Genomic DNA, 215,116 nt, shown 5'->3' with positions numbered 1-215,116 from the left:
ATTTGTTATTTTAAAAGGTCAAGACAAGGTTAATTACATTTTCATATTTTATTCTTGGTCGTAATTGTTTTTGAAATCTATTAACACCTCAATTATGTAGAGATGACATGATAAAATAAATATTATATATTAAGACATAAATAAGAATAAAATAACCTAAATGACTCTTAATTAATATTTTCTTAAGGAACACGTGAAAGAGAAATACGATAAATAAATTGAGACGGGGAGCATGCAATTTTAATTTATAATCATAATATTTTAAAATTTTATATATTTTTTAAAATTTCATATCAAATTAAACCTAGATCAATAAATTAAAACGGAGGAAGTATCCTTTAGTGATAATTATTATTATTTTAAATGATATTGGGAAGATTTTGTTTACGTATAGTCACGTTGGTTCCTGCACAAATAAAATGCTTTTGTTGGTTGTCAATTGTCGAGTTGTCCCTCTTCTCTACTGCACAAAAACTATATCTAAATTAAACATAAAATGTTTTACAGGTCATATAACTACTCTTGTCTCTTCCAAAGTGAGCCCTACTACTTATATTTAATATCCCTAGTTATATTTTGACGATTAGGAATTTATTCTATTATTCTTGCTGGACTAATTGGTAACAAAGTTATATTAATATTGGTATTAAATAATAACGAGATTATTAAATAAATATGTTTTTACTATTTTATTTTAGTTGTACTATAGATGAGAATATAAAACATGTGTTAGTCTTAATCTTAACTTTCTTAAAGATTTTGGGAGAAGAACTTGAAAAAGGGAAAATGTGTTATTTTGTATTTCATTTCGAAATTGTCGTCTCACATAACATATGGTTTAAAAAATAAAACTACAATTATAAGATGAACCATTTTGAAGTTACTTATAGTAAAATTAAGAATTTTTATCCAAATATGAAATAAAGAAATTTTACATTTGATCGAGTGGTTATTATTCATTATTTTTGTAAGTTATAACCTAACGACTAATAGAAGAGTGAAAATTGTGGTGAGAATAACTCGAAAATTACAATTTTATATTCTTTTTCTTTTTTCGACTTTCAACATTTTATAAGGTCATTAACTAAATATTGTTACAAGTAAGAGTAAGGTTGACAAATGAATGAGTCAAATTAAATAAAAATAAATTCATTATATTTAATACTGATGAAAAATATGTTAAGCAACCAATAATATGTCTTCTACTCTTTGATATCTGCATTCCCCCCTTTAGTTTCTTCAGATCAATTATGATTCTCAACTTTCTTTCTATCTATTTATGCTACTTTTTCTCGAGATTCTTATTGAGAATAATTATTTCTAGTACCTACAAAAAACATGTTTTCAAATAAATCAAACTCTCATATATTAATACTTCTTTTAATCAGAGTTAACTAGGAAAATGAAATCAATAAATTTATTTAAAATATAGAGAAATGTAGTGGAGTTAATGAATACCAAATAAGTTATCCATATTCTATAATGAATAATGAGTTAATTCATATTCGATCCACTTCTGAAATATATCCAATTCATTTAAATAGATTGGGTCAAACGAACAATCGTAAATTTTAATCATTTTATCATCCTACCAACAAGCAATCATGAATCTCAGGAATTATAAAATATGTGCGCTCTTTCTATGTAAATAAATATATTGAAAATGAATATACAATTTTACCATAGGTGGGGTATAGAGAAATTTTGAACATACACGTTTTATGGACTATACTTTTCATACAGACATACCGTTGTCTTCTTCTTATTTTAAAGGAATATTTTTTATACTATGATGGAAAAATTGATGGAGAAAACATTAAAGAAGAGTTAAAAATACTTTTTGTATCATGTATATCAAAAATGGTATGAATAATATAGGTTAATAATTACTTTTCATATGTACATATTAAATTTTAAAATTCTTAATAAAATTTCTGACTTTGTCATTGAAATTGAACATTTAAAGTAAAAATTAAAAATAGATAGTTACATGTTATGTTAGTCGAAGTGATACTCCTATCTAATAAGAGTTAATATACTTTTTGTAGAAACAAATAAGTATTGTTCATAAATGACATTAATAATTTCCCCATTTGGTATAATATATAATTTCAATAAGAAAAATATTCTCTTTTTTGGGGGCATATACTAATTAAAATGGATTTTTCAAAGATAGTACAAATTATGTACATCCACAATGTACATAACTTAAACTCCTTTAATATCGAGGTATATATAATATAGTCGAAAGTAAAAAGCCAACTACAAGTTCAATTAGCAAACCCAATTATTAGCTGTACTTGAAGTCATTGTTATGAAATTCAGAACTCATAAAATTAAAATCTTTGATTCGATGTACAATGTACATACATATATGCTTTATCATATATGTAGTAAGACTAGTAGAGAGGCAAAACAGAAAAGAGAGAGAAAGAGAAAATGCAAGGAGCCAAATCAAATGACATTTACAGAGAGTGCTTAAGGAACCATGCAGCCAGCCTTGGCAGTTATGCCACTGATGGCTGTGGAGAATTCACACTTGATGACAGCAACACTTCACCCGGAGGCAGCATCAGTTTAAACTGTGCTGCCTGCGGTTGTCACCGTAACTTCCACCGCAAGTTCACTTGCGGTGGAAGTTACAGCAACAACAGTAGCCGCGACGATAGAGAAATCATCGCGGCTCATGATTACCGTCTGGCGACTACTGAAGAGTCGCCGACGGTATCGGAGAGGAGCGGGAAGAAGAGGTTTAGGACGAAGTTTACGGGAGATCAGAAGGAGAAAATGCTGGCATTTGCGGAGAAATTGGGGTGGACGCTACAAAGGAAAGATGAGGAAAACGAGACTGAGAGATTTTGCAGAGAGATAGGGGTAAGTAGAAAGGTGTTTAAAGTATGGATGCATAATCATAAGAATAATTCTTCCTCTGTATCCAGTACTATTACTGGCAATAATGCATCTTCTCTTACTCAATAAAAGGTCTAATTTAATTTTTACTTCTCAAGGAGTACTATAGTTTAGTTTGAGTTATTAATAATCCTTTCTTATATTTTGGCTAATTAAATCCACTAATATTATTCCATCTTGTATTAATTGCAGCACTTGAGACCTTCTTTTACTACTTTTTTTTTTCCAGTAAGAATCAATGAATGTTAGGCAGGTAAGAAGTCTAATTGTATCTTATTTGACCAACCTTTTTGGAAGCATTTTTTTTTTTAATCTGAGTGCTTATTTTTATTTTTAGATAGTTGAAGCGTTTGGTTAAGCTTTAAAAATAAGTATTGATCTTTTAAATTTTAGTAGTATTAGCATAAGCTAAAAAAAAGGATTTTCTTCAAAAATACTTATGAATTTTTGCCAAGCAGAAAAGTTGTTCCAATAGTAGTTAACTTACATTTCAAATTAATTAGTTAAACATAAAACTTTACTAATATTTTTTTAAAAAAAATACTTAAAAATAAAAAAAGTAAATTTCAAAAATTGAATCTCACAAGCTATTAGAATGAAAAAAAATCAAACATGTATGTGTGCTGTTTTAGATCTACATTATTACATCAGTGGGTGGGAGAATGTGTGATGCTTCTTATCCTCTGGCATTAATTCGTAAATCTATGTATGGAGAAACTGCCACTTGGGTCCATTTGTATACTAAAACTTGCATTGAATTATAGTATCGTGTTTTTTAAATAAAATTAATTTTTTTTAATAATAATTGTTTTTGAAAACTATAAATATCTCACAACAATAGAGTATATTCAGCGAAGAGAAGTACATATTAAGCCATAAATTAACCTAAATAGTCAAATATAGAGCCCTCCTTTGAGACGGAAAGATTGTAATTTATTGGAGAAGAAATATCAATTTTTGTTTTTATTTTGCGTGTTGGATAGACTCACAAGTCACACATTTATATATCTGTCACCACAAAACACTTGTTGGGATAAGTCACAATCGTAAATTCATAATGGACCAAATTTGGATAGTAAATTTCTTTGGGTATTTCTTTTTTGATAATTGTTTTATATAAATAGTCAATTTATTTAGGGATAAGGGTCTGAAAAATATCCTAACTTTGGTCAAATTTGTTGTTGTGATACTAAACTTTCATGAGAACCTATTGCCTCCCTAGACTATTTAATACCGTATTTTAAACATATATATTTGCCCACGTGGACATAAAAATAATGCAAAATTGTAAATAATAAAGTGTCCACGTGGGCACATAAATATCTTTAAAATACATTATTAAATAGTTCAGGGGGTAAAAAATACGGTATTAAATAGTCTAGGGAGGTAATAGGTCCTCATGAAAGTTTAGTATCGCAACAGCAAATTCGACCAAAGTTGAGATATTTTTCAGACCCTTATCCCTTTTTTTCTATCTAGAGAGAAGTATAAAAAAACACCTCTAAATTTGACGCAAATTATTAGTTTCATCCTTAATCTATTGACAACCTTAAAAATACCCCTCTACTTGACTAACTAAACTCAAATACACCCCCGATACACTCTCGATATGCCACATGACATAACAAGTAGTCTCAAACTCTTGTAGGAGCATGAAGTTTTTAATAAAAATCGATAGAAGTGTTGAAAACACTCCTAAATTTGACGTGGATTTAGAAATGTACCGTGTATTTAACTTCAATTAGTCAAGTAAATAATTGTTTTTAAGGTTGTCAATAGTTTGGGATTGAAATGAATAATTTGTGTGAAGTTTGAGTTGTTTTTTTTATATTTTCTCTCTTTTATTTATAAACTTTTTAGATGATAATTTATTTATTTTTAGTACTTAAGGACCTTTTGGACAATTATTCTTAAATTCTTTTTAAACAATTTTTTTTTAAAAAAAAGTTATAATTTAAAATTTTGTAAGTTATTTTGAATTTTATTTAGGCAAAAGTATTCATTATCCCCTGAACTTGAAGCTTTTTATTCGGTGTACACCTAAATTATATTCCGTTTTAATTGCCCCCCGAACTTGTTTATTCCTCCATCACGTACACCTTTTTCGTCCACCTACTCCTATTGTGACTACACGGGCGCGACAGATGGCAAAAGTGGTGATGTGGATTTCAACCTGGATAAATAATAGCCACCTAGATAAATTAATATTGCAAAAAATAAATTTCTTAAATTTAAAATTCATTGTTTAAAAGTTATTTTTGAATAAGGGCTGATTTCGCGAAACTCCTTTTGGATTTGGGTTTTTCTAGACGTGAAGTAGATCGATTAAATTTCAAACTGTCAGAAATTCTTACCAAGTAAGTGTTAATCTTTGTTTCCTTTACTTTTCATTTACATTTTCCCCTATTTTTCGTTAAAAATATGCCAAATATTAAAGAAAAATCGAGATTTTACGTTTTTTTACTGTTGTAGCTTTATGATGTGGCAAAAAATCACTTCCTCACGTGCCTAGTAGAGTGTGTTATAAATTTCTACGCTAGGTGGACAATAAAGATGTACGCAACGGAGGAATAAACAAGTTCGGAGGGGTAATTAAAACAAAAATTAGTTTAGGTGTACACCGAATAAAAAGCTTCAAGTTCAGGAGGGTAATGAGTACTTTAGCCTTTTATTTATAAAGTTGAACAATGTCTTTTAACGTTGTTCAGAAAAATAGTCTTCTAAGAGCCCGTTTGGATCAGCTTAAAAAAAGTAGCTTTTAAGTATAAAAAAAAAAGTCAAACTGAAACGACTTTTAAGTCAAAAAATAAGCAGTATGGGGAGACCTACTTTTGGTTTCTGACTTATTTTAAGTCAGTTTTGACTTATTTTAAGTCATTTTTTACCTTGTCAAACATTTTGTAACTTATTTTAAGTTATGTTTTATATTTGTCAAACACTTTCAGAAATTAATCAAAACTATGTAAAATAATAACTTTATAATATATATTTGTCAGTACAAAGTACGGATTTGGCCACTAGTATAATATATATATATATATTTGGTTGATACATATATTTCAACTTTTTGTTGCATGATATCCACTCAAAACATATTCACAGTCGGTTAGCATACAATTGCATTGTTGTTGTATCATACGACTTGTATATATTTTGTATATCGGTGTTGATTGTATATTTTTTAATTGGTATATATTATTGTATACACGTATTTATCTTCCTATTTGAATTTAAATTTGAAACTTACAATCAAAATCAACTTTAATCTTCATCAAACTTTTTCAAAATTGAGATGCAACTTTCCAAAGATTATTTTTTTTTGTCAACACTTCCAAAGATATTATCAATCTTTTAGAACAATATTCGATTCAAACAACAACAATGGCGCGAAACAGATGAGAAACAATGGAAGAATTATAATAATTTAATTAGATAATGATCATTCCACACACAAATGTGTGTATTTTCATTTAAAAAATGAAAAAGACTCGCCGAACCATATACAGTAAAACCTCACTAAATTAATGCTCGGTTAATTAATAATCTCTCTAAGATAATAATTTCATCCGATCCTGATTTGGGCCAATGGAAAAATCACTCATTTCAATAAGATAATATATTTTCAGAAGACCCCTATATAAATATACGGTCCCATTAAATATTATAAATTAGTAATTCTTTAAAAGTACAAATATATCTAAGAAAATTTAGTAAACATGATTCCATTATGTTCTGTTTTTGTTAAAATTTAAATATAGTTGAAGTTCATCTCTAACTTTTCTTGTTGCATCCAAAAGTTTTGATTTTGTCTTTTCGAATTGCAACATAAAATTGTGAAGAGTTTTAGATGCAAGTGTTTCCTTACGTGTAACTGATTCCAAAGGTATTATATCATCTTCAACTTTATCATTAACATTGTTTTTCCAATGATATCTACAATTTGTTTTAAGCTCAGAACCTCTGAACAAGTATCATTTTTAGTTTTTCACCCATCCAAAGGCAATAGGTTGTTAACGTCCATTTAAATACAGTAACCGAGACCATTAATCATGACCTCAAGTTCCTGAATGACATTTTCACAAGTGAGTTCTTTCAAATTTTTTGAGATTTTATCCCTGAACAATTTTTTGGTTTCGAAACACTCTTTAAATTAATAAATATTAATTTATCAATTGAATAATATCTCTACAAAATAAAGTAATATTTCATGGTTCCGCTTATATTAATTTAGAGGAGGTTTTACTGTACAACCAACTAAGAAATGACCTATTCAACTTATTACGATTCTAGCCACAATAGAAGACCCAAATGATCAAATTACACTTGGGACTCTGGTTGAAGGAATGAGCATATACACTAAAGATGCATATATATAGCGGAGAACTATCTCATTAGGGTTATGCTATGAATTATATTATTTTATATTTAATTAGCTATTTTGTAATAGCAGTCTGGAATCTCCCTTTTCTATTTTTCTTTTGATCTTTAATCAACTTGTAAGTTCTTTTAGGATCAATACAAACCTTACTCTGTTATGCAACTCTTTAAATTCAAAGAGATCATTGATAAATTGATTCAATTGGCACATAAATATAGCAAACGTTTAGTGTTCGTTAATGATCGACACGTGTTGAAGCTTGATATAAGATTGATATGTTTCACATATACAAACAAATAAAAGAGAACAATACCAAATTCATAGAAAATGAGGAGGGGAGAGGCGTGAGAAAGAGTAGGAGAGAAAATTGGAAAGATTGAAACTTAATTCCTTTTTTCGTATATAATTGATAAATATAGTTATATAAGGTAATTAAATGAGAACCTACTTAATAACAACAAACAACAACAACAACATACCCAGTGAAATCCCACTAGGTGGGGTCTGGGGAGGGTAGAGTGTACGCAGACCTTACCACTACCTCGTGGAGGTAGAGAGGCTGTTTCCGGGAGACCCTCAGCTCAAGAACAACAAATCTAAGTGACAGGAGAGCTATATATAAAACATAACAACCAATCCAAAAGATAGTGTATAATCAACAAATGATACAATAACATCAAGAAAGTAATGTGAGGAGTGAAACGCAGTAAACAGCAATACGGCTAGGACTACTCCAAACGCTAACAACCCATACCCTCGCGAGGGACGGCAACACGCTAACCCTACTAACCTTCCATCTTAATACACGACCTCCACTCCTTCCTATCTAGAGTCATGTCCTCGGTAATGTGAAGCCTAGCCAAGTCTTGTCTAATCACCTCTTCCCAATACTTCTTGGGCCTACCTCTACCCCTCCGCGTACCCTCTACCACCATTTCCTCGCACCTCCTCACTGGGGCGTCTGCGCTCCGTCTCTTCACATGTCCAAACCATCTCAGTCTCGCTTCCCTCAGCTTGTCCACCACAGAGGCCACTCCCACCTTCTCCCGGATAACCTCATTCCTAATCTTGTCGCTCCTAGTGTGCCCACACATCCATCTCAACATCCTCATCTCCGCAACATGCATTTTTTGGACATGTGTGTTCTTGACTGGCCAACACTCCGCTCCATACAACAAGGCCGGTCTAACTACCACTCTATAGAACTTACCTTTAAGTTTCGGTGGAATTTTCTTATCACACAATACTCCAGAGGCAAGCCTCCATTTCATCCAAGCAACCCCAATGCGATGTGTGACATCATCGTCGATGTCACCACTCCCTTGGATTACAGCCCCAAGATACTTAAAACTTTCCTTCTTAGGAATGATCTGTGCGTCAAGTCTCACTTCCACATCTGTCTCATCCAACACATCACTGAATTTGCACCCCAAATATTCTGTTTTGGTCCTACTCAACCTGAAACCTGTGTACTCCAACGTTTGTCTCCACACCTCCAACCGCGCATTAACTCTATCCCGCGTCTCATCAATCAGTACTATGTCATCCGCAAATAACATACACCATGAGAACCTACTTAATAGTGGTAATTAAATTTATAAGTTTTGCATATAATATAGGTAAAAAAGAAAAGTTCAATACTCTATCTTGTATCCACTTATCAGGATATAAAATGAACTCGTAATGGCAAGCTAATATTCTTTGAACCAGATTTTGCTCAACTTGAAAGGGTCACCAAAACTTTAGTCTTGTGGTACTAATGAGAATCCCACACAAATTGGCGGAATGTAATTTTCTGTCCCTCCTCTTCTTCTTCTTCCTCAAATGTAATGAGAAAACTTTTATGCCCTATATTCTCTCCTCCCTTTCCTGTCCTTCCATAGGTCAATTTTAACATAAAATTCAGTATGCCTTCCAAAATAATGATCTCAGTTCTACTCTGAAATAAGATACCCACACCCATATAAACATGCATTCAAAGTGACGAAAAAAATCACAGGAAATAACTACATAAAAACGAGGGCATCAGACATCTAACATTCGAAGCTTTAGGAAATAATCACCTTGCATTTGACCTTCCCATTAATCAGTGATAAAAGCGAAAACCAGAAACGGGAAATATAACAGTTAGAGACAGTGAAACACATACAGACTGTAGCCTGGAAAGAAACCAAGGCAACTAACAAGATATTACGAATGAACTATCTAATTTCTCCTTTTCTTTTACCCTCTGGATGGGCAAGGGACTAAAGCAGCATACACCTGTAGTCCATAAGTTAACATAAAACTGAAAGGAGTCTAGATGCTAGTAAAACCATACGACACATTTGTTTGTCTTAACAGAACAGAATATAAACTGCCAGCTAGAAGTTGTAGTAACTAAGCGGCCATCATAAATTACACAGTAGCTAAGAGAATCTTAAGCCATCACTTGGCAAGCATCATACGGACAAACTCCTCATAATTAACTTGCCCATCACCATCAATATCTGCCTCTCGGATCATCTCATCCACCTCTTCATCAGTCAGCTTCTCTCCAAGGTTTGTCATTACATGACGAAGCTGAAATGTAAAATGTTAAAATGTAGACTCATAAAACACAGGAATTGGCAGTCCATAATACTGGCTGACAAAAAAACTATTAGCATGTTAAATAACACTTCCCACATAATTACTTGCAGAAAATAAGAAAAGTACCTCAGCTGCAGAAATAAAGCCATTCTGATCTTTATCGAAAACCTTGAAGGCCTCTTTGAGTTCCTCCTCAGAATCAGTGTCCTTCACAAGAATAGTCCAAATTATATACTTTCTTTTCTCAAGTATGAAAAATGATTATTTGAGCACAACACTACTAGATTTGACAATCAATAATATTTGATAAGCGATGAAGAAAGCATATTTCCGTCCTCCTTATCATGATTATATAAGATCCAAAGGGAAAACAATAACGAAATGCTGAAAGAACAAAAGGAAGAATCTTCCAATCATTGATCCCTCGAAAATTGTATTATCTCATTATTGTAACTTGGATGTTTATATAGGCATCAGCATGTCAACAACTTTTCCTAAAAGAAAGATTATCTCAGTGCATGCAGAACTTAAAGCAAGGTTTCTCGTGAAATGTTTGAAGAATCTAGGAACTATCCAGACCATTGCATACTCAATATTTGACCCAAAGATCACCTGACACAAAAAGTCACCCACAATATTTCAAAGTTAAAATACGACAAGTTATCGGGTTGATAGACAAGTACAAACATATGAAGTTGGGCCACACCATGACAATCCCTAATCACAGAACAGTGGACTAAAATATAAACACAAAATTGTTATATGCATGAGGCTATCAAAACTTAAAGAGATAGAAAAAGAATTTGGATCAAAACAGCAAAGTTGCCATCCGCCCTGGTCAAATAAGTCAAAATTGTCCTTGAGATCAATTCTCAATGAGGAGGCATCTAAATAATGGTTGAGGAAACCTGAAGTTTAACAGCCTTTCAAATATCTCAATAAGGCCAAATAAGAAATACTAACATAATATTAAAATAGCTAGTACTCCTATACCTTCATCTTACGTGCCATCAGATTCAAGAACTCTGGAAAATCAATGGTTCCATTCTGATCAGCATCAACTTCACTGATCATATCCTGTAGTTCAGCTTCAGTGGGATTCTGACCAAGTGATCTCATCACTGTTCCCAACTCCTTGGTAGTAATACAGCCTATAGAAGCAAATGTCAGATCACAACTAGAAGTTTTGATTCTGCTCATGGAATAGTAACAATATAGAGTACTCCTTGGGAGAATATAAAATGAAGTATCTCCACAGGGACTTTAAGGAGCAACCAGATGCAATTACATTGAGAAACTAAAAGTGAAAACACAATTGAAAGGTGGCATATCAAAAAGCCCCCTCCCAGAGGCAACTCCTGTTTGTATATAAAAAATAAGAAGAAAAAAAAAACAGGGAAGTAATGAAGAACACTCTATCCAATCAAAACAATCACATTAGCTTTCACAAATGGAGTTTGGAGAGGGTAGGATCTATGCAGAACTTACCCCTACCTTTGTGGGTGTAGAGAGGCCGATTCCAATAGAACCTTGGCTCATTTTGAAACAACTCCAAATACCAAAAATTAGGATATAAGCAGACCCTAGTCAACTATCAACAACAACCCAATGTAATCCTACGAGAGGAGTCAGGGAAGGGTGAGGTGCAGACCTTGCTTTCGTGGGGGTAGAGAAGTTGTTTCCAATAGACCCTCGGCTCAATAAAAGAGCACCATGGCTGCAAAATCACCAGTTGAATGCAAAAGAGAGAAATTGCAGGCCATCCTGGGATTTGCCAGGCCAATATACAGGTTGGATAGTCTTTAATGCCCCATTTTGTTGACCCAAAGAGTGACACTATTATCATCACTGAAATATATGGATTCATTTTCTACTTCTGAGTATTTCATTAACAAATGGTGTTGGTTTAGTAGCTACAGAAAATCATTGGCACAACAGAGAGGGCCAATCACTCTTAAAAGAAAATCCCTTCTCTCTGTTAACCTCATTTCTCTTCCTGGGTTGACTTCCTTTAGGAGTTCTTGGCTCTCACCTGAAAATTTCAGAACTTCTCTCTCCTCATATGGATACAATGGTAACCAACATGGATTATATTTTTAAAATGGCTTAATAACTAGGCACTTCAATAAATTGTACTAAGTAAAAGAGGACATCAATAAATATAAGATGCAATCAACAATCAATCGAATGCCATCACGCAAACTTCAAATTAAACAGAACTGAGGTGTGATAGATAATGTCAAATGTAAGACAAATTTCTCACATTAGGCACTTCCGTCATCACGTACCACTCCATAGGGAAAAAATAAAAGTTAATTCTATTAATGACAAGTTGACAACTCTACCAATGAATTAAAAAAAATGGCTCGGCCTCCCAATTTCAAGATTTCCTATGAGCAGATGAACGAAATTACAAGATGGAGATGATTACCTCCCGTCCTACGACTTCGTCAACCAATGATCCTACTATAGATAGACTTAAGTCCTACCAGCATTTTCTGTTCTTCTACTTTTTTTCGTTCCTCAATTTTACCAGAACAGCAAAATCAAAGAACTATAAACGGTGTAATTTAAGTTTACAGTAGTGATCTCTTGAACATTTGAGTACTACATCGCGTAAAAAGTAAGTCAACCAAATAAAAAGCGTAGCCAAAGCTTAGATCTACTCCAAAACCACAAAATCAGATTCAATGGCATAAACAACATTTCCTTCTCAAAAAAATTGCCCCCCCAAAAAAAACACCATTACAGCACTGTAAGATCACAAAAAACGAACGGAAATGAAAGAGACGAGAAAAACGATAATTTTTACCATCGCCATCCTTGTCGAAAAGGCTAAAAGCTTCCTTGAACTCGGCGATCTGCTCCTCCGTCAGCTGCTCTGCCATTTTTTTTCCTCTCTTTTTTTTTTAAACAATTTCTTCGATTCGAACTGTAAGAACCCTATGCGCGAGCTTTAGCTTTTGATTTCGTTTAGACACATAAGACGGTATTTAAAGAAGGGGAAAACGAGTAGAAATATCTTGACTCGCCGATAAAAGTGGGCTTCTCGAAATAATGTGGAAATATCGTACGGTAAATATTCCACATAAATGGGCCCTTAATTCGAGGACGCGTTACTTTTTTCTTTTTGTCTTTTAAAATTTGAAAAAATTACTAAAATAAAATTATCAAAGAAAATAGAGAGAAATAGTGAAAACACTTTTAAATTTGACGCAAATTATTAGGTTTGTGTCTAAATTATTGACAATTTTAAAAATACTATTATGTTAGACTAACTAAACTTAGATATACACTCAGTTTGTCACATGACATAACAAGTTGTCTCAAATTTTAGTAGGAGCATGAAACTCTTAATAAAAACCCCAGAGAAGTGTTGAAAGCACCCTCAATTGGCGACAATAATTTAGGGGTGTATTTCAATTATATTTTAAGATCGAAGGTGTATATAAGTTCAGCTAGTCAAGTAAATGAGTGTCTTTCAAGGCTATCAATAATTCAGAGATGAAATTAATAGTGTGCGCCGAGTTTGGGGGTGCTTTCAATGTTTCCCTCTTCTTCTTCTTTTCAATATCCGATACTCATATTGGATCTCGACTAAACTTGAATTTGCTTCAGGACGTCCCACATTGAGGAGCTAAGTCTCACATTGAAGGATGAAGGAGTAGTTAGTACTCCACCAAAACTTTTTGTGGCGCCTTGATGTTTTTTTATTACAACATGAAACAAGTTTAAGCACCATATTTGCGTATCCAAAATGACAAATATAGATAAGTTTTTCATGGTAAGACTACCTTCAATAGTTAGTAATATGGAGTACCATTTTTTTAAAAATGTAATTATGTGATATTTGAAATTTACTGACTCAATTAATATAAATTCGTACTTTATGAGGCCTATTAGTAAAAAGTTTTCTTTAAAAAAAAAAATCATTCGCAATCCAACATACTTCAATAAAGAATAAAGGAATTTCATTAATCACGCCAAAATTTATGAGTAGTTGTTAGTTCCTATATTACATTTCATTTTCATTAGATATAAAGTTTGGTTTTTATACAAACCTTGTCTTTTTGTTGCAACGGGAAACAAGTTTGAATATCATAATGCTATTTGCTTATTGAACTTTAAAAATCTAAATAACGTTTTAATTAAAAAAATCACGTAGATTCCTTTCAATAATTTTTGGCTGTTATAGTGAGTAAATAGTTGATTTCGATTTTTTTAAAATTGTTTTAACAGTTGGTTGTTATATTCTTATAACATGATTTGATATTTATATCATATCTGATTCTTATAAGTATTCTAATGTTAAATTCTAATGTTTTTTAATGATGGTAATAATACAGTATTCATACAATATTCTTTTGACATAAATAGTGTGATAAAACATCAAATATTTGATTTAAATATCTAGACATATTATTAGGAATCTTAGCAATACTTTGTATTGATTTGTCTTAGTGATACTATATTTATAAAAATGGTTAGTTATCATATTAAATTACTAATTACAGAAAAAAGTTGTTATAGCCTAGAATTATTGTTATTATAGAAAAGTGAAATATAACCTAAAAATCGGTTCAATCAATTTTGAAAAAAAAAAAAACTTAATTATTATAATAAAATATTTTTATATAAGAATATTGTGTATGTATTTCATGATACAATCATTAGTCCTAATTCAAACGTTGTCATTCTTTTCCACAATCTCAAATTATTTATTTAGAACTTCGAAATTACTATAGAAATGGCACGCACGTTCTAAACTTTATAAACCAATTTAAACAGAGGCGTATCCAAGGAGGGGTCACCGGGTTCACGTGAACTCATGCTCCCCTCCCGAGATCATATATAGTAGTGTTATATTTTTGAAAAATATTGAAATATAGATATGTGAACCCATATTCGGAGTATCATATAATGCGATGATGACTGGGTGCACCTCTCTACGTGAGGTTAGAAATTTGAATTTTATATTCATCTTGTTTTATTTTTCTTTGTAAAATTAGATAACACCTCTCTAAATGGTTATTGGTAACACTTTTGACATTTTAATTAGTTTTGGACCTATAATATTAGTTTTAACGGTTTTCAGTAATAAGAACTTAAATGTCCAACCGATCAAATTTATATTTTAGATCAACCTTTTTGTAATAATGCATCCATCATCCCGAAATCCTGGATACGCCTTTGAATTTAAAATACACTTTAAGTCATTAAATATAGTACAACCTTTGTTTTAAAAAGAATGGTCTAATTTGACTTGAAACGGAGTTAAAAAAAAAGACTTTTTAATATTGTGGTTCTAAATTAAAGTTATGTCAAATGTAATAAAATGTTCTTTTATCTTGTGGTCTTAAACATGTCACGTGAAAAGTTAAAGTTAAATTATTGCCAAAAAACGAAAAGAATCATTCTTTTTTAAATATACAAAAAAGGAAACTGGGACATTCTTTTTAAAACTGAGAGAGTACTTAATATTTAATTTGAAGGAATCTTAGTGGGACCATTTCATCATCATTAATATAACATAAACCATAGAGTCTTTGTCCCTTTCAAATTTCCATCCAATTAACAAGCAGCAAATGAATCCTCAAACTTTAGAGAAATTTCCATTCAACTACTTTATTTTTATTTTATTTTCTTTCCCTCTTTTTCTTATTCTATATTATTATTTTTTTGCACTTCTGTTTTGTACTCATTTGTCTCTCTGTTCACCGTTTGTATTCCTCTCTTCTTCATTAATGTTCGAGTTAAAATATTAAATTTTATAAATTTGAATTTCTAATCTCTCAAATAATGATATTGTGTTAGTAATTAAGTTTTGAAATTAATTTTGATTATATATTTAATAATTTTTTTAATATAAATATTTGAACTAAAGTTACTAAATAGCTTTGGCGTTATTTTTATCAATAAATAGTCGCTTAATTTTTCAAATCAAATTAAAAAAATCCTTATTAATTTTAAAAGACTTAACTAAAGAGTCTTTCAAATTTCAAATTTATAGGTAAGCATTTAAATGACACTTTTAAAAAAAGTTTTATGGACTCAAAGTGTCCATAAACATATAATTAACTGGTAAATAACTTTTCTTGGCTAATTTAATTAATTTGAAATACTTATCGAATTTATTCAATATAAATGATAACCAAAAGGAAAAGCTATTTTTGAATTTAGTTGAAAGAAAAGCTCTTTTTTTAATTATTTTTTGTTGTTGAAGGATTCATTTAAGCAACAGTAACATAAATCAAGATTTATTCATTTGCCCAATTAATAACGAAGTAAATGATGACGGATTAACAAAGAATTAAAAAAGAGACTTTAAACAAAAACGTAACGGCTTTTAAGGGAAATTCATTTAGATTACATATCAAATAGAATTCAACAAAAAAGGAAAAATACTATATGAATAAAATTAGCTTTAGTTTTGGCTCATCGGGATAGGGATAGGAAAAATAGAGATTTTCGTCGTTTGTGGATTACTAGGATAAACGCAGTAATTCGCGAAAGGGGAGTATCCTATAGTTATAATAGATTTATACACGATCTGTACAAGAGACAGTTGTTTTTTAACCGTAAAATACTTGTACAAATAGCTATATCAAATAGGAATTGTCTTTATATGATTTCGAATGAAATGGACAAAATATATGACTCCACATAGAAGAATGGGAAAATTACATAAACGGACCATAAAATCTTAAATAATTACAAGTTCATACCCAAAGTAATTCCTGAAATACTCATTCTCTCATAAATAATTATAGCTCATACCCCTATTCATTAAGGCTGATAATTTTCGCTTAACTGATACTAATCAGTATCATATACTATATTAGTATTATTAAGGCTGATAATTTTGGCTTAACTGATACTAATCAGTATCATATACTATATTAGTATCATTAAGGCTGATAATTTTGCTTAACTGATACTAAATCAGTATATATATATATAATGTATTGGTATCATTAAGGTTTCTTATTCAGAAATTACTCATTAGTCAATGATGCTATAAGAGTATATGTATATTGTTGTGGTATCATTAAGGTTTTTTGTTCAAAAATTACTCATTAGTCAATGAAACTATAAGAGTATATGTATATTGTTGTGGTATCATTAAGGTTTTTTGTTCAAAAGTTACTCATTAGTCAATGATATTGTAAGAGTATATATATATTATGGCATCATTAAAGTTTCTTGTTCAAAAATTAGTCGTTTGGTAGAGTGTATAAGAATAATGCAAGATAGGGTGCATTAGTAATGCCTGTATTAGTTATGCAAGCATTATTTCTTATACATTGTTTGGTTTGATGTATTAGAAATAACAAATCTTGCATAATTTTTATTAAAAAAATATATGTTTACAAAAATACCCTTCACACTTTATTTATTTGTACACTTCCTTTGCAATAAAGTTCTTTGCTAAAACATCAAAAAAGATTTATTTGCTAAAACACCATTAACTTTTCTTCTTCTTCTTCTTCTTTTCAAAAATACTATTGAATAGTTGTACTATTGCGTAAAAATATTTTTGTGAAAAGTTTGCAAAATTTTTTTTTATCAAATTTATCATCACAATAGTAAAAATTGTGATTAAATTATATTGAAATTAAATTTTTATTTTTTAAAAAAATAAATACTTAAGAGGCCATAAAGCCTATTAAAACACCAACAAATTAAAAAAAAACTAAAAAGCAAAAATAAAAACTTATGACAACAAAGAAAATGAAAAGACTTTAAGGGTAGTTTTGTAATTATTTAATCTAATGCAAGTGTTAAAATGCTATGTATTACTAATACCTAGAATTCCTTGGTATTAGTAATACACAACTTAATACACAATAGAGTGTATAACTAATGCATTAGTTATACATGACATGAAAAAGTGTACCAAACAAGGTACTACTAATACACACACCTAATGCATGCATTATGTTTCCTAATACACTCTACCAAACGAGTATATAGTACCATTGACTAATGAGCAATTTCTGAACAAAAAACTTTAATGATATATATATATTTAAGCGAAATTATCAGCCTTAATGATACCAATACAATATATTTACTGATACTAATTTAGTATCAGTTAAGCGAATTAGTTGGGGATATATAGTGTAATTATTTAGTGGGGTATGAATGTAAAGGGGTATATATTTGTAATTGTTTTACTTTTATAGGGTATTTGCTTAGTTTCCCAAAGAAGAATTCGAAGATGGACTATTTTTGGGTTTTGACCCATTTATGCTGCTGTGCTTCGGACCTTTTGACCTTATATTAGCTTTTCTCTCTCGATTAAAACAAAGTTGGGCTTTGGCCCAATACGAAATGCTTAGGAAGACTTGAGTCCAGTATAACCCGTTTGCGACATTAGTTTAGGAAAAATTATCTAAATATATATTTTATTTTATCATAATCTCTAAAATTCTCTATCATTTAAAAATTTCAAAAATTTCCTCTCGGATACCTCGCTCCCCTCTCGTTAATACATCCTATCCCCCTCTCTGATGTATCTCCTCCCTTTTTGGATACATTTCTCCCCCATTTATCCTGATGTCATATCCCTTCTTTGATACATCCCTATCCCCTCTCTGACACATCTCTTCCCTCTCGGATACATCCCTCCCCTATGTATTCAGATGACTGTTGATGTATTCGGAAGTCCAGTGATGTATCTGAAATCCTATTTATTTGGAAGTTCAGTGATGTATCCAAAATCTATAAATTTTAAGGGATTTCTGTAATTTTAAAAAGTATAGGAAAATAATGTAATTATCTCTTAACACTATGAGATTTATGTAAATTGCTCAATAATTTATCGTCTCCAAATTGTTGCTTTGTGAAGTGTGATACTCCACACCAATTTGAGGAGATGTTAGCCTATGATATTAGTAAAGGCCCATGTTTTAGTATTTGTATTGTAGGTTTAGATAATGGGAAAATTTAGCGAATAAACATAACATATATTTGTTAATTAGCTAATATAGCTATAATTTAAATTAATTACTGCTCGCAACTTTATTTTAGCTGTAATTACGTGCGCCTCTCTCCTTTCTCCTCGCTTATACATATATGAAATACAAATTATATATATATATATACACACAATTATATGACAAATATACAAATGCAGTCGCCTCTCTCCGCTCTTTTCCCTCTCGCCCGTCTATCTCCTCCCTCTCCCAATCTCTCTCGCCTCTCTCCTCCCCCTAACATGTAGCTATGAATCATAATTAGCAAACTATAGCTATGGAGCCTAATTAAAATTATTTTAGTGGCTATTTGCGAAAATTCCCCTTAAATAATAGATATTACGTGCATTGTAGGCATAATTAGCTATGGTTGAGTAATTATAAGTTGCAGTATAAATGTTTATCTTTTAATTATGCTTATCTTTTTACTTTTACTAACAAAACGTTCAAATTATAAATATGGAAAATAGGAAAAAACCTAAATTATAAATACGGTCCGTTATAAATATCATTGTACGTCTTAAACATTGACACACAGTTTAGTGTTAAAGACAACTTCAAAATTGGAATAGAAAAAAAACTAAATTATAAATATTCATATTTAAAACCTTGCCTTTTAAAGTTCACATTCTAATTAAAATTAAAATAGGAATAAAATTGAATTATAAACATTCATATTTAAGACCTTACCTCTTAAACATTCGTATTCTAGTTCAAAATTGGAATAATAATAAATTTAAATGATAAACATTCATATTTAAGACCTTACCTCTTAAACATTCATATTCTAATTCAAAATTGAAATAGGAAAAACCTTATAAATTGTTTAGGATTTTGTTAGTATTAGCTTGATTATTTAATTAGTTAATGTCTAAACAAGTTTTGCAGTCACATTCGTAGGTTTTCTTATTTCTATTCATATTATGTATTTACCCAATTATAAATAGTACGTACTACTGGCTATTTTCTTATAAACTCGAAAAAGAAAAATACAAAATCAAGTAAAAATGCATCATCAGAAAGTGGCTAATGATTTAGTTGTGGAGATCATCTCCCACTTGCCTTTGAAATTTGCAGTTCAATGTAAAGTTGTAAGCAAGAAGATCTCAACATTAGTATTTCCGATCCTAAATTTTGTAAAACTTTATCCCAAAATCAAAAGATCTCTACACTAATCAATTCATCACAAAGCTAATTATCCGAAAATCTCCATAAACAGTAGTAGTATAGCAGCCAGTCCTTTCGAGACGACTTTACCTGTTAACCTTAATGTTTTAGCCATATCCAAGGGTCTAATTCTCCTCGATCAACTTTTATGAACTTATGAATTACTGTGCTTTCAATCCTTTAACTGGAGCACACCATATCCTGATCCTGAACAATGTCATTGGGGAGCAATTGCTCCAGCTTTCGCTGTTGACTACCCTACTTCAGATCAATATATGTTGGTAATAATCAAGCTGATCGAAGAATTTTATAGATTTAAAGTATTAATTTCATCAATTGGATGTGGTGTGTGGCGCGAAGTCCAGTGGGGGAAGAAAATCTATTTCTCTATGTGAAGCAAGTTAATCCTATCTACGTCTATGATTCAATCCATTGGCTCATGAGAACTTATGTTGGTGGTGTTATTCATACAATGTTGGAATTATTGATGATAAACAAGGAAAAGAGATATCAAAGGGAGAAAAGAAAAACAAGCAAACAAGAGTTTCATGTTTGGCGTTGATTTCATCGGACAACTCTAATCCCTTCATTTGGTCTGAAAAGGACAAAAGGGTTGTACACTCTGGGCTGAAGAATTGTTTTAACAATGGGCTAACTAAAAGCCCACCTCAGATAAAAGAAGTCATCAGATCATTTCGTATAAATGGCCCAATAGACAAGAGATATGCATATGGCTGAAATAAGCAACGTACATACATAGAAAAGGAATAAAGTTTGTTATAGGTTGAGCCAATTAATCTTGTACACCTGGCATAGCAGTTAGAATAGAAGGTTCTTTTTATTTCCTCTCTTGTATATAAATATAGGATTAACAATTGTAAATGGAATCATCAATATACACACAGAAATTTTCAATCCTGTTTGCTTTCTTTCATACAAAGAAAATAAAGGTTACATTAATTGACCTTCCTGAGATGAATATCGATTATAATGCATTCAAGTGCATAAAATGGTTAGGGGTGGTGCACGGTTTACTTACCCTTGTTTGCACCTTACAGAATTCCATAGTCATTTCTTCTTATGATTATACTAGCAATGACTGGAGTGACCGCCAACTTTATTAGCGGTCTGGACTACTATAGCTATTCATTTCCAGTATGGATTGACAGAGAACATGTGTTTTTCCTAGTAGAATGTCCTCCGCGACAAGATCATGATTCTGAGAGAAAGAGGTATCAAATAACTCCTGCTTTGGAGAATGATGATTGGTTTGGTTATTATCCATTAGAGTTCTATACCTTCAATTCGCACCAACTTTAGCCAGTGTTCATGCGATGCTCTGTCTACGGGAAACATCTGTCATCTATCATTGCAACGTTAGATGAGCTCAAACGATTTATCACAAACAACAGTTGGTATAGTTAGTTTCCTTCAATTTTCAATTTTGTATTTTGTCCTGAACTATACTGAGAATTACTGATTTTGGTTTAGCTGCAACCTGTCCTGTTTCTGTTTTGGTATGTTTCATTTTTAGAAAAAATTAATGTTTTCTTCTAATAAAACTCAACAAGTTAAAAAAGATGAATTGATATATATGCTAAAGCAACACATGATAAATTGATATATAGATACCTTAATTGTACTTGCTTTAATGTTTTGAATATTGTTTAAGAAACACTATAATAAGAGAATTGATCAAATGAAGATCGATGTATCTATCAAAACGGGAAAGGGTCAAATATAACCCGATCATTTTAGAAATAGTTTTAATATACCCTCGTTATACTTTGGATCAAAATATATCCTAATACTTTGACACAAATATACCTTTAATTTTAATGGAAATACACATGTCAAAGCATAGAATTAAATAACGCATCCCCAATTTTAAATACCCAATTTGCTTAGAAGCTCAGCCATCTAACCTCCGGATCCAATTGAGAGGGTATATTTGGACCCAAAGTTTAACGAAGGAAATAATAAACTATTTTTAATAATCCTCAGATATAAATATTTGAGTATTTGACCATTTGCAGTATACAAAATAAGGAAGAATCAATTATAATGGATATCAAAGGGAAAACCTAACAGGACCAGAAAAGGGAAAATACTTTTTCAATATTCAAATTATAAATAAGGAAAATAAACACTTAGTAGAAGGCAACTTGGCCTCTGACTTAGGTTAAATATTTGATGTCCATCTTTATGTTCGATTCCTCAAAAATTCAAAAAATTTAATTCCATCTCTTTCCCTTTTTTGGCTTTTAAATTGGTGACTGTTGGGATGCTGAATAAATGCAGAGGATATGGATTTAGAGTATTTTCATCGGAAGAAGCTGGAGTTGTATGGCATGAATTCCAATTTTTGAAAGAGGTATATTATCGTACTTCCATAGTCGGTCCACAACCTGTTTTCGTGCACGATTGCTTGCATTGGCTCACGAGTGACGGTAATGTTCTTGCTTTTGATACAAAGAGTAGTACTGGACAGGCTACAATTATCAACCTACCTCGTGAAGTCCTTCATGTTTATTTAAATGATCCTATGTACGGTGCTATTAATTTCATGTTCGATGCAGTTTTGGAGTTGGTACGTGGTGTACTTACCCTCGTTTGTTCATTCAAGAAATTCATAGTCATTTTTTGTTATGATTATGTAAGCCGCAAATGGAAAGTTTCATACACATTGCCTAACTTCAAGCCGGATCTGGTGGGACGTGTTGGTGGTCCTGCTTCTCCAATATGTTTTGATGGGGAAAAGTTGTTTATCTTCGGAAGATATAGGGCTGCACCGCGGACTGGATATCTGTACGAGTATGTTTTAGAGATGAAGACGTATAAAAAAGTAGGTGAAGTTTTTAATATGCATAGTGCTATCTTCTTCTCGTGGGAACCAACATTAGCCCGTATCCCTAAGACAGAGCTTCCCCCTTACAAAGTCCACTCTAAACATTTCCCAGAGATTACTGCAACATTAGATGAGCTCAGATGTCTGATTGCTAATAAACCTCGAGTTGATCATGTCACGAAAACACCATAAATAATTATAGGTTGTTAGCTGTTATTGGTTCTCAATACTAATTTGTCATATATAAATAATTATATGTTCAGACTTATCATTTGTTGCAATTTTAATACATGCTTCGCATCAATAGTTTTTGGTTCAGATTAACCCGCCATATCAACTGTACATCCGTCCATGCTTTCAGCACCAGATATTTGAGGCGCTATAGTTTGTATTTGAAAATATTCACAAGTTGTTATGAAAACATTTTGACAAAATTTTCTGTTGATTGACACTGAACCTTGACCTCTGCTGTGAAAATTGCTCGTACTGGTCTGTGGTCCGACAGCTTACTCTCACCTCGACTATACTGTCTTTGTTTCAGTCCCTTCCCAAACCATATAATCCTATCACACCTGCATAATTAATACACTAGTTGCTATAATTCCTTCTACAAAAATATTAATTCGCTAGTACTTTTCCATTTGTGTTATGAGATCGATCACTTACCAAGCAGGGGTTCGATTCTTTTCCTTTTTCCCTTTCTGATTATTGCAGCCATAATAATCATCAGAATCTAGATTGTATTTATATGTCGGCGCAAACTCAATTTCCTCCTCATTCCAACCCTCAAAGGTGCAGCCTTCTCTTAACTCTGCCTTCAACTTCAATGTAAATTTAAGATAAGTAATTAATTAATGGTTGAATTTAGCTGATGGATTTCAGTTCTAACATAGTCGATTTTTTAGATCATCGATTCAATTTAACTCGTTATAGCAGGTTATTTACTTCTGCTTACAGAACTTAAACTTTCAAACTTGGTTGAATTAATTTTTCTTTTGCTGATGATTAATTAGAATACCTGATCGTTTTGTAATAATGTGCTCCATTGCCTGTCATTGACTAAAGATCTAGTTGTGGGTTCTGGTAAGCAAATCCTGTAGTTCAAGTCGCCAAGCCAAATCACTCTGCTGCATGAGATTACGCAACTTGTGACAGTTAGAAAATAATTATAAATTAATCACTGCCTGCAAATTGTGGATATTAATTACTTATTACAAGATATTTCAAGATATTCACCACTTGATATATAAAATGAGTACAAAGCAATCAAATCTTCTTTGTTTTGTTCTAAATAAATGAAATTGTTGACTTCTTTGCTAAAATAAGTGAGACTCATACAAGGGGTTAGGTAAGAATTTTGACAAACTCCTAGTTTTTTCAAATAATTATAGGGAGTATCTGCCTGCTTGAGTAGTTTAGGCAACGACTCAAGCAGGCAATATCACCAGAAGAAGCAAAACCATATTCATAACCTGGCGATATTATGGATAGGTCGAACACTCGAGCTAATAGAAAAAAAGTACACTATAAGGAAGACAGAGTGACAAGTGTTTGATTTGAAACCCTTTCGTCAGAAAATTATACTGTGCAAATAAAGTAAAAAAGAAACATTTGAGAGAGGTATACATACTCGTGTTGTAAAATCTTTCTGGGCAAACATTGAAATGGATCAGAGGAAAATTGTGTGCGTGATAGTATTTGGGAGACATTTGCATTTCGCTCTCTCTTGTCTCCTTCTTTTCCACCAGAAGCTAAATGACTACACACAAAGCAGAAACTTGTCTCGTGCAAGCAAAATCTAACCGAAACTGAACCCTGTATATATATGTTCAATTCCTCAAAATTAGTGTACTAGTAATTAACCAAATACAACTAGAAAAAGGGAGTTTGGACATAAAAAAAAATGTGAAATTAGGATATTTGTTTTCGAGTTGAAATTAGGATGTAAATGATTTGTACCTTGTTGCCGAGGCAGCCAAAAATACCACAGCCTACAGAGGAGATACTGATATGCCTGATATAAGGAAGCAGGGGAGACCTTGCCCATATGGTGATAAAAACTCCTACCATTTGTTTGCTAATTATGCATTCAAAATGTGGTGAATTACTAGTTTTCGAAGTAGTAAAGGATCCCTCTCTCTTTAGTGGATAAACCTTTTGATGACTTTCTCCAAGCTCCGCCTTCTGATGAAGACTGATATCATCAGTCTTGTTAAGAGCTGCTCTAATAAGAGAATTCCATTGCATAGATATGCTTGTATTCTCTTGCACTAAGATGTTTCCGGCATTCAAAGGTACAATTTCTTGAAACCTGATATAAATTTGGGGTTATTTTTATACACTGTAACGTTTTTGTCATATTGAAGTAACTGAACTTTACTTACTATAACAGTAAAGTCAATAAACATTACCCGAGAACGTAGATGTCAGCCAAATTGTTTTCAGTGTGGAGCAAGTCTTCCATGTTTAACTCGGAAGGTGGTGCAATGCCTCCAACATTCCATGAGCTAACAAATAATCTGTTTTTTTTTTCAAAAGGACATGAAATATAAGATGAAACTAGCATTGAAGAGTTTTAAAAAGGTAAAATTTATATACATAGTTAAAATTAAGACTGAGAAATGTATATATACGTCAAATTTTGAATTTGAGCAGACGTAGTTTGATAATCAACTTCATGATTCTGCCTGTCCTCTAGGATCTTGTTAGCTGCTAAAGCAAGCCACATGACCTCGGAGGAGACGAAACAAAATGCAGAACTTATATCATAATACTTATGTGGGGGAGAGTCAGAGAGATGGTGGGCAATAAGTTAAAGTACAAGTTGGTGTGTATATAAAGGGGGACAAAAAGAGCAAGTTGATTTCAAGGTGGTCTATTCTGAAATGTTCAAAGGGTGAAACAACTTGGGACAGGAACGGAGCCACAATTTTGTGTTATTAGTTCAGCTGAATGACTTAATATGTGCAAACTAATAGTAATCTATTCAGAGTGTCTGTAAAATAAAAGTTCCGACTCCGTCCTAGGTGAAAGTTAGGGCTACAAAATGCTATTGGTTAGTTTGTTCTATTATGGAATGCTTATAAAGGGAAACAAGTTGTTAAACACAGCAGTAAAAGCAAAAAAAAATTAATTAATGAATTGCTAACATATTCAATTGGAAGGACATGACCAATAAGGGGAATGTGATGTGAGCGATGATGCAAGTTGGATTAAATTTAAATAGACCGAAAGCGGGAGGTAAGGTTAATATATACTTATTGGAAAAAACGTCTATGATGATTGGAAAGGTTGTCACTTTTCCCTAATAAATATATTGTTTTGGGACTAACTATACTTTTGTAAATAGATATAGAAAGAATTAAATAGTACTTGTGATATTTACATTTTCAACTCAAATTTTACCGCGACTAATAATCAGGTATCACGTGAAAACGAACAAAATGAAACTTGAAACGATAAGAATCAACTAATCAGGTGTAATTGGAAAATGAACAAAGTGAAAACTGAACGATAAAACAAAGAAATACCAAAAAAGACATATATTTAACATGGTTCGTGATCAATTAATCTATATCCACAAGTAGAAATGAGCAATCTATGGTATAAAAGTTACTACAAAATATCGAGAAATTTTGGACCACTATGATAAAATATGTTATTTTGGACCACTTCCAAGAGTGATCAATTTGGAGAAGCGCAAGCAAATGCTTTTACGTTAAATATGTTTAGGTGCCTGCCGTCATAGTGACTCTTGTCTTTTCTCCTATTTGTGTGGGTAGGTCAGACGTATATAATAATCAAGTTACGATAATTGTTTACTACTCTTACTTAGTTAGCTCCTTCCTTGATTGGGTTATTTGTGTTGAAGACAACCATCACACATCAGATCGGACGAGAACCCTAGGCTCGACTTGGGTCTTGGGCACTCCTTACTTTGAGTTAGTTTTTGGGGTATGAGTTAACCTCAAGATCTAATTTGACATGATATTAACACCAGGCCCATTGGGTCAGTTGTGGGGCTCCCAAACCGTACGAGGGTTGGAATATACTTTCAATCCTTGAATGTCGTGCTGCGAACTGGATAATGGATAGAACCTCGGATAAAGAGCATATTTGGATTGACTTAAAAGTTGGCCAAAATTATTCTAAGTCATTTTTAGCTTTTGAAAGTGTTTGACAAAGTTAAAAATAAGTTTAAAATGTCTTTAAAAATGTTAAAAACCAAAAGTAGAACTCTTTCCACTTTTTATTTTTTGATTTAAAAGTAATTTAAATTTAACTTTTTTTATTTTTATTAAAAGCTATTTTTTTTAGATCAATCCAAACGGGCTCTAAGAATGTCTGGTTTTAGGTGTGAGGTGAGTGTTGCTGAGAATGATCCCATATCGATATGGACCGGGACAAGAACCCTGAATAATTATAAGACGTGGTCAATATTCTTCCTTTGAAGGTAGTAGCTTTTAAGATATAAATTAGTCTCAAAACCTAATTGAAATTTGTGTATAGTACAATAATTGATATAAACCAGTTCACCCTGGATTCCACCCTTTCCAAAAAGAGAACTGGTAATATAATTGCATATACTTCAATCACTTAATAATTATATGATCAATTAATACATATATTTACTACATTAAATTACTTGATCATAATAAATTGAGTTGATTTGATGTAAACAATCGAGGCTGGGTAATTATTACACAAAAAACACAACATGCAAGTCGATGTCAAGAGTAAAATCTATTAGGAATATTCGTACAATATTATATAGAATTCCAGTGTTTGTACTTCAAGTTGAGTCATAATGATAATTAATAGGCAGTATCAACCACTAATATCCATGCTTTTTTATAATTGGATGGACGGAGAAAAATAATTGAATGCCAACTGCCAAATCCAAAAAAGTGTATTCTACTTCAGTCAACTAATTTGCTCTTTAATTATTTTTTATTTGGGGTTAGGCTTTGGAACACCAATCAACTTCTCCAAATGATCAACCACAGTGCAGTGACATATCTCAATAAAATAAAATAAGTATTTTTATTAGTCAAAAAAAAAAGTTTAATGCTTATTGCTCAAAAATATTGGTTGTAAAATTGGCCTCATCAATTACTAGCTAATCATGATTAGGAACTACCTTTTTCGGAGGATAATATTATTAATTCATCTTTTCTACTTATTACTTTCTCTTTAAAAAAAAATTCAAACATATTCTCAACTAATCCAAATTTATATTGTATAAGGTTTATTAAGATAGAAAATACATTAAAAAATATATATTATGTGTTTATTTATTAAAACGATGGTCTAACGATTCTTAACAAGATCGAGCCATTAGCATATTTATATATAGCGCATGAATTTGATGCGCTATAACTAGAAGTGTTCACATTTTTTTTATTTAGAAAAAAAGGCATAATTTTGGTTCCAATGGGTCATACCTTTTCGACTAATCAGCAAAATACATTTGGAAAACGTTTATTTGTCTATAGAAGCTACGTGTTAGCTTATAATTAGATTATTAGTGTCATGTTTTATTTATTCATCACGTTGTTTTCAACTCAACTTTTGGAATTAATTAGCTCAATAAAACCAAATCATCTGGCATTTATTTTTTTGCTATCTCTCCGACTTTCTTGTATAACTAGCCAAATCTTCTAATTATTAAAGAACTAAAAGTCTCACATTTAATTACTTCCTAAATTAAAAAAAAAAAGTACAATACTTCATCAACTATCGGGAATCAAATGCCGCACAATTTGTATTGTTGTTTGAAAACAATGACAAGAAACATACCAAATTGATTGTTGTACAGACTTTCTACTACTAAAATTTAAGTATCAATCGAAATAAATATTATTTTCAAGACAATAATGTGATAAAATACGTGAATTGGTAATAACCATCCAAACAAGTGCCTAAATTTTAATTGAAAGTTAGCTTATGAAATGAGAATAGTGTCCAAAATCATATAAGATACATCATTAACCGTTGGGACTTTAATTAATACCTCACCATGCATAGAATTGGACATCTAAACAAGGGGTGAATATAGAGTTCAACTTATAATCCAAAATAGTGTTAGTTCAAATCATGTATGTGTGTTAAATAGTAGACTAACAAGTACAAATATTTGATGATTTCAAACCTAATAAATCAAATTTGTGGTGGAAATGGAATTTAGAATTCGAGTACTTGATATTCTATGAAGTTCAAATTTTAGACCTGTCTCTTTGGAGAAAGGCTAACTAGCATAGAGACTCAATCTCAAGTGGTAAAGATTATTCAAGACCCACATGACCATACAAATGGAAACACAACTCATATCCTCAACAAATATGAAACTTTAACGGGAGTGATCAACTATTTGGAGTAATTGCTCCTATTAATGCACAATACTTTGAAATGTGAAGAAGAAAAAATCTAATAGTCGTTAGGTTTTCATCAGGTGTTTGGTACCTCATATAAGGGACCAATTAAATTTGAATTGCACCGGAAAGTCTCACATTTGAGACAACACTCTCTAATAAAAGCAACTACATACACAAAGTTGAAATCTGAGACCTATGATTAAGAACCCTCATTGGCTAACACCTTTCGATTCTGCCTATCATGAATATAATATTTTTAGTTGCCTTTAGGGCTTAGGCCTCAACCCCTCCACTTCTTTTGCTTTATACTAGAAGGTACATTGGTATTTCTAAACGGAAGACTTGTAATTCAAGTCCTTTAAGTCAAAAATTTCTGTAATGAAAGGTGGGGAGGGAAAAAGAAGGAATTAAAGAACTCATGTATTTATTTATTTATTTATTTTTAAAAAAAATTGATTTTCATCCCGATTTGAAAATTACATTGTGTAGCTAAATAAACTTTTTTATTTATATAAATAATATATAATGACACTCCTTGACCTCTTCGTAAATTTTATTCTGTATTTATTAACATTGATGAAAATTTTGAATTTGTCATTGCTCGTGATAGATTGATCTGGATGGTTGTCGTGGGAGGCACTATTCATGACATCAATGCCACCACCCACATGAATTAATTTCATCTTAATGTTGACATGAAATAATCCCCCTAATGCAAGTGGTCCTATTCTTGTCTTTTCTATAGTTGACCTTCCTTTCATTTTTCCTAAAATTTTAAACCATTTAGTGGAGCTTCCTCTATGACCAAAAATATAAAATAAAGGGCTTTCTCACTTCAAACATCAGAACATAAAAAGTACAACTATTAATCACTGGATTTATTTGCCTAAGCTATGAATTCATAATCAATTTTGTGTTCATCTATGGAGTTACTTTGTACTCACAAAAGTTCTAGCATCTCCATCCCACCATGACAGACAGAAAATTAACAAACGAGAAATCTAGTAAGCAGCATCAACGCAGTGGCGGAGCCACCTTATCATTAGGGGTTCATCCGAACCCCCCCTTCCGCAGAAAATTATATTATATTTACATGGTTAAAATAACTTTTTAGGTATATATAGTAGATGTCAAACTCCCTTCGACTACTTCGTGTATCTATTTCTTCAGATTTTGAATTCCCTTATCAAAAATTCTGACTCCGCCACTGGCATAAGCAGAAAATGATAATGAATAAATCGATGAAAATAAATTAATAGACCGCCTTTTACATTTCACAAAAACAGTTGTCTGACAAAAGCGGAGGAAAATGATTTTGCCTTCCGAGTAGTCCTTTCGAAGAAAATTGAGTAACCGATTATGGATTAATTAGTTTACAAAATACAAAATATCTAAGAATGCAGAGGCTTCAACCAAGTCTTTTAACATACAAAACTAATTGAACAAGCGCAACTTTCTTCCGTTCACCACTGCTACTCTCTTCGGATTCAGCAATTTCCCCTGCCCGATTTCTTCTGATTGAACCATTGTATAATAGTAGTTCTTAACAATTCGACAATCTTTGGTTCAACCAGTCGATTATTTCCTGCATGATTTCTTCTCTTTCAAGTTCAAAAAGAAGGTCATGCAACAACCCTTTATACAGCTTGATACTTTTATCAGTTGAAGAAGCCTCTTCGTAGAGCTTCTTAGAGCCTTCAGGATCGGTGACTGCATCATCGGAGCCATGAAGAACTAGGAATGGTACTGTCAACTTGCACAGATTCTGTTGCAAGTAGGCAGTTATCCGAAGGATCTCGTAACCTGTTCGTACCCTAATGGATCCAGTGAATACTAGTGGATCTGAATACTTGGCCAGTAATGCTGCTGGATCCCTACACACTGCGGCACCCCTTTTGTTTGCTGCACTGAACTGGTATCTTGGGAGTAAAAATGAGAAAATTGGAGCAAGTACCTAATAATTAAGAAAAAGGAATGTTGAGGCCCAACAGAAGATATTTATTCATAGAGAAGAACAAAAGCAGGAAGTTGATTTGAAACAAATGCTTACTGTGAAAATCGGATGAGCTGGTTTAACTCCAACGGCAGGTGAAGTCAATACAACACCATCAATCCTAGATTCTACCTTTGGATCAAGTGCTGCCTACAAGTATCAATGAAGGATAGTGTCAACAACAGTCAAAATTAACAATTTAATAGCCAATACGACAGAAAACTCATTTACCTTAAGGATTATGGCTGCACCAGTCGAATGTCCAAAGCAAAAGCACGGAAGCCCAGGATTTTCAGCTAAAATCTTTGACAGAAATTGTTTCTGCACAAAGTGGACGAAAAGTTGTAATTTGTAAATAACATTAACTTAAATGTTTCATTCTGCCTGTTTTACTCGATGCATGATTCATGAAAACTAGAATAATCATACCATGTCATTGACAGCATCATCAAGAGAAGGGACATATGCATGCAGTCCATCACTTCCACCATGTCCTGCATGAAGACGAAACTTGAATTTCAGAAAAAGACATTCCCAAAGGATTCAGACACACTATTAATTGGTAAAGAACTATTTACGCGTTACAAAATGCATTTAGGTGAAAATGTTTATACACAGTTAATAAATAAGCAATAAATAGCAGAACTAGCCAAAGGTTACAATGAGAGAGAGGAAGTGGTGCCTCAGACAAAATTTCAGACGGATAGATAAGAGTCAAATAGACCCAAGGTGTTCTTCACAGTCATGCATTTAACAAATTCAGTTTCCTTTAATCTTTGATAATCGAGGCAAGTCAATCCCCTAAAACAAAATTGTTGTGCAACCAAGGAAGTGAAGTGCAATCTGGTAGCAGCAACAACACATAAACTCGCATCAAATATTACTTTTTAGGACTTGGCCCTTATGAAAGAGTGATAAAATATTAGAATTATTTTTCCAATAAAATGCATTAAAATGGAGTTGTAAGCACCTTTTCCTCCCTCTATTATCCCTTCATGCACAGAGGCAGAATCAGAGATTCAATTTAATAGCTTACTTATGCAAAGGAGCTTCACATGTAAACATTTTTGCACCAAAGGCTGCTGATTGGAGGAATTTCAACTCCTGCAACATGCGACATAGATGCATAGTTGAAGACTGACTTTTCAACCATAATAACAGCAACTAACAATCAATTTGTCACCCTTCTCTAAAAATTCATCAATAGATGAATATCAGAATTGCAAAGCTTAAGAAAAGGAAGAAATGACATTCAGGTTTAGAACTGATAGATGACCACCTAAAAATTATAATAGGTTTATTTCACCAAGAAGAGATTGGAAAAACTGTGCTTCACGGAGTGCAACATTTTATGATTTACTCTCACACATACCCAGATATCCATATTTTTTCTCATCTATGTTAGGTGAAGAACCAACAAGTTGGTGGTAAATGCATAAGTATCAGTGTGCAGTCCAACGAGTTCATAGCCTGCCAACTGATGGATGACTGCTAAAGATAATTCTTGGATAACCTGCTGGCACTGATGCTTTTTTATTGTTATTATTTTGTATGACGTTGGTATCAGGGCAAACTTGTGTACACCTCAACTAATTCCACCGAGTATCTACTACCTCCCATCAACATAGTTACTGGGTAATTCAGCCAACTAAGACTTGGACAGATTGGAAGAAGTGATGGTGTTTTTATTAGATGTAAAGCCTCATTGGATTCCTTTCACCTCTCCACCACCCTAGCCCCGGGGGAATGGAACATTTTCATTCCGGCTATATTTTCCCCTTTAAAACCACGATCAAAGAAGCTACAGCTAGAAGCTTAATGGAGAAAGTAAAGACATATTTTAAGCCACTTGCACTTTGTTTATCACTATATAGCAAGGTCATAGCCTAGTGAAAGATATGAAAGTATAAGCATGTCTTGATATTTTTCCATTAAAAAGAGCTAATCATTGTAGAGCCAGCAAGTGGAGAAGATTAATGTAATTTTCACAGAATTCAATTATTACAGGAAAAGTATGACTAAAATAATCAATATACACTGCAAAACTAACAGAAATCCAGAAATTATTCAGCATAAATTCTAGCAATTGAAGGTTGGCACTTCGCAGAGTGGCACGTAATTAAAGAGGACAAAATCTAAAGGGGTTGAACAGCCATAAAGACTAGGATTCAGATAAATTAAGATGAAAACTAAACAAGATAAACAAAAAGCATAGCCATATCTCTGGCAGGGATAGAAACTAGAATAAGCACAACAAAACCACTGTTCCCAATATAGAAGAAAGAGTGAGGAAGTTAAAGATAAGCCTCGAGTTTCTTGATGAACAATACATACTGCCAGTTCAATCGACATACATAATGAGAAGAAACAGATAGAAGAAAAGAGCCCTGATTTGAGATAGAGGATGTTAATCAACTATGAGAATCGATTTTCTCATATTCAATTAACAAGTAAAATAAATAAACAGAACTTAGATGCCAGAATCTACAAATAACAGTGGATATATAAAGCAAGTGGTTTATAATAATTCGTTTTGTAAATCCAAAACTTACCAATCCAATCCATTCCATAAACTTTAAAGCCATTTGCATTTAGCTTCTTGGCAAAATCATTATATCGGCCACTGTTGCAATGTGAAGAATGCAGAGTCTTTAAGATAATGAACATTTGAACCGAACTAAAATAAATCATAAGAATCTTGCAAGACAAATGTAAACCTGTGTTCATTGAGGCCGTGCAACAAGAAAACCAAGCCCCTGCACCAAGACAATTAACATCATCAAAAAAAATTTAAACAGAAAACTTGTATGGAGCAAAACATGCAATGTAGATAATTACAATGCTTTTGCATGGTCTTCTATTTACTTGGAAAACGAAAACAAAACTTTGAAGAACTTATTACTAGAGAAGGCAATTGGAGTGGGTCATTGAAGGTAACTTTGCAACATTTTCTTAGAGGACCATTGGGTTCTTTAATCCAAATATATAAGGATAAGGAGTATTCATATACCACCTCACTCATATTCAGACTGAAGCATGAGGATTTTCAGTATGTTAAATATGTACATCTTTACAGTTTACACAGGTACTCCCTCCATTCACGTTTATTTGTCCACTTTGGACTTTGAACTCCTCTTAAGAAAAATATATGAGTATTTAGGTCTTGAAAAATAAGTAATTAATGTTGAGGATAAAATATGAGGGAAAATGTGTTTTTTCTCTCGATATGCTTATAGTGACAAGTAAAAGTGAACATTTGTTTTCAATAAGTGGACAAGTAAAAATGAACATAGGGAATAATACTACATAAAAAGACCAATGACTACACATGCACTCCATTTCTCAATAACACCCTTAATTACTCCTTCAGTCTTAATTTGAGATACTTTTTCCATTTTTAGTTCGCCTAAAAAAGAATAGACACATTTCTATATTTTATAATAATTTAGCTTTAAACATTTTATTTTACCCTCACACAAATAACTACGACTTGTTTTAAATCACAAATTTCAAAAGTCAATGTGACTATGTTTCATTTTTAAACTTCATGTTCAACCAAACATCGTGATATAAATTAAGTCACTGATACTAAGGGAGTTCCCTTTAATCAGACTAGGATTTTATATCCATGTTTCTGTCCTATAGTGAAAAAATAAACATAAATTCTAGTCACAGGATGTCTCTTTCGATCATTTCTTAATGTAAAATGTGAGCCAAATTAAACTTTGTGAGATAATTTGAAAAGAGCTGCCACGTTTTGGCATCTCATGCAACAAAAAAAAAAAAAAAACAGTGGTGGCTCCCATTAAGCCCATGGCTACCACACAGAGAATAATCAGAAAATACCATCACTAGTGACTTGGGTGGTGGGATTCTCGGGAATCGGTCCACTCTAAGGACCACCATCTATCAAAATCTGCTAGTGGCTGCAATATTCCCCTTTCAACAACTTATAACACTCATTAATATCTCTATCATCCTAAATTTGAAAGAATGTGTGTCTATTAAGATAAGATTTGTTTGAAAAAACACACATAAATGAAATTCAAATGGAAAATAGTCACATTCAATTTACTACTTCCAAAAATTTTAAGGATCTGATAAAAACAAGAACTTTTTCAGCATAAAGACAAAAATGTTTTGAGTAAATATTCTAAAGTAATTAAAAGTAGACTGTTAAATTTTGAAGCATCAGAATATTGTAGACATCGCCACAAACAGAATTATGAGTAGTAACATCAACAAAATGTCCCATTCCCATTATTAATTAGTACATGTAACTGAGCTGTCACACTCACAGCACGGTTAAAACAAGGAGAATAAAGCTGTGTGGATGGCTCTAAGTTCTGCTGGATGGTGGAAATTTAAAGATATCAAAATTCCTTTCTAATTAAATCTTAAATCACACATTTTTTACAAAATATCTGCATTTCCTAAGCAGTTGGAGAAATCGCCATGCAACTTAGTTGTCAAGAGCTATTCAGTCCACTAATTTGTAATCTTAACCAACAGTACTAATATGAACTGTGATAGAGTGGTTAAATTCGTAATGGTGTGTTTGCTTGGAGGAAAATGTTTTTTATTCGAAAAACAAGTGAATTTCTTACTTATTTTTTTTAGTGTTTGATAAGTAAATAAAAAATAATATCCCAAAGTATTTATATCTAATCTAGCAAAAGTTTTTTGGGGTGGGGAGTGGGGCTTCGAGATTTGAGAGGGTGGAATAGTCGAGAAACGGGTTTGGGAACGTTAGGTTGGAACATTAGGAGGATAGGGAGGAAATAATGATTTTGGAAGATGCTTATGGAACTTGTTTTCCGCTATTCCTATAAGAGAAATCATTTTCCTCATTTTTAACGATCTTATTTTCCTATATAAAATATTTGAACAAATAAACACGAGAAAATTAAAAAATATTTTCTGGAAAAAAAAAATTCCCTACCACACACCCCTAAATCAGAAATTTTAGTCGTTTTTATTAAGAAGGTTCACTGGGTGCAAAAATAGAAAAGAGTCTTATCCAACAGCAACGTGGAAAGCAAGACGCTCACAACAAAGAAAATAACGAGGGCAGAAATGGAAACACAAAAACAAGAGAAATGTATTCAAACTTCCTAGCACCTTCCAGAAACGTCAACCGACAATTAGGTTATCAAACAAAATAAAAAACTTGGAGAATAATAAAAGATCATAACGTGTAATCAATCCCAAAAAGTATACTACAGGTTTTGCTTATGCCTATTTAATTTTGCGTAGTCTTTCAGCAAAAATTTAATAATAAAATACATTCCAATTTTAGCAATATTTTAAAAGTTATAGCCAAAATAATTTACTCCTTTCTGGCCGACCCATAATTCAAGTTTGACCAACATAAAAGTAAGTGATAATTTAAAATATTTAAAAACACATGCAAAATTTACATCATACCTAAATTTATTTGAATTTCAAAATTTTAAAATGTATTACATAAATTAGGATAGGATAAATAAGATAAAAGGCAATTTCATTTAGGGATTTGGAGCTGATGAATTTACCTGACTTTGAAGGAAACAGGTGTCCATGATTGCGTGAACATAGTTTCTCCTCTGGACGTAACAAAGAGCGAAAATTCCCTCAGCGTTTCTTTATCGTCTTCCTGAAGTACCCTTCTTATCGCCAGCGATCGTCTCGCCGCCACCTCCTGCTCCACCGCGCTCTTCCGCGGCACCATTTTCGACGGCACTCGAACCACCGGACCTTTCCTCTCCACCGCCTTTTCTTCCTTCCCAATGCCGCCTTTCTCCTGCGACCCCGACGACGCCGGAGACGCCATCCTCCTCCGTCCACGAAATGGAAACAACAATAGCAATACAAAAGCATTGATCAAAAGGAATAAGCTCCTCAATACCTGTAATGAAAACAAGGCACTGATTCTTCCGCTTGCACCTGACGTCAATATAATCGTCGCTTCGTTCGATTTCACTAATTCGACCGCCATTGCTGCTGTAATTCCTCTTCTTCTTCTTCTAGTCCCAAACGCTAACAATTTCAATTTCAACTCGGATAAATATTCAGGAAAATCCTCCGAATTTCTAAACCTCAAATTTAATTTTGGTTTTGCGTTGAAATATGGTACGAAATGTGATTCAAATCGTTTGGGTTTGCACAATTTTTGACTTGTCAAGCAAACCATATAAATGTAAAGTAAAATTCAGATGAACAAACAAAATTCAAAAATTAATTTAGATAAGGTTTTTGTTTGTGGAAAAAGCAAAGTTGAATACGGAAAATTTTGATAATGAAATGAGCAGAAGTGTTTGAGAGAAGAGAGAGAAGTTGGGCAGGCTGAAGGGGATGAAGATGATTTTTTTTTTTCTTTCCTTTTTTCTCCTTGGGTATGGGCAAAAGGTTTCAGCCACCACTTCCCCTTAAGGTTCCGAGAAGTGATGAATAAATAATGGCTGAGAAAACTACGCTACAAAATAGCGGTACAAGATACTACCACGTGTCAACGCAACACATGTTCTCATATGCGGCGATATCATCTTGTTTTTGGTTTCGCTTTTGTTTCCTTTCGTAAAACAGTACTCCCTCGCTAGAAAAGAATGATCTAGTTTCTTTTTTTGTCTTCTTTAAATAAAATAACTTTTTTTTTTACATATTTTAACTTTAACTTTTCATATGACATATTTAAGGCCACATGATTAAAGAATATTTTGATACATTTGACATAACTTTAATTTAGAACCACAATATTAAAAAAAAAAAATCTTAAACTCCATTTCAAGTCAAACTGATTATTCTTTTTGAAATAGATGGAGTAATACAATTAATAAAACTCACCAACCTTTACTGTTTAGATAAAAATCAATTCAAATTAAAAAATTATATATATTTATATAGGATAATTTACCAAAAATTTATTAGTTTAGAAGCTAATTATTTAGATGCATCTTAGTTTGTAATATTAAGAATCTTATTAGATTTTAGTGTATCAAAATACGTCGAGATACATAAAATGAAAATTATGTGTAATTTGTTTTAGATACACTATATTTAAAAATAATAATTGCATGTATCTGAAATACATATACAAATCTCGCTCATATCCATCACTTCTCTCTCATCTCGCTCGTGTTTTTGGAATACCATCACATATACATGTATTTAATGTGATTCACAAGTATTTTAAATATAAATCATTTTTGCTCGCTTCTCTCCCTATTTCAGTGTATTTGATAGCAAAAATATGTATCTAGATGTAATCTGACTTAAAATATGTTATGAAATTATTAATTAGTGAGATAAAATATAATTATCACAAACTATGAAGAGAATTAGTGAAAAAGGTAGAAATATTTATGGAATATAGTTTCTTCATTTATATATTTAGTACGTTCTTCATTATTAATTTAATTGGTTCGTTTGATTTGATACAAAACTTAAGTAAGAAGAATTTTATATCTTGCAGTTTAAAATTAAAAATATATTAAATATATCAAAATACTCTTTAATCTTATAATCTTAAATATGAAATGTGATTTTTTTTTTGAAATTTTACAAAATTGCTAACAAGGATATAATCATTTTTTGAATTGAATTAAAAAAGAAAAGTAGTTATAATAAATTAAAATAAGAGAAATCATAATTTAATTTTAAAATAATATTTATTTTATTTTTATTAAAATAAATCCGATAGGTTGGAGTAAACTTCTAAACAAGTCATAGCTAAGGGTGTCAAAAGAATACGAAAAATTGACTAAACTGACCAAATCTAATTGAATCGAATCGATTTATGTCATTTTGTCAATAAACTTGTGGACTTTTATCTAAGTTATAACCGTCCTGAACAATTGGGATGATCTTTTTAATTTATGAAAAAAAATCAAAAAATTATAATATATATTAGATTTAACGTATTGTTAATATATAAAATATATTTACATATTCTGTTCGGTTCGGGAATTTTTTGATTTTTTTCATAAATTAAAAAGATCATCTCAATTGTTTGGAACGTTTATACACTTAGATAAAATTTCACGATTCTATTTTAGAAAATAACATAAATCAACTCGATTTGATTAGATTCGATTTTTAATATTTCTTTGACATTAACAGTAAATTTGCTCGCAACACATGGCGTTTATTGACTGACGAGTGGTTTATATTGGTACGTAACTTAAAAGATAAAGGTGACTTGGAGAACCGGTCATTTGGTTCAACTCTTCCAGTACATTGAAACGTGACCAATTAACTCGATTTAGGAAACTTTCGTGGTCATCGACATTTTTTACTAAACAGTACTTCATTGTGTTTTTTCTAAAAATCAATAATATATTCTTTGATTAATATTATAAAGTATATTTTTAGTATATCAATATACAAAAATTATAATTTATATTAAAAAATTATAATTTTTTAATATTTTAGTTTTAATTTTAGATATTAAATTAATAAAATTTAATTTAACAAATTAAAATATATTGTAAAAACTACTTTGGGACAGAAAGAATAATATTTATTTTTTTGAGATTTATTAACTCAGTAGTTCTATTTGACACCTAATTGTCATTTTGATACCTGGCATACTTGCTTTTAATCTTGAATTTATTGGCTGGACATTTATATGCCTAACATATTTTGATCTAAGCAAAAAAATTCATCACGTCTTTATCACACAATAAACATCGAGTGAAAATACATTACAATTATGAGCATGAGATTATATAAATTTTAATATAAGCTAATAAAAATTATTAGATCAGGAATGAATATTATTTCTACCAATAACATAAAAGAATTTCAATATTTGGTAATATATAAGGACAAATTTTAGTTCATGCTATATTGTCATTAAAAAGTTCCTAAAATAATATATTTGAGCTATTAGATGTATGCCTGCCCAAAAAAAAAACGAGGGCTTTTCTATGCCAAATTTTAGGCCACAGTGATGACAAAATTCCTAATTTTCTCTTACGTGATTTTGTTCTGCTTTTTATCTTTTTATGATGCATTTTGGTCAAAATATATTTCCTTCTTATCATATATTTCAGTACTCACTTGTTTACTTTTAGTATTATGTTTTCGGATTCCTTTTAAAATAGTTTCTTTTATCATATATTTTGGAACTCCTTAATTTTAAATAGGGATTATAAAAAATAAAATAAAATAATTTTATGTATTATAAAATATTCTATTATTGGAGAAAGGATACACACAATATTTCTAAAAATCTTCATATTTTTAAAGTAATATAAATGTACATTCTATTGCTAATTTTTTACTATAATTGTTTTATAAAATCAAATTATAATGTTTCGAAAAAAAATGCATTTGATTATATTATGTTCAATTAGTTGTTTTCTTTTCTTATAAGGGGGGTGTGTCTATTCTTGCAAACAAAGTCATCAAATTACATTTTAAGGTAATCATGTAATAATTTTATGTTATTTCAGCATAAGTAATTCTTTTCTTGCAAAGTTAATTTGTTGAAATTTTACTTTTAATAGTATTTTCCCTATCGTATCAATATTCAAATTTTACTTTGATTTGACTACAAAAACTCCACACAAAAAGTGACAAGTGGGTTTAAGGGACACCAAGGAAAAAAAGAAGGGGCCCAACCGTCATATTATGGAACTCTCGAGTCCGAAGCCCAAAGGAGTGGTCAGAAATCAGAACATGGGTAGTTTTGGAAATTAAAATGCAACAAATGATAGTTCTAACATTTCGACGAGAATTTTAGTAACTTAGTTGATCGGTGAGTGATGAGAATTTTTGTAACTTAGTTAATTGGTGAGTGTTTGATTCAGTATGGACAAATTTCTCAATTCATTTATATTTTAATACTAATATGAGGTTTGAAGTAGATATCTCTTCGTCAACGTGTTTGCTTCATGTCGAGAGTATTTTTGAAATTTCAACTCTTTTTGCCAATGTGCCTACTCATATCGAGTGTATTTGAAAAATTTCAATGTCTATGCTCGTAAAAAAAAAACACATCAGTCAAATAAATAGGATTTAACATGAATAAAATATTGATCACATCATTTTACATTTGTCAAATAAGAAAATAATGCCATTTTTTAAGTGGACTAAATAAGAAAACATGTCATATAAATTGAAACATAAAAAATACATAAAGCCATTTAATATGATTTATTAGATCCGTACTAACACAAAACTTAAAAAATCTTCAATAATTTATACAAACTGAGATTCTCAAACGTTGTAGTAAATACGACATACTATTTTCACCTTTCAGGATCACTAAAGTCGTCGAGAGAATGGATGAATTCCTCAATTCATCCATATATGACTATAGTAGCTACACTACACTAAAAATTAAGCCGAGTACTCTAACACTAATCTACGAACGCTCTGCGTGTTTCTCAAAAATATTAAATAACGATGTGATGCAGTTGCTTAGATCTACTCCATTTATGTAAGACTTTGCCAAAAACATCATAGTATTCTATCTCTACATGAGTTGGTGTCATTTGGACAGACATGAAACCTTGTCCATCATAGAAGAATTTCATATCTTCTCTGTTCAAACCTTTTACGTCTCCTCTCCATGCCTTTGATCCTGCTCCACTAGTCAAAAATTGGATCGGGCTGCAATTAAACCAAAATTGGATTAAAATTTCCAAAATTATGACATGCAACGAGCTTGACCCAAAAGGCAAACCCCTTCTTATTGCAGACAAGGAATTTCGAACTTGAGATCTCTGAGGATAATTATTATCTGAACTCTTTAACTTTTACCTTTCAGTATCACTAATGTGCTCAAGGCAATGATCGTGGCCGTTCATGTATAGATCTACATCGTATGCCTGGAATTTCATAATCCAACCAAAAAAAAAAAAAGTTACATGTTGGTGAAAATTTAATATTTTGTAATGTAAAAAATTGTCAAATTTGAACAAGTTTATTACCCTAAGGATAGGAAGAAGACGTTCCACAAGTTCATTAGTGTCACCATGGTGTCCCACACTTCTAATGGCATGATGACCCACTACTATTTTCCATTTTGCTCTTGATTCACTTAACGCATTCTCTAGATCCTGCAATAAATATGCACGTAACTTTAGTCTAAATCTATTGAATATGTATAAATTATTCATTTGAAATTCTGACTCTACCTTTGCTCAAAACTACGAATAAAGGTGAAGAAAAAGGCATAAGCAGAAAATTATTTGAGTTTTTTGAGATGATGTGAACTTACTTTTAATACGTTTTCTGTATATGTCTTTTGAGGCATCACATTGCGCCAATCATACGTATGTTCTGTTTCCACAAAGTACTCATTCACAAATGGGGTTGTATCCACCATGAATATTTCAGCAAATTCTGCTAAACATAAAACGATATTTTGAAATATTAATATCATGAGAATGGGGAAATCCATCCCTTAAAGGGTCCTATGCACAGTGAATTTGGATTAGTCGGGCCTAGGACGGATGCAAAGTAACAATAATAATCGTACTAGTGCGTCCCAAATACCATATGATTATAAGTTGGGAAAAAAAAACAAAAACTAGATTTCAGATTTAGTTTTTTTTTAAAAAACTCTTACCTGCATTGATTATAAAAGAACGCAAACAAATCCATCTGCTGTCAATTTTCCTAAGGTAAGGACTAAGTTGAGCCACTACATCTCCCCTGTAATCATGGTTACCCAATACTGCAAATCAACATTAACAGAATTACAAACAATACAAAATATAATTTCATTTGTAAATCTGGTTCCCGGAGTGGAGCCTGATTAATCTGGATTCGCGTTGGATAGAGCATATTCGGGGTAAAACTCACCTGTATACCATTGGTTTTGCAAGCTCTTTGCTTTATAAACATTGGTGAAAGACTCCAAAAAATTTGGATCATCCTCCCCTGTTAGCCCATTAGTATAAAAATTGTCACCTGTTGAAACTACAAAATCTATGTCTAATTCCTCTCCAATTTTTCCCATCTGCATCCAAATTATACACATAATTAATTATCAAATACAAGAAAAAATAAGAGATACTAATTAACATTTAATTAAAAATTATGGGTACCTGAAGAGCAACAGCAGATTGATTATAATCACCTTTACGTCCCCAATCACCAACAACCAAAAATCTTAAATTGCCATTAACTTTAATGGGATGATCAAATTTCTCAAGCCCAGTTGCTCTAGAACAAACTATTAGAAAACTAGCCAAAATCACAAGTAATAGAACCATGACTATGTTTTGAAATTGACAAAAAAAGGAAATAAAATATCTTCTCTGAATAACAATACAGAAGATTAAGAATATTGAAACATTGAGGAATACTAATATATATTAATGCATATAAGAGGAAAAGAGTATTTAATGCATGTAATAAGAGGCAAATAATTCATGTTGTGTTTCTAAAAAGATTATGCGAATATGCGAGTGGATATTTTATTGGATAAACAGAGAATATTCGATGGAACTGAGTCAAAAGCAGTTATCCTATTATTGTTATTGGGATAATGGAATTGTTGTTTTTGTACGATTGTAAAATGATAACTGAACACCGCATTTTGTGTGTCAAATTTTATATAAAGCAACAGAAAAGCTATTAAGCATGATATTTCCTATGTCCACTTTTACTTGTTTGTGTTTGATTTGGCACACTTCATGGTGGATAGTATTCATTTTGAGTGAAACCTGCACGATTTTCTCCTAAGTTCTACAGTAAGAGTATCCAACATCTTATAATTGATTACCCACCCAACAATGATTAACTTGCGAAGAATAACGTAGAAGAAACAACAACCGTTATTGGCTATATTAGAGTCTAGAAAAAAAGAGTTTTTAAGTTATAAATTTGTTTACATGAGTTACACTCTACAAGACTGAGAATTGTGTTCTCGAATATACCACCCTCAAGTAAATGAAGTGCCAAGGTTTACTTAAAAGTGAAGACAGTGTCAATATGTATATGCATATATATACATTTAAAGGAAAGACTTCACAGCTATAAGCAGAAAATTGATGGTGCAATACTGCAAGAATAGGACATGCAAGAGTAGACGAGGCAAGGGATACCAAATATTGAGAAATCAAACTTCTTGTTCCTCACTAATAGCACCAAGACCAACTACACTTTATTGGGGCTGCTAAGGAATGAGAGGAAGGGGGGAGTTGGGACTGGGGATTCACCTCCCAATTAATAAACACTAGCATGTAATCGTGTTAACATCTTATATGAAGGAAACACACTGTTGTTAAATATTGTCTAATATGAAATATCACATGTACAAGTCACAAGCATGGTCTACTGTATTCCCTTTAAAACATGCTACTGCACTAAGTTTGTAAGCCTCCGGCATAAATCTGACTCCACAGTGGAGTCTCCAGAATATTTAATTGGCAACGAAATGGTATCTTGAATCAACATAGCTCTCAACATCCCAGAGGAAAGACCCAAAAGTTACAGCCTCCAAAACGAGCCGCCTCAGCCCACCAAAACTGATCTTAATAAGTTCATCTTTAGAAGAGTCAATAGTGCCTTGAGGGGTGATAACAATCTCAGGTCTACCGAATAGTGCTTCAGTGTGTTTCTCAATCATGCCTATGGCCTCGCGAGATCTGATGGTTGCATATCTCTGGAGGGTCTCCCCATCAAATGACATCACATAGTTTCTCAATCTAGAGGGTTTTATCCCCTGGCCAAAACCTCCAGGACTCACATCACCTGCTGACAATGATGTCAATTCTGGATGGGTTTGTGTTGTCGACCTGAAAGAGGTATCACGCCTATCACCACTGATATCCTCCCCTGCCACTTGCTGGATGCTACTATCTTCATCGTATACACCCTGAGGAAGGACTTTCATGCTCTTTTCCAGTTGAAACCTCTGATCCACTCTCCTGAGAAAATATCCATACATAATTGATGCTGCATAAACTTGGCCTACTCTTAATTTACTTATTTGTGCCACTGCTGAATTATCACCCAGTCGACTTCCTAGAATGAGAGACAGGTGGTTTTGAATCATCTCATTAGCTTCTGGTGAATGAAGATGCTCAAGCTTATCATCTTGGCTGGGCCATGTATCAATTCGACCAGAAGGTTCAGATGATGATGGACTTATTGCAGGAACTAAAGATACATTGGCATCCATAAATTTCTGCACCACCAAGGCATATAATATCTCTTCCAAGGTCTTTTTCCTTTCATTTGCCTTAACCTCAGCAATTCTCCTGATAGTTTCGAAAGCAACCATGCAACAAGTTAGACCTCACAGCAGTGATAAATACCACAACAAAAGAAAACTAAATTGTTTGGGGAAACCCTTGGGAGAGGTGGATGAATTTTAAAGAAGCCTAAACCAACCTGTACAAGACAATGTCAGTACCAGCTGGAGATGGTTCTTCCTTCTGTTGCTCTGCATCACGGTCAGTTTTAAGCAGTTCAAGTTGCTGATCTACAGCAGCTGGGACAAGATGTGGGTGACTTGTCAAAATCTGAGAGAGAAATAGGCCAATTGGAGATTCCAGCTGAAGTGGAGCAATAGGGGCAGCTGAACCTCCAGACTCAGAAGGTGATACAGATGCCCTGATCGCAGTATATTTTCTGCTACCAAAAGACACTTTCCTGTTACTCAACTTCACATGAGAAATTGAGGGATAAAGCTGCCAAGAAAATGTCCAATACATCAGTAGGCGTCAAAGAGAAATTTCAGATCATAAAATTTCTAATTTATGTCAACTAGATAAACTAATTTAAATAGATAGCTTTGCTCAAGGGAAAATCTTTATTAACTGAATAAGACTCTTCAATGTCATATCCAAGTGGATACATGGATTACAAAGAACTAACATGGGATTACACAGGTCAATGCATGTTGAGGCAGTAGGCACCACCCAAACTGGAAAAATCAGCAACAGGAGGATGCAGACAGATATATTTACACAGTTAACAACTGCACACTCAAGGCATAAAATTTGTAAGGCTACCATATACTGCCAAAACATATGTTCAAACAGAAAAAGAAATTTCAGCAAGAACCAGCACATACTCAACAAATTCAGCAAAGAAATCCAAGATCAACAATTTGACACAGGTCCAGAAGACAGTATCAGATATACATTTAGAATAAAGGAGAAACAAAGATACGAGTTCGCATACACCAATTTTTGTTTTTCAGTAAGTCCGCAGACACCATTTTCCTATATGATAGATGAGGAAATATTGACAGAACTAGAGGTAAAGAAGAAACTGCAACAAGACATCAGTTATACTAACACTAATCCAGAGAGGAGTGGCAGCTGGAAGCATGGCTACATCACTATGTCTTACAAACCTTAGGGTAATATTCAAAAAGAGGATGTCTATATAAAACATGGGTACATCTAATTGTCGACAATCTATAGTTTTAACGTGCTCTGGAGCCATTGCATACTACCACCATCCCACCAATATAACGAACGCATGGGTGTCTTAAAGGAAAAAGGAGAATTCACCAACAATAAGATACAGAACTATACACTTTCATAAAATTAACGAGAACTTCATCAAGAAATGACTAAGAGCTTGGTAATATCTCCATTTTTTTAGGATTATGGCAGTTAGTCTATATATTCACAGGCATAATATGTAGTTTTATTTTATGACAAGGGAAACCCGCAACCGCTACCTTTTGTGCGCACAGGGTAAAACTCTCGCTCCCATGCAATAGCTCGCAAACCTCACAGAAGAGGTAATCCACACTAGGCAAGCCCAATGCGACGAGCTCGACCCAGATGGCAATCCCCTTGCTTTCACTGGCAAGGGGTTTCGAACTTGAGACCTCCGACATGGAAGTCCCAAGCCCAAATCATTGGGCCACCCCGAAGGTTCATAATATGTAGTTCCCCTTCAAAAGTGTTGCAAACTTACATCTTGAACCCCTATCAACACTATTTCTTACAAGTAATCAAAAACATCATATATTTGGACTAATATATCGTGTTTACACCCAAAGTAGCACAAAGCTAGACAATTCGTAGAAGCTTCAGCCTTCATTTCCAGGTTCATCTAACCTTTAAGTGGAGATACTGTTGGAAAACAAATTGCAAACAACAAAATAACACCAGAACTTAAAGAAACTAAAGCAGATGAGTACGAAAAACAGAACTTCAAAATACCTTGATTCCAGAAGGAGACATCCGAAGCTGTGACCCGACTCGAACAAAATCGGACCCACCAAGAGACGCCTTGGTAGGTTTGTAACAGATGCTGAAACCAGATCGGAAAGCAGTGGCCGTCTCCATTCTGATACAAACGATAAAGTCACAGCAACAATCAGCAAAACCAAAAACCCTAAATCGTTTGTAACATCAGAGAAAATGAAAAATATTGACATAAAATTAAAGAAAAAACACTTACGGGTGAGGATTAAAGAGCTGAAAATTGAATATAGGAAGAAGTAGCAGATAAAAATATGGAGCTTCGTTCGGAATGGCGACCGACGATTAATCGTTTTGGGGGAAAGTTCAGAGTGTTCAACGCAAAAAAGGTTGATGTATATAATGGGACTTGCCTATTTGTCCCCACTCACCAACGTGACTTATTTTTCTTCTGCACAGAAATGAACCTTAACACATTTCGTCAAATTACACAAATGCACTGTGTGTCTGTTTGCCACCCACCTACCCTCCTTTTCTTTTAATTTTATTTTTAATTATTGAATATCGTATAAGATTTGCTTAATATAATTTATATTTTTTGTATAATTTACAGATTGTTATATAGTGGGAGGTAATCTAGCTCGCACAAATTGTGTGCTCACCCGAAGAACAAAGAGTGGGTTATTTTAGAGTTTCTAAAAATAATAAAAGTGAGAAAATATAGGAGTATGAATTAAGAAAACTTATTAGACGGGATATAATACAATCTTAATTTAAAAATATGATTTTATATGAAAGAGTTGAAAATTAAAATAGAAAATTAGTAAACAGTGTGTAATCGTATTTACATGAAAAATGCCAGCAGCTAAGCCTTCTATTTTTATTATTAGTAGTAGTAGTATTGCTTTTTATTGTATTAAAATAAAATACATGTTTCATTATCTTAAGTTCATCTCTTTGTCATTTTTCTCACTAACTAATGGTTAATAAACTGCGACTTGGCCTAATTTAAATGAGAGGTTTTTTTCTTCCTTTTTTTTTAATAATTTGAATGTGCGTGGCACCTGCAATGGTTGTTAAATTATTTAAAACTAATTTATATTTTCAATTATTTTTTCTGGTTTTCAACTTTAGGACAGAAAGAAGCAAAAGGAGAATTTGGTAATTGACTAATTAAGGGGGTTGGTAGATCTTTTGTATTAGTGGATAGGCATTGGGCTTTGTCTTCTTGAGATCTCTGAGCCGGCCTCGTCTGAAAGTGATGTTGATGGATCACAATTGTGGTAGCCATGAAATATGAAAATATGGCTGATGACGTGTTTCATTTCTAGTGGAACACCTCTTTTGTGGCTTCATTCATTTTCACCAAACATCAAAAAAATCTATTGGAATAGAGTTTTTGGTTTTATTTGGAATATTAATAACTAAATAGTGAATCTAATTAATGAAGAGAAGTTAATTTAAGTGGTGGTGATTTGAGATGTTTGGAACATTGCTTTTGAGGCTTTTCTTTTCACACCCGGTGTCCGGAGCCCATATTTGAGTTTCGACTGAATTCGGATCATGCTTTGGAGGGCCATTCGGGGGTGGCGCTCTCAACACGATGTTCTTCATACCTGTGGCTCGAGAACCCGAGACCTCTGATTAAGGGTAAAGCACTCCATCAGTGCATCACAACCCATGTTGGTTACTTTTTGAGTCTTTACAAGTATACTAACATCCATGGCCGATTCAACAAGATTGAGAGTCTAAAGTAAAACTTGAGAGAGGGGCCCTAATATTTTATTTTTTCATCATATATATTTTTATTTAAAATTCACTTTTCTAGCTTTTTAGATGCGAAGTCATTAGTTATTATTTCATAATCGATTTATTTTAGTAATTTATTTCCAATTGATAATATTGCTAATCCATCCAATCTCTCTTGAGATATTGTTGATCTTGAATAAAAGTTAATCAACTTTAGTTTTAAAAAACTTCTCTCTTAATACTTTTAATTCAAAAAATAAATATAAACCATTAATATTAGAATATTATGTGTTAAAGAAAGTTCAAGGTTAAGACAATGTTTTTTTAAAAAAATTCTCATTATCTAGTGATCTCAATTTACCACTAAATAAGAAACCAAAAATATTTTCATATTCTTCAATTGGTTCAAATCTATTTTGAAATATATATCAATTCTAATTTCAAGGGACTTTGTGATTTCGTTATCAATATTTTCATGAAATTGTTTCTTATGAAATTCAGGTTCTATATTCATCTCATATGCAATTTCCTTAGTAGAAATCATAGCATTCATAGTACATATAATTTTTTTTAAAAAATAACATTTATAAGTAATTTCTTTTTTTAAAAAAGAATGAGGACCCCCGAAATATGAGGCCCCAAGCGATGACTTTAGTGACCTAGGGGTTAAGACGGCTCTGCTAACATCATATATAGGATTAGGGCATTCTAGTAAATTAAGTTTAACAGATACCTTTTAAAAAAAATATTGTGTGGGTAATGGACAAATTAAGAATTTTATAGGAAGTGTACAAATAGGTAAATACATCACCAATCAAGCTATATTTAGTATTTACGAGAATTAGTCTAGACAGGGTAAGTATTTAATTGATCAAGAATTGACTTTCACTTCAGTCCACGACTAGAAAGGTGGATTTAATAACAAGACAATAAACAACAAAATTCGTCGCTAATCCAATTTAGCGATAAATTAACAATATATTTATATTAACTGCGAGCAAAATAACAACAAATTAGCAATAAAAGTTATTGCTAATTTCAATTTTTTTTAGTAATAGTATGAACTGTCTCCTAATATGCCATTGGAGGCCTATTTCCTTTAATCTCTTTGCCACATATATACACTATTGTGATAATCACCTTTGAGTCCTTTTCATTCCAAATATGATAGATATTCGGTACATACATCCAGATTCCAGCACAATTTTTTTAGGGAAAATTGTATATAATAGCAAATTATTAATTCAAATTAAATGCTATAAATATAGTTTGATTTAATTGTACTTCATAGCAAACTGTTGCTATTTCACCTCTCTCCTGATGAATCTTGCTCGCCACTCTCGTTCTCTCCCTCGCCTCTCTTGTTGTTTTATACAAACGCAAGTGTATAAAGTGCGTTTGTGTTTGTATAAAGCGAGAGAAAATTGTATATATACATATATTTTCGTTCCCCTCTCTCCCCTCTCCCAGATCTCGCTCGTCACTTTCCCAGATCTCGCTCGTCACTCTCCCAGATCTCGCTCTCTCACTTTATACAAAAAACGCAAATTGTATAAAATGTGTTTGTGTTTGTATAAAGCGAGAGAAAATTGTATATATACATATATTTTCGTTCCTCTCTCTCCCCTCTCCCAGATCTCACTCGCCACTCTCCCAGATTTCGCTCTCTCACTCACCTCTCTCACTTTATACAAAAATGCAAATGTATAAAATGCGTGAAAATTGTATATGTACATATATTTTTGTTCCCCTCTCTCATCTCTCCCAGATCTCGCTTGCCACTCTCCCAGATTTCGCTCGCTCACTCGCCTCTCTCACTTTATATTTTTGTATATGTATACCAAAGCAGATTATACAACTGCTTTCTTTTGTATATGTATAGCGAAATATACATATTTATGTTTGCTATGAAGCGCAATTATGCAAATTTTGTTGTAGCATACAAATATAAATTTTGTATTTGCTATATGTGAAAGTTGCTCTCTTTTTTATGAGCGATCCATTTCTATAGGTTCTATTTGAAATCCATTGCAATTTATCCTCGTAGCTTCTAATATGTCTAGATCCTCTCTTTCATGTCAAGAATGAACTTTATATCCCGATAAAATAGTTATACTCTAATTTTTTTTTTGAATAATTTCATTGAATCTGTATACACAATATATAATTAATTATTATATTTGATGTTTATAAAACTATATTACTTATGTAGTGCAATTATAAAATTATATTTTGTTAAATTATGAACTAGCAATATAAATTTAACCTATCCCATACAATTAAGTGGTTGAAGGATTAAATAATTATGTTAAATTTGTGATATTCACAAGAATAATGATTAAAAGTAAGTATATAATTTAACTAATTAGCTGGCGAAGAAATGTGCTTATTGTTTCACTCACCAAAAACACCTCCACTCCTTCTACTAAAATCTCTGCTCAAGCACAGCTCTCCTCGTCTACAGGACGCCGGCGCAAATTCCAGAACGTGTAGCTATCGGCGAATTCGTTTCATCTGGAATACAAGAGTAGCACTGCCGGAATCAGTTATGAAGCTCCGGTATGCAATGGTGTGCTCGTCTAACCAGAATCGGAGCATGGAGTCACATTTTCTACTGAAAAGGGAGGGCTTTGATGTGGCCTCATATGGCACTGGGCAACATGTGAAGCTTCCTGGTCCTTCTATTAGAGAACCCAATGTTTACGACTTCGGTACTCCGTATAAGCAGATGTTCGATGACCTCCGCCGCAAAGACGTCGAGCTGTGAGCCAAAATTGCATTTATGCCTTTTCTAATTATCGTCTCCTTTTGCTAATTCCTTGAACTCTCTGTGATTAAAATTTCGTGTATCCCCCAATTCAGTTACCATTAAATAACCCTAGTATGTGTAGTGTCTGTTATTTGCGCTGCACGAAGCGAAGTTAAGGTTTTTCCATCTGCTAGGATTTGGATGATCTTCTTGAAGGTTTTGGGGTCCTAATTTCCTGTTCTAGTTTCCTTACCTTAATGGACAATTAGCATAATAAAATCGGAGGAGTTAATATAAGGGTATTCATATTAGTATAAATTTTACTAGAACTTCTCGTTTCGTTAGACGCCAATGGAGGTTTCTTTTTAGGGAAAACGTGTCTATCATTATTTCAAATGAGACAGGGGGTCTGTAACAGGATTTCTATGTGTATTTGGAGTTGTTTTATTCTTGTGGATATATTTTAGCACTTATTTAGTTTTTGACTTTTGAATACGGGTAAAGTTGCATATTTTGGAATATGAAATCCTCAAATGTTCCATGCTATAATAATGTGGCGTGTTCCTTTTCAGGACAAGAGTCACAACTTCCACCGTGTTTCTATTCTTTGAAATGGCTGTTATACCTAGAATTGTTGGCAAATATTGCTTTATTTTCAGAATCCTCTTGTTTTAATTTAAATTAGGGTTGAGCCTCAGTTTCAATTTCCAGGTACAAACGAAATGGAATACTGCCTATGCTGAAAAGGAACTTGGGTGTAAAGCTTGCACCTCAACGTTGGCAGGATAATGCAGCTGATGGTCCCTTTGATGTCGTAATTACATTTGAAGAAAAAGTTTTTGATTTGGTGCTTGAAGGTTGGTAATACTCATTTTGCATTTATGTTTTGTTTGAAAATGATGGATCGAGAATTCTACTAAATGTGTCCGCTTAAGTGAGCTCTTTCTATCAGCTTGCTCAATGAAGCTGAGATTTTTTTTTCGCATTAGCAAGGTCAAGAAGAAGATTAATATTATGCCTTGGGTCAGACTTATTTTATTACATCTCTGACCTTCGTCATAGAAGAATGTGAACTTTTTTCTTTTTGATAATTAATGTAATATTTTATTAATGCTTGCATTGGGCCAATGCTACAAGTGATAAATACAAAATCTGCAATTCCCCCAATTCAAAGAGCGTGAACTTTACTTGACTTCTTACCTTTATATAGCATCGCATTTTGAAACTAGCTGGTAGATAGCAATGGAGCATCTGAGGAATAATTCTTAATGCTCAGAACAACCTTTGAATAGACACTTACAGTATGAGGCAAAGCTGTCAAATGATATCCCTGCAATTGCAAGGACTTGGATAGTTGTAAATTTGGGGTGAGGAAAATTTCAAATGGTTATCTTTTGCAGAGGTATTCCTGGCTTGCTTTTGGCAGGAAAAAAAAGAGTAGCAGCCTAAGACACTAGTTTACTATCTATTTCTGAGTAAAACCTCGATATAGAATAATGATGGTGGTAGGAGAGTAAGGAAAGTAGTTGGAGATGCAAGAGAGTTCAGGGGCCAGGGTCTCCCTGGGAAATTCTGTGTAATTTAATCTCAAGGAGTTGCTATATGAAGTGATTTTGCCAATGGTAGATGCAGTACTCTTACTATGTTTGCTTATCTTGGAAAAGTTTGTGCTTCGTCCCAAATAATTTATAGTGCTTGACCAGGAAAGATGTAAGATAGGATGTGTTACAAATTCTTACTTCACTATGCATAGTTGGAATACTTCATTTCTAGAGTTTCTTAATGTTGGATAGTCTGTGATTAGATGAGAAATTACAGTGTTATTATCTTGGCATCCTTCTTCCTTTTTTTTTCTCTTTTGTGTGTTTCTTTTTTCTTCTTCTCCTGGTCATTATGTGGCGTAGCTAGTAAAACTTATCCTAGGAGATGCTATATTTTCTCTTAAAAATATTGATGGATGTTTATAACAAGAGAAAAAAGGGTTCCATGTGATATTCATGGACCTAGAGAAAGCATATGATGAAGTGTCAAGAAAGATCTTTTGATAGGTGCATGAGAAGAAATCATTACTTCTATAAATGCCTTAAAATAATATATGCAAGAGAATAGTTACAAGTGTGAGAAGAATAGAGAGAGATACAGAGGAGTTTCTAATAATGGTGGGTTACACTAGAGACCTACCTTGAATTCAGTACTTGCTGACCATAACTATAGATGTGCTAACCAATAGGCAATAAAATATCAAATGAGGTTCTATCATCCATGGTTCATGGTGTTTGCAGATGATATTGTGTTAACTGACAAAACTAGTGAGCGTGTCAATAGTAAGTTTGAAGAGTGGAGAAGTCTTCTAGAGAAAGGTTTAGGATAATTAGAAATAAGATTGAATATACTAACAACAAGTTTAGCTCTCATCAGGTCTATATCCAAAAAAAAAAGTTAAGATTTTATAAAGAGAGTGAAGGTAAAATGAGATTAGATGGGATTGTGGTGTCTAAATGCCGGTGTTTCAAATAGCTAGGTTAAGTCTTCCAAGAGAATGAGTAACAGATGAAAATTAACACACAGAATGGCTGGAACATAGAAGTTCTGTGGTAGAGCAATGCAATAAGTAGTTCACCAGCAAAGAGAAAGAGCGGTTGCGAGACCAATATTATTAAAAGAACAGGCGTGAGGCTATGCTCTCATTTGTCTCACAATAGTATTCCAATGAAATATGTCAAATAAAAAGCAATAGAGTGATATAAAAGACTCATATTGCCAACTCCCGGCTAGTTTTGGATTGAGAATAGTTGATTGACTGATGATGAAATGAGCCTATGTTCTGTTGTACTGTTCCAGGATCTATGGTACTGTTTCTGCTTAAATTTTATTAAATGAATCAAATGTTCCACACTACCTAAGTGCTTGAGCTGATTTTCATTCTATACTTCTAAACGGCATTTTTATTCTCTATGTCCTAAAATTGAATATAGGCCTAACCCATCGGTGGCCCCCTAAAGTTGGCACGATGTTTCACTTAGGCACCGTAACTAAGAGATGTTCATTATAGACACCTCATGTAGAATCTCACTGTATCATTTTAACACTTTTTGCTTACATGGCATAATGAGTGTGATACACTCATTGATAGGCACGTGAAAGTGTAATTTAGTTAATTTTTAATTATTTTTTTCATCTTCTTTTCCATTTTCAGCCATCATTTTGACAAGTTAAATTTCATCAATTTGTGAATGAAGTTTTTTCAACAAAAATGATGGAAAATATTTTTAAAATTTAAGAATAAACCCATTCATAAGATTCTTTCATGGAAGAATTTAATATTCCCGGCAAAGTGAATTTAAGAAGATTGATAAAAGCTTATTTCGATAATTTGCGGGGTGCGAATTCAATGAAGCGCATCATGCATATGCGGGGGTGGGGGGGTGGGGATTTCTGCAAAAAAGGATAGAGATTTGGAGAAAGCAAAGCGGGGGGAGCCAGGGGGTATTTTGCAGGCCCCAAAAAAGAAATTCAAATCAGCAGGGGGGTTTTTTGTTTGGGGGTTTTGGGGAAAGACAATCGGGGGTTGGGAGGAAGTTTATTTTGAGAAGGTGATCGGGGGGCTTTAGAGAAGACGGTCAGGGGTGGGGCTTCTTTTAGTTTGCTTAAATTTTATTTTATTTGGGGAAAAATATTATGTGTCATTAATTCATTGGTCAGTTTCTATTTTTACTTAATATTAATTATTTAAAAATTATTTTTGACACAAATGACAAATGTCATTGTTTAATTTGTCACTTTACACTTCATTCGCGAGTGTAATCCACACATTATATTTTTTTTGCTGATATTAAAAAAGGTGTCAAAATGACACAACGGGATCTTACCTGAGGTGTCTAAAATAAACATCGTCCAGTTAAGGTGTCTAAGTGAAACATTATGCCAACTTTAAGAGGCTACCGATGGGTTAGGCCTTGAATATAAGATCTCATTTCTCCTCGTTTGTGATATTTCTCTTTGTCATTCGGAGCTAGTTGGCAAATTTGGTTGTTCTCGTGACACATCTTGCTGAATCATGGTATAGCAAAATGTCTGTCTGTCTTAAAAAAAACAAGATCTTCATAGAGATTCTTGTACCAAATCCATCCAATATATTCCTTGAGAGTTTCCTAGAATTGTTCTCATTCTGTTTTGTGGTACACCCATCTTGTAATTCTATGATAGTGAAAAGCTGTCTACATTGGCAAGAGCTCCTATAATCATGGATTCCATGAGTTATCTCACTTGAAGTTAAAAGTTTGAACATCATGCATTCTACTGCCGAATAATTTGAAAATTGGTCTGCTTACATTTTTGATGAGTGTTTCTTTTTCATGCATTTGTGGATATCAAGCATAATTGTTTTAACCATATATGGTTTGATAATGCAGATCTTCATAACCGAAACCAACATCTCTTGAAGCCGGTTCTTGTTATCAATTTAGAAGTAAAAGATAACCACGAGGAGGCAGCAATTGGAGGTCGTCTTGCTTTGATTTTGTGTCAAGAAGTATGTGGTTTGTGGATCTTCAAATTATCACAAAATTAATTTTGCTTTGTCCCTCACTAATAGTATAAGTTTTCACTGCAGCTTGATGCGACTGAAAATTGGGAGGATACAATTGACGATATCATCAATAATTTTGAGAAACAGCACAGACGGAAGCTCCTGTACAGTATCTCCTTCTACTGAAAGGATATCTTAGAGTATTAATGGAACCATCAGTTTGTTCGGTATTCAATTTGTCTGCTGGTATGCTGGGAACGCTTCAATTTTTTTTTAGTATAACCTTCCCAGTTAATAGTTATGGCAAGTAACGAGAAGATTGCTTCAAAAGCCTTTGCTGGCTCGGATTATTTTTGCAGTGCTCCTGCTTCTTCGTTCTCATAAAGCATAGCAAAGTTAATGTAACTTAATATCGTTTTACTCGTAATTCTGTTTTAACTTTAAGACAGTAACATCTTGGATTGTAGAGGAAATTAACAAGACCACCACTTAAACTCATGCGTTGTCCCAACTGGTGTTAATTTCAATCACTTGTTATAATTTGTGCCCAAACTGACTTTGTTACGAGCTATAGGTCCGTTTGATTTGTGTAGTAGGGCCGATATGATCCGAGTCGCAACATTTTGCAAGGTTCCAGTGTCGAATACATAAGGTTTAAGGAGTGGTGTCGTCTTCTGCCATTTTTTCTTATTATTACCAGAACTGATATCCTGTTGCATGATTAAACAATTGTTAGATCCACCTATAATATTCAAGAACTTGTCCTCATTTATAATGCAGACAGGGGCGGAGATATGGTGTCTCCAAGCTGTCCAACTGAACACCTACTCTCTCTCTCTCTCTCTATATATATATATATAGGTAAAGTTTTATTTTATATTTGTATTGGATGTAGTTCAACTCTTGACGAACATTTTAATATGAATGTCCAATATCTTGCTGGTAAATGGTTTCAAATTGGTGTTGGACGTTCCACATTCAATTCATTTCTTTTATGTTAGTTTTTAATTATAGCCCAGGAAATTATTATGGCCTGCTAGAAGTTAATAATTTTCCCAATAAGAAATGCGTAACTTCAACGTAAATGTCGAGTAGCTTGGTGGTAAATGATTTCAAATTAGGGTTGGATGTCCCAACTTTTGTTCATTCCTTTTATGTTAGTTTTGAATTATAAACTTGTTAATTTTATTTAAAATATTCTTATATTTAATTAAATATTGCTTAGTTTGATTGTTATTTTTTGGTACTTAATATTATCAATTTTTTAAAAATATTTGCTATCTTTGACACCCTTTTTGAAATTTTTGCAAACAAGGGTCTTGAAAGTAAATGAAGACAAACTTTGGTAGTTTTTAGTGGAAATCCCCTCTATTCTCAAATTGGGTTTGTAAATGAGAGAGGAAAGGAAAGTTTGTGGACGAATAAGCAACCGATCGAGTCTACGACATATCATTTTCATAATCAAAGACAGTATATACTGTTAATAATTCATACACAAGGACACCAACTATACATAATTTGATAGATAATATTTTTATTTAAAGTGTAACTTTTCAAAACTAATTTAGATTAGTCGGTGTTCAGTTGGCAAACTATAAAAAGACGGTGTTAATTAGAAGAGTCTTTACTGTTTTTACTAGTGACGCGCAGAGAGGTTTTAGTAACTTTAATATTGCTTTTAATTTTCAAAACAAACGCCCACCTGGCCACCGTCCTTTGTTTCTTCCTTTCCCAGTTCATCCCTTTTCTCCCTCTTAATTGTTCATTTTCAGTTACGTGCACCCTAAATCAAACCTAACCAATTTTGCCAAACCAAATATGTCGCCATGTCCATTTCATACTCTTCAAATTCCTTCTTCTACCTACTGAATTCCCCACATGACCGAGCCATTCGCTGACTCCGATTCCGACGCCTGGCAAGATCTTCTCCGGAGAATGTTGCCGGCAGGAGCTCCGTTGCCGGACGATGAACAACTCGACTACTCCATCGCCGTTGAGTATAAAGGTCCTCCGTTGGATTTTCCTGTTCCTGTAGTTGATCCACTCTCTTCCCAAACTACCCTCCAAAAACCTCCCAAATACCGTAAGGTACCGTCTGTTCATTCTAAGTTTGCTCTGCACATGACGAAAAACAGTAGCGGAAGTGGAAGTTCGAGTTCGGCTTCAAGGCTACGCAACAATTCCAGCTCGGAATTCGAAAGTAAAATCCCGACGGATCAGTCTCTTTCGGACTTGAACAATAGTGGTAATGTTCTGACTTCTGATATTGATGAAAATGTTGAGAATGAATATGAACATGATGATGATCAATATAATAGCGTTGCTAGAAATGAGTATAATTCACCGCGGTCTGATTATGTTGATGGTAAATCATTGCCGGTAGGGGAGAAAGATGGGAAAAATGATAGTCTAGGGGATAAGGTTAGGGTTCGGGTCTGTAGTAGGTGTGGGAAGAAGAGTAGGTTAAGGGAGAGAGAGTTTTGCATTGTGTGTGGGGCTAGGTACTGTAGAAACTGTTTGCTTAAGGCTATGGGCTCAATGCCAGAGGGTAGGAAATGTGTGGGATGCATAGGAGAGACTATAGATGAGGCTAACAGAGAGAAATTGGGTAAGTGTTCGCGTTTGCTGGCGAAAGTCTGCAGTCCATTGGAAGTCAAGCAGATAATGAAGGCTGAGAGTGAGTGCTTGGCGAACCAAATTCAACCTGAGCAGGTGTGGGTCAATGGAAGGCCATTGCGGGAGGAAGAATTGGTAGAGTTGCTTGGATGTGCAATGTCACCACAGAATTTGAGACCTGGAAAGTATTGGTATGACAAGGATTCAGGGCTTTGGGGAAAGGTGAGTACTGAGCAGTTTTTATTGTCCTTTTGTGAATTTGCGGAATCTGTTGGTATTTCATTTTACATGTTTTCTTATTGTAGGAGGGAGAGAAGCCAGATAGGATAATAAGTTCAAAACTGAATGTGGGTGGTAAGCTTCAGATTGATGCTAGTAAAGGAAACACAAAAGTATTCATCAATGGCCGGGAGATTACAAAGGTTGAGTTCAGGGTTCTGAAGGTAAAGTAAATTGGATTATTGGATTATTCAGAATTTTCTGATGCATGTGTGCATGTGATTATATTCAGTCCTATTTAAGTGTATGTTAAGAAATACTCTCAGAATCCATTGCCCATTGGATCATTCTATCATGGCTTTCATGTTTTTAGCTTTAGTCGATTTTCCTTGTTGATTAGAGATTCTGAAATTAATCTGGATGACAGCATTTTCGTATATAAAAAAAAGAGATTCTGAAATTGAGTGTTCAACGGATATTATTGTTGTTCCTATAGTTTGTAGAAGTTTCTAAATTTATTTAAGTTATCACTTTATTTTTTTAGGAGTGAAGCTTGACATATGATTATTAGAATCATATTTTGCTGGTCACCGCTTGATCATTCTGACGCATGTAAGATTCTATTGGTGTATTGCGCAGAAGAATTATGTGCTTTCTTGAAGAGTGTTGTTGTTGAAGGAAGGTTTAAGACTGTGTCATGTAATGGACTGACATGAAACATGAAAGCTGCAAGCCTGTAACTTTAAGTGATGCAGTTGAAGTAGCATCTTTTTAGTTGTCGCAGAAAGGGAGAGAGGCTGGAAGAGCTTGAACCCATTTTAGCCTTGCCCTCCCACTTAAGTAATGATATACTAATTAATTTTTCTCAAACAAATATTTTCCTATATAGCGCCCCTGAATTAGAGGTTTCGAGATGTTCAATACTGGATTCCTGGGTTCACATTGCATTCTGGAAATCAATTGAGATAAAATTATAGAGATGATGATGTCTTATAAGAATGGAAAACCTTTCTATCTGTGCTGAAATCTTTCCTCTTTTATCAGTTAGCCAAGGTTCAGTGTCAACGAGGTACTCACTTTTGGGTATACGAGGATGGATCCTACGAGGAAGAAGGTCAAAATAACATTAGAGGAAACATATGGGGAAAGGTTCTCTCGTTATCCTTCTAAGTAAAATTCTTCAATTGAGTGCAGTTATGATCTTTTAAAATACTTTATGTTTACATTTTAATTAGTTACAGCTATACTTTTTGTTAGGCAGGCATCTACTCGTTTCATTTGTTCACTGTTTTCATTGCCTGTTCCACCTGCAAATATTCATGGGCCAAAAGAAGATGCAACTGCCTTTTCAGGTGGGTCTATACCTGAGTATTTGGAGCATGGTAGAGTACAGAAACTTTTGTTGTTTGGGTTGGAAGGATCCGGGACAAGCACCATTTTTAAGCAGGTCTGCATACGTAATTATATATCTTCAATTATTAACATAAGTTTGTAGGAAATTCCTTCATAATAAGAAGCTTGCAGTTTTCTATGATGCTCTTTAACAGAAGATTCATTATTCTTGTTCCTTCTTTTTGAAGGAAAATTAGTACTACTACTTCTTGATCATATTACAAGTTACAATTTGGTAATTGCATTATCTTCATTCATGTCATTAAGTTTTTGAGACTAAAAATTTGTTGAATATACACACTAACCGACTCTTTTCCTTTCAATCCGAAATTCAAACTAAAAGCGCCTTACTTCTTACTTGGTAAATTGCACTCTAATTGACTTTTTTTGAGTTATCTTTTCAACGGTTCATATCTTGGTGGATCATCTGGAGTACTAACTAGGGAACATTTTCACTCTAGTGGAACACAGACCAATTTTAATGGTTTATATTAAGTTGCTTCTATCATTTTCCTGCATAACTGACATGTTCGAACCTGGAAACTGCCTATTTGTTACTGTTACAAAACCTTATATTTTTTTCCATGGTGATTTCTTAATCTATTATATCCTCCACTTCTTTCAATACAACAGGTGAAGTTTATGTCTAAAAGCAAATTCACAGTTGATGAGGTACAAAATATCAAGCTTACCATTCAAAGAAACATCTATAGATACCTTAGTGTCTTGCTCGAGGGGCGAGAGCACTTTGAGGAGGAGGCATTGATGGATAAGGGAACTTCTGATTCGGAGAGAGAAAATCTTTCACCAGGTATTCTAAACACTCCTTGATTGTTGAACCTCACCCAACTTGAGTTGAACCCATGCTGGATTCTTGTAATCCTAGTTTATTTTTTAAATTGACAAAAATAAAGGTCTGCAAAGCGTAGCTACTTTTGATAAATAAGGAAGCAAATTGGTAAATGCATTGTGTTAGAAATGACAAGTAGAAGAAGGGCACATGCAGATATATTTTTTTCCTACTACTACAGGTGCATGCTTTTTACAAGAAAAATTAGGTTTGCTTTTTTTCTGATTTGACTGTGTAGTATACACGTGGGGAAGACTGGGTTTGAGGTCTGGTTCTGTATATTTTCATCCTTGTTATGTTCTTAAAGGATGGAATATGACCCTTATTTAATGTCAAAGTTGGCTTGTCATGGGTTAACCAATGGATCCTAGGTGGTTGTGTTTCACAATCTTCAAAGGGCTAGTTAAGTAGCATATTCCTTAAGCAAAGCATTAAATGAATTGTCCTACTCTATTTCCAACTTAGGTTGTCTAATGTTTTGGGGAAACATTACTTTAAAGTATACACAGTTTCACTGACCCCTTATATACATATATATAGAATACTCACATGTGTGTATACATATCTGTCTGTGTTGAGTGAGCTGTTTGTAAGCTCAACGACATCCTCTCCTTGATGGCTATATATATCACGTGGGCAATATCTTAATATTTTACTGTTGGGTGGATACTGTAAAGTTAATTCTGGTGAAACAGGAACTGATGGGAGCAGGCGCTGCATATACTCAATCAATCAAAGAGTAAAACATTTTTCTGATTGGTTACTGGAAATCATAGCTATGGGAGATTTGGATGCTTTCTTTCCTGCTGCTACACGTGAATATGCACCAGTTGTAGATGAGATCTGGAGAGACCCTGCCATCCAGGAAACATACAAGAGAAGGGGTGAACTGCATTTTCTTCCTGATACTGCTAACTATTTCCTGGATCAGGTATACCTTGTTTATACTATGATTTAACTTTGTGTTTCTGTAAATGGAATCTGCAACTACTGAATAACATTTGGTTTGGGGGTGGCAATTTAGGACACGATACTTGACGTGGACATGGAGTAAGGTCTTAAGTATATGTTTAATGCATTTGGATGAAAATGAGTAAACATTTTAAAAATATTTGTAAGTATGTAAAGAAATACACATTCGAATATATGATGTAAATGAATCATTTGGTAGTTTGTGCTAAATCAAGTTACAAAGATAAATCAAGAAATCAATATATGATACACAATGCCTGGGTTGATGTTTTTATTACTTGATTTTATTTTGACAAATGGAAGCTGATATTGCATGGTTTTCGACTATTAATAGCATCAGGAATTTACCTAATTTTTAAAAATTTATTATTTACTTACCAAACAAAATTGACATTTTTTATAGCTTTCACTATTATTTATAATGTCAAGTTCGAAACCCCTTGCCAGCAAAAGCAAGGGGTTTGTCTTCTGGATCGAGCTCGTCGCACTGGGCTTGCCTAGTGCGGGTTACCTCTCCTATGTGGTTTGCGAGCTATTGCATAGGAGCGGGGTTTTACCCTGTGCGCACCCAAAGGGTAGTGGCTACGGGTTTCCCTTGTCATCAAACAAAAAAAAGTTAGGGTGACCCTTCACAAGAAGATCCAGATGTCACCATTTAATAATAAGGTTAATATTTCCTGAATTGATAGATCAATGCGTTTCCAGCAAAAACACTTCAGTAAACAGGTCATGTCAAGTTTATGGTTTTTACTGCCCATTGTGTAAGTCAAAAGATGTTGCTAACTTTGTTTAAGCATAAACACTGAATTACAGTGATAATGGGCTAAACAACTTCGAGTCATCATCAAAGAAAGTATTACATATCTATAAAGGCTACTTAGGTTTGAAATAATTGTTAAAGTTCATTTCTTTAGAGATTATCTTCCAATCTAATGTGCTTACAATATTCTCATTGTCAGTGCTATTGATATCTCAAGGGTTATGTAGATTTCTTCTTGGTTCTGTAATTGCTTGCTAGATGTTGCTAAACTTTTATATTCATCTTTGATAATGCTTTTCTTGAATTTTAGCTTTGTCTCTGCTAGTCCAATATGTCATCTTACTTCTGCCAGGCCCTCGAGATATCTAGTAATGAGTATGAACCTTCAGAAAGAGACATTTTATATGCTGAAGGGGTGACTCCTAGCAATGGGCTTGCTTCTCTTGAATTCTCATTTGATGATCACAGCCCCATGTCTGAGATCTACGGCGAGGACTTAGAAAGCCAACCTTCTTGGACCAAGTAACTCTTTTTGCATGGCTGATATTGGTGTGATAAAATTCGACTTGTACTCATCGCTCCTCAGTAACCATTTGCTTCTTCTGTTCGTCTTCCTTTAGGTATCAATTGATCCGTATCAGCTCCAAGGGAGTCCATGATAGTGGCAAATGGCTTGAAATGTTTGAAGATGTCAAAGTTGTAGTCTTTTGTGTGGCCTTGAGCGACTATGACCTGGAGTGGACCCGAGGTGATGGTACCTCAGAAAATAAAATGTTGGCAAGCAGAGATGTATTTGAGAGTTTAGTTAGACATAGTAGTTTCGAGGATGCTTCCTTCGTGCTGCTCCTAAATAAATATGATAGCTTTGAGGATAAAATCAACCAAGTTCCTTTGACAGTCTGTGATTGGTTTCATGACTTTAGACCTTTCAGACATCGACAAAATAATCAAGCCCTGGCAAATCAAGCATATTATTATGTTGCTGTTATGTTCAAACAGGTCTATGCTTCAATCACAGGCAAAAAACTTTTTGTCTGGCCAACCAGGGCACTTGAACGTACATCTGTCGATGAAACATTTAGGTATATACGGGAAGTTCTAATGTGGGAGGAAGAGAAGAAAAGGATGTATTGCATGGCCGATGATGATTCTTACTCCAGTACAGAAACCGACTAAAAGTGCAGCAAAAATGATCTTGGTCGCCATGTTGCAGGGGAAGAATGAGATATCAGTTTGCCACTTGGTTTTGTCATAATAATCTGCAGCCTTGTGCTTTTCTAGTGGCTCCACAACATCATTCAGAACTTCGACTTACTGGAAGGAAGGAGTATAGCATTTCTTTTAACGATTGAGACAATCAGTGATTTCATTTGAATAGATGTAGCAGATTTGATGAATTGAAATGGATTATGTGTTGATCCTTAGTTCCTCATAGCTTGTAAAAATGTAGAACAGGTTTTGGACTCTCTTTTCTTGTAAATGTCTCAGCTTTTTGAGTTATAAAATGAAGAGTGATTTTCCCTTTGTGTTGGTTTGTATAGAACAACGTTTGCCCGTTTTACAGTGTATCAATTACTTAGACTTATTTACAAGAATAGCAGTGATTTGTGAATATTACAATTATTTACTTGCACTTAAAAGAATGGCAGTGATTTGTGAATATTACAATTATAAAAGATTTTATAATGATATAGTAGTGCCCAGTGTGGGATCACAATAGATAATTATAATCCCGAGATTAATGCTGTAGCCAAAACGTCAATATATGTTGCAATCTATACCAAACTCCAGTGTTGATAAAAAGAAAGGAGAGCCTACTTTTTCTCTCTTCCATAACCAAAAAATTCTGAATACATCAAAAAGAACTATCGCTCTATGTTGATTTTTGCCATTTTTTCCCCAGATGTACACTATTGAAAAAGGAAACAAAAAATTTATACTAGTTATTTAAAAAATATAAATATTTATTTCACTGTAAATATGCTAGTATAAAGTCTTTTTTTTTTTTTTTTGAAGACAAGGGAAACCCGCATCCCTACCCTTTGGGTGTGCACAGGGTATAAAGTATCTTATACCTAGTAGTTCTTTCTAGATATAAGTAAGTGTTAAGTCGATGAGTTTTCTTGGTAACCTTGTAAAGTTGTTCTAGTCCCAACGTGGCATTACTGAATGTAATTATACAAGAAACCTGAGAAGATGAAAGTAGATAGTATAGAATGTATATAGGTGACTGGTAACGACCACTAACATGTTTTTCAAATAAAAAAGAACCACCTCGTGTAAGAGGAGCACACAAAAACCTAACAAAAGCATGTCATTAGATGGCAGTAGCAAAGCGAAACACAAGATTCATATCACATTACAAAGTACTAAGGGAACCGTTTGAGCTATGCTACAACTAGATCTCAAATACTAGTGGAAGTGCTGCAGCCTAAAAAACCTACTCGTCTTTGAGTCTCTTTTCCACCTCCTCAACGCTCTGAATCTCCTTGTAATACTTGCAGACACGATAGATACACCTATACACACATAAAAACACTTTGTAATGAACTGAAAAATAGATTGCTTTGCATCAAAATATAAGGTCCCAAGGGATTAAGCATATGTACCAGTAGAGAAGGCATGCTGCTACACACAGAATAGCATTTCTTTGAGCCTTGTAGATCTGCATATAATTAGGGAGACTGATGAGGTAATACAGCCAGAACGTAATGGTAGATGCATTTAGTTATCACTGAGCTGCTGTATCGTTTTGCATAAATAGGAAAGAGGCGAGGGGGGACCAGTGCAACTCATGCTTCATATGTGATGTCAGCACGTTCAAGTTATTGGTGAAGGGAATACTTGGAATAATGTCTCTCAGAACCAATGTATGAGAGCAATAAGGAAAACCTAAAATGTCATTCCATAGGTTGTGGTTTCTCATATTTCTACAACATAGCTAGTGTAATCCCACAAGTGGGTCTGGGGAGGATGGTGTGCACGTAGACCTTACCCCTACTTGTGAAGGTAGAGAGGTTGTTTCCGAAAGAATAAAGACCCTCGGCTCAAGTAAAGCATATCAAAGCAGGTTTGGAAAGGAAATACAGTAGTGAATGGTTTCTCATATATCTGAACTTGATATTTTTAAGGACCAGGAATCAGGGATCAGGTAGATTATATTGCTAAGACTGAACTCAATCTTTGGATTCAGATCCACTGAAGTAGATCGAAAGCATTTGATCCATGACTGCAGATAGATGAAATAAGAAGTGATGTTACAGTAATAAGTTTGCAAGCCTTTCATGCTAATAGCAGTCATCAAATGACCTGTTTCCCACCATGATGCCCAACCCAACTCCGTATATTAACACAAAACTTCTTTTTGCTCAATCAGTATATATTTTTTTCCAACTCAATGTGTATATAAACATTTAAATAAAAAAAGAGAGAGAAGCCACCCCTGAAACAACCATATAAATTCATCCTTGGACTGACCATTTAGTTAATGTTTGTGTATGCTTCTTCTCAACAATAAGAAAATAGATGAGTGGCAAAAAAGGTGAAAGGTAGCCCCCAAGGCCTAGCTCAAGTGGCAAAAGGTGGAGGATTTGTGGCTTAGGTCGCAAGTTCAAGCCCCACACCATGCAAAGTGAAGCTTGGTATTTAAGTGGAGAAGGGTAGAGGGGCGGCCCCATTATCCACCAAGTTTAGAAGGCTGTGATTGGTCCAAAGGGCGGGTCACAGACGGATTTCTCGGTTATCAAAAAAAAAAAAAAAGTGAAAGGTAAGTAGCACATTTATAAAAAGGCACAAAGTATTTCCTTATGGTGCAAACTCCCCCATTAAGAAGTAGAAAGGGCAAAAAGAAAAGGATAAAAGAAAAATGAAAAAAAATCCGTCCAAACAAAGTGTATTGACCTTTGAGTTAAGGTTTCATTCTGCCTAGATGCTTTAAAGGTTTCATTCTGCCTAGATGCATTTACACAGATATCAAATCGATGAAACAATTTCACCACTTCCCTTAATTGGAAAAGAACAACAACAAATTATGGTTTCTCCCCACGTTTCCCTCAATTTGCCAGCAGATTACTGAAATTTCTACTTTTCAAAGCAATGAAAATTGCTTTCCCCAATTGGCTCATATTTTCATCATCACTTGATCTTGCACGTGTTGCTCCTGTTTTTGTGTCACCGACTCACCGTAGTTTGACACTAGTACAACCCCTAATAAGTTCATGTGAAAACCATGAAGAAGACACCCCTTAGTTACTTTCCCTTTAATGCCACATATTACATAGATTAATGGTAGCTACCAAAAATCCAATTTTACTTATTATCTTAGTTTATCATATTGCCGCTCTTTTTACCAATTCAGACTATTCAGTGAGAAGTGTCAACGTGACGTATATTGGTATAGTAGAGTGGGATATGCGTTGTATTCGGTTGAAGTAGTTAGGATGTTTCAACTTCTACCAACCATGCAACGCTAAGTAGTAGTAGTCGATTCCAATTTGAAGAAGAGCATTTTTGATGAGTCAATATAGATAATAAATCCCTCCCTTGTTGTTTTCCTCTTTAAGTTTAAATCAGCAAGTATCCTCCAACCTAAAAAGGTATTTTCCCTTTACATGATGACCAGATAGTCAAATATCATGTATAATGTTCATTTTATTACTCATATCTTTATATCAATCTCCAACAATCTGCCCATTCCTCTTTATAATAAATCTAAGGTCCTTTGCAAATTAGACACCTAAAAAAAAACCAATGTCTGACTAACATATCCAAGTCCAGGAAACATAGTTATCAAGAAAATGTCAGCATGATTTTATATCTCTATCCGATTCTAGAAAGAGTGAAACTGGGCCGGGGTGGACGTAGCCTATAAGGTATCAATTCATGTAAACACATGTATTTGTATTAAGAAATCTATAAAAATTTACAAATATCAATTGTTATTATATATTAACTTGAGATTGTTATAAGAACCTATCAACTTCAAATCTTGGATCAAACTTGGCCTCGTGGACCACTCTATCGAAGAAAACTTAAGCACAAGGCTTGTAGAAAATGGTAAGGAGTGTAAAGCAACAAAACATTAATAAAAAAAAAGATGGAAGAGCTAGATAATTCCATGGTGTAATCCTTGAGGTTTCTTCAGTAACAATAAGAGTGCAAGGATCACATATTGAGAATACCTCAATTTCGAGGTCTCAAAATTAGAAAAACACAAATACAATCAACTCGTTAATCAGTACTAAAATACTAAGTATCTTCTAGACCTAATAATCACCAAGTTCAGTTTAATCAATATACAACCCTGTAAAATATAAACGATAGAGAAAATTTACCGATCTCTCGTAGCGGTCTCTCTCAGCAGCAGTGCAGATCTCACCGGTGCACATCAACCGATGCTCATTCTTCCAATATATATCTAATAAAAAACAAAACACAAAATTACACACAAATTGCAATAGATAGATAAAAGAAAAAGCGTATTAATTAGTACCAAGGAGCTGGAAACCGGCGAAGGGTATGATGAATAAAGAAGGCTGAAGAGTGAGTGAAATTAGGGAAACGAAACGAGATTTGATTGCTTTTGGAGATGGCAATGTCAGGAGAATTGCTATGGCCGCCTCTGCCGCTACAACATACGTCAGTATCATCCACTGTAACGCCATTTTCTCTGAATCTGTGTTGCTTCTGAAGACGATCTTCTTCTTATTATTATACAATTTTGGTGGTTTTGATTTCACACAAAACGATATTTCTTAATTGACAAGATTGAAGAAGCTTCTCCTTAAATCTAATCAAGGCTTACTGTCTGAAATTACTAAACTATCCTCTAGATGAAATAAGTATTTATAGGGCAATTTGTAATTTAAGTGAAGGTAGGCTAGAAATTAATAAGCACGCCAAAAACAGGAGACAGAGTAGTTGAATTTAATATCGGACCAGAATTTTTATTAAGGGAACCAATAAAATATGAACATGTTAAAACAAATCAATATTTAGGAGAAACAATAATTTGGTAAAAACTTTATCGATTAGGTATTTATACCAAAAGTAAGTAAAATGAGTACTTCCTCCGTTTCCTTGTTTAGGGGAAATAACAATTTATTAATCTATTTTTGTAAATCAATAAAGCTTTATTAATACTTCTTTTTCATACTACTTTTATTATTAAATAGTTACATAAAATAATAATAATAATAATTAAATTTAAAAATATTATTAATAAAACTAATTTAATAAAATATATTTAATTAAATTTTCTTTAGAATTACATATGTCGACAAATAATAAAGGGACTATAAATCCTATCCGATTAAAAATAGAAAAGACAGCCTTAATCTTCGAGCCATTTTTAATGAAGTCGCTCCTTGGTTTCTGCTTTCAGACTCAAAATAATTACTACAAAATGCAATGTATTTAATTTTATCTGACTCTACTAATTGTGATCAAAAGAAAATGTCGATCCAAATAATTGAAGCAAGATTCCAGAATTTTTTCAAAAGAAGATTGGCTTAATGAGGTCTAATAGCCTGTTAGTCATTTTTTTTTTTTATAACAAGAGATATCCCAAGAGCCCCAAATGCAGCTAGAGGAGCAAGGGGGGTTCATTGTCAGAAAATCACACACATGGTGTAAAAGATGAAATTTTTTTGTCTCCGTCACTATAAAGGACAACGGTGCACAATTAGCCAGGAGATAAGGCGAAGGGGTTAGCGGTATATGGTTCACCAGGAGATAACTACAAGTCTAAAATTATAAAGTGGATGAATTTCTTTGAAACTTTTACCAACTATATTTGTATATGTAGGGTGTCTCTAACTGAAGGCTTATTTTTGGTGATGTAAATGTCGCATTAAAGTAAGGGGTCTTACATAATACTCCCTCCGTCTCTAATTACTTGTCCACTTTTGAATTGACACGCCTATTAAAAAATTAATTAATGATATAAGAGTTTACCATTTTGCCCCTATTAATTATAAAGTAAATGAAAAGTTCTGCATTTTTCAAAGTAATTAGTCATTTAATTGAAGATATGATAGGTAAAATTTTTTTATCCTTTCTTGATTTGTCAAAATGAACAAGTAATTAGGAACAACTATAAAAGGAAAAATGGACAAGTAATTAGGGACAAAGGGAGTAAGTTGTCACTGCTCACTAGTAAAAAATTCAACGATCATCTTTCTTCTTGACCGAGAAACTAAAGACTATCCAACCATCCTTGCCACACTAAAATTAAGTAAAACCAGGTTAAAGAATTAGTCAAAGAAGTTCATTCAATGCAGTTTGCATCACTACACATCCAATTCAGTGAAAGAACCATGTAGGAATTTGACTTCCAAAAGTCAAACAAATTGTTTTCTGTCTTTTGCTTCTCACTCATCTCCTCAACACCTCTATCTAATTGCATTAATAACAAGTTGCATCACAAACAAGAATACTAACTAGTACTAATAAAGAGTAGAGAGGAGAAGAGAAGAGTACAACAGAGGAACGTTGATGGGGAGGTTGAAGCTGAATAGTGATCCAACTCCAAGACTCAAGCACTTCAGTCATCCACATGAATTAGAGCTATGCATCCAACTCCAGAATAATCCCACACCTTGTTCAGGATGCAAACTCCCATCATCACCCCAAATGTACACATGCAAGCCTTGCAATTTTACCCTCCATTTGAGTTGTACTCAGTTCCCAAAGCTGATAAATCACCCTGCTCATCCAGACCACCCTCTGGCTCTCCTTCCGAGGTCTAAATACCCCCATGGCCTTTTCAATTGTGATGCCTGCAACCACCGCGGTGATGGATTCAGCTACCACTGCAGAGACTGCGAATATGATCTCCATGTGATCTGTGCATCAAAACCCCTCAAAATCACACATCAATTGCATCAATGCCAGCTGGAACTCACCTTCAAGAATCCTTATGCTGATGCCAAAGGTTTCTCTTGTGATGTATGCCAGAAGATTGGAGTTAAGCAGTGGCTTTATAGATGTGGCACTTGTGATTTTGATGTTCATTTGGATTGTTCAAATTCTTCCCCAAAATCAGCAGTTCAAGGGTCAACTATCCTCCAGCACCGCCATTCATTCCCTGGGGCAACAAGTTCACATAACCAGTTCCAGCAGCCTCCTATGGTGGAAAAAAAGAGGCCTAACCAGTTGGTGCAAAGTGCAAGTTCAGGTGCAATGGGAAACCAGCTCCCACAGACTCCCATATTATCAGGACAAGCAATGCCAAATCAGTACACACAGGCCAGTCTGGGTACAGCCCAAGCAAGGCCAAACCTATTACTCTATAGTACAAGTACAGGTTCAATCCCCCAGCACCAATCCCTGCAACCTCCTCTAATTCAAGGACTGGTTAGGCCTGATCAATACATACAGTCTCCTGGGACAAACAATGATATGATGAATGCTGCATTTCAAGGACTTGTGGAAGTTGCAGCTCAGCAGGTTGGTCAAACTATCATGCAGGGATTCGTAGGTGATGGTAACAACAGTGATGGGACTGAAGGCTCTTCAATTCTGAGAAGCATTTTTGGTGACTCATCGCAGAACTAAACATTTCATACCTTTCCATTTCAATATTATTATCAGTTAATGTAAAATAGGCACAACTTTTGGTTAAAATAGTATCTTGGTAAACTACCACCCTATTTTTCTTTTAGATGCTTGGAAATGCCATTATTATGCTATATCCCTTGTCATAATCATGAGCCATGAACTCACAATGCAAAAAAAATTACATCTTGATAAATGCTTATGATTTAATACTTGATTATCGAGGTTTTTAGTTCAATATTGACAATCCAGTTGTGATTATCAAAAACTTGGGCAAATCCAACAGATTCACTGCCTTTCTCTTGGTGAGATGACCAAACCTACCATCTCTCAACGCCCAACTAAGGCGTTTGGAGTTACAGTGGTTGAAGATTTGAATTTATTAAGAACAAACATCATTAAATTCATGCATCTGGATGAAGCGGTTGTCAGTATGCCAACAAACATCACCGCGTTCTGTATTGTATTAAATGGTTTCACACTATTCAGCGATTAGTATATGGATATTGGCATTAACGAGAAGCATTGACACAGTATTAAATTCAGCCAACTCGTTTGCTAAATATTGGAGAACCAAATGAAGAGGAGAGGGAGCAAAGGATGTTCATTAGTTACTGATATGTTTGCATCCCACCTGGAGTGTCGTTCCAGGAAGTAGCTATACTATATCTAACTAAAATGAGATTTGAGACTATATTAAAACCCATAAGCATCTTATTCAATAATCTAAAAATAATGAAAAACATTATATGCATACTAACCGACAACGGACAACAATGAAACTTACACCAGAACTACAAATCAAAATCAATGCTCTGGGAGCAATAACGCTTGGCGAAACAGGATGTATCCCTGTATAACAACAACAACAACATACCCAGTGTAATCCCACAAGCGGGGCCTTGGGAGGGTAATGTGTAAAAAGACCTTACCGTACCTTGGGAGGTAGAGAGGCTATTTCCGATAATTGAAAGAAGCTTTTCCATCACCATCAAAAGTAGCCTCAAGTATGGCTCTATTTTGATATGCATTTAAATTATACAGCTGCCTTCTAGTTTAGATATAGGACTCAGTCTTTCAGAAAAAATTGAATTCAATACCCTCTTTGGAATATACTATATGGCTGTATCCTCAATTCTTAAAGAAAGCAACCTCTATCACTTAAAATATTAGTCTATTTCACCAATAATAACAACAGTTCTCTTTGATTCAGCCTTGTGGTTTGACTATATTGCTCATCTATTGAGGGGTAAAAGATATTCACTCAATTGAGGGTTGACTACACTGTTCATCTAAAATTTGACTATGTTGTCTGGTAGCATGTAACTGGAAATTCAGGAAAAGAATCACAACATTAGCTACTCTATCAAATTCACACAATTTTAACTGGAAGAGAAATGGCACCACATAGAGGATTAAAATTACATGCCAAGAATAATCATCTGCAAAACAAACAGCCTTACACAAAAAAAGAATCACCTTGTACTATTTGACCTGAAAGGAGCACCAAATGAGAAAAGAAGAGAGATGAAAATATAACATTTACCAATGAAAATGTGTTAAAATCAGGCAGATTCCTTAGCCTCTTCAGCTGCCTCTTCCTCTCGCAATTTCTTCAAAGAAGGAGGTGGTCTAGGAACAATGCTTTTCTTCCATTTCCGATCAAGCTTCCTGGATATCCTTTTGTTAATTCCTTCTTCCATCTCACGCTCCCGTTTAACAGTAAGCATTCGAGCAATCTAACATATTACGAAAGCCAGACCATCAGAAACAAAAGTAAATTAGATTAAGAAGTTAAACATGAGAAAAGGTAAGTGTAACTACCCAATCCAAGGAAATGGAAAATGAACATTGCTGAAAATTCAGGGAAGGCAACACAAGCATGGAATTGCACATGGTTACATGCGACAGGTGAAAGATTAAGCTTACAGTACTACCATATGTATTCAAGAACTTGAAGACCATCACTCCCCCCTCCCTCCCCAAAAAAAAAAAAAAGAGAGACAAAGTTGGAGACTAGAAAGAATGTAGGCACACCAGAAAAACATTAAATGAAATCAAGGAAAAATGATGGAAAGACCAACCATAACTGCTAGAGTTCAACCCAAAAAACATGCCCCCTTTACAAGTAACAAAAAAAACAGTTATTCTCAATCAGTACTGATGCTAATCTTTTGTGACCAAGGAGATGATATCCCTCTATTCATCATGACGAGAACTGACTGCTATTCATCTTAGGACCTCAGGAGTGTTATGCTGAGAACAATAGCCTTGCAAACACAAGGATTGGATAGTTGACACACAATAAACTTCAAATTAGGAAAAAAAATACAAGACAATTAACATGAAGATCAGAAAAACATTTTCAAACAGACCTATTAAGCTGCTACAACTTGTTGATACTGAAATTTGGTTGAATCTACTACATTCAAAGATTCTGATGACCTCTCACATAGAAATTGAGTTCATTCTTTCAGTTCATTGACTGAAGCTCACCTTCATTATAGTTTAGAATAGGAAACTTCACACATGCTCATTTCTGCTATGAGCAGAAGCACTAGTATTACTTATTTATTTATTTTGAGTCTTAAAGCACTAGTATTACTTATTACACTCGCAGAAGGAAAAAAAACTAGGAATCAGCAACTCAAAACCTTTTTCTCCTTAGTCCCTGGTCGAGTTTGGGACTAAGGAATGATTGGGACAACATACACCACCATGTTCACACCTTGGATATCCACATAACAAATCAAAGGCTATTGAAACATCTTAAGAAGGACCAACAATGTTTCTCAAATTAGTGCAAACGTAGGAGAAAAATTGCTGCAAATTCTTCATCCTCATCATAGGTGCGCAAATTCCCTCAACATCCTCAATAATTGCTGCAAGGGACAAGCTATTAACTGTGTTCTCTCTGGAACTACAATGCCATATACTTAAAAATAGTAAAGCATGAATCTACCAGGTAGATGCAACTCCTCCAGACATATAAGGATTCTCTCTTCAGTGCAAAGTGATCCCATAATTTTGGCACTGTTTTATGCCATTGTCCAAAATTTGCTCCGACTCACTTAAACATGAAGATAAACACTAACTAGTGCTAATAATGTGACATCAAAATGCGTAAGGAGATGACAGACTACAGACTCCACAACTACGATCATTTAACAGTGACATTTGCCAACTCAAAACCACACCAATTTTGTACGAAATGAATAAAAACCAAAATCACAGAGAAATTCACACAATCATTTTGTAGCTGGAGCTAACAAGTAAAACAAACGGTAAAACCAGAAAAGAGGGAGAGTAAACAGTACCCTTTTACGCATCCGAAGAAACTCGCTTGACTTAAACTCATTACGAGCTGATCTTTGAAGACGAAGCATGAAGAGCTCTCCTTTAAGGTCAACAATCTCTTCCTGAAGCTCCTCAGTAGTTTTGGTTCGAATTTCCTTCAATTCCTCATCTCTCTTCGCCATTTTCACCACCATTGATGAAGAAGAGCGAGTTGTCGTTATGGAATGCGCGGTTCGAGCATGAACCGGACAGACTTGAGCAATCCGAACGCCATGGAAGGAGGATTTAGAGAGGTTTAACTTGGAAGCAAAGTTAACACTTGAAGAAGGAGTGGTAATGGAGAGGCTCATCATCCTTTCTGATGTTCTAGCTACTATTGGATAAGGGAGTCTTTTTTCTTCATATTGATGGCTATGTTCTATTTTCGTTTTAACTCGAGCAGCAAAGGCCCAAAGAAAATGGTTTGATTTTTACTGGGCCTGGATTGTCCAAGTTTGACCCGAGATGCCACTTTTTCGGTAAAATTCATAAATAGCCGCTTTTTATAGTCATTATTACGAAGCTTCTAATTTCATAGTTAAAACTTCGTGACAATGCTATTTTTTTCCAAAGATGAGGCAAAACGGGCCAGTTGGTTCTATTTCTACCTTTTCTTTGTGAGCCTAGTATATGTTAAGGACTAAAACTAATTTTATAGAGTATAAGTGTTAAAATTATTAGTTGAGGTGATCACACAATCAAATATAACATTATAGAGATCCTAAGTTCAAGCTTAACTACAATTCATCAACAAATATATACATGAGATGATAACCATGTGCTCTCCTCAACACCAACTGCTTTTCATGCTGATTTTAATCACAGTGATAAGAGTTCATAGTCTTGGTGTAGCCAGAAAGCTCCAACATTAGGTTTTTATACTGTATAAATTATTCAGCTGTTACACATTACAACTATATTAGTTTTGTTTCCTTCCTCTAAAGAGCTCGCCTGGAAATTGCAATATGTTGAATAGTGCTATTTTTTTTAAAACCTCATGTGCTTTCGCTTACTAAAAACAGCTTTTGGCAATCAGAGATCGTGTTTGTGTCCAGGATTTTGGCTCCATCTTCTGACACTACACAATTTGCTGATGAAACTCTTAATTGCTCCTTTGCTGTGTTAATGAGCTCATCAAGGCTTTGAGGTACCCATAGAACGACTCCTCTTCTTCTCTCGTCTTTGAGATCGTTAGGTTCTGAAGCAAACACTGTGCATTTAACTCGCTGTCCTTCATCTGTCATGCCAATAATATTGATTAGGGAGGTTGTTATTGAGAGGAGAACAAATAACTAAAGACTTGGAACACATAGATAATACAAACTAAAGTTCCATATAAACATAGAGATATTCAAATAGTAGATTCATGTTTTCCCTCCAATGCTGTTTGTTTTTGCACCTAACTAGCAATAAAGAGGCTATTGCTTATTCAAAGATGGGCAACCCATGATTTGGAGGCTTGACGCAAGTTGCTAATCAGAACTGATTGATAATTTTTCGTACTTTGTGGAAATCTTACTATTACAAACTGCAATTCAAAATCTAAAACTCATGTTACAGGATGTAACAACAAGAGTAACTGAAAAATGGATTGTGGATTATGGAGAACTCCAAAAATAGCAATTTGGGGTTTACATGAATCTTTGCACTCACTACAATAAAGCAATAAGAAATCCTTAAACTCTTGTTTGAAAAGAAACTACCTTATTTTTTTTTTTAATGAAAGTCAAAAGTAGGAACAATGTGAAATAACACGAGTGATCTGATATGGAAACCCATTAACTTTGTTCATCCAACTTCTCAAAATGGAAACCTAACCCCTGGAATTGTTTGAAAGTCACATGTGTGACATTAATCCAGAATTTCCCAAAGGTATAAGATATATGAGATAACAAACAGCACAAGAGCTTAGTTGAGACCTTTTGAATAGTTTAATGGTCTCTGGTACTATTTGCACTTTAAAAATATTGTGTTGCATAGCTTTACTTAGTTATACTTTCTCCAAGATACCACACAATGGTTTTATTTTGGTTGGGACTTGTCTTTTTGTCTAAATTATTTTTGAAACCAACAGATGAAGAACCAGCAAGCCCAATTCCGATAACTCATATTAACAACTTTTCCTCTCCTTTCCGGACTATGAACATAATTACCAAAGTGTCATCAGCCTATGTTGCAACAATAGATAACAACTAACAGAAAAGATTAAAGTAACAGATAATTCTGCTTCCAGATATGAGCTCAAAGATTAAAGGGAATACTTGAAGGTTCAAATTGATGCACCTATTAGTGCTATACACGCCTTTAATAAATGGGATAACATGGTTAAGTTAAAAGCATGAAGATATTGAAGAATCTGAAGCCACAAAACTCAAGATATAAGTGGTAAACTCAAGTCAACTAGATCTTTGGAGCAAACATAAAACATCTGATGAAGAGCAACAAGGGTGTGAAAATAGAAGTACTCAAAAGTACAATAAAAGTTAACAACTTAGATGCATATGATGGATCAAGCTCCTGAAGTCAAATGCTATGAAGGTGACATATGATCATGGGCATAAAGATTTATACTGGAAGTTATGAAACCCACTGAAGATTGATATTACGAAGGACTTGTTTTGAACTATTGTGAAAATTTGAGAATATGCGAAAATTTTAAGGGAGCAACTGGATGTGAAATCAGTACATTCAAGTGAACTTTAGAGCATATACAAATTTGGGAGCTCAAAAGAAAAAAAAAATCACATTAAATATTTCAGAAAATAAGTATAAAGATTTAGGTAACGCAATATTCGCTCCTAATCAACTTTCAATCTGGCAGCATATTTTTCACTAATGCAACCAAAATCATTTTATATCTTTTTTCAGATGGTCACTGTAGAAAATCAGTTTCAGAACAAATATCCATTGACACCAGTAATTTGTTACCTTAAATACTTTTGCTTGTAAACCCAAGGGCTTCTTAATTCTTGAAATCAAAATAATCATCCTTTTTTCTAAAATTAAAATGAGTGACCAAGAACTTATGTTCTCAAGCCTTTGCTGAGAACATTAGAAGAACACAGTTAATCTTTTCATCAAAACTTGAGTTATCATCATTTTTTGAGCTTTAAACTATGAAAACTTCCCATTAACTTATGTTTGAAGATTCATAAACTTTCTTCTGTTCGCTTGAATTGTTTGTGACAACAAATTACTTCTATTAGAGTTGGAAACTCAAGGTTTGCGAGGGGAATATGTCTATAAGTTGAAAAAGAAGGCTAACCTCTGAAGAGTTAAAAACAGCTGTTGTAAAGCAATTTTGATCTCATCCATTGTTTTTATTTTTTTGAGAATGGTAAAGTTGTATTCATCAGCAATGAGGGTATGCTGGCAACCAAACAAAAATAAAAAAATAAAATTCCAAGGCCAAGTAGTCATGATTACAAAGAGCCTAGGAAATCTACTACCTGATCTACTTCATATATACCCTCTTCTTTACACCAAAAAAATAGAGTATTAATGCAGTTTTCTTTAACTTTCTGCATTGGGTTAGTAATATTCTTAAAGCACCTATTGTTTCTTTCCTTCCAAATTGACCACCATATGCAAGATGGAACTAGATTCCAGCATTTTTTCTGTGTTTTACTCCCCCCTCTTCTCATCCAACAGTTTAGTAGGTCAGCAGTATGCTCAGGCACCACCCAAGGATCTTGAATAATGCTTTGAAACATATACCATATCTGGAAGTCACTCTACAGTGAAGGAACAAATGATTGTTTGTTTCCTCCTTCTCATGGCAAAAGAAGCACCTAGAAACAATCTGAAATCCTCTTTTTTTCAGTCTCTCCTGAGTCAGACATGCTCTTCTACACACTGACCATGCCATTGTTGATAAGTTAAATAATTAAGGAAAACTTCAAAATCATAGAGTGGGAGATTCTAGGTGGTAAACATGTGCTCACAAGGAATGTGAATTTCCCTAAATCACTTCCAATACTTGCATTCTCTTTACAGTTCCCTTAATTTGTTTCTGCAGAATCGAGTCACTTAATTCTTGTCTCTGATATTCGAATTCTTTGATGTGTTAAGAACTACTCGGTTTGATCTAGTATGTTTTGTTTCTGATCGGAGCCCCATTACTCATTGTGTGGAAGTTCTTGAAAAGACATTATTTAATAGGGACCTTTAGTTTTTCCAAAAGGCCTATGTCGACCTAATTCACCCCCACACCCGCACCCGCACCCCCTTCTAGTTGGTTATCCGTCTATTAATACAGAGAGAAGATTTCAGTTGTGATGTTACCTTGACTTCTACCAAAGCTTGGAGAAAATTCTGATAATTGACTACCCTTTGCGTCTTCCAGTAACTTGATAAGATTCTTGTTTCCACCTACTCGAGCTTCATCAAGTGGACTTTTTCCCCACCTACAAATACGAATGCAAATAACAATTTTGAGTCTTCAAGAAGATGATAATACTATGCTAACTTTGTAGCAAATCAAGGATTTAGACATCATATGATAAGAAAATGTCTTTAAAAGTTGTGACACAATATTTAAGTGGAGAAGGGTAGAGGGGCGGGCCCATTATCCACCAAGTTTAGAAGGCTGTGATTGGTCCAAAGGGCGGGTCACAGACGGATTTCTCGGTTATCAAAAAAAAAAAAGTTATGACACAATAAAGAAAAGAATTTATTTTTCTTAAGTGGAAATTTTAAGAATAGAGCAGAGCATTTGTCAAAAACTTCTTGTTAAGACCATCGACCTGTAAAGATCCTCAATTGAAGAGGTAAATTTGTTTATGCTGTAAAAGAGAGACAAACAACCATTTCACGCATAAAACAAAAATTTGATCACTACATAAATGACTCTTCAAGTAAAGCAGATGTAAGTGCATATTCAAGAACGATCTGCTTATAATGCAGCATTTAGTAATCAAAAGTGTGTAACATGGCCCCAGAGTAAAAAGGCTACAATTACATGAATATTTATGCATGTAAGAGGACAGATGAACTTACAATAGAGATAATGTGCAGTTCTCATACTCATTAAACTTGATTATATTTGATTGCAAGCAATACTAAGAGAGGAGAATACATCTGCTTCTATTCTCATATTACAACAAGTGAATTAAATTCATAAAAGTACCTGTCCACCGCAAAGACACTAGCCCCAGCTTCTAACAGTAATACTGAAATTGGATACAACCCTTCTGATGCAGCAAGGTGAAGTGGTGTTCGAAAATCATAATTTTTGGAGTTAGGATTGATGCCATTGGCCAAAAGTCTTCTCAAATACTCTAAATCTCTTTTTGCAACTGCCTCACAAAGGCAAGTCCCATCATTATCTATACCCAGTAGTGCCCCTGCTTCCACCAGCAAAGAAGCCACATGATCATGGCCATTCTTGACCGCTTCAAGCAATGGAGTGTAGCCAAACTTATCTGTTCAGAGAAGGTTCTTTAGAATTCCTTTTGGGGAGAGAATTCAACATCAATGAAAACCAAATTGGAGAATTCAAGAGATGACCCTGGTAAACATGAACCAGGAAAAAGAAGTTACCTCTAGCATTAATCTCCACTCCTCTTTGGATAAGGAAAACTGTAATACCTCCATGTCCCTTGGATGCAGTTAGATGCTGTATTAACACCATACCAAGTAAGACTTCATCAGCACCTTTTTGACTAATGAAATAGAACTATATCCAACACCTTAGATAAGAAAATGGTCTCAACAAAGATACCAAATTCTGTTTGGATTTACTATAACTCTATAAGCAACTGTTGAGATACATCTAAACTCAACCTTACATTGAGACTATTCTACAGTTGAATATGTTTTTTGCATCTTTAGGGTCACATGGGTGCCTAGAACAGTCAAGGAATTACTTCTCTGATGGAAAAGTGGAGGTATAGACTATAGACAAATGCAAAAAGAAGATTTGGAAAACCATCCCTGGTTGCATTTGGTGGTCTGTTAGGAGATAAAGGAATAAAAGGTGCTTTGTAGGCAAACCAGAGCCAGATACGAGAATTATCTATAAATAAACTGTCTTTAGCATCTTGGTGTAGGATGAAAGATCTCTTTGAATTAGAAAAGATGTTAAGAGTTTATTAATTACCTACAGAGCTAGTTAATTTTTCTATGCAATAGCTATGATGTAAGTTGTGAAGACACAACCTTTGTGCAGTTAACAGTGAAATAAAAATTACTGTAATTATCAAGGAAAAACGAAGGAAGGACAATCTTTCTGATTGTCACTTCCAGTCACAGAAAGGTCATCAAAAACTATATGACTCAAGATTCTAGTGTTTAAGTATCACATTGTTTTCCTGTTGTGATTCCATCAAGTTGAACCACTGAGTTAAATAAGCACTTCCTAATGTACTCTCAAGCTTGTTGTCTTTATTTCTATGTGTAACATAGTCAGGTGAGAATGGAACTATTCATGTTAGAAAAAATAACTGAAGTCCTTGTTCTGCTTCTCCACTAGCGGTGATGGTTTATCCCAAATCTGTCATAGTTGCTCATTATGCTTTCTCTTTAACATTAAAGGCAAACAATCTAGGATAACCACGACTACCTGAATAGTTTCATGGTTGTGAACACATAAAGGTGTATTATTTCTCCCTGTAACACTTTTTTTTCTCTTCCTCCCTATAATACCTTAGAACTAGTAAAGAATGGTGCATTTATCTGCCGTCCTCACTCTAATCTACATATGCTGCATGCCAAAGATATAAGATGAATAAGTGCATATTGCTTATTAAGGCTTATTTATAAATAACTTTGACATAGATATTCAGTAGCTACGGCAACAAGATATAAATAAATTAATGTGAGAGGAAACTCCAAGAGAGATAAAAGACTTCTCAACACATATATAAGCTAAAAATAGATACCAGAGGTGATCTTCCATCATAATCAGTTCGGTTAGGCTCTGCTCCTGCACCAATTAAACGACTCAGTCGATACAAGTCTCCATCATGAGCAGCACAGTTCAACCTCATGGCCAGCTCAGATTCATGTTTTGCAATATTTAGTGTTATGTCTGACTCCAATATCTTACTCCGAAGGCTTGACTCTCTTCCCTGAGAAATTCCAAATATCACATAAGATGAAAATGGCCCTTTCTGTAATTTTCCAAATGTCACCTAAGACATTTTTTTAAAAAACTGCTACCTTTCCAAACACCTATGTCCAGTTGAGTTGCTTAATGCTTAACATAGCATTTGAGGAAAAACAGAAATTTGGAAGACAATAAGAGAGTAAAAACGACCTCAAGGAGGTTATTGATGATCACACGCCCATCGGAGAAGTATATTCCCAGAATCTCCACTAGAGATTGTTTATCAATTCGTAGTAGTCTAGATAGTTCAGAAACTTGAACTGTGTAAGGTACTGGAATGTTGCAAAGAACTGAAATTTCACCAACAGAGTTGTAAGTTTGAAGATCCAGGAGAGATTCTTCAGTTTCATTCTCTTCTGATTTTGTTAGTTCTTCCTGTAGACAATAAAAATATGAATAAACAGTTTATATATATACAGTCAAATCTCTATGTAACAACCTTGTTTGTTTTGAGATTTTTTTGGCTTTTCTAGTGACTTGCTGTTATACACCTATAACAATATTTGACATTTAAATCTTATTTAGTTGTTATAAAGGGGTAATTTTACAAAGAGTGTATTGAGTGTATTGGTATAAGATGGTTGTTGATATTATAGGTAAAAGACTGTTATAGAGAGGTAAAATACAGCATTAAAATCGGTTCCGAGAAAAACTAGGCTTTTACAGTGAAGTATTATTATATAAGAATGTTAGAGGTCTGACTGTAATTGAAATTGAGACCCTGTTAAGTTCTTTGACAACTCATTAAAACCTTTAAGTAAAATATTTCCCTACAAGTTCATATTGACTTTTTGTATTACTGATATAACTTATCTTATATCTGCAAAAATGAAACTATTTTTAGTAGTTTTATGAGCCACTATCTCAGATGACATAATAGCCATAAACTTGTATCTGTAGTTCTGTACTATCATTTCCACACATTTACATGGATAATCCATTCCTCACGACCAAATGAAGGGAGAGTTGGACAATGACAGAGAAGTGGAGTTTATAGCTTATGCTGTTTTCCCTAGCTAAACATCAGCAACAGGCATCAACTAATTTCACAAAGATATCTATTTGATTTCAGATTTGTTTGCATGAGAGCTAGATTTAGACTAAACTTTGTATTTTCTGGGGAAAACCCCTCAATTAAGAGTTACTAATTACATTGTTTGGAGAAGTACTCCACATGTAATATGCGTGTGAGCAAAATAGCAAAGACGAGATTTTCTTTAAATTTTAGGAGACTAAGCCAACTTTCCTTGTCTATCTTTGCCTCTACTTTATTTCTGATTTCTTTGCATCAAAAAGTTTCCAACTTATGCATATTCTATATTTTGGAAGGCCAAAATGAAGAATCACAACCAGCCATGAGTATCAAGACAAAAAACCAAAAACAAAATTCCCAACCTAAACTGGAAGTCCTTACCTTTAACCTGGAGAACAACTTTCCCAAGATAATGCAGATGACAAAATATTTAGAGTGTAGGGAAGGAGGAAAAAGAAACTTTACATGCTGAATCTTTTTTTCTGTTTGCTGTTCATTTTCATTTCCTTGTTCTCTTTTTCCCTTCTTCGTTCATTCTCCTTTCAATTTTGTTTGTATTGGACTTAACTTCTGTAGCTAATTGCTATAGCTACTACTACTTCCATTTTACCTCTCTGCCTAGATTTAAGAACTATTCCTTTTAGCATCTTGTTCAAAATGAATATGGAATTTAAAAGATGGAAACCGTACCACTTTACCGTGACAAACAAAATACAGTTGATCTGCCATGCAACCCTGTTCCAAAATCACTTCCCCTGGAAGGAAAAATTCTTCATGTACTTTGATTGCCTACAAAAGAAGAAGATTTGGTGAGGATGACTCTTCACTACTATAAACTTCAAATTATCACAACTACTTCTTATCAGCTTCAATTTCGGGAATATTAGCAAATAATACACCCTAATTGACATAAACATGAATCATAAGAATTAGACGAATCATTAACCAAACAAGCACAAAACTGTTGGCTGTTGTAATATTTTGAAGAAGGAAACAGCAGATAAGTATCAAATTTTGGAGCAAGAACTTGAGAGCTTTAAATAGAAATCATATAAAGCTCTAAAGGACAGATACATCTTCCTCAAAGATATATGATGAATGTGAAAAGGAGCTGCATTTAATTCAACTCATCTAGCCATTTACATGTCTGCTTCAAGCTGAAAGGAGATAACTATTCTATAATCACTATGATATGGACTTGATATAGGATGAATTTATTTTGTTTACTCTTTTGCTGATACAATAGGAAACTGCCTGATATAAGAAAATGCATTCGTAGTCTGATGGAACAATTGAGGTGCGTGTAAGCAGGCACGAACACCAAAGTTCTGAAAAAATTGATCACTGCTTCAGTAGATTGAATAACTATTGGGATATAGAAGCATATCCATTTGGACCAGGCAAGATTGACTCACATTACAGAAAGCTGCTTGATGAGAAATAAGAAGAAATTAATATAAGGATTTGACTCGACATTTATTCCTCAAAGATGCAAGAATAAGTGGACCAGAAACTTTTGTAAAGAAATGCAGAATGAAAATATTTTGAACTCCTTTTCTCTGTTGTTAAGTGAACTTACAATCTGTATGATAAATTCATGCGAACAACCTCTGAAAAGTGGGACTCCCCTGATGTAGGGCTCATATAACTTTCGCGCAATCTGCAAGAAGAACCATATAATGTGGCAACAGCACACTAAACAATCATACTTCTACTTTTAACATTTCCTTTCCCTGATCTTTCCTTTTCCTTTGGTTAAAGTGGCCAATGAGCAAGATATTGTAAAGACTAAAAAGATAAAAAAATTCTTCCAATACCTTAGCTCGAATTGAAACTGGAATATCCTGTAGAACAGAAGACTCATTATAACGGCTCTCATACTGTAATCTGACATGATCTTTGATCTCTTTGCTTAAGCTCTTCCCCAGCTTGTTTCTGTTCATATATTTTATAAGATCTGCCATTTTATCCCTAAACCTTTCAGTTTTGGATCCTTTTACAATTAATGCTGCCATGTTACCGAGCAGGTAGGCACCGAGAATCATGTCAACAGAGACATAGATCATCACAAATATCATTTCCCTTACATTGACTGCATGAATTTCTCCATAACCTATAGCATAAGAGAACAATAAAATGCATTATACTCGGATCCTGATTTTAAGAAAAGTAATCTTTCCAAGTTCATACTGCTCTAAGAATTAACTAGAAGCTGTTACCTATGAGCCAATAGTACCAGAACCAGATATTTTTCCTAAAATGTATGCCTTAGCTTTTGATGTAAAATGTCTAATGAAGGGAGACATTTTTTCAGTTCATTCACAATACCTTCCTACTTATAATTATTTGAGACTATTTTATAATATTATCTTGTGTTGTCAGCACAGACCAGAGGAGGGATTGCATCATATCTTTCCAGTACATCTCATAGGAATTATTTTTATTGCAGAAGAGTAAATTGGCTAGCCTTTCTAGAGATCTTTCTAGCATTTAGGATATGGTAAGAAAGAACAATGTCATGTTAGGAAATCCTAGGATCCAATCCCTGCTACTTCAGAGTCTCTTTACTAATAGCACTTTTACCAGTCTTAGAACTGTATAAAACAGAAGAGCCAAGAGTTCAGCTATATATGTTAAGGCATGATACCAGGTGATAAGTTGAGTGGCAGAATATTCCAAAAGCTAAATTCTTTGTACTTTCACTAATGTGTTGCATTTTAGTATATGTAATTGTGTAGGTTACGGAAGAGATAATAACTCCGAGTTCTTAGCAATAGCAGTACAATCATTTCCTGTTGCATCTGAATTTTTCAATATCTTCAACTGAATGAAACATTTATTCTGCATAGAATTATTGAAGCATGGCTTTGTGAGATATATGACCTCTGCATGCAGTAACTAATACTCTCCGACCATGAAAATTACTACAATTAGTTAGACCTGACTAATCTCTACTGTAATTCCTAATAAACTGAGTCACGAAATTTAACAGCTTACTCCTTCAGTAACTTTGCTAACTTCCTAAAATTTTCCTTTTGAGTGGTAAACAGTAAGCAAAGAAGTTATGAGATGATACACACTTGTGATTGAGATGAATCTAAAAGATTTCTATAATACTGCCAAGTAAAAAAGGGAGTAAAATGTGATTGTTGTTTTATACATTTGTATAAAAATGAATAGATGGAACTGGATTGATAAAATCAACAAATTGATATAGTTTGAACTTTGACATGAAAAAGAAAAATAGCTTACCAACAGTTGCCATTGTAACAACGGCAAAGTACAATGATGTGATATACCGAGTCCATAGATCAATATCTCGGAAATGTGCATAGTCATAGTCACCCATCTTCAAACTTCCTATCCATGTATAACCTTCTTCCCATGGAGGCAATGTAGTAGCCAGATAGTAAAAGAAGCAGGCAGCTGTGTGAGTGCAGTATAGTTCGACAACAAATAATTTTATAATCCTTGTAAACAGATAGTTCAGACGGATGTCTTTCTCCAACCTCTCAAAGAGTTCTGTCACCCTAAGGGCTCGGCTCAGCCTAATCCATAAGATATACCTAACTGGCTCCTTTCTGCCACTAGCCTGTTCACAGGAAACAGCTTAATGATTCATTTTATAGCCCATAAAAGCCAATTTAGTTGCTATTGACAGCATTGGAAACAGACTAAATGGAGTGCACAATTGTCCTTAATCTAGCATAACTAGAATTAACATTCAAGCTTCAAAGTCATCAGATTCACCAAGATTTCAGTTGATAATCATTGTACAAGGCTAAAACATCGACTTTTACAGACTTCGAGAGGATTATAACACTTCAATAAAGAAGAAAAAGTTGAGAACACAAAACTAACACACAAGTCCATAATCAAAAGGGAGAGTTCTTCACATTTGATAGATACACAGTCCTCAAACTCTAGATTACCACTTTAAACAGTCCTGAAAGGATTTTCTAGACGCCACAATTAAATTTTCAATTTCCTAGAACGGAAATTTTAATTACAAAGTCAGTGGAAGGAAGAATAATTCTGCGAAATACCAGAAACTAGTTTGTGATCACTTCATTTGTCTCCAAAGAGAACGATACAAGGCAATCAATTTACACCAAAGCAAAAAATGAGATAACAAGAACAACTTGGTGTTTTTGGGTGCAGAACACAATAAAATATCTATGGCAGTTATGAAGTCATAACACATTATTATAACTAGAGCACATCTGTACTAAATAGCATAGCCATAACATATCAATCAATCTATCAACTAAACCTCCATGCAAATTAGACTGCCTGGATCTACTGTCACTATTCAGCACCATTCAGGTACGATTCATCATTGCAACACAATGTTAGTACAAAATTTCAACCTACCATAACTCTCCTCCTTTATTGGAATGTTCTATCAGCTAAGGCAACGGTGATATAAGGGGAAAATATTTACCAAAGAGGGAAAAAAAATAAAGGGGGGGCAAGAGTACCTTGTATATAGCATCCCAGGGAAAGCAACCCAGCAAGTCCACGAGGAAACGAGATTTCAAGTACCTATGCAAATTATCCAAGGGTTCAGACTGTTCAGTACAATCAAAATCGGCGATTAAAAACAAAGATACTTCGCAAGTCAAAAGTGTACAAACCGAATGGCGATGAGTTTACGATCGTAGATCATGCAGTAAGAATGAGAGTCTCGATAGGCAACGAAGAAGAGAACGACGATATCGATGAGGAAAGCAATTTGGCCGGCGATATCGAGAAGGAATAGATTTTCTGGGAGTCCTCTGAAGAAGCCAAACTCCAGGGGAGTGAAGAAGGAGGAGTACACCGCCCATATCAGAATGAACTGCGTCCACAGTGTGTACCACCTGCATTCAAAATTCCGATTTTATTACGCTAAGCCGGAAAGTGGCGCTGTAGTGGTCAGGTTTACTGGTTGTTTCCTTGGCGCCAATGCCCAATGAAATACAAGGATTAAAAAATTAAACACGTTTTTTAATTAAAAAAGGAAAAGGAAAAAAATTGCACTCCCAAGGGTTTAATATTACACTTGGGACACATTTATGTAATGAATAAAATGAGTTAATCTTAAGATAATTTTTTAGCACCTTAATTCTCTTGTTTGGTTATGAAGTCTAGAAAAACTTATATCTAGATTAATAATTAGTATTAAAATTAGCTATCTTCGCCTTCGTGCTTTATCTCGAAATAAAATAATTAAAATGACAAAAATACCCCCTCAAACCTTTTTTATACATTATTTTTCACACATATTACACTTATGGAGGGTATTTACAAACAACTCATTCACTAATAAATAATACCATCGTAACTAATCTCAAGTCTCAACACAACTAATTACATCAAAACTTATCTTCAAACCAAACAAATCCTTAAGGTTTAAGAAAAATTCTATATTAGGAAATTTATTAAATAATTAACGATTCAAAAAACCTATAAAAATTTAAATGACTTTCTGAACTTCATCATTGTCATATAAATAGAAATAATGAAAGTAACGTGACAAAAGGCTATTGGATTTTTTCCTTAAATAAGCATGACTGACCAATTATCAGGGTGAATAATAAATCCATAGCAGTGATCTCTGCGTCCCCTGCTTCTACTACTATTATTTCTAACACTAACAGTACTAGTGTTGTCAAGAGTAGAGTAATTCCGCAGCAGCTTCAACCGATTCTTCCAATTAGACGCAGATAATTTGTTGGAATTGGAAGTTTCTTCATTAAGATCCTCAACCTTAAACTCTTCTTCTTCTTCTTCTGAATCTAATTCCCCGGATCTTCGTTTTCCTCTATCCATGGATTATACTACTTCAATTGTTAATAAAATCCAACTAGTAGTTTTTTTTGTTTTTATTCAATGCTTGTCTTATAGATGGAGTCAATTATTAATTAGTTGCTGTTGCAGGATACGAACCGTTGGACAGGATGAAGTGGTTTCAGAATATATAGCATTGGACGATGAATATAATCTTTTTATGTCTACTCCAGAATCAAATGTATTTTAAAGAGATAAGCACAAAATTTATGCTGCTACTAATTTTATTCATTCACATCTAATTACAGTGTGAAGTTTTATTCTACCAATTTTGATAGAGTATAACGTAAAATCTGTGTAAAGTGTCGGTCATTAATTGATGTGATATATCACAAATACAATAAATTACAATTGAAAACTAAATTAATGAAAATGCATAAAAATATATTCAAGTTGAGGTACGAATATCTTGTTCTCTTTAAGGAGATTTTAGTTCATTGTGGCATAATCTACACAGATTCAACAATTGTACTCTTGACTTGTCCTTTCCAGAATACAACAGTCCAACGACATGATACAACTCAAGCAACTCTCAATTAGTCGAAGAAATTCATCAATCAAATTAGGTTCCAAAGTAACTATTCAACGGATGGGGAATAGCAGCAAATCAATATGATACCCTTAAAAAATATTAAATAAAATGCTGCTCCAACAATCTTGTAATCCTTTTTCTTTAGTACATATACTTTACTTTTCACATTGATCTATTACAATGCCATGGTCACGTCCATTCAGGTGCACATAGTGATAATGGTTGTCCATTCCTTTTTGGTTTATTTCACCTTTTTTGGATTCCTTTTGTCTTTGACTTTATCAAAATGTGCTTATAGTTTTTTCTTTTATGGGGGTTGACTTTTTAGTAAAATTTACAACACACTTTTCAAACGTTTGTAATTGTAATAAATAGGTAGTGTAATGAAATTTTAAGTCCACAGATTGATGAAACTAAAAGACATTATCATTAAGTTTCACTTGGAAATTTAAAAGTCTATTATAGTGGTTATTTTTGTAAGACATGATCAAATAGTATATCAATGGATGCTATTTCTATTATTTTCTTGGACGTCTATCTCTTATTATTATTATTATTATTATTTTGATAAAGTACTGTGAAATTACCACTAACCAACAACATAAATACGTACAGAGCACCTAACCTAGCTCTCTCTTTCATATATAACTATCTACTTAATTCTTCAATATATTTATCATGTACCCATCTCACCTATAGAGAATCTTGTGTTCCGGTCGGCTCTCATAATAAAAGGGTATTACCCATATATGCAAAAATAAAATAAAATTGTGTCATCTTATTCTTTAATTAACTAATTAAGAATTGCCCGAAGCAAGTGTAGTTACTAGTAAGGTTCAAAATTTAATGAATAATGGGCTACTCCCTTTACCTTCTTTTTTTTTTGTACAGAGGAGAATTTGATAATATAACATACGACTAATTCACATATTGTGTGTTGCATTTCATTCTATATCAAAGCCATGTGGGCTTTTTTTATCTCATTATTGATGAATTTTATGAAAGAAGTTTTAAGAACCTTTTAATATATTTTGACTTGAGATCATTAAATCCAATCCGTTGAATTGCTCTGGCATCTATTCTATTTAAAATCATTTAATAACAGTATAAAAACATATTTATATATAAGTACTTTACATTACTTAAATCTATTTTAAATCGACATGATCCATAATTCCACACAAGTCATAATTAACCTCTCAAAAAAGCCACAACGCATGCACAAGTATAAACATTGCAGTGACGGTTATGATTTGTAACTAATTAAAATTATATCAACTACTTGTAGCTCTCAACAAATAAAAAATAAAAAATGGGCAGCTTCCTTTCAAGTCACTAAAACCCCCCTGAAAAGTGATGAATGATGATGATACTAATGAGGTTTAGGGGATTAATTATGAAATGCGCATGACATTGAGAATATAATACTAATTCATAATATTATTCATCATTGGCATTATTAATATTTTCTTATTTGGCAAACACATATGGACCGGTAAAGAGTCTTTTTCTTCTACAAGCCAGGGGTCCAACTTGTTTGCTACTGCTACCTAATATAATAAGTGCTATGGGTTTACATTCATGCATCAGAAAATTAAACACATCGATTAAGACACATATTGTATACACAACAAGTCATTTTAGCTGACTCATATTTCCATCATTTTCAGTTTTTACTCTAATATTTATGTTATCCACATCAACAAGTTGTCTCCAAAGTCATCTCCCCACCCCCACTCTCCTTAATATTTTTATCATTTAAAAAAAATAATCTAAAGATAAAGAAAACAAGCAATTCCAGTAAAGTAATTAATGAACGAAATATCTCACATTCAGTAAATGAATATAATTAATATTGAGCTCCTTATAAGATTTAATATTCTCCTTTCTTCGAACGTACTAGCTAGTTCTTGAATTATATTGAATCTCAACTCCAAAAGCTAGCTCTTGAATTATATCGAATCTCAACCTCAAAAGCTAGTTCATGAGGGGAGGATTGTCCAAGTCTATATAAGGAGGCCAAATTCTCATCCCTTCTTCAATGTGGAAATTCTTAACACTTGCCCACACGCCCAGACTGGAGCATGGACACTATAATATGGGTCCAACATTAGTGAACAAGGAATCGGGACGGGCTTGACTCTGATACCATATAAAGATGGATCTTGGGTCTAACTCAACCCAAAAAGTTAACTCATGAGGGAAGGATCATTCAAGTCCATCTAAGAAAACCAAATTCTCATCCCTTTTCCGACGTGAAAATTTTTAACAAATTGGAATGAGATTTTTGAAATGTAAGCAGTATGATGAAATTGGAAGCTACCAAGAACATAACTAGTGGCCATGTGTTGCGTTAACGAGAATGATTGTACAAAACGGCTACGCTAGTGCAAATTAATGTTTTTAGCAGCACGTGGGCCATTGTGTTACTATCGACATTTTGTAATTGTGCGACTGCTGAAGACTTTCATACCAAAAAGAAAGAAAAAAAAGCAACTGGTGTTTTTTTTTAAAAAAAATTAAATTTAAATTAAGAGTCTCCTTCCAAAATAAGTCATATTTTAAAATTACGCTTTTTTGAATAAATGAAGTTTTATATCATTAAAGAGATACTTTTTCCTCCAGTGAATTTTATTAGTGGTAAGAAAGTAAAACATTTTTTTTAGGAGTGAGTAGTTTTTTTTAAAAGGGTGTGTCTGATAATGTATTTATTAAAAATACATCTTACTCTTTAGGGATGAATAATTTTCTTAAAAAGATACTCATTTTATTCAACAATAGTTGTACACTATACTATTTTGGAATGTCCAATAATATTTGTCCACTTTATGAAATTAATGGATAATTTTATACTTGATTCCTAATTTACCTTTATCATTAATTATAGTTATTTTCTTTTTACATTTTTTCAAGACACTTGTATTTATTATATTCAAAGAATGATATAATAAAATTATTCTTCTATTTATAGTTTCTTAAAAAGTATGCAAAGTTAATACTTAGTAGACAATTATTATTGGGCATAAGGAGTATATACCAGCTAAAAACACCATTTATTATTATGGAGGGAGTATTACATTTGTGCCAAAGGGGTACTTAATTAAATAGTGAAAAACCAGCAAATACCGACTTGCATATTACAAACGATTTAAACTCAATGGCTTACTTGCAATCGTTATAGCCAATATTTGGTGTTCGACTACTGCATCCTATTTACTAGACTAGACGCATCAAATAGTCAGATTAGACTGAATTTAGATGGATATGTAGACATTAAAATTTAAGATATGTTCAATTTTAACGAGGACTCTATAAGACATGTTCAATCCACTTAGATTTTTGGAGGTTACTCAACCCTAAACCTTAGTTCTTATCTATATAAAGAGTATTATATTTTCTTTGAAAAATTATATTGTCTCAAGATCTAAATTTATCATACCAATCGACTGTCTCTGTTTGAGTGACCACATAATTATTAGTAACCTTGATGAAGAGGTTACATGCATGTGGTAAGATAACCTATCTTTTTGAAGTAGGATTTGACATAAAGTCCTGTGGTGGTCCAATTGGATATGTGATCAACTTCTGCGTGGCTAATGCTAATTGGCTGATTCGTAACTTTTTTCACTCCTTGACCTTCATGAAGCTATCTATCTAGCTCCAACTTGTTTTAAGAAAGATCAGTTGATTGAAAATATGTCTCCTCCATAGACATTAATCTCAAGGCATCATTGGACAATATTGCTACAAGTTGCTAATTGTCTACTTTGGCTTAATTTTATCCTTGAAGATCAAATATTGTAGCCAAAGTTATTTTTCTAGATTTAGAAAGACTAGTTCTAAGTCATTATATTGATTATGATTGAAGTTGTAAACCTGTCGAGTTCTCTGGCTCATCAAAGTTGAAGATAGAAATCCTGAGACAGTGGTAAAATTTCGGCATTTCCCAAGTTCCTTGAATTCATGAGATGAATTAATTCAGCATATAAACACAACTAACTCCTTAGTATGCCATGAATCATCAGTCTTATCGGTTTGTTTTAGACAGAAAGTATATATATATATATATATATATATATATATATATCTAGAAAGAATAAATAGATTGATTATATTATAAGGATTATAAAAATGTTATTAGCAATTTTTCTAATTTTGACTTTAGGCCATCAATGTGTTTGAGTCGCCCTCATGCCTGGACCTCTCTTTAATATACTTGATTGAAAACATTTGATATCATAATTCATATTGATTAATTGATAGATATCGATGAAAAACTTCTATTGATCTTTACTTCTTTTCTTTTCAACTCGAGGGCCAAACTAAGCTAGCATAACATGTAAACATACTGAGAATTGCAGTTTAATTCACGCCCTCCATGATTGTAGGGATTGATAGAGACTTCAGGACTATCAAATTGAGAGAGTTACAAAGGGCATGACCTATTACTTGTAGTCTCCTTACGTGCAAACAAACGTAACACAACTTGATATGGAGCTTAGGAGAATAAATTTTTAAATTTTGTGGTCTTAAATTAAGGTTATGCAAATTTTGTGATTTTAAACATGTCATGTGAATAGCTGGAATTAAAGAATCATCAAAAAAGTAAATGGACATTCTTTTTTATATAGATAAAATAAATTAAAAATAGGATAAACAAGTTGAAACAGAGCTGTGTGCTACTTTTGTTAGCATCATTATATATGCAACTTCAACCCAAATCCCTAAAACACCTCAAAAAGTGATGTTATAATATAATAAACCAAGTATAGATCATAGTTGGTGCTGGTAATTGAAAATAGGCAAGTTGAAAGGATACATCCAAAACGTACCCATCTTAGTAATAGATTCTGTCTATCAACATAATCTACTTTTCTTCTTCCTTGTCAAAAATTCACAAACATCGTCGTTTCTTGGAAATCCCTTATTATTTTTGGTAAATATGAATTTCTGTTTGGCTTTTGTATACTAATTTAATAATATGAGGTTTTGGGAGTTAAATGAATGACAATGAAATGGACATATATGATTAAGTCTTAAGGGGAGATATGTTTTTTTAGTGGTAGAGTTATGATTTTTCACTAAAAGGTTTAATATATGAAAATTAGTAAACAAATGAAAAAGTTAAAAAGAGTTCAATATATCTATTATATACACATAAAAATAATTTTAATTATATATAAATAATATAATTAATATTTCGAAGTCGATTTATCAAATCTCCTTACCCCTACCTAGCTCCGTCTGTGTGTTATGTTCATGCATCGATCAGTAAAAACCTGATGGTGAATAAGACGCATATCTAACCATTTTAGCTGACCCAATTTTCCATCTTCATTGTCCACGTCTCAATGAAGCTCTCTCGAAAGCTCTCGTTTTTTCGATTTTATTTTCATCGCATTTTAGCTATATACGTTATCTTTTTTACACTATTTGGAATCTATTATATACTCCTTTCGAATCAAATATTTGTCGTCCTATTTACTATTATTTCCTACTCTATAGCTAATGGAATTTTCAAAAATTATTTAGTTACACTTTAAAAGTTTATATCACTAATTTTCCTTTTTAGTCGGTTCTAAAACACTTTTTTATATTTAATAACAATTTGACTTTAAAAAAATTATTTTATCCTTAATGAAATGATTCATAGCCACAAAAATATTTATCGCTCATTTTAGACCATAAATTTTAAAAATCTTTATTTATTTTTTAAACTTATGTCAAATCAAACTATATCATATAAAATGAATAAAAAGAGTATAAATTTTTGTACTTTCTAAACCTTCTTGTTGTTTCAAAATTTGTTACAATGCAATATGCATGAATGTTGGTTACAGTAATTCAATCACGAGGGCAAATCCTTCAATTGAATATTCAGTATTTTCAAAGCTACACTTTTGCATTTAGAATTTTAAATCAATTATCATGTGATACTTTTCAAACTCCATGTCTGTATATATTATATAGAAATTCTTCTCTAAGAGAATTCCTCTCTTATATATCTTAATTCTTATGTAGTAATATTTAATCTCTGTAATATTTATACAAAGAAAATCTTTTCAAGAATTAGTCTGTTTTACATGTGAATTATGAGTAGTTTGATATTGCCGCACATAAGGGAAGTAGACTCACTCTTAAGTCCAAGTTATACTAACCCATTGACGTTTCAGAAATAATCAATTGAATTTTTTTGAATAGTTATGAAGACTTCGATTATTAAAAGCAATCTGGTGAAGTTTGGTTGATTTTTAAGGTTGTTTGAATATGTGATATGAAATCATAATTCAGTAGTGCTTAGCATTTAATGTGTGGACAATTTTATATTTTTTTGATACCATCTAAAGATATGTCACATGAGCTAACTTAATTTCAAAATTTAGCTCACAAAAAGAAGTTTGTTTAAGTCCACATAGGAAGACTAATTTCCTATCTTCTATCGATATAGAGCTTCTTAATATAAGTATAAATTTATAAAAAAGATATCGAAATATATTTTTTTTAAAATTTTAGATAGATTTATAAGTAGGAAGCCGTCAAGAACATGACCACTTGTCCTCATGTCATAGTAATTATCATTACAAATGCAACTATGCAAGTGGGAAAAAATGTTTTAAAACTGGCCCTAATAGGCCATATGTCACTGTCACATTTTTTGTATTTTTTCGACGGCCAAATAAAAGGTTAACGTATACATTTGGAAGGAATCGGGAATCTACCTCACTACTTTATTGGATAATAATGATGTACCGAAAAGAAATATATAGTGTATTAGTTTAAAATTAATTTTGTTTGGTCTTAATAAAGGGGATAGAGGAAAACATTACAGATAATATTGTTTACCAAAGCAAAATTTAATTAACTGATAATTGTTGATATCGATAAAAGATTTAAATTGATTAATTAATGAGGCACGGACATACCGCAAAAAAGTGTCGATTCATTTATATTAAGGGACGAGTTCTTTGCTATAGCTTTTGTGGAAATTAATATGAAAATCTTTTAAATCAAACGTTTCAAAAAATGTATTGTCACAATTAGGGGTGTTCACGATTTGGATAAAAACTGATCCAAATCGATAAAATAAAATCGTTTTTATTTGGGTTTGGTTTGGTTTTAGATTTTTGAAAATCGATAGTATTTGGTTTGGTTATGGTTTTATTCGAAAAAAACCGAAGAAATAACCGAACCAAACCGATGAATTATATACATATATTTTATTAATATACATACTTAAATATATTATTTTTATAAACAACTTTAAAGATCTTACATATATTTTCATTAAAATTTCTTTATAATTTAATTATTGAAAGCAAAAATGCCCAAGATGAAAACATTTATCTTATTGATTTCATGTATATGAGTGTCTATGACAATTCTTTATGAAACTGAAAATGTTATTGTCTCTTCCTTCTAGGCCAATATAGTGAATTTTAAAGTTTTATTAATAGTAAATTTACTGATCGAAAGTTCAGTAATTTAAGTCATTCTAACTATTTTTCGTTTTGAATGGATTGTTATCACTTTTTTCACATTTTGAATGAATTGTATATTTTATTTTTGTGTATGATTAATAACCGAATAACCAAACCAAAACCAATAACCACCAAACCGATAAATGTATATTATATTTGGTTGGTTTGGTTTTGATAATTTTAAAACCAATTAAGTTGGTTTGGTTTTGGTTTTGACCAATAACCGATCCAAACCGACCCGTGAACACCCCTAGTCACAATATCATTTACGATATAATTAATTTGAGAAAAAAATCATAAGACACAACATATAAGATATACGTTTCAAAAATGCATCACAACATCATTTACGATCTTGTTATGACCGAAAATAATTAGGTGTAATGTGGAAGCTAGCAAAGCAAACCTCTAAAGACCACAAGTAAAAAGACAAATGAGAAATATACAAAGACACAAAGATTTAACGTGGTTCGATCAATCGACCTACGTCCACAAAGGAGATGAGCAATCCACTATATAAACATGAGGGTACAAAATATAGAGAGAAATAACCTCAACCAATTCACTCGGAATACATGGGAGACAATGGCGGAGCCAGAACTTTGACAAATGGATGTCAAAATATAAAGAAGTAAAATCGCGTAAAAGTCAAGGAGTGTCAATATGTAATATATATACATAAAAAAATATTTTTAGTCTAGCTACACAATGTAATTTTCCGACGAAGGGGTGTCGGTCGACACCCCTCAACTTCATGTGGCTCCGCCATTTATGGGAGATTCACACAAGTGATAACGTATCAAGCTTGTGACCCACAAATTCTCCACCTAACCAAAACTTTCAAAGCCCTTAAGCTTATATTGTGAATGTTGATTAAGTTAAAAGGAACAAGTCTATATTTATAGAGTCTTAAAACATTTCCTATAAGAAAAGGAATAGTCAAAATATTTTTTAAAAATCCTAAAAGGAAAACCTATTTATGGTAAGAAATCAGGGCAAATAAACCCCAACACTAATTAGAGAAAAAAAAATCATAAGAGACAACATATAAGATATACGTTTCAAAAATGCATCACAACATCATTTACGATCAGAGAACATATCTTCGTAAGACATAACATATAGATATAGGTAATAGACCTAATATAAATTTTGAATATATATTCACAATGTTTTTTTATATATCACGAGCTTTCAACTGTCTTCTCCAAATATTACTATCAAACTTGTGACAACCAATCTTCTAGTGAGCATAACCACATTTTTATATTATAGAAACTATGAAATTAATTTGTTTTCTAATTAATTGTTAAGTATTAAGGATTGAAATCACTAGATGTTTTGCGTAGTAATTTACTAAACATTGATATAAAATGCACTATTACCGCTCAAGATGGAGTAAACTTTATTTTTCATCTAAGAAATGATTAAATTAAAGCTGTAAATACGTAATCAATTTTATATTCTAGTTCTAGTAGCACTATATACAATAAAAAATTTAAAAAAGAGTCGAGCGTGACAACTTAATAAAGACAAGCCTCTCCAAACGCACACTTGGATCATCATTCATATTATAGTTTATTATAAAAAAAATATATAATACAATATGTGTTGTAGCTGCTTATTTTTAATGGAATAAAAAATCAAGCTAAATCCTTATTAACAAATCCAAGTAAAGGTTTCTTGTCTTTTCAGCTATTTGCACAGTGCATCATGTTAGATTATTATGATTCACAAGCCTGATAGGCGATGGGTCATCTTCCCTAATTTAACAACAAATTTATTTCGAGATTATAATTTTGAAATTAATTTATGTTTTCAATTAAAAAATAAAAATAATCTCAAACTTTATCTTATCCCATAATTCCAAAGCAGTGCAATGAGATAATGATGACATTAATTTTGTATAGTACGATATTAAGGGACAAATTACTTTGAACAATGAAATTAAGTATGATTATGATTGAATTTGAATTAGGAAAGAAAAGTTTGCCAGATTCGTTGAAGTTACTGGAGAAAATTTGATTTCATAAGGTCCCAAAATTCCACAGATGATTTTAGCTGTGGAAATGGAGCATTTTTTCCAGTACAGAGAATTATTCTGATTTTGATCTCAGATTCAGAGTGGAAGAATATACAAAAAAGTGAACCCAAAAAAAGAAAAGAAAAAAAAAAGAATCCCGTTCTATTTACAACAACTCGGATTCCATTTCCCAGTTTTTAGCTTGCTTTTTCCCTTTTTAGGTGGATTTCAAATCGATACTCTGTATAAAGGGATGTTGCAAAAGTTGATGAGCGCTCCATCTCTTACTGGACTCTTTCTGTAAGCAACACTTCATGAAATCATTGAATTTTTCCGACGTATTTTCCGGCAAACTTGGTGGTTCACCGAAGCATATCGCGCACATAAGTGTAGCCCAATCCGGTCGCTGTCCCGGCGGTAAGAACGGAAAGTGGCCCATGTACAGTTCCATTAAAGTGAGACCTAAGCTCCAAATATCAGCTGCGTAACCGTTGTAGTTACCTCCATAAGTATCTGGATCAAACCTTTCTGGGCTCATATATGCACAAGTCCCGACGTATGAATTGCAAGGATCCAGAGTCCTTCCCATGATTTTGCTCACTCCGAAATCAGCGATTTTCACTTCCATCTCACGATTCACCAAAAGGTTCGAAGGTTTCAGATCTCTGTGAATGATTTTGTGACTATGCAAATAGTCTAATCCACCGAGCACTTGCTTAGCGATTTTCGCTAAACAGAGTTCGGAGAAAGTTGATTGTGATTTAAGAAGATTTTCTAATGTACCGGCGTTCATATACTCCATGAGAATACCGATATCCCCTCCCGTCATATCAATAACTCCGTGACACTTGATAACGTAAGGAGAATCCGTCCGACGAAGGATTGAGATTTCCCGGAGGATCTGACGACGAATCTCTGGGTCACTATCACCGTGAACAACTTTAAGAGCGTAGATCACGGAGGTCCGCTTGTGACGGACTTCATACACAGTTCCACCGTTTCCATGACCGAGAACCTTAAGCTTTTCAAGTTCCGATATGGAGATAGTAGTAGTAGAAGCGGTGGTGGTAGTAGTAGTAGTGGTGGTGGTGTTGGCGGTAGAGTTGACGGTGGATACGGAAGAAGGAGGGAGAGGTAAGGGAAAACGAGGACGTCGTTCAGAGGGTTCCGGTAAGGGAAGACGGAGATTAAGGTGTCGGCGATCACGAACTACGGCCATGTGAGGGGTGAATGGGGTCGGATCCGCTTGAATAAATTGGAAGAGAAATGGATTGTTCTTTTTTCGGTTGTTCGAAGGGGGGAAGGATTGTATTTTATAAGTGGAGAGGAGAAAGCACGTGGGAATAGTGTAGTGTAGTGTAGTGTTAGCCACCCCACCATGTAAGGAAGGAGGGAGGATATGGGGGTGGGGGAGGAAGGTGTAAGTTAGATGAGATTTCATAAAATCTTTATGTTAAAAAAGTTTTTCGCTTTTTTTTTTTTCATCATTTTTTTAATATAGGTAAAGTGGTGAAATGAGCTGGAAAAATAATCTACATCATGTGATCTTTAATTAAATGCAACTTAGAAAGAAAAATTTTAATATAACCACCAAACAAAGAGAAGGTTAATTTGTTTGGTGAACAAGGAAGTTTCTAACCATGACTAACCACCATTAGTATCGGTCATTGCTATCACTTCTATTTGCTATTATCACTGTCGCTATAAACTACTACCATCAATAGTATTACTGTCAATTATCACCAATAATATTATTAACCATGCACAAAGCATTCTTCAATTATGAAACCAGCAACACCGTCAACTATGGACATCAACCAACCTCACCATTACAATCATCTTCGCACTAATCACTACAACACCAATCACATTCCTCATTACAAGTATCATCATCACCATTATTAAACACAAACACCAACTATTACCATCACAGACTACTTCCACTATCGTTAGTGGACATACATATTTCATAGTTTTTATTAAATAATAGTTTAATTTTATTAAACTTATAATTTTTAATATTCAATTATTTTAATTAAAATTTATATTTATTATTTTAATAATAAATAAAATATACACATTCAAATATTAGAAAATAAATATATTATTATTCAATGCTCAAATATATCTAAAAAATATCTTAATCAGAACGTCTTAATTTTAATTTTAATTTTAATTTTAATAGAAACATATGGAGCGAGTATTTTATACGAATTGATCTTTTTGGAAATGAGGTGTCGTGTTTAGTGCTAAAAATACTATTCTTTCTTTATATTTTATGTACCATGCGATTCAATTTAGAGCAGTCAATATGGGTTAGGCCCATTGGGTTAGTCTGGTTTAACCCGTGATTTGATAGGATTGAGCTATGATTTTTGAAGCTCATTTTAAAAAAAACTTTTTAGCTCGGTTTGAATAAGTTTGTCGATTTGTGGGACTTGAGAAATATGGATAGGGCCGGCCCGTGGGCCAAATAAAATTAATTATAAAATAAAAATAAAATAGAGTATTAAAAATAACATGAATCTACACGCAAAATCAATTTTAAGTTTGAAATATTACAATTTAAATACAAATTATGTTTATAAAATATGTACTACATAAAATAAAGTTCCTAAAATTTCTAGGGAATCACTACATAGATGGCCTATGAAATATTATCATAGTTTTTGTGTTCTATTATGATCATTGAAAAAAAATTAGGTTAATATTTCTATTTAGCGCTTTATGTTTTTACTTGAAATCAAACTTAATAAATATTATATAGATAATTTTATTTGTGTATTTGATTAACAAGTAATAATACTAGTCGATATTTATGACAATATTTTAAAATTATACTTTAATTTAAAAAATTATAAAAAATAAACTTTTAAGAAAAGAGGTCCGGCCCGGCAAAGCCCGTAGCCCACACACTTGTGGGTTGGGCTGACCATATTCTTGCTCACATAAAAAAATAGGCTAGCCCAATCTGACCCGTCAAATTACAAAGCCTGTATAAATTAGCCTGGATGAAATAGGTCAGCCCATATTGACAACTCTATGATTCATCAGTCTCGAAATGGTAAGTAGCAGAGTTTAGGGTACACACGTTAAAATGATACTCATATTATTAAGTATTGATTTGGACTCATTGTGGAACTGTTTATTTAAAAACAAAAACACATTTTTAAAAATATTTTCATTTATTCTTAATGACACACTGTTATAGGAATTACATAACATTTTCAAAGTCATGAAATTTAAGGAGTATTTTAATATAAAACTAATAAGACATGTAAAACAAAACTAGGTGGATATCAAAATAAGGAAATTAAATAAAATCACATATACAAATCACAAATTTATAATAAATTATAATGTTTAATAAGAAATAAATAATAGTCTCTCTATTCGTCTACATTTATGTGGTGTTTGACAAAGCATGAGGGAAAAGAAAAGAAAATACTTTTAAAATCTATGGTTTAAAATAAATCTAAGGCATTATATAGATATAAATTATTTTAACTAATAAATTGAAAATCAAATCTTTTTGTTCAAAAATAAGAAAAAAAAAACATACTCTATTCGTCGCATTTTATGTAATCCAATTACTATTTAGACATTTAAAAATAATTTTTCTTTGACCGATAAATTTCATGTTAATTTGTTAGATGTTGTAATTTATATTGTAATAATTTTTAAAATATATAAAATTAATTTTTATAAAAAATAAAATTGTATTTAATTTACACGTGTAACCAAAAGGCAAATGGATTTTGGGTGGCTTAGGAAATAAAAAGGATAAGACCTAAGAGAGAAGGTGCGCCGGTAAACCTCGTCGAGATAAATCTTTACGCAAAGGTTTTGGCTCCTTCTTTAATTTTTCTATTAAAAATATGTGGATGAATTTATCACATGTGATTTAAATTAGGAATAATATAATATTATAGTAGTAAGAAACAATCCAAAAATAGCCATCAAATTAGTTCCAAACAAGTGAACTTTTTTTTTTGTGATCATCATTATGTAGCCTAATACAACATAATTAGAGTGGTACCTTGGTTTTAATTCTTTGACCTAACAATTTGCATAATGTAAAAATTGTTTCACGTTAACTTATTTTCTAGTATCAATCAATAAAACAACAAATTGAAGATTTTGTATGTTTACTACTATGATTTAATCTTTCTATAAAATATAATTGCCTTTTGGCTAATTAATAATTAAAATGTTTTCGTACAATATTATTTAAAAGAAAAAGTTTTTTTTCCCCAAGAATTTATGATGTTGCTTATCTTCCCGAATGACATATATCCAAAAAAGAACGATGACTTAAATTAATCATAACCAACCTAGCATGTTTAAGACCATGAATAAAGTAATAATTTTTATATATGTGAATCTTAACAATGATTTTTTCAATTTTCAAATGATATATTTACATACTTGAAACTATGTACAAGAATGTGCGTATATCGTCACAATCTAATAGCAAAACTATTCTACAAACTTTTTGAAGAAATCGTAGCTAATAAAATTATTTAACTTTCTTAACACTAATATATATGCCGTGTACTATTAGAGAGAATTGTAATAATTAAATCAGAAATTTATTTATTTATATATTATTTGATGTGCATTTAGTTGCTGTATTTATTTTAAACATGTTAGACCTTGCAAGTTTTGCGTGCATATGTTTCCTTTTTACGTGCTGCGTCTTTTTTTTTTTTGTTATTTTAGAAAATAGAAGTCCTGTAGTTGATAAAAATGTCACTATGAGATATTTTTCTTAGTGAATATGAAAAATGCTTGCTATAGTTATTATATCCACATGAAACATGTTTTTTAATTCTTTCTTTTAACATTTTATTCCAGAATAAATATAATATTGGACAATTTCATGGATGATAAAAAAAAAAAAACTTATTTCGTAACGTCAAAATCACTTTGCATAATTAAGCATCATTTTATTTTATTTAGAAAGAAAAATCCCCCCCCCCCCCCCCAGCTTAATTAAGCATAGTAGAGGGTCACTTATCACTAAATAATTTTCTGGTAACTAAAAGGTCACATAACTTGATGGCATTTGATACAATAACATGAATTCCCTCCCCCACAACAGCCAAGAATGCACTACTAATCATGCCGCTAAAGGTTCCCCTCTTTGTTTTTTTTTATTAAGAGAATTGAAAAAAAATAAAATTCCCATAATCCTAATTTATGTATTATAGTTTGATTGATACAGAGTTTTAGAAATATAGTAGAGCCTTTTTTTTGAAATAGTGTCATAATTTGAGAATTTTACACAAATATATAGTGTTAAGAGCTAATTACATCATATATTTTTTTAAATTACAAAAAAAATCCTTGAATTTAGGGGAATCTGGATACATTCAAAAATGTCTCAACACATCGCTCAACGTTTTGATATATCGCGTCTCATTTTCGGATACATCACATCAACGTCTCGATACATCTCGTATTACATGCCGATACATCACGTATCATGTATTCGATCGATACGTTGCGTAAAGTGATGTATCCAACCGATATATAGCGTAAAGTGATGTATTTGAGAATAGGATAGAGATTTTTGTAATTTTTTAAAATGATAGAAAATTTTAGAAAATATAATAAAATAAGTTATGTATTAAATAATTTTTCTTTAAATATTTTATCATCATTTATTTAGACAAATTTTAAAAAATTATATCATATAAATTGAGACATACTCCTTTTATATCGATATGTTGGCAATTTTAACTTGGATCAATTTGTTTATTTTACTACTTTACCTTTTCATATTTTCGTAATCTTTTGTAGTTTTTAGGAAATTTAAAATTGAAACAAGAAATTCCAAAAGATTGTTGAGAGTACATATGGCAAGTTATGACATGATGATGTATTAGGTTTGGCAACAGACAAAGGCGGCTATATTTATCCCCTTGAATTCACTGAATACATTCAATCTTGTTCACTTTCAACCAATTAAAACTTAATTATTACTATTACTAATTTGGTAGTGTCTTGACATCTTTATTTTGGGTGCTACTGCTACCTACTTATTTCACCATTCTATTTTAGGTGGCATTGTTTAATTTAATTTATTATTTATAAAATTTTATCTTGTCATGCCTGACCTTATTTAGTTAGTTTTTTTTTTTAAAAAAATAATATTTATTTATTTTGTAATATTCCACCAATAGTATATCTTGTCTTTATTGCGGATTATTTTTCTTGGTTAACAATAATTGTCAATTTCTGATATTTACGGGTTCCTTAATTTTCTTTCTTTCCACCACTTACTTATGACATATCAATTCAAACTCGACAATCAAAAGGAAGATAACGATAGTTATGTATGAAGAAAGTATTTATTATTGATTTGATGATTTTGTAAGTAAAATATCAACAGTTAAGTAATTTTTGAATTATAAAAGAATGACTTTTTAAATAAACTATTCAAAATTGAATAATCATCTGAAATATAATTTATAATATTTATCATCGGTATTAGGACCTAAACCTATATTGGCCTAGGTAGATTAAAAGAATGACGAACAATTTATAGTATAAAACTCTTATAATGTTCACAAGTTTATATAAAAAAATATTTAGTTTCTAATTAAAACACAATAAACTAGTTAATTTAGAGAATTATTTTTGTCGGCTAAATTAATTGGTTACGTGTACTAATATTTATCGCCATTTTAGCTGGTGGTTATATAATATGACCTGTGGGGGGGTTATCCATTGTCATAATCCAACTGTACGCACATACCATATTTTTTTAATATAGTAGCTGACTAGCTGGTACACAAATACACATTCCATTACAAATATTATAATAATACTAACACAAACATAAATTTTATATTAGTAATAATTATGTATAATTATAGTACTAATTATTATACCTACAAACAAAAGATTAGGTGTGCAAATGTAGCTGGTAATTGATTGTGACGTGCTATAATTTATTTTTTTCGTCTTGTCGTATTATACTCAAGTGAGAATATCATGAAATTATTTTTAAAAAAACTTTCCCATTTAATATAAGTTGCTATATGATGCAGATTAAAGTAAGTAGGATCACTATTTCATTATTAATTTTGCGAATTAAATCTTATAGTAGTAAGTTAGGTAGCAAATTTGCAATTTTTAATTAATTTATTTTTTTAGAAAAAAGGAAAGTGGAAGACAACTTTTCTGAAACATGAGTTTGAACTTCAAAAAAGAAGTAGCAAGATGCATGTGAATTTCTGATAAATTTTCCAGCTCATGCCAACCAAAAGAACTTGTGAGTAGATTTCAAGTATTTTTTCTAAATAATCAGTACGGAGTATTATTTTTTGGTTTCTAGATTAATGTGTCAAAAATGATTTCAGTCCCTAAGCCAAACTTGCAACGTATCTCTGTTTTTTTTTTTTTTTTTTGCTTTTTCTGAATGGTGGTTTGAATTGTTTTTTAGGGATAATTAGAGGGTTATCCCAATATAAAATTTTAAAATTAAATTTGTTCAGTGTTAATCACGGATATTAAATCATAGGATCATGTACACCGTATAAAAATGGGATTATCTACATGATTATAATGCGATGAATATGATAATTATCCTGTGATAACATTGTGTTGAACCAAATGACCGTTCATCTACTGCATGAATTGTCACAATTATCCCCCGGGGGGGGGGGGGGGGGGGGCTAAAGGTGACACAAATAGTATGTGGGGACTGATTTGTGGATCATGTGTGTGACTTTTTTTAAAATCTAGTGTTCGATATTAGTATTAGAGCTCGACTAATTTAGATTCATGTTGCGTAGGATCCCATTCAGGTTCGAACTTAAAACCTCTAATTAAGAAAGAAGCAACCTCATCCACTTCATCACATCCGTGGATGGTATGTTTGTAACTTTTTAGTAGTCCAAATATGTGAAATGTTTGTCACTTTTTAGTAGTCCAAAATATGTGAAATGGTTATTGTGTGCCAACTAATTAAAACTTGGATTACATATGCCACTTATGTGTCTTATAGTTACTAGGATAAACTACATAACTACACATACATCACTACCATATATACTATATTTACCTCTAGTTTAAAATAATTACATATATTATCACTTTTAATATTTATATTATATATATTAAAAAATTTAATCAGATATACAAATCCCTTAAATAAGGAATTGAATAATTATCTACTCCTTAATTAATGGTCCATATCCATTAACAAGCAAATCATCTTCTTCTTTTTTCACATATGCCGTTTCCTCTGTAAACCCAGCCTTCCTTCTTCCTTAGTTCATCATTTCCCTCTTTCTTCCTTCATCCTCTCAATATATGTTTGTATGTTCAAATCAGCATTATACATATAGGTTTGTTTCGATTATTTTATTATTCTCATGTATTTTAATTTTGTATTTGAGTTCATAATGTTCTGAAGTTCAATTTTATAGAATTTTACAAGTTAGGTTTTATATTTTTTGATTTGTTGTTTCTCGGACACTTTAATGGTTGAACATTCCCAAAATCGGATGATTCTCGTCAAAGGTACTACACTTTAACAATACTATATATACTAAATCAAACAACTTTTATTTGCTCATTTTCACTCATCAATTTCTCATTGTAGGAACTGACTCTTCATCCGCCAACATTCAAGTCGAGAATAGATCTAAGTATAGGAATGTCTTAATCAAGATGAAGAATTACGCCAAGCTTTAATTAAGAGAAAAAAGTACACCATTAGATGTACATCAAGTGCAACAATGTTGGATACACATCAGGTGTACATGTATCTAGTTAAGAGTTCATGTATCTGAGTTAAGATTATATGCATCTATGAGAAAAATTTCAGATCCTTAAAGAAACAGAGAAATTTGAATTTTTTAACTTTTTTTTGGATTAATATAAGACATATTCCACAATCGTGATTTGTTCTTAAATTCGTGTGTTTCAATTACATTTCATATTTAGATACACATAATTATATGTGCGTTTACTATGTATCCGAGATACATGATTTTGAATAAAATGTATGAAATTGATAGTTGATACATCGAATTAATAATATATACATATAAAAGATACATGAAATTAAATTAGATCATATAAATAGATACATGAAATTAATATTAGACACATATAACATATACACAAAATTAATATTAGATACTTCTATGATACATATGAATGTACTTGTATGATACTCATGTATCTAAGTGTTTAGTTTATTGGATACATCATATATTGATAATAGATACATCAAATTAATGAATTTTTATTATTTTAAGAGTAATAAAATGAAATTAATCAAATTGCATGACCGAGATATACATGTTTTTGTCTTTTATTAATAATATTAACGAATTTATTATTTCAAATAATAATAAAATGAAATTAATTAAACATAGATACACTCCTTGATTTCCGCCTTATATTAAGGAAATCAGTTACAACCTATTAATTTAAACAAATAAAATACGTATCTCAATTTAAAATTCGGCAGATACATGTATCTCACAGATTTAAACTCATGTATCCTAAGTATGAAATATGGTAGAGGAAGTAATATCTAAAACTATCGGGAATCTAAGTAATTAGGACTTAAACTAGTGGAATTTATGTAGTTTGCCCTAGTTACTATGTAGCTAGGCCGCAGCCACATTAATGGGCTTTTTTTGGGGGGGGGGGGGATAATGGAAGGCCCGCCTATTTAGGCTTCTTGTAAGTTGTAAGGAAAAATTATATAATTAGATATACATCAGTATCATATGTATTATGATTATTTATACTTTTAAAAAATCACATATCTTATTATGAATTATGATTCTCTATTATATATTAAGAAAAATGTACTTAGATACATGTATTTTTACAACCAGATACACAAAAATAGAGAGAAAGGCGAGCGAGATTCATATATATCCAGATACATACGAATCACAGATACATATATTTATATGTATTTTATGTGATTCGCACCAGATACATGGGCGAGTGGCGAGCAAGATGGGAGAGAGGCGAGAGAGATTTGTTATGTATCTCATATACATGTGAATCCACTTGAATACAATGTATCTGGAACAAATTACACCTAATTTTTACCCCACGTATCCCCAAACATATGTATCTGGATATATCTAAATGTATCTATACGATCAAAAATCTGATAAGATACATAATAATATTACAAAATAGAATGTATCTAAGTAATTAACTCTCAAACTAGTGAAATTTATGCAAGTTTTTCATAATTCATCTAGCACCTATACGCTGTAACGAGTGTATCCAGGTCCAATTGAATGTCAACAGACCGAACTTAAAATGCAAGTTTCATTTTTGAATGAAGTTAGACGATATTGACTCATGTCAAAGCTAAAGAGCACACCAGGAGAATTAGGCCCAAGTGCACAAATATTTTCTCTCTTTTTTTTTTTTTTTTTTGTTGTGAATAAGTTCACAAATATTCAATTTCGAGATTATCCTTTAGAGTAATATTCATATTCATATTCATAGTGAGTAAAACATGATGCGTCCGTTTGGATTAGCTTAAAAATGAAAAGTTACACCGAAATGACTTTTAAGTCAAAAAATAATAAGTAGGGGGAGATCTACTTTTGATTTTCGACTTATTTTAAGTCATTTTAAACTTATTATAAGTCATTTCTGATCTTGTCAAACACTTCCTAACTTATTTTAAGTTATTTTTGACTTATTTTGAACTATTTTTTAAATATTTGTCAAACACTTTCAGAAGTCAAAAACTGACTTAAAAATAGATTTGACCAACTTTTAAGTCAATCCAAATACCCTATGAGAAGAGGATAAAAAAATCGCACGGGCTAGTACAGAAAACTAATTTTCTGGATATATTTGTCAATGAGTAAATACATTTTTTAATTGTATACAAACAATATGACCAAATTAGTCCCAATATTATGGATTCGATCCATCTACCACATGCGAAGGATAAAAGACCTCAACCAACTCAGCTACTCTCTCACCTCCTTCAAAAATAATTTTAATTTTCAGTTCTCACATAGAAAACTTTAAATAACAAGAGAGAGAAAATTTAAGGGATGTCAATAGAAAATTTGAGTCATCAATTAAATGTCTTGAATTCAAATATAGAACAACCTAATAGAGAATATTTTTCTTCAAATGGTTTTATGAACCTTGATTAATCAAATTACTAGGTTCTAAATGCTCGATAAATATACCAAAAAAGGGTTAGTTTTAAAAGACAATGATAATTGTGGAAAGATAACTTATTAAAGTAATTTATTTGTTTCAATTTGTATGTCATGTTTTCTTTTTAACATCTTTTTAGGTAATACTTTAATTTCACATATTTAAATATAATGACCACAAAATTAAAAAATATTGAACCAAAAATCTCAGTAGGATGATTTTGCCTTTCACATAATAACTAAAAGATCATTTTGTGCATTTTATACCGTACTTTTTGTGTTGACTTTTAGCTCAATGAAAATATTAGTATTACGTATAGTACAGGTGAAGATAATGCTATATTCCACCTTGAAGATTAAAGGGTTAAACTAGATATATACTCATCTCAATTATTGATATATTAAATAGAAATCTAATATTAAAAGAAAAAAACAAAAAAACACTAAAATATTGCTATGCATGTTACTAGGTTGATCACAAGATCAAAACTTTGCTGCAATAAATTAGGAGCAATGTTTGCTCCACTATTTATTTAATTTTAGAAAATATTGATCCCATCTGGCATCTAATCTTTCAGCTGGTTAATTATTTAAACATCTTTTTAGTCAATAATATGACATATTAAGCTCTCTTATATAGCTAATATAATACACCACATAAAATAGAATTACAAGTACATAAACGAATTAACCAACTCCTTCGTGTCATCACTAATAGGTGTGTGGAGGGTAAAAATAATATTTATTCTTAACGAAGTTTCGATTTAATAAAACTGGAAGATTAAATTATTTTTTATAAAGATCACAAAAATTCGTCGCTTGAATACAAATAACTAGCCTTTTACCTTTGATACAACAATTATAGCAACATTACATAGGTAAATACATAAATAATAGCTATGTTTCGCGATTACACTCTAAAGTAGAGCTACTTACTGAATTTTCTTCAAAGAAATTGTTAGCATTTCTAAGCTTGGTGTGAATTATTGATTTTGTGCTCGAACTATTGATCATCTTAAAATTAGTCATCTACTTGAATAATTAAACTTATTGGTGAGATACACCACTAAATTCTTGCCAAATTTTGAGGTGTTTTCAACACTTCTCGTAGTTTTTATTAAGAGTCTCGTGTTCCTACAAGGGTTTGAGATCATTTGCTATGTGATATGATAGATCAGAAGTGTATTTAAATTATGGCGGAATACATAAACAAACCCCTAAATTTGTTGAGGTTTTCCTTCCAGGTACCTCAACTAAGCCATCTTCCTATTGAACTCTTGAACCATGTATAATTTGTAACTTTTAAACACACTTAGCGACATGCCACAAAACTTCAACAAATGTATTTTTTTTGGTTGTGTGCTTGAAATCCACATTTTCCACGTGGAAAAAGCAACCAATCAAAACATTCCACTCATTTAAATAATTTACACATCAGCCAATCTAAAATAAAACCCAAATAAAACCTAATAAACCAAAAGTCACTTCATTTTTCCCACAATACCACTTTGATATGACCCAAATGTTCTTGTAGATGAGAAAAAAACTAAGAAATTGGTGTGATTTCAATGATCTAGTGACATAGTTATGCTATTTACAACTAAAATCCTAAGGTTTCGAAATAATACAAAGTCGAAAAGATCGTGTAGAAATTGGGCAAAACAACTCAAATGGGAATGATTTGTTAGGAATATTACTAAATGAGGTGCAAAAGAAACGATCAAGCAACAAATTTAGCTTGAATTTGCAGCTTATTATGAATGAATGCAAGACTTTTGGCAGGATGAAGTTCGTGAAAAAGTTAACCAAGTTTGCAAAGGAGATTCACCAACTGTTGAACACCTTCCAAAGCTTACTTTGGTAAGTGCTGGTAGTAATTTTAATTTTATTATACTTTTTGCGGCAAGAAATGAAGAAATCGTTGAAGAAGAGAGATACTTTGAGAAGCTCCAACTTAAAAATGACAATAACGAAATAGAGAAGAGAAATAAGAGGAAGAGGGGGAAAATTAGGTTGTTTAGACAAAAAAGGGCAAGAAGATAATCGTGGATTCCACATCAATTTTTTTAAAATGTCTTCACGCGCTCAAGTGACGTGAGAACACATTTTGTGCCATGTCAGTCAATAATATTTAAAAGGTATAAATTATGGACGGTTCAAGAGTTCAATAGGAAGATCGCATAGTTGAGGTACCTGAAAGGAAATATTAAGGGTTATTCTGCCTTAAATTATATTAATTAAATTGAAAATTATTTTTAAGACGGTCAATATAAAACTAATAATTAAGTTAAAAAGTAAAAGTCATGCAAAAAGTGATAGTAAAATGCTGGTATTCTATTCCACCACAACACTCATAATTCCCTTATCCAATTTCTTACCACTTCCGTCAACTCCTCTTTTTTTTTTTAAACCCAATATCCACAAATAATGAACCTTCAGCTTCCACAGATCATCTCCATGATCAATTTTCAATATTCATAAAACTGAAAAAAGTCACTTGTGAATCTTGATCTATAATTTTTTTTTATAAAAACGATTTTTTTTCTCTTGATATCTTCTCCTAAACTACAACCAGATAACTCCAATCAACAGCTATTTAAATACAATTTCTTATTCTCCCAACTCAGATTCCTAGATATTCATTTTCATCTTTTTCTCTGTTCCCAGTTTCAACTGAGTCAAAAACCAACTTCTTTAATTTTCTCCCAGCTATGGCGTCTCTTGGATTGGCTCAAAGAATCAGAATTGGACTTGATGGGAACTCGGGTGTTGAATTCCCGATGATGGGTCGGTTGAATTTCGGTAAAAAACGAGTTGGGTTCAGAGTTATGGCCTCAGAGGGCCAGTCTGTGGAGCCCGATCTAAGTGTAACTGTTAACGGGTTGAAAATGCCTAACCCATTTGTTATTGGGTCGGGTCCACCAGGGACCAACTATACAGTGATGAAGAGAGCCTTTGATGAAGGCTGGGGTGGTGTTATCGCCAAAACGGTAAAGCTTTATTCGACTTTTGTAGTAGTACTTCTTTCATGGATCCTTTTTTAATCCAATATTTTTTTCAGTGGTGGATCTAGTGCCAGTTGTTCTGTTATCTGTTAGTAGTACTTCCTATCTTTTTATCAAAGTCTGATTAAGTAGGAAGACTAAAATGAAGAAACTAAATTGAGCTGTTGATTTGCATCTAATTGAGTATGCCAACTGCTCAAGTAAAGTTAGTTCAACATTTGGGAGAATGACATGAACTTATAGATCTTCTGAGATTGGAGATCATATTCAAAGGTGGATTCAGGATTTAAATTCTATTAGTTCAATCTTTAAGGTTCTTTGCATTGAACCCATTGTACTTTAAATTTGTTGCAATTTTAGTAAAATTTACTCATAATTTATGCTCTGCGTCGAAAGTACCTGGTTGATATAAACCAGGTACCATAACATTGGATCCACCCTGAGATCATCTATGTAGGGTCTTGGATCAGTATGTGTGGAGTTATCATTTAACTTGTTATGGAGTTCTGCATGTGCTGATTCTAGATCAAGTAAACTGTAAATAGTACTTCTCTCCGATTCAATTTGTTTGTCTTACTTTGCTTTTTAGTTCTTAAAAAAAGAATGTCTCCTCCCTTGTTTAACAATTCTTTAATTTCAACTTTTCATATGAGATGTTTAAAAGCTCAAAGATTAAATGACATTTTGTACTAATCTTTAATTTAAAACACAAGATTCAAAAGTCTTCTACACTTTTTTGAACTCCGTGTCAAGTCAAAATGGGACAAACAAATTGAAATAGAGGGAAGAATTGTAACTGAAAAGTGTGTAAGCTCTTTTTACTTTTTTAAAGAATGTTTTTGTCTGACTGAAAAGTGAGATCAACACTTTTTACTTATTTCTGTTGTGAAAAGAGCAGAGAAGAAAGACTTTCCTTTTTTATTAATTATTTTTTCTTCCTTCAGGTGTCTTTGGAAGCAGATAAAGTTAAAAATGTGACCCCAAGATATGCTAAACTAAGAGCAGATGCAAATGGTTCTGCCAAAGGACAAATTATTGGGTGGCAGAATATTGAACTCATTAGTGATCGACCTCTGGAAACAATGCTGAAAGAGTTCAAGCAATTGAAAGAAGAGTATCCAGATAGGATACTTATTGCTTCTATCATGGAAGAATACAACAAAGCTGCTTGGGAGGAACTTATTTACAGATGTGAGGAAACTGGAATTGTAAGCATATGGGACTTAACGGATAAGATTTTGTTCTGCATTATAGTAGTGTTGTCGTATTGATTCTCTTTTTAGTTTTTATGACTCTCTCTATATTGATACTGTTTTACAGGATGCCTTTGAAATCAACTTCTCGTGTCCCCATGGTATGCCAGAACGTAGAATGGGTGCTGCTGTTGGTCAAGATTGTGATCTCTTGGAGGAGGTTTGCGGATGGATCAATGCTGTAGCCACAGTTCCAGTTTGGGCAAAGATGACCCCTAATATCACCGACATTACCAAGGTATTTCGTTATAGCATTTATAAAACAAAGCTGATAGATCGCTAAAATGTTCAAACCAGGAACCTATTTCATATGTCATGAAGGTCATAACTTCTCCTATACATCATCTATAATCTTCATTTGTTACTAAAAAGTTCTCATATTAACCCTAAATTAGGGGGAAATTGCATTGTGGAGCTTGCATATGCTGTTAGTTTTTTGGAAGACGGAGTGTGCCTCATTCCTCCCTAAATCAACCTGATGACATAGTGTAATTTCTTCTTTGGATCATTCTATCTTGCACCATTTGTGACCCCTTTACTTGTTTGGAGATTAAGCTTGGTTTTGTTTCAATGTCTCTCTATTGCACTTTCCAATTGTAGAGTCCTTACCAATTTTGAATGAGGTCGATAATGACTGTTAAGGACTTGGGAAGTGTGATTGTGAGTTCTTTGGAGCTGTTTGATGATTATTAGTTTGGCGTGTAAGTAGACCACCTTGGCTTGAAATGAAGTGATATATTTATCATTAATAGTCTCTATGTCTGGATTAAACCATCTTCACTTCACTTCCCTTCTGTAATTATGGCCTCCCACTAGTTTGTTATTCACTCATGTCCAACAAGTTATCAACATTCTTTCATGTAAAAGTTATTTCTTCGCTGTGTTTCTTATTTCTTCTTCTTGGATTGTAGCCGGCTAGGGTGGCTCTTAACCAAGGGTGCGAGGGGGTATCTGCTATAAATACAATCATGAGTGTAATGGGAATCAATCTTGACACCTTGAGGCCCGAGCCTTGTGTTGAGGGGTTAGTATCTCTACATTGAGAAGTATGCTGAATTAAAATTTTCTGCTTTTATGATTCCGGCAATTCATTTTCTACTGTTTTCCTTAGCTACTCTACTCCTGGAGGCTACTCATCAAAGGCAGTGCACCCAATTGCCCTAGCAAAAGTAATGGACATTGCACGGATGATGAAGTCAGAATTTGGAGATAAGGACTATTCACTCTCTGCTATTGGGGGAGTCGAGACAGGTGGTGATGCTGCTGAGTTTATTCTTCTCGGAGCAGATACTGTACAGGTTGGATTAGAAATTGACCGTTTACTGTATGTTTGTGACTAAACCAAATTTAGGACTTTTCCTTGTCCCCTTTGACCTTTACTAAATAAAAATTTCTTCTGAGCTGCGATCTAACACAAGTGAGAAATCTCTCAAAACAATTTAATGATATTTCGGTAAAATGGAGAAGAGACATGGGCTACTCCTCTTAATTTGTTTGTTTGTTCCTTTCTTTTCCCCACTTCCATCCTTTTTAGCATGGCATTATCTTGGAATGATAAAATCTTTTATTGGTTTATTATGTAGGTTTGTACTGGTGTCATGATGCATGGATATGGACTTGTGAAAACGTTGTGCTCTGAGCTGAAAGATTTCATGAGAAAGCACAATTTTTCATCAATAGAAGATTTCAGAGGGTAATCTCTCTCTCTTTCTCTCTCACACGTGCGCGCACACATACTTGGAGACATTAGATCCATGTAAACGTAGAAAGAATAGAATTAACGCTCAGCTGGAATATCAATAACTAGATTGCATTATCTAGTAAGTTCTGAACTTTCTCCCTATAAGATCCACTTATATGGTTTCTGTTAACTTGTCCCAGCACTTCAAGTTTGAGCTTCCCAGTGCTACTGCATAAAGCTATACGTACTTACGTAGTAACTTATAACGATAAGAATTTCTTGTTTACAATTTAAATTTGTGTTATGCGCAGAACGTCACTTGAGTACTTCACGACTCACACGGATTTGGTGAGAAGGCAGCAAGAAGCAATACGTCAAAGGAAAGCGGTTAAGAAAGGTTTACAATCAGACAAAGACTGGACAGGAGATGGTTTCGTGCAAGAAACTGAAAGCATGGTTTCCAACTAGACTTGTAAACCTCTAAATGCACTTCTCATCTCATATTGTAGATCATGAATAAATCAATCTCTTTCATATATCTGACTGGATTGGTGTATAGTGACTTTGACCTCTTTCTTGTGCTTATAGGACTTTCACAACTCTTGTTTTCATTTATTGTTGTCTTTTAACTTGATTCAAAATACTTGTGTTTATGATGTAGAATCTCAGAATTTATTTTTAGTTACTCTAATCATCCAAAAAGCCAGTTTATTATTAGTGGATAGCTATATTTATATCTAAAGTATATCACTCAATGCAGATGTATATAATTGGGAGATAAAATAAATCATGAGTAGTGAAAATGCAGCTCCATATTTAAAATCAGCTTATTTTGAAAAAATGCTTTTGGTGAGAATTTTTTGTATGGTAGTTAATATTTGGTCAAGCTTTTAAAAAGTATTTGAAAGTATTATTTTTTTTTAAAAAAAGAAGCTATTATGTTAAGAATACATATAGTTGATGAACTTCAAGAACATGATTCCTCAATTTAAAAGTAAAAAAGGACAACACCTTCGAGTGATGAGCAAACTAGAAATTTATTAAATCTCTCAAAACTTTTAGTAGACGTTCGATCATAATAAAATTAACTTTTAGTACACGTTCGGAGTTGTGTTTAAGCTGTTATTTCACCTCAACACCAAAATTGAAATAGCAATAAATCAACATAAATTTTCTATCTCAAAGATCATTGAGACCACCATTTGTGGTTGGATTCAAATTGGGGGCGTGGGTATTGGTCAAATGTGAAGGGCGATAATGGGGATATTGAAAGATTCAAAAATTCAATTAATAATAGTGCAGAAGTTTGAAGAACAGTAAAATGAATTTGATGCTCAAACTTACGAGCAAATATGAATAACGTTGTTGATTTTTTTTTTTTAGAATTTGAAGAAATGTCTTATTTGATTAATTTTTTAATATTTTATTTCACATATGTCATTAAAAAATGTTGGGGAATAAAACATGTAGGGGTCGTTTGGTACAAAGTATTATAACAAAGGGATTAGTAATGCAGAGATTAGTAATACTAGAATTCGTAATGCAGAGGTTATTTTTATCAAGTGTTTGGTTAATTGCTTTCCACCTAATTTTGGATTTGGATTAAAACTTTTACAAAAGTTTCTTACCAATTATACCCTTGAATTGTTATAGAATTTTCTATTTTATTTAATTGGGCCGAGATAGATAACTATTGGACAATATTATTTTTATAATTGAGAGTCTTATTACTAAATTTTTAGAGCTCAAATTATCAAAATTCAATTGCTTTGAAATTAAATAAGGTTATCACTTTGTTTATTTTTCTTTTCATAAATGACGTGTTGCTATAATTACAATGTCGTTTGAAAAAAATCAGTAACACTGAGGATGTTTTCTGTTTCGATTCCTTTTAAGATACACATTATAGTGTGTTATAGACAATCCATTGCTTTATTTCTCAGCTTATCTTATTTACAAACCTAGTTATTAAAAAAATTTAAAAGAATAGATGGAATTTCAAATTAGTTAGAAATTCCACTTTAACATTTGAGTCCTTTTTAATCTAAATATTTAATTTCTTCGTTGGGTCCATAATTTTATTACATGCAAAATAATTTCTTTTGCCTTAATATCCTACATTTGAAGTTAAATTTAATTGAGTGTTTTATTGATAGAAATATCTAAGTTGAATGAGTTTATCGACACAAAACAAAGTTCAATGTGATTTTACTTGATAAATTCTCAAAGTTGAGTGATCTTTTGAACAACAAACAACTCTTTTAAAATAATCAAATTTGTAAGCTAAATTATTTAAATAAATTTACTAATGTAAATATAAAATATAAAATCAAAAAAATAAATAAAATGATTAAAAGAATTTGAGGGATATTTTTGTCTTTACATAGATAATTCCATGGTATTAAAACCTATGTATTGCTATACCACCAAATGGGAGGTATTAGTAATACATCATATAATATCATGTGTGCTGTATATCTAATCCATGGATTAATTATATAAGGACCAAAATTCCTACCAAACATGGTACGAAATAATACCATACATAATACATGAACTATTTCTCCTAATACTCCCTACCAAACAACCTGGTAGTGGTTTGTATTACAAACACACTGATAAGATGGAAAAGAAATTTAAAATGTTAAAGTTTAAAAAAGTTTAAATATTCCATTGACAAAGTTGGGTGTGCATGCCAAATGACAATTTGAGACAAGTAAAAAAGGCTCCCAAAACATTTCATTTCTAATTTGATAAAGTAGTTTGAAAATATAACTACAATAAAGATAACAATCAAACTTGATCTTAATAGGTAAGTGAATGAGTATTTTAAATTTGACAGTACACATCTAAAAACATCTCAACTTACCTCTGCTATCTTAGACATTTAGATATATATATATATATATATATCACGTTAGCATATTTGTTTAGATGTATCTCAAAATTGAACGCCAAATTAAATACCTGTCTATGTAAAAATGTCATTTTTTATTTTGGACTTTGACATTTTTTTTTGTTCGTAAAAAAATAACTATTCCTCCTCCCAAAATAAAATAAAAAAAGAAATGCAGGGGATAGAAGGTATTATCGTAATTAAACCTAAAACCAGTGGCCGATTTTCTCATTCCAACATATATATAAGCATGTTTAAGGCCTTTCATCACTCTTTCACTGAAACTAGGGTTTCTCTTCCGCAGCTTCTCTAGCCTCGCCTCATTCATCCCCTTCCCCCAAACCCCCCAAAGCAGCGCTAATCTCTTCTTCCCAACATGGCCGTCGGGTATATCGCTTTAACTCTCACGCTCTATTCCTGATTCTTCTTCTCTTCCTTTTTGTAATTTCTAATGCTGTTTTATTGTCTCATTGTGCAGCAAGAACAAGAGGATTTCCAAGGGAAAGAAGGGAGGAAAGAAGAAGGCGTAAGTAGTACTAACACCGAAATCCTGGTTCCTTCTGGGTGTATGTGTAATGTGGTTTACTAATTTGTGTGAATGTTGGCAGGGCGGATCCTTACGCAAAGAAGGACTGGTACGACATCAAGGCACCATCTGTTTTTGAAATTAAGAACGTCGGCAAAACCCTTGTTACCAGGACTCAGGGTACCAAGGTATTTATTCCCTTCCCCTTTTTTTTTTTGTTTTCCTTTGTGATTCTGTTGATATTGTGTTTTGATGCTTATATTGTAGTATTATTTCTTTTGAGTATTTTTTGCATTCTGTTTAGTTCTGATGTACAATGTTGACTAATTAATGAGAAGATATACATCCTTATGATGAGTGAATGTGGGAGAAATGCTGGTTATTGACTGCTTGTTACTTTGTATATCGCTAAACATGAAGAGTGAGAAATTTGGTCAGAAATTTGTTCTATTGTCAATTCATCTTGAATTTACCAGTGAGGTTTTTTTATTTTATAATTAATGTTGCTAGTTGGAGAGGGATGGTTTGCCTTCTTACAATGTTTCTCTCACCGAGTGCAAGAACTTTTACTTTGATATATGTAGTTTGCTATCAAGTTCCTTCATTTGAGGTTATGATGTGCCATTGTGATTCTGTAACTCATATCTATTGAACTTTGGGATGTCAATTACTTTGTTGCCATCTGTTTCTTCCTCGCTTCCTTGTAAGTTTGTATGCTGACCATATATGTAGAGAAGTTTTTCACTAGCTTTTTACACTGTTTTGATTTGTTTTGTGATATCTGCCACTTGTGAGATTTCTAACTCCACCACCCTTGAAAAACAGAGAACTTATTCTTAGATAAAGGCACTGGGTATGTTGTATTCTTATATATGGAACTTGGGTTTTTCATCTCTTGGTATAAACAAGTTATAATTGTTAGTGCTTTTTCTGATGGGAATAATTGTTTGATATTCCTTTCAGATTGCTTCAGAGGGCCTAAAACACAGAGTATTTGAAGTTAGCCTGGCTGATCTTCAGAAGGATGAGGATCAGGCTTTCAGGAAAATCCGTTTGAGAGCAGAAGATGTGCAAGGGAGGAATGTTCTCACAAACTTCCATGTAAGATGTTCCTTTTAGTCAATCTTTTGTTCACTCTGTTTCAGAGTCGTCACATATGACTGACTATATTGAGCTTAACTTTTTTATGTAATTACAGGGAATGGATTTCACAACAGATAAGTTGAGGTCTCTGGTCCGCAAATGGCAGACTTTGATTGAGGCCCATGTTGATGTCAAGACTACAGACAGCTATACTCTAAGGATGTTCTGTATTGCTTTTACAAAGAAGCGTCCAAACCAGCAGAAGCGTACCTGTTACGCCCAGAGCAGCCAGATTCGTCAGGTATAGTATTTTTGCTTGGTCTGCACCTATGCGAACATATATGCTTATTGTTGTCTTCATGTCTTGCGAAGTTCATTTTTGGTTGCTGACATGAATCGTCATCTTGTGTTGTAGATCCGCAGGAAGATGGTTGAGATTATGAGGAACCAAGCAAGTTCCTGTGATTTGAAGGAGTTAGTTGCAAAATTCATCCCTGAATCAATTGGCAGGGAGATTGAAAAAGCAACTTCCAGCATCTTCCCCCTACAAAATGTCTATATTCGAAAGGTCAAGATCCTGAAGGCCCCTAAATTTGACCTAGGCAAGCTGATGGAGGTATATTATCTATCTGTTCATCATATGCTGTAGACAATATATGCATTGTGAAGTTTACTGTCATTTTCATATTGTATAGCAGTAATTGTTTGGTTATTGATTGAGAGTTCTCGTCATAGGTTCATGGTGACTATTCAGAAGATGTTGGTGTGAAGTTGGATCGGCCAGCTGAAGAGACAGTAGCTGAGGCAGAGGCCGAGGTTCCTGGAGCTTAGACTTGTTTCATCCATATGAGTTATGCTACCCAATATGGTGGTAGTCTTTAGAGCATCACATTGTTTAAGTTGAGTTTTGTTGTGACATCTGAAAATTTTGCATCTGGTTCTTTGCCTATGTTTTATTCATACATTATCATAGACCAAGATATGGATTTTCCAGCTGTTTTATCTATTACTAATTCCTTTCCCCTATGTTGAATTATATCATTGTGAAACTTGGTGATTCATGCTATCTTTTGTGAAGCTTCGCAAGAGATTCATTTCTCTTAGTGGTTGCCTTTTCATGCCTTTTAATCTTTGGCGAAACCCAATGTGTTTTGAGGAGCTTGGAACATCTAACTGTAGTTGCCCGAAATTACTCAAGCATATTCAACCTAAAGCATAAGCGACAAGTTCTCTAATTTTGAGAGTTGGGTTAATCAGATGAACATATTCATTCAACGGGGTATGTTGAGCTAGAATGTTTTGGTGCTGCTTCCTACTTTGTTTTAAAAAAAATATTTTTTATCATCTTTTGGTTTTGACCAAGATGTTTGAGCAAGGCATGCAGTTTTTAATATGGACTTTGTGCGTAATTGATGTCTTGATGCTTTTATGAACCAGTATACGGTCCCTGCTTTCTTTCATCGTTTAGTTTGAGTTTCGATATTTTTACAGCCCATTTAAGAACGTAGCTTTGCTTGTGGGGCTTGAACAGGATTGGGCTGATCTCAAAGTCTTAATAATCCTGATGAAACATCGCAAAGCCTAAAGACCAAGTAGTAAAATGATAATACAAAGTATTTAAAAATGTTCAAACAATAATTTGTAAGCTCTAATAACCGAACCAACAATATAGTATTTTTATATGATGTCAAACTTGAATTATATATCATTAAACTTGTATTAAGATCAACAGAACAATAAAGAGATACAATAGGCAACTGAAATTTGTATTGAAAACCAACCAATGCAATACGAATATCCCATATGGAATGACATTACCAACATTTGAAACTTTTGGATAGTTCATACTTAATATTTATTAAAATTATTACTATAATTTAATTTTAATTTGCGACTTGGGTAGCAACACTAAATAAGAGTATAATCTTACAAGTATTTGTGTTGTCATTTTTTGGATTAGAATTGAATTTTCAAAAATAATAATAAATACTACCTATTTTTAAAAAATTGGGTGGCCTGCAACCCACATGGAATGGTTGGGTCCGTCAAATTACAAAACTCGCATAAACTAACCCACTTAAGTTTTCTTACCATCCTTGCACGTGATTCTATCAGATGTGTAGTATAGAACAAAGTCTATTTGATTATTATTATCATGTTATCTGATGGGCACCTCTTTTTATATGTATAACTAAATCATAAGCTAAAATGAACTCTTAAATAGCATTTCCTTAATCATTTCTAAACTCCCAATAAGTAACTACTTCTATATCAGTATATTGGTGATCTTGAATTCCTTGAACCGTTGTGATCAAATAATCAAGATTATCGATCAACTAATAAAAAATGTGATACAAATGAAATATGTTTGATGAAAAAAAAATAATTTACTGAGGACGCACACATTAACCCCGATAAAATGTTACTATACTTTAATTGGATTAAAGAAATATATTACTGCTAGCCTCTTAATTATATATAGATCACGATAACCATTTATTCTTTACTAGGACAATATACCAATAGAATTACACAAATATGAGCACACATACAGAGAATATTCTATGCCGTGCAACGGCCATCTCCTCTAAAAGTTTAGTTTAAACTATTAGAAAGAACACACTTTTAATTACTTAACTATATTCTCGACACACATAACTGGTGTACAAACATGCACATGCATCACACACTATATTACGTAGGAAAGGTTAACCAAAGGAATAAATGACACTGAGATTTCAATGTCAAATTCCAATTAGCAAATGACTTGCTATGTACGTACTAAGTTGCCACAGTTTGCAGCTTGGGCATGTTTTCTATTTTATTAGCTGCTTTAACTCCACAATTAGTATCATTTGGACACGTGGCTACGTTTGCTTTATCAGTAACAACCAGTAAACCTGCAAGCTTCACTATGTCAATGATTTGTTCTTGTGTGAGTTCTGGAAGCTTCTTATTTGCATTCATGTTCTCATCCTTCACAATGACTTCAGGCTTTTGCATCTCTGGAAGTTTCTGCTCCTTTATGATGGACTTCTCCTTTTTGCTGTATATTGCATAGAGTATAATTTGGAGTATTCCAAAGATGAATCCCAATACATTTGGAGCCTATAAAATATAAAAAAAGGTTAGTACGTAAGAACAGTGATAATATACAAGATATTTTAATGTACATGCATAAATATAAAGACTGAAGAGAAGATGATCGGAGGAGATGTGAGATATTGATTTTGGTGAGTCCGAGAGAAGTAGAGGTAAGCCGAAAAAGTATTGAGGAAAGGTGATTACACATGATCTGAAACACCTACAGCTTACTGTGGACATGGACCCTATACAGGGGATACAAAGATCGCAGATTAAGGTAGAATGGCAATAGGTATTAGTTGCACCGTCTAGTTTCCCTTATCAGTATGAGTACTTATTTTTTTCCCTCTCCTGGCTTTCTTATACTTATTATTACCAAGTGTTTTCTTTTGTTTCGACTATCATATTATTTGTTGTGTGCGCGCTACTGGTATTTTCTATTTTATTTTTTTCCCTTCTTGTTTTATTATGCTTTATTGAGCCGATAGTTTACCGAAAATAACTTGTCTATCCTCATAAGATAATAGGGTAAAGATACGTAGGCACTATCATCCCCAAACCCCACTTGTAAGATTGGGCGGACTCTGCATGCAGGAGAATTGAAGAAGTTGTACGATGAGTAGTGAACTTACAGCAATGTTAATATCCTTTAGTAGAAGACCATAGAAGAACCACATAACCGCACTTAATGTGAGAAAAACTGATAGGAGAAGTGGCATGTATTCCACACTCTTGGTCTTGATGACTTGCCTCTTCATGAAATCAAATAAGAAAAACACTCACAAACTTAACACATAAAGAAGGAAAAAATAATACTCCAATTGAATGAGAAAATTAAAAATTGCACGTAAAAGCTTACCACAATGCCTAAGGGTGCAACAAATACACACAAGGAGAAAATAAGGCAAACCCATCCAACAATTTGTCCACGAACGACTCCTTTGAATAGAAATTCAGTAACTAGGACTATTGCACCAAATCCACCAACCACAGATAACATGAGCATTTTTATAGTATGGACCTGAAAAAAATAATTAAATTTTGACGATCAAAGTTATATTTTCTTTCCTTTAGAAACAAGAAAAAAAAAGGTAAAAATTTAAATACGTACCCTGGCTTTCTTTGGTGCGTAGAAAAGGTAGAAACCAACGTAGATGGTCTCAATGAACATACCAAAGGAGTTAATTGTAATGAGTAGGGGCATGTTGGATTTCAAAAGTGCATAATATATCCAAAGCATAGAACTAAAGAGAGCAACCACGTATGGAATTGATTGATACCCTTCTGTTGATTTCTTCTTGTAAATGTTATAGAACGTGGGTCTATTACAAGTATGATAATATTAGTCAGTACGATTATAATCCAAATATATACTGAATTTTTTCAAAAAATAATACTACAAGTAAATGGAGACTCACATTGGAGAAAGGAACACAATGAACGAGACAATGTTACCTGCAAATTGAATTTACCAAAATTAAATAAGAAATGAGACGATCATGAGTTTATACGTATGTAGTGAGTATCACTTTCGCAACTTGTTGATATGCTTATGTTTACTCTTACGAGTGAAGTCAGAAATTTCGTTAAAAATGTTCTGTTAAACTAATTAATAGAATAAAAACAATTAATTAATAAACAAAGGAAGAAGAATGTATGTAGACTTTTAATATTGAAGGGGAAAAGGGTATAATATACCAAGGACACCAAAAGCAAAAGCGTAGTGACCAAAATCAACTGCCATCTCTCTCTCTCCTTTTGTTTTTCTAGCCAAAGAATTGCAAATTTCTAGCACTGTTTATCACACACAATGCTAGAGTTGCAAATGATGACAATCAAGTTTTCTACTTGGCTGTGAAATGAGAAGTAGGCTTGGCTCACATATTTATACAGCCAAGGGGGTATGAAAAGTAACTAGCTAGGGTGCATGCAATTATTGAAATTAAAGATCCTTTTTCTTTTTCTTTTTGTTGAAGAGAATTACCACATTGGTGAAGGATAAGATCTTTGGAATTCTTATATGGCTCAGGCAATCCTCTTCCTTTTTTAGCTAAATTTGGAGTGTAAATTAGGTTCAAAACCTAATTTAATATGATGTCAGATTCAGCCAACGTGTAACTCCAAATCAATTGAGGAGGTGGAAAAACCCCGGTCTCGGACCAATTAAGAGGGGATGGAAATACTCATGATCCATGAATGTGCATGCTCCAATTCGAAAAAGGGTCCGAACGTGGGATGAGGGTACTTACGACGTTGAAGAGAAATACCACATCGGTGAAGGATGAAATTCCCAGACTTTTAATATGACTTGGACAATCCTTTATCGTTTGAGTTAACTTTTGTGGTGTGAATTAGACCCAATAACTAGTTTACACTTTTATTATATTTGGACAAATATTTAATCAAAGTGATGTAAAAGCACTCATTATGCTCAAAGTTTAAGAGTCCCATCCATGAGCGTCTTTTATTATGTCACCCCCCAATCCTTAGGAGCACTATTACCTACAACTCGTGCTTTATTGTTTTTGAGGTTTTAATTGTTTTTGTGGTTTTATTGTTTTTGAAATTTGGTACAAAATGAGCCACAAATAAAAAAAGAAAGAAGATCAGCTTAGAAATGATATTGGGACCAAATAAAGACAGCAATTTGCATCAATAATAAAGAGGAGATCAATTTGCTGCAGGCTGATGAATGCAGGATATGCTTCGTTTTGCTTTTTACTGTAATAGGCTTATCTTGTCCCTTTGGGTCTTTTAATTCATTTGTATAATGTATAATGTATAATGTCTAATGTATACTAATGAAATGAAAATAGTATATAGATACATTTTCTACATTTCTTAAATTTGTAAGAACTTGTGACATGTTTAATTAGTCTAATGTGTTTTTCTTGAATCAATTGGCTGAAATTGCACAAGAACTTAGCTCATATTGAAATTTGTCCATAGCTCTAGGAGTGTCAAAATTAACCCATAAAAATATGATATTCAACACGCCTAATTTGGACCCATCGATCTAGTAACTTGACTTCTTGACTCCCCTAATTCAGCTCATCTAAAAGTTGAATTGTTTGGCTATTTAGGTCAAATTCACCTATGAAAAACTGTCAAACTATTTGCGAATAATTCTCTTTGTTTGATATGTTATATATTGTTAAAGTAAGGAAGAAGTTTTAATAGTTTTATTTTATAATTAAACAATTTATAAGAAAACAAACAAAGAAATCAATACATGGTAAAAGTTGGCCGGGTAGACTATCATTCATTATTTAGTCTATCTTGACATAATGTCCCAACCTTGATTCGCTTAAGTTTATCATGCTCAAATTCAATTCAATACTTATCTCCCATATATACGCGGATTATGCTTGTTACTACGATTGAATCAAAGATATTTCGTAGCATCTTCTTTAATTAATATATTGCTACATATATTTGTGGAACGTATTGTGTATGCAGTATCGCTCTCAAGGGAATAGAAAATTTTAACTGAATGAACTCATAAATAAACTTTTGATTTTACCATAAATTAAAGATTACCACCAATTTGAACGTTCTAATTATATTGGTTTAATATTTATATTACAACATTAATACGTACATACATACCACGTATTATATACACAATTGCTTGTTTGATTTTGATTTCTTATGTAAAAAGTAAAGACACATTATTGTGATTAAAAAGGGTCTCAACTTTTATAAAGTAAAATTACAAATTTGAGAGATAGAGATCCCAAGACGCATTTTGATCACATCCTCCAAATTGCGTGGAGAACTCTATTTTTAATACTTCATATTATAAGGTTGTAATTAATGAATTAATGGTCCAACCCCACCCATTCCATTATTTTCTACAGTTAAAAGCACATTTACCTTTTGAAGATAAAGTTTAAGTCATTTTAAAATCGTAACGATTGGTAATTTAATATAATGTCGTATCACGTATGTATATATGTCGGCATATACCTGAATAATTAATTCCATAATTAAAAAGTACACATTTTACATGTCCATGAATTTTGACTCCATCGATAATTAAGAAGATGGTTGCGTATAACTATAAGTAGCGTAAATTAACATACAACAACCAAATATTATCATATGTGAAACTCCTCTTTTTTTTTTAATAAATTTAATAATACGGGTTAATTTTAACTGAATCATAAGTTAAAGCGAATTCTAGAAGAGTCTTCCCGTTATCGTTTTTTGTAGTCATATAATCATATCATCTGGTTAAAATAATCTGTATCTTTACACGATTTAGAAGGTGTCCCATACTTTTTCAAAATTTGCTTTAACTTCCACAGGTAATTCATAGTCGTGGAGCATACACAAATTTTGAATTCTCAATTCTCTACAATGTCTAGACCATGATATATTCATTGCATTGATTCGAATTTACATTATATTGTATACACCATTCCAACTTCCAAAAGGGCAGCATGAGGGATGTCTAGTCCAATTGGAGTCTCTCTACAATTTCTATCAAGAAAATCATAAGCCATGACAAGAAATTGCTTCAATAAATTCGATCCTTTGCGTACTTTCAAATGTGAATTCCCCAAAAAATAAGCAGTGCCACTTTCCCTTGCATCAACAAGTTCTTGTAGTTCTTTTCTTACTGATGAATTCATCTTAGGACTACTTTCAGGCAACACAAATCTAACTTTTTTTCTCTTTGTATGAGTAGGATTTTGATTTTCAATATCTGTTACTTGTTGACAACTTTCACCTCCAACAATAGGGACTAATGCATTTCCATTTGTCCCTAAAATTATCATCCTTCCCTCTTGCACGATCAACGATTCATCATGTCGTTCCTCTCTAGTGACGAACTCGCCTATAGAGCTAATAATCTGATCCTCGAAATCATTAACATCCCTAACATGATCACGATATCCATATCGAACAATGCATCTGTATATCTTGTATTCCTTGTGACCGATCCTGCCTATAAGGTATCGTTCATTTTTGGGAATGTATGCCATGGGTAAAGACTTGAAGGAGAGTAAAATCAGCACTTGATGGAATGCAGGGAGGTTGGTGATGAAATGGGAGAAAAAAGATGGGATTCCTGTCACAATGTTAGTATGGATGAATCCAATGCCGGGGACTCTAGAAACTCCAAGTCCGGGACTTAGGTCTGTCAGCCAGTCCACAGTCACTCTGTTCTCTACGTCGAATTCATACTTTTTGATAGTACCATAGTGCCAAGAGACCATGATTGTCATGAAAATCAATGAGAGAACAACGATGCACCAAGCTCCCTTGGTAAAGTTCAAGAAGCACGACGATAGGTACAATGCTTCAATTGAACCAAAGAATAACAGAAACAAAACAGAGAGAGACACACCATTCTTCTCCCATTGCAGTGCTAAAATTAGTGACATAAGACAAGTAGTCACTAGCATTCCACAAATAATAGCTAAACCTGGAGCAAAAAGCTTATGAGATGTCACTACAAAGGGCATAATTTTTTTCAGAGAGTACCAAATTTAAACATTTCTAAGTGCTAAAAAACCAAGAGAAGTGAAGTTATGAAGCAATACCTGTAGCATTTGCAATAGCTGATATGTCTCGAAAACCTATCAAGATTGACAGGCTAAGGATCATAAGCATCCAATTTGCATCAGGAACATAAACCTGTCCTCGGACTTTATCTGATGTATGGATAACTTTGACTCTCGGAAAGCAAGCAAGTGCTTGACACTGGTTTATGATGGAAAAACTTGCAGTAATCGTGGCTTGGCTACCCACGAGGGAAGCAAAAAGGGACAAAATTGTGAAAACATGCTGAAGGTGTCCTGAGCAGTTAATGACTGATGATTAGAAATTCGAAGGAACAAGCCACTACCATGACATGTAAAAAAATCATCTATTGAACTTACTATGCGTCACAGATTCACTAAGATGAGCAACATCATCTGAAGTGCCGAGGTGCTTGGAGAAAAATGCTGCTTGGCCAGCATAACATAAGACAAGGGCTGGATATACCAAAAAGATAAAAGTGACCTGCAAAAAATGCATCCTGTGAAAACTCGTAGTCTCCATGTTACATGGTACCTATTTATATTAAAAATGGCTAACAAATTTCATAATTACCTTAATAGATCTCTTTGAAAAATGACCTAAATCTGCAAACATTGCCTCTGAACCTGAAGAATGTTAAAGTGTTTGATGTATCAGCAAACTTTGGTATAGGAAGTGCTAGGAGATAACTAATGAATACAAGGCACTTCGACATCAAAATGGAAGTGAAATACGAAAGTTCAAGTTAACACAACTAACCTGCTATACATAAGACAATGTTGCTTAGAAGTTTCAAACTTGTGATATCTATTTTCTTAATGAACCTAAACATGTATGTTGGGGATATCGCCCAGAGGATTTGAGGATGATGAATTATATTGTACAAGCCGAATCCACTAATAAACAAGAGCCACACGATAACAATTGGAGCAAAGAAGACACCGATTCTGTTGGTTCCATACCGCTGCAGCATGAAAAGGCAAACCAAGATGGCACAAGCTACTGGAACTGGTATAACTGAAAGTGTCATTTCACATAATCTAAAATATATTAGTGCTATTTCATTATCCAAAACAGAAAGGTACAAGTTAGGAATCTTACATCTCTTTAAATACTTGTCAACAGATTGTCTTGCATTTTCTGAAGAGGTAACTGATAAAAGTTGTATAAAGAAAATCAGCTACAAAGTTGTATAAAATATCTTGCATGTTAAGTAATAGTAGTAATACAATTCTTACATCGGGGTGCCAATTTTGACAAGGAACGTCTCAGATTTGACGTTGCTGAATAAACTGAAACAGAAAATAACATTCAAAACCTGATCCTAATCATGTGAAAGTAGTAAGTAATGATCAGTAAAATGCCCAAAAAGTGAGAAGTAAGACTAACCCGAAAGAGCAGGGGTAAAAATCCCATCACAGATTATCAAACAGGAACCAAGCAAAGCCAAAAGTAAGAGCAAGTAGTGACTGCTTTTATATCTTCCAATCGCTCTTCTTGCCCTTGATTCCACCTTCACATTAGAAGGGGTTCCTTCCTCTTGATGCATAAACTCCGTAGCACTTGTATCACTCGGGAGAAGACCTACATTGGCACGCCTACAAAGTAGGGAATACAAAGCAAATGTACCACCTACAACGAATCACTAACTATTAATACGATTTGAACGTATATATCAATGATAGCTAGATTTTTTCGTTATGTACCTTCTCCGTTATCATCAGCCTTGAAGACAATAAAGGCATATTTCAACAAGGGAATGATGGTTAAAGTCCAAAAAACAAAGGAGAAGAGTTCATATATCTGCTGTCCTGATTTGATATGGCAAGGATCAATCGAACCGAATGCATACAACGGAGTAGTACTTAATCGACCATATACTACTCCGAGGCTTTGAAACGATAGAACAACCGTATGTCTCCATGTTTCTTTCTACAAAATTTCACCACACACATAGGATTAAAACATGAGTATTACTTATAGCATAGTGCTGAACTATGTTGCTCCACTCTCCAAAACTGATGTTGGATCCTCTAAAAATGGAGGATTGGGCATGTATCCGTCGTCATTTTTGAAGAGTCTGAGCGACATAATTAGTGTGTGTAAACACATTTAAAATTGTCCCACCCATGGTGGATGGGGATCATGTAAAGACATTATACACAGCCAATTTTAGCTTTTGAAACTGAAGTAGCTGGAGTTTCAAATACTGTTTTAAATCATTGTAGTTCGTTTGACCAAACTTTTGGGAAATCAAAATCTTTTTTCTTAATGGAAGAATATATTTTTTGGAGATTTGAGGTGCTTGGCCCAAAATCAAAAGTAGTTTTTTAGCAGTAATAGAAGCAATTCTTCTATTATTGAGAGAAAGTATAAATACGTATTCCGGACACATACTTTATAAAATGGTTGATGCATATATTTTGCTAGGAGCAATAATAACCGGGATTTGAAACCAAACTCCTCAGGAGGGTAGATGGAGTGATTCTCCCCAACAGAGGTGATAGACCACCTTATGGCCAATGTGTTTGATTTTTTTCAAAACAAAAATTAAGGGTGTGGTGCACACTTACCTTAATAGCATAATGAATGGACACAGGGCTTAGTGAAGGATCCATATCTCAGTTAAACAAAGCAGAAATGCAAGACAGCCTTTGACAAATTTAAGGTAACCATCCCAATTTCAAGTGATAATTAAGAGAGCTAGAACATTAAACATATAAGTTCTTCAGAGGAATCGGTTGATACGAGGGAGACACACGTTAATAACAAGGTCCAAGAATATATATATATAGACTTTTGAGAGCACAAGAAATTAAAAGTACCAATGTATTTTATTTTATTTTACTTTAAATGTTACAGAATTAGAACAATTATGTATTACTAATTAATAATGCATAAGATTCTAAAAAGTGGACTGAGTTATATATAAGTGGAACATAATCAGAATAAACTTTGGTTGTTGCATCAAATGTTCGGTTTTTGTTAGGACTGGTAAAATGAAGAGTTTTTAATTATTCACATGCCATGCTGAGTGCTGACTGGTTGACCTAATCATTTTCCACACAAATTTTTCTTTTTCCTAATCTTTTTAGGAGGGAAAATGAAATTTGTAGTAAAAAATTAAGATTTTTTTTTTCACTCAAAAACTGTCATATATTATTTCATTATGGACATAATATGTCCAAAGGAAAGTTCAGCATCATTTACAAAATTAAGAATAATATACTTGTAAAAAATGTTTACATAATTAGATACTTATAAAGTAATTATAAGTGGACCTACTATCACATATCAGTATACTGATAGAGCAAATAAATACAGTATCGATATATATAATTTAAATACTTTATTTTATATAATTACTGTTTCTGGTATTAAATGGTTTCATCATTGCTTACTGTGTTTACACACAAAAAAAGGACCCATTTTATTATTTCGTAAATTGTTGCCGAACAAAAATTGGAAACAACTAAAAAGTGACAATTGAGTAATTCAGTAGTCTCATTTGGGAAAACCGATTCATTTTTATTTTATAGTTTTTCCTTCAATTGCTTCAAGTGGAGGTCCTATTTCCCCACATCTGGAATATTCAATTATTTTCTCAAGCCTAGAAAGTTCCGTATGTACTGTGTTAAAAGTTTGTTAATTTGCCTTGGTAACTAAAGTCTAAAGATGAATAGAATAATAATTAGTATATGCTTTAGTGAGCATATGTAGGAATTTCTTTTGGTTTCTCAGCCTTATCGGACCTCTTGACTAATCCTGATTCATAAAGCATAAAACACATTAAAAGGGAAGTGCTCCCACCAATATTTTTTCTTCTATTTGCGAGGCTCAAACCAAGACCTATGGTTAAGAGAGAATATCCTACCACAACCCTTGGTGGTGTTAGAACATCTCTAGAACACTTTCAAGGAAACATCTGAATTTGTTATTCAAATCTTGGCATGTGCATAGTCCAGTTGAACTGGAAAAACAACAGTAGGAAAATTGTATTAATGAAAAGAAAAAATTGAAAAAGCATATGCTTCAGACTTTTCAGATAGATACAGTATTACATTTTGTCTTAAAAAAAGAATATCTTCCAGGAGTGTGTACTTTTTTGCATAGAAATATAAGGAATTGCTAGTCTTCCATATGCATGTCAAAAAGATGATTTGTACAAGGTGTTCTGAGCTCCTAAGCTCTTGCTGAAAAGCCACCCAAATGCTTCAACCTTTTCGTCTCTGTCAAATCAAATCTCGATGTGAAACTTGGAAGTTCTACAAACAAAGTTGGTAGTACCCATAATATTACAAGCTTATAGAAGTATTACCCTGAGGCTTTCAAAAATAGACTACAAGTAGGCTTCCAAGCTTTTGAAATTGCAGGGTAAGCATGATCTACAAGACACCATATAGCCTATTTGTCTAGAATAAGTCCTTTCTCAGATGTTGCCACCAGCCTTGAGGGAATAATGGATGATCTTGGCAACCATGGGGAATTTGGGATAAGTGCATGTTTTTAATCTGGAAGATAAGTAACTATTGGGATAAATGGAAATTAACAGAAAAGAATTAACTAATGACAGAGAACCGATGTGTGACATAAAGCTTAAGTCTACATCTTCATTATTAGAACATTTTGTAAGGGTTGCGATACTACTAATGAATATCTATCCAAATCATTTTGCATTCAAAAAGATAGACCAGATTTGCTCAATAGTTACTCGTCCATATCAATCAACCCATGAACATTTGAAGCTGCTAAGCAAACCATCCAAGATCATGCTCCATCTTTGCTAAACAACCCCAACAATCCTCTTTGTTCACTTTTGTGTTCATGTGCGAGTGCACTAGTGTGTGAGAGAATGTTCGAAAGGGCTCTCCCTTTGCACCATACAAGAAAAATTTGTACCCAAAGTGAAAAAGATATTTCTTTTGCACAAAGTAAGGATTACAACCAAGGTAAGGGCTTTATGGAAGAGATTCACTCTGAGCAGCATCAAGCAACTAATGGATTTTGACAATGCCTTGTTAATAATATAGCATACAGATACAATTGTACACCTTAAACAATAAATCGGTATAGTATACTGTTTGAGGAAAGAGTTAAGTGTAATAAACTAATACGTTCCGTGTATAGATGCACATGAATACATCCTTATACATGTAGATGTCTGCAATCATGGTGTTTGATGCGTTAAGAAACCACCTGACTAAAGGTAAATTTGATGTGACAATAACTTTGAGAAAAGAAAAATTCTGTCTTCTCTTATACATTTCCTGCGAGTATCTCAGCAGTATTCTAATTGACCATTTCAGTTTGGTAATTTCATCACCATAAGCTCTAATTAAGCATACTTTACCAATGTTCAAAAAAAAAAAGAAGCTCTATTTAAGCATTCCCACTAAGAATAGCTCGTTCTGATGTCTGACCCAACATTATAACATCACAGAGTGATGCTAATATCCAAGTATAATTTTATTCAATGAAGTTGGCAGAGGAAGCATTGAGAAAAAGAGTGCACACACATGAATTACTTCTCACCTTATTAGGCAATATCTTAAAGCTTCTTTACATTACCTTCTTTGCATTGCAGACTTTCAACACATCCAGCTGTAGACAGGAAGGAAATAGAATATTATGCTGCAATTCTAGACCTCACTTGCAGAAGGATTCTTCTGAATGATAGGTTTAAAACCCAATCTGCAGGACAAAATCTTGCTGCTTCCTGTTCATTAATGGAGAAGAACTTTTAGAATACAGAAAAACCACGATAATTAGCTTACCTTAATGAAAAGGGAGTACCATTAAAAAGAAAATTCCCCATTCTGTACTCTTGCTGCCATGTTGTTGCACTCACTGTGTCACTCTTCTGGAAAGCAGAAGTGTTCCAAATCCACAGTCCAATGATTTATTTATGAACTTCTACTTCATTTCCAAGAGGACTTTCTTTTTCGTATACCATCCAAATGTTCCACAAGAACAAAACTTTCTACCAAAACCCTCTACAAGAGCAAGATCCATTCTTGATATGATGAAAGCGACTTGAGTCCCTCAATATAATTTCATGTTCAATGATTTTGGAGATGTATGTCATTGCAGTATGACAGTCTCCACAAACTCGCAGGTTCTTGGTTATTCTAATAGGCACTCCAGGAGCTGATGTGAGAATGCCATAAGCAAGGGCCAACTTTTCACTATGTTCAATAAGAAGATCACCTTTCTCCTCATCATCTACATCATGAAGCGCAAAACTTGTCTCCGGAACATAGCCCATTGCTTTGATACGGTGAATCAGGTCCTCTAGGAGATCATATATCTTTTCAGACATTGGATGACATCTGTCCCCGACAAAAAATGTAACAGTCTCCTTCTTTCCTTGAACCCAACTACATCCAGGTCTCTTCCTTATGCCAGAATGTTTCATAAGAGATCTAATCCGGGCCACATCTTTCCAACGTTTGGCATTAGCATATATATTTGAAAGAAGTGTATAAGTCCCATCATTCTCAGATTCCAATTCTGACAGCTTTGCAGCAGCATGCTCCGCAAGATCCACATTTTTATGGACTCTACAAGCACTAAGCAGTGCAACCCATACTACTGAGGTAGGTTCCATTGGCATGCGTTCAATGAGCTTCATAGCTTCATCCAGTCGACCAGCACGACCCAAAATATCAATCATGCAAGCGTAGTGTTCAGCCCCAGGAATAACTCCAAAATCCCCCTTCATATGGTTGAAGTAATTCATACCCTCGTCAACCATTCCAGAGTGGCTACAAGCATATAGCACAACAAGAAAAGTTACACCATCTATGGGCAGACCTTCTCCTCTCATTACGTTAAACACTTGGAGAGCCTCCTCCCCTCGACCATGCATTCCATAGCCAGTCATCAGGGATGTCCATGAGACAGTATTCCTCTGGCTCATGTTATCAAACACAAGTCTAGCTGCATCAACATCTCCAGATTTGGAATACATGTCAATGAGACAGTTAGCCACAAAGACTATAGTAGGTTCATACCCTTGTCGTAACACATATGCATGAATTTGCCTACCAATCCTAAGACTAGACAGACGAGCGCAAGCCACCAGAGCACAAGATATAGTATATGCATTTGGGATTACAGAGTACTCATCCTTCAGCATGGCTGAAAAAAGTTCTAAAGCATCATTTGCATCACCATGCTGGGCATATCCACCAATCATGACTGTCCATGTTACAACATTCCTATCTCTCCTGTCAATATCATCAAACATGGCCTGAGCAATTTTCATCTCCTTGCACTTTGCATACATGTCAATCAGAGCATTAGTCACCATGAGATCCTCCTCAGTATTGCTGCCTTCCAAACTCAACATTTGTTTAATGGCATAGCAATGAGTTTCCTTCCCTTGGCGCAGTGCTCCAATAGCAGCACAACCTGAAAGCACAGAAACAAGAGTGATCACGTTTGGCTCTTCCCCAGAAAGCCTCATCTCCTTAAAGATATTGAGTGCTTCATAGCCTAAATCCCTCTGTGCATACCCTGAAATCACAGCACTCCATGTTACGACATTCAAATCAATCTTTTCTTCCCTCATTCTCTCAAACAGTCCCAAAGCCTCATCAAATCTTCCAATCTGAGAGTACCCAGTGACCAATGCATTCCAAGAAACCACATCTTTCACCTCCATTAGCTCAAAAATCTTGTTAGCATCATCCAAACGCTTACACTTCGCATACATATCCACAATTGCATTTCCTACAAAAACGTCCTCATGCAAACATCTCCGTATCGCATAACCCTGAAGTTGTTTTCCTCGTTTCCACGCCCCTAAAGAACCACAAGCTGGAAGTACGTTAACTAAACTAACAGCATCAGGACGCAGCTCAAAACTATTCAACGAAACCATCAAATCAAACAACTCCAAAACTTTCTTATCCTCATCCTTCTGTACATAAGACGCCACTATCGAATTCCATGAAATAACATCAGCAGTTTCTCTCACAACCGTTTCATCAAACACCTGCCGTGCATGACCCAACATCCCACATTTCCCATACATAGCAATAACACCATTACATACAAACACATTGGAGTCCAACCCAGATGCTAGAATCAGGGAATGAACAGATTCACCGCAAAGGAGGAACCGAAGCTCACCACATGCCTTGAGGACATAAGGGTATGTGTAGCCATCTGGGTTCCAATCAAGTCTCAGCATTTCGCGGAAGAGGACCAGAGCACTCTCGTGATGTCGGAGAATAACACTGCGTTTGATGAGGTTGTTCCAATAGAACACAACCTGAGACGACCATGTTGTGGGGTCTGCTGAGGGTGAAAAGACGCCGGCGACGACAAGTTTTGCCTTGATACAAGACTTGCATTGTTTGAGTAATTGAGTAAAAGAAGAAGGAACTGCTGCTCTTAGTAATGGCGTTGATGAAGTGAAGAAAGCGAAGAAGGAACTGGATTTGAAGCGAAAGTGAAACAGGGCTGAGTTTGAAAGTTTTGGAGGCAAAGACGCGGGAACAAGCATACTCCCTAACTACACTTGTATTTCCCAAATTATCTTTTTTAAAAACGAATTCTGTGTATTTAAGCGAGGAATCATGTTTTTTTTTTTCCTCCTTAATTTGAATTCACCTGGAAAAGTCTCATCTTGTAAGGTAAAGTGTTCCTTAGGACACCATAGTCAAGAAACTCGAACTTAAAATTTCTAATTAAGATTGAAGAATTAATTATTACTCCACTATAACCTAATTGGTGAAACCAACGACTTTCGTTTTTCATTTTTAACTTTTTTTTTGTTTTTGGCAAAAGGTCAATTTTGACCCATGATTTTATTACTTAATTGGTTTGTTTGGTACAAAGAAAAATATTTTTTTAAAAAATAGGTAAATTTATTACTTGTTTATTTTATATGTGATACTTTCTCTACCCCAATTTATGTGATTTACTTTCCTTTTTAGTAAGTTTTTTAAAAAAATGACGCATTTCTATTCTATATTAAGTAACAATTTAACTATAAAATGTCTATTTTACCCTTAATAAAATGATTTACAGTCACACAAATTTTTATCATTCATTTTGGACCAAGTTTTAAAAGTCTTCATTTTTTTCTTAAACTTCGTGCCGAGTCAAACTACCTCACATAAAATGAGACGGAGAGAGTACATATTATGGGAGGTGTAGGTTGGTGGGGTGAATACAATTTTTTTTAATTTTTTTTTTTTTTAAAGAACTTTATTTTCTAAGAAGATGTTAAATATTCTTGTGTCACTATACAAGAGAAAAGAATTATGAAATTTGTATAAATTAAAAGACTTGAAAAATGTATTTAATGCATTTCTAATTATTATTTTTCTTATTAAAAATTAGTATATGTGTATCCGTGCGTTGCGCGATTAATTGATAAATATAATTGTAAATATTGAATTATTGACAATTTCAAAATTTAACTTATTATAAGATGATACTGTAAAGTTTATGAGAGAGAATGCTAACATTTAACACCTTTATGTTATAATAGAATATTTATGAAAATAAATAAATAAATAAATATATAATCATAGTTCATCGTCTAAATTCTTAACATAACTTAATTTGAAGTATTCAAAATCAGAAATACTCTCATCTTATCTATAATATGCTCGTTCTCAAATTATTTGGATGATTGTGGAATATAAATTCATAATATATAGATAAAGAAATAGAGGGGGTAAATGGTGGAGGAAAAAACTGCCCCTTAAAGAAATGAGAAGTGAGGGGAGTTGCGGCAGTTTTCAAATAATCTTCTACATTTTATTTATATATATTTGATACACATTAAAACTAAAATGTCGTATTTAAAATTTAAAACTACCCCACTTTTCTATATTTGATACACATTCAAGCAAAAGCTGTCGTATTTAAAATTTAAAACTGCCCCATTTTTTCTACGGAATTTGAAATTTAAAAGTTAAAACTGCCCTTTTTTTCATAGAATTTAAAATTTAAAAATTTAAAACTGCCCCATTTTTCTCTATATACTTTAGATTGAATTAAAAATAATATATAAAATTTAAACTCAAAATATTTAATTTTATTGAAAATTTTGAATTTAATATGAATAAAAATTTATTATTTTTATTAATATAAAATTTTCTATCAATTTTTTTTTTTTGGAAGATGTCGGTTATGGAATTTTGTATTTTTATAGAACTAAGGTTAGTTACTTGTGTTTTGAAATTTGAATTTAAACTCAAAATATTTAATTATTTGGAGCATTGAACAATGGCACGTGACTTTTTATTGTCCGGATATAAATTTGCTTCAATATTTTTGAAATAATTGAGTAATTAAAAACTTTAATCATTTATTATTTTCTAATTGAATGATTTGTGGTACACTTTTCAAATAAAAATTCAATATTTTTGTGACATTAAATATTCATTGTTTACCAATTATGACTTTGCATAGATGAAACTTGAATAGAGTGGAATGGATACCCAGTTCACTTTTCCAGCCAACCCAATTCAACAACCTTTTTGGGTCAATTCTTTTTAGCAAACCCACCCCAAAACATTTCCAAAGAAACCCAGCCCACCAATAATACGTACAGCAATACCAAACAGACCCACCGCCCCCACTTCGTTCTTCTTCCCAGCGAGAACACAGGCGCGAAGAACCAGAAACCGAACCAGTCCAGCAACAGCGAACCGATCGAGCCCAGCTCGCGCGTGTCCGTGCTCTCTCAGTCCCGTCCTTATCCTCTCGCACAGAACCGTTGGAGATTCGTCCAACGTGTCGCCATCTCATGTGCTCGAAATCGTGCGGCTCCTATCAATTTTCCGTTGCCCTCCAACGTTCTCCTTAAGAAGAATTCGAATTCCAAATTCAAAATGATTCCGATTCCCCCCATTTCAAACCCTCATCTCCCCTCTATAAAAGGATCCCCCATCTTCTATATTTATGGGGTTGGTGATTTCTTTAGTTTTTGTCTTCAAAACGAAACAAGAGACAGTGAGAAAAGAGAAGAAGAACGGAAAAGTTACAAACCATAGATAGGCAAAAGATTTCGGTTGATAATATCCCTGTAGCTGGGTCTGCTGGTTTGGAAATCAATTTTCCGCCGGAATCTCATCGTGGTGATATTAGAGCTCGCTTACAATTTGTTTGTCTCGTTTCAGCTCACTGCCTGAAAAGAGGTAATGCCTCTTCCCTCACTTACGTTATATTTCTTTTCCAATTATGATGTGACGGATCTATATTTTCTTGATGAATTTCTTTAGCTTTCTTTTGTTCTTCTTTGTTATGAATGGTGTTATATCTGCTCTTTTATTTTGAGACTTATCTGCTTAGCCCTATTTGTTTTGGTTGGAGGGTTCTTTGAATACTCATCAGTGTCAATGTCTTTATCTGATTTCTGGTGTTCTGGTCCCATATCTGGTGGTCGATATTTTCGCAGATCATTTTTTGGTTTCAAACTTTCTCTGGGCAGTGATCTGATATGTTTCGAGTTTAGCTATTTGTGAGCGATTATTTAGATGACATCTCCGTGTGAGTTTATTTTCATTTGAAGTGTGGTGTGACAAGAAATGATCTGGTAATCTGCTAGCTTCTTTGTTTATAATGAGAGCATGTTAGCCTTTTAAGTACTTTCATGTTATCATTCGTTAATTCCTGCTTGACATCACATGTTTGTTGCTCGAAACGAGCTCCATGACGCAGTAAGTGATCAATTTTGGTCATGGATCTTCCCTTCAATAGGGTTGATTCTTACTTGAATTCTTGATAGATGTTTAAATTCCAATGTTAATAGTTGGCTTCATGTTAATTAAATGCTACTATGGTTACAGTTAGACATGATATTGTTTGTCATTCACCTTATCCTGTTTCAACTTGGCATATAGGATTGTTGTTAGTTCATTTCTAAATATGCATCTAATCTTGATGTGTTGAACTGTTTTAATTCAAAATGTGATTAATAATGTGTTTGCTTTTCTCTTTTTTCCAAGTAATATGTTGCTAGTACATTCTTTCATATATTTGCTAACTTAGTTGTTCTGATCCATATGTTTTCTGTTTCTGTCCGTACATGCCATGCCTTGGTTGTTTTCTTGTTCTTCTCCTCAAATGATATTTGCTAACTTAGTTGTTTTATTAGTCTTTTATGCGCTCTCGTGTTTTTAGCTTGCTACTTGCCTTTGTTCGAATGCTATATTCGTAAGCATATCCTTACTTACTTTGGGGGGTTGCCTGTTGTTTCCAGTGTATCTCAACTTTTTAGAAAACAATTATTTCTCCCTTATGTTACTGCCTCAATAAGATGCCACCATTTCTCCTGTTAGTGTTCATTTATTTCATGGAGTTTAGTATGTTTTTGTTCCTTTTTCTATGTTAATAACAGTTAATGCAGTATTACTCTCACATTCCTCTTTATTAAATTTTAACCACTAAGTGTGTTTCTCCAAGTAGCATCTGATTTTTCTTTCTTTTATGCTTGTTACATCAAATATGTTGGATACAAAGTGTTGCATCAAATACGTTTATGCCTGTTTGCTTTGGTTTCATTGACTCTTCTAAATTATATCCGAGATTCCATGATGAGCTTTTAATTCGTATATTTTATTTTGTTTATGCATGAACTCTCTCGGACTGAGTCATTTGGACTCCACATGTTCTCCCTTGCATCTCGAAATAGGATAAGGAGGCCCAATGCTTCCCTTTATCGAGTCAACCGAGTCAACCTAATCGAAGAATAGGTTCCCTAAAGTTGATGTACAGGTGTTCGGAGCGGATTAAAAGGTTGGATATGCACAATATACAACGATATACATCAGCCGTATACGTTGTATTGCATTGAAAATGGGCTAAATCCTCAATTTCAGCTTTGCATTTTGTTGCTTTGGGCCTAAGCCCTCTTTTGTCATTATATTATTATTATTATTATTATTATTATTATGTGTTAGTTATTAAGACAGGTACAAAATGCAAGAATTGGGCCTAAAGCGCAACAGAGAAATTAGCTTATCTTAGTTTCTTTAGGACAGCTGTAAATGGACCATAGGTCCAAAGCTGAATTTAGGCCCAAGTGCTGGTCCAGGCGGACAGATCCAGACTTGGGCCCAAATTTTCTTTCCTATCTATTTAACTTTTATTATGTGTTATTTGTTGAATTGATTTAAGTTTTCAGAAAATTGAATTCCCCAAAGGACGTGAATTAACTACTTAATATTAAGTAAAATAATCTATTTCCTACTTGTTTTAAAAAATTATATTTAGTATGTTTTACTTAAGTAATATTTCTCAATATTTCCCCTTTCTCCCCTAAGAGAAGATAGTTTTAGGTCTTATGTTGTTCATTTCTTCAATTTTACTCAAGTATGATTTTTTTTTAATTAGCCAAATAGTTAGTTAATTATCGGATAACCGCATGTTAGCGGGCGTTTCGAGTGTTTTCAAACCCTTCTTAAAATGTTAATATGAACCCCGAACTCTTTAAATATTTTCAATTGATTTCTGTTTTAATCTTTTGAAAAATAATAGTTTTTGTTCTTTTTTAAATAAGTTGTATGTCCAATTTCTCTTGTAGTTTCTTACCTACTACTTTACTTGGAACGATAAATTTTTTTCAATGGTTTGTGAACTATAATTTCATTACTGCAGGTAAAAAACAAAACTAATGCTTTTGAAGAAAGTGCCCCCTAATAAAGCTGATGAAGTGCACAATCATCTTTGTATCCTAAATGTGTCAAATCTTTCTATTTTCCTTCAGTCCTTAGATTTGGACTTCTTATTTTATTAGCATAATAAAAAGTCTTTCAGTTTATCCTTGATCACTTAATAGCGGGGGTGGGGGTTCGAGTCACGGTGCCTCGAGCCTTCGGGGGGAGGGGCTATAGAGGGGTAGGGGGTGGGGTGGTTTGAGGCACGATGCCTTGAGCCTCCTCCAGGGGTTAGAGGGGGGTTAAGGGCGTAGGTTGGGGGGGAGTGGTTCGAGGCACGGCGCCTCGAGCCTCCTCCGAGGGGTAGGGGGGTAGAAAGGGTGGGGGTTCGAGGCACGACGCCTCGAGCCTCCTCCGGGGGTAGGGGGTAGAAGGGGTAGGAATGGTGGAGGTTCGAGGCACGACGCCTCGAGCCTCCTCCGAGGGGTAGGGGTAGGTGGGGGGGTAGAGAGGGTGGAGGGGTTCGAGGCCCGGCGCCTCGAGCCTTCTCCGGGGGGTAGAGGGGGAGAGGGGATAGGGGATAGGGGTAGGTGGGGTAGTGGGGGGGTTCGAGGCACGACGCCTCGAGCCTCCTCCGGAGGTAGTAGGGGGGTTCGAGGCACGACGCCTCGAGCCTCCTTCGGGGGGTAGAAGAGGGGTAGGGGTGGGGGGTTCGAGGCACAGCGCCTCGAGCCTCCTCTCGGGGGTAGAGGGGGGGGTTCGAGGCACGGGGCCTCGATCTCCTTTCGGGGGTAGAGGAGGGGGGGGTTCGAGGCACGGCGCCTCGAGCCTCCTCTCAGGAGTAGATGGGGGGGGGGTTCGAGGCACGGTGCCTCGAGCCTCCTCTCGGGGGTAGATGGGGGGGGTTCGAGGCATGGCGCCTCGAGCCTCCTCTCAGGGGTAGATGGGGGGGGGGGGGTTCGAGGCACGACGCCTCGAGCCTCCTCTCGGGGGTAGATGAAGGGGGGGGGGGGGTTCGAGGCACGGTGCCTTGAGCCTCATCTCTGGGGTAGATGAGGGTGGGGGGGGGGGTTCGAGGCACGACGCCTCGATACTCTTCCCGGGGGTAGGATGGGTAGTGGGGGGGGTTCGAGGCACGATGCCTCGAGCCTCCTCCCGGGGGTAGAAGAGGGGTAGGGGTGGGGTGGGTTCGAGGCATGGCGCCTCGAGCCTCCTTCGGAGTGGTAGGGAACCTCGAGCCTGCTTCAGGGGGTTGGGATTTCGAGGCTCGGCCTCTCGAGCCTCCTCCGGGGGGTAGAGGGTTTTCGAGGCACGACGCCTCAAGTCTCCTCCGGGGGGTAGAGGGGTAAGGGGAGGCACGGCCCCTTGAGCCTCCTCCAAGGGATCGAGGGTTCGAGGCACGACGTCTCGATTTTTTTTTAAGGAGCTATAATTATTATTTTCAATAATTCAGACTAAAATTCCCTTGTACTTCATAGTTTTTCGAGGTTGAATTTGAATTCAAATCTTACAGTTTTGAAATCTTGAGTCTGAACTTGATGTAAATATAAACGTATATTGAAATTTTCTTAATAAATTGTTGTAAATCTTTAATCAATCATTATGTCTTAACATTGATCTTCTTAGACATTTAAAGCTTAAACTTATTAGATAGTTAAATTTAAAAGAGATATTCGCTCAACTTTGAAGGTCTTTTAAAGCGTAACAATCACTATAATATTAATGATTTAGACTTATGTTTTGTACTTAAATGTAATACAAAATATTATACAAGTAGAAATAATATTCTAATTGATACATAGTAATCAAGTGAAGTCTTAATTCTATTTTTAAATACTTCTGTTACTTCTAAATAATTTTGATAGCTTAATAACAATGATTCTATTGAAAAAGTTATCAAAACTATAATCAACAAAAACTTACCTAGAACACTATCTTTTGTTAATATATAACGTACAATAATCTATACATGATTATTTATGTCTCGTAATCTATTATAAAAATGATATTTAAAAATTTATCAAATAAACATAAGATCTCTTTTTTAAAATATATTGATAAACTTTATACGAGTGGTTTAATTTAAAGTTTTAAAATATTAGGTGAAATTAAAATGTAATCTGAAAAGGAGATTTACTTCATTTTTAATATCATGACCAAATAAGGAATATATAATCTTTAAATAATGAATACATTAAAATACTAGTAGCTTTTTTTAAATATCATTTGCATTATCCTCTTATTATATAAGAGACAGTTTGTGCTGAAGTAGGTACGTCTCCGTTGACGTGCCTGCTTCAGTGTGTCTCAGAAAAAATTTTAAAAATTTGTTTCTTTTGTTCTACTTTGACAGTTTTCGCTGAAGCAGACACGTTTTCAGCTTGTTTCGGAACAGTTTGTGCTGAAGCAGACACTCAACTTACCATCAACAAAGAAAATGGTAAAAAGACTACTCAACTACTACTTGTCTATATACCTCTAATAACAAAAACCAAACTGAAATAAATAAATGGGGATTCTCCGGAAGTAAGGAGACTCACCAAAACAACTCTGGGACTCGACTCAATACGATATAAAAAGCACTAATAAAGATGCAATGTAAAGAAATATTTTAAAACAGTAGATAATAACTCAATGTATTTAAAAATACAATAAAAACTCTTTACTCTTATTTGCGAGATTCTCTAATCGACAACCATCACTATGAGCTATGTGATGATACAATGTCTCGCCCATATCGGTGCTCAATACTACTCCCAATAATACAACTCATGCTCATATGTTTGAAAATATTTCCTCATCCTCAAACTTTGAGATTATTACTCAAAAGATTCTCTTAGAAGAGATAGTGTTCAAAACTCCTCATGAATTGAACTCATTTGGAAATCAAGGTTTCCCCTCGTTTTAAATATAAAAACATTTGCTCTTGCGAATACTTAGTTCCCATATATTCATTTTGAAAAAATAAAACTCAACTCTCCTCATCCTCATACTCAAATACTCAATTTTTAAAACAAGTTTTAAAAAATTTGCAAAAGACTTCTCAAATGACTCAGAAGAACTCCCTCAAACTTTATGGCATGTATATTCCATGTACTATTGACAAATTTTCAATTAAGCGAAAACAAAGTTGGAACACGCAATTGTCAACAGTGTTGGAAAGACCATGAATCAGTATTAGTTCTCCCTTCGTTTTATAATAGCTTGACTCATGTTAGTATGATATATTCGTTTTATATTAGATATATATTTTATTTAAATTAATTTTATTAATGATATTTTTGAAATTCTAAATTTAATCACTATTATTTTATGTAGTTATTTAATTCTAAGAATAAATCTGAAAAAAAAACTCTCTTAATTTGCTAAATCAAATAAAAATAGAGGGTAGTAAAGTTGGGACGAAGGAGAAAAGAAGTTTCGAAGCGGAAAGAAAGATTAATTAGTCGTTGGTCAAATGGGTCCGCGCATACCTTTTGGAAATTGGAAAAGTGCAAAGTTTGAACTACTTAATTTTAGCCATTTAATCATAAGGGAGGCAATTAGCATGTGTTCCTACAATTTTTCGACTAGTAAAGGCTGTCCCTTCTAGATTTATTTTCGTAATCAATGACTTTTACAATCTGCCTAACCTCAATCATATTGAATATTATTTTTCATTAAAAAGTTTTTTAAAATGATTTGAGAATAGGTATAAAATAAAATTATTAGAGGCAGAGAATAAATATATTTTGTACTAATAGTTTCGGCCGAAAATCTATTTATATTAAGAAATTCAGTAGATATATATTTAGAATTTATAAACTCAAAATCTTATCGATCTATCTCGAAGAAAAAGCATAAACAACAAATAGTATGAGGGAAATATGTCCTTGGCTTCTATACATCCCTTTGTGTCCTTTCCTCCTTAAACAGGGCCTCCAAACCAATAAATAAATTGACAAAACTTTTTAAAAAATAAGCAAAGAAGGTCAATGTATAAATAAAATTCAACGCAGACCAAGTATGAGGCATCTTACCAATAAGGAAGAGCCAAGGACGCCACCCTTATTTGATTTGATTTATAAATTGGTCCAAATTAAAAGTCACGCTTAAAAAGTAAGCCAATAAATTGATCAAACAGCTAGCTTTCACCTAACGTAGCCATCTTCAACTCTCCTTCTTCCTTGGAGAGATTCTTGTTCATTTTCCTCTGCCCTTTCAAACAATTACCGCGAAAATATGGCGTTTTCTGATAGAAAATCTTTGATCCCAAATTATCTTTACAGTACAACATCAGCTAATTCTTCTAAGAATCTCACTACTGCTTTGGACAATCATCATGGCAATATGGATAAGAAGAATTTCTTGATTGCAGCACCAAAGGAGGGTTCAGGTTATAAGGTAGAAATGTACACACCGGCGTTTTACGCAGCCAGCACGATCGGGGGTATTTTGAGCTGTGGTCTTACACACACGGCAGTTACTCCTCTTGATCTTGTCAAGTGCAACATGCAGGTATACATATATTAGGGATACTATAGCAGAGGATACCTTTTACTATTTTCTAACTTTTTGAGTATTACTAATTAACCTTGGCGTTTAATATGTCACGTGCATATCAAGTTAAGTTGACCTACAACAACAAATAACTTGAAAGTAGAGTGCTAATTTATTATAACCACTTGAATCGCAAAGTTAGTCTCGATTTATTTTTTATTACTGTTGTTGTACATAACTTCAACTCTTAAAATTATAATTAAAGAACATCATGAAAAGACTATGCTTAGACTTGCATAAATTTTTTCATTTTAGACTGGATTTTGTGTGTTTCTTTTGATCCAACCTTAATCAACCAATCCTCTATTAATTTTAAAAAGTTATAATCTTTCTATTGACAGATGTTTCATGTCTGTGATTTTTGCTCTTCCATTCTGTTCTTTCATTTGTTGATCTGAAATTCGAAAGAGAAAATGAAAATGAAAATGAAAAAGAAACTGTCAAATTTCCAGAATAGATTGGATTAGTGATGGATTAAATGTTTTTATGATTGAAATGTTTGATTTATCAGATTGATCCTGCAAAGTTCAAGAGTATATCCTCTGGTTTCGGAATTTTACTTAAGGAACAAGGCATTAGAGGATTATTTAGGGGTTGGGCACCTACTTTCCTTGGTTACAGTGCACAAGGAGCATGCAAATACGGATTCTATGAATATTTCAAGAAGTACTACTCAGATCTTGCTGGCGCGGAGAATGCTGTCAAGTACAAAACTTTGATTTACCTTGCTGGTTCTGCTTCTGCTGAAGTTATTGCTGATGTTGCTCTCTGCCCATTTGAGGCCGTCAAAGTTCGTGTTCAAACTCAGCCTGGATTTGCTAGAGGCTTGTCTGATGGACTTCCCAAATTTGTCAAGGCTGAAGGAGCTGCGGGGTAATGCCTATTTTATGTTGAACAAATTTGTTGTTGTCAATGTGAGGGTTTTTCTTATATGCTGACGAAAATTTGGAATTTGAATGTTTGTGTTACAGGCTTTACAAGGGGATTGTACCTCTATGGGGACGACAAATTCCATGTAAGCTGACATATTTCCTCTGATTTTTCATTTGGATACTCTTGTTTTATTATAAACTTGGAAACCTTTGTAAATGTGTCATTCAGTTTCTACTAGTATTTAAGAGTACTAGTAGAATTTGTGCTCATAAACATATCATGACATTTCTGTGGCTACAAAAGCATGTCATTAAATGTTAAATGAGAAGTTTAACGTTGAAGATTTTCCAAAAAAATGTAAAAGTTTCATTCTTTTTTGGAACAAACTAAATAGGAGTGTTTTACAAGGAGTATAACTTTTATTCGTCGAACTGCCTTGGATCTGTTTCATTACTTATTCTTGATTGTTCCATTGCTGTGGAAAATGGACACTAGCTAGATTGACTGAATCTCACTTTGATTATTCTACAGACACCATGATGAAGTTTGCATCATTTGAAACCATAGTAGAACAACTCTATAAACATGCCATTCCAACCCCAAAAGACCAATGCAGCAATACTACACAGCTTGGTGTGAGCTTTGCTGGTGGATATTTGGCTGGTATTCTTTGTGCTGTTGTGTCACACCCTGCTGATAACCTAGTTTCTTTCCTCAACAACGCCAAGGGGGCAACTGTTGGTGATGTGAGTAAACATTGAACTGTGTCCTCTGTTCTAATATTCCATTTCATTCTTAAGTCTGAACAATGGACTTGTTCTTTTTTTGCCCTTTTTGCAGGCTGTAAATAAACTAGGCCTCTGGGGTCTCTGTACTCGTGGTCTTCCCCTTCGTATATTCATGATTGGAACACTGACTGGAGCACAATGGGGAATCTATGATTCTTTCAAAGTTTTCGTTGGCCTGTAAGTGTCTTCTTCCTTTACCTTTTAAGTATTTGCTATTGCTGAATCAAGCAAGAGATACTCTTTGTAGTATACTTACTATTATAATATCTTGAACTGATGCTTATGTTCATTACTTTGCAGGCCAACCACAGGTGGTGCTGCTCCTCCTGTCCAGAAGTGAAGAAAACATTGATTATTACATAATATCTTCTTCTTGTTCGGCATTAAGAGCTAGAAGGGAACTGGAAATTCTTTCAATTCAAAGTTTTGACGTTTGATATTTGATAGTACTAGTTTTGGAGGATGAATCATCCTCGGCATTATTGTGTTTCAAAAGTATTACTTGGTCTGTAAAACCACGTTTTCTGGATTTACAATAATATGTCAAAATCTATAATGAGAACATGTTGCTTCCCCACTCCATGGTTCTCATTTCATATTTCTTTTCTTGATTTAATATAAAATTTGTAACAAACACCAGCAAATACATGATGACAGTATACACAATATTTTATCAAAGCTAATAGTACAACTGTTTTTACTGGTATAAGCTATTTCTTATCCCCCTGGAAAATTGTAACTGCTACTACATTCTGTTGCAAAATACACATGACTATAGCTAACAGAATTTAGGTAACATCCTCGCCAGTATTATGGATATATGGTATCGAAGAGTATCCTGGCAAAGGCATGTCGCACTTTCTGTAGGCTACCTGAAGCCAACAACTCATAGTCTATCTTGCTACCTTGTTTGGTTACAAATCCCATTTCCTTTCCCATTCTAATGCATTGGCAAGCCTTGCACGGCTTTAAATACTGTGCTAATGGAACAAATATCTGCAAAAGAATGAATACGAAAGAGATTAACCTGCCTCTTTCTTTTGTCCTATGGCTTAGTAAGACAATATAAAGAGAGAATGAATCAAAGGTCAAATATGAAATGAGAATTATATTTTCCTTTGGATAAATGTAATGCTTTGACTTTTCTTTTCTTTGAAAAAAATGTAAAACTCAAATATGAACAAAACAACTCAGCATCCAAATTGTACCTATAGGAATCAACAGTACCGGATCCAAGATTAAATTGTACCTATAGGAATCAAAAGTGTACCTACATGAATCACCAGTGCCAGATGCAGAAGGATAGTAGAGCTAGAACACATGACCTCAATTTTTTTTTAATAATAACTTAACCATTATACTAAATGCCTAACTTGTGTCAAGATATGTCAATACTTGTATATATATTTTTTAAACTAAAATTTGACCTCGCTTGACACCCCTTACCCAAGTGGGTACGCCCCTGGGAATCAAAAACAATGAAGTTCTTCAATTCGCTTAATTCTTTTGCAAATTTAAGTTGTGGAATAAGATATCCTTCATATTCTAGCGTTACCAAATTTGGAGCATCAATCACTCCTATGTTCCGACAACTCTAAATCTTCAAGACCATTCTCTCCTTAAAAACATGTTTTTTATTTCGTGTTTGCTGGCGCTCTTCGTCTCGAACTTTCCATCCAAAATCTATCATTATTGCCTTCTGATAATCACATAACATACTTCAATTTATCATCTTCAATTCTTTAAGAATCTTCTTGACATTTCAAGTTCAAAAACTCGAAGAATTGAAGATGCAAAATTCAAGCTCAAACAAATTAAATTAGCAAAGAATTAAAAAAAATTCCTTTAACTTTGAATGTGTTCGAAAGCGTAACAATCACTACAATAGCAACGATTAAGATCTATTTTTTTTGTACTTAATAGTAAATACGAAATATTAAATAAGTAAAAAAGATAATCTAATTAACACACTCAATCACTATGCCAGAAACTATCAAGCGCCTCTTCATTGACAGTGAGCCTGCAAAATATTTGTGTAAGTTTTTTGGTCAACCTTTGGGAGTCGTGTACAGAAGCAAGCAAGTTAAAGTGTTCCTTCAAGACTGGTGGCAGACACATGTACATAATGCAATACACAGAATGATGATTCAATCGATTCCAATATTAATTTGCTGGGAGTTGTGGAAGCCGAGGTGTTCTTGTAGATATGGCAGGAAAACAAGTTTTTATCTTAGAGGAATGGAGCAATAAATAAGTTGGAACATCAAAGCTGCTACGGAGGAATCATCAATGTCAAGTGGTAGAAAATTTGACACCAAGTACTAATAGCAAGATTGTGGTTTGGAACAGACCAGAACAAGGAATGATTAAACTTAGCACAGATGAAAATTTTCTGGAGCATAACGAAAAGGCTGGAATAAGAGGCATAGCCAGGGACAACACTGGAGAGTTCATCTTTGCGTTTGCTATTCCCATTCGGTGTAAGGATCATAATGTTGCTGAGGCTGCTACAGAGAAGTCAATGAGGAGTGGGACAAGATGCAATTAACTAGCATAAGGATAAGATACGACAAAATCAATTTTTTTGTAAGCTAATTTGTTTAGTCTCTAAATATGCGGGAATATAAAGCAGTGACATGCTTAAGCATTCCCTTTTTTTGCAAGGATCGCTGATGTATAGTTGGGGTTAAGGCGAAGTCCCTTTTTGTTGTGCTTCTACATGATTTATATAAACATCGTCACGATTGCAATCCTGAAAATTTAAAATCAAAAATCAAAAATCAAAAATCAAAAATCAATCAAGTGAAATATTAATTCTATTTTTTTCAAATACTTTTACTTTTTCTATAATAAAACTGACTATGAAAAAGAATTTTATAAATTATAATCAAACCTAAGTTATAACCCTTTCTAATAATATGATTATAAAAAAAAAAAAATCATTTCTAATAATATATTACAATAATTTATGTGTAGTTATTTGTGTATTATGATTAATTACCAGAAAATAGATCCAAATTTTAATCAAATAAACATAAGATCTCTTTTTTTAAAATTTGGCTTTATGCCTTTCATTAAACCACCTTCTAGAGTGACGAGACCCAATTTACTATTACTATACATTACGTTTGTCTTGGTAGATATTAAAGGGATATGATAAGTTAGTATTGTTGCATATCTAATGTAAGTCATTTATATTGATAGGCTCTTTCAAATTAACAAAATGTTCGCCATCAATTGTAATATGTTACCTTGATTTTTATTGTCTAAAACATATGGATAGATATAAAGATATGTGTGTTTAATTCAAAATTTTAAAATATATGGGGGAATTAAAATATAACCTTGAAAATGAGATTTACTTCATTTTTAATGTTATGACCAAATAAGGAAATACGTAATCTTTAAATTAATTAAAAAGGTAAAATAATGAATACATTAAAATACTAGTTTTTTTAAAATATCGATTGCAGTATATTTTGACGTAAATGGCAGTGTTGGTGGTTATAAAATGGTCTTTTCTAAAGAATTAAAAATTAGTCGTAACTTATGATATTTAACAAAAAGTTAAAATTTGGAAAGAAGATGTTTCACATTCTTGTGTCATTATACAACATAACTAACTACTTGTGAAGTTTCGTATCAATTAAAAGTCTTGAAAATTATAGTTTGACTTTTCAAGTAAAAAAAAATAAATTAGTTAGAATCTATTTAGTTTGACTTTTTGATATTCGTTGAACACCTTTTATTGAAATTTTAAATTTTATGTGAATTTTTTGTTCGAAATTTTTCTATTTGAAGTCCTCTTTGGGTTTGATTCAATAATTTTTTGAGATGTAAAATAAAAAAAATTTAAATTTGTTTTTTTCAAAGGTACTAGGATTAACTATGTTTTAGTTGATTTAATTGAGGGGTACGAAGAATTTTTTCTTTATTGATTTAGTTAAAGGGCACCATGATTAAAAGGAAGAGCTAATCAAATTAATTAGTAACCGCAGAAAGGAGTCGAAAGAGTTGTGAAAAATACGAGTGAAAAAGAAAAAGAAGTAGTAAGTAATGAATTGCAAAGATGGAATGAGGAAATGAAGGGGGAGAGTATGCTGACAAAAAGGGACCCACTAGACATGTCAAAATTTAAGAATATCCTTATACAACTAGTGTTGATGTCTTTGATCAAATGAAAGGATGAATGCCTGCCTTTAGCGACTTCGTTTGATCATTTCTTCTTTACTTGTCACGGCTTAAGATTGATTGTGCCTCATGCATATTAAAATTTTTCGAGGGTAGTAAAGCTGGGACGAAGGAGAGAAGAAGTTTCGAAGTGGAAAGAAGGATTAATTAGTCGTTGGTCAAATGGGTCCCGCGCATACCTTTTGGAATTGGAAAACTGCAAAGTTTGAGTTATTTCCTCGGTTTCTAATTACTTATTCAATTTATTTTTTTACTTGTTTCTTTTTATTGGTTTATTTTTGACAAATTAAGAAAGTATAATTTTTTTATCTATTATATTCTCAATTAATTTCTTTGAAAAAGATAATTTTTTTGAAATTTTTAAATATTAATTCATTCACTTCACAATTAATAGGAGTGAAATAGTAAATTCACAATGTCAATTATTATTTTCTTAATAAATATGTCAATTCAAAAGTGAACAAATAATTAGCAACAATGAATACTTAATTTAGCCATTTAATTATCACAAGGGAGGCAATTAGCATTTGTTCCTCCAATTTTTCGACTAGTAAAGGCTGTCTCTTCTAGATTTGTTTACGTAATCAGTGACTTTGCAATCGGCCTAACACCTCAATCATTAATGTTCTAGTTCTATCTGAGCTTAGATTATGTGTTATTTTTCATCAACACAAATATTGAGTACCATTTTTTACTAAAATTTGAAAATGCAATTTGAACATAAGTAGAAAAATAAAATTACCAGAAAGAGGCAAAGATTAGTGATTTGGTACGAATTTCATAGAATCTAATAATTTTAACCGAAAGTTTATTTGTATTAAGAAATTAAGTAATACTTTATTTGAGTTCAATCTTTAACACAATTATATGATCCATTGCATATTGTGCTTCGCTATCAAATATTTTTTTTATAAAAAAACATCATAATTCATTGCATATGTAATATCTCGCAACTAGAAAGAAGCTTAAAATCTGGAAATAGTTATATTTGGAAAGTATAAGGAAATCTGGAAAATTGTTAGTAAGTTAAAGTTGAGTTTTTGGTCAACTTCAGATGGCCATAACTACTAGTTCAGGATGATTTAGGTGTAGTTACCGATATGGTTAGGAAGCTCTTGGAATGATCTTTCCAACGCCGCCAAGTTTGTGCGATTCCGAGTTCGTATGAGCAACTTATGCCCTTTGGAAGTTGGGCTGTTGGATTAAAGAAATGTCCAATCCGGAAATATAAGGGGTATTTTAGTCTTTTCACTGCCCTATTATTTTAATCCGATTTTTAGGAGTTTAATATGGGTCAATTCAGAACTTAGTCAGTTTTAGAACCTGGGATTTCACGCTAGGGCTAAGGAGAAAGGAGAAGAGAAAAGAAGAAGGAGAAAAGGGTAAATTCATCAAGATCAATCAAGCAACTTGGTGTTTTGCCAAGGATTTACTTCTATCAGGTATGTGAGGCTCTCATAACGTTGGGATCGTTCTCCCATGTGCCAAGCATATTTATTTCAGTTTGGATTCTTCCTAAAAGCATTTGAATATTGATGATCTTGATACCTATTCTTGAATTCATATATTGTTTTTGAATTTGACTGAGTTGGGAAGTTCCTGAGTTCGTTTCGTCGCATTATAGGGTCGTTTCGAGTTAGGTTCTTAGGTACATTTGATGGGTATCTGTATCTAAAAGTAATTTGAGAAAAAGAACCGAGTTTGGTGAATTGGGGTTGGAAAACAAAGAAGAAGAAATTTCGACGGGCGAAATCTGAACATGGGAGCGCGTCGCGCAACCTGTTCCTAGAATTGAAATTTCAGCTTCGCGTCGCGTAGCTGACACGAGGTGTTCTGCCTCAAAAGATGTTTTCGGAACCAAAATTAAATTATGCCTCCGCATCGCGGACCCACCTTCAAATATTGATTTTTGGTCTTTTCTCATGTTTAACTATCTAGAATCATTCCTAAACATTATGAGATCTTTCCGGTCATAAATCTTAATCCTTGAATCCATAATTCAATTCAAGGATCAGTTAAGAGTCAAGACAAGGATCAGTTAAGAGTCAAGACAAGGATCAGTTAAGATCAAAGTCAAGAGTCAAGTTTTGATAAGTTCTTAAAATTTTCCAAGAGTCTTTCACAAATGTTTTAACTTTGTTTTAAGACTTAAGTTTTGAGTTCAGTAAAAAAGTAAAGTAGAAGATCTTCTCTTCAGGGGACTATGTATTACCAAAAAGATTTAAAATATTTTCACATTTAAATAAGAGCGTAAATTGAGATTTCCAAAGAGCCTTCGGGAAAGTTTTTAGAAAAGAGTAATAGCTTTCTAAATGAAGCAAAAAGAGAAACTGAGATTTCCAAAATAGCCTTTGAACTAAGTTTTTGAGCACTAATCTCAAATCAGAGAAGAAGTATGTTTTAAAACATAAAGAGCTAGTATATTTTTTAGAGTAGTATTGAACACCGAATTGGAGACGAACATGAGTTTAGATAACTCACATCACCATAGAACCATGTAGCCACCATGGGTAGAAAGGGGTCATACTTTTTAGATGAATCATTTTCGAAATAGACTAGTGGATCCATTGGGCAGTTCAGGTTCTATACCTTTGGTCGGGTATAGGATGCATTGGCAACGTGAGGTAGATTGTTATATCATCACTATAACTCTTATGTGATGGTTGTCGGTCAGAGAAACTCCCACAAAAGTTATTGTATACATCAGTTTATTGTATTTTACATACATTTCAGAGTTATGTTGTATCTTTGTACATACACAAAGTTGACATCATTTTTTAAACAATTTTTCTTTATATTGCACTTGTTTAAACTGCTTTATATTGAAATGAGTTCAGTTAATATTCATGAGTTGAGAAGAGCCAAGGTAAGTGTTCCTTTCAGATTCTCTTTCCAGCCTATGTTGTTTTAGCATTCCAACTCGCATACTCGTATATTCAATGTATTGATACCAGTTGGCCTGCATCGTCTTATGATGCAGACACAGATAACTAGGATCGGTATCCCGGCGCATCGTTGATCTAGTTGAACAGCTCAGAGTCAGTAGTGAGCCTCCTTGCATTCCGGAGGACTCTTTTATTCGCTTTCAGTCTTTCAGTTATTAGGATATTGTGGGGTTTGTCCCAACATCCATCTCAGTATTTTAGAGGCTTCATAAACAGTCAGATAGTTATTAGTGCATATGTCTTTCTTTATCCTTCAGATGTTGTTTAATGACTTAAGTGCCATTTTGGCCAGTTTATTATTCTTTAAGTTGTTATTTCATACTGTTTATTTGAGTTAAGTCTTCGGCTGAGTTAAGTATGCCAGGCTAAGGGTTCACTTGGGGCCAACAATGGTCTCCGAGTGCCAGTCTCGCCCAGGGTGTAGGCTCGGGGCGTGACAACATATAATTATGGTAAGTACTTTACATTTTGTTAAGAAAAAAAAACATTTTTTTAGTGTATGTACAAATTTGACTTCGTTTGACATAAAAAAAAAACAAAAGAAGTCGTAACGTTGTTAGAGTAGGTGAAAGCTGGAAGAATATATGTCATATGTGTAATGCTTCATTGACTTAAAAATTTGTGGTCTTTTTGTAATCGAGCCAGATGATATGATGAAATGGGTGCTAAAAATATTTTTGTTTAATTAAGAATAGAAACTAAAGAGGTGTGAGTTGTGAACAATTACTTCTTGTAAGTTGGCATGTGAAGAGTGTCAAGACCCAAAATGGATCATGAATGACAGTCATACTTAACCTTCTAAGTGGACGAACCAACGAATGGAAATCCCAACTTATATTAGTCATTTAACTTACGAAATACAATAATAATACAAAAACTCAAATCTTATTAAAGTAAAAAGTAAGAATTCACTAGAGTCTATTACATATCATTTTTAAAAACCTAAAAGTCATCACATCAGAGACATATAATCCTCAAATACCAACTATGAGAGTATTAAAGACATCATAATAGATAAATAGCATCGTTTGTGTCCGAAAACTAAGGACATCATGCTATGACTGAGAGAATCTAACACGAGCTAGAAGAAATAACTCACCCTGAAATCTGATGTGCTGGAGACTAGCTAGGATTGAGGGCGAGTCAAACTCGCTTACACTCGTTTCACTCCACAAAAGAAAACATAAATAATACAAGTAGGAATCAGTACATGACAGCATAGACTAATACGTCGATGCCAGTTAATATGTTTAAGTCTCATATTTTCTAAATCTCACGCCTAGGATAAAGTCTCAATTATTTCTTCATATAACATAAATCTAATGATATTCATACAATACAATACACTTAATATGTCTAAACTTAAATCATAATATGACCATAAGAAAAGAGCCGAAATCACAGCTAAGTTAACCATGAGAAAGTGCAGAATCCCACGAAAAAAAAGAGTGCAAAATCTATCAATTTACAATTTATCTATCATCATCCAATCATTAGCTTATTATTGCCCTAATCGTTATGCCAGTATTACTTGACAACCCTTATTACTTATCAAAATTGTCCCAAAGCCTTTTGTCCATACAACCATTCTCAATTCAAATCCCACTATTTTTAGTAGTATCTAATAGTGCACAGTAAATCATAGATATCAACATTTAGGCGGAAGGTTGGAATTTGTTAAATATAAGAAAAATAATTTTACCTACATTGTGTTCCTTTTTCGATACCGCACTTGGTTTATCTTCTCGCTCAAAATATTCTCTCTAAACTAATAATGAACTCAAAAGTTAAATCTCATTATTTTATGACATAATACATAAACATGATTCTTAACTTGGCTTCAGTGGACAACTATACCCTCCAACTTTGAGTATGCACTTAAATTTGTATAAAATTAAATAAGTAGACACACGTTTCCTACATGGCATAATACATGTAGAACGCCACGTAGGACACCAAATTTCCATGTAGGACGGATGTGTCTATTTGTTCAATTTTATACAAGTTTAAGTGTCTACTTGTGCACATCCAAAGTTAAAGGTCATAGTTGTCAACTGACGCCAAGTTAAGGGTCATGCTTATGTATTATGTCTTATTTTATTTTTATGCATATGCCAAGTGATATAAGGTAATAAATAAATGGTGAAATTACATGGTTAAGCAAACATACACTAGTTAATTAGTCATTGTAACTATAACTTTTATTTATTACCACTCACAACCAACATTCAATGATAGTTACATGGGTTGAGGTTTCAATTTTGTATAATTCGTACGTTTGTATAATATAATTTGTGTAAAATTTTATAATGTAATTTTGTATAATATAATTGTAGAATTGTTTAAAGTTCAGATGTTTGTGTTTGTATAAATTTGTTATTTCGAGTTTATACAAAAATAGCTCAATTTTACAAACGTACCCGCAAATTATACAAACTCACCCGTGAATTATACAAACTCGTGAATTATAAATATGAGAGTATAATTTAAACTGTAGCTACAACTCGTAAATATGCAAATTATAGTTATGGAGCATAATTAAGTTTATCATAGTGGTTGTTTGCAAAAAAACCCCGCAACTTTCAGATTTGACCCATTAACTGTCAACTAAAAAGACAAATACATGTTAACTTAATAAACTTAGTTAAACGAATAGTTCAAAATTCTCATTTAAAATTTACGAGAAGGTTCTTTTATGAAAGAAATAGGTCTATTGCCCAAAACGTCCTAACAGATCGTTACAAAGAGTCTTTATTGTAAATGTTTCTCTATTAATATAATATTTAATTATTTGTAATAAATTAAATCTTTTTCAATAAAATAATTAATTTAAATAAGAAAGAAAAGCCAAAAAATAATAGAAATAGACGTAGAAAGATGTCACGTCACATTGTCTATGATTCACTATAGATATATAGATATAGATTGGTCCAAATTAAAAGTCACGCTTGACAGGAAAGCCTGATCAAACAAGTAGCTTTCACATAACGTAGCCATCTTCAACTCTCCTTCTTCCTTGGAGAGTTTCTATAATTCCTTGTTCATTTTCCTCTGCCTTTCAAACAATAAACGGCGAAAAAATGGCGTTTTCAGATATAGAATCTTTAATCCCAAGTTATCTTTACAGTACAACATCAGTTAATTCTTCAAAGAATTTCAGTACTACTTTGGACAATCATCAAGGCAATATGGATCAGAAGAATTTCTTGATTGCAGCACCAAAGGAGGATTCAGGTTATAAGGTAGAAATGTACACACCAGCGTTTTACGCAGCCAGCACGATCGGGGGCAGTCTAAGCTGTTGTCTTACACACACGGCTGTTACCCCTCTTGATCTTATCAAGTGCAACATGCAGGTATACATATATTAGGGATACTATAGCAGAGGATACATTTTACTATTTTCTAACTTTTCGAGTATTACTAATTAACCTTGACGCTTAATATGTCACGTGCATATCAAGTTAAGTTGACCTACAACAACAAATAGAAGTGCTAAATGCTAGGTAATTTGTTATTACCACTTGAATCGCAAAGTTAGTGTCGATTTATTTTTTATTACTGTGGTTGTACATAACTTCAACTCTTAAATTATAATTAAAGATAACGATCATGAAAAGACGATACTTAGACTTGCATAAAATTGTTCATTTTAGACTGGATTTTGTATGTTTGTTTTAATCCAGCCATAATCAATCAATCCTCTATTAATTTTAAAAAGCTAGAATCTTTCTATTGACTGATGTTTCACGTCTCTTCCATTCTGTTCTTTGTTAGCTGATTTGAAATCCGAAAGAGAAAATCAAAATGAACAAAAAAAACGTCAAATTTCCAGAATAGATTGGATTAGTGATGGATTTAATGTTTTCATGATTGAAATGTTTGATTTATCAGATTGATCCTGCAAAGTTCAAGAGTATTTCCTCTGGTTTCGGAATTTTACTTAAGGAGCAAGGCATTAGAGGATTATTTAGGGGTTGGGCACCTACTTTCCTTGGTTACAGTGCACAAGGAGCATGCAAATACGGATTCTATGAATATTTCAAGAAGTACTACTCAGATCTTGCTGGCGCGGAGAATGCTGTCAAATACAAAACTTTGATTTACCTTGCTGGTTCTGCTTCTGCTGAAGTTATTGCTGATGTTGCTCTCTGCCCATTTGAGGCTGTCAAAGTTCGTGTTCAAACTCAGCCCGGATTTGCTAGAGGCTTGTCTGATGGACTTCCCAAATTTCAAGGCTGAAGGAGCTGCAGGGTAATGCCTAGTTTATGTTGAACAAATTTGTTGTTGTTAATGTGAGGGGTTTTCTTATGTGCTGACGAAAATTTGGAATTTGAATTTTTGTGTTACAGGCTTTACAAGGGGATTGTACCTCTATGGGGACGACAAATTCCATGTAAGCTTACATATTTCCTCTGATTTTTCATTTGATACTCTGTTTTACTACTAAACTTGGAAACCTTTCTAAAGGTATCATTCAGATTCTGTACTTCCTCAGTTTCATTTTACATGACAGTATTTATAAGTTCTCAAAGAATTTGTGCTCATAAACATATCATGACATTTTTATGGCTAGAAAATCATGTCATTAAGTGTTAAATGAGAAGTTCAGCTTGAAGTTTTTCAAATATGTAAATGTTTCATTCTTTTTTGGAACAAACTAAATAGGAGTGTCACATAATGAGTGTAACTTTTATTCACCGAACTGCTTGAGATCTGTTTAATTACTCTTTCTTGATTGCTATTGCTGTGGAAAAATGAACACTGGCAAGATTGACTGAATTTCACTTTGGTTACTTTACAGACACCATGATGAAGTTTGCATCGTTTGAAACCATAGTGGAACAACTCTATAAACATGCCATTCCAACACCAAAAGACCAATGCAGCAATACTACACAGCTTGGTGTGAGTTTTGCTGGTGGATATTTGGCTGGTATTCTTTGTGCTGTTGTGTCACACCCTGCTGATAACCTAGTTTCTTTCCTCAACAATGCCAAGGGGGCAACTGTTGGCGATGTGAGTAAACATTGAACTGTGTCCTCTGTTCTAATATTCGGTTTCATTCTTAAGTCTGAACAATGGATTTGTTTCATTTTTTGCCCTTTTTGTAGGCTGTGAATAAGCTAGGAGTATGGGGTCTCTGTACTCGTGGTCTTCCCCTTCGTATATTCATGATTGGAACTCTCACTGGAGCTCAATGGGGAATCTATGATTCTTTCAAAGTTTTTGTTGGCCTGTAAGTGTCTTCTTCTTTAGCTTTTATTTGCCATCAAGCAAGCAACAGATACTCTTGTAGTATACTTAAAATATCTTGAACTGGTGCTTGTGTACCTCACTTTGCAGGCCAACCACCGGTGGTGCTCCTCCTCCAGCACAGAAATGAAGAACACATTGATGATTGCACGTAAGAGATAGAAGGGAACTGGAAATTCTTTCAATTCAAAGTTTTGACATTTGATATATGGTAGTATTAGTTTTAGAGGATGTATCATCCTCGGCATTATTGGGTTTCAAGTATTACTTTGTCTGTAAATTCACGTTTTCTGGATTTACAATAATATGTCAAATTCATAATGAGAGCATGTTGCTTCTCCACTTTATGGTTCTCATGTTATGAGAGAATATTTCTTTTCTCAATTCAATATAAAATTTGTAACAAACACCAGCAAATACATGATGACAGTATACACAATATTTTATCAAAGCTAATAGTACAACTGTTTTTATTGGAACAAGCTACACCTATCAATTTTCCTGCAACTGCTACTACATTCTATTGGAAAATACACGTGACTACAGCGCTTATAAAATTTAGGTATCATCCTCGCCAGTATTTAATGGATATATGGTATCGAAGACTATCCTGGCAAAGACATGTCGGACTTCCTGTAGGCTACCTGAAGCTAACAACTCATAGTCTATCTTGCTACCTTGCTTGGCTACAAATCCCTTCTCCCTTCCCATTCTAACGCATTGGCAAACCTTGCACGCCTTTAAATACAGTGCTAATGGAATAAATACCTGCAGAAGGATGAACAAGAAAGAGATTAACCTGCCTCTTTCTTTGGCACATGAGTATCAACTTTCTTTTGTCCTATGCCACAGTATGACAATATAAAACGAGAATGAAACCAAAGGCCAAATGACCAAGAGAGGAAAGAAAGGATTTGTCACGAAGAATAGCAAGAACCAAAAATGAAAGAATACAAGGGAAATCAGCTTACTAGGTCTGAGTACGGTGCTTTAGGGTAGTTGGCCATTGCTCGTGAGACACTATACTCATCTGTCATATTAGTCAGTGCCCTTTGAACTGAAGTTGCCAGTTCCACAACTTCCTCTTTTAAAGCTGCCAAGTCCAGATCCCGTGACTCCAACTCATGAAAGGTTCCATCATGTTGTGCAGAAATCCGTTTGGCAATACTTAAAGCTTCTGACAAATCACCTCCATTATGAACACCGAGGCTAAATGCAGCAACCACCAAAGGGTCCCTTGGTTGATCTGAGAGTGCTTTATGGAAAGCCAAAATTGTGACCCTAGAACATATAGAATTCAGATAAGCTTGGCAAATTGATCAAACAAGGAAAATAGCTTCCTAGAATTTTAATGCATTTTGAGTTTAAGAAAAGAAATTTGCATCTACATTTTGGGAACAAACTGAGAAAATTGTGTTCTTAAACCTTTTTTGACATGTTAACAGAAGACAAGTCAGTTACACTTGAGCTAATGCATGAAACATACACCCTTCACATTCTTTTAAAATTATTAATTCTTTGGCGAGTAATCATGAATGACAGAATATATGCAACACATCTAGACTAGGTAGACTTCAATTGCAATAATGCAGACTGCAGCTCCAATCAATTGAAATTTATAGGTATATAAGATGTCAGCTCCAAACATACAACAGAATCTGTCATTATGAGACCATGAAATGCGCCAAATTTCTCTTGTAATAGAATTGTTCACCTGCATGTTTCCATTTACAACGACATCAACTATGCCTTAAACCAAAGTTGGGTGCGGCTATATGAATCCTCACTAACCATGTTTCTCCATTTAAATTTACCTCAGGCCAACATATAAAGTAAATGAAAAATAAAAAAAATACTAAAAGTTCTCTCTATTTTCTATTGGCATAAGAATCTCTTAAAAGGCTAAATGACTCCTGGAAAGCAGGACTTAAAGTAAACGTACTAACATGACTAAAACATATTGACAAAAAAATATCTGTACTTGCATGTTTTCAGTACTTGCCAATAAGATTATTCACTTGCATTTATCTGACTCAGAGATCTATTGAAAGTATTACACTGGGAACCAGAGGAAAAGTCATTCTATCATATGTGGAACATTTGCACACCTGGACCTGTAATAAGCCCAAGTCAAACTGACTGAGAATGCACAAGAGATGTATCTGCTCTTTAAATCAGCTGAGAACTTGTCAATTTACATTTTACTTTCTTTTTTTTCTTCTAAATAGAGCATTCACTTCTGTCAAAGTTACTATCTAGGGGTACATAGATTCTTTTGAGGCTGTCAACATATTACAATCTTACATACATACAAACATATTTGATTTTTCCTTGAATTTCCCATTTTTATAAGGCATTTTCAACAGTCCTTTATACACATATATGTATGAATTTTGCTGTTTGGTTTCCCTTTTCTATCTAGTATCTTCAACAGTTCTTTAACCATCTTTTTAGAGGAAAGGTTCTGGTCCCTGATGCAGAAGAATTATCAAGCGGAAGTAGGAATAATACTGCACAATCCAGTGAATATCCCATGACATTGAAATTGAAACTGATTCATAGAATGACTTACAAAACCATCTTACTTGCTCAGCCTGTTTAGAGAATCTTACCATAAGCTACTGTGGCATGGCCTATCGGGGGCCACTAATTTATCGAGGTTGGAAAATAAAGACTGCAAAGAAAAGCAGAAACAAGTTAATCATAATAGTTTTGACTTCTCACTCATCAAACCAAAACCAACATAACATAGGTTCAAGAAATGAGATATGCAAAATTGCTGACATGTCAAAACTTGCATGTGGAAACTAAAGGAGGAAAGATATTATTTTCATGGTGATAAAATAGTCCATCAACAAAAAGATGAGGAACCAGAACAAATCTGCATCTGGATGTTGGTAATAGATTGTTTGCACAAATAGGATGTCAGGGAAACCATGATTCTCTTCATTGTGTAGTATAGGCCATCTAATGTAAAAGAGAAGTATAAAATAAGCAGGATGACATGTATACTAAGAACACACATGCACCTCACTTGGTATTATTTTCTTAAGAAATAACAAAACAATGTTATCTTTATGGCACATTTTGTGAAACAACTCAACCATGAAAAACTCTTTGCTAAATATATTAAAGTTGTTGCTTCTTCACTCAGTTCTGATCTTAAACTTGCTATTTGCATTTACAAGAGCTTTGATTGTCATATGAGATCTACAACCTTATGATTAACCATTAGATCAACACCAAGTTAATAGCAAACCGACAAAAAAACCATAGTTGTTTCTTCTCTCCGTTTGGCTTTATACGAGAATTTGATTATCTCATCATTAAATTAACAATGAATGAACTTATGGTCCAAAGTCTACCACATCAAGGCATTACCCACATTAAAAGCCACAAATGCAGTCAAATAAATCAGTTATGACTGAGCAAAATAATTTAAAAACCACCATGGTTTCCATCATCTAAAGGCCAATAGGTACTACTTTTTTAAGGGGAGAAAATTTTCGCCCCTAAAGTACCTTACAGAGGGCAGGAGTCTATGGTGGACGCAAAAAGAAGAAAACAAACATCTTGCATCAGAGCAAGATTTCTACAAAAAAAATTACCAAAAGCAAGTTAGACCTCTTATCACGTCTTCTAAAACCATGGCGGACGAAATATGCTGCCTGCAAATTAAGCTATATTAGAAATGTAATTTAAATGACCATAGGGTGAAACAGAATTCAGAATATATTAACCTGAATTGGTAGAAGTATATCCAGAAGACCAAATTTCCACAATAATCTCAGTGAAGCCTCAGCAGAGCCATAGGCCAACATGTAATTCATTTCCATGAGGAGCCTTCCCTGAAAAAGCCGAGTGAAACATTTGAAATAGTTTTAGTGCTTTGACCTATCAAAAAATAGCTCTAGTGCTTTCTTGTTACTTAACCAACATAAATATACATATACACATTAAATACATACACATAGAGACAGAGAGAAATAGATGTTCTCCATGTACCCTATCAAGCCTCAGGACTGAAGATGATAAATTTTTAATCGAAAGCGCTGTCTCCCTTCCAAATCGAAATCCTAGTCTGGCAGCAATTCTAATTGCACGAAGGATTCGAGCTGCAAAGGTAAAAATATATTCATGTTACACAACAAATATAAGATAGAAGATCACAATAGAGCAAAGAAGATGATTTAGAAGAAAAGAAAAAGTGTTGTCAATTCAAGCACTCTTGTGTATAGCTATATAGAGAGAGAACAATTAAACAAAAAGCCAATAGAGGCCCAAATAGATATAGAGGACTTAACTGATTATCATTTTAAGAGTCGAACTTCATTTAAGGAAACAGAAAATGAAAGGGAACTCACCACAATCCTCTATAAATGAGAAACTAGCAGGACCGATTGTTTGTACCTGTAGCACAAGTGATCAAATCAAATGTGGTGGAATGGAGAGGATTATGGTAACAAACTAACAATTACACCTCATTAAAGATAATATGCACACTTTAGCTTTCCTGATATCATCCACTCCTCCCATGTAATCATAGATGAGTTTTGAATAAGGGTCAAACATCAACCTGAGCAAAACCAAAGAGGATATTTTTAACATGTGTAGACAATTGTAAATTTCAGAAGTTTTTAGATAAACTTTAGAAGCCTACTGAAACATCTCCAACCCATAAACTACTTATAGGAAACCAAAAAAAAATAAAAATCAGTACAGCACAGAATCAATGAATATGGTTGGCCAATCTGGGACATTGATAAACACAAAGTCAAGAAGGAGTTAGGATCAAATATGCAACCCGTTTATTGTAAAATCTCTACGTAAACAATTTCTCCATCGAAAGTGGTCCTTCTCATCACAGTCAACTGGCTTCTCAAAAGATAAACCCAAGTTCCGCACAGGCCTTATTCCTGAGGTGTGAAAGCTTGAAACCTAATTAATAAACATAAGATGCACCTCATAAGCAAATAATATGAATTTGGAGCACGCAAAATGATCTTTGCACCTATGGTGGGAAAAATTGATAAGGATCACGGCAAACCTCCACAACTTCATCATCAACATGCACATGGCAGATTGGGAATCGCCTTCCAACTATCTCACAATGTGAAAATGTTCTCCGCACCTGCAATTACAATGATGATGATAATAAGGCCATTCAGATCACATGTATATTTGTATTCAAAATCTTAGTTAGCAAAGAAGAAATTTATGTACACAACAACAACATACCCAGTGAAATCCCACTAGGTGGGGTCTGGGGAGGGTAGAGTGTACGCAGACCTTACCACTACCTCGTGGAGGTAGAGAGGCTGTTTCCGGGAGACCCTCAACTCAAGAACATCAAATCTAAGTGACAGGAGAGCTATATATAAAACATAACAACCAATCCAAAAGATAGTGTATAATCAACAAATGATACAATAACATCAAGAAATTTACGTACACAAAGTACCCAAATCTAGAGAAATACACAAAGGTACAGTCAATTTGGCACACAGAGAAGATCATGAGAAAACATGAATCATGCTATATAATGACATATTAATGAAATAAAGCGCTGAACTGAGAAATAAAATTAACACTTTCTCCAGCAAGACTTGGACCTCATCACATTACACTGAAGAGTCGAAGTCTAGTGACTTATACAAGATAAGATATCTGATCAACATGCTTCTACTAGATCCACTACAGCTACACAAAGCTTCAGACACTATAATAGCATGTGATGTGCCAATTCCATGCCGAAAGAAAAAGAAAGGTCAGCTAATATTTTTAATTGGTATAAATTCACATAGTACATAATGTGGCGAGATGTTACAATCCCACGTTAGAATAGAAAAAAGGTTTAGGTAATAAAATTAAAGCCTTCAAAGTGTCTCTAATTCGTAATATACCTAAGACAATTTTCCAAAAAAATTCCAACATAGAACCATAGAGGTAACTTCATGTTAAACAAGGCAATGCATTCAGACTTTTTTTTTGAGATAAGGGTAACTGTGTATTCACAAAAGTCTCATCATCAAATGATGATGAGCATAGGTCACTTACAATCTCATCAGAGCATAACAAAACCTACCCCTAGGGAGATTACAAATTACCTATGAAATCAACAAAAAGTTCTATATCCCCCCTCATATCCTGTTTACACCAAAAGTATTAAAGACTAAGGCTATTCATCCTTATCTTCTCGAAGTTGTTACTCTTGTCCTCAAAACATCTAGCATTCATTTTTTTCCATAGAGTCCACCAAATGCAAGCTGGTATTAACTCCCACCAGTCTTCAGTAGAATGTCTTCTTCCTATCTCCTTCCAGCTGTCTAGCATACCCTTAGTGGTCTGTGGAGTTGCCCAGCATACACCAAGGATGCAAAAAAACATGTTCCATAGGTTGGTAGCTACCTTGCAATGGAGGAACAAATGTCCATTGACTTCAGCGACTTGTATGTATAAATCCCTCCAATTGCTGAGCTAAGGTTTCACTTCGAGTGACAGAAGGGAAGGAATGGTTCCAGAGATAATAGCAAACAAATTAATTAAATAAACTACATAACATGTATCAGATTCACGACTAAGAAGAGAGGACAACACATAATAGGAAGGGACGCTGAAGTTGTTGAGGTAGATTTTTAGCCATTTAACTCCTCCTATGTTTCTATGAAAAGGTTATTATTTCAACCCTGGAAACTGACAGAAAGCAGTCATGATATCTGCAATGTAACTAATCTACTATGACATCTCATTGAAGATGATCTTCAAACATCATCTAGCATGACCTGAAATATATGCAGAAGACAACCAGTATACAGTTCGGACCCAAGACTAACCTCTTTAAGTTCAGCTGTAGTTATAATGTCAAAATCTTTTGGTGTTCGTTTTAAAATAAGATCCCGAACACAGCCCCCCACAAGGTAAACTTCAAATCCTACATGATAGATGGAAAGAAATTTCTCAGGATATCAGAATTCAGAAAAGACATTGAACTGGTGATACAGGAAAAGAGAATACTCACAGCCCCATACCACTAAAGCATTAGATAACAATTTATCATGTAAATAGAAAAACTTCACCAAAAAATCAATATCTAATAGTTATCCATCATCAGCTGCACGTGATACCACGATAGCTATCCATTAAGTTCAATATATTCAATACTAGCTCTAGATGTTTGGGCTAAGAACCATCTTAAGAGAATTGAAAGACCAAGAAGCAATTACATATATCCAGACATGGAATATTACATCAATTTTTTGTTAAGAAAATGTTACATCAAGTATTTGGTAGCTGTCTTCAGGTAACTTTAGGTCTCAGTCTTGCAGTTACTCTCTGCTTTTTATTGCTCCACAGCTGCTCCGGGATTTGTTCATCATGTTATTACTGTAAAGGAGTTTGGAAATTTGGATCTTCAAACAAGTTTTTTTGTCAAAGAATATAGAGACATTTCCTTTGGGGACGAATAGAAAATTCCCCATTTTGGTGTGTAGGTAGTGGATTTATTTTACGGTAAGTGGGGGTTCCACTCCTGCGAAGTTAGGCATCTCTCATCAATAACTAGGCTATGAAAAAGGGTCAGATACTTCAACTACAGGAGCAACCAGTTGGTTGACCCAACTCCGACCTAGCGTCACTCATTCCCTAGATCAGAAGGGATGCATAGGCTAGATGTCAGAAGATCCATTTCTTATTTTCTTTTTTGAGAATTAGATGATCCATTTCTACACACGGTAAATCAGGAAACAGGGAAGTTTTTAATAAAAAATGGAAATCAATCACATCACATATGACACCTAAAGCAGATCATAAGAAATGAACATTAGAAGAAGCCACGTACCAAATGACAGATCCCACATACATTGCATTTCTCTTAAAAGAAGCATGGACCTCTGGTCTATGTTCCTCGGACTCTCCAAATGTTGCTGCACCCATGTTGGATCCTCATAAAATACACTATTTATGGAGGATCAAACACACATCTGACAAAATATTGAAGAGTCCGAGCAACATAGCCTAGGGTACGTGACCATAAATAAGGAATAAATAATAACGCCCTTAAGAAACTCTCAGGCAAAGCTTAAACTCTCTTCACCACAAAACTATTACATGGGAAAGGAAAGTTAGCTGATGCTGGCAGCTGGCTAATCAAATAGATGTCAGGTACTCATAAAAGAATTAACTATATTATCAAAGATGAAGTTAATGTTTGCTTTTGCTCTTTGCATTGATGTTGATAGCAGCAAAGGACAAAGCAGAGTAGCGTGAACACTGGAGACTAGTCTCATTCATTAAGCTTTCCCAATAGCTAACAAGGCAATTGATTTCCATTGCTAAAACAAGTACTGCAAACTTCTACAGTTATTACAACTTAATAATCCAAACAAACATAAGGTAAAACATAAAAGCAGCAAATTATAATCAACTGTGAATTACAGTACCTTTACTTTTGAGACCATTAAGAACAACTCTAGTAGGCCTTGCGATCATCGAACTGCTAATTCCTAGTTCCTTGGAATTGAACCTCTTCCATTCCGCTGGTTCTGGAACGCCACTACGATTTTATCACTTTTTTCCCCAGCAATAATGAAAAATTTAGTAAAACAGAAATTCTCGAAATTCACCAACCTTTGCCACTGTCGATCTCTTCAATAGCTTCAATTGCTGCGGAACAGCTCATAAATACCTAAAAAACAGTAGCAGAGTCTTTCAATTATATTCCAACTCTATAACAGAAAAATGAATAATCCATGTGTCTCTTCATCTACAATAAAAGAACAAAGGAGGCACCTTTCGCATGCTCTGAGACAGAGGAAAATGCGGACGACAAGAAAATGCGAAACCAGTGGAAATGGCCATGGTTCTAAGCTAAGCTTCTGCAACAATGTACACTGGGGTTTTGATAGGGTTTTTGGTCAGAGAAGAAGAGGTGAAGACTCTGGACTCGGGTTAGGCTTAGTACTAATTCAAAGAAATTGGGCTTTTCTGATATTCATAACTGGGCCGCGCTAAGATGTCATCGGTCCAATTTAGTTTTTCTATGGGCCCCAAATACATATGGATTGGCACTTTATGGGGCCCAAGTCTCTCATACCAGGCCAGCAAGCCCATTAACATTTTCCTCACAACTTCTGAACTCGACATGATGTTTTTTTTTTAAGAATGTAGTATGATTCAACCAATTCGTATGACTAAATAATTCTCTATATAATCACAACTAATGTTATTATATATATTCCTTACATTATATTACTCCATATAAATTATATATATCAAGTTAATATCATACCAATTAAAAGAACAACAACACTAAAAGTACTTTATAAAAGGTGAAATAATTTTTTTGTAAAGTAAAAGTGCTAATATGAGTAAAACATATTCTTACTAATAGATATCTATTTTCTAGATCACTTTTTTCATGTGTCTTATATCATTTGTCAAGTCATCCATCATGGATTTCAAGATATTGTATGTAATTCGAGACAACTTTTTTTCAAGTGATACATATTCTTCTATTTTAACATCTTTAATCGCCATGATTTCACATCTACACACCATTTCATCTAGCAATCAACATAGGAAATAACAAAACAATCTCAAGCTAGTCATGAACACTATTCTCGATAGTTCGACGAGTGCTACTGTTATCATTTCTAATCTTATCTATAACGACCCAATATATTCAAACTCTCATATGTTTTCAAGTATAGTACATAGGAAGAACTCAACCTTATCACGATATCACTATAGTAGCAGCAAAAGCTTATTCCACATCAACTTGCACCGGGATCCAACCGATAAACAAATGAAGCACGTAACTATTCTTGAGCTTCTAATGTCTCTTTCAATGGTTATTTCTCATAGCAGAAACCTACAACGTATCGATTAAGACCTCTTAATTTGTCTAATTTATGACAAAAATACTATGTCCTCTCGTTGGCTGTTGCTAGCTACATTTTTTTTTTTTTTTTGAAACTTTATTACTACAAAATCACGTACGGCAATACCTTTTTGTGTTTTTCCTCCTACTTTTGATGATATATAGGTGTAGTAATTATTTATCGTTTTTCTTTCTTTCTTTCACCATAATATTGACGAGACATCTGACATAAAGTTGACATTTTAGTTACAATATTGTTTGCATGTAATTTCACGCTTTAGTTTATTTGCGCGTAAAAGAATAAGTGTATGAAAGTGATTTATTGTTAATAGAGTGTTCAAAATTGGTTTGACCTCTTGGAGAAATTTTATAAGATCATAAATTGTTTTTCTTTAGCATGGATTTTGTAGAATTTAATATCAGCTCGTTCAGAAGAGACACAAATGTGGAAAATTCCAATATAACAACGAAGTTTTGTTTCTTTTGTTGAAGCTTCTCATGAAATTAAGAAACTTCCTGAAGTTTCCTACTTTAATTTATGAGTTTGGATCATATATAAACCTCTTTACTTATTGGATTTTGGATAAATTATATTATTTATATATATTAAATATTTTTTTAACATGAGTTATTAGATTTGAGTTAAAATTACTAAGTTATGTGTAGCTTCAACCTTAGATCCTCATAGTAACTCCGTAAACTTAAATTAGATCTTCGAATATCTTTCTTTGACATTTTAGTTGATGATGATGGTGGCCATTTATGGCTCCATCGTAATCTTAAGAAATTTCGTGAGTTTGTTTCTTTGTGCCATTGGGTGAGAGAGAGATCTAGTCAGGTGAATTGTGATTTGTAAATGAAATAAGCCAAGAAAATAAAGGAAAATTTTACTAGGTTAATTTCAAATTTATAATGTCTAACATAAAATTGTAAATTCATTAATCAGTACCTCAAAACATGACAAGAGGCTGCTCGACATAACAAATTAGCTCATGAAATTATAAGCCATTTTATTAATAGTTCAATTCATTTCAGCTCATTTTATTATGAATTGATATCTAGTCCAAATTGATTCACAAATAATCTTATTAAAAATAATTATTTTCTTTGATTACATAGTCATAATAAAGAAAAATAATGATTTAAGTACTAAAAATTATTTTAAAAACAATTAAAACTATTAAAACTTAATAAAAATTGTACATGTTAAGTTTTGATCCATATTTAATATTTTACTCCATTTTCGCCCAATTCTCTTCAATCCAAGTAATTTTTAATGGGTCAATAACAGATCTATCTTACAAAGCTAACACGAATTTAGATTTGAGAGGGCCACAAAAATATAACATTAATTAGGGGGTCCAGTAGATAAATGGAGATTCCTTTTCAGATTTTGTTGTGTATTTACAACATGTCATTTTGGTTTGATGCATTGCTACACCCCTATTAATTCTCTTGTCCATTTTCTTCGCAAGTTGTTGTTTAATTGATAGTATTAAAATTATAAAAAAAAAAAAAAAAACCGGTCATCACTATTTCTCATCATTAAGCAATAATTTTATTTTTCAAAAAAAGATGAATATATTCATAATTTGAATTTTATGGGTGTGAAATATGTAACGATTGAGCAACATATATTGAATTCAATAGATCTCATAGTTTATACAATATATCCATTGTATTTTCAAGTAATATTTCTACAATCAAGTTAACTGAATATGAATGATTTTGATCATAAACTCTAACTTTGATCGAATTGAACGGAGTTTTGATAGAAAACAAGGTGAGCCCAATTAAACTTATCTTTTAGCTTGTTAAAACTTGTGAAGAATCCAATTGAAATACAAGTTGAGCTTTAGACATGAGAAACTCTGCTCAGTGTCTACGTACTTTCCAACGACGATAAGCAAAGCCTCTTGTCACACTGCCGATAACTTTACGAATATATGTTTTTCGTTTTTTTATATCCCTCCTATTGGAGACATAGAATGCTGAATTTCAAATTCTAAAAATTAAAGATAATCGGATTCTAAGTATATAAATATTTTATACACATGTACATCAAACGAATTTTTAAACACAAATATAATATATTATCAAAATTACTGAATTCTACCAAACATTTCGACTGAAGTCTACCACATCAATTACCCCACCTCTACAAGTAGTACCATTGCATAATATGAGCCATATAGATTTTATCTACAAGACAAAAGGTGGAAAACAATCAAAGTTGACGTTCGTAAATATCATGTTAATCCCATTTAGTTAGGAATTAGCATCAAATTGTGAGAAAAATTAATTATTTAATAGTTATTTAGTAATGAATTAATTAGGAATTACCGATAAATTCAGTAGCTACTCACTCTAATTAGTTGCACTTATTATATACGTCAAACATAATTTAATGAAAACATTTCTTTTTCAATAAAAAGAGAATAACTTGATATATAACTATAGGCTAAAGCTTTATTGCACAACTATATGATGCATGTACATAACATAAAATACATTGCATTCTGCCAATTGCTTGAACTCTTAAGTACGTACTCTAGGTGGTGTTTGAATTAATTGTGTCCTTCCTTGCCAGAAAAAAATGTAATGCATATGTTGTACTCTAGCTGCTTAATTTTCCAGCTGGAATATTTGTTGAGACCTCGGGTTCATTCTTTAGTTCAATTCGATCGATCCTAACTATAAGACACGTTTAATTTATTCTTGTGTTTGAAATTCACTCCAGTACAATACAAATTTGCATAGATAGTACATATACATCGAATAGTTTCAAGGTAAGTGGTATTTTCTAATTTTGTGCTGGCTACGTTCCACTTTATTTCTAATTTTGTGACTTCACAAAATGGAAAACGTAACTCCGAAAAGAATTGAGGAATATAAATACTTATCTAAATTAGGTATGCCAATTTTAACTAACTAATCGAATATGAGAAAATTGGAAAACACCTATATATCGAGCACACCCTAAGTAGCTTGTAACAATGTTTTCCTATCTTGCAAGTTGTAACTAATATATGTCAGAACGCTAAGTTTACGTTAAAAAACTAATTTATTTATAATTTAAAATAAATCTTAAATATTTATGTAATTATAAATCATCCAATTAATTTTAGTGAGACCGATTAAAAATAAATATATGTCATGAAAATTAAAACGAATGAAGTAACCAGAGATACTATGTACGTTTTTTTTTTGGTTTGGGGTGGGGGATAAAAGAAATAATGTTTAAGTGCCGACCTTCAGTTGCGACGACATAAGTTGCCACGAAAGTTTGGATTTTAGTGGCGACGCATAAACGTTGTCACAATAGGTGACACCTTTACAGTGGCGATAAGTGTTGCCAATGTATAACACTATTCCGGCAACCCTTGTCGCACTAAAAGGTAATTTTCCGTGGCTAGTTATATAACATCTACTTTGTGGAACCTTCTTTTGTGGCGTGAACGTAAGTGAAGAAGCTCAAACTTATGAAAATGAGCTCTTGGAAAAAAATCTCATTCATTGAACTCAAATGGCTAATTGTTACAATGTAGAAGGAGCTATTTATAGACTGTATCTTCTAACTACTTTTTACTAACTAACTAACTTGAAAGGAATTAGTTATAACAAACAATACAAAAGGTCTATTTTACACTTGATCATCTAGTGACTTAACTAGCTATTTAACTACCTTACAATTATATCTCATCACTCCCCTTCAAGCTAGGTGGGGCAAAAATGTTCAAGACACCTAACTTGGATAAGAGTTATTTATGTTGATGTTTTGAAAGCCCTTTTGTCAATACATTTGCAGGCTACTCTTGTGTAGAAAAGTAGTTAACTTTGATCATGCCTTGTTGTAATCTTTCCCTTATGAAATGGCAATCAATTTCAATATGTTTTGTTCTTTCATGGTATACTGGATTTGCAGCAATCTGTATGACAGCTTTACTGTCACTGTACACTTGTACTGGTAACTCCACTTCAACTTTTATTTCTTTAAGTAATCGAAGTAACCAAATTAGCTCTGAAACAGTAGAGGCAAGACTTATGTATTCAGTTGAGCTCTTGGAAACTATAGTTTGATTCTTTGCCTTCCATGAAACCAAGGAGTTACCTATCTTAACTACATAACATGTTACTGATCTTCTGGTAAGTGGACAGGTAGCCCAATCTGCATCACAAAATGCAGTAACTAATTCATCAGAAGAGTTGGAAAACAATAACCCTTGTCCAGGTTGCTTTTTCAGATATCTCACTACTCTTAAGGCAACATCCATGTGTGATTTCTTTGGATGTTGTAAGAACTGGCTTAAGTTCTGTGTGTTGAAAGACAAGTCTGGTCTTGTCATGTTTAGATACAACAGTTTTCCAATTAACCTTTGATACATTGTCTGATCTACTAGAGGATTTTCAAGAGCTCTGTGTCTTTTCTCATGTTCATCATACTGTTTTGAAGTTAGCTTAACATTAACATCAATAAGGGTTCCTGCAGGCTTTGCTGCTGACATCCCAACCTCAGCTATAAGTTCCAAAGCATACTTTCTTTGGTGCATTAATATGCCTCTGCTGACCTAGTGAACTCAATGCCTAGAAAGTATTTGAGCTCACTTAAGTCCTTCATTTTAAATGTCTGCTGTAATTCTAGCTTTGTCTTCTCTATTAACTTCAAACTGCTCCCTGTAATCATCATACCATCCACATATACTAACACCACAATGATACATGTTTCTGACTTATTAACAAATAAGTAATGATTATACTGACTTTGTTTAAATTTGAGAGCAATAAGGGCTTCAATCAGCTTGTGATTCCATTGCCTTGGAGCCTGTTTTAAACCATATAATAATTTTGTCAGTCTGCATAGTTTCTCCCCTTGACTGACAAAACCTTGAGGAAGTTGCATAAAAGTCTCATCTTCAAGATCACCTTGCAAGAAGGCATTAAAAACATCCATTTGATAAATGTGTCAATGCCTTGAAGCAGCTAAAGACACCATTGATCAAACAGTCACCATTTTCACCACAGGTGAAAAAGTTTCCTGATAGTCTATACATTCCAGCTGACTATACCCTTTAGCAACTAACCTTGCTTTGAACCTTTCTATCTCTCCAATAGACTTGTATTTAACTTTGTACACCCACATACAGCTAATACGTTTCTTTCCTATTGGTAGATCAGTTATCTCCCAAGTCTTATTGTCTTCAAGGGCCTGAATCTCAACCTTCATAGCATCTATCCACATAATATCGTTCACAGCCTTTGAATAAGTGGTAGGTTCTCAAACAGAAGATGTAGCAACAACATATGACTGATAAGTATGAGAAAGATGATTGTAACTGATATAATTACACACTGGATACTTTACTTCTGAATGTATATTCAAAAAGACAAATCCTTGAGCCATTTAGGGGTATGTTTGAGCCTCTATATTTTCTAGGATCAGCTAGTATATCAGGAAGATTAGCATGTATAACAGTGTCTGTGACTGTTGAAACTGATTCCTCAATTGTATGAGGGGAGTCTAAAGAGACATCATGAAAATCTGGTAACACAGATGAACCTTCAGGGAAAGATACTTCAACATCAATAGAACTAGGTGCTTTAAAGAACTGAATAGTAGAGTTGTCAAACAAAATAGCTGAGTCTAGCAGTGGATCTTGAAACAAAGAATGTTTTTTAGTTCTCTTGATCTGTGAGAAAGGAAATAAAGCCTCTCTAAATATGACATCTCTGCTAACAAAGAATGTCTTAGCAGTAAGATCAAATAAAACATAACCTTTTTGTGTCTCTGAATACCCCATATGAACTGCAGACTTAGATCTAGGCATCATTTTATCATGTTCAAGTAGATTTTTGGCAAGACACAAACAACCAATGGTTCTTAAGTGTGTCAAGCTCGGTTATATAATCTCTCATAGGGAGTTTAATAGTTAAGAACACTACTAGGAACTCTATTGATGAGATAGGCTGCAGCTAGAACACAATGTCCCCAATACTTCAATAGAATCTTAACATAAAATCTTAATGTCTTTGGTATCAGAGCTGATCTTTCCTTGGCAACAATGACAAAAAATACAAGAGCAAATGATGGGTCTTCTAACAGCGAAGTGGGGGAATTGCGTGAGCTGATGCAGAAAATGTTATCAGAAATGGGGACTCTTACAATGGAAGTTTTGAATCTTAAAAAGTTGGATCAAGCTGTGTTGGAATTGAAGGATCAATTGGCGACTGTTGGAGGAAATCACAGAGATAAATCACTTGCAACTACTGGAGGAAATCATGGAGAAAAATCACCTGTAATTCATTTTGAAAGAGGGGAATTGCCGAATGCACAGAAACAGTTCGATGAAAGGTTCCACAGGGAGAAAAGTGCAAGTAGTTTCACTAATCACCATTCTCAATTCTCTCGATGGTCGATGATGGAATTCTTGAGGTTCTCTAGAGAAGATCTCAGATCTTGGTTATTCAAAATAGAACAATTTTTTAGTATGGACAACATTCCGATGGAGGAAATGATAGGGATTGCATCTTTACAGTTTAACGGTGAGGCTGTTCAATGGCATTTGTCATTCATGAAGTATAGACAATACTTACAATCACCAACATGAATTAAGTATGTTATGGCTCTAGTAGAAAGATTATGATGACCCAATGGAGGAGATAAAGAAAGTGAGACAAGCAGGAGCAGTGAAAGATTATCAGGCAATTTTTTAGAGGAATCTAACCAGGGTTAATTTGTCACAAGAAAATGCAATTAGTTGCTTTGTAGGAGGTCTAAAGAAGGAGTTGAACATGGCAGTAAAAATAACAAACCCTCGCACATTATCTCAAGCTTATAAGTCGGCAAGAATGTATGAGGCATACTTAGAAGCTGTGAGACAAATTGTTCAGAATTCAAATCAACCAAGAAGGTATATTGATCAGAACCTTCAAAGTAAATCTCCCGTATTACCCACCCTAAGTAGCTATACAAATACAACAACTAGATGGACCAATAGAAGAACCCTAAGTGCAAAAAAAATGAATGAAAAAAGGTCCAAAGGACTGTGTTATTTTTGTAATGAGAAGTATGTGTTTGGTCATAAGTGCAAGAACTTGAAGCAGTTATACTTGATAGAGGTGTAGGAACATGAAGAAGTGGAGACTGAACTGGAAAAAGAAGCAGCTCAGGAGGACCAAGAGATAAAATTAATCAGGCCATTAGAACAGATGTAAATCTCTGTTTATGCACTGAATGGCTCATTGGGGTTCAGAAATTAAGGGTCATTGGTTACCATTCCAAGAAACATCTTCACATTTTTATAGACACAGGAAGTTCACATAATTTCATTGATCCTGAAGTGGTGAAGGGTTTGGGATGCCAAGTTACATCTACTACGCCTCAGGCAGTAACATCAGCTAATGGTAATGACATACAGGTAAGCCAGATGTGCAATATTTCTCTGTTGTTACAAGGTGTGAAGTTTTCCGTAGAATTTCTTTTGTTGCCATTAGGATTTTGTGGTGTAGTTTTGGGGGTGCAATGGTTGTTAACACTATGAGATATCAAGATGAATTTTAGGTAACTCACCATGGCGTTTTGGTATAAAGGGAGAAAGCATCTTCTCAGGGTAGCAGGCAAATAAATCAAAACTACAGGAGCTGGGAAGTTAGCTAAAATGTCAGGTAACAATTCCCAACTATGTATGATTCAAGTAGTGTCATCTAAGTGTAACAAAGACCAGTGGCATTCAATTGACGCTCAGGAGAACTTTGAGGAAGACCTTAGACTATTCAGTCTAATACAAAAGTACAAGATTTTATTTGAGGAACCCCAACAATTACCTCCATTCAGAAGAGTTTTTGATCATAGAATAATGTTGCACAACAATACTGAACCTATAAATAAAAGACCTTACAGATATCCTTCAGCTAAGAAGGACGTTATTGAAGGGTTAGTTCAACATATGTTAGATCAAGGGGTAATACAACCTAGTTATAGTCCATTTGCTGCTCCAGATGGTACATTGAGGATGTGTGTGGATTACAAAGATTTGAATAAACACACTATCAAGAACAAGTTCCCTATTCCAGTTGTTGAGGACCTATTGGATGAGTTGGGGGGTCTATAATCTTTTCTAAGATTGATCTTCGATCTGGTTACCACCAACTGAGGATGGCAACTGAAGATGTACCTAAAACAGCTTTTAGAACTCATGCTGGGCACTTTGAATATGTGGTTATGCCCTTTGGCCTGTCAAATGCACCTGCCACATTTCAAGGATTGATGAATTCTGTCTTTCAGGCCTTTCTTAAGAAACATGTACTTGTTTTCTTTGATGATATACACATCTACAACAGAACTCTAGATGAGCATCTAAGACAATTCAGGTATATTTTTGAGGTTATGCAGCACCACTAGCTATTTGCTAAGCAATCTAAATGCTTCTTTGGAGTGAAGAGGATTGAATATCTAGGTCATTTCATCACGCAAGAAGGTGTGTCTACAGATCCCTTGAAGATTGTTTCTATAAGGGATTGGCCTACTCCGACTACCCTTAAACAGTTGAGGGATTTCCTGGGATTAGCTGGATACTATAGAAGATTTATCCAAGGATTTGGTGTTATATCAAGACCACTGAATGATCTTTTGAAGAAGGACAAGTTCCAGTGGAATGAGGAGGCTTCCATGGCACTAGCACAACTTAAGGATGCATTGACTAAGGCACCAACGTTAGCTTTACCTGACCAGAATAAGTTGTTCATCGTGGAAACTGATGCTAGTGGATTTGGGATTGGTGTTGTACTAATGCAGGAGGGTTAGCATATTGCTTTTATTAGTAAAGGGCTTTCACCTAGGCATGTAACACTCTCTGTGTATGATAAGGAACTAATGGCTATTGTGGATATTGTGACCAAGTGGTCACATTATTTGTTAAACTAGAAATTTGTTATCAGAACTGATCAAAAGGCTTTGAAGTATTTGTTAGAACAAAAATTACACACTAATTCACAGTTGTTGTGGCTCACTAAGCTCAAGCCATTTGACTATGTCATTGAGTACAAAGAGGGGGTAGAAAACAAAGTGGTTGATGCCTTGTCTAAGGTGGAAGGTGCTGAGTTAATGACCTTGATACTCGCTAATACTTCTTCTAATCTCTCTTAAGTTATAGCATCTAGCTGGGATGCAGATCCTGAATTGAGGACTCTCATTACAGCATTGGTAGCTAATCCATACTGCCATAAACGATTTACTTGGCAAAATAACCAGCTCAGGAAAAAGAAGAAACTAGTAGTTTGTAAGGTGCCTCAGTTAAGATCTGATATCATCTCCTTTTGGCACTCTGCTGCACAGGGAGGACATTCAGGTGTAGAAGCTACTCTTAAGAGGCTTTTGACTCTATTTTACTAGAAGGGTATCAGAACTGATGTGAAGTTATTTGTTTAGAAGTGTGACACTTGCCAGAAGAATAAATCTGATCTAGCTGTCTATCCAGGTCTATTACAACCACTACTTATTCCTGAATTGGTCTAGTCTCAAATTAGCATGGATTTCATTGACAGTCTTCCCAAATCCAAGGGTTATGAAGTCATATTGATGGTTGTGGATTGACTAAGTAAATATGATCATTTTCTTCCCTTGAAACACCCTTACACTGCTCAGTCAGTAGCTGAGGTTTTCATGAATACAGTGGTTAAATTGCATGGATTGCCTGATACAATCACTAGTGACAGAGATGCTGTCTTCCTCAACAACTTTTGGCAAGAATTGTTCAACCTACAAGGGGTCCAGTAGAACACTTCTTCAGCATACCATCCTCAGTCTAATGGCCAAACTGAGGTGTTGAATAGGAGCTTGGAGACTTACTTAAGGTGTTTTGTAGTGAAGAACCTAATACTTGGTTCTCTTGCCTAGCTATGGCTGAGTATTGGTATAACTCTTGCTTTCATTGTGCTATTCAAACAATTCCCTATGAGGCACTTTATAGGAGGCCTCTCCTCCACTACACTTGCCATATCTTCCTGGTGAATCATCTTCTGCTGAATTTGATGCTACATTACTTTACAGGGTGATGAAATTGGAGCTCTTGAAACACTATTTGCGGAGGGCCTAATTGAGAATGAAACAACAGGCTGATTCACAGAGGAGTGACAGAGTTTTTGAGGTTGGTGATTGGGTGTCCTACAAGGTCCACCCCTATAGGCAGAGTATTGTTTCTGGCCACTCTTTTCATAAGCTGGCAGCTAAGTATTATGGTCCATTTTAGATTTTGAGGAAGGTGGGACCAGTGGCTTACACTCTTTGCTTTCCTGATTCTGTCAAAATCCACCCCACTGTGCATGTCTTATTATTGAAGAGATGTTTTGCATTGCCTACAAATATCTCATTACCTCCTGTCATTGACATTGCCAACCCACTTTGTCCCACTCCTGAGAGTATTCTTCAGAGGCGAATGGTCAAGAAGGGTGGCAAGGTTGTGGTCTAAGTATTGGTCAAATGGGAAGGCTTGTCTGCTGATGATGCTACTTGGGAATTCTATTAGGCATTGAAGGTCAAAATCCTGGTTTTGATCTTTGAGGACAATGATCTCATTTTGGTGTGGAGTATTGTTACACTAATCAGCTAATTAGGCTTAGTATTGACCATGTCAACAGTTATAACTGACAATTAGTTAGTTAGTTACACAATTACTGTTCATTACTGTTCCATTGAATTATTGCTCATAAAGTTGGTAAGTCGATCAGAAAGTTAGTTGAGAATTAGGCTGAATAAGTCACTTCACTACAGTTGTATATAAACACTCTCATATGTACACTTCAGATCATCAATATATAGATCATTGTTTTCTTCTCTAAATCTCTCTTCTTCTCTAATTCTTCTTTTCTCTTCTAATTGTTCTTGAGTTGTTCCAGCAGTTCATCTCAATCCTCGAATCTTCAGTGATTCCTGCAATTAAGCTAAAAAAGATGATTGTAATCAATACCTTGGCCAATTACAGAATTAGGTATTGACATTGATGCACCTGTGTTTTCACCATTGTTGCCAGTGTTCGAACCTTGAATTGGATCTGCAGTTGTTCTCCCATTCATCATCCTGAATCACTGTTGATCAACAATTGTTTGCGGAAGCTAATCACTCATCAACTACCTACAGATTTCACCCAAAAATTGTGTAAAATAGTAGATCAACTGAAGAACTGATGAATATGTGAATATGTACACTCGATTCTCTGATACTTAATCGAAATCGCCTGTCACAGTAATCATTGTGTGGCTCTGATACCATGAACGTAAGTGAAGAAGCTCAAACTTATGGAAATGAGCAGTAACTGCTCTTGGAAGAAAATCTCATTGATTGAGCTCAAATGGTTGATTGTTACAATGTAGAAGGAGCTATTTATAGATTCTATCTTCTAACTACTTTTTACTAACTAACTAACTTGAAAGGAATTAGTTATAACAAACAATACAAAAGGTCTATTCTACCCTTGATCATCTAGTGACTTAACTAGCTATTTAACTACCTTACAATCATATCTCATCATGGCGACTTAAGAGGGTTGTCACAAAAAACTTTAATTATGGAAGCGCTAGCCACGACGATGTAGTCGTCACTAAAGGTAATTGTTTTAGTCGTTGTTAAAGGACTGATTCCTTGTAGTGAGGGGGGAGGCAGGGTTGTCTTGACTATATGGCCACTAAATTAAAGCAATCGCTTGGGGCCCCAATTTTACCTAAAGGGGTTGTGTGTGTGTGTGTATATATATATATATATATATATATATATTGAGAACCCACATTATACTATTCTTACATTTATCTTTATAGTAATTTTATTTCCTTTTCTATTTTTAATATCTCATTATTGAATATTCTAAACGGTCAAACCTTATGCATTATGCAAAATTTATTGTTGTGTGTTTATATAAGATCAAATTTGTTTTTGGTGTATTATTTAAATTTCAAGCATAGGAACAAATAAATTTAATTTTAATATCATTGTATCAACTTATCAAATAATTCAACACAACTATTACAATATAATTATATAGATTTTTTTTTAAAAATAGCCAGGTCTTATTATTCTAATTTTATATTATATTTTTTTCGTTGAAATATTTATTATTTACATTCTTACTTTGCGAACATCCTATCTTCTCGAGACTTCACTTGTAGAATTACATTGAGTATGACAACTAAAAAAAAAATAAGACGACCCCGGGGGAGGGGCAATTGGTACATTCAGAAAAACAATAGATCCAAATGTAATGAGTGAAAAGTTGCAAGAAAAAGAAAATGGACCAACATTAGTACTCAGTACAGTAGAATAATCACTGACCAATTCTTAATATGGCCATAGTTTTTTTTAGTGGTAGACGTTGGCATAGTTCCATATGGACTTAATTGATGTGTGTACAAAAGTGTGCATATTGCATAAAAAGCAAAAATATTAACTTTACACTAGACTGAAATATCACTACCTGAAAAATTATACTCATTTCCTAAGGCCAATCACGGGAGTGAGTAGTAAGACAATAAAGGGTCGATTGATTGGTGAATAAGCTATTTTGAAATTATAATACGAGAATAAAATGATTAGGAGATTAATAATATTGATATTGTAAAGCAAGGATTGTAGAATTTATGGATTATAACACAAGGATTATTTATTACTATCATATATAATTGATTTGTTGTATAAAAATTAATATAAACTGTACAATTTTGAATTAATTATTAATTTTAATCAAAATAATATGAAGATATATTAAATAATGTTAGATTTTATATGAGATATATTAAATATTTGACGGACGATGACCCCGTGGGTTAAAGTTTTCAACAAAAAGACCATCTTTAATTCGGAAAAAAATATATCAATCGAAAATAGATTGGATTTTGGTGGGGGGAAAAATCAAAAACGTTTTCCGCAAGTGCTTCCTACAGCTAATTGTTGAAAATAGTAAACAAATATCAAGAAAAGATCAAATTTGTCTTTCTACTCTGCAAAAATGATTAGTTTTACCTTATGTTATATTATTAGTTCAAAAATATCTCGTCATTATCTAAATAGTTCAAATATAATCTTTTTTCATTAGGGTTATTTGATGTGAACACACAATCCCACGTGACACTGACATTTTAATGAGGTGAACACCATGTGGCAAGACACCACAATACCCCAAACCTGTTTTACCCCTCCCTCCTCTTGTTCTTCTACGACTAACATTTCTTTCCCCTCTACTTGTTCTTGCATATCTAACATTTCGTTTAGAAGAAATTAAAACGTTTTAGAATGAGAATGAATTAGATCAATTAACTCCCAACATCCTAGGAGAATTTGTGTCGCTGTCTTTCATCTAATTAAAATTTATCAAAAGTTTCCCAAAATAAATAATAATCGATTAATTATAAGTCTCCAAAAGGACAATATAACCATTCATGAATGTGTTGAAATAATATGTATAATGCATAGCTTTTGACCACGAGTATCATATTTGATTAATAAATTTTTTGTTGAAATGCAAGACCAGGAGAGAGGTTTTTTTCTTTCTTTTTCCCTAGATTCCAGTTGACCAATCACTGTTTCTTGAACGTAGAATTTGTATTTTGAAATATGATCATAAGCAAATATATAATAATTACGTACTATTTTTATATCAGAATTATATTGTATATTTTATGTATATCGTATATTAATATACAAAAAATATTTATTTGTTAGGCTATTATTTTAGAAGGCGACATTACCTCAATTTCTCAACAAAAAAAAAAGGTCCTTGTTCTTTTCTTGAAATGTTGAATCTTTATAAAATCTAATTAGAATGAACATTTTAAAAAACTTGATGAGGCATATATGCTGATAATCATTTAAGTACTTTCTTTTTGTTCTTTTGTGGAGGAAACTAGAGCAATTAGTACTTTTGTTACGAGCAACGTGTATATACACCTTGTTACACTATTTGGAGGGTTATGTTACGTGCTTATTTTATAATGTATCGTGTTGTATTATATTGTATCATACTTTATTTTTTGATTAATTTAGATAGATTGTATCGTTCTCCGTCGTTACATAATGTACGCACATAATTTGAAGTAGGGTATGAGGTAAAGCTACTATAAAAGGTAGGGTAAATGATAAAATATAATTATTAAATAATAAATAAAGACAAAATGAGAAAAATATATTAAGATAATGGCGCGATCACACAAAATAAATCTTTGCGTTGTTATGTGACGATGAAATTAAACGATACGAAATACAATAACATATTTTAACAAAACAATACAAAGGGTAACAACTATCCAAAAAGGTGTAATAATGTGTATTTAATTAAACTTAAAGTGATTATAGCAACATGTAATAACTATAGAGTCAAAGATAATGTGTTTCATGAACCTGTTTGATTATTCAAAAGTACCTGAAATCACTCCAAATTAACTTTGACCTAATTAGCCAAGGGTTATTAAGCACGTTGCAAATTGCTGGTGCATGAAACAAGACCTTGGCAAAGTAAAATACAAAACAATGCTGAAAATTAAGGAGCCATTTAGCTGGCCATGAATAAATATTCCAAAATATTTTGAGATTATTTGAAATAAGCTTTTGTTTATACAATAGCCTATTATTGTAACTTGAAACTTCAAATATAGAATTAAACATGACTTCAAATACTATAATTCGTTCTTTTAAAAAAAATAATAATAATGTTTTACATAATCAAGAAGAATATTTAAGAAAATCTTTCAAAAATTACTTTTGGTTTAATACAATATGGAGTTTTACATTATTAAAGAACCACTTCTTTCTTCAAGACATTTAATTAAAGGGTAAGATAGTAAAACATTTCCTATTTTCGAAGAATGAATAGTTTTCTTAAGAGGTGTATTAAAGTTAAAAACACTCTTAATTTCAAAACGGAAGGAGTATACTTTTTTTAAAAATAATTCAATCAATTTATGTGAAAAATAAAAATTGCTCCAATATAGATTAACCTATAGAATAGGCTTAGACTAAGAAGACATTGAGTGGAGATCTCGAAGGACTGTGAGAGGCACTATATTATGACTTATGAGTATTATCACGACAACTGGCACAAATTTTATTTTATTTTCTAAAATTAAAGGTGATTAATATTTAGGGCGTTAATTGTGCTAAGTACCAGGTTGGAATTTTCCCTTTTTGTATTAGCGATTTAAAGTTATATATGTTTCCAAAAATTGGAACTTTGTTGGGAACCAACTTGACTGTAAAGATGCATGATTTGAAATTAATTATCAATCAACACAAATGAGAAATTTAGAATCCATTAGGAATTGATTAGGGATAATCCAAATTCCAAAGGTGCTAAATATATATTTTTGGATCTTTGCTGGCTCTATATAAATATATATCAACAGACGCATTATAATTATGTTACATGTGCAAATTTTCAAATTATTGATTCAAAGAATAAAGATAATTAAATTTCTATTTTTCCTTGTGTCAAAGTTTTCTTTAAGTAGTTCAGTAATTTTTAAACGTTATACACTCTTTGTCTCAATTTAATTATGTGGCACATTTTTCTTTTTATAACTCCATTTAAAAAAATATTTCCTTTCTATATTAATGAAATAATTTAATTGTAAAATTTCTCTTTTATTTTTAATGAAATTATTTATAATCGCACAAATGACCAACAAGTGCTATAGACCATGCACAAAAAATTTAAATTTCAAAAGTTTTTATTTCTATCTTAAATTTTGTACAATCATATAAATTGAGACGGAAAGAGTAACACTAATCAAAAGTGAGTAGTAGTAATCAAAAGTTTACTCATCGAAGCAGTACTGAGTACGATTTTTCTTTATTGTGGGGGTCGGATCAAATATATACTATAGTAGTTTCATTCACGTTTTAAGACTGATGAATATTGAGCCACAAGAACAGGCTGGACCTGGACAAAGACAACAGTTAGCCCAACCTAACTATGTTCATTGGGGATCTATATATGGTGTGAACTCTCCTATAATTTTATTTAGGGACAAAGGAGAAATATACCTTTGAACTATCGTAAATAATATGCAGATACCCTTCATAATATTTTTGGGACATTGGTGCCCTTGTCCTCCAAAAACTAGAGCATGTATACCCTTCACTCTAATGAAAAACTAAATAGGGACACGTGGTGCAATCTTATCCATCGGTTCGGTGGATAAGATTATGACACGTATATGTCTGTTAGTATAAAGGGTATATATGCTCTAGATTTTGAATGGCAGGGACACCAATGTCCCAAAAGTATGACGGGGGATATCTGTATATTATTTACGAAAATTCGGGACAATATTTGTCCTTTTTCCCTTATAATTTGGTTGAAAAATATTGAAGATATAACGCCCTCAAAATTCTTGCAAGGACAAAACATTCAGCTAGCATATAGAGAGAGAGAGAGAAAAAAGGGAGGTATTGACCAAACTATTACCGATAAGGACATTTTTGGACCAAAATATTGATAGTAAGGACATATTTGTTCGTTTCACATAGTTTAAGGGATAATGAATATAGAATGAGCCTGAGGTCCAGTGTTGATAGCTGGCAGCATCACTGGGCAAAGCTTAATTTTGTAAATATGGACCAGAGGGAGTAATTTTGAATCCCCTTTAATTTTTTTATATTTTGAACGAATAATTTTTATTTTAACACCGTTTTCAATCACATTCTAACGATGAGGATAGTATTTGATGTTATCCCTCCTAATTACTCACTTTCAACCTATTTTTCTTGCCACATATCACTTCCTGATTCGTCCATTTGTCATGCTCGATTTTTATCCTATAAAGATTTCTTTTTATCTATTAATTTAAATTTTTTGAGGATAGAATCATTCATACCAATTTAGTACTCCCTCTGTTCCTAATTAGTTGTCCCCTTTTGAATTGACATACCTATTAAGAAATTAATTAATGACATAGTGAGTTTACCATTTTACCCCTATTAATTATGAAGTGATGAAAAGTTTTGCATTTTTCAAAGTAATTAGTCATTTAATTGAGGGTATAATAGGTAAAAAAAATTGTCCTTTCTTGATTTGTCAAAATGGACAAATAATTAGGGACAACTATAAATGAAAAAGTGGACAAGTAATTAGGAACAGGAGAAAGTATTATTAGATTACTAATTATGGTGTAATAATGCAATTTTCCACTTTTGCTTTAATCAAGGATGTAGGTAAGCTATTTTACAATACGGCCATGACTAAATTAGTGCTAGAAATATTAGACTAAAGTATAGGGGTTTGTGATGAGTACAATAATTAAAAGCTGAGCTGAAAACAAGTACAATTAATGATAGCAATGAATAGATGTTTTTATTACGTTTCAACTCTTGTGAATTGTCATATTTTTACATTATAATAACTGACTTGAAAGTTGAATCATCATATCTCAGTGTTTGCATCTCTGATTCACTGATGAAAGAGCCATTCAACGGAAGACCAAAAAAAGCAACTGACATTTTCATTATAATTGGGGTGTGTCATGCATGTTTTAGGAAACTTTAACACAAAAGTAATAACAACAATAATACACTCATCTTCATCCCCAACAAGCAAGGTCAACTTGACAAATCAAATACTATTTCAATATCATTGTATCTACGAATTTAATTTAGTATAACACTTTTTTATATCATTATATCAGCTTTTTAAATTCTTGAGTTTGATTTTATTATTTTAACTTTATACTATACATTTTCATTGAAAAATTGCATTTTTTACATTCTTACTTCATAAGGCTTACATACATCCTACCCTCCGTAGATTTCACTTGTAGGATTACACCAAATATATTATGGTTATCAATTTATATATGTCAATTAGAAGGAAAAAAAGTAAGGCCTCATTATGAAGCTTGCTTTAGTCCCCAATCTTATTGAAATAACACTTGATGAGCATAGGATGGATGCCACTTATACCTATTTTGTCGGGTAGGAATATATGTTGTTTCTACTAGACTCTCAGTTCTAAAAGAAAAGTTTTTGACACACAAAAAGAAGACATGATACAAAGCAAATAAAACAACAGATAATAATACCCACTGAAGAATAAAAGAATATATGACTACTTAGGGGTCGTTCGGCTTAAAGACAAGTTATGTTGAGCTTAATTAGGGATAAGGGTCTGAAAAATATTCCAACTTTGGTCGGATTTGCTGTTGCGATACTAAACTTTCATGAGGACCTATTACCTCCCTAGACTATTTAATACCGTATTTTTTACCCCCTAAACTATTTAATAGTATATTTTAAAGATATATATGTGCTCACATGGACACATTACTATTTATAATTTTCCATTATTTTTTATGTCCACGTGGGCAAATATATATGTTTAAAATACGGTATTAAATAGCCTAGGGAGGTAATAGGTCCTCATGAAAGTTTAGTATCGCAACAGCAAATTCGACCAAAGTTGGGGTATTTTTCAGACCCTTTATCCCGCTTAATTATGATGGAATAAGTATATTGAGATAAGTTATGATGGAATTAGTTATGTTGAGGTTATTTTTTATTGGCTGTTTGGTTTGTCAAAATGCATAACATGCATAATTTCTAAGAATAAGTTGTTGTTTACAAAAATACCCTCTAAGAATAAGTTGTTTGTTTATAAAAGAGGATTTTAGGGGGCACTTTGTTATTTTACATTTTTATCGTGAGATAAGTTATCCCAGGATTAGTATTTCACCCACAAGTAGGGATAATATATCTCAGTCATAATTATTAATCCTGGTATAAATTATCTTACACTTTGTAACCAGACAAATAATTGAGGAGTACTTAAAATTTATTATTTTTCTTTATCCATCACACAAACGACCCCTTATAACCCCTTATCATTCTGAGAGGTCGCCTGACCCTCTACCCCTCCAACAAAATATGTGACAACACCAAGATTATCTACTACAACTTTTTATTCTAATCTTAAACGTTCATAGCTTTCTTTTTAGGATCATGTTATCAGTAAGCTGAAGTTATATCATTTTTTTTTTCTAATCACCTTCCTTCATTTCTTTTTTAGACTACTTCTATCTCTCTCTCTCTCTCTCCCAACTCCTGTCATAGCCAAACAAGTACACTCCGTTTATAAAACTCTGCTACTATTGTTCTAATATCATTATCATTTTTAGTTTTATATTTATATGTTCGATACTTATATTAAAATCTGATCAAGTTTTATTCATATCAAAATATCTCATATTGGAGTAAAATTCAACAACACTCGAACTCAAGATCTCTTCTCTATAATGACTTATTCATACTCATTATCTACTTATTATTTAATATCTTAAACATAAATTTCATTATTTCTTTATAGGGATAAGGGTCTAAAAAATACCCCAACTTTGGTCGAATTTGCCGTTGCGATACTAAATTTTCATAAGGAACTATTACCTTCCTAGACTATTTAATTCCGTATTTTTACCCCCTGAACTATTTAATAGTGTATTTTAAAGGTATATATGTGCCCACGTGGACACATTACTATTTATAATTTTGTATTATTTTTTATGTCCACGTGGACAAATATATATATTTAAAATACGATATTATAGTCTAGGAAGATAATAGGTCCTCATGAAAATTTAGTATCGCAATAGTAAATCCGACCAAAATTAAGATATTTTTCATACCCTTATCTTTTTTTTTATAAACAGAGAATTTTCTATAGATATAAGCTACCAGCAAACTTAACAGACCCTACCTCCCCCAAGCTTTGATTAGACCAGTCAAATGCATGGGAATAAACTAGAAAATAAATAAAAAGATGTCCAATATTTAGCTAAAATAAAATAAAATTATGTCCTATCTCTCTCTTCATCTTTATATAAACCTGACCCTTAGAGATTTTCTCAGACCCATTATTATCTCTCACTTCCTCTGTTTTTTCATTGAGAATTCCAAAGCAAATCACAAAACTAAACAAAAAGATGGCTGCTTTTTCATCACACCAATTACAACACAATAACCCTTTTCTTCTTGATTCAGTATTTTTGCCAACTTCTCCTACTAAGATGTCTGGCTTTTTTGAGGAACCAAACAATTCTTGTATAGTACAAAATTGTTTTCCTCAATTTTACCAACAAGAATTCCCTTCCAATTTAATTCTTCATGAAAATAGCTTTTGCCTTGATCAAACCATGAACGACCCTAAAAGTACCAGCAGTATAAGCTTAGATATGGATTCTTCCTCTGTTACTGATAAAATTGAAAATGGAAATAATAATAAGGCTAATGTTAGTCCTTTGGATAAGAAAAGAAAATCTAGTGAAGGGTCTTCTTCTATGACTTCTGCTCATTCTAAGGTAATTCTAATTTTCCATTTCTGTTTTGTAAATTGTTCATTTTCTTGGAATTGGGATTAATGATTACTCTGTTTTTTTTTAATCTTATTAGAATGAGAAACAGGGTGATGATGGGAAAAAGAAGAAAATTAATAGCAAATTAGTAGCCAAAGATGAGAAGAAAGCTAATGAAGAAGCACCAACAGGGTACATTCATGTTAGAGCAAGAAGGGGTCAGGCAACTGATAGCCATAGTCTTGCTGAAAGGGTATAATTTTACTTTTGCCCCTTTAGCTATTAGTCCCTCCGTTCGATTTGACACCGAGTTTATTTGTGTAACTATACATTATTTTATTAAGAATAAATGAATATTTTGAAATTAAATTGTTATTTAATATAGTAATGTGTCTTTTTTTTTATCGACTAAAAAGAAAAGTAAGTCATATAAATTGAGACAGAACGAATACTAAAATTTAACATATGGTGTGAAAACCGAGTTGAATAAATTTGAATTCGTGTTGAAAAGTATCACATTGGATTAAAATGCTTCTTATAAAAAACGAGTTCATAACCAATTTGATACTTACCACTCCATCATAACCGTTGGTGTCTACTACTACTATTATTTATGTGCAACAGTTTTTTCACTGTTTAGCTTGTGATATGATTTCAGGTGAGGAGAGAGAAAATAAGTGAAAGGATGAAGATATTGCAATCTCTTGTTCCTGGTTGTGACAAGGTAAATGACAAAGTTAATTCAGTAATTTTTTTTGTCTTTTATTTGTCTTTCCATGTACCATGGAAAGGCACTTTTTCAAGAAATTAGTATTTTAAAATCTTTTAAATTATAATTCTTCTGACAATTTTCATGTGTCTTGAATGAGATCAGGTAACTGGAAAGGCCCTTATGTTGGATGAGATAATTAATTATGTCCAATCTTTGCAAAACCAAGTTGAGGTAAAAAAAAGAGAATGATAAATTAATAATTTCCTTTATATTTAACATTGTATAATTAAAATATTAGTACTAATTGTGTCTCTCATGTTTCAGTTTCTCTCAATGAAACTTACTTCTTTGAATCCAATGTACTATGACTTTGGAATGGACTTAGATGCACTCATGGTCAGACCTGATGACCAGGTAACCTAGTGTTTAATCATAAATTTTAAAAATTATTTTCAAATTCAACTTCAAAAACTTAATTTTTCAAGTTTCGACTTCATTATTAATCAGACTCATTTTTTATGATTTTTTTTTCCAGAGTTTGAGTGGCTTGGAGACACAAATGGCAAATATTCAGCAAGGTAGCACAACTACTACATCACAGGCAGCTGAAGTAATTGCTAACACTAATAGTGTCTATCCATTTTTGGATAATTCAACATCACTCATGTTTCAACAAGCCCATTTCCCTAATTCTATTCCTCAGGTATTACATATTCATTGAATCTACTTAATAGTCATTATCAATTCATAATCACACAAATTGACAAACACCTAAAAAGAACACAATAATGATGGAATTGATATCCAACATTTTGATGACACATTATTACTAAGGTTAATTAGTTATTATTTTTATCAGGTTATCGAAGAATTACCTGTAATTACCTTATAAGTAGTATAGTTTTATATTATATCAACGTTAATACATAGAAAAAATACTGTAGAATATGATTGATAAATAGTATATAGCTAGGTAATATACATGATGTGAAATTTTCTAACATGGAATAGTAAAAAAATTTCAGGGTAATGGACAGCTCTTATGGGGTGCAGATGACCAAAGACAAAAAATAATAAATCAGTCAGGATTCAGCAACAACTTTTGTTCTTTCCATTAATATAACACCAGGCCCCTACTGTCCTGCCCTACACAACATTTGGTGAGCAATCCATCAAGTGCTAAAAGAAAAAAAAAAAGATATCACAATATTTTAATTTATCTACAAATAATAATTAGAGCTGATAATTATTTTTGTTAATTTGTGCAGGGAGCTAGATCCATTAAACCTGACTATAACTAGCTAAGCCTCTAGTATATAATAACTTGTGCATGGAGGATTATATTGTAAAATCACCCTATTATCAAAGCTGGGAATTAATTAAATGAGTGGAAGCCAAAAGAGTACTTAGAAGTCATCAGCTAGCTGCAGGCAGAATTATTTGAGACACATCTTTTTGGGAGATCCGGCCTTTTGATTGTTGGTTCTGTCCAATATTTGACTTATATAATCCTAGAGCCATGTGATGATGGTGGTGGTGGGTGGTTAAAACCCTAGCTTAGCTAGATTAGAGAAAAAAAAATGTAATTCTTTTTTAAATCTTTCTTGTTGTATTACCATGTGTACTTAGTTATGATAATATGATTGTTGGTTTGTATTACCATCTTCTTCCTGTATTATCAAACGTCTTGTGTTCGAGTCCCCTTGAGTATGGAGTCACTTTGTTAGGGAATATTTTACCCATGTGCACGAATCTAAATTTAATCAGGATACCGGGTGGAAAATTTAAAAAAAATAAGTGTTGCTTGATGTTATTTTTACTTTTTGTTTTATTACATCATTACGAAGACATTCACTTAAACTATTTAAAATATAAAAATATAATCATATAAATAAAACTAGAATTGACTTTATATATATATATATATACCGTATAATTTTTTAACCGACATATTACTTTGTATACCCTACAATTGGATATGTTTACATTTGTAGTAGCAATATATGTTAATATTTAATGTGTTGTTTTGGGATTGAGATGATTGGTGAGCACAAAAAATGGAGAGTTAGTTGTTTTCATATCTAGGGTTGTACTATGGAATCTTTCTGTGTTAGGCTAACATTAACCCTAGCTAGGATAGCTCTATGTTAACGGATTTACTGTGCCTTTCATCTTGGAGAAATGACTTGGCCAAATTACTACTGTTTTTTTCTAGTACTATTGCAGTAATTAGGGGTGTGCATTCGAGTTTTCGGTTTGGTTTTGCATTATTTGATTTGAATTTTTTGATTTTTGGTTTGTAAAAGTGTAACCTAATCCGATCCAAAATAAATTTAGTTTGATTTGGTTTTCCTCTATTTGGTTCGCCTTTTTTCGGTTATGTTAATAATTAATAACATAACCAAAGTAATAATATTGAATCCCTTAAATATACTTTCTAATATAAATCATAAGAAAAACTTACAACATAATACTTATAAGTATATCTATTATAGATGTTCAAGCATAAAATATAAATGTAATCATCGTGAAAGGCAATAACCAAAAAAAGACAAAAGTGGTTAACTCCGACTTAATTCTAGACCTAAATATATATATATATATATATATATATATATAGAGAGAGAGAGAGAGAGAGAATTCGGTGTTTTCGGTTTTTATTTTTTAAAATCCGAAACCAAACCAAAAAAACAAACAAAGTAATTTATTAATCCAAAACCAATCCGAAAAACCAAAAACCAAAAAACAATCCAAAGGAAAATTCGGTTTGATTTGGTTTGGTTATTCGGTTTAACCCGAATAGTGCACACCCCTAGCAGTAATGCAGTGGCAAAATTTATTACTCCATATGTCCCTAATTACTTGTCCACTTTTCCTTTTATAGTTGTTCCTAATTATTTGTCCATTTTGACAAATCAAGAAAGAACAATTTTTTTTTACCTATTATACCCTCAATTAAATGACTAATTACTTTGAAAAATGTAGAACTTTTCATCCACTACATAATAAATAGGGGTAAAATGATAAACTTACTTTGTCATTAATTGTTTTCTTAATATGTGTGTCAATTCAAAAGTGGATAAGTAATTAGGGATAGAGGGAGTATTCACAAAACAATTTAGTTACTATGCATTTATGATGCAATTTTATTGAATTGTTGTGAATTTTTTCTCACTTATGATCGATTGAATTATAAGGCATAGGATAGAGCACATCATGACCCATTTTTAAACAACTTGACATGACATTTTGTATGATTTAAAGAGTACATTTAGGATTCTAACTTCTTTTTTTCCAATTGGTGTTCGAAGCCCGCATTAGAGCTTTAGGTTTCAACTTTCCTTTTAATATTATTAGTATTTACTCTTATGTAAATTACAACTTTATTAAACAGGTAAACCATTAATATTACTTCACCAAGTAATTATTATATTTACCTTTAAAATTATCTGATGGGGTAAAAGATGGTAAACTAACTGTACATAAAAATTTAAGAAAATTAATATGAAATAGCAAATTATGAATTCAAATTAAATGTTATAACCATAGTTTATTTTATTTGTAATTCGCAGCAAACATTTCATTTTTTTGTCATCTGATTCGGTATACAATTAGCCATTTTCGGTATCCAATTAGCCATTTTATACATTTCGGTATATAATGTATAAAATGCGTTTGTGTTTGTATAAAGCGAGAGAAAAATGTATATACAAATACAAATACGTATATTTTCATCTTATATACTTATAATTATACAAATATAGATCTTATTATACAAATTACAATGTATAAATAACTTTATACAAAACTGAACAATTTGTATAAAATTGGATGTATCTAGCGAATTATACAAATCAAAAGCTCCATAACAAACATCAAATTTTATATGGAGCGCAATTATACAAACTATAGCTATAACATATAAATATGATTTTTATGTTTATTATATGTGAAAGTTGCTTTTTTTTAACTCATATATAAACAAGGTTTTCAATTTTGAGCAGACTAACAAAAAATAAGTAAGACTACATTTATACCAATTTATGTATTTATGTATATCATATACTCTCTCTCTCCTCTTTTTGTCTGTCCAAAAAATATATTATCTTTTCTTATTTAGAAAATAATTTTAAAAATCCAGTTACCTTTTATGAAATTATTAACAGTGAACAAATATTATGATTCATTTTAAACTTTATTCAGTTTTTAAAATTATCTTCTAAATTACATACCTAATTAAACTTCATCACATAAATTGTGATTAAGAACTACTTTTTTCTTACTGAATATATCTTTTTTTTCAGAACAATGAAATAATATTGACAAGACTGCACCACCTTGACCTGGAGGATAAAAGCAAATACTCTGACTAACCCTACTAATTATATTAGTGCATGCATCTCCATATATGATATAGTCAATATTCCAGAAACACCTAGCTAGGACCAACCTTTCAGCTTGATCACTTTGATTAAATTCTCGCTCCCTATATTTCATATTACTTGACACATATTGATCTGAAATATTTTTCTAAAATTTTAATTAAATATGTATTTTACTGAACTAACATTCTTAATAATGCTTTGAAATTCTAACCTAATTAATACAACTCCCTTGTCATACTAAAAATAGACAAATAAAATAAAATATTTATTTTTTATACAAGGCCAAAGTAAAATGACATTGAAAGGAGTACTTAATTCATTATTATGAAATGATAGTGGATTAAAAGTTTTCTCTTAAACAATGATTAGGACCAGATCTATATTCACTTAAACAATCATTAGGGGAATTAAATCAGCTATGAAAAGTAAGCTAGGAGGTTAAAAAAAAAAAAGGTACTACCATCTTAAACACTATTTATAAGTGATTTCTTGTCCAATTGTATATGAATTATAAAGACCTTTCCATGTGATTTTCTTGTTTCAAGGAGACATAAAGGATTTTAGAGCCACATGTTGGAACAGTCACAGTTTATTTTATCCCTACTAATTACTACCTACATGCCAATCAGAGATTTGCAAATCTTTAGTTTGTTACATTATTCATCCAATGATAAGCCCCATTTAATTATAATCTCTTTCTAATTCCCTTGATTTGTCAATTTTTAATGCTCTTGAACAACTTAAAGAAGTGTCCCATACAATTAGAGGACTCCAATTATATTTAAACATCACACTCCAATGCTCCATATATCATTCTTTTTATGTTGCTATATTATTAATAATGAAATAGAAAGAGCCCCACACACTATTCACAAATTTGATGGTCTTGACTAATCTTGATTCACATCATGTAAGGACGTTCATGAGAGAAGCAATGTTCTCTATCAGTGATTTCTTTATTTTTAGAACTCAAATTCGAAGATGGTGATCTATTCAGTAATAGTAGCCTAACAAGCAAAGAAGCTTTTATTTAAGACTTGACACCTTGCTTGGCTTCTTTGCCTATCTTGTCCCTCAGTCTGATGGCAAATTTCCATTTAAAGTTCCATCAATTTTGCCAAAAGAACAAGACATGACTAATCAGAAAAGAGGTTATCCCCACCCTCCCAACCAAATTTAGTGTAGACTTCAGAATAAACTATTAGTATATAAATATGTTATAATATATATATATATATATCTCGATCTTTATGTCCCAATTGGCTAAAAAGTGGACATATCGAACCTGCTCGAATAAATTATGTCCCTCTCACTAAGCAAATTTATTAAATGCAATTTTGATATAATACTGTTTATCAAAAAACATTGTGCTGCCATCTATGAATTATGTTCTAATTAAACTATTTCTCGTGTCTCAAATTATTTATCGTAAATACACTCCTTCAAAATATTAATTAGAAGAAATTTTTATTCTTTTACTTTTCATTAGTATTTGAATAAAATAACATTCCGTAATTAGTACCGTATTTCAAGAATTATTACTATTAAAGTTAAATTACAAATAAAAATTAATTTTATCTACTTCTGGGACGAGAGAGTAATTAATTGATTTGACACCTATGCCCCCTCCCAACTCATTAATTTGTCTCCCAAATAGTGCCCACATTGACAAAATTAATAATCATGTGAAGTTAAATCACCTAATTAATTAAGGGTCGTTTAGTTATATAGATTAATCTTCATTTATATTGAAAATTCATTAGGTTTTATTTAGATATGCCAATTAAACATGAATGTCTTACAATATGTGTTTAGACTCTAAAATGAGCGATACCAAACACAGTTTGGTAGTTTTATTATACTTTAAGGTCCCATTGAATGAAGAGATTTGGTCTTACATGTATTTCAATTCATAAGTTAATTAAATTAAAATAAATTACTTCACATAACATTCTTAGTGCATGTCCTGTCCAAAGTAAATTCTATTTACATTCTTCTAGTTTTACCATTATTCATCTTGTTATTTTGTTGTCGTTATTTTTTTTAATCTTTTATTAAACTTCTTTTGAACCAAGAGTCTATCGAAATCAATCTCTTTATCCAAGGTCTCCTTATATCTTACCCTCCACAAACCGTAATTATGAAATATGTTGTTATTAGTTTTACTGTTAATATAAAAGTTATTTGATTATGATAAGTACTTCTAATAATGAATTTTTGAAACGTCTGTACTTGAACTCACAATGCATCAACACCTAGCATTTATATAGTTTTTAAATTTTTTTATAAATGCTCACTCAATATTATCGTTTGGTCTCTCACATGAATCTCTTTAGACACAAACGAAAAGAAGAAAAATCCAAAAAACAAAAGAAAGGCAAAAGCAAAATTAAGGAAACGATAATGATGAATAAGGTTGGCAGGTTTGAGGTTATGTGATCCTAAAATTAAATTGTTCCAATCAGACAGTTTTTGGTTTGTCATCAATAATAATTAGTTAGCTTTTCACATTGTCATTTCCTGCCAAATATAACATTTTAATTACTTTAATAAATTTTCTATAATTTATTTCTTCAATTCCTTGGTCAATATCGCTTGCTCTAATTTTTTTTTAGAAAAACAAAATTAGTGGTCGTCTCCTTACAAAATGTCGGCAATTAACTTTCGTGGCTTTAATAAATTATGCTTAAATTTATAGGTGCTTTGTCAATCTCTATTACCACAAGTTTCCCCCCCCTTTTTTCTTGCTTCAAAAGCAAAATCATTCACTTCATTTTGGGAAATATTTCTCCTTTTTTGGTGGGTGGGGTGCGGGTGGGGGGAGTTCAACAACATACTCAACGTAATGAAATCTGTGAAAGGTAGAATATAAATAGATTTTATCAATTGTTTTTGATAATTCTTTGACTTAAAAGAAAAAACAATTCAGAGCATGTATGAAAATTGGAATTTCAAAAGTAAAAAAATCAACACAGAATATTATTTTAAAAAACACGACAAATCAACAGTAATTTAATACAACGAAAACTTGAAGCAAACTACTATGGGGACTGCTTTTATATCTATATATTTTACTCCCTCCGTCCCTATTTAGTTGTCCACTTTAGAAATGACACACAAATTAAGGCAACAATGATTAACATAGTGAAGTTACAATTTTACCCTTATAGTACAGTTTACATTTCCAAAATAAATTAACTCAAGATACTAATCAATGCTGGGAAGTTCATAAGTTTATTTACTTTATTTATGACAACTTTATTTAAATAAGGGTATAATAGGAAAAAATTTGTTGTCCTTTCTTGATTTGTCAAAATGGACAACTAAATAGGGACAACTAAAAGAGGAAATATGGATAACTAAATAGGGACGGAGAGAGTAATAAATAACCTGAATCTTCCATTTAACTCCAAATATTTAATACAAAATTATGTTGTACTCTCAAGAACTTCCTACCGACCAGGGGAAGTGCTTATGATTGGTTAAGCACATACTTGGCTTTTATTATTCACAAAATCTATTCATTATTATTATTATATATTAATTTTATGAGATTAACTTATATCCACAGATCGTGGACAAGAAAATTATGATTTGATTAATCTGAATCAGGGTTTAGTTCTTGTACTAAAAAATCAAAATTAATTTATAAAACCAAAATGTTAGTTCCAAAGAATTACTTTTAAAATCAATGAGAAAATATTCGCATGTTCCAATAATTAAAAAATAATTTTGTTTGTCGAAACCAAATATACTCTATTACTTGGGAACTAATAATTTACATTAATAAAATAAATTGATTAGACAACACGTACGACTAATTAATGCGCTCTTGAGACTTTAAGGTAAGTCAAATCTACATAATAATGAATTTAATAATATAATATAATAAAATTTAAATTGTTTAAACGGATATATAACTCAATACAATAGGTAACAACCATCCGAAGAAAATATAAATTACAGACCAGAAGTAGCAGTCTAGCATTGATTAATAACAAGAAGTTACTACTTTATGTTTTTCTTAATACACATAAAATAAATTAAATCGACACTTATTTTAGAACGATTGAAATAATAAATTCAATAATTGCTCAACTTTCCAGATTGATTCTGGAATTCTTTTCTTAATCGATTAGCTTAAAAATAGTACAATACTAATAACTATTAGCTTTCGACAAGGAAAAAGTAATGGCTATCATCATTTGAAAGTTAATCAATTGTTGGAACCTTTCAAACTCAATTAGTAGGCCCTTCTATTTATCCAGCACAATTGTATCATTTCAATTTGTTATTATAAAAATAAAAGTCGTAAAACTTTATAAACATATTGTTTCATTTTAACCATAGCATTTTTTCCTATAATATATACAATTGGAATATTAACTCTGGGATATTTAGCATGCCATGTCATCATTCAAAAAGTTACTTGTTGATATGTATACGTGGCGTTGTAACAACGCCAGGTTTTCAATCATTGAGTTTCTAGAATTGCCACGTCAACAATAAATAATAATTCTACACGTAGTCAACAACTTTTTCATGCAATCGAGGCTTCTTGATCTTCAGTGCAACGCTATTCAACCTTTTATTTTCTTATGGTTTTTCACGTTCGTTACTCCTATTTAAGTTTTTATATATATATATATATATATATTGCAGGACTTATTTATTCCATCATGATTTAGGTTAGTCCTATATATGATGATTTGATTACAAATGCGTATTCAAGATTTTGAGATAATGAGTGCACTATTATGAAAAAGTGAATCTAAGATATAAATTTGATCGGTTTAACATTTAGGTTCTTATCAATAAAAATAACTAAAATTTTGAAATTATAAGTCCAAAATTATTTTTACCTATCCAAACCACTTATATTATTTAATAAGTAATGATAAATAAGGAATGAATAATTAAGGTAATGATTGAAATATCATTTTGTGTTATACAAAAGGGGATCGATTACTTGTGTATTTTGTTTGAGTATTTTTACATGTATTAATTTTTAGTATGATATAATTGAAAACTTTTCTGAAAAGTGAAAACTTTCTATTATATAAAATATATATACAAGTCAAAGTTAAAAAATTACAATTACAGATTTATTGTGTCACAAATATCAAAACCAAACTTAATAATATTTTCTCTATAACTTTTGAGGATATAATATTTTCATTTATAATTAGCGAATTAATAGTCCACAAGATTTCTTAGCAAAACCTCACATCACAATCTCTTTTATCTTTTTCCTTTATTTCACTTCATGTTATCGTTTTCTTTTCCAAAATTTATATATGGTCAAAAGGAAAAGGACAGTAATTAATGTGAGGTTGTCATAATCTCATAGTAAGTCCAAAAGGGTGGCTAGACGTAAATACATAACATGTAATTTAATGAATGGTCATTTGTGATACCTTGTCCATATATGACCAAGATCACATTCATCAGTGCTTACTTTTGTTTCCCTTTTATCTTTTTAACCTATTTTGCCTTTTAGAATTTCAAAAGCATAACAAATTAAGAAAGATTCGAAAATCATAGTAGTTTAATTAGTTATTTATTCGAATTTTTATTTTGTTGGTTAAAGTTTGATTCCACGTATTATGATTTTTTGCTTCATAGCTCCCTTTTCCTTAGGTACCCCAATTTTTTCTTTTTCAAAAAAGGGAAATTTTTCGATCGTTAAAGTTTAAATTAGATTGATAATAGATAGAAGGAAAAGTAATGTTGAAGTAACCAAACCTTAACCTCTATTCCATAAGTCAGAGACTTGCATGTGTCATAGAGCTATCATTCGTGGGACCATTAACTTAATTTTTAAAAATAATTTTTTTTAATATAAATTTAAATTAGTTGAATCTGAAAGTGCGAGCAAAAAAAGGAAAGAATTTTTGCAATATATTAATTAGTTTTAGTGAGATAGCATAGCATCATTTTCCTATCAAAACATAGTAAAATTAATTTGTTGTATAATTAAAAGTATGTGATATTTAATTCAACTGAAATCACGTAATTATAATATCTAATTTTGATTGTATGTGTTTTCAAAGTATAAGTTGCAGAAATATATATTATATATGAAGATCAACCATATATGTGGCCAACTCAACTTAATGTATGTATTTTCAAATTATATGAGAACGCCATTAATTGTAGGGAGGCCAACTATATTGTGAAAAGTATATAAGATGTATATGAAGTGTATGTTATTATATATATATATATATATATATGAGGGAATTAACACCTAAAATATATGTTATGTATTTATTGTAGTCTCTATTGAGAAAATGTTCGATGTTAAAGTTTTTAGACATACTATATATTTGCTACAAAGATACATAATACCAATAAAATTTTAAATTTTTAAAATACCGTCATAACAAGTAATAAGAAAATCGAAATCCTAATAATTGTTTTTTATAGCAACTGTGCTTCTTGCACGCGTGACATGACGGATCATAAGATTGTGAGTATCTGTTTTTCCCAACTAAATATAGTACTCCCTCCGTCCATTTTTATTTGTCATGTTGCGTTTTTTGAAAATCAATTTAACTTATTTTCAAAGTTAAATTAGATTATATTAATTCGATTTTTTAAACAAAAAATTTAGATATTCAAAAACTATACGAAAAGTACTATACATTGCAATTTTTACATATCAATATGATGAAAAAATATATCCTAAAATGTTAGTCAAAATTTTTATAGTTTGACTCTAAAAATGAAAAGTATGACAATTAATAGTGGATGAAGAGAGTAGTACTTACTAATTATTTATAGCCAAAACGTTCCGCAATTTCGTTTTTTTTTTAAATCTTCAGAAGAAATTCGATTCTTTTGTCTCCAAAAACATGTTCGAGTAACCATTTCCAAAAATACTTTACCTAGAAATTTATCCAAAATATATATGGCGCGAAAAAAAGAAAACATATATTAGATAAAACAGAAAATATATAAGTAAGTTTTAAAATAATAGTATATATTATATATTAAGCAATAGAGAAAATATGTATATAAAAGTAGGTTTTGATTTTTGAGGAAAATGGAGATTATTATTATTCGGTGTTCACTCGGTATCTAGTATTGCATTTAATCTAGAATAAATTTTAATTTTTGTGCAAGGCTTATTTTAGGGAGATACTTTCAAGGATTTTTTTTCTCAATTTCTAGAGGCCTTATTAGACTTTAATTCAACATCTTTAAAAAGAATCTCAATTATTTCACTATAATTTACTCCCTCCATCCTATTTTATGTGGCGACATTTGATCGGATATGGAGTTTAAGAAATAAATGAAGATTTTGAAATATTTACCAAATTACCCTTTAAAAAGTAGACACACTTTTCTCTCTTCTCATAAATGTATTGGAGTATTATTTTAAGATTAAGTGAGACCAACAAAGATAAAAGAAGAATTGTACCTTTAAATACTTATTATATTAGAAAATGTGACATACTTTTTGGGACTGACCAAAAAGAAAATGGTGCCATATAAAATGGAACGAAGAGAGTATAACTTTTCTTTTCATTATCAAATATTCTCATTACATTCAATGACTGAAACCAATTGATGAATAGTAATGAATGCTCAACCGCTAGACCAATACTCGAAAATAGAGATTGTTGTAGATTCGGAATTGTCGTGTATATGCACCTTAATGAGTACTATAATTTTGTGGGGTACCAAGTTTTGGTCGTTTCCTTTGGTTTTTGGCAATGAGCTCTCCATCCCTCTTTGTCACTTTTCATATATCTTGTCACTTCCCACTTGGACCTTTTTCTTTTGCTATTTGACTTAAAAATACTCATTTGTTCACTTTTACTTTTTTATAATAGTAAAAAATATATTTTTTAATATTTTTTATTCATCAAATTATATTTCTTAAAATTTAAAATTATACACCAATTAATATAATGTTATTATATTAATCATTACTTTTTTTTAAAACGTATCAAGTAGTACAAACTGAAGGGGCAGAAACATCTAGTAATTGTTGATGAATATAGAGTTTAAATTCTACACATTAATGATATACTTAGTAATTTACTTAATCAAGTTAACTAAAGAGTAACTAGCTATTTAAATAATTTTATTTGATAAATAGTGATTGGTAAACTAGCTTAAAAAAAGTAATTGTATTGCAATTCACAAAGGTTAGAGTATGATAGATATATTATATTATAGAATCTTCACTTTTTAATTGGAAATTTCAAATTCATGTTTTAAATAATAATAATAATAATAATAATAATAATAATAAAACTTAGCAGATAAAGGCTTTCCTTTAGTGGGTCTTACAAAGTGTGTAAACGGGATTAATTTGAGCCTCAAAATGAATAATAAAAAAAAGGGTAAATCACATAAATATGCTATATTAAAAAAATATTTACCATCTATGACAATATAACTTTTTTAACTTAATATAACATTTTTTTGGAATTGAAAATGTTGTACAGTTTATCTTCTCTTCACTTCCTCCTGTTCTTTTTTTTATTCTTCTTCTTTGTCTCTTTCTCCGTCATTTTTCTTCTTCTTTTTGTTCTTTTTCTTCTTCTTTAAAATTTTCATTTAATTAACTATCCTCAAATTAATATTTGCTCATATTTTACTATCTTTACTCAAGAATATGACGAGAAGAGGAACATAAAAACTAAAAATTTGTATAGAAATATGTTTTCAAGGAGAAATTTCAAATCTCTAAAATTACAGTGATAAGAGTTCACCATTGATAGTCATTATAAAGCTTCAAATTTTAGATTCATTATTTGAATTTTACGAATTTGTGATTAGTTTGGATAGGTTGTTACTACAAATAATTGAAAATGACGTTTGTAGTTTATATCTCAATTTTGAGAGGGTTTGGTTAAGTTTATAATTGGTAACGCACTAATACTACATTTATAATACATGCACATTACATTTTTAATACATATTGCAAATATCACTCATGTTCTTAGTGATACAAACCAAAATAATTTATAATACACATATAATACATGTTTTATTCAAAATAATACAACTTTAATTCAGTTTATCTTGTCTTTCGTTAGTTCCGTTTTTCATTTATTCTTAATTTTCTCTTCTAGTTCAAATTTAATACTATGTAATACACTTTTAATGCAAATTTAAATCATTTTGTAGTTTATTATTTGTAACTATTAGATTACTTGTTTAATTCATTATTGATATAAGTTTAATTCACTTTATAGATCATTGTCTGGTCTTTCATCGGTTACATTTTTTATTCATTCTTAATTCTCTCTTCTAATTCAACTTTAATATTTGTGTAATACAAGTTAATTCATTTTTCAGTTTATTGGTTAATTTGTTACGATTGAATTACTTGTTTAATTCATTATTGATACAAGTTTTATTCAGTTTACAAATCACAAAATGTTCTTTCGTATGCTACATTTTGCATTCATGTTTAATTCGCTTCTAATTCAACATTAATATGTGTGTAATACATTTTTAATTCAAGTTTAATTCATTTCGCAGTTTATTATGTTTCTTCATTTGTTACGATTAATTACTTGTCTAATTCATTATTGATACAAATTTTATTCAGTCTACGAATCATTGACTGCTCTTTTGGTTGCTACATTTTGCATTCATATTTATTTCTCTTCTAATTCAATTTTAATTCAAATTTAATTCAAGTTTAATTCATTTTGTAGTTTATTGGTGATGCGTAGAAAAAAAACATGACTAATCTGGTCATGCTGATTTACTTCAATTTATAAGACATGTATAATATATGTTTATTCATTAACAATATATTTATAATACATTTTGCAGACTTCACTCTCTTTTTAGTGATCCCAATCAAAATATTTATAATACACTTATAATACATGCATAATACATTTTTAATGCATATTGCAGGCATCATTCAAATTTAGTACAATCTTTAAAAACAACATACATAATAACTTTTAGGGGCTAATTTTTTATAAGAGCTACATATTCGTTAACATTTATTTTGATCCATATCATTTCTTGTACCACATTAAATATTGAAGGATCAACAACTTAAATACCATTATAGTGGTTGACAACATAATTTCCAGGGACAGATAGAGAAAGAATGAGCTCAAGATTTTCTTCACCCTTTAGAGACATAACGAATTGAATTTGTGGTTCAAGATTGTGGATCTTTCAATTGTAGCTTTAAAATATTGATACCTTGCACAGAGAGAATAAAAAAGGAGAAAGAGGAGAGAGAGAAAAATGAGAAAGAGGCGAGAGAGAAACATAAATCAAATAAATACATAATATTGTTATATATTGATATAAATTGTAATAATTAAAAAGTATACTTAAAATAAGTAATTATTTTTTAAAAGGGATCCACCGAAGTAATTAATCCTAAAAAAAATGTTAACATGTGTATATATACTAGTAAAGAAAGCCCAAGCGCTGTCCGGGCCCAATATTAATAAATTTATATTGTTACTTTCTCCGTCCCATATTAGATGAGAATCTTACTAAAAATATGTTTTTCATATTATTTGAGCACTTATTAAATTAGGATATAATTAATTAATTCTTTTCCATTTTACCCCTACAATTAATATGACCATTCCTATATTGTATGTGTATTTTTTGTAACTCATTTCAATGTGCATTGATATAAACAAAGGGCAAAATGGTGAAGTCTTCCAATGTATTAATGATTTCTCAATCACCGTGTAAAGTTGGAAGTGCCCATCTAATATGGGACGGAGGGAGTATAGTTTATCTATTGTTATAAAATTAGTAAAGATTGTTATAGTATATTTTGCTCATAAGTAAGCTAATATAGAAACTTATTTGTCATTTGTCTTTTTAATTTCAATTTTAAATAGCAAATAAATGTAGCGATAAGATTGAGGGTAGAAATGAAGCATATCTTTCTAAGTTTAAGTAAAAATAAACAGAGTAGAAGTAATATTAGGGTTATCGATAAGACGATTCATTCAGTTATTTTAAAAAAAATTATATCATTCAATTTTTCGACTATTTTATAATGTATAACCAAAATTAAAATTTTAAAATCATCCCAATCCTAATTTATGTGACACAACCAGTACAAAAATTAGTCTTTTTTTGTTGTCTTGTAGATATTTTAAGTTATTATTTATTGTAAATTATAGTACTTTTTATTAAAGTTTTTAATAACATATGTTACTTTTTATGTTTGAGAGTTAAACCAACTTTTTTTTATATGTCTTTTAATTTTATATGTGTTTTGTCCTTTTCCATTTTCAAAAACTAATACTCTCTCCGTCCGATATTAGATGAGAATCTTACTAAAAATATTTTTTTCATATTATTTGAGCACTTATTAAATTAGGATAGAATTAATTAATTCTTTTCCATTTTAACCTCTACAATTAATATGACCATTCCTATATTGTATGTGTATTTTTTGTAACTCATTTCAATGTGCATTGATATAAACAAAGGGCAAAATGGTGAAGTCTTCCAATTTATTAATGATTTCTTAATCACCGTGTAAAGTTGGAAGTGCCCATCTAATATGGGACGGAGGGAGTATAATTTATGTATTGTTATAAAATTAGTAAAGATTGTTATAATATATTTTGCTCATAAGGGAGCTAATATAGAAACTTATTTGTCATTTGTCTTTTTAATTTCAATTTTAAATAGCAAATAAATGTAGCGATAAGATTGAAGGTAGAAATGAAGCATATCTGTCTAAATTTAAGTAAAAATAAACAGAGTAGAAGTAACATTAGGGTTATCGATAGGACGATTCATTCGGTTATTTTTTAAAAAAAATTATATCATTCAATTTTTTGACTATTTTATAATGTATAACCAAAATTAAAATTTTAAAATCATCCCAATCCTAATTTATGTGACAGAAGCAGTACAAAAATTAGTCTTTTTTTTGTTGTCTTGTAGATATTTTAAGTTATTATTTATTGTAAATTATAATACTTTTTATTAAAGTTTTTAATAACATATGTTACTTTTTATGTTTGAGAGTTAAATCAACTTTTTTTTATATGTCTTTTAATTTTATATGTGTTTTGTCCTTTTCCATTTTGAAAAACCAATACTGTCTCCATTTTATTTTATATGTCATTTCTTTTTATAAATATATTGATTATTCCCTCTTCTTATTGGAACACATGTTGACTTGTGGTGAATACTTATTCCCTCTTCTTATATAGTAATATTATTCATTAAATTAAAAAGTTTAACCTTTTGCCCCATATAAGGCCCTCTCCATATACGAGACAATTACAATTTAAAAAATTTACGTCTCTCTTAATCAAGATGCGGGTAAACCTGGGCTTACCCTTTACTCAACACATTCCTTCGTCTGAAAATTACATTATATATAGGGTGTGTTTGGTATGAAGGACAATTTTCTCATGTTTGGTTGGGCTAAATGTTTTGGAAAATGTTTTCCAAATCAACTCATTTTCCTCAAATTTAAGGAAAATGACTTCCCTTCTAAACTTAAGGAAAACATTTTCCAAAAGTCTCTTCCAACTTCAAATTACAATTATTTTTTTGTTGAAAAAATAAATTTATTTTGTCCCTACCCTCAAACAACCCCCCAACCAATCCCCCTCCCCCCCCCCCCCCCGAAAAAAAATAAAATAAAATTTTAAAGCTTGTTTTTAAATTCAATTTTTTTACCCCACCCTCACCCCTACCCCCACCCCTTCCCAAAAAAATATTTAAAATTGTTTTTAAAATATATTTCTAGTTTCATTTTTTTATTTTTTTACCCCCCACCCACTACCCTCGCCCCCCCCCCCACATCAACCCCCCTATCAGCCCCCAACCCCCTTCAAAAAGAAAAAATATATATTTTCAACTTCAAATTTTTATTTTTTCATCCCGATCCTCGATCACCCACCCCCACCCCCAAAGAAAAATTGAGTTTGTTATTAAAAAATATTTACAAATTCAAATTTCATTTTTTCACCCTACCCTAGACCCCCCACCCACGTCCTACCCAGCCCCCCACCCACCCACCCCTAACCCCCCCCCCCCCCCCCCAAAAAAAAAAAAAAAATTAAGTTTGTTTTTAAAAAATATTCTCAACTTCAAAATTTCATTTTTTCATCCTACCCTTGACCCCCCCCACCCACCTCCTAACCAGCCCCCCCACCCCCTACCAGCCCCCCACCCCCCCTTCCCAAAAAAAAATAAAAAATTTCAAGTTTGTTTTTAAAAAATATTTTCAATTTCAAATTTTCATTTTTTCACCCCTACCCTCGACCCCACCCACCCACCCCCTACCAGCCCCCCCCCCCCCCCCACCCCCAAAAAATAATTTTAAGTTTGTTTTTCAAAAATATTTTCAACTTCAAAATTTCAATTTTTCACCCCTACCCTCTACCCCCCCTTTCACCCACTCCCTACCACCCCCACCCCCCAAAAAAAATTTAAGTTTGTTTTTAAAAACTATTTTCAATTTCAAAAATTATTTTCTACTCTAGTAAAAATAAAAGATATTACTCAAAAATATTTTTCATTCATAAATCAAACACTAAAAATCTTTTCCGGAAAATATTTTCTACTCACCAACCAAAATGAGAAAATAAGTCAAAAATCAACTTGTTTTCCAGGAAAACATTTTCTAGGAAAACATTTTCCATGGAAAACATTTTCCTTCGTACCAAACACACCCATAAAGATCAAATTTTAATTTAGTAAATATATGTATAAGCATTGACAACTCTATATACAAGTTAAATATTTAATCTAGTGGCTAAAATATTGTAAAAATTCCTTGAGGCTGTAGTTTCTAGCTATACTAGCCTCATAATTATATTTTTACCATAACTATTGACATCCCTTAATAATAATTTTGGGTCGCTACTTACCAAATTAATTACATAATTGGCCGCTAACATTACATTAACGTGTAACATCCGCTCACAGTAGATATCAAGAATTTAATTTAGAGCATCTTTCACATATAACAAACATAAAAATCATATTTGTATGTTATAGCTATAGTTTGTATAATTGCGCTCCATAACAAACATAATATTTGCTATGGAGCATCAAATTGTATAACTCGCTGGCAGGAGTTTTAGATTTGTATAATTTCGCTGGCAGCCTCTCGTTTGTATAAATTGTTGGCAGCCTGTCGTTTGTATAAATCGTTGGCAGCCTCCTGTTTGTATAAATCGCTGACAGCCTCTCAATTCAATTTTATGTGTTTGATATCTGCATAAAATTTAAATTTGTATACAATTAATCGAAATAAAATATTTGTATATCAAATCTCTCTCTCGCTTTATACAACACAAATTATACATTGTAATTTGTATAATCTGTGTTTGTATAAAGCGAGAAAGAGAGAAAGGCAAAAAAGAACTGGGCAGGGTAAGATACGTATTTGTATAATTATAAGTGTATATGACGAAAATATATGTATTTGTATTTATATATACAATTTTCTCTCGCTTTATATAAATACAAACTGTGATTATAATATTTAATTTGAATTAATAATTTGCTATTTTATACAATTTTCTCAATAATGTAATTAAATTTCGGGCAGTCAGCTGAAGAGATTAGATAAAAACCCACGTTCCACTAAAAATATAAAAAATTGTAGGGAACATCAGGAAGAACAATAGATGGATCAAAGTGTTCAAATTTTGTTACACTAGTATCGACTTTATTTTAATTTATTTGTCTGATTTTAACCTACCAAAATAAGAAAGATTCTTAAATTTTATAATTTTAAATTAAAAATAGGCAGAATATATCAAAATATAACTTAATCTTTTAATATTAAGCATGTCATGAAATTAACAAATAAAAAGAAAAAAATATTTTCTTTTAAACAGACTAAAAGAAAGTAAAACTAATAAATAAAAAATGAAATATCGGTGGAGGGCAGTGCGATAAGGATTGAAGGATACAGTTTGACATGCATCTCATTATCAAGCAGGTGGGTCGGTTCTGACTTCAACATAGACACGTAGGGGTCGATATAGTTTGGGCCAATCTCAAATTTAAATCGAAATCTAAATATTTTGGATATTTAGTTTGTATTTTTGAATTATAAAATAGATTTATGGATTTCAGATTGGATATCGAATTTTTGAATATTCGAAAAGTTGAAATTATTATGCCTAATATTTGGTCCTACCTATATTATATACTAATACGCCTAATACTAGTAAGTTAAATTTTCAAACATTCAATAGATTAGTATGTTATGGTCCTATCAATTTGTTAAAAAATGACAAAAATTTCATATTGATGATCAATGAGATTGGGTGGTGGGGTGACTTCCATTCTTATTAATTGTGGAAAGTAATACATTCTAAAAAACAACATATTAAGTGAATTGAAGTTGTTAATTGACACAACAATCAACGTGCACAAATACAAAACTTAAATATAATAGCGTTTTAAGTTGATCCGAAGTAAATTCATAATAATACTCTCATCGTTTCAATTTGCTTATTTCTCTTTTCTTTTTAATCTATTTAAAAAAAAATATTTCTCCCTGTTTCAATAACTCTTTATTTAATTATATGACACATGTTTAACACACAAGATTAGAGAGCATTTTAATATATATTCTATATATCTTTAGCTTAAAATCATAATACTTTTTTTGTTTTTTATTTCTTAAATCACGTATCAAATTAAAACAGACAAACAAATCACAAATAAGGAATGTATCTAACACTATACATATTTTCACATTTATATATATATAAAAATAAGGATTCGACTTCAAAATATTAAATTCTACGAACACGTAAACTCATGATTAGATATGTCACTGAAGTGAATCGGAAAGAGGATTGGGCTAAACAACATGTATTAGTTTAAGCAATGAGTCACATGTTGAGTTAGGGAGTATGCAAATCATGTAATCCATTCTAAGGTTAGTAATAAGATGACCCAAATTTGTCAAACTACCATCAATTTTATATAAATATATAATTTGGTTATTATCTAATAAAAAATATTATTATGATTATAAATAACATATTGAACAAAAAAAAAAACTAACAAAAATTTTATGGATCAATTAGGATTGGAATTAGTCCAAATCCATCCAATTTTTAACTTTTAGATGGATTGATCAAAATGAATTGCGCTAATAAATATATGATTCATTAACCTGCTCAAATTTAAAAGAATTATATTTTCATAGACTGATTTTTTCACCACGTTCAAAGAGATTTGGGCTAAAACCCTATGGGGAGAAGGCCCCACATTAAGCACCTATAATTTGGCTTGTGTGAAGCAACTAAGCAAGCCCTGTATGGCATATTGGCATTTGCTTATTTGCTATTATTTGCCTTGTCCCCTTTGCTTTCTGTTATATTTTTCTCTTAATTTGGGACCCCAGGAGGGGGGTGGGGAAGCATGGAGGCTGAAGATGACATTGATTTTTTAAATAATAATAATATGGAGGTATGTCTCTTAGCCATAAGGCATCCCTTTCAAATTTATAGCTAATTAGGTCTAATATTTCCATCGTGTTATTTTACTAAAAAGAAAATAATATCTACGAAATCATAAAGTTTAATTAAGACCAGTTTGATAAACAAAAACTTATTTAAAATATAAATTTATAAATTTTATCCATGGATAAAGTACTTTTTACTCGCCTAATATAAAATTTGTACAAGCAAATATAGATGATGTTCGGCTTAAAGCTTACAAGTTGATGACACTAGCTTATACACACCTTTTGACTTATCTACACATTTAGCAAACACCAAGTGCTTGTCCCCTTTTGCCATGTGAGGGTTTGGGAATTGTAGCTTATAATACACTTTAGATTTTATCCTGAATATCTTTTATAATCTTCCTAAAACATAACTTTTAATTATCTCGCCATCATATTTCTGTCATTCGTTCTTTTCTATGTAAACACAGTTTTAAATTCATATTTTCGTAAATAAGAACATTTTAATAGAAAAAGTTGTTGATCACACATAGTAGCGGCTTATTATCGGTTCAACACATTAATCTAAAATACTATCGCTTATTTATGAAATCAGTTTCAACGCTTTTTGATACTTATAGGTTGTGAAAAGTTGTTAAAATTTGGTTTATTACTCTATATACCATACCAACTACTCTATTCCCAAATGTGACATGGGTTAATGTGAGTGGCCTGGTGCTAAGAATGTGAAGAACCTGAACCGTGGCTAATAGGACCACACATATATACTCAATTAATTATTATGGGCATTTATGCTAAGGCAAAATATTCTGCAGAGACTTGCCTCTTTCATATATTTATTACACTTTCTTTAAACTTACTACCTTTTCATATACTATACAGTATAGAGTAAAAAAAATAATCATAAATGGGACCAACTCCATCTTTCTCCATTTGACTATCGTTATTTTTCAGGTAATTATAGTTCAGTGTCTTTAGATGATCTAGTTTAAATATGTAATATACAAATTTTGTACATATCAATGGGGTCAAAACATTTGCTAGCAGTAAGAACCTTAAAGGTTGAATCCGCAAGTAAATTGACATCAAATCACAAATTTGTATACAAGTGTAGATGAAGCAGACACAAAATTATTCAATTTGGCAACTAGTTCGAAAGCGCTAGCTGTTTGTTTTGTTTCTTTGTATAAATTGTCTGATGCCTATGTGAACATAACTATTAATGACACACTGCGAGTATTTAGGGTTTTTGTTGTGCATTATTGACACAAAAGGGAACTGTAAACTTTAATTTAGAACGTGAGATATCCAACCAAAAAATTATACAAATTGCTCATCATTTGCCGACTAGCTAACTAACTTGACAGAACCAACATGTAAATTTGTAATAATATGTATAAGAGGGCCATTGATAATTAATGGTGAATGTGGGTCATTATTTTGTTGGATTAAAGGGCTACACTCAAAGAGATACATTGAGGAGCTATGAACCAAACCCAAGTTTTTTGGAGTTTAGACTTTAGACATACCTGAGAAGGCCCTCAAACATCTATTTCAACTACAGCCTTATATGATATACATCCTTATCCCAACTAGCCAGGACCGTATACCCTACTACATCAGTGCTGGTCGTTTTCTCTATATACTGGATAAGGTGAGATATTTCAGAATTAATTTATACCATCAACCAAACATAGTATAAATTTTATCCCAGTCTTAACCGTGGGATATCTCACTTTATCCCATTAGTCTAAGGATTATAATCTCGAAATAATTTAGTCCGTTGACCAAACAGAAAGGTTCCATAAGTAGGATGGAAGAGAAGGGTTCTAACTTTACAAATGCATTTAAGTATCGCTGCAACTGTGTGCTCTTTTGGTTTCAGTTCTTGCAG

The 215,116-nt window shown here is 32.8% G+C and overlaps 23 protein-coding genes, 1 long non-coding RNA gene and 1 pseudogene across 25 annotated transcripts; 10 read left to right on the top strand and 15 right to left on the bottom strand.

The window, feature by feature from the left end:
- The first annotated feature begins 2,400 nt into the window (after positions 1 to 2,400).
- LOC125813846 (zinc-finger homeodomain protein 2-like) lies at positions 2,401 to 2,998 on the top strand. The gene has a single exon (XM_049493317.1). It carries the CDS (start codon positions 2,440 to 2,442, stop codon positions 2,977 to 2,979), a length of 540 nt encoding a protein of 179 aa, XP_049349274.1. The 5' UTR covers positions 2,401 to 2,439; the 3' UTR covers positions 2,980 to 2,998.
- A 6,337-nt stretch (positions 2,999 to 9,335) lies between these two features.
- On the bottom strand, positions 9,336 to 112,638 carry LOC125813917 (calmodulin). The gene is made up of 5 exons (XM_049493393.1): positions 112,626 to 112,638; positions 12,672 to 12,751; positions 10,853 to 11,010; positions 9,986 to 10,066; positions 9,336 to 9,850 (listed from the first exon to the last, which is right to left on the bottom strand). The coding sequence occupies exons 2-5, from the start codon at positions 12,745 to 12,747 to the stop codon at positions 9,716 to 9,718; spliced, it is 450 nt and encodes a 149-aa protein (XP_049349350.1). The 5' UTR covers positions 12,748 to 12,751; positions 112,626 to 112,638; the 3' UTR covers positions 9,336 to 9,715.
- On the top strand, positions 21,100 to 23,044 carry LOC125814024 (uncharacterized). Its single transcript, XM_049493497.1, has 2 exons — positions 21,100 to 21,236; positions 22,306 to 23,044. The coding sequence occupies exons 1-2, from the start codon at positions 21,100 to 21,102 to the stop codon at positions 23,042 to 23,044; spliced, it is 876 nt and encodes a 291-aa protein (XP_049349454.1).
- Positions 23,243 to 25,634, bottom strand: LOC125813909 (type IV inositol polyphosphate 5-phosphatase 9-like). The gene is made up of 7 exons (XM_049493384.1): positions 25,486 to 25,634; positions 25,264 to 25,371; positions 24,812 to 25,163; positions 24,483 to 24,667; positions 23,871 to 23,979; positions 23,519 to 23,673; positions 23,243 to 23,424 (listed from the first exon to the last, which is right to left on the bottom strand). The coding sequence occupies exons 1-7, from the start codon at positions 25,578 to 25,580 to the stop codon at positions 23,265 to 23,267; spliced, it is 1,164 nt and encodes a 387-aa protein (XP_049349341.1). The 5' UTR covers positions 25,581 to 25,634; the 3' UTR covers positions 23,243 to 23,264.
- LOC125813905 (uncharacterized) lies at positions 30,476 to 37,567 on the bottom strand. The gene is made up of 7 exons (XM_049493381.1): positions 36,754 to 37,567; positions 33,937 to 33,975; positions 33,772 to 33,842; positions 31,649 to 31,713; positions 31,451 to 31,540; positions 31,277 to 31,369; positions 30,476 to 31,180 (listed from the first exon to the last, which is right to left on the bottom strand). Exons 1-7 carry the CDS (start codon positions 37,389 to 37,391, stop codon positions 30,770 to 30,772), a joined length of 1,407 nt encoding a protein of 468 aa, XP_049349338.1. The 5' UTR covers positions 37,392 to 37,567; the 3' UTR covers positions 30,476 to 30,769.
- On the bottom strand, positions 41,599 to 43,534 carry LOC125813912 (purple acid phosphatase 17-like). Its single transcript, XM_049493388.1, has 7 exons — positions 43,258 to 43,534; positions 43,013 to 43,169; positions 42,777 to 42,884; positions 42,426 to 42,550; positions 42,136 to 42,264; positions 41,966 to 42,033; positions 41,599 to 41,815 (listed from the first exon to the last, which is right to left on the bottom strand). The coding sequence occupies exons 1-7, from the start codon at positions 43,423 to 43,425 to the stop codon at positions 41,599 to 41,601; spliced, it is 972 nt and encodes a 323-aa protein (XP_049349345.1). The 5' UTR covers positions 43,426 to 43,534.
- Positions 44,392 to 47,776, bottom strand: LOC125813908 (UV-B-induced protein At3g17800, chloroplastic). The gene is made up of 4 exons (XM_049493383.1): positions 47,585 to 47,776; positions 47,344 to 47,470; positions 45,551 to 45,849; positions 44,392 to 45,417 (listed from the first exon to the last, which is right to left on the bottom strand). Exons 2-4 carry the CDS (start codon positions 47,467 to 47,469, stop codon positions 44,577 to 44,579), a joined length of 1,266 nt encoding a protein of 421 aa, XP_049349340.1. The 5' UTR covers position 47,470; positions 47,585 to 47,776; the 3' UTR covers positions 44,392 to 44,576.
- LOC125813915 (uncharacterized) lies at positions 51,478 to 56,845 on the top strand. The gene is made up of 4 exons (XM_049493391.1): positions 51,478 to 51,837; positions 52,535 to 52,680; positions 56,236 to 56,354; positions 56,436 to 56,845. Exons 1-4 carry the CDS (start codon positions 51,623 to 51,625, stop codon positions 56,535 to 56,537), a joined length of 582 nt encoding a protein of 193 aa, XP_049349348.1. The 5' UTR covers positions 51,478 to 51,622; the 3' UTR covers positions 56,538 to 56,845.
- Positions 58,013 to 64,684, top strand: LOC125813902 (extra-large guanine nucleotide-binding protein 3-like). 2 transcript variants are annotated; one of them, XM_049493378.1, is made up of 8 exons: positions 58,013 to 59,189; positions 59,273 to 59,410; positions 60,231 to 60,335; positions 60,448 to 60,633; positions 61,212 to 61,389; positions 62,124 to 62,359; positions 63,513 to 63,682; positions 63,781 to 64,684. In XM_049493378.1, exons 1-8 carry the CDS (start codon positions 58,230 to 58,232, stop codon positions 64,334 to 64,336), a joined length of 2,529 nt encoding a protein of 842 aa, XP_049349335.1. In that variant the 5' UTR covers positions 58,013 to 58,229; the 3' UTR covers positions 64,337 to 64,684. The 2 variants fall into 2 exon arrangements, with proteins under 2 accessions (XP_049349335.1, XP_049349334.1); XM_049493377.1 differs by having other exon boundaries at positions 62,106 to 62,359.
- Positions 65,354 to 68,922, bottom strand: LOC125813918 (uncharacterized). The gene is made up of 4 exons (XM_049493394.1): positions 68,652 to 68,922; positions 68,494 to 68,576; positions 65,770 to 65,825; positions 65,354 to 65,679 (listed from the first exon to the last, which is right to left on the bottom strand). Exons 1-4 carry the CDS (start codon positions 68,821 to 68,823, stop codon positions 65,601 to 65,603), a joined length of 390 nt encoding a protein of 129 aa, XP_049349351.1. The 5' UTR covers positions 68,824 to 68,922; the 3' UTR covers positions 65,354 to 65,600.
- Positions 70,404 to 71,885, top strand: LOC125813910 (uncharacterized). Its single transcript, XM_049493385.1, has one exon. The coding sequence runs from the start codon at positions 70,655 to 70,657 to the stop codon at positions 71,714 to 71,716; it is 1,062 nt and encodes a 353-aa protein (XP_049349342.1). The 5' UTR covers positions 70,404 to 70,654; the 3' UTR covers positions 71,717 to 71,885.
- On the bottom strand, positions 73,097 to 75,416 carry LOC125813916 (50S ribosomal protein L29, chloroplastic-like). Its single transcript, XM_049493392.1, has 2 exons — positions 75,034 to 75,416; positions 73,097 to 73,455 (listed from the first exon to the last, which is right to left on the bottom strand). The coding sequence occupies exons 1-2, from the start codon at positions 75,364 to 75,366 to the stop codon at positions 73,282 to 73,284; spliced, it is 507 nt and encodes a 168-aa protein (XP_049349349.1). The 5' UTR covers positions 75,367 to 75,416; the 3' UTR covers positions 73,097 to 73,281.
- Positions 75,806 to 89,022, bottom strand: LOC125813903 (potassium channel SKOR-like). The gene is made up of 13 exons (XM_049493379.1): positions 88,754 to 89,022; positions 87,831 to 88,055; positions 87,675 to 87,738; positions 86,446 to 86,785; positions 85,011 to 85,306; positions 84,773 to 84,853; positions 83,884 to 83,982; positions 82,311 to 82,535; positions 81,934 to 82,122; positions 80,594 to 80,669; positions 80,181 to 80,475; positions 79,337 to 79,458; positions 75,806 to 76,289 (listed from the first exon to the last, which is right to left on the bottom strand). Exons 1-13 carry the CDS (start codon positions 89,005 to 89,007, stop codon positions 76,048 to 76,050), a joined length of 2,508 nt encoding a protein of 835 aa, XP_049349336.1. The 5' UTR covers positions 89,008 to 89,022; the 3' UTR covers positions 75,806 to 76,047.
- On the bottom strand, positions 99,043 to 100,335 carry LOC125813911 (mitogen-activated protein kinase kinase 9). The gene has a single exon (XM_049493387.1). It carries the CDS (start codon positions 100,275 to 100,277, stop codon positions 99,276 to 99,278), a length of 1,002 nt encoding a protein of 333 aa, XP_049349344.1. The 5' UTR covers positions 100,278 to 100,335; the 3' UTR covers positions 99,043 to 99,275.
- A 9-nt stretch (positions 112,639 to 112,647) lies between the features above and the next one.
- On the top strand, positions 112,648 to 116,758 carry LOC125813906 (dihydropyrimidine dehydrogenase (NADP(+)), chloroplastic). Its single transcript, XM_049493382.1, has 7 exons — positions 112,648 to 113,225; positions 114,185 to 114,448; positions 114,561 to 114,731; positions 115,405 to 115,517; positions 115,605 to 115,791; positions 116,077 to 116,186; positions 116,486 to 116,758. Exons 1-7 carry the CDS (start codon positions 112,947 to 112,949, stop codon positions 116,640 to 116,642), a joined length of 1,281 nt encoding a protein of 426 aa, XP_049349339.1. The 5' UTR covers positions 112,648 to 112,946; the 3' UTR covers positions 116,643 to 116,758.
- Positions 116,759 to 119,320: 2,562 nt separating this feature from the next.
- LOC125813914 (40S ribosomal protein S3a) lies at positions 119,321 to 121,705 on the top strand. Its single transcript, XM_049493390.1, has 7 exons — positions 119,321 to 119,457; positions 119,549 to 119,596; positions 119,679 to 119,784; positions 120,560 to 120,697; positions 120,795 to 120,980; positions 121,095 to 121,295; positions 121,415 to 121,705. Exons 1-7 carry the CDS (start codon positions 119,447 to 119,449, stop codon positions 121,508 to 121,510), a joined length of 786 nt encoding a protein of 261 aa, XP_049349347.1. The 5' UTR covers positions 119,321 to 119,446; the 3' UTR covers positions 121,511 to 121,705.
- Positions 121,706 to 123,149: 1,444 nt separating this feature from the next.
- Positions 123,150 to 125,754, bottom strand: LOC125813913 (bidirectional sugar transporter N3-like). The gene is made up of 6 exons (XM_049493389.1): positions 125,462 to 125,754; positions 125,182 to 125,218; positions 124,875 to 125,085; positions 124,623 to 124,784; positions 124,396 to 124,515; positions 123,150 to 123,787 (listed from the first exon to the last, which is right to left on the bottom strand). The coding sequence occupies exons 1-6, from the start codon at positions 125,505 to 125,507 to the stop codon at positions 123,461 to 123,463; spliced, it is 903 nt and encodes a 300-aa protein (XP_049349346.1). The 5' UTR covers positions 125,508 to 125,754; the 3' UTR covers positions 123,150 to 123,460.
- Positions 125,755 to 128,157: 2,403 nt separating this feature from the next.
- LOC125813904 (potassium transporter 2-like) lies at positions 128,158 to 132,042 on the bottom strand. The gene is made up of 10 exons (XM_049493380.1): positions 131,869 to 132,042; positions 131,002 to 131,227; positions 130,685 to 130,927; positions 130,534 to 130,587; positions 130,397 to 130,447; positions 130,055 to 130,312; positions 129,869 to 129,921; positions 129,655 to 129,778; positions 129,316 to 129,570; positions 128,158 to 129,197 (listed from the first exon to the last, which is right to left on the bottom strand). Exons 1-10 carry the CDS (start codon positions 131,911 to 131,913, stop codon positions 128,170 to 128,172), a joined length of 2,337 nt encoding a protein of 778 aa, XP_049349337.1. The 5' UTR covers positions 131,914 to 132,042; the 3' UTR covers positions 128,158 to 128,169.
- A 3,198-nt stretch (positions 132,043 to 135,240) lies between these two features.
- Positions 135,241 to 137,822, bottom strand: LOC125813965 (pentatricopeptide repeat-containing protein At5g16860). Its single transcript, XM_049493446.1, has one exon. It carries the CDS (start codon positions 137,805 to 137,807, stop codon positions 135,276 to 135,278), a length of 2,532 nt encoding a protein of 843 aa, XP_049349403.1. The 5' UTR covers positions 137,808 to 137,822; the 3' UTR covers positions 135,241 to 135,275.
- Positions 137,823 to 147,025: 9,203 nt separating this feature from the next.
- On the top strand, positions 147,026 to 149,492 carry LOC125813791 (mitochondrial phosphate carrier protein 3, mitochondrial-like). The gene is made up of 6 exons (XM_049493261.1): positions 147,026 to 147,414; positions 147,968 to 148,329; positions 148,428 to 148,471; positions 148,861 to 149,075; positions 149,170 to 149,294; positions 149,418 to 149,492. The coding sequence occupies exons 1-6, from the start codon at positions 147,139 to 147,141 to the stop codon at positions 149,455 to 149,457; spliced, it is 1,062 nt and encodes a 353-aa protein (XP_049349218.1). The 5' UTR covers positions 147,026 to 147,138; the 3' UTR covers positions 149,458 to 149,492.
- LOC125813794 (uncharacterized) lies at positions 148,056 to 160,482 on the bottom strand. Its single transcript, XR_007442089.1, has 2 exons — positions 160,361 to 160,482; positions 148,056 to 148,180 (listed from the first exon to the last, which is right to left on the bottom strand). It is a non-coding gene; the product is annotated as an uncharacterized LOC125813794 (long non-coding RNA).
- LOC125813793 (mitochondrial phosphate carrier protein 3, mitochondrial-like) lies at positions 159,319 to 161,875 on the top strand (annotated as a pseudogene).
- A 13-nt stretch (positions 161,876 to 161,888) lies between these two features.
- On the bottom strand, positions 161,889 to 170,435 carry LOC125813790 (uncharacterized). Its single transcript, XM_049493260.1, has 14 exons — positions 170,297 to 170,435; positions 170,135 to 170,192; positions 169,948 to 170,049; positions 168,343 to 168,440; positions 166,557 to 166,640; positions 166,314 to 166,447; positions 166,013 to 166,085; positions 165,874 to 165,919; positions 165,515 to 165,624; positions 165,250 to 165,357; positions 165,118 to 165,177; positions 164,122 to 164,183; positions 162,481 to 162,790; positions 161,889 to 162,277 (listed from the first exon to the last, which is right to left on the bottom strand). Exons 1-14 carry the CDS (start codon positions 170,363 to 170,365, stop codon positions 162,068 to 162,070), a joined length of 1,524 nt encoding a protein of 507 aa, XP_049349217.1. The 5' UTR covers positions 170,366 to 170,435; the 3' UTR covers positions 161,889 to 162,067.
- A 4,760-nt stretch (positions 170,436 to 175,195) lies between these two features.
- Positions 175,196 to 175,936, bottom strand: LOC125814023 (secreted RxLR effector protein 161-like). The gene has a single exon (XM_049493496.1). The coding sequence runs from the start codon at positions 175,934 to 175,936 to the stop codon at positions 175,196 to 175,198; it is 741 nt and encodes a 246-aa protein (XP_049349453.1).
- A 15,353-nt stretch (positions 175,937 to 191,289) lies between these two features.
- LOC125813808 (transcription factor bHLH137-like) lies at positions 191,290 to 193,565 on the top strand. The gene is made up of 7 exons (XM_049493271.1): positions 191,290 to 191,705; positions 191,797 to 191,952; positions 192,358 to 192,423; positions 192,574 to 192,642; positions 192,736 to 192,825; positions 192,947 to 193,114; positions 193,437 to 193,565. Exons 1-7 carry the CDS (start codon positions 191,331 to 191,333, stop codon positions 193,527 to 193,529), a joined length of 1,017 nt encoding a protein of 338 aa, XP_049349228.1. The 5' UTR covers positions 191,290 to 191,330; the 3' UTR covers positions 193,530 to 193,565.
- Positions 193,566 to 215,116: the final 21,551 nt, after the last annotated feature.

Source organism: Solanum verrucosum, unplaced genomic scaffold, assembly GCF_900185275.1.
Source record: "Solanum verrucosum unplaced genomic scaffold, falcon-dt-bn FXZP01000205.1, whole genome shotgun sequence".
Classification (NCBI taxonomy): domain Eukaryota; kingdom Viridiplantae; phylum Streptophyta; class Magnoliopsida; order Solanales; family Solanaceae; genus Solanum; species Solanum verrucosum.
Note: the sequence above shows the minus strand (reverse complement) of the source record. Positions and strands in the feature narration are given on the sequence as shown.

Excerpts from the sequence above, each read along its gene's own strand:
- LOC125813808 (XM_049493271.1), top strand. The coding sequence starts at position 191,331 with ATGGCTGCTTTTTCATCACACCAATTACAACACAATAACCCTTTTCTT. Across the intron at positions 191,706-191,796 it reads TGACTTCTGCTCATTCTAAG|AATGAGAAACAGGGTGATGA; the intron begins GTAATTCTAATT and ends TAATCTTATTAG. Across the intron at positions 193,115-193,436 it reads TCCCTAATTCTATTCCTCAG|GGTAATGGACAGCTCTTATG; the intron begins GTATTACATATT and ends AAAAAATTTCAG.
- LOC125813790 (XM_049493260.1), bottom strand. The coding sequence starts at position 170,365 with ATGGCCATTTCCACTGGTTTCGCATTTTCTTGTCGTCCGCATTTTCCT. Across the intron at positions 166,086-166,313 it reads AGAGATTTTACAATAAACGG|GTTGATGTTTGACCCTTATT; the intron begins GTTGCATATTTG and ends GGTTTTGCTCAG. Across the intron at positions 162,791-164,121 it reads CCATGCCACAGTAGCTTATG|GGTCACAATTTTGGCTTTCC; the intron begins GTAAGATTCTCT and ends TATATGTTCTAG.
- LOC125813902 (XM_049493377.1), top strand. The coding sequence starts at position 58,230 with ATGACCGAGCCATTCGCTGACTCCGATTCCGACGCCTGGCAAGATCTT. Across the intron at positions 60,634-61,211 it reads CAAGCACCATTTTTAAGCAG|GTGAAGTTTATGTCTAAAAG; the intron begins GTCTGCATACGT and ends TCAATACAACAG. Across the intron at positions 62,360-63,512 it reads CTAACTATTTCCTGGATCAG|GCCCTCGAGATATCTAGTAA; the intron begins GTATACCTTGTT and ends TACTTCTGCCAG.
- LOC125813906 (XM_049493382.1), top strand. The coding sequence starts at position 112,947 with ATGGCGTCTCTTGGATTGGCTCAAAGAATCAGAATTGGACTTGATGGG. Across the intron at positions 114,449-114,560 it reads GATGTGAGGAAACTGGAATT|GATGCCTTTGAAATCAACTT; the intron begins GTAAGCATATGG and ends ACTGTTTTACAG. Across the intron at positions 115,518-115,604 it reads CCCGAGCCTTGTGTTGAGGG|CTACTCTACTCCTGGAGGCT; the intron begins GTTAGTATCTCT and ends TGTTTTCCTTAG.
- LOC125813905 (XM_049493381.1), bottom strand. The coding sequence starts at position 37,391 with ATGGTTTGCTTGACAAGTCAAAAATTGTGCAAACCCAAACGATTTGAA. Across the intron at positions 33,843-33,936 it reads CACGGCCTCAATGAACACAG|TGGCCGATATAATGATTTTG; the intron begins GTTTACATTTGT and ends ACATTGCAACAG. Across the intron at positions 31,181-31,276 it reads CAGCTCATCCGATTTTCACA|GTACTTGCTCCAATTTTCTC; the intron begins GTAAGCATTTGT and ends CTTAATTATTAG.
- LOC125813910 (XM_049493385.1), top strand. The coding sequence starts at position 70,655 with ATGGGGAGGTTGAAGCTGAATAGTGATCCAACTCCAAGACTCAAGCAC.
- LOC125813908 (XM_049493383.1), bottom strand. The coding sequence starts at position 47,469 with ATGGAGACGGCCACTGCTTTCCGATCTGGTTTCAGCATCTGTTACAAA. Across the intron at positions 45,850-47,343 it reads TGTCTCCTTCTGGAATCAAG|CTTTATCCCTCAATTTCTCA; the intron begins GTATTTTGAAGT and ends TTTTCTTGGCAG. Across the intron at positions 45,418-45,550 it reads ACTGACATTGTCTTGTACAG|GAGAATTGCTGAGGTTAAGG; the intron begins GTTGGTTTAGGC and ends CGAAACTATCAG.
- LOC125814024 (XM_049493497.1), top strand. The coding sequence starts at position 21,100 with ATGACTGGAGTGACCGCCAACTTTATTAGCGGTCTGGACTACTATAGC. Across the intron at positions 21,237-22,305 it reads CATGATTCTGAGAGAAAGAG|AGGATATGGATTTAGAGTAT; the intron begins GTATCAAATAAC and ends GAATAAATGCAG.
- LOC125813965 (XM_049493446.1), bottom strand. The coding sequence starts at position 137,807 with ATGCTTGTTCCCGCGTCTTTGCCTCCAAAACTTTCAAACTCAGCCCTG.
- LOC125813913 (XM_049493389.1), bottom strand. The coding sequence starts at position 125,507 with ATGGCAGTTGATTTTGGTCACTACGCTTTTGCTTTTGGTGTCCTTG. Across the intron at positions 125,219-125,461 it reads TTTTGCTTTTGGTGTCCTTG|GTAACATTGTCTCGTTCATT; the intron begins GTATATTATACC and ends TTCAATTTGCAG. Across the intron at positions 124,516-124,622 it reads TTGCACCCTTAGGCATTGTG|AGGCAAGTCATCAAGACCAA; the intron begins GTAAGCTTTTAC and ends GATTTCATGAAG.
- LOC125813846 (XM_049493317.1), top strand. The coding sequence starts at position 2,440 with ATGCAAGGAGCCAAATCAAATGACATTTACAGAGAGTGCTTAAGGAAC.
- LOC125813912 (XM_049493388.1), bottom strand. The coding sequence starts at position 43,425 with ATGGTTCTATTACTTGTGATTTTGGCTAGTTTTCTAATAGTTTGTTCT. Across the intron at positions 42,551-42,776 it reads TTCTTTTATAATCAATGCAG|AATTTGCTGAAATATTCATG; the intron begins GTAAGAGTTTTT and ends TATGTTTAGCAG. Across the intron at positions 42,034-42,135 it reads GTCTTCTTCCTATCCTTAGG|GCATACGATGTAGATCTATA; the intron begins GTAATAAACTTG and ends ATGAAATTCCAG.
- LOC125813909 (XM_049493384.1), bottom strand. The coding sequence starts at position 25,580 with ATGTGGCTTGCTTTAGCAGCTAACAAGATCCTAGAGGACAGGCAGAAT. Across the intron at positions 25,164-25,263 it reads GCTGACATCTACGTTCTCGG|GTTTCAAGAAATTGTACCTT; the intron begins GTAATGTTTATT and ends AATTTATATCAG. Across the intron at positions 23,674-23,870 it reads CATTATTACAAAACGATCAG|TTGAAGGCAGAGTTAAGAGA; the intron begins GTATTCTAATTA and ends TTTACATTGAAG.
- LOC125813916 (XM_049493392.1), bottom strand. The coding sequence starts at position 75,366 with ATGATGAGCCTCTCCATTACCACTCCTTCTTCAAGTGTTAACTTTGCT. Across the intron at positions 73,456-75,033 it reads TTCTTCGGATGCGTAAAAGG|ATTGCTCGAATGCTTACTGT; the intron begins GTACTGTTTACT and ends GTAATATGTTAG.
- LOC125813917 (XM_049493393.1), bottom strand. The coding sequence starts at position 12,747 with ATGGCAGAGCAGCTGACGGAGGAGCAGATCGCCGAGTTCAAGGAAGCT. Across the intron at positions 10,067-10,852 it reads TGATGGCACGTAAGATGAAG|GACACTGATTCTGAGGAGGA; the intron begins GTATAGGAGTAC and ends ATTCTTGTGAAG. Across the intron at positions 9,851-9,985 it reads GCTTTATTTCTGCAGCTGAG|CTTCGTCATGTAATGACAAA; the intron begins GTACTTTTCTTA and ends TTTACATTTCAG.
- LOC125813915 (XM_049493391.1), top strand. The coding sequence starts at position 51,623 with ATGAAGCTCCGGTATGCAATGGTGTGCTCGTCTAACCAGAATCGGAGC. Across the intron at positions 51,838-52,534 it reads CGCCGCAAAGACGTCGAGCT|GTACAAACGAAATGGAATAC; the intron begins GTGAGCCAAAAT and ends TTCAATTTCCAG. Across the intron at positions 52,681-56,235 it reads TTTTGATTTGGTGCTTGAAG|ATCTTCATAACCGAAACCAA; the intron begins GTTGGTAATACT and ends TTGATAATGCAG.
- LOC125813904 (XM_049493380.1), bottom strand. The coding sequence starts at position 131,913 with ATGGATCCTTCACTAAGCCCTGTGTCCATTCATTATGCTATTAAG. Across the intron at positions 130,448-130,533 it reads GTCAAAATTGGCACCCCGAT|TTACCTCTTCAGAAAATGCA; the intron begins GTAAGAATTGTA and ends AACTTTTATCAG. Across the intron at positions 129,571-129,654 it reads TAGTGAATCTGTGACGCATA|GACACCTTCAGCATGTTTTC; the intron begins GTAAGTTCAATA and ends TTAACTGCTCAG.
- LOC125813791 (XM_049493261.1), top strand. The coding sequence starts at position 147,139 with ATGGCGTTTTCTGATAGAAAATCTTTGATCCCAAATTATCTTTACAGT. Across the intron at positions 148,330-148,427 it reads AAGGCTGAAGGAGCTGCGGG|GCTTTACAAGGGGATTGTAC; the intron begins GTAATGCCTATT and ends TTTGTGTTACAG. Across the intron at positions 149,076-149,169 it reads AGGGGGCAACTGTTGGTGAT|GCTGTAAATAAACTAGGCCT; the intron begins GTGAGTAAACAT and ends CCCTTTTTGCAG.
- LOC125813918 (XM_049493394.1), bottom strand. The coding sequence starts at position 68,823 with ATGGCGTTACAGTGGATGATACTGACGTATGTTGTAGCGGCAGAGGCG. Across the intron at positions 68,577-68,651 it reads CGCCGGTTTCCAGCTCCTTG|ATATATATTGGAAGAATGAG; the intron begins GTACTAATTAAT and ends GTTTTTTATTAG. Across the intron at positions 65,680-65,769 it reads GCAGCATGCCTTCTCTACTG|GTGTATCTATCGTGTCTGCA; the intron begins GTACATATGCTT and ends ATGTGTGTATAG.
- LOC125813914 (XM_049493390.1), top strand. Across the intron at positions 119,785-120,559 it reads CCAGGACTCAGGGTACCAAG|ATTGCTTCAGAGGGCCTAAA; the intron begins GTATTTATTCCC and ends TATTCCTTTCAG. Across the intron at positions 120,981-121,094 it reads AGAGCAGCCAGATTCGTCAG|ATCCGCAGGAAGATGGTTGA; the intron begins GTATAGTATTTT and ends CTTGTGTTGTAG.
- LOC125814023 (XM_049493496.1), bottom strand. The coding sequence starts at position 175,936 with ATGCACCAAAGAAAGTATGCTTTGGAACTTATAGCTGAGGTTGGGATG.
- LOC125813911 (XM_049493387.1), bottom strand. The coding sequence starts at position 100,277 with ATGGCCGTAGTTCGTGATCGCCGACACCTTAATCTCCGTCTTCCCTTA.
- LOC125813903 (XM_049493379.1), bottom strand. The coding sequence starts at position 89,007 with ATGGATAGAGGAAAACGAAGATCCGGGGAATTAGATTCAGAAGAAGAA. Across the intron at positions 87,739-87,830 it reads CGTAAACTCATCGCCATTCG|GTACTTGAAATCTCGTTTCC; the intron begins GTTTGTACACTT and ends TAATTTGCATAG. Across the intron at positions 76,290-79,336 it reads AAGCTTTGGTAGAAGTCAAG|ATGAAGGACAGCGAGTTAAA; the intron begins GTAACATCACAA and ends TTGGCATGACAG.